Source organism: Staurois parvus, unplaced genomic scaffold, assembly GCF_062004578.1.
Source record: "Staurois parvus isolate SC_StPar_1 unplaced genomic scaffold, SC_StPar_1.0 ptg001822l, whole genome shotgun sequence".
Taxonomy (NCBI): domain Eukaryota; kingdom Metazoa; phylum Chordata; class Amphibia; order Anura; family Ranidae; genus Staurois; species Staurois parvus.
The window spans coordinates 1-264143 of NW_028319618.1; the positions used below are offsets into that span (position 1 = coordinate 1).

Here is a 264143-nt window from a genome sequence, read left to right on the forward strand (position 1 = left end):
TGAGAGATCGTTATAGTTATATTTTAATGACAAACCTACCTCTTCTTCATATTCTGAACTGCTTCCTTCACTGTCAGATCTAGGAGCAACTTCATAACTGTATTGCATACAGAGGGGGAGAAAAAAAAACAAAATTGGATTATGTTAATAAGACTGCAATTGGGGGGGTTTGAGAGGGGGAGTTCTGCAAATGTTTTCATTTTTTTGCACACGTGTAAAAATCTTCATTTTTGGCAATAAAATTACTTAAACCTCCAGAACATTATAGATTTCCTGAAAGCAGAGGACCGAGAATAAAAAGATGATAGATGCAATATTTTTATAAGATATTTGCTCATTTTTTATTAATCATCACTTTTCTGGAAAAAAATAAATAAAATGAATTTTAGTGCATACATGCAAAACATAATTTTTGGGTAAAATATACAAAATAAGTTGAGTGCGCCCATGATACCCCATAAACTTCGTTACCCAAAAATCTCCATAGGTGACACTTTAAAAGTCTTTACAGCTCATCAGTTAACTGTGATCCCTTGCAATAGAATTATTGCTTTCACTCTAATGTTCGTGGCATTCTGTCACACGCGCGATGCGACTGCGGTTTATATATGTGTTAGCATCCTGGGTGTGCATTTGCGAATGAATGTGGGGCAAGGTGTGTTACGCCAAGTTTGTTTAAAACTAATTAAAAAGCCAAGCCTTTTCTGACACTTTTTGTTTACATGTAAAAAAAAATCTGTATTTTTTGATAGAAAAGAACTTAGAACCCCCAAACATCTTTTAAAGCAGAAGCCCTAGAGAATAAAACGGTGGGTGTTGCAATTTTTTTTTTATGTCACAGGGCATTTTCAAATGCAACTTTAAATAAAAATAAATAAAAAAAAATAAAAAAATCACATGGCATTTTCAAATGCAATTAAAAAAACAAACAAAAAAACACTTTTTTGAATTTTAATGCACAAAAACACAATATAATAACCAATTGTTTAGTAAAATATAAAAAAAGATGTTACACCGACTAAATAAATACCAAACATGTGACACTTGAAAGCTGTACATGCCTGTGCAATGGCGGCAAACTACGTAAATTTTTATTATCCATAGGCAACGCTTTAAAAGCCTTTACAGTCTACCACTTTAGCTTTAAACAGGTCTGGTGCTAGAATTTCTGCCCTTGATCTGATGTTCGGGGTGAGACCTCACATGTGTTGTGTGATAACTGTTTACATACATGTGCAGGACTGACATGTACGTTTGCTTTGTGCATGGGCACATTTTTTTCTTTACATTGTCCCTTTACTTTTTTTTATCACTTTTATTGTTTTCACAGGGAATATACATATTCCATGATAGCAATAGGCAGTGACAGGTACTCTTTACTGAGAAATAAGTAGTATATTAGATCTCCAATCTCTCCTCTGCACTTCACAGCATTTGATCACACCAAGATTGGTGTTATCAGATGCTTTCCCAGTTTAAAAATTCCACTGATTACATCCAGCGAAACCGGAAGTGATGAATGATCATCACCACCAGTTTCTGAGACCATGGAGAAGATGAGAGCCGTTCTAGTCTTCGATCAGCTGGCTGAAGCGGCAACTGAACACTTGGGTCTCTCAGGTTGGGGTTAACGTTTCATCTTGCTGCATTTAAAACCAATTCAGCGGCTAATTACACACTAGGATTGCCTTTACAAGAGAGCTGATCGCCAGCTGAAGAAAGAAAAAAACAATCCCGAGATGCATGTTGCTGCAGGCATCTTCCTGGTATAACCACTCAAAGTCCAGCAATGTACTAGTATGTCACTGGTCCACAAGTGGTTAAATACATTATATTATAATTTTAAACTTTTTTCTTTTCTTTGTTTTTACTTGATTGCTAACACAATGGGTTAATAAACCCCCCTGTGATAGCATTGGGCAGGTGACATGTACTCTTTATGGAGATATTAGGGATCTAATAGACCCCAAAGTTTTACCTGCCCTTCACAGCACCTAGCCAAACACAGAGCAGCTTGGTTATGTGTGTACCCTAGCTGTACCAGCCAGTTAAAGGTGGATATGAAACCAGTAGTGACGCAATCTGTCTCCTCTGGTTTCTTCGTTTACATGTGAAATTGAGGCATGGATTTGCCTTGCTCTGACACCACTCTCCATCTTGAAGAAGGCTGTTGTGGTCCCAGTAAAGGGGGGATGCTGCGCCACCTGCTTTGTGGTGAAAGTGATTGGTGGCTGCAGCATCAATTTCACTTTGAAGCTGAAAGCCGGCTGAAGAATTCCCACAAAAGCTGGTGGCTGCTACTGCAATGGTTCACTCTTTAGATGTCCATGGTACAGTCAAAGAGTTAAACTGGTTAAGGCAACTTGCTTCTTTAACATTTTCCAATAAAATAGTAAACTACTTAGAAGACTTAGAAAAAAAAAAAAAAAAAACACATGATGAAATGAACACTAGAAAAGACTTGGCATTTGTCTACTCACCCTGGGTTCATCTCCAACCATGTCTCAAGTTGACTGGCTTTAGGTGCATCTGGAGCATGAAGCACTTTCCCTGTCTCAGTGTGAATAACCTTTACAGGCAGGTCGCTCATCTGACTGCTCTCATCTATAAGCTAAGTGAAGAAAGCACAAATCAAAATTACATTTTTTTTTTCCAATACATACAACATGCAGGATATGCCCAGTGGAACAAATCCTTCAGGCTATTCTCTATGCAATAGGCAATCAAACATTCAATTTTATAATATTCCTCAATAAGAAAATTAGCTTGTTTAGATGTGCTTCTAATACAGTATTTTAGTACAATGCACACTTAGTTTGTATATACTGTTGCAAGGACAGAAGGTTATGGAGTATGGTATAGGCCGACTAGTGACCCTGGAGTGCTTAGCGCTAGAGGCATGCACATCGAAAAACAATTCTGGGTATGCTTTCTATTTCTGAATTTAGACACTGTAGAAGTCTTCACTACCTAGGGAGGGACCCTGAACCGACAGTTGATGTCACTATAGATATGATGGAGAATGGAAAGAGGTTATATTTGCAGACCTGTTAATTTGCTTGGCCATATTTATTCAATTAATGAGTCTGGCTGCTCCCTGGCTGTCCAACCACCAAGATAAAGAAGGGGGGGTTCAATGAGCATTCCTGGCCAAGCTGCGCTACTGTTCTACTGTTTCAGTGAAGATCATGGATCTAGTACGAATCTGTCTGTCAGGTGTGTCTTGGGCTGATTGGCTGAACAAAATTACAAATTCTTTTTCAGTTGAAAAAGTCCATTTATGTATTTTAACTGTGCATTATTGGCTTGCCTGAAGTACAGATTTAAAGCTACACATACACTGTACAACATGCACTCAAGTTTGGATAAAAATAGCACCTCCAGAACACCATGGGAACTTCCACACTCAGTTTGCAAATAACATTTCTGCAGAAAATACCTTGAGCAAGAACTATGTTTTCAGTCTCAACATTCCCTTGTTCCTATGCACAGGTGAATGTGGAAGTCACTGGTGAACTGATGAGGGGAGCTACATGGGAGAACCCCTGTATTAGAGGCAAGGAGTAAGAAGCCAGCATTTTCTGTAACGGAATAAAAAGGGCAGGAACCTGATCCTTTGACGATGCGGAGAATCAAACTCTGGCCCAAACCCAGCTGCAGGAAAGAGGATTTGTCACATAGAAAAACTCCTGCGGTGGAAGCCCTGAGACTCACACCAAGTGTAGTATGCCTTCCATATGTGATTATAGACCCTGAGCGAAGTAGACTTCCTAGCTTTGAGCATCAAAGCATTCAGAAACTCAGAATTACCCTGTCTGAACCTAGGCTTCAATAGCAATGACATTAAAGCCAGCAACCAAACAGCAGAATGATAAATCAGACCTTGAGACAGAAAATCCCAACAAGCGGACAGTGTCCAAAGAGCTTGTGCTAGGAGTCTTACCAACTCAGTGTACCATATGCACCTGAGATAGTCTGGAGCAATGAGATGCCCTTGATCCTGAGAAGCAGGCGTCCACCATGATGATCTTCCAAAAGAAAGAGCTAACAACTCTAAAGCTGGGCTCCTGAGTCATCATGGCAGGGATAAGAGACCAGACTGACTTGTTCCACCATGACAGAATGTTCTGTTGCAGATATCAGATGGCTTCTGGACTGGACAATTCGAACCTGAGACTGCAGTTACCTTTGGAAGGAACACTCTGGGTTAAGCAAGCACAAAGCCCTAGAAAGCTTCCAGCAGCTCATTGCTTGGGTATTTAAAGACAGATCCTTTCCTTGACTTGTTAACATGGGAAATATACACAGTGGGAATAAACCACTTCTGCAGAAAATTTGAACAGAATAGATACAGGGCTAAAAAGCACTTGTGTGAAGAAAACTTATCAGGATGCTTCCAATCCTCATTTGAAATAGTAGGATAAACAGGTGTTAAGGGAAAGTCTTTGCAGCCTCAAGAGATAACCCAAAGCTGGAAACAGCACTGGTAGAAGCAAAAGGCTGATGCTTTAATTTCAGAGTAGCATGCACTGCATCAACAAGAGCTGGAACAGTCTTCTTTAATTTGGGACAACAGCAATATACTACAACTCCTCAGGGGTAAACTCATCAGTCAGGAACTGAATTGACCCAGATTCAATGAGTTTCTGCAGCTGATGACTCTGAAGCTGCTAGGGCCACAGGGAAATTTGATATAGAATTTGCTGGAGAAGGTGCATGTAGCTTTTCTGATCAAAGTCAGCAAATAACTGAATAATCTGGTCCATAAAATCTTGTAAAAACATCAGCCAAAATACCAGAGGAAGCTTCTACAACCATATGAAACAAATGGAACTAAAGATACTAAAGGACAGAATTGGACCCTTAGTAGGGGCGCTGCAAGTAGCCATGCAGACGCTGGTAGAAAGTGAGCTGGTAGTACCAGGTACAGCGGGTATGTCTCCTCCATGTCTAGAATTAGACGTATAATGACTGAAGGCAATCTAAAGGCTCAAGGTAAGAGGCAAAGCCTCACTTAATCATTAAACTTAGGTAGTAGTAGGTGTGGATCAGATGGTAGGAGTTCACTAAAGTCTCTGTAGGCAAGCAGCAGAAACAGTCAAATATCAATGTGGTAATTGAAGCAGCAACAAGAAGGTGCTTTCTCGGTGCTGTATAGCAGAAAATGGATATCAACACCCAGCGGCATGTTCACAGAAGGAGGGGTTATCCTGGCCTGGTTTAAAATTCTTTTGTTTGACAGTGTCCAGTCCCCTCCAGTGAGACTTCCTATGCCTGCTAATGGACAAGAAAGGAAGTGACCTACTGCTTGCTGTTACCAGTCAAGAACATAAAAGTGCTGTATTGAAGGAAGGCTCAGAGGAGTTGGTCTTGCTATGGCCTCCATTAAGATGGCTGCCAGACCTCTTGCAGGAAAGTGAAAAGACATCATGAGCTGTGGGGCCACTCTCAAAACATTCAGTAGTTTTCAATACCAGGACTGAAAAAGTTACTACGGTTCTACCCAATAAATGTAATGTTTTCGGTTACATTGTGCTCCCTTCAACTAGATTTTTTGTGTTTAGATATGTGTTTGGTAACCTCCAAAATTAAGGGGACCATTCTCGTAGTTGACGACTCTTACACAGAACCATGCAATGTAGGTTTAGCTGAAACAAAAAAGTGCAAATATTTAAACTATAATGTGATGTATTTTCTATAGCTTTAGCAATGTTGATTGGCAAAATGTCAGCAGGGTACCACCAATAATAGGGTACAAAAAAAAGTGCAATGCCCAATAGAAAATACCCACATTCCTTTAAGACTGGAGAAAACCAACGCTAAGAGTCTTTTTTATTACAATACAAGATATAACAGCAAACAGGATTTAGGTTATTTTAAATGAATAAGTATTTACAACTACAATACATTGGCAACAGCACACATAAAGCATACCTCTCCATCAGGGCCAAGGCCAGATCCCAACCCTTCAGCGATTTCTTCAATCTTCTGTAACAAACATTACAGTGAAAGTCAGTTTATATGAAATCAACTAGTATGTGTGTCTCTTTATGATGAATCAATCATGTAGTAGGAATTACTTTTTAACCCTATTATATAAGTACTATACTTGCAAAATAAGAATTTTATAAAAACCTACCACTAGAAGGTAGGACACTAATAATTAAGTATTAATCGTTCTACTATAACTTCATGGCTTGCATTATCACTCAGTTTAGCAACATGCAAGCCAGGAATACTGTGGGTGACAAAAAGAGATTTCCATCTTGGAGGGGGAGTTTCTGTCCTACGGATTCATTTTTCTCCTTAGAACACAGGATGACACAGACAATGGACACATCGCAAACCTAGGAAAATGGAAGGTGAAAGAACTCGATGCAAACTGCAAATCTTGCTGACCACTACCAGAAATGGCTGCATTCTTCAGAAAAGCCAAGGCATACCAATATTCCAGACATGCTGTGGATTTGTGAAATGCCACAAATAAAAGATAGCTCAAAAAACACCCTATTTGCTGGAAGATCTGTGTGCTGCATTATCTGCTGGCAATCATTCCGTCATCCAAGCAAGTGTTCCCATTGAAACAGTTTACATCTATTCTTCTAACATTGAAATTTTAGATTGCCCCAGTGACTAAAACCACAAGGGCAAATAGAGAGAGTAAATTTCTCTAACGGGGACACAAAGTAATACAAGCTTGACAAAGGTTCTAGTCATTCCCCAATTTATCAAATGCAAAATACTTTATAAAACACACCCAAAAGGAAAGGCAGAGTCTTTTTAAATCTAAGAGCAGCAAAAATCTAAAAGAAACATATGTAAAGTATGTTCTGGACAATTATTTGGCAACCTGCAGGGTGTCTGTTTCTTGCAGATAATCCTGAAGAGCTGCAATAACTTTCTTACAAGGCTACAGTGCTGTAGTAGCTGGCAGACAAAGCAGAATATGCAGTGTCTTGTTGGAAATGCTGTGAATCTGCTATAGTATCATGTCAAAAGGGCCCCAAAAAATTAAGAGATGCTGCTAAAGCTCTGACATATATGGTAGTCAAAAGAGGTGAACTATTAAGCTTCCTTTGGACTGATTTATGAAAAGAATAAATGATCTTCCATCAATACATAGTGTGAATATTCATTTGAAATATCCAATCATGTGAAAAGCATCTGCACAATTGTGTTTTCAAAGTGAAAAAGGAATTTGCTTTTTACATGACTGAATAACTAAAGTGCCTATTTGCTAAATTTAAAGCACAAATTTTCAACTCCTTTAATTAAAAAAGCCTTCGTGTCTTGTTAAAAGCTGTGTAATGCACTCTACAAATGAATAAAACATCCTATCCTTTACAACCAAGGAATTTGCCATCTTAACCTCTCTTTGACCTGCAGTTACATGGTGCTGCACATGTGATCAGCTTTGACACCAATTACCTGATGTTTTGACAGTTCTGTGGAGAGCTAATTTACACCCACCAGTAACTATAACACTTATTCATGGCATGCCTTGAATGCAACTGTTTTGGGAAACAGTTAAAGTGGTTGCAAACCTCACTCATGAAATATGAACAAAGCACATCCTTCTATATTGTGTACCTGTCTCTATCCAAAGCACTAAGTGTGATCCTCTCTGCTGCCTCCTTCCTCGGTTATCTGCAGGAGACACTTCACTCCAAGAAATAATTAACGACATGGAAGGAGAGCTCCACACAGCCTGTGATTGACAGCTACAGCTGTGCATGTTCCAGTGTACTGTGAGACTGGGCGTGTCCCTTCCCTACAATAAGGGCTCAGAGCTCTACTGAGACTTCAGATCTCCAACTCCTTCTTTTCAGAGCTAAGAGATGCTGTGTAAAATGTGTTTTGAAAGATTGTAGAGAAGAGAGGGCTGCAGATAAACAGAGACAACGTATGTAGGAGGATTTGCTTTATCACTGTGTATTATCTGATACTAGTCACTTCACTGGGTATATGCAAGGGTTTACAACCAATTTAAATCAGTGGGTTCCAGTTCCGCTTTGGCATCCATAACCCCAGAAGATCATGAGATAGGGTGTACTATAAAATTTAAGCTGTCATTGTATACTAGCTTTTTTTGTAAATAATACATGCTTTATTGCAATGTCCAGTCTGCATTTGTGCTAACCTTCTTTCTTTTCCTCTTCTTTTTCTCCTTGGCAGCTTGTGCTTTTTTGTGCTCCCACACCAAGCTGGTGAGGTTTGCTACATACTCATCAGTTTGTTGGAGCAGATAGGCCAGACGGCGATCTTTTTTCTGATCAATCAGTTTTCGGTATCCTTCTTCATCTTCAGCCTGTTAAAGAAAATTTATGTCACTCATATTGTATATGAATAACTTAAAAGAATGCTTTATTCTGAAACTTTTCAGACAACATCCATAAACACTGGCACATTACTACATGTCAGAGACAAGAGCATCTTCAAAAGCTTTAGAGATGTAGAATAAAGAGTAATTTTCAACAGTGTTTATGAATACAGGAAAAAAAGCACTTTAACTTTGTAAAATTCTGCACAAGATCAACTACAGAATGTATCTGGCAAGGGTCAATATGAACATACTTAAAGTCAGTACTAGCCCAGTATATAATGCATTAGTCTGCATAAGCCCCCCACCTCCCCTTCACTTAGCATTCCATTTCTGTTAAAATGTTTGAACTATTAAGCAAAACAGTCTCCAGATGGGCAATCTTGGCAGGTGTCAGCGTTCTCTGACCTCATGCACACAGGCACATAAAAAAAAATTGAACGTAGCTTTATTCTAGTCAATGAATCCATGTACATGGCAGCTTTTGGATAAACATTGCAGAGCAGTGTTCAAAGCCATAAATGTCCACTGTAAATGCATTCTGTTGGAGCCACCTACCTCCTAGCAAAGAAAGACTATAGGTGGCAGGAGTTAGGACGCAGACAGCCATAGCGGTCTAAAGCCCCTTGTTGCTAAGAGGTAGGTGGCACTATTGACAGCTGTCACTGCTCAGGGTTGACATGCAAATAATAGTGTGTGATCACTGGATGACCACTGCTGCTCACATATTATTGATATCAACATGTCAGTCCTTAACCATTAGCCGCCCGGCCAATGGCCATTTGGCGGCTTCAAATGTGTCCCTGCATTCCGGGTGCACGCCATTTGTCGTGCTCCCGCACGCCATTTGGCGTGCTCCCGCACATGCGCCGTTTGCACTAATGCAGAGCGGCGCAGCAGTGCGATCTGTCACCGGCCGTGCACCTCGGACACGGCCGATGACAGATCCGAGTACCGGCTCCCGTTGCTGGTACCATGTGACCTGCTGTGACCAATCATAGCAGGTCACATGACAGTTGTATACAATGGATGGCTTCATTCATGATGCCATCCATTGTATACTAGTGCCTAGCTGTGAATGGTCACAGCTAATCACATGCACATGTCATGTGATTAGCTGTGACCAAATCACAGCTAAGCACAAAAAAAAAAAAAAAAAAAAAAAAAGCTGAATGAATCGATTTCATTCAGGTAAATGCTTGCTTATAGTAATTCTTTGCTATAAGCAAATTGTGTAAAAAAAAAAAAAAAAAAAATACTGATCACTTCCCCAAAGTAGTACAATGTTACTATGGTAACATTGTACTACTTTGGTCATAGTAAAATATGAAAAAAAATCTTTAAAAAAATGTAATAAAAAATTAAATATAATACAAAAATTAAAAAAAATTAAAAAAAAATATATATATATTTTTTTTTTTTCATACTGTCACCAGTCAGTGTCCCCGTTCACCGCCATGCCAGTTATATGATGACGCTGTACTGCACTGGTGACAGTATGTAAAAAAAAAAATAGTGAAAATAATTTTTTTAATTTTTTCATTTTTCGAAAAATTATGACAAAAAAATACAACTTCAAAAAACTCGCCATGCCTCTTATGAAGTACGTCGGACTGTCTACTCTGCAAAAAGGGGTCATTTGGGGATATCTGTACTATTCTGACATTCTTGGACCTCAAGAAATTAGATTGGCTGTCAGTACTTCAGGATTGATCAATATTCAGATCTATACCATAGTTTGTGAACTCTATAACTTTCCTACAAACTAAAAAATACATCCTAATTTGGGTTATTTTCACCAAAGACAAGTAGCAGAATACATCTCGTCCTAAATTTATGAAGAATTATTATTAATTTGCAAACTTTTATAACAGAAACAAAGAAAAATGTGTTTTTTTTCAAAATTTTTGGTCTTTTTTTGTTAATTTAGCAAAAAATAAAAACCCCAGCGGTGATTAAATACCACCAAAAGAAAGCTCTAGTTGTGTGAAGAAAATGATAAAATTTTAGTTTGGGTACAATGTTGTATGACCGCGCAATTGTCAAAGTGTGAGCGCTGAAACCTGAAAAATGGCCTGGGCAGGAAGGGGGTAAAATTGCACGGTATTGAAACGGTTAAAGAATGAGTCATTGATGCACAAGTGCAGAATGACCAGCATTCAGTCATTTATGAATTCTTAAACTGACTGAAGGCCAGTCATGCTGGTACCAGTGCATCAGTGAGTCATTCATAGGGGACATGTGTTCATGGTTGCTAGGATGAAGGCGGCTCAAGCTGATTAGCATCCAAGCAAATAATAGTGGGCTGTACACTTAAAATGTTACAGGAACATTTTTATGAGTACAGCATAAAGGATGACATTCTATTCAGGACCTTGTTATCAGCATTGATAGCTGTATTTTAATAAAGTCTGTGTGCATGAGCCTGTATCAGCAGAATGTCTGTTCAACAGACACCTTTTTATTAGCTTAAAGGATAAGTTCACCTTTCAAGAAAAAAAAATAATAAATGCACATATTTTTGCAGGAAAGAAAAAATGTGCATTTATTATTCTTTCCAGTAGGAAAGCATTACACATGTTCATTTAGAATTAGCTGTTCATTTAGAATTGCCACTGCCACAGTGGCTTACGGTAGTTATAGTCTATCCATTCACAGGAAACTGTGAATAAATAATTCTCTGTATGGGCGGAGCCCCGCGCATACAAGCTATTTTCAATTTGTGACAAAAAGTTCCGGGAGAGGATCCCCTGTCTGCTGCCACACTGATGGGGGTGAGGGGGAATGGGGGCAGGAGCTACAACATATTACATGTTCCACTCTATATATGGGTGGAACATGTAACATGTTTCAAAAGGTGAACTTAGCCTTTAAAAGAGGAAGTAAAGTCTGCAAAATACTCAACTCCATCCCAGTGATGCAACTGATGGATCCCTCGCCAACTGCTGACTGATCCCTCTCAGGCATCTTCCAGGTGCCAGGTTTTCAGCCTACTGATTGGATGGCACGCACGATGCCACTCCTGCACATGCACACAGGAGTCATTCATCCCAACACACAAGCACTGTGCCACGGATGTAAGTTGCACATATACTAGTAGGCTGAGTAGTAGTAGTAGTAGCTGAGCAGAGCCATCCCGATCAGTGTGCTTACAGTGAAGCACACACCCCCACCCCCTAGTAAAACACTGCCTACACACAGTTAACCCTTTGATTGCCCCTCATGTTAACTGCTTCCTCACCAGTGCCATTAGTACAGTGTCCGTGATTTTTTTTTTTTTTAGCACTGATCACTGTATTGGTGTCACTGGGGATGTCAGTGACACCAAGTCAGTTCCCCCCAATGTCAGAATGCCCACCGCAGTCCCGCTATAAGTTGCTGATTGCGCCATTATTATATATACACATATATATATATATGTACAGTCAGGTCCATAAATATTGGGACATAAACACAATTCTAACATTTTTGGCTCTATACACCACCACAATGGATTTGAAATGAAACAAACAAGATGTGCTTTAACTGCAGACTGTCAGCTTTAATTTGAGGGTATTTACATCCAAATCAGGTGAACTGTGTAGGAATTACAACAGTTTGCATATGTGCCTCCCACATGTTAAGGGACCAAAACTAATGGGACAATTGGCTTCTCAGCTGTTCCATGGCCAGGTGTGTGTTATTTCCTCATTATCCCAATTACAATGAGCAGATAAAAGGTCCAGAGTTCATTTCAAGTGTGCTATTTGCATTTGGAATCTGTTGCTGTCAACTCACAAGATGAGATCCAAAGAGCTGTCACTATCAGTGAAGCAAGCCATCATTAGGCTGAAAAAACAAAACAAACCCATCAGAGAGATAGCAAAAACATTAGGTGTGGCCAAAACAACTGTTTGGAACATTCTTAAAAAGAAGGAACGCATCAGTGAGCTCAGCAACACCAAAAGACCTGAAAGACCACGGAAAACAACTGTGGTGGATGACCAAAGAATTCTTTCCCTGGTGAAGAAAACACCCTTCACAACAGTTGGCCAGATCAAGAACACTCTCCAGGAGGTAGGTGTATGTGTGTCAAAGTCACCAATCAAGAGAAGACTTCACCAGAGTGAATACAGAGGGTTCACCACAAGATGTAAACCATTAGTGAGCCTCAAAAACAGGAAGGCCAGATTAGAGTTTGCCAAACGACATCTAAAAAAGCCTTCACAGTTCTGGAACAACATCCTATGGACAGATGAGACCAAGATCAACTTGTACCAGAGTGATGGGAAGAGAAGAGAATGGAGAAGGAAAGGAACTGCTCATGATGCTAAGCATACCACCTCATCAGTGAAGCATGGTGGTGGTAGTGTCATGGCGTGGGCATGTATGGCTGCCAATGGAACTGGTTCTCTTGTATTTATTGATGATGTGACTGCTGACAAAAGCAGCAGGATGAATTCTGAAGTGTTTCAGGCAATATTATCTGCTCATATTCAGCCAAATGCTTCACAACTCATTGGACGCCGCTTCACAGTGCAGATGGACAATGACCCAAAGCATACTGCAAAAGCAACCAAAGAGTTTTTTAAGGGAAAGAAGTGGAATGTTCTGCAATGGCCAACTCAATCACCTGACCTGAATCCGATTGAGCATGCATTTCACTTGCTGAAGACAAAACTGAAGGGAAAATGCCCCAAGAACAAGCAGGAACTGAAGATAGTTGCAGTAGAGGCCTGGCAGAGCATCACCAGGGATGAAACCCAGCATCTGGTAATGTCTATGCGTTCCAGACTTCAGGCTGTAATTGACCGCAAAGGATTTGCAACCAAGTATTAAAAAGTGAAAGTTTAATTTATGATTATTATTCTGTCCCATTACTTTTGGTCCCTTAACAAGTGGGAGGCACATATGCAAAGTGTTGTAATTCCTACACCGTTCACCTGATTTGGATGTAAATACCCTCAAATTAAAGCTGACAGTCAGCAGTTAAAGCACATCTTGTTTGTTTCATTTCAAATCCATTGTGGTGGTGTATAGAGCCAAAAATGTTAGAATTGTGTCGATGTCCCAATATTTATGGACCTGACTGTATATGTATATATATATATATATATATATATATATATATATATATATATATATATATATATATATACACACACACACACACACATATATATATATATATATATATTCATATTTACACACACACACATATATATATATATACATACACACACACACACACACACATATATATATGTATATATATATATATATATATATATATATATATATATATATATATATATATATATATAAAAATCCAGTATCTATACCGCCATTTGTAAACACTATAACTTTCACGGAAACCAATTAATTTACACGTGTAGGGATATTTTTTTTTTTTTTTTAGCAAAGACATGTCGCAGAATACATTTTGGCCTAAATTTATGACAATTTGATTTTTAAACTTTTTCACTGGACATGTTTAATAGCAAAAAGTCCAAAATATTGTTTTTTTGTCAAAATTGTCAGACTTTTTTTTTTATAGTGCAAAAAATTAAAAACCGCACAGGCGATCAAATACCACCGAAAGAAAGCTCAATTTGTGGGTAAAAAAAAGGACTTAAATTTCATTTGGGTGCAGTGTTGCATGACCGCGCAATTATTAGTTGAATTAGTGCAGCGCCGAATATCAAAAAGAGGCCTGGTCATTAAGGAGGGTAAATCCTCAGGATGGCAAGTGGTTAAAAACACTGCAGAAAACTATATTAGTAGGTTGATTAAGGGCTCATTCACAAGGGCTCTTAGCCCTGTGCAGCAACCACAGCCAATTTTATAAAAAAAAAAAAAAAAAAAAAATATTTTTTTAACTACTGCTGAGCAGAGTGCAAACAGTCCATAAAAAGTGAATGGGTACACAGACCCACACGAACAGGCTTTGCATGCAGGTCCATGCACCTGTCCCTGTATTCCTGTCAAGCTCAACTGTGCGGGAGAGTCTGTATAGCTGATAAGTACCCAGTTTCTACGGGCTGTCTGCACACAGTTCAGCAGTAGTATTAAAACAGTAAACAAATATCCCTGGCCATATCATACAATGCCTTGAAGAAGTATTCATACCCCTTGGAATTTTCAGCATTTTGTCATGTTACAACCAAAAAAGTACATGTATTTTATTGGGATTTTATGTGATAGACCAACACAAAGTGACACATAATTGTGAAGTGGAAGGAGAATGATAAATGGTTTTCAAAATTTTTTAAAATAAATATCTGAAAAGTGCGGAGTGCATTTGTATTCAGCCCCCCTGAGTCAATGCTTTGTAGAACCACCTTTCGCTGCAATTACAACTGCAAGTCTTTTTGGGTATGTCTCTCCTAGCTTTGCACATCTAGAGAGTGACATTTTTGCCCATTCTTCTTTGCAAAATAGCTCAAGCTCTGTCAGACTGAATGAAGAACGTCTGTGAACAGCAATTTTCAAATCTTGCCACAGGTTCTCAATTAGATTTAGGTCTGGACTTTGACTGGGCCATTCTAACACATGAATATGCTGTGATCGAAACCATTCCATTGTAGCTCTGGCTGCATGTTTAGGGTCGTTGTCCTGCTGGAAGGTGAACCTCCGCCCCAGTCTCAAGTCTTTTGCAGGTGTTCTAAGATTGCCCTGTATTTGCCATTATCCATTTTCCCATGAACTCTGACCAGCTTCCCTGTCCCTGCTAAAGAAAAGCATTCCCACAGCATGATGCTGCCACCACCATGTTTCACAGTGGACATGTTGTGTTCAGGGGGATGTGCAGTGTTTGTTTTCCGTCTCATCTGACCAGAGCACCTTCTTCCACATATTTGCTGTGTCCCCCACATGGCTTCTCGCAAACTAAACTTTTTATGGCTTTCTTTCAACAATGGCTTTCTTCTTGCCGCTCTTCCATAAAGACCAGATTTGTGGAGTGCACGACTAATAGTTGTCCTGTGGACAGATTCTCTCACCTGATCTGTGGATCTCTGCAGCTCCTCCAGAGTTACCATCTCTTTGCTGCTTCTCTGATTAATGCTGTCCTTGCCCGGCCTGTCAGTTTAGGTGGACGGATATGTCTTGGTAGGTTTGCAGTTGTACTATACTCTTTCCATTTTCGGATGGTGTACTGAACAGTGCTCCATGAGATGTTCAAAGCTTGGGATATTTTTTTATAACCTAACCTTGCTTTTTCACAACTTTATCCCTGTGACCTGTCTGGTGTGTTCCTTGGCCTTCATGATGCTGTTTATTCACTAATGTTCTCTAGCAAACCTCTGAGGGCTTCACGGAACAGCTGTATTTATACTGATATTAAATTATACACAGGTGGACTCTATTTACTAATTAGGTGACTTCTGAAGGCAATTGGTTCCACTAGATTTTAGTTAGGGGTATCAGAGTAAACGGAGCTGAACACAAATGCATGCCACACTTTTTATATATTTATTTGATAAACATTTTTGAAAACCATTTATCATTTTCCTTCCACTTCACAATTACGTGCCACTTTGTGTTGGTCTATCACATAGAATCCCAATAAAATACATTTACGTTTTTGGTTCTAACGTGACAATATGTGAAAAATTTCAAGGGGTATCAATACTTTTTCAAGGCACTGTAAATAAGCCCTAAAGATATGCTAACATTCATTGAAAACTTCTAACTTTCTTTTGGGAAACTGTTAAATTGGCCATTTTACCTTTAAGAGCCTTTAACAGATTATTTTAACCACTTCAATACCAAGCACTTTTACCCCCCTTCCTGCCCAGCCCAATTTTTAGCTTTCAGCGCTCTTACATTTGAATGACAACTGCGCGGTCATGCAACACTGTACCCAAACTAAGATTTTTATCATTTTGTTCACACAACTAGAGCTTTCTTTGGGTAGTATTTAAACACCACCAGGTTTTTTTTTTTATTTTTTGTTAGACAAAAACATTTTTGTTTCTGATATAAAATTTAGCATATAAATAATTGTTCTTAATAAATTTAGGCCAAAATGTATACTGCTACATTTCTTTGGTGAAAATATCCAAAATTAGTGTATATTATTTAGTCTGTAGGAAAGTTATAGAGTTCACAAACTACGGTATATATCTAAAAAATCGATCAATCCTGATGTACTGATGGCCCATCTTATTTCTTGAGGCCCAAAAATGCCAGGACAGTACAGATACAGTGGATATAGAAAGTCTACACACCCCTGTTAAAATGTCATGTTTCTGTGATGTAAAAAAATTAGACAAAAATAAACCTTTTCAGAACTTTTTACACCTTTATTGTTACCTATAAACTGTACAACTCAATTGAAAAACAGGGATGTGTAGACTTTTTATATCCACTGTATCCCCCAAATTACCTTTTTTTGGAAAGTAGTCAGCCTGTGGTATTTAGGAAGAGGCATGGAGAGTTTTTTGAAGTTGTAATTTTTGTTACAAATTTTTGGAATATAAAGAAATGAAAAAAAAAAAAAAACTTTTTTCACTTTTTTTTTTTTTTTAACACACATACAGTCACCAGTACAGCATCGTCATAACTGGTGTGGCGGTGATCAGGGACACTGATTGGTGAGAGCATGGCAAAAAAGCAAAAGGAAAAGATATCTTTTTTTTTTTCATTCAATTTTTTTAAATTAAAATTTTCTTTCACAGTTTTGTTTTTATTATAAAACACTGTGACCAGAGTAATCTAATGTTACCATAGTAACATTCTACTACCCTGGAGGAGTGAGCAGTATTTTATTTTATTTAACGCATTATGATTGCCTGTAGCAGTGAAATTCACTGCTATAGGCAAGTGTGAAAATGAATGCAATCAATTCATTCAGTATTTTTTGTTATTAGCTGTGATTGGCCACAACTAATCACATGACACAGATGGGCTGTGAATTTCCCAGTCTGTACCATGTGATCACTGACCAATCACAGCTAGCAACACAATTGTATGCAATGAATGGCATGAAAGGAAGCCATCCATTGTTTACAATTGTCATGTGACCTGCTGTGATTGGTCACATGGTACCAGCAACGGGCCGGCACACAGATTGGTCATCGGTGACAGATCTCGCCACAGAGCGGCGATCCCCGAGGACGTCATAGGGCGCCCACCTGGATCAACAAAAGTCCAGCTCACCATCATATTGATATTGACTGGGTGGGAACTGGTTAATAGAGGACACTGCTCCATAGTTACATATATGTCAGTCATTATTTTGAGTAGTACTTAAACTAAAAGCTGCATAGTATATCTGAATATTAAAAGTTTCAGGTTAAAAAAGACATGCACTTACCATAAGTCTTCTCATTCTTTCCTTCTCAATTCGCTCAGTTTCCTTCTTCTGTTCTCTTTCAGTATTTGCATGCCAAGTGGCAACAGCTTTGGAAAGTTTTTGGATTTTGCCAGTGACAGATCTGTGGTACTCTTTAAAATCTTTTGCATGTTGCAATATACTGTTGAGATATTCCTACAATAAAAAATACATATCATTTCTTGACAATGAAGAAATGTTTAAGGCTACTTACTTAGCATAAATATTTCACAACACACACACACAAACACCTCCTATGGCTACCAAATACTACTGTAATGATTAAAGAGAAATTCCAGATATGGAAGTTACATTGGTTCAGCTTGGCTAAATGTAACTATGCTTTTGCCATACCTGGCCTATGCCCCTGGAAGCTAGAAATCACTGAAGTAGACACTGCTACCCCAGTGACCTCCATGTGCTTCTGGGTCCAGTGCTGAGTGGCTGCCTTGCTGCATTTTGAATCCAGGTTGGTCAGCTGCTCAAGCAAGGGTATTATTTGGAGAATGCTTTGCATCTTCTCAATGAATGCAAACAGTTCTTTGATTACACAAGGTGGACAGTGTGACACCACTGCCCGGCCTCTCCACTTCATCCAATTAGAGAATGCTTTTCATTCCTTCAGAAAATGCGAAGCATTCTGTAATTGGCACTCGTACTGAGTAGTCAATACACCTGTGTTCAGAATACAATAGGGCAGCCGATCAGCGAAGGATCCGGAAGCACATGGAGATCACTAGAGCAGTGGTGCTTACTTCAGTGATTTCCAGCTTTCAAGGTTGTTGGAAGATGCAGCATTTGTTTTTTTTTTTATATATATATATATATATATATATATATATATATATATATATATATATATATATATATATATATATATAGACATTTTTGGACTGTTGAGATCTGGTTAGTCCAAAACCATCTGGATACGGCTGGGGGTAGCCTTGAATTCCAGCAGAGCAAGATTACCCAGAAGGGTGTGTATAGCAGAAGAGTGCATAACGGATTTTTCATCTGGGAGAGGATTCACACATAGCTCCTGGCGGTGGGGTATGGAAATATAAGAGCATGGCTCGAGACCTTCTGGTGATGTACAGATTACAGTGCCTAATTGCCTCGCTTTCAATGAGAACATCAAAGAAACCAGAAGAGGGCTGTGATTCTGACCTGGGTGGTTACGGAGGACAGCAACACACTTCCTGAAAGTTCACTGCCTTTTGCTCATTGGACAAAGGGCTAGGCAGGGGGAGTGTGGGTGATTGTGGTATAAAAGGCCAGGGTAAACCAAGGTCTGCCTCCTTCTCCCTAGAGCCCAGACACGATACCAAACTTTGGGGAAGGACTTACATAACGCATTATCTCTGCTCTGTCATTTCTATGTGATAAGTGTTGAGCAAACTGTTGGCGCTATATAAATCCTGTATTATAATAATAATAATAATATATAATATTGTTTTAGATTTCTATGTGAGGATTTTACTTTCTTTGTAAATAAGACCTTTGCTTCTTTGAGCATTTTGTTTATTTTTATAGCTAATATTGTCATTATATTATCACCATTAATAAATATCAGAGTTCTGATAGACTATCCAATTATAGGAACAGAATAGATAGTGAATATTCATTATTTAAGTAGGGAAAGACAAAACCACCCCCTATTTCACGGACGATCAGGCAGGTATGATATATGAAGAGTTACATTGGTCCAAGCTGGATCAACGTAACTACATATAAATATCCATACCTGGAATCAATCTTTAAATGGTACTTTGTCACATGGGAGGGGGGTTGTGTCTCTATCAGTGGTTTAACTGAAAATTCACACACTTTGTACTATTGAATCATGGGTGAAAGTGGTTTATATCTTGGGTGAAAATATTGATAAACAGACGCCTAGAAGTTCCTTGTATATATCTGCAAAAGCTTTCATTGCCTGTACTCTGACTGCCGACCAAAGTTCCAATAGTACTTAATAGCAACTCAGAGCTTTCTCACTTCCTCCCAAAACCCATACATTCACATTAGTGCCTCCCAATAATGGGTTTTCTCACTGGCCACTGAATTGAAGCTTCAACAAAGGAAAGCCACATTTACCATCAGTTAAGTAAATTAGCAGAATAATCAGTTTGATCATTCTAAACCTGTAACTATCTAGCAGAGTTAGGCTAAGTGCACACTTGCTACAAATACTAGCGCTGACAGTAACGCAAACCAACGCACCTACAACCTTAACATGCTCTTAAACCCTGTTAGAAAAAACGCACCCAGGAGCCCTACAAGAATTTTTTTTTTTTTTTAGCAAACTGATATTGCACCTCGACAATATTTGATTAATGCTTGTCAAATTCATTGTAAATGTGCTACAGGAGCATTATCATACTTGAATGGAAGGAGCTGACCATCAGCAGCTGCATGGTTTTGAAGGATTGTGATTAGGCAGCTAGCTCTAAATACTACAAAAAGTCAGTTGCTCAGTGACTGAGCTACAAATCACTGGAATCCCATCACCACAGATTTTTCATTTCTGCAAATAATTTCATAATGCAAACAAAAAAGCTAAGCAGAGTAATTCTGAATCTGCTACAGAATTACTAGTGTGACATGGGCCCTTATTATTAATCAGAAGTTAGTCTTGTTGCTAAATACTCAAAGTGGCAACTATGTTGACAGTTCAGCTCTGGATCAGTGAATAAACTTGCCATGGAAACGGTTTCATGTTTGAAGCATACTTTACATATTAGGTATACGGTATACCAACATAAGGCTTGATGAACCAGGGAATCGATTTTTATACATTGTGTGATGCCGCATGCTCAGACTCCGAGATTATGTTGATTGTTGTATAAATAGGTGCTTGCTCAATTGCAAGCATCTAGCAAAAAAAAAAAATAAAATACCTGATGCTTTTGTCTGCGTTTTCTTTCTTGTTCAATTTTTTGCTGCTTTTCCAACTTTTCGGTCATTCGAGCCTCACGTAGTGTCTGTCGCTTGCTTCTCTTGTAAGCTTTAGAGTTCAGAGCAGTCTCAAGAGTGGTATCCCGTCGCATGCATGCCACAACTTCCTGCCTCAACTGAACAAGAGAAAGATGGAAGCGAGGTAGTGTTAAAGGAGGAAAACACAATTTCAATTTTAAATACTTATACAAGGAACCTATTGGGAGCTGGGATTGTTGTAATGTTCAAGACTGGCTGAAAATGTGCCCTTACAATTTGTAAAAATTCAGTAAGACAATGAATAGAATTGTCCTAACTGTAATATGAATGTACTTCTGAATTAAAACAAGTGAACTCACAGCAAGTGTCAAGAAATACTTTAATTACCAGTTTAGGTTTGGAACACCTCAAAACGTCTGTCTTTCACTCACTGTTGCCATTTCAAATTGTACATTTTAGTGCAGAAAATAAAATGGCTTTTGCTCAATTCAGTCTTTTAATTAAAAACGTTTTATAGTTCAAATCTTTATTTTACAAATAAAACTTTATTACATCATGCATCCATAAAACAAAGCCAAAACACAAACCTCATACCCTGCATGGTTGTTGGTACCCTAAGGGCTGGTTCACACCATAGAAATGCAGACTGGATGCATTTCTGTATGCGCGTATTTGATGCGTTCCGGTGCATTTTTTATGCAATCCTCTATTTTTCTTCAACTTAAAGACGTGCATTCCAGTGCGTTTTTGCTGCATTTTACTATGTTCCAGTACAGCTCAGTGCAGAAAAAATGCTGCATGTTCTACTTTTTTTTCCTCGAACTGGAACTGACCACACTGATATGAACTATGCCATTGGAAACCATGTGACCTAACAATGCGTTTTTGATGCAGAAAGAAAATGCACTGGACCGCATGTGGTGCGAACTAGCCCTAAGGACCAAGTTTTCCTTTCGGGAAAAAAAAATGAATGCACATATTTTTGTATACGAAAAGCACATTTATTATTTTTTCCCCAAGAAGACTGCAAAGCATTGCACCTGCGAGCAGCGGATTGCAGGTGCAATGTCAGTCTCCTGCAGCCAAGTCCTACAGCTTTCTTCTTGTACCTCATTATAGGCTTGTTATTTCGAAATCTGCAGGAGTTGTAAATGAACTACGATGGCACTAAATCAGCACCCTTGCAGTTCATTGAGAACTACAAGCTGTCTATCTTGTTGGAAGATGGGCTCTGTAGTTTCTTCATTCACAGATTGCTGTGAATGAATGAAGTGGCTGTGTGGGTGCACAGCCATGCTGATTTTGAAATGTGACAGCTAATGTGGGGAGAGGAACCCCTGCTCACTGTCACGGGGTGGGAGGAATTAAGAGGGTGGGAGGATTTGGACCATGTTACACCCTAAATACAGGAGTAAAGTGTAACATGCACCCAAGGGGGAACGTATCCTTTAGATAAATAACTAAAGACATATAGAGCAAATGACAGGTCTCCTTTCTCTGAGTGCTTCCACTACATGTAATCTAATCTCTACTGCTCTTTAGGTCTATTTTACAGATATTAAAACTTGCAATATTCCTATTAAGGCCAATTAATATATCCCAAAATAACAAACATTACATTTAAAATTCACATCTAATATGCAATCTGACAATTGTTTAATCATGGTTCTATTACTTTTACCTGGCGTTGGAAGTTTAAAAGTCTAAGAGCCTTTAACTCCACTGTGGCCTTGGTTCTTAGATCAGGTGGTAGTGAGCCAGGTAAATTTTCCAGTTCCTGAATCCTGTGGGCAATACGAGCCTGAAGTCTGAAACACAGACAGACACTCAAGTTATGAAGTATAGGACATTTACAAATAAAAAAATGAACATTCTTACCCTTCTGAGAAGAATCTGACAAAAATGAACCTGTGTATAACTGACTAAGCCAGACAGCCCTTCTCTACTAGAAGAGATGGAAAGGGTGTGTGATTCACTGTGCAATCTGTGCAATCTCCCTGTTATCAGGTATATAGGGGGACGAAAAGGACCGAATATGAATTATTTATGTGTATTATTTCATATTTATCTGATTAAAAAAAAGCTTCCACTAAACAACTGATCACACAGTGAAAGACCAAGGACTTTTCTATGCAATATTTTTGTATATTACCCCCTTTAAATCAAATTAGTAAAAAATGAATGGAGATGTCACTGTTCTTGCAGGAGAGGAAGCCGTACAGTGCAGTACACTGCATCTTCCTCCATCTGTTTCAGCCACTGATTCTGCAGATCTGTAGTTTTGTGCTTTATTCACCTATCTTGTTGCTTCCTGACTACTAGCCCATCAGTCATTAGATGATCAGTCTTTAGTTATTTCCTGATCCTCTACCGAGATCAGCCCACTGGCTGATTTAACCTCCCTAGCAGTCTGATTATGTCCATATTTCTGTGCTGAAAGCGGTACATTTTTTTGCATGGAAATATGTATTTTTTTTTTTTGTAGGCCTGTAATTTTTAGGAATAACTCACTGAAATCTGTCCGAACAAGAGTCTAGTAAACATCCCGGGTATGATCAAATTTGAAACACGAAACCATAAATTATAATTTAATAATCATAAAAAATAATATAATAATAAATTTAATTCAATAATATAATCAAACCAAAAACACTGAAATTTGAAATATAGCGCCAAGTTTGCACATAACTGAGCAAAGTCGCAGAATCGTTTTCAGTGTCTGATGACGAATTTCCCCACGAATCATTATCACTCAATTCTGCAAGTGGTTCTGATTTACTATCGCTGTTCTCTAGCCGGTCTAAAACCGCTTTTGACCTAAAGGGACGCTTTTTGGATGCCATGGACGTTTCTCAGTTTCCAGGCAGAAATAACAGTAAAAACGCAGGCAGGACACAGGACAAAGCACTAGGGGTAAAATGTATGTGAAATGGTTTGATACAGTAATGTTTTACTATGTGATTTTAGTGAATGTCACTTTTTGTCATTTTCAAATTTCCCGCCGTTCCGTCCCCTGTACGTCCCGACACTCGCAGAGGACGGAACCCAGATAACAGATGCCGGCATCCACCGAATTACATTGCCGGTGACACTGCAGGAGGGACATCGCGGGAGCGCAGGACAAGGTAAGTGATCAAGGGATCACAGAGCAGCGCTGCATGGTAAGCCCGAGTGTAGCTCGGGGTTACCGCTTGTGGTACTGAAACTTTACCCCGAGCTACACTCGGGAATGCCGCCAGGGAGGTTAAAGTAAAGAAAGAAAAAAAAAAAAAAAAAAACACGATCCATCTATGGGCAGCTTAAGACAAATTTTTCTCAACTTTGTCTAAGCTGAAGCGCAAACAATGAGCTTTTAGAATTGTAGTTTCTAAGCTGTATGGAAAAAAACAGGACAGAAGCTGATTGATTGCTGTGGGGAACTGCACCAGCTGAGAGAGAATTTGCCTGAGACACTTTTCAATCATTTCCATACTCGTGTCATTTTTGCTCACTATCAGCACATGTGCACTGTAAAGAGCCTGACTGGATTCTGGTATAGGTCCATCCGCACGCAGACTTTGCAGTACTGAAAGAGGAATTAAAGGAAGCAGATAGCATGACAAATACAGGTTCTAACACAAGTTACATTTAAAAATAATAAATTCACTTTATGCGCACTGCAATATCTGAGCCAAAAGACAAAAATTCCAAACCAGCAAGTATTAAAAAAAAAATTGCAAATACAGCACTTTGTAGTTGGTGATTACAGCCATATTTACTGCTAAAGCGTCTTGGCATACTGTATGAATAATTAAAAAATACTTGTTTATAGAATGTATACAAAGCAACACAGCAAATTCATTGCATATTAATGTATAAGTAATATCACATGTTACAATGAGCCAGCTTCTTCTGCTTGCAGATTCACTTCTCCTGTAGGATTCATAAACCTCTTCCAAGGACCTGAACAAATATCTCTTGGCTGTAATATAAGTCTGTTTCTTGCCAGAATAGTAACCTGTCTTGATTTACAGTTCAATCTCTATGAAAAACCTGACTGACCTAATTCTAATTCAATTTTTTGTACTCCAGAGGAGAGAAAATGAGTCTCCTGCAGTGATGCAGAATTACATCCTTGTGGTTTGGGGTGTTTTAAAGCCTCAAATCTCCTTAGGAGACAATCTGTCGATCTTATTTTTGTTGTGTATTTATAGAGCAAAAAGGTAAAAAGGTGATCACATAAGACAGACTGTAAAGTCACAGCCCCTACAAGAAATGCATCTATACCTAAAACAATGTGGCTTTATGTAATGCTAAAAATCAGACTTCACTAAAAGGTCTGTGTACAATTAATTAATCTAAAATACAAAAACTGAATATACAGAAACTAGAAAATATTGTGACCACCACAAAATCAAGAAGATATGCCACATACACCAGACCCGTAGAAACATACTTCTGCATTAAATGATTGTCAGGGAAATTGTTACATTTTCATTTATCCTCAAAATTGTATTCAGTTGTCAAGCTTTGCTTTCCATTTTGCTAAATGTTTTTTTACATTTTATAAACTGGTTCTTTAGGAATACCCTCATCTGTATTCTGAGACAAGGAGATGAATTCCAGATTCACCTTGCACCAGTTCTGATTTGTGTCAACTCCATGTAGCTTTAAAAGTGACATTAATTTCACTTTTTTTAATACAATAAATACAATATACTTAAATATAAGTAGAATGTACAGTGGCTATAAAAAGTCTACACACCCGTTAAAATGTCAGGTTTCTGTAATGTAAAAAAAAATGACAAAAGATAAACTTTTCCACCTTTAATGTGACCTATAAACTGTACAACTCAATTGAAAAACAAACTGAAATCTTTTTTTTTTTTTTTTTTTTTTGGGGGGGGGGGGGGGGGGGGGGGGTTGGGTTAAACATAAAAAAATTAAAATAATGTGGTTGCATATGCGTGCTTACCCTCTTATAAGTGGGGCTGTAGCTGTGTTCAGAATTAAGCAATCACATTCAAAATCATGTTAAATAGGAGTCAGTACACACCTGCCATCATTTAAAGTGCCCCTGATAAACCCCAAATAAACTTCAGCTGTTCTAGTAGGTCTTTCCTGACATTTTCTTAGTTGCATCCTACAGCAAAAGCCATGGTCTGCAGAGAGCTTCCAAAGCAGAGGGATCTTATTTTTAAAAGGTATCAGTCAGGAGAAGGGTACAAAAGAATTTCCAAGGCATTAGATATACAGTGAGGAACAGAAGAATTTGAACACCCTGCGATTTTGCAAGTTCTCCCACTTAGAAATCATGGAGGGGTCTGAAATTCACATTGTACGTGCATTCCCACTCTGAGAGACAGAATTTAAAAAAAAAAAAAAAAAAAATCAGGAAATCACATTGTATGATTTTTAAAGAATGTATTTGTCTTGCACTGCTGAACATAAGTATTTGAACACCTAAGAAACAGCAAGAATTCTGGCTCTCAAAGACCTGTTACTGTGCCTTTAAAAAGTCCACCTCTACTCCACTCATTAATCTAACTTAGTAGCACCTGTCTGAGCTCTTTAAAGACACGTGTCCACCCCACAGTCAGTCAGACGCCAACTACTACCATGGGCAAGACCAAAGAGCTCTCAAAAGACACCAGAGACAAAATTGTGGACCTCCACAAGGCTGGAAAGGGCTACGGGGAAATGGTCAAGCAGCTTGGTGAAAATAGATCAACTGTTGGAGCAACTGTTAGAAAATGGAAGAGGCTAAAGATGACTGTTAGTCTCCCTCGGACTGGGGCTCCATGCAAGATCTCACCTCATGGGGTATCACTGATGATAAGAAAGGTGAGGAATCAGCCCAGAACTACAAGGGAGGAGCTGGTCAATGACATGAAGAGAGCTGGGACCACAGTTTCAAAGGTCACTGTCGGTAGAACACTATGCCGTCATGGTTTCAAATCATGCATTGCACAGAAGGTTCCCCTGCTCAAGTCATCACATGTCCAGGCCCCTCTGAAGTTTGCCAATGACCATCTGGATGATCCAGAGGAGACATGGGAGAAAGTCATGTGGTCAGATGAGACCAAAGTAGAACTTTTTGGTCTAAACTTCACTCGTCGTGTTTGGAGGAAAAAGAAGGATGAGTTGCATCCCAAGAACACCATCCCTACTGTGAAGCATGGGGGTGGTAACATCATGCTTTGGGGGTGCTTTTCTGCGAAGGGGACAGGACGACTGCACTGTATTAAGGAGAGGATGAATGAGGCCATTTATTGTGAGATTTTGAGCAACAACCTCCTTCCCTCAGTCAGAGCATTGAAGATGGGTCGTGGCTGGGTCTTCCAACATGACAACGACCCGAAGTACACAGCCAGGATAACCAAGGAGTGGCTCCGTAAGAAGCATATCAAGGTTCTGGAGTGGCCTAGCCAGTCTCCAGATCTAAATCCAATAGAACATCTTTGGAGGGAGCTGAAACTCTGTGTTGCTCAGAGACAGCCCCAAAACCTGACAGATCTAGAGGAGATCTGTGTGGAGGAGTGGGCCAAAATCCCTGTTGCAGTGTGCGCAAACCTGGTCAAGAACTACAGGAAACGTTTGTAACTGCAAACAAAGGCTTCTGTACTAAATGTTAACACTGATTTTCTCAGGTGTTCAAATACTTATGTTCAGCAGTGCAAGACAAATAAATTCTTTAAAAATCATACAATGTGATTTCCTGATTTTTTTTTTTTAATTCCGTCTCTCAGAGTGGGATTGCACCTACAATGTGAATTTCAGACCCCTCCATGATTTCTAAGTGGGAGAACATGCAAAATCGCAGGGTGTTCAAATACTTCTGTTCCTCACTGTACCATGGAACACAGTGAAGACAGTCATCATCAAGTGGAGAAAATATGGCCTAGCAGTGTCATTACCAAGAACTGGACGTCCCTCCAAAATTGATGAAAAGACGAGAAGAAAACTGGTCTGGGAGGCTGCCAAGAGGCCTACAGCAACATTAAAGGAGCTGCAGGAATATCTGGCAAGTACTGGCTATGTGGTACATGTGACAATAATCTCCTGTATTCTTCATATGTCCGGGCTATGGGGTACAGTGGCAAGACGGAAGCCTTTTCTTATGAAGAAAATCATCCAAGCCCACATAAATTTTGCAAAAACACATCTGAAGTCTCCCAAAAGCATGTGGGAAAATGTGTTATTGTCTGATGAAACCAAGGTTGAACTTTTTGACCATAATTCCAAAAGATATGTTTGGCGCAAAAACAACACTGCACATCACCAAAGAACACCATACCCACAGTGAAGCATGGTGGTGGCAGCATCATGCTTTAGGGCTGTTTTTCTTCAGCTGGAACTGGGGCCTTAGTCAAGGTAGAGGGAATTATGAACAGTTCCAAATACCAGTCAATACTGGCACAAAACCTTCAGGCTTCTGCTAGAAACCATGACAACTACCCAAAGCATACATCCAAATCAAAAAAGGAATGGCTTCAGCAGAAGAAGAATAAATATTGGAATGGCCCAGCCAGAGCCCAGACCTGAATCCGATAGAAAATCTGTGGGGTGATCTGAAGTGGGCTGTGCACAGGAGATGCCCTCGCAATTTGAGAGATTTGGAGTGTTTTTGAAAGGAAGAGTGGGCAAATATTGCCAAGTCAAGATTGTGCCATGCTGATAGACTCATACCCAAAAAGACTGAGTGCTGGAATCAAATCAAAAGGTGCTCCAACAAAGTATTAGTGTAAGGCTGTGCATACTTATGCAGCCATATTATTTTAGTTTTTCATTTTTCTTCCCTCCACCTAAAAGATTTCAGTTTGTTGTTCAACGGAACTGTACAGTTTATAGGTCACATTAAAAGGTGGAAAAAGTTCTAAAATTATTTATCGTTGTCTCATTTTTTTACATCAGAGAAACCTGACATTTTAACAGGGGTGTGTAGACTTTTTTCTGCCATTTTCAGACTGTTTTATGGTGGATACATTTGTTCTCCATGCCCCCCTTGTACATGTGAGCATAGCCATCCTCTCCTGCTTGACTGCACAGATGGGAAATGTAGTCTGCTTACAGAGAAACATGTGACCAGGAATAACAGTGCTGCTTACTCTATACTAGCAGCTGTGTTGTGCATCAGTGGAGGCTGGGGAGCATGCACAGGACAAAAAAGTAGCATGAAAAAAATAAGAAATTTTTTTTACAGGAGTCATGGCAAAAAAAGCACCGATGAACAGGTGCAGTACCAGCATGTTTCACACTTTATACCAGTCCATCTGATATTTAAATTGACATACATGCGGTCAAGAAACACTGTACACAAATATTTTTTATATAATTATGGGGGACAGTTAGAGCTCTCTTTTGGTGGTATTAAACAACAACCTTTTCTTCCACCTCATTTTTTTTGTATCTTTATACAGTAAAAAAAAAAAAAAAAAAAGAATGAAATGTGAAAAAAGCATATTTTGGAGAACAGTGCAGGACACAGGCTACACACTTCTAGACCCTGGGTTATGGGCTACTACCTTCAGGTGATTTGACACTGGCAAAGTTTTTAGACACATGCCCCCCCCCCCCCCCGAGGAGTAACCCTTAAATTGTACCCTATTCCATGATAACTCCTGTGACCTGTACTCAAAGATATGGCATTTACAGGCAAGTCAAAAATTATTTTTACCCTAAAGGCTAGGCTCACCTCTTCCAGAAAAAGCCTATATAGTCAAGGGGCCCAGTAAATAAAAATTTACAAAGCTGCACAGATTTTTAATATTGTTTTACCTGTAGACTATTTAGGAACCCTCAGAAGCCTGGTGGTAAAATAAATAAACAAACATAGGCAACCTTGTCCTGCAAACAAACAAAAAACAGTTTTTCACTCCTGCAGTGCTGGTAGTGAGCATCCGGTGGTTTTCACATCCTATCAACAAGTCAGGACAAAGGGGTTGCTAACCAAGGTTTTTTTTTTTTGTTTTTTTACCAAGCTTCTGAGGGAACCCAAATGGCCTACAGGTAAAACAATAAAATTAAGGATTTTACAAAACTGCACAGATTCCTAATTGTCTACTGGGGGCCCTTTGACTGCATTGGCCATTTTCCAGAAAAGGTGAACTTAACCTTTATTCATACAGTACAGAACACAGTGTAAATATTTACAGACCCTTGAATATCCCCCAGCAATGAATCAGAGGGGTGCACAACAAGACAAGCAGAATTGTTCCAAAAGCCCTAACAAAACAGACAAGCAGCGTTCAAAGACCCTCTCTGCTGAAAGCTCCATCTGCAGAGGTCTGGATGTCCACCTTGTAGAACGTGGGAGAATATATTAACTGAAGACCAGGTTGAGGCTTTAAAAAGCTAAGCAACAGGCGTTTCATGTTGAAATGCCCAGGAATACCACACCAATTTGGTGTAGTGAGGGTACGTAAGGTGCCCTATCCTTCAGTGTGCAAGGTCTTACAATGAACGGTCTTATACATCTAGCAATAATAGACTTCTAAGCAAGGTGTCAATTTCAAGACCCTATTGGTAAGACAAAGAGTCCTTTTTCCGGATAGATGCTATGGCTTTTAGTAGACCGATGGCTCTGACTCTATTCAAACAATGGAGATCAACTTCTTTGGGATGCTTAGGAGTAGGGTACAAAGAAAGGAGGACAGTGTCTTCATTAATGGTGGAAGGCCGATACCACCTTAGGTAAAAAAAAGGAGTGTCATGACCACAACACCACTCTATCCTTGTGAAGAATTAGGACAGGTTCCTCACAAGAAAGTCACTAACTCCGAATGACAAATGACAGATGTAATAGCCTCTAAGGAGAGATCACCCAAGAGGAGTTCCCTGATGGGTTCAAAGGGTGGTTTCTGCAGTGCAGAGAGAACCAAACAGGGTGCTGTAATGAGGGTGTGATCCATGAGCCACCTTGAATAAAGGTTTTAACAAGTTAAAATAAGACTAAAGGTTTTTGAAACAGAATGAACAAGGCTAAAACAAACCTGTTCCTTAAGGGTACTTAGAGAACAAGTTTTGATCAAGTCCCAACTGCAGGAAAGCCTGAGGTATTGGGTAGCTTTTGGGGTTGAAATGCTTCATACCAAGTGAAAAAGGATTTACAGGTATGATAGTCGATTTTTCTCAGTGTTTTTTCTGGCTTTGAGCAATATGGCAATAACAGAGTCAGATATACCCCTTGCCTTCACAGGCATTGGGTTTCAATATCCATGCCGTTAAAGCCAGTAATTGAGAATCAGGATGGAGCAGGCGCCTTGAGACAGCAGGTTTGGCCTGTTTGGAAGAGGCAAGGGGTCATCATCCAGAAGGTCAAGTCTGTCTGTGTACCAGGATCTTCTGGGCCAGTTTGGTGCAATGAAGACCACCTATTTATTCTCATTCTCTATTTTACAGAGCAGACAATGAAGAATCCACACTTTAGGAAAGACATATTACCCTGAACAGGACAGGAGTGCAGTTCCCGGAGGACGTACCATCCTCTAGGAACAACAGTGAACTGGTCTTAAAGTGGTCAGTCCACAAGTAGTCAAAAGATGTACTTGGTATGCCTCCTCTTCCTGTATGAGACCCTGCTTTTACTCCAGTTGTTTACTGTCCCCCCTCACTGCTACCCACCCTCCTTTCCAGTTTTAAAGGTGGCTCCTTAACCTTGCAGGATCCTATGGAGCCACTCTTGTGTTTGCGCTCCCGACCTTGACTAGGGCCGTGTCTCTACACTGGGTGCATCATTAAAAACACACAGACCCATATCCTAAGATGGTAGAGCATGCCCCTGATCCTCCAAGCTAACAGCTACTCAAGACTGTGCTGTCCTCTGTTATCCCTTCTGTGGGAAGTATTCAGCGCACGTGCTTCCAACTAGAGCAAGTGAAACTGAAAGCTCCCCAGGCCAAGTGTTTGAACAGAATTTGAAATTTGCTGGGGAATGTTTTTTTTGTCGAACTGAACTTTAAAGCGGAGTTCCAAACAAAAGGGGAAGTTCCACTTTAAGGCTTTGTCCCCCACTCCCTGTAACGGATTAGCACCCTTTGGGAGTGAATGCGCAGTGGGCACCTGACTGTGAAGTCGCACGTTTTACAGCCGGTTGCCCACATTGAAGATGCCAACACCGTCGGATCGAGGGACAGGTGAGTGTGTTTTTTAAAAGTCTGCAGCTGCAGTTTTTGTAGCTGCTTATTTTTTTTTTAATTTGACTGGACCTCCACTTTAACTATGGTAAGAAATATTGTGCGTGCACATATTACTGATTTTTTTTTTTCTATTTTCATTCTTTCCTGAATTGCTCCTTCTCTGGGAAGAGGTCTTATATTTGCAGCCCCTTCACCCCCAGTCAAACAGCACTTTTGTTACAGTTATCTCTTTCTGTTTTGTTTTTGTTTTAATCTCCATATATAGTTACAAAGTTATCATGAATTTTAGATTCTTTCCCACTGACACCAACAGTAGGGTGATGCATTTTGCTCCCACTGACACCAAGTATGGGGTGCATTTCGCTCCCACTGAAAACAATGAAGGGCATTTCAGTCCAAGTGACACCAATGATGGGGTGCATTTTGTTCCCAGAAACACCATCGATTGGTTCCCTTTTACTTCCATTGACAAGCGATTAGGCTTATGCTACTGCTACTAACACCAATAATGGGACTTATTTCTGCTCCCACTGACACCAAGGATGGAACTTAGTTTGTACACACTTAGCAGTAATGTAATGGGCACTATGTTACTTGGACTTGCCACCTGCTTTCTGTACGCTGAGCTATATGTTATAGTCCTAACTCCTGCACTGTATACATTACAAACTTCTGAACAAAGTACCCGTAAATAGTTACGCGTTGCCATATAGTCCAATTATTTTAACGACGTTCTCATGTAAGGTAGTCTCAAAGTGTTAGCTCTTATCTGGTGTACAGAAAAGCACACGTTGTGAAAGTGGAACTCTGAGATAAGCAAATATTGTTTAACTACCAGAGATGTGTATTTTTACTTGAGTCTTTATGTGATTTGTTTATTTCTTCCAGATCTGTATAGTAGTTTAGTGTGAAACATTTCCAGGAGCTTCCTGTCATACAGACTGGTCACTACTGCTCTCTCTACTTGTGCAGGGTGACTAGTCTTGTCTCTACCCCCATAATTAATAAGAGAGGGTAGAGGTTCATAAATATACTGTATCACCCAATATATGGTTTCTGCCCAGTAACCAAAAACACATGCATACAAAAAAGAGGGGTGTGAAAAAGATTCACAAAAAAGTGGTTACATCATGGACAGAATGTTATACACAGAATAATTCCCAAAAATTATACTTTATTATACAAAAATTATAGACAATAGGGTATATACCCTGGTTCACCATCACCTCAGTATGAGATAATACACAAAGACCTAAAATCACATAAAAGCAACATCAAGACTGGTCTTGTATACATGTGCTGCATATGCAGTGACAGACATCGGTCTAGTGCGTTTGCAGCACCAACACATTGGTTACACAACCATCAGGGAGTGTATCAAAAAATTGTACCATAAGGTATAAACTTATACAACACTATGCAATAATGGCGGATATCAGGCACCAAAAATAGGGATATAAATGGGGGTACGAATATTCCTGTAATAACAGGATAATAGAATAGTGGCAATATAGCCCCTATGCAGCCTCTATGTAAGGCACAAGTGAGGGGTGCACATGTATGGATCCACAGTAGACATGCCCATATGTGAAAATGCAGAGTCATTCATTAAAGAATCACTGTAGATATCCTTAGTGAAATAATGATGATAAAGATGGCAGGGCCCTGCTTTCACGTGGTTTCTTCACCGCAACATACGGAATATAAACCACCTTATTACAGATGATAATGTGAAGCTTGCTGGGTCCTCCGTCTCTCGTAATATATAATATAATTGGTGCCTTGCACCTGGATAGTGAATCATATAGTCCCCATCCTGCAATAAATTGATGACAAATGGACAGTCAATCAAACTATTCCTGCTGATGTAAGTAATGAGTGGCGAGTTAACGCCTTTTCATCTAGCTGTGTTGCAGTCCACTCACCACCCGAGCCATAGGTGATGCTTTCTGGAAGTGTCCTCCGTCTGGATAACCAGGCATGGTCCCGGGAACTATCACTCACACCGGGACTGTGACTGACGGGCTCCATTCTCCCCTTGGTGCCTGTCGTCATGACGTATGCCTGTCCCTACGTCAGATACGTCACTTCCAGTTGCACGCATTGGCGCCATACACGCTGACCAACAGGGAAGCGGCCATATTTGGGCGCCACGAGCTGTGCAAGGCTGCACAGGCACCAAGGGGAGAACGGAGCCCGCCAGTCCCCTGGCAAAGCATAAGAGGTGCAAGACTACAAGCCATATACTATGCAGCAACATCCACTTCATTGCCCACACCTTCATTGGGCCACCCCCTACACTTTGATGGTGTGGCTATCAGCATTGCCACTGATGATTAACAAGCCTGTCTCCGTTATCCTATTTTCACTGCTTATTTCACTGGCTGCTATAGGTAGCACCTCTTTACTTATACAGTTTTAAACACAACAGTCACCATATTGGTTAAATCAGAAGAAAATAGCATAAAGCCACCACAGCTTATTATATCTATCACATTGATCTAGATGATACCACCACACCGAAACACAGCTTGAATAAATGGCAATGACATTTACCAAAAGGTCAAAATAGATGTACCGACATCTAAAAAGCTTTGAGTTAAACTCAAGTTTTTGCTCTTTTTCTCTATGCAGTGAGATAGAATATATAGAGAGTACAGACTAATTAGCATTGCATTTGGCCCTGTGAACTGCAGCAGTGTGAAAGCTCATCATTACTGCTAGCCTAATGAACGCTGTACACATATACATTCTGGGGGATGCAGACTGCAGACTCGCCATCTGCTGACACAAATGCTAGAAAGAGGTGCCAGGAAACCATAGCAAAACTAGCATAAAGTGGGGAATCAAAAGCTTTCACCCCACATGGAGTCAGCAGTTCTGCAATATTACCAATTTTTGAAGCATGACAATAGAAATTCAGAAGCTGGCATGTAGATACATGAAAGACAAAAATACGTCTTATTTTGTTTTGTATTTGCAGCCCAATTTTATTCAGACAACAACCTCTACAAAGATAATCCTCTTGTGACTTCATTCACTTTGCTTGCATTAATAGTAGTTAGCATTTTTCAGTGCATACAAACATTACAGCATCAGTGTAAACGACGCAGCAGGGGCTGTTCATTGTAATCTTTTTAAACGAGGCAAGCTTCTTTTCCTTTTTTTTTTTTTTCCTCCTTTCTCCAAGGAAAGCGGGAGGGGGTATTCTTTCCCTGAGATTAAATGCAATAATAGTAAAGGATCGAAGAACTATCCCCTTGGGTGCTGGAGAGATTGGTGAAGAACATCAAGGGAAAGATCAGTTTGTACAAATAGGCAAAGTAAATGGATGCCTGTGTTCATTCTGTGCAGGGGAGCTGGTCAAAGCAATTATTTGCATGTTGATGTTATGTGGGCTTGTGCCCCTTAAAGATCATTACACATAATTACTCCCTGGGAGGTCGCTACTGTGACCAGACCTACCTCCAATGCAAAAGACAGTGATACACGTCTTGCACGGCAGGGAAGAAATCACTGGTTATTATCCAACTTTCCTATTGTCCACTCCCACACATTTGAGTCAGCTCCTACTTCTTTGCCGTGCAAGACGTGTATCACTTCTTTGCCTGTCAGATGCTTGATGTGAAGTCTGCTAACAATGACTACTCCTCTGATGTGTCACTAACACAACTGCTGCACTTTACACATACACTGTACATAAAGACATTTCAATCAACAGAACTGCAGGCTGTATCATAAACAGGTTCATTTCTATTTCCTTTGGAAAGGAATACACAGTTCATGAAAAGATAATAGACACACATACAATATAGAACATACACATACATAAATCAACTGTGGCATACAGTAGATTTATAGTTTGGACTTGAGGTACCCAAATATATAGAAGAAAGTTTGCTGGTCATTGCTAGACAGAGATACTCCTGTATATATTAATACTGATTATGTCAGTATTTCTGTGCTCAAAGCGGTACATTTTTTTGCATGGAAACATGTAGTTTTTTTTTTTGTAGGCCTGTAATTTTTAGGAATAACTCACTGAAATCTGTCCGAACAAGAGTCTAGTAAACATCCCGGGTATGTTAAAATTTGAAACACGAAATCATAAATTATAAATTTAATAAATCATAAAAAATAATATTATAATAATAAATTTAATTCAATAATATAATCAAACCAAAAACACTGAAATTTAAAAAACAGCGCCAAGTTCGCACATCACTGAGCAAAGTCGGAAAATCGTTTTCAGTGTCTGATGACAAATTTCCCCACGAATCATCACTCAATTCTGCAAGTAGTTCTAATTTACTATCGCTGTTCTCTAGCTGGTCTAAAATCGCTTTTGACCTAAAGGGACGCTTTTTGGATGCCATGGACGTTTCTCAGTTTCCAGGCAGAAAGAACGGTAAATATGCAGGCAGGGCACAGGACAAAGCACTCAGGACAAAATGTATGTGAAATGGTTTGATACAGTAATGTTTTACTATGTGATTTTAGTGTATTTAGTGAATGTCACTTTTTCACATTTTTAAATTTCCCACCAGTTCCGTCCCCAATACGTCCTGACGTCGCAGGGAATAGAACCCGGAAGACAGATGCCGGCAACGGCCGGAGGACATTGCTGGGGACACTGCAGGAGGGACATCGCGGGAGCGGAGGACAAGGTAAGTGCAGAAGGGATCCCGGAACAACGCTGCAGGATAATCCCGAGTGTAGCTCGGGGTTACCGCTTGTGGTGCTGAAACTTTACCCCGAGCTACACTCGGGAATATCGCCAGGGAGGTTAAAGTGGGCCTAAAGTTCTAACTAAAAGTAATATAAACAAATGTGGGTGAGGGCACAAACCAATTATGTTGCATAAACCTTTTTATTGCATTACAATGGCACAAATGGCACACTACAGCATTTATTGTTAGGGCTCGTTCACACTTGGCTGTTTTACCAACGCTTGCCAAATGCCCCTATAGCGTTTGGCAAGAGTTGGTCCGGCGGTTGCGGAGCGTTTTATAACGCTCGGCAAACGCTCCGCATGCGCGGTTTAGTGGCGGTTGCTAGGCGTTTGCCGAGCGTTAATAACACCCCACAAACGCCTATAATGCAGTTTGAGTGGTGTTACCACTCCGCAAACGCCCCGCAACCGCAAACGCCGGCCGGGCACCATAGACGAGAATAGGAGGCTTCAACGCCTCCTGACTCGACCAGAAGCGTCCGTTTTGCCGCGATGCAACGCAAACGCTCCCGTTAGAACAGCACCATGTGCTGTAATGTGCAGAATTGGCAGAGGCGTTTGGGAAGCGGTAAAAACGCTTCCCAAATGCCTCTCTGCCACCTGCACACAACGCTAGTGTGAACGTAGCCTAAGTCAGAGCAGCGGTATATATTTGTCTACTTATCTAACTATCAAGCCTGTAAAGCAGCAGGTGTGCCAGTTTATCTCAGGGGGAATGTTCTCAGATGTTCCACTCTTCTTAAAGTGTTGCTAAACCCATGGTCCTGCATTCACTGTATCCAATCTTCCACAGCACACAGAACATGGAAATGCAATTATTTTAGTAAATATAAACTGCTAAATACCTTTTCTCATCATCAGCAGCATATAGCAGTCTTGTGACTTCTATCATTGTCCAGCAGAGCACTGGTTAATCTTGTAGGAGGAGTTTTCATTCTCCTCTAATGACCCCTGAACCTGTGTCTGCATGACCCCTGAACCTGTGTCTGGACAGCACTAATTGGCTCTTTGGCCAATCACATGCACCCCCCCCCCCCAAAAAAAAACCTCTCCCGCAACACACACCAAGCAGAGCATGTTGCTGACTTGCCACTGCTACTCAACTATGGCAGATCGATTGGGGACAGCAAAAGAAGGCGATGCCCCTTGTTCTTACTAAAAAGCATGGCTTGAGGAAGCTCCCTTGCTGGCTATTATTCTGACAGCCCCATATCCAGCAGCTGTCAGAATACCAAGTGACTGCATCTGATTGGTTGAAGTCACTGCTAAACTAAGGAGTTTTCTACCCAGCTCCTTAAATCGTTCTCTTTGTATTGCTTCCTTTGTGTGAAATTCCTGGTATTCCTGACAGTCCCTCTGTTTTCCTATTAAAAACAGAACACGCTATGCATGACAGCACATCCATCAGTTTTCTAGCTGTGCTGGGATCACTACCCGCTTGTCCTTCAATGGCCAAGATTTGTGCCGACACACTCCCCTGAACAGCTATTCACTGGTAAAATCAGTGTGCTGCCGTTTCTCCTCACCCAGCTCTTATGCAACTGAGAACAGAGGGCATGTGATCAGTTATAAAAAAGGGATTAAGGGTATTTAAAAAAATGTTTTTCATATCTATACACGTTTTGCCTTTCATTTCTATTTTAAATTGAAAGGGTTTTTTTCTTTTTCACAAGGTGGGAGTTTACATATGGTAGCCTTACACAGTTGTTACTTAAAATATAACAGATTAATGCTGTGCTCTCTTGTTTTGCCCTCCTATTCTTTACAATAATGATCTGGCTGGCACCATTCCTGACATTGTTTCCAAACACCTTTAATATACTCAACAGAAAATGTGTTCGTTCAGTGATGTCAATGGAATGTAAAGCATAAAACATGCAGTCTTATTGGTGCACAAGCCATTAACCCAAAATGTGACTGAAAATTGGGGTGCTAGGATGACTTGCTGTATATGGGAAAAGAAAAAAGCCTTATGCACTCAAAAATATGAGTTGGCCTTTGACATGGCAAGAGCTTACAGTCAAGAGAAGAGCTCAAATTTAGCCTGATCTTGCAAAAACAAATTTTCTGCCTTTAGCTTACTACCTTGCTATGCCAAGAACAGGTCACCCAAGTATGCTTTATGATTGTATGCCTCTTATAGTCTATTTCCAATTTTACAGCCAAATTGGGATAACATCAACTTTATATTTGTTACATGTTTGCATTAACATAGCATAAGTTAAAAAATATTTATATGTTGCAGGTTACCTTTTTATGTGTTTTTTTACTTGCTTAAAAAAATCCTCACATCCTGTCCCTGCTTTGTGATGTTTAGGAGGGAGCTCTGAAGTAATATTTAACATAATTAACCTTGTCAGTACTGTGTTAGCAGTTCATTATCCGCTATAGATCTTTAGATCTGTCCTAACAAAGGGTTAAAATTTAGAAACCACCCTCCAGCATTGTAAGGTAATGAGGGATAGCTTAGGCAGGCCATAGACGGGCCACTTGTCGGTCGAATTTTCAGCCGATAAACAAAAAATTGGTCGGCCCCGTTGCCGATGCTGCCACCCATGTCCACAAAAAATGGCCATTTTTCGTGGATTTTCCAGCATGACCGATAAAACTAAATGAGAAGATCGACGAAAAACGGCCGATGGGCTGGCCCCACTAACGGTGTGAATATCAGACGATTTATTGTGCGGACAAAAATTCGGCAAATAAATGACCCGTCTATGGCCTGCATTAGTCTGTGTGGAGACAGAGCCATAGCTAGACTCTCCAGCATTCTTAAGCAGGCCATGGATGATTTGACTGTCTCTCCTTCCACCACAGGTTGATCAAACTGATAAACAATAGTAATGTAAGCAAAAGGGAGAATTGACACCTGTGATATCAAATAAAACATTTAAATGTTTGTTCTAAAAATGTTTAATTTGGGCACAAGGAATAAAAAAAAAATGTATAACCAGAGACAGCATTTATAGCATCAGTGAGGTCTGTTCACACTAGAGTGCTTTCCTAAAGTTTTCATGTATGCCTCTACTACAGGTTGGTACATTAGTTTCCTGTGCACTTGCCACAGCTGATTCAGCATCAAAAACAAATGTGAATTTCTATACCAGCAATCATGTTCCTCATCTACAACCGATCCATAATTATTAACCAGTTCCCTTCCAGCCTTCTCCAAATGTATTTTTGCTGCTGTGATCCGACTTCCTGTTAAAGAGTGGTGGAGGGTGGCTACGTTTGTTCTCTATGGTCCCACTATATGTGGAAACGTAGTCCCCCACTCTTGGCCACTCCCGAGGTTGACTAAGGACTATGAAATGTGGTTTGTGGGCTATGAGATTTGTAGTGTGCATTGAGCAGTGCAAATGACCCCAATTAATGTGCATGGTTCGTTCCAAACAAAGTGAGCAGAAAAAGAAGCTGTTCAGGAGCTCACAGAAGACATTGCAAGGAGAAAGAAATCACAATAAGAAACACGTTTCATGAAAAATAGGTTACAGGGCCAATAAGTAGTGGATGTGTATAGATTATTTTTGAAGAATAAGGATATCGTTTATTGTCACATTATCTTTTAGTCTGCTCTCACTGTGAAGTATATATGAATGATGGCCTTTAGAAAAGGTCACATTGGATATAGTTATTATATCTGATTGGTTTAGCCATCCAACAGCAATGTCATTTTATACAATGCTTCCCTATGCAGTTATAAGGGTAGAATGCAGAGAATTGTATAAATAATGCCAATTAATAATGCCAAAATCCCGCTGATCCCCTTTGTGGCTGCAAACGTGTACAGATCTACAAAAATAGCTGCATGGAAAAGAAGCAAAAAGGATTAAATTAAATCGACAGTCTATTCCTGAAGACCAGATCTACCCAACTGTGAAAAATTACAGAATGAAATCCACACCCTCTGCATCTATATTTCAAGTAATTAGCTATCCTCGCACATAATGCTGCTAGAAGTGGACATGGCAAGTTTAGGTATTACTAAGGGTCAGCATCAATTTACTGGAATGAAATGCTGGCTCACAGAAGACACAAGCACTTGGGGAGAGATGAATAAGAAAAAGCTTACTACTGCCTACAGCAGACTTATGACATCATCTCAGCCTAGGCAAAGTCACTTGATTGGAGCTCAAGGACTGCTTTTTAATGATAAAAAGATACAGCTTTTCAATGAAGTATACAACGGCTGTAAATTGTGACATGTAAGGAATTTACTCACATAATGTTGTAAAGTGACTAAAAGGTTCATATGTTACATTTATCAACTACATCAAGGTCTTGAATGTGTTTCATTAGCCCACCCTAACACCAATTCTAGTTATGATCAGTTTAATTCTTCATGTTTATGTTTACTAGAGCATTTGTAATGTAGAATGTGCTATATGCACTGGGTAGGAGGAAAGTCAATGGCCTTTGTTTGCTAGACTCCACTTCCTATCCACTTAAGCGCCAGAAGATTTTCCCCCTTCACAACCAGTACATTTTTTTTTTTTTGCTATGCAGCACTGCACTACTTTAACTGGTAATTGCCCGGTCATGCAACTTTGTACCCAAATTAAATGTATTTAGTTTCCACACATATATAGATTTCTTTTAGTGGTATTTCATCACCACTGGGTTTTTATTATATAAAGAAAAAAAAACCGAACATTTTGAAAAAAAAAAATTAAAACTGATTTTTTTTTTTTTTTTTTTATTTATAGCAGAAATTAGGGATGCATCAATACCCTTTTTTGATCAGCAAGTACGAGTACTGATACTTTCGGTCAACTACTTGACAATACCGAGTACTGATACTTTACAGTGCAATTTGCGTCGATACAAAATGTATGGATGCAAATTGCACTGCAAAGAATAGCATGTAATTTGAGCTGGAATACGATTATTTGACTGAAAGTATCAGTACTTGTATTCGCCGATCAAAAAAAAAAGGGTATCGGTGCATCCCTACTTTCTGCTATAAAACATATCCAATAAAAAAAAAGAAAAAAAGAAATCACATTTTTTCATAAATTGAGGTCAAAATGTATTCTACTGCATGTCTTTGGTTAAAAAAAAAAAAAATCCCAGTGACATTGATTGGTTTGTGTTAAAGTTATAGCGTCTACAAACTATGGTATATATACAGGAATTTTAACTTTTTTTTTATACTAGTATCGGCGATGATCGGCAACTTCTACTGGGACTGTGGTAGTGCAACAGGCAATCTGACATTAACTGACAAACAGTGACACAAATACAGTGATAATACTATACACTGTTGCTGCACTAATGACACTGGCTGGGAATGGGCTAACATTAAAGTAAACAGTTGCCAGGCTAACAAGAAGCATTAGCAGGCCAACAAGCAATTTGAAGTTGATCATACATAATCTAGATTTTACATGTTGTCAGGAGTTGCACTTTAATGCGCAAACCTTTGAAAATGCTTTTTTCTTCCTTTTTTTTCAGACCCCTTACTCCTATAGGGATGACAAGGCAACGGACACCTCTATACAAAATGGAGCAACATCTATACCCCAAGTCAGCCTGTTTCAACCAAGGTGACCAGGCACCCTGGGATGCCTTCAGGTTTCTTCAGGGGTGCCTTGGCAAAATGCCTAAAAATTGTATAAAAACCAGTGAATGGATCAAACCTACCTTTAAGTTACACAAAGCCACAGGTTTTCATTGTGCACCATTACAAACTTCTAGCCACTGGCGTCCTAAAAACCAATGATTTTATTGCACAGCATCTTTGCTTGCTCCTCCCTGCCCCTGTATTTGCTTTGGAAGGATAAATCACCTCTAAATGTTGGGTGTTCTACATATGTGGATGCGTTATGTAAAACGATTACTTTAACGTTTTACATTTAAGAATTGGTTGCCTCGAGATTGTGCAAAACTCTAAAGGGTGCCTTGACTGGAAAAAGGTGGAGAAATGCTGCGCTGAGCTGCTGAACGGACATACTCATCACTCTACTGCAAAGGGTATGCACAATAATTATGCACAGAAAATACATACGTCCACCTCATCTGAACTGGATTTTTAAATTACTATTCATAGCTTAAGAGCATAGACACGTTTAAAGACGCAAAAAAGATCAACTAAAGGGGATTCTTGTCTAAAAACGCATCTTTTGCATCCTACGGGCTGGTACAGGATTCACATAACTGCAGTTGCTGCTCCACTCCACATAAACAACCTTCCCTTTCAGCGAAAGTCAGTCAGGAAATGCAGAGAACATTGTCATTTTATATACGGTACCTGTATTCTCTTTCTTGCAGTATTTCAACAGGATCCAGTCCCTGGGGCTTCTGGATTGGGCTAATGCGGTTCTGTTTCTGCTGGAGCTGTACAATAGGAGCAGGCTGTCCAGGAGTCGGTTGAGGAACTGACGGCCCAGGCAGAGCAACAGTGGGAGCAGCTGTAGGTGGAGCTGGTGATGGCCTTCCACTTGGGGGTGGTACAGCAAGTTTCTGAGGGGTGCTTGCTACACCAAGTTCGGTACTTTGTCCTGATTTAAAATAAATAAATAAAAAAAATATCACACTCTATATTATTCTAAGGTCAGTAAACAAACACATTAATATACTTGAAATCACTTTAGTATCTAGATACAGTTTGAGTCTGCTGTATATATAAAAAAAAAAAAAAAAAAAAAAATACAGAGGATCCTAATAAATAATTATACAAAAACAAATAAATTTTTCACATACAAAGCAAAGTTTGTCTGTCTTTTTTGTGACAACACTACATTTAAGTACTGTTTGACATATAAAGTGTGAGCCATATCTAGGATTTACCTTCTGCCCATGGCTTAGGAGCCATGCTAGCTGCATGCCCAGCCATTCCTGGAGCTGGTCCTGTCCCAGTAGGGGGAACTCCCATCGTATGCATTCCCATACCTTCATAAAAGGAAACGGAATGAAAACTGCAGCAAGGTATGACTAAACACATGCTAAACAATGTACTTAGCAAGCACATAATGTTGTTTCAGGCATTACACAATCATTCCTGGTACCAAAGCAGAATTTCACCCTCAATAACATTCGTTTTTTTTCCCCCCCAAGGGAGCCTTGTGACACATCTGTGCATGTTCTCCTGGATTACCCACACATGTGCAAAGACAAGCAGCAGGGGAGACCAAAATCTTCCCCGTCTTTGCCCCCCGCGCGTAAAAGTGCTAACAGGCTCTGCCAGCACCCAAAGGCCAGGAAGAGCCCCATGGGTGCATCTACGCATGAACAAGAATGGTGGCACCAGAGGAGGGGGAAGGGGGGGCAAGTTGAGGCAGAGCCTGTCCAAAGTGGACTGCAAATCCACTTTAAGAAAGCCACCATCACAGGACTAAATGACTACAGACCTATTCTGATGTTTGTAACCATAAAGTCCTTTGAGAGACTAGCGTTGACCCACCTGAAGGATTTCACAGATCCCCTTGCTGAACCTCATGCAATTTGCCTAAAGAACAAACAAGTCAGTGGAGGGTGCCTTTAACATGGGGGGTCTGCACTACACCCTGCAACATTCTGACTCCCCATGAATGTACAAACAGATCCTGTTTGTGCATTTGAGCTTGGCATTCCACACTATTGCTCCAGAAATTCTCCACTTCAAAAGTCCAAACCTCACTGTGCCCACCTCTACCTGCTAGTGACTTACCAAACTTCTTGACAATCAGGAAAAAGGCTAGGCAAAGGAAAATCATATCAATCAACTGAACAGTCAGTACTGATGCTCCCCAAGGACACGTGCTCTCCCCACTACTCTTTTCCAATGGCTGCACTTTAGGGAATTAGTCTGAACGTTTTAAAAACTGTGAATGGACCAACCGTCATCCATCAGATCCAAGTCAGCATACAAGAATGAAACAGAACTGCTGCCCCTGTGGTGTAGTCTTAACAACGTGGAGTTGACCACACTCAAGGAGTTGATGGTAGATTTCAGGAGAAGCCCCCCTCACTATCCCCTCTCACCATAACTTAACAGTCTCAACTGCAGAGACTTTCAGATTTCTAGGATCTACCTATTTCCCAGGACCTAAAATGGACATCCAATATCAACACAATCCTCAAAAAAGCCCAGCAAAGAATGTACTTTTCTGCATCTGCTCAGGTAGTTAAACTTGCCTCAAGATCTGCTAATATAAATTTCACACTGTAGCAATCAAATCTGTTCTAAGCAAGTCCATCACTCTTTGGTTCAGCCTCCAAACAGGATAGGAACAGACTAGAGGAGACAGTCAGGTCTACAATAAAAAAAAATGGTGCTGCTCTACCTACAATCCAAAACTTCTACAACTCCAGAGTCAGAAAACAGGCAGAGAAGATCACTGCAGACCCCCACACATCCTGGACGATAGGTTTCAACTGCTCCCCTCTAATAAACATGTACATCTGGACAATCTGACTTAATTTTTTTTTCTCCTAAGCCACCAAGCTAATGAATATCTGAATTCCCATCTGCACTGTCTGTACTACTTCAGCTTTAAGATGTTTACAGGTCCTCACAGTGAGACACTTTTTTCTGTATATTAGTATTGCACATTACCTATAGTAACTCTGAGCATGAATAGATTTGTATATGTATTGTTTCAATGAGGGTGTGTGTGTAACTTTCTTTTATGTTGTACATACTTGGCCAATAAAGTAGATTCTGATTTGGATTTGATATTTAAAGGAATTGTTTTTTGGGGGGTTTTTTGTTTGTTTTTTTAGAAGTCAGCAGAATTGAAATTAAATAAACAAAATGGACCTTGTGAGTCAGAATAAACTGACTACATTAAAAGTTAAGAGATTTTTGACAGAAACCTAAAATTAGTAAATGCAACTGTCAAATGACTGCTCTTTAACACACATACTGTACTAGGAAATGAAAACACCCCTAAATCCCATCCTTATCTTTACAAAACATTACCAAAATGCAGGGGGAAAAAAAAAAATCAACAAGACCAATTATTTATCCCCAAAATTATTTGGCCAGGGTGTTTACAGATTAATATAATCATTCAGCATAATCAAATGGGATAATAATCAATCAAGTAAGAGGATGATCAACTGTTAATCTCTAGACACCTTAAAGTGGAATTCCAGAAGCTAACTAAGGCTAAAAAACTGCTCCCACCCTTCTAACTCCTATTCTAACTACCCTGTAAAGAAAGAGGATTATACCTACCTATTCTCAGAGAGCTCTGGTCCAGTCACGTGATCTCCCCAGCAGCCAGCTTCAGGGGAATGAGCACTGACAATGGTAGAATGCCTGGGCAGTGAAGTTACCCATAGACTTTCTATGGGGAATCTGTTGTCAGCTATCCCTCCCTTTCCGCTGAAGCCGCCGCTGGGAGTCAATCACATAATCAGACCAGAGCCCCCGAGACTAGTTGGAAGTGGTGGAGCCATTTTAAGAGTAGTTAGTTGGAGCCTGGAATTCCACTTTAAGCCAATAGACATTCTCCCAATGACAGAAAAGGACAGGTAGAATAAAATACCCTTCATGTGTTGTTTTAAGGAAAGGGTAAACTTGAAGCAAGCCAAATCACTTACCTGGAGGTTTGTAATTACCAAGGGGCTGCTGTGGTGGTGGCTGCTGTTGTGCTTGAGGCGGTTGCTGCGGTGGTGGCTGTTGCTGAATTGCGGGCAATGTCCTCTTTCCCTGTACAGCTAGTTGCAGGTTTTCAGACAATGGCTGTCCTCTGGCCAACATCTTATAAGCCAATATTTGCGCACGAAGCTGATGAAGTTGCACTTGGCTAAATGCGGAGGGACCACGACTTGGCTGGCTTATCACTTGCTGATCCCCTTGAATCATGAGTCCAGGCTGAGCTGGTGGTATTTGTGGCGGTGTTGGGCCTCCACCTGACATTGGACTTGACACATGTTCTGGAGCCCCCAAGGGGGATGGATGAGGAGACATGTACCCTATACACACACACACAAAAAAAAATATAAATGTTTAGGATACTCCCTCTATTAACTGTTAAATGACACTAAGGTGAGCCTATCACAAAACATTTGCCTATGAATGTATATCAGTCTGCGTCAATCTGTCAAAATTACCAAAATGTGTGACTTTTTTTTTTTTTTAAGTGCATTTAACCAGGTACCTTGGGGAGTACCTGGTTCTGTATCTGAGCAGTGGCTGCAAAAATGTACTATCCAGTTGCGTGGATACTTTTGTATGTAATGAACTATAACCATTCCTAAATACGGAATGTATATATTCTTGTAAATGTAGCAATATACTGTATATACATTTAGCGGATCCCTGCTGTAGCTCATAATAAATATATATATTATATATACACTTCTATTAAAGGATAGGCTCACCTTTGGAACATGTTATACCTCTATTTAGGGTGTTACATGTCTCAGCAGCCCCCCCAATGTTACAGCGGGTGAGGGTTCCACAGCCACTGTCATTTTAAAATTGGCTCCGTCCACGCAGCAGCATCGTTTATTTAAAGGGAGCTGTGAGTGAAGAAACAAGTTCCATCTGTGGTGACAGCAGATTAACTTGTAGACTCAATGGACCATTAGCATGCTGATCAGCGTTCTTGCAGTCCATTGAATCTTCCTCCAACTTCCAAACTGAAAGCCTATACAGAGGTATGGGCACAAAGGCTGAAGGGAGAGTGTGCAAGAAGCCAGACGTTGCACCTACAATTTACTGATCTCAGGTGCAATACTTTGCAGGCTCCAACAAATCTGAATAGACAAACATTAGATCTTCATTCAACAGTTCCTACAGATAAAAGGTGATATGGTTGAATAAAAACACAAAGGAGAATATGCCCTTTTTATCATTACACGGCCTTAGAGGCTGTATTATTGCCCCCTTTAGCAGAAATGACTTCTTGTAGGCATTATTGCATAAATACCTATCAGTCTCAACTGACACAGTAAACCTTTTGACCACTTCTCCATGCACAATTCCTTCAGCTGCAATATGTTGTGGATTTCCTTGCATGAACTTCCTTTCTCAAAATTCCCTCACAACATTTCAATGAGATTCAAAATCAGGGCTTTGACTAGGAAAGTCCATAACCTTTAAAATCTATTTTTTGAGTCGTTCCTTGGTGGGTCTGCTAGTGCATTTCAAATAACTATGTTGAAACATCCATTTCCAGTTCAACCTCACTATCGGTCAGATAGTCTCACACTTTCATCAAGTACACCTTGATATGATGCAGAATTCCTATCTGAATTGATGACTGAAAGCTGCCCAGGCTCTAAAGAATCCCCAACCTAAAACATTTCCACCATCATGCTTCACATTCTGTATGAAGTTTTTCTCTTGCAATGCTGGTTTGTTTTGCACAAAACATATCTACTGTTACTATGGCTAAACAACTCTATTATTTTTTAATTCATCAGTCTGCAGCACATTGTTCCAGAAATCCTGGTCTTTGCCTACATATTCGATGGCAAATTGTTGTCTTGCTTTCAATGTTTTTTTGGACACCAACATTCTTTTTCTTGGCACGCCTCCCAAGTAGGTTAAACTGGCGCAGTCCAGTAAAGTAAAACAGTTCTCCTCCCCGTCGGAGATAGTCGGAAATCACCAGGCGCCAGCGAGTAATCACCAGCCAGGACCCGGAAATGCAAAATCACGTATATATACACACGTGATTTTGCGCACCCATGCCGCCCTGTAGCAGTATTTCTGCTATAGGGTGGACAGGAAGTGGTTAAAAATAAATAAAAACAAAAAGTACCAACAATCTGTATATGAAAGAACAGAAAATCATCAGCCAAATCAAAAAACAATTAAACAGCTGGCTGCAGGTGGTATCTATTCCATCTTGGTGAGATGGGGCTGTAATTTTATTTATTACTCTCACATCATATTATTATTAGACCTTTAGATTTAATGTTATGGAAAAATTTCTCATGTATTTTGTCCATCTAGGCCAGTGATGGCGAACCTTTTAGAGACCGAGTGCCCAAACTGCAACCGAAAACCCACTTATTTAACGCAAAGTGCCAACACTGCAATTAAACCTGAAAGAAAAGAAAAACACAATAACAGAGCTTCCACTGACCACCAGCACAAGGGGGCAAAGTTCCACTGACCACCAGCACAAGGGGGCAAAGTTCCACTGACCACCAGCACAAGGAGGCAAAGTTCCACTGACCACCAGCACAAGGAGGCAAAGTTCCACTGACCAGCAGCACAAGGAGGCAAAGTTCCACTGACCAGCAGAACAAGCTAAAATCTTGCGTTAATAATAATGAATGTATTAATACTCATAGCCAGTCCAATATAAATATCCTTGGTAGCGCACCAGCACAAGCTAAAATCTTGTGCTCGTAAAAACTAATACATTAAAATGCACAGCCAGATATATATATATATATATATATATATCTCCTTGGCAGCGCATTGACTGGACACGTGAAAGTTCGGATGAGTCGCAGCTAATGAGTTGCGGCTCATGACGTCATCACATGGCACCACTGCTCCTTTCATAGCATGCGCATGGCCCCTATGTGCACAGTTATCCGATCCTCGGCTGCTGACAGAGGGGGCTCTGAGTGCCCACTGTGGCACGCGTGCCATAGGTTCGCTACCACTGATCTAGGCTCCGTTATGTATTAAGGCCGCTGTAATATAACCACCTCATGTTAATCTACAGTAACCCCATATCCACCATATTAGATTGTAAACTCTTATGAGCAGGGCTCTCTTAATACTCTTGTTTTTTATTAAGTGTTCTTGCATGGCAAGACCACTTACTGTTATCTCACATATATATTCTTTATATTATAGCCAAATTTACCACCCTAACTCCTCCCACAGTTTTTACACTACATAGACAGTAATACACCGAAAGGTGCGGATTGGTCCCGATTGGTGTGCTATTACTTTGTGGAATGTTTTGCCGAATGCTTCACGAAATATCAGCGTTTTTTTGGTGAAATTGGTCCCATAGGAATGAATGGTGGAATGTTCAAAACTAGAGTGTGAGCTGAAAAATCAGGACATGATTTCTAAACTGCCATCACTCCCTCATTTTCAAGCCCACCTACACAAATCTTATATCAAAATGTCCAGCTATCCCCGCTGCCACTATGGCTAAGCCATGGTCCTGATAGTTTTCACAATATGACCATTTGTTTGCAACTCACGACGCCCATTGACATTCATTGAAACTCCACTCTAGCCACCTCAACTTTGAAGGGCAATTTCTAAACTGCGACTGTGCCTTAATTTTTAATATTTCAGAGACATACTATGCATCGAAATGTAGGTCTGGGTCTTGTGATTCTCACAATATAAAGCTCTTTGCTGTAGGATTTATAGTTTTTAAAATTACGACCATTTGAAGACGCCAGTGAAGTGAGCAATTTGGAGCAGTTTGTTTTTAACCGCTCTTCTCTGCCCTATTTGAAACCTAATTTTGAATTTGTTACAGTTTGGCCGGCTTCTGGTTAAAGGTTTGGAAATAAGTTTCCTACAGTAGAGAGTATTTGAGGTGATAATGCTGCTTATGTTTTTATAAATGTATGTTTTAATGTAACCGTGAAGCACTTTGGGCAACAACATTGCAATTAAATGTGCTATATAAATAATTAAAAGTTGAAATGCATTTCTCACTCTATCAAGCTTGCCATGTGAACTTTTTAAATTTGATCAATCAATTGGTTAGTGTAATGTTTACTATCTTTACTCACTCCATACACTCCACACAGTGACTCTGCCCACTCCATAAAGTTTCTCTGCCCAGTCCAACCTTTTCACAGTTACTCCAGCCACTCCAACCACACAACAGTTACTCAAGCCACTCCATCCAGTTACTCCGCCCACTCCAGTTGTAGACTACTGTTGGAGGTAAGAACACTTCACACAATTTCCCCAGAAATTGTAGCTTTTTTGTAAAATTACTGTCTCTCCCTTTATATTGTAAAGCACTGTGCAAACTGTTGGTGCTTATAAGAATAATTACAGATTATCCTAATAACCTAAATTCCATTTCCAACTAAAGGTTGTCAAAACCAATTAAAATATATCTATATCATTAATGAAATTGTTAACATCATATCAGGAATGAATACTCGAGTGATAATCTCAGTATTACACCCTAATTTCAATTACATATATACATCTTCTTAAAGGACGCTATACCTCATTTCACTTTTTTAAATGCACAGTTTCCACTGTTAAAGGATATTTAATTTGTGCTATTTTATACATACTATATGCACTTTTAAATTTAACCTTCACTTTACCATGATTACTGTGATCACATTGTTTATCAGATTAATTAGGTGGGCACATAACGTTGTCAAAACTCGTAGTCAAATTATAGGTGTCCTTGCCAATTACCACTGATGTCTCATGGAAAAGAGTAATGTAGGGAAGGGGGAAATCTACACAGACCTACAGGACTAAAAACCCCAGCAGACCCATTCACACACATACACGATCATCTCTCTAAAATCGCTTACATTTTTCCCATTTTTTACACAACACATGCATATTATTCTCTCACTTTCTTTTTACTCTATTCAAAATCTTCCTGCCTAAATTAGTTTTACCTCTCTAACTTCTGCTTTCCTTATTTTGTTCTCTGATATCTCTTCCTCCCATATTCAACTTACACCAGCTCTTATGATCAAATGGGCAGCCATAGTGCTCATCCCATCTTCCTTCTCTGACCACATATAAAGTATTCTGTTTGGGCCAAGACCAAAAATTATATTTCTTTGTTTTAGCTTTTCCCAATGTTTTAGAATTTACTAATTGTGGTGCCTTATTCTAAATTAATTCCACAACTTAACATCAACATTTCCCCTTATGTCTATTATTACATTGTCTGTCACCCTTCATCCATCCTGCTCAAATAGCTGTTCCTCTAGCTGTTTAATCTGTATGATTCTTAGTCCCTGTGGACTTGGTAACCCAGTTACCCATTGTGGATCCCTGTCCACTTTAACTATTTATCTAGGGGTTCAGTAGCGGAAGAACCACACCTTTGGTTCTCTAGCGCTCCTCTTGAGTTGGGCATTTTCTTAGGGTACCTTCTTACCTTTCTCCCTTAAACCTTAATGTAATGCCCATAATAACTGGCCAGTATAAACTCTTCTCTACATGTGCCTATACCCTCTTGCCTCTATTACAGCAGATGTGTGCTTCATATAACCTATTAACCAGCACTATTCTTCCTTTTCTTATCTATAGCACTCCAATGGACTGTAGACAGTGACAACATAACATATAACCACCAATCATTACAGTTCAATTACGGGGAGTAAAATAGGTACCCTTTGTCCCAAAAATGCCTTACCGATCAAGGAATTCTGATATCTCAAAATGTAAGCAAAGAGCTTACCTCAGCCGGCTGATTATTATTAACAGTTTGCGCAGCGCTTTACAAAATGAAGGTAGACGTTATAGTTACAATACAATTTGGTACAAGAGGAAACAGAGGGCCCTGCTCGTTAGAGCTTACAATCAGAAATTCCCAGATCATCTCAGGCTCATTTCAGATTCTCAGGGTCACCTGCAAATCCCCTCCAAGGCAAAGCTCGCCATCTGTCTCCAAATATCAAACAAACTGGTAGCTCTGCCCAAAAGTCCAACCATTCTGACACTTAATCTTGCAAGTATATAATGACATGCATTTGAAAAATCTAAAGTGCATACTAGAAGTCGCTTTATTGTGTAAAGGAAATTTGTAAATTCTGTATAAAATTGTATTCTATTTTGTATGATTTCCCTTTGTTTTGTACACTGCACTCATTGTGCACACGGCACTAATAATGTTTGCATTCCTTCAAGTCCTGATTAGAAATTAGCCTGCCTATGTAACGCCCCTTGTTACCATAAAAGTAAAATTGTAATACTAATGTGATAGCTACGTAATCATGGTTATAAAAAACTTCAAACGCTACAAATAAATGAACAGTGATTTGGAAAGTTGCTGAGTGCATCTTTTTGTGTCTGTTCCCTACTGCAGTAGTTATTAATTTGGAACCGCTAATCTATATGAGGATCTATAAAATTTTCAGTATTAATGTCGGTGTGTGAGGAAAGTACTGCCGAGAACCGGCAGATGTCAGAACAGGGATCGGCACCGATCATCAGGGCACTGATGATCAGTGCCCAGCAGTGCCACCCACCAGTTCTGCCCACCTGTGCCCAGCAGTGCCGCCCACCTGTGCCCAGCAGTGCCACCACCCTGTGCCCAGCAATGGCACCACCCTGTGCCCAGCAATGGCACCACCCTGTGCCCATCAGTGCCCACCAGTGGCGCCAGTCAGTGACCACCAGTGGCGCCAGTCAGTGACCACCAGTGGCGCCAGTCAGTGACCACCAGTGGCGCCAGTCAGTGACCACCAGTGGCGCCAGTCAGTGACCAGCAGTGGCGCCAGTCAGTGCCGCCTATCAGTGCCGCCTCATTAGTGCTGCCCATCAGTGCCGCCTATCAGTGCCCATCAGTGCTGCCTCATCAACGCACATCAGTGAAGGAGAAAAATTACCTGTTTGCAAAATTTTATTAAAGAAACAAAACCTTTTTTTCAAAATGTTTTCTCTTTTTTTTTGTTTATAGCACAAAAAGTAAAATATGCAGCGGCAAGTAAACACCACCAAAAGAAAGCTCTATTTGTGAGAAAAAAAATGATAAAAATTTCATATGGGTACAATGTTGCATGACCGCAAAATTGTCAAAGTGCAACAGCGCTGGAAGCTGAAAATTGGCCTGGTAAGGAAGGGGTTATAAGTGCCCAGTAGGCAAGTGGTTAAATAATACAGATAACAAACCCATGACATCAAAGCCAGCTCTTAGATAGCCTGCTTGGTTCCATCGTCAGGCTCCCAAATTAACTGATCTTTATGACATTTTAAATATTGATAACGTTAAACCTCTACTTAGGTCCTTTCTGACCAATTCTAGAAACTGTATTTAAAATAAACCCCTGGCTTGGTTGGTAAATTCTAAATTGTGCCCAAAAACAATTGCCCAAGAAATAAATTGTCCCAGTAACACTTGACAGATTTTGATCAAGGCACAAAGCTGTTTACCTAGTAACAGCTGATGACTTTTGATCAACTATTTTATTGAAATTAACTAGCATAATGCAGGAAAAAGCATTGTTGCATCAGTATCAAACATTTTTATCATTCAAAAAAGAATCAGATCACATAATTGATTGGAAAACATCTGTGCATGTATAGTCAGCATAAGCATAATTCTGATTATAGTTCATTTGTGTGCCACAAACCTGCAAGTACCTGTACTAGCTTTGAATCGTGATCTCTTGCTGTATTTTCAGCAATGACTTCTGCCCAAATTGAGAATAACACACCGTAAGAGAGAAGTATGGCCAATGCTTTTTTGTTCATACCTTTCTTCTGGGTCACAGGAGTGCACTTATTTTGCTCTCCTGTGACCCAGAGACAGCTTATATTGGGGCATTGTGGAGAGCAGTGACTGACAGTCAGTGCTCTCCAATCCAAGAAGAATGAGAACTGAGCGATCAGTGATCATGTGATCACGCAGTTCTTACAGGGAACAGCTGCGCCATCAGACAGATACTGCAACTTAGAGAGGAGTACAGATGTTTTTTTAAATACCACAAACTTCTCCTTTAACACTGGTATTTAACTGCCAAATGCTAGAGCATCTACTGTCCATTAAAGTTCTGGCCTTTGACAGTGAAATGATAGGGTGGAGCCTGATTTTTTTTCTTGGCAGGTATAGAGTTTACTATACAGTCTGGGCCTAAGATACAAGGTATATCACAGACATTGATTTGAATGCTAACACAGGTAGTTGCAGATTATATGACAAACAACCATGAAACAGAAATTGAATAGAACATTCTTCATGATAACTTTGCAAGTTAGGGGTGTCTTTTTTTTGGGGGGGGGGTGTTAGAATCAAGCTTGCTGTAAACAAACTTTTTTTTCTTTTGTTGCCATCAGAGAATATAAGATAGCATGAGATTTACAGTCCCATATCAAGTATGCAAATATTGGGCATGCATAACTGCAATCTCCATGAGGTTAGAGTGACTTCACAAAAGCCACAGGTGAGATAGAAAGTATGTTACTAGTACCTTGACTGTGCTGATCCATTGGGCTCTGGGGAGGACCCATACCAGCATGTGGAGGCCTCATGTTTGAGCTTTTCATAGTAGCACAGTGCATTTCATCAGACATTCCTTTGTCATGTACGCTCTCCATAGGGGGCTGAAGAAAAAAACACAAAACGTTTTAGGTCATAAAACCATCTGTAAAGCATCAGTTAATAAGTAACTACATTCTCAAATTTTTTTTCCTTTTTACATAAACCAGCACCCTGCACAGTTCAAGAGTAGAGAAGAGAAGACCAAAGCACCATACACTGATTTCCACACCTTAAAGTGAAATTACACTGCATCTGAGCACCACAAAACAAAAACGCTATTTAAATTCATTTTTAATATTTAAAGCAAACTCACCCATCCATCCATGTCTACATGCTTTATTTTGCTGAGAAATCACTATGAAACCCCCTCCCCCTAGTATTTCTAGCAAAGGCAGATTATTTACGTAGCATTTACTTCCAGGAATCAATCTGCCCTTAGCTGAGACGTGGAAGCAGGAGAGTGTGCTTGGCTGAGAAAGCCCCTTCTCTCCTGAGATGTATGACATCAATTGCCTAGGCCTGGAAACCAGGCAGTAACTAAAGAAATGTAAAAAAACAAAAAACTAGTAAACATAAAATACCTCCTTGTCTATTTACTAATGCTAGCAGCATAAAGCTTAAAAATTGTTCATGTTGATTGAATGGAGTGATGTTCTACTTTAAAGAGAACTGGTGAAGATAGAATCTAAAAAGGACCTACCTTTACTAAACTTTTAAAAGTTAATCTATACTGACAGAGATATGAAGCCTACCACTGCTAACCAAAATCCTAGCTTATTGTCACAACAAAGAAAGAACTTCTAATGTGCATTTTTGTTCTGGAGCAGTGCTTCACAAAATCGGGATAGTCATGCAACTAGAAATTTGTTTGTGAAGGTAGGTTTAGCAATGGCAGTCCCCATATTTTTATCATTACAGGTTGTAAGATTTGAGGCAACCATCCTTGATTCTGGCTTCACTGTTAAGTTAATCTAAAATAACTTATTGGGACTTTTCATATGCCATGAAAATACACAAACCATTACACTCACTGGCCACTTTATTAGGTACACCTTGCTAGTGCCAAGAAAATCTCCCCCACACCATTACACCACCACCACCAGCCTGAACCATTGATAGAAGGCAGGATGGATCCATGCTTTCATGTTGTCTACACCAAATTCTGCCCCCTACTATCTGAATGTTGCTGCAACCAGTCTGCGCATTCTCCTCTGACATCAACAAGGCATTTTCATCCACACAATTGCCACTCACTGGATATTTTCTCTTTTTCGGACCATTCTATCTAAACTCTAGAGATGGATGTATGTGAAAATCCCAGGAAATCAGTAGATCCCAGTAGATCAGCAGTTTTTTAAATACTTAGACCAGCACATCTGGCACCAACAACCATGTCACGTTCAAATTCACTTAAATCCCCTTTCTTCCCCATTCTGATCCTCAATTTAAACTTCAGCAAGTCATCTTTACCACGTCTACATGTCTAAATGCATTGAGTTCCTGCCATGTGATTGGTTGATTAGTAATCTGTGTTACCAAGCAATTGAACAGGTGTACCTAATAAAGAGGCCAGTGAGTGTATATGATTGTTATATTAGACAGACAGACCCAACTATATCCAAATGCTCAAATATTTGTTACAAAGTTCTGTTAACTACAGTGCCTTGCAAAAGTATTCATACCCCTTGAAATTTTCCACATTTTGTCATGTTACAACCAAAAACATAATTGTAATTCATTGGTATTTTATGTGTAGACCAAAACAGAGTAGCACATAACTGTGAAGTGGAAGGAAAATGATAAATGGTTATCAACATTTTTTACAAATAAATATGTGAAAAGTGTGGACTGCATTTGTATTCAGCCCCCCTGAGCCAATACTTCGTAGGACCACCTTTCACTGCAATTACAGCTGCAAGTCTTTTTGGGTATGTACAGAGTAAAATGGTTGCCCATTCTTTTTTGCAAAATAGCTCAAACTTTGTCAGATTGGATGGGGAACATCCGTGAGCAGCAATTTTCAAGTCTTGCCACAAATTCTCAATTGGATTTAGGTCTGGACTTGGACTGGGCCATTCTAACACATGAATATGCTTTGATCTAAACCATTCCATTGTAGCTCTGGCTGTAAGTTTAGGGTCGTTGTCCTGCTGGAAGGTTAAACTCTGCTCCAGTCTCAAGTCTTTTGCAGACTCTAACAAGTTTTCTTCTAATCTCTTCTGCCTTCTTCCCATCAACTCTGACTGGTTTCCCTGTCCCTGCTGAAGAACAGCATCCCCACAACATGATGCTGGCACCACCAGGTTTCACGGTGGGGATGTTGAGTACAGGGTGATGTGCAGTGTTAGTTTTCCGCCACACATAGAGTTTTACTTTTAGGCAAAAAAGTTCAATTTTGGTCTCATCTGACCAGAGCACCTTCTTCCACATGTTTGCTGTGTTCTCCACATGGCTTCTTACAAACTGCAAACAGGACTTCTTATGGCTTTCTTTCAACAAAGGCTTTCTTCTTGCCACTCTTCCATAAAGGCCAGATTTGTGGTGCGCACAACTAATAGTTGTCCTGTGGACAGATTCTCCCACCTGAGCTGTGGATCTGTACAGCTCCTCCAGAGTTACCATAGGCCTCTTGGCTGCTTCTCTGATTAATGCTCTCCTTGCCCGGCCTGTCAGTTTAGGTGGAAAGACATGTCTTGGTAGGTTTGCAGATGTGCCATACTCTTTCCATTTTCGGACAATGGACTGAACAGTGCTCCGTAACATGTTCAAAGCTTGGAATATTTTTTTTTTATAACCTAACCCTGCTTTAAACTTCTCCACAACTTTATCCCTGACCAGTCTGGTGTGTTCCTTGTCCTTCATGATGCTGTTTATTCTCTAATGTTCTCTAACAAACCTCTGAGGGCTTCACGGAACAGCTGTATTAATACGAGATTATATTATACACAGGTGGACTCTATTTACTAATTAAGTGACTTCTGAAGACAATTGGTTCCACTAGATTTTAGTTAGGGTATCAGAGTAAAGGGGGCTGAATACAAATGCAAGCCACACTTTTCAGATATTTGTAAAAAATTTTGAAAAAAATGTATCATTTTCCTTCCACTTATGTGCCACTTTGTGTTGATCTATAACATAAAATCCCAATAAAATACATTTACGTTTTTGGTTGCAACATGACAAAAAAAAGTGGAAAATTTCAAGCAGTATGAATACTTTTTCAAGACTGTATATCACCCCGTGGGACAGGGCATTTTCTCAACCCGTTTCACAGAAAACATCTTCCTCAGAAGACATGGAGAGAAGGCACAAAGAATTTTATAATAAATAGTATCTTTACAGATTATTATTATACAGGATTTATATAGCGCCAACAGTTTGCTCAGCGCTTTACAATATAACGGGAGACAATACATCAACAATACAGTTCAATACAAGAGGTATAGGAGGGCCCTGCTCCTCGGAGCTTACAATCTAGGAGATTATAAACCACATAAAAAAAACAGAAGTCAACATCTTTTTGCTATTGTCCTTGTTTAACCACTTCAAGTCCTGACACTTTCACCCCCTTCCTGTCCAGGTAAATTTTCAGCTTTCAGTGCTATCACACTTTAAATGACAATTGCGCGGTCATGCAATACTCTACTCATGACTTTTTTAGCATTTTTTTGAGACAGATAAAACTTTATTTTGGTGGTACTGAGATTTTTATTTTTTTGCTATATAAATAAAAAAGTCCAAACATTTTGAAAAAAAAGTGTTTTTCCTATAAACTTTTGCAAATAAATAATTTTTCTTCATAAATCTTGGCCAAAATGTATTCAGTTATCTTTTTAGTAAAAAAAAAAAAAATAACCCAAATTAGTTTATAAACAAAAATTATAATTTTTCTAAAAAAATTTGACAATTTTTATATTATTATTTATGGGGGGTTTTAACATACTGCCACCATAGTGACACTGTACTACTTGTGGGGGAGTGATGAATTTTTTTTTTTTTTTTTTACACCCACTGCTTTTACACCTATAAGGCTGTAAAAGCAATAATTTCTCCTTCTCTCTGGCTGCATTCTTGCAGCCACTGAGATATACTGTGAGAGCTGTGATTGGTCATACCTTGTCACATGGTACAAGGCTGTTGTGAACAGCCTTGTACCATGTGACCTCTGTGATCATTCACAGATTTCACTGGTAGTAAGCAATGATGTCAGGAAGCGACATCTTGCTTACTACTATTCATGTGATCACGGATTGGCCAATCAGTGATCACATGATTGGGACCTCACACACAGGTCTCGTACAGCGATCAGTGTTCCGCTGTGTCCTCTGTGTGGCACCAGATCACAACAGGCACCAGATCACGGAGATTGGAATGTGCCAGTCTATCAATCTCCCCCCCCCCCCCCCGTGTTAGCACATCAAGCATTTCATAGAAGCCTTTTATTAACTAGCAATGAAAAGGCCATATTAGAAGTTCTAATTGTCTCCCAAAAAAAGACACCTTCAGTTAGTGTTGAGTATTTCATATATTGACAGTAGGAGTTCATGTTACTGTTACTATACACACACTGATCTGTGTAGGTCAGTATTTAAGCTTGAAGAATGACTTTGCTTTATCTGATAGTTATCTGGTAAAGTGTTTGTAAGTGCTAACGATGAGCTTAAAGTGTTACTAAACCCACAACAGTAAAATCAGTCTGTATATGTAGTAAAGCATGCTTGTTATACTCATTCTGGAACCTAAAGGGTTAATTCTCTGCATTGTATAAAAATGCTGTTTGATCCTGACTTCTCTAAACCTCCCCTTCTTCCAGTGTCCCCCTCTTATCTCCTGATAAGAGACACTGCACATGCTCAGTTTGGTGTGTATTGCAATAGAGGGGGGGGGGTTCATGGAAGAGTGCATGTGATCAGCACAGGGCCAATCAGCACTGTCCAGACAATGGGTCGGTGTCCTGTAGCCTCCTAGAGCAGAATGAAAACTACTACTACAAGCTTTAACATGTGCTTGGCTGGACACTGATAGAATAGAAGTCACAAGACTGCTATGTACTGCTGATGAGAAAAGGTATTTAGCAGTTTACATTTACTAAATTAATTGCACTTCCATGCTCTGTGTACTGTGGGGGACCAGATATAGTGAATGCAGAGTCCTGGGTTTAGTAACACTTTAATCTTCCTTTTGGTCTGTAACCTAAACCAAGGTTTCTCAACCTTTTTCAGTTAAAGCACCCTTTAAAATTATGCACAATATCGAGGCACCCTATTCTAAAAAATGTAAACAATTAAATAGGTTTACATAACACAGCAACATCCACACACATGGGACACCAACATTAGAGGTGATTTATTCTTCCAAAGCAGACACACCTTTGCATACTGGTATGGATTAGTATTCCAATTCATTTCTCCTCCCTCACTCCGCTAATGTGACCCCAGTGCTGATGGAGAGGGGCAGGGGAGGGCCAAACAAGGATGCTGTGCAGGCAGCTGATATCCTCCTTATGTCACTGATTGTTAGGATGCCAGCAGCTAGAAGTTTGCAATGGTGCACAATGAAAACCTGTGCCTTTGTGTAACTAAAAAGCAGGTTTGATCCGCCCACTGGCTTGTATACAGTTTTTGTTCAATTGTTATCCATTTTGCCAAGGTACCCCTGATCTTAACCTGTAGTGCACTAGAATTTCAGACAGTGTCATCAGCCCTGCCTAGTTCTTTCCTCTGAGTTACATTCCTAGGGTGACAATCCTGTACACTACAGTACAGTGAGCAATTGTTGCTGCCTTAAGACCGGAAGTGTGTTACAGGTAGAACCACCATATGAAAAAAAGGAAAAAGTCTGAAGAAAAAACAAACAAAACAAAAAAACATAGCTAATGCAGACATCACATCTAATGGTTGGTAAACTGCAGTACATTATATTTTTATTAATGGGTTTAGATACACTTAAAAAGTATGTTACCAATAAATACTAATTAATTAAAATGGTTATATATTTGTGTAAGTTAGGTAAGTGTATAGGAACATTAACTATATGTTCTGGATTCATCTGGTGGTCCCTGATATATGCCATAAGAGAGATTTGATGACGTGAGTGAATTGGACATTTATTCTAAAACAGCAGGTTACATCAATAAGGTGATTACCTAGAGCAGGGATCCTCAAACTACGGCCCGCGGGCCACATGCGGCCCGCCGAGGACATTTATCCAGCCCGCCAGGACCTGTAGCGGCTAGATGAGTGCCCCTATGAAGATCTGTGTCCCTGACGCATCTGCGCATGTCACGGTTTTCGGCATAAGTAGCTGATCGCCGATCAACAACCATAGCACAGAGCTGTCACAGTTATACCCTTTTCTGCTGCACCGCTGATTACACTTACACATGCTGCTCATCCCATGGATCTCTAGACACCGATGCTCCAGCAAGATGGATCAAAGATGCATATTGGGGAGCATCATGGATTGGCGAGAGGACAGTGACATGTGGGGGGGCCAGTAACATGTGCTGAGGACAGTGACATATGTGGGGGTCAGTGACATGCGGAGGACAGTGACATGTGGGGGGCCAGTGACATGTGCTGAGGACAGTGGCGTGTGGGGGGCCAGTGACATGGGAGGGCTGTGACAAGCGGAGAACAGTGACATGTGGGGTTCCAGTGACATGCTGAGGACAGTGACGTGTGGGGGTCAATGACATGGGGAAGACACTGACGTGGGGGGGGTTCAGTGACATGGGGGGGCCATAACATGTGAACAAAACTGCGGGTGTCATTAACTTTTTAATGACACCCGTAGCGGTTCGCAGGCCCATAGTTCCCATTGAAATACTAACAAGTTTGTTGATTAAACTTTACTTGTTCTTCATTTTAAATATTGTATTTGTTCCAGTTTTGTTTTTTCACTTCAAAATAAGATATGTGCAGTGTGCATAGGAATTTGTTCATATTTTTTTTTTTTTTTTAAACTGTATTCCAGCCCTCCAACGGTCTGAGGGACAGTGAACTGGCCCCCCATTTAAAAAGTTTGAGGACCCCTGACCTAGGAGTACTGAAATTATAGATTTAAAAAAATCTATGAAAAAAACCCAGAACAAGAATTTGACCACCATGTTCAAAGCAGGATGTTGTAATATAACATTTTTACAACTGCTTAAAAAAACTATTGATGCTGATGATGAAGTAATTTCACTGCACACTTACAACTATACAGTATATACTCATTTATTTCAATATTACCTTTGGTACCAATTCATCTTACCTTGTGCAGTTGATGCATGCCCTCTGGAGGATAATCTGTGCCCATGCTTGAGAGCTGATGAGGGACACTAGGAGGTCCAGGGCTAGGACCCATCATACTGTGTACAGATCCTGGAGAAGGCCCTGGTCCTGGACTAGGGCCTAGGATGGGACCCGGTGAAGGCCCAGGCCCTGGAGAAGGCCCCGGGTGAGGCATGGCACCCGGGTCTGTAGGTGTAGACATTGGACGTTTTGTGCCTAAGAAACAGAAAAAGGATAATCAGGAAATGTGGGGCACATCTTTAAGTTCAAACACATTAATAAAAATAAAGACTGATTTTGAGAGAACATGTCGCTAACAAAGCTCTGGCACATACAGCACCTAGTGTTCTATTAACTGGGATGCATTCTGAAGTCTCTGCTTTCCCCTTTCTGGCCAGGGATAGGACACACTTCAACATAACTGACAGCAATGTCACTACCTCAATACCAGACTACTTCTGAAATTGGCTACTTTAAAATAAAGCTTGCTACAATGTTACAGTTCCCTGCTGAAAAACAAAAACACAATACCACACCTCAAAAGTAAACCCTAGTATACCACAACCAGTGCCAAGCTCTACACATTACAAATATTTTTTTACAAAAAAATAGTATTGCTAACTTTTATAACTTCTAGATGCATTTACCATATGGTCGATTTCACTGAATACTAATGAAGCAGAAATAACTCTATGAAAAGTATTTTACTAAAAAACAAAAACAGGCTATGAATGAATTTTATCACATGTAACAAAATAATTCAGACTATTTCAGAGAATAAATATGTTGCACTGCAGTGCTTGATCAAACACATACATGCCCAAAATGAAGTACAGCGTGAACAGCATACGAAAATCCCCTATATCACAGCATGACCCATCCAGCATTATAGCACCTAACAGCAAACATGTCAATGCAAGATCTCATACTTGACACATGTCTTTAGTTCAGGTGCATTGCTATCTAGCTGCCTCCCTGTATGCCGTAAGTACCTGTCAGCTAAAGAAAAAAAAAAAGTTTACTTTGGATGACCATTGGTTTATGTACATAGCCAAGATGGCGACTGAGGATTTCCTTTCAGCCTCTTGCAAACCCCCAATACAACTATAGTTTGGAAAAGACCACACACCACCCCAAAACAGCTCGGACAACATAGTCTTTACTATTAGCTTGGATCACTTGGAATTTATATTTGACACCTACAAGTGCCTCAAGGTGTTCCATACCAATAGGAATGGCTTAAATCACACTTACAGCAAACCATAAACAGATGACCAATATGCAGTTTTCACATAGATCAATTATATTTGTAGATGGTTTTCATAAACATAAAATCAAGAAGGGCAGCACTGTTAAGTGTAGCTACCTAAACTCTTGCACATTGTAGCACAATTCTGAGCAAGCCAGTAAGTTCAGTTAATAGGTTTTAATTAAAACAAGAAAACACAAGGTTTCAAGAAGTGTCCCTTATAGGCCAAGCCCATCCACAATTAGTGCTTCTGTAGTGAGTAGACACCAGGGTTTAATTTCCCATTGCCTTCATTGATCTCTCAGGAAGTCCATAAGACATGGCTGAAAATTTGCCTTTACACAACTCCAACAAAGCCTAAACAAAAAGGTATGTTAAAAGATAGATTACTCATTTATACTTTTACACTATATCGAATGTAATCAAGTGGCAAAAATCTGACAGGATGGTCATACAAAAGTTGATCGGTAGATTAACTTCAATACAAATCACCATGCCCATGCATGGAAGTCATTTGCCCACTTCAGCAACGACCAGCCAGTGATACCTTGGTTCACAAACGCTTCTGTTCATGGACAACTTGGTTTCCGAACAGAAGAGTTTGCAAAAATTTGCTTTGGTTTGCAAGCTTCGCTTTGGTTGACGAAAACAAGCCGTGGCCATCTTCCCTGCTCTGAGACGTGGTCCTGACTTCCGTTAGGCGAGATCATGGTCACAGACAGACACTGAAAGTGTACTGTGAAGACACTTAACCGCCTCTCGCCCACCATATAAGGAATATCCTTGTGTCCAATGTCCTCCGAACAATAACCGCCTTCCTGTCCTCCATGCCAGAAGTTGTCTCAAGCAAGGTTGGTGCTCTCACTCTTCATACTGTACTGTACTTTGTTTCATATTTTTGTGGTTCAAAAACAAAGCAAAAAAAAAAAGTTCAGAATGGATTAACCTTATTTACATTGAACCTTATGGGAAAAATTGATTCGGTTGGCGTCCAAATTCAGTTCGTGACCACATTCGTAAGGGTCAGACCGGATTAACCTGATTTACATTGAACCCTATGGGAAAAATTTGCCTCGGTTCGCTACCAGAGTCGTGGAACGAATTAAGTTCATAAACCGAGGTATTACTGTATATAATCAATAGATAAAGTGACTCAATAGAAATAAATTGTGAATAATGATAAATCACATTGCTTCCATTTGTATACAACTGCTTGAGAAACTAGAGTGGACTTGGATACAAGAGATAACAATTATCAAGATCCCTGCAACAAAAAGGGTCTCCTTAAATAGATTTATTTGTTGGTAAAGAACATCTTCCGTGATTTTGAAAACTATCATCATCGGCACTCGTTCTCCAATTTATATCTTCATGTATATTGAAAAAAAGTCACCTTCATGAGGTTCTATGAAAGCCTCTAAGGCCGGCCATAGACAGGTCGAAAATCGGCCGATTTTTCTTTTAAAAAAACGAAAAATCGGTCGTTCAAGCGGCCGACGTTACCAGCAACGGTAAAAAAAAAAAAAAAAAAAAAAAAAAAAAAAAAAAAAAATCGGCCGATTTTCATCCCGTCTACAGCCGGCAAAAAGCGTCCCTGCAGAGAGCTCCGCTATTTCTTCTGACAGTTCCTTGACATTTATAGCGGTTGCAACAATGTATCTATTTGTATCCATTTAGGATACAGATGTTTTTATTCGGAAACAAATAAATACATTGTTGCAACCGCTATAAATATCAAGGAACTGTCAGAAGAAATAGCGGAGTTCTCTGCAGGGACACTTTTTGCCGGACTGGAATTCCTCTTCTTCTTCATCCTCTTCTTCTATATCCTCTTCATCCTCCTCTTCTTCTTCATCCTCTTCTTCTTCTTCATCCTCATCCTCTTCTTCATCCTCTTCTTCTTTTTGTCTTCCTCTTGCAGGTCACTGTTCATGCGCAGATTTTTTTATCGGTAAAATATCGGCCGATTTGCCCATCATTGCCGCGAAAATCGGCCGATCGGCAAAATCGGACGATTTTTTTCCAACTTTACCGATAAAAAAAATCTGCCAAAATACCGAAAAACGGCCGACCATTTAGCCCACTAACGATCCGAAAATCGCCCGATTTTATTTTCGGCCGAAAAATCGGCCGATTTTCGACCCATCTATGGCCTGCATTAGTGTCAATACATTATCATTCCTCCACAAACAGTGCCCTCCTTTTCCTTCTCCCCTTTTTTAGACAATTCCTTGGTGCTGGAATCCCTGGTATTCTCTCCCATGGGTCAGCAGATGCATTCTACCGATAACAAGTCATCCTTATCCCCTTTGTCCCAGAGAATTCTGAGGGTAAGATGTGTTATATAGTGTGTATAGGGTAAATATATGAAGGTATGTATTCTGTGGATTTTATGTCCATATAATTAATTGTTGTTTTCTCTGTGATCTTGCTGGTGACAGCAGATAATTTGTGATCCGTGCTATCACTCATGCTCCCTCTCCAGAACCTCATCCACCGCAATGTATTGACCCCCTCTGCATAGGTGGGTCTAAAGCGCTTTTTTGGGTGCATTCCTTCCTCAAGCCTCAGCAATGGATTAGTCTCTTGTGAACAGCTGGGCTGAGTATCCACTCTGTTAAGATCCTCCCAATGGAAGGTGACCTTCCAATGTACCAGACGACCACTAGGCCTCCTCCACCACAGAGATATGCAGTAGGAATGATCAAGAGAAAACTCCTCTACTGCCACTTCCACCAACATCTCCTTTTTATACACTGTCTATTGTGATATATCAGAGTTTTTAACCTATTATGCATAAAATGTATATTTTTTATATACGTTGAACGTCATTTCACACTGAGGTCACCAGTGGTATATTTAAGGTCCCATCAATTTGGTTTGGTTGTTTGCATATATATGGAGATGATACCCTGTTGGACTGCATTGATACAAAGATGCATCACACTCCACCCGTCAACATTCTATAAATGGTCCAGGAAGCCCCCCACCCAGAGTCACAGCTAAAGCTCCCCAATCAGCAATGAGTGTACATTTTGCAAATGTTGAGCTCTGGCAAATTATCCTCGAACCCCTTAGGTTGTACTGACCTTGGGTGCCATAGAGATGCACCACTAAGTAGTCCATTCTCATGATGTGGCAGATCTCCTGAATCCAGTCCTTGATATGTGGAGTCAAGGAAGATCCCCAGTTTCTTAGTATAATAGTGTGAATATCTGAGAGGAAGAAGTGGAGGAAGTTGTTTGCAATGTGAGAATATGAACTGGACGGAATGGACAGTAGTGCAATTTGAAAAGTTTTCAGCACTGATCCATCTGTAATTTCGCAACATACATCTAATGCAGCATCAGAGAGTTTGTGGGCTGCCACAAGTGTAACATGGTTCCCTCTGTCATGCCACAACAAAAATAGTTGTGATTGTAAAGAAGGTCTTTTGCAATGCATGGAGGCATATATACCACTGGGTCAATATTTTATAACCCTTCTCCTGAACTGAGGTGACCCTTGTAAGCTTATGGGTTATCTTAAAAGCCCTACTGACTTCATTCTGAAAGAGTTCAGTTTGGATCTCTGTTTCCCAGGCCACAATAAAATATGGTAGAGAGGTGTATCTGGACAATAAACGAATGCAGAGTAGGGAGATTGAGTGGTAGGGCCCTGAGGTTTGCTGACACAGTAGTTCAAAAGCAGGACAGGGTCTATAGAGGGAACCCTGCTTTTGCAGTGAATAATATTCTCTCATTTGGAAACAGTGGACCCAGAAGCCACAGGAGGGGTCATGGCAAGTAGGAGACCAGAAGTTTTAAAGTGTCATTGAGCAGTGCTTGACACATAGGTAAGGCGTTTCCTTGGTGCCATTGAAGAAAGGAGTTAGTATTAATTCTGTGGCAGAACATTGGATTCTATAAGATAGGGGTCATAGGACTCACAAAGAAAGTTTCAGATGCATATGAGGGAGTCCTATATTTTCAATAATACGGGCAAACAGAATGGCTTTAGTTCTAAGTGTGGCCTTTCCATTGATATATGGAAAAGAGAAAAGTAGTGTGGGTAAGATGCAACTTTCAATAGTGGCCTAGAGTTTATGTTCCCCATTTTAACAATGGTCGAGGATGTGAGTGAAGAGACTGGCATAGTAATACAATATTACATTTAGAGGACCTATGCCACCATCTCATCTATGTCGAAACAAAATGTAATTTCGAAGTAGGGGGCTGCCCTAGGCTCAGAAATAAATCAGCAAAGCTGAATGGATTTGTTGGAAAGAAGATTTAGGAATTTACCTGGTACAGTTTGACACAGAAATAGCAATCTTGATAACACGTCCACTTTGAAAATTGCTGCTCTCCCAAACCAGGAATAGAAGATCAAAGGCCACGATTCCAAGGATTTCAGATCTTTTGCAACAGTGGGGGGTAGTTTAATGCAAATCTGTCAGCTGGGATTTGTAACCCCATCAAGTTACATTAGTTAAAGCTGCAGGTTTAAAAATATTAAAAGCGACGTCTAAAATTACCAATAATAAGCCAAAGCTTATACATGGCTTTAGTGATTGATTTTACATATACTGTGAGGTTAAAAAAAAATCCACATAACCACACAAAGTCCAATTAAACATGCCGAATCACACAGAGAGAACAGGTTGACTGCATAACTTTATTTTACACAATTACAAATGGTGGAAAGTAATTTAAAAGTGATGCTTAAAGTTAAAAAAAAAAAAAAAAAAAAAAATAGTGATGTACAGAGCAGCTCTGATCCTCCTCTTCTCCGGTCCCCCGCCAGTGCTCCTGGTTTCTCTGGGGGCACTCAGCAAGGGTTAAAAGCCAGGCTGCTTGCACTGGCGGCACTCAGCAGGGGGGAGAAGTTGGTTGCTTGCACTGAGGGCAAGCCGCTTGCTCTGGGGGCACTCAGCAGTGGGGAGAAGCCAGGCTGCTTGCACTGGGGGCACTTGTGTGTGCTCGCTCCCAAGCCGCCTCCTTGTGTCCATAAGACACACAGAGGGCCCTGCCCTCCGCTCCCTCCCTACTGGCTGTGATTGACAGCACCGGGAGCCAAACGCTCCCATGACTGTGTCCCAGCCAATGAGGAGGGAGAGACACTGCTCTCGTGTACATCGCTGGATCGCGATCTGGCTCAGGTATGTATGTATTGGGGGGACTGAAGGGGGAGTTGCACACTGAAGGTTTTTTACCTTCATACATAGAATGTATGAAAGTAAAAAACCTTCAGCCTTTAACCTAAACTGTGAAAGATGTGCCCGAAAAAAGCAAGCAAAAGGCTACGTATTAGTCACCAATATTGCCAGCTGTCTAAATGCAGCTGATAATTTCCATATTATCATGCCTAATGCAATCTTGGTAGAGGCAGGACTGTGCTTCCACTCCAGCAAGGAAAGCTTGTGGCTGTACTTCTTTTTTTCAGGAGAAATTCAAGACAAAAAAGGGCATTTTTAGGGTACCTGGCAAATCACTACTTTTTACATTCAGGTCCACTGAAAAAAAGATAAAATACTTTAAGACATAAAAATCCGCTAGCTTTTGTCTTGCATTACTTTGCAGACCCTGATAGAAAGAATACTTTATTATCTTCTCCTGTTTTGCATTAAACACCTGGTTATGTAAAATAAGCCCTCTGAGAATTGTTAGCCAGACGGGCACAGAAGGTCAAGTACCTTGCACTTGGCCAAGCTCCTACTCTTATGAAATTTTTTACATTACTACCTTCTGATTTAAAGCAACTGCTTAAATTGCACAATGAATGCCACAGTTAAAGGGAAACCATAATCGGGTAACCTATTTTTAGTTGTCGGCTTAAATTAAATGTTAACAATGTTAAAGTTAACAAATGTCATTTAGCTTCCTAAAACAACACATACAAAAATTATTTTTTTTTCCCCAATACCGGTCTTCACCTTGTTTCATTCTTTGCTACATCTCAGTACTGCTGGTCACTTTCAGCCTCTTTTAAAGCGATTCTAAAGATTCAGGTTATAATTACCTATGTTATAATTACCTAATGTGTGCAGTGGTTTTGCACAGAGCAGCCTGGATCCTTCTCTTCTAGGGTCCCCCGCAAGCTCTCCTGGCCCCTGCCTCCTGTCGGGTGCCCCCACAACAAGCAGCTTGCTATGGGGGCACCTGCTGCTCCGTGTGTCCATTCACACACGGAGGGGTGGCTTGGACCCGCATCCTCTCTCTCATTGGCTGACTGTCTGTGATTGACAGCAGTGGGAGCCAATGGCTCTCGCTTGCTGTCTCAGCCAATGAGGCGGCAGAGACCCGGGACAGCCGAGGCTATCGTGCACATCACTGGATCTCATTGGGGCTCAGGTAAGTATTGAGGTGGGTAAGGGCACTGCAGCACACAGAAGGTTTTTTACCTTCATGCATAGAATGCATGAAGGTAAAATCCTTGAGCCTTTACAACCACTTTAAGCCACTTCATGTCTTCGTGCAAACGATCCAGCACTGGTTACATGGTCCTTCTCAGGACGGTGAAAACAGCGGCCCATGCCTGTACAATGTGTTGATATGGCCACTTATAGTCTCCGTAGGTAGTCCACATGATAGAGCTTGAGAACAATCAGGAGACAGGAATAGAAAGTGCTTAAAACACAGTTTTTTTTTTTTTTGTTTTTTGTTGTTTTTTTTTTAAATAAAACCTGCAGATGAATAATATCTTTTGAAATTCTATCAACAAGCTATTGCTTATATGATTTATAGTAAATTGTGTCGAAATTCTGTTAAAAATAGTGCACAGGAACTCAGAATTGTTAAAAGGGTAAACACCACTTTCTGAGAAAATATAGCAAATACAACTGCAACACAAGACAGATTACATATTGTAATTGAAGGTTATTAAAAGTTAACTTTCCTGTTTGTCTGCAGGGCTGTTAAATTCGAAGCAATATGGCTACCTAGAGTCATACTGTACACAACACCCACAGAAATGTCATTTCCTGCTTATGCGATTGGCTCGCTGTTTTACTCAGAAGTCTGCACTAAAATACAAGTCAGATTTTAGGCATCCCCTGCCACAAAAATGTCATTTTAGTGACATGCTCCTAAAGGAGAAATTACCTCTAAAAGACGCAGGAACTGCAACTTTCCTCATTAGAGCCTTGAAAGTGCATCAGCTGATTAATAATGTCACTCCCATTCAGAATCAGTACCCAAAAGACAAAGAACAAAACAGTTTTTCCTTCACAGAGGAAATGGTAGGAATCTGCAACTTCCTGCAATGCACATGTATCACCCAGAGGGGAATGTTTTTTTTTTTTTTTTTCCCAGAAGTAGAGGTACTCTTTAAAGATCATATTACTGGAAGAGCTAGGCTACAGATGGAATAAAAAATCATTGTCATTGCTACTTTCCCAAGAAGTGGGAATACTACAAAGCCCTAGGGTACACAGCTCAGTTACCAAACAGATAACAAAAAACCTTGGGTGACAGTTAAAGGGACCCGAAATCTTTGCTTTAAAAATATACACAGTATGTTCAAGTATTCTTAACTCATAAAGTACCTCCTATTGCTCACAGCCTTCAAATTCCTATTTTTGCTGCTTTGATCTGACTTTCTGTTAGAGGGTGGCTACATTTATTCCCATGGTCCCACTGTATGTAGGAATGTAGCCACCCACTCTTGCTCGCTCATATATATTATTAAAAGAGTTGGTTATATTTTAGTATCCTTAATACCCAGACTCAAATTTGTTATTGGATCTGAAATATTGATTTTAACATGGCCCCAACAGTCTGCTATATACACTCACCAGCCTCTTTATTAGGTACAGTTTGCTAGTACAGAGTTGGACCCTCTTTTGCCTTCAGAACTGCCTTGATTCTTCATGGTATAGATTCAACAAGGTGTTGGAAACATTCCTCAGAGATTTTGGTCCATATTGACATATCACACAGTTGCTGCAGATTTGTCGGCTGCACATCCATGATGAGAATCTCCCATTCCACCACATCTCAAATGTAGTCTATTGGATTGAGATCTGGTGACTGGAGGCCATTGGAGTACAGTGAACTCATTGTCATGTTCAAGAAACCAGTTTGAAATGATTTGAGCTTTGTGACATGGTGCATTATCCTGCTGGAAGTAGCCATCAGAAGATGGGTACATTGTAGTCATAAAGGGATGGATATGGTCAGCAACAATACTCAGGTAGGCCATGGCGTTTAAACGATGCTCAATTGGCACTAAGGGGCCCAAAGTGTGCCAAGGCAATATCCCCCACACCATTACACCACCACCACTAGCCTGAACCATTGATACAAGGCAGGATGGATCCATACTTTCATGTTGTTTACACCAAATTCTGACCCTACCATGTGAATGTCACAGCCAAAAGAAAAAGAAAAAAAAAAAAAAAAAAATCGAGACTCATAATACCAGGCAATGTTTTTCCTAATTTCTATTGTCCACATTTGGTGAGCTTGTGCGAACTGTAGCCGCTGTTTCCTGTTCTTAGCTGATAGGAGTTACACCCGGTGTGGTCTTCTGTTGTTGTAGCCCATTGGTTTCAAGGCTCGACGTGCTGTGCGTTCAGAGATGGTATTCTGCATACCCTGGTTGTAACAAGTGGTTATTTGAGTTACTGTTGCTTTTTTATCATCGCGAACCAGTCTGCCTATTCACCTCTGACATCAACAAGGCATTTTTGTCCACGCAACTGCCACTCACTGATATTTTCTCTTTTTCGGACCATTCTCTGTAAACCCTAGAGATGGTTATGAATCAAAATCCCAATAGATCAGCAGTTTTTGAAATACTCAGACCAGCCCATTTGGCACCAACAACCATGCCACGTTCAAAGTCACTTAAATCCCCTTTCTTCCCCATTCTGATACTTGCTGAACTTCAGCAAGTCGTCTTCACCATATCCAGCTGCCGAAATGCATTGAGTTGCTGTCATGAGATTGGCTGATTAGCAATTTGTACTATCAAACAATTGAACAAGTTTACCCAATAAAGAGGCCAGTGAGTGTATATGTCCCTAAATTTTCATGTTACTATACAACGTTTACTATATCTATTCCTAGCATTTCTAAATATTGTTCTATTATTCTTAAAGTGGAACTAAATTGTATTTGAGCACCAAAAATGCTATACAATTCATTTTTATTATTCAAAGCAATCTCATCCATCCTTTATTTTGTTGAGAAATCACTTTGAAAAAACATCCCCCTAACATTTCTACCCATGGCTTTCTTAAGTAAGGGCAGATACATGTAGCATTTAATTCCTGGAATCAATCTGCCCTTAGGTCAGGAATGCAGACAGGAGGTTGTGCTTAGCTGAAAAAGTCCCTCCTTCAGATGAAAGGAAAAATAATGTCTATGAAAACTCCTGGGATGTATGACATCATACTGGCCTAGGCCAAAAACCAAGAAACAACGGAGAAAAAATAAAAAAAAAGTTGAACAATATATGTACCTTCCTATCTATTTTCTAACAATAGCATAACGCCAACAAACGCACCTAAATGTCGCCTGACTTTGAGTGGTTATACCAGGATGATGCCTGCGTCTGTAGGCATCATCCTGCTATCTTTTTTTGTAAAAGCAATCCTACTGGATAAATAGCCACTGAATTGCTTTTATAAGCAGCAGGAGGGGGTAATGCCCTCCTCCCACTGCCATCCCAGGCTCTCCTGTCCCACCAGGGACCGCTTGATTGCAGCTAGGAGTTTTTCCGACTGACGATAGAGCTGATCAGGGATCAAAACAGTCCCAATAATCTCTATGGTCTAAGTTAATGGTCTCCAAACTGTGGCCCGGGGGCCAGATGCGGCCCTTTGCTTTTCTTTATCAACCCCTTAGAGTAACTGGAATTGGTGAGCATTTCAACAACTCCAGTTTTGCCGGTTCTAAACAAACCATTAGCGGCTTGTGAAAAGCATCAGATCATACTGATCTTATGAGTCAAAGCTTTTAAGGGCAGAGGAGACATTTGGGGTCTAATAGACCCCAGATGTCTCAGTAAAGAGGACCCATAACTGCCCACTGTTATCACAAGGGGTTACATAGTTATTCTGGTTGAAAAAAGACAAAAGTCCATCCAGTTCAACCAACAGAGAAAAAAAAAAAAAAGACACAAATAGAGACATCCATATACACTATTCAATACCCACAGTTGATCCAGAGGAAGGCAAAAAACCCAAATAAAAGCATGATCCAAGCAGGGAAAAAAAATTCCTTCCTGATCACCCCCAAGAGGCAAATTGGATATTCCCTGGATCAACATTACCTATAAATGTTAGTATCCGGTTATATTATGCGCATTTAGGAATGGATCCAAGCCTTTTTTAAAACAATCTACTGAGCTGGGAGGTTATTCCACATTTTCACAGCTCTTACTGTGAAGAAGCCTTTCCGTATTTGGGGATAAAATCTCTTTTCCTCCAGTCATAAAGAGTGCCCCCTTGCCCTCTGTGATGACCTTAAATTACAATGATATGGTGAGAGGGGTCTGTAGCTGCCATCATCCCTTAAAGCGAACAAAGAAAGAAATATATCATGTTTGGGGCTTTTGTGTAATCTTCATGCCTAAAATGATTTTTTTTTAATCTTGTGGCAAAAAACGGCTCTGGCAGTGAAAGGGATAAAGGATAAGCCGGACACTCCCCTTTCCTGACAAGCACCCAATCAGTGCTTATTACACTGCATGGTGTCTCTCTGCTCCCTGCTAGTCCCCAAAAGAGCGGGGCCCTCGATCCCCTCATGTTTTGCATTGTATTGGTATTGTTTTGTCAATGTTCTGTCCCCCTTTGTAATGTACAGCGCTGAGCGAACCATTGGCGCTTTATAAATACTGTATAATAAATAATAATAATGTGGTGCTGGAGAAAGGCAGGGAGGGGAGGAGGAAATAAACAGTCCAATGTTAAAAATATTAAACATTAAGTCACCATAAAACCCCTTTTCTTTTTAAAACATTCCTAATATCACCTCTGATTTAAATACGGTTTTGTTTTGTTTTTTATCTGGACAAGTAGATTGTCATGAGTGACAAGTAGATTGGGACACAGAGTCAGTCCCTGGACAAGTAGTTTTTTCAAAGCTTTCCACACCCCTGCTCCATACAATCAGCAGACAGATTGGGGACTGTGGAAGAAAGGGAGGATCAGAGACGACAGGATCAAACAGCCTTTTTACACAATGTAGAGGATTAACCCCTTAGGTTCCAGTGAGTATAACAAGCATGCTTTACTGCATATACAGACTGATTTTACTGTTGTGCGTTTAGTAGCACTTTAATGATTGAGAGAATTTGTTTCCGCTTTAATCTAGATCACGCACAGTATATCCACTACTAGATAGATTTTACTTATTTCAAAATAAGTTATAAAAATATATATATTTATTTTTTGTGCATTTTTCTTGCAGCCCTGATAAAAGAGGGAGCTTGCGACCCCTACATTTCATTGGCTGTTTTTGTTTATGAAAACAATTCAGACTTTTTACCTTTCAGTGAATCAGCAAAGATGTAGCAAATAACTGCATCTTTCCCTGTGTGCCGTGATCACACCATCAGCACAGTCGTAGCCTGTGTACAGAACCTGACATAAGAGCTAACAAACCTTTGTCTGGTTAGATTTCCAAACAACCGACTAGACCAGGGGTAGGCAACCTGCGGCTCTCAAGCTGTTGTGGAACTACATTTCCCATGAGGCACTGCAAAGATTACAAAACTGACAGTTACAGCTCTGACTTGCAGAGGCATGATGGAACTTGTAGTCCTGCGGCTCTCAGGTTGCCTATCCCTGAACTAGCAAAATGCAGGATTTTCCCTTTGTTGCAGTTTTCTAAACAGGCCCACGTCCGTCTCTCTGTAAGTGTCCTTCTCCTACCTCGGAAAGTTTGCCATCCTGCATAACACATACGTATATTAATATTCATATAGGAGTTGGTCTGTAAGAGAAGACAACCTACATGCTGCCTATTGTAAACGACTTGGAAATGCCCAGTACAGCCATTCTACCTGACAAGCTCATAGATACACAGTTTAGATGTCCAAGTGGGGCATGTTAGTAATCATGTCTAAATCTGCCCTACCTGACCTGGAAGCATAGAAACAGAATTGACCAATCAAAGCCCTGGTGCATGTCACACGCCACTGAGCCTCATGATGTTACACGTGCTAGCATCAACACAGCCGCCTCTTCACCAACTGCAAGCTCCTGTGATAAAGCACTTCTATCACCCAGCACCACATGCCTGTAGACTGATGTGTGTTAGAAACAGCAAGCCCGTGAATACAAAACGCCTTCTTCAACTGCACTGGTTGCACTTATTCCCAACAAAAACAAGTAACTAAACACAAACGTTACATACTATGCTCAAGTATCAGATTCCAAACTTTAAAGTGTACAATACATCAGGGCAGAGCTTTGCATGCAGTGACAATGCAGTGAGAGGATACATACACTGGTAGCTGCAGTGCCACGACGAGAGCCAGAGCCCTGTTCTGACAGACATGCAGGGGCTGCCACTGCTCCAATCCCTCTCCGAATATTTACTGCCCAGCTCCCAGCCTACTAACTATTATTATTATTATACAGGATTTATAAAGCGCCAACAGTTTGCTCAGCACTTTACAATATAACGGGAGACAATACAGCAACAATACAGTTCAATACAAGAGGGAAAAGAGGGCCCTGCTCCTTGGAGCTTACAATCTAGTAACTAAGAATGAGCATGCAGAGTGGAAAGTCACAATGAAGTCCGCACTTCTCATCTGCCACATACTTGTTCCAGGTCAGTAGTACCTCAGAATGGATTGACAATGTATGAGCATGACAACTGAGCAATAAACATTTTATGAGGCAGAAGTCGGGGATGGAAGCCTCAACCACTTGCCCTCCAGAGGATTTACCCCCCCTTCCTGACTAAGCCATTTTTTGTGATACAGCGCTGCGTTGACTGACAATTGCGCGGTCATACCACGTTGTGCATAAATTAATTTAACCTCCCTAGCGGTCTGATTATGTCCATATTTCTGTGCTGAAAGCGGTATATTTTTTGCATGGAAATATGCAGTTTTTTATTGTAGGCCTGTAATTTTTAGGAATAACTCACTGAAATCTGTCCGAACAAGAGTCTAGTAAACATCCCGGATATGCTAAACTTGAAACACGAAATCATAAATTATAATTTAATAATCATAAAAAATAATAATATAATAATCAATTTAATTCAATAATATAATCAAACCAAAAACACTGAAATTTGAAATATTGCGCCAAGTTCGCACATCACTGAGCAAAGTCGCAAAATCGTTTTCAGTGTCTGATGACGAATTTCCCCACAAATCATTATCACTCAATTCTGCAAGTGGTTCTAATTTACTATCACTGTTCTCTAGCTGGTCTAAACCCGCTTTTGACGTAAAGGGACGCTTTTTGGACGCTATGGACATTTCTCAGCTTCCAGGCAGAAAGAACAGTAAAAATGCAGGCAGGGCAGAGGACAAAGCACTCAGGACAAAATGTATGTGAAATGGTTTGATACAGTAATGTTTTACTATGTGATTTTAGTTTATTAGAAAATTACATTTTTAAAAATTTTTAATTTTGCCACCGGTTCCGGCCCCCGTACGTCCTGACGTTTGCAGGAACAGGAACACGGAAGCCGGATGCCGGTATCAGCTGGAGGAGATTGCCGGGGACGCTGTAGGGGGGACATAGCAGGAGCAAAGGACAAGGTAAACGCTGCAGGGAATCCCTGAGCAGCGCTGCATGGTAAGCCTGAGTGTAGCTCGGGGTTACCACTTTTGGTACTGAAACCTTACCCCGAGCTACACTTGGGAATACCGCCAGGGAGGTTAATTTTAAATTTATGTCCTTTTTTTCCCCACAAATAAAGCTTTCTTTTGGTGGTATTTGATCACCTCTGCGATTTTTATTTTTTGCGCTATAAACAAAAAACCCGGAAATTTTGGAAAAAAAAAACCAAAACAATATTTTTGACTTTTTCCTATAAAACATATCCAGTAAAAAAAAATTTTAAAAAAAATAAAATTTCTTCATAAATTTAGACCAATATGTATTCTTCTACATGTCTTTGCTAAAAAAAAAAAATCTCAATAATTGTAAATTAATTGGTTTACATGAAAGTTATAGCATCTATAAATGGCGCTATATATACTGGAAATTTTTTTTATACTACTAATGGTGGCGTTCAGCGACTTATAGCAGAACTGCAGAGGGATGTCTGACACCGGGTGGGAACTAACTGCCACTGACACTAATACTGTGATCAGTACTAATAAAAAGAACTGACGCTGTACTAATGACACTGCACAGGCAGGGGTTAACATCTGGGCGATCAAAGGGTGAACTGTGTGTGTTTTACATTGTGTGCAGTTTTACTTGGGAGACATGCTGCTTTGTATCTCTCTGCTGTGCAGAGAGATACAAAGCAGCATGTCCATGCTGGCAGGAGAGAGACCTTTGTTGTTTACACACAGGTCTCTCCCGTCAGCTTTGCCGACGATCACCAAGTACAGGCCAGGAATCGCCGGCTGGGACCCGGTGATTGACATCCCCAGCCACCAATAGTGGCACGGGTAGGGCGTCGCGCACGCACACCCCTTCTATCTGCAAATGCAACTCATGTATATACATGTGATTTTGCACAGTTGTGCCGCCCTTTAGCAGTACTTCTGCTATAGGGTGGTTGGCAAGTGGTTAATGTCAGAGTCAGGGATGTTCAATTCATACCTCCCGACATCCGGGACATGTAGCTCCGGGCACTGGGCAAGTAATTTTTTCTTGCCTTTAGAGGGCAAGCAGCCCGCTAAAGATAAGAAAAAGCAGGACTCATCTGTCAGGTGGAAGCATTTGGGCGGCAGCGATGATGCCCAATTGCTTCCACACAGCCCACTATGTTGCCAACCTCTGTACCCCCAAGCCCCTATGTCTCCCAGGATCTGCTTGACTATCGGCAGGGCCAGGACCAGTCCAGTGGGTGTGGGAAGTTATAGGGCAGGGAGGAGAGTGAACACATCCACTCCCTTCCCCTTCCTGTCCTGACCCAGAAGTGATGTGACGTCACTTCCGTGTCCCCGGTGACAGAGGCGACGTGCACTGCATTAAATCCAGTGTAGCACAGGGGAGACATGCAGGGTCTCAAAATAGGAGAACCTGTCACCAAACAAATCACCACATAGGGAACTTTTTGTCCCCTATGTGATGAAAAAAAAGTAAAATAAAAATGTATTTTTTTTATTTTTAAACAATTAAATTTACACCCAAGCATATAACCCCAAATTTCAAGGCCCCCCATCTCCACATATGTATGCACGTACAAACGTAAAAGCACACACTGGGGTGCCTACACATGAAAACGTCAATTGTGATACACGTTACATATCGCCGCACACACCAGAATGAGAGCAGTAATTCTAGCACCAGATGTCCTCTGTAACGCAAAACTGATGACCTAGAAGGGGCTTTAAAAGCGTCACCTATAGAAAATATGGGGTACTAAAGTTTGTCGCCATTTCATGAGCGCACGCAAATTTAAGGTTGGACATGTTGGATATCTATTTACTCGATGCAACCTCGTCTGTTATATTTTACAAGAAAATGGATAATTTATTGCCTTTTGGAACTACCACTATTTTATTCTCTAGGGTCTCTGATTTAAGAAAATATATAATGTTTTGGAGTTGTGTAATCTTCAGGCCTGAAATGATTTTTTAAATGTGTGCAAAACATGCAAAAACAGCTCTGGCAGTGAAAGGGATATAAAGGATAAGCTGGACACTCCCCTTTCCTGACGAGCAGCCAACCAGTGCTCATTACACTGCAAGGTCTCTCCCCTCCCTGCTAGTCCCCGCGTGCAGTGCTGGAGACAGGCAGGGAGGGGAGGAGATAAACAGAGCAATGTTAAAAATATTAAATGTTTAAGTCTCCATAAAGGACCTTCTGTTTTTAAAAGCCTCAAACATAACTTAAAGCAGATTTAAATACGGTTTTGGTTAAAATCTATTTTTTTTTAATTAGGACAAGTAGATTGTCATGAGGGACAAGTAGATTGGGGAACCGATTTAGTCCTTGGACAAGTAGTTTTTTCAAAAATTTCCACAAGCTCTTCTTTGTAACAGTGAAGAATAACAAACTGTTGTGGAAGTACAGGGTACACATGCTGGGACTTGCAGCACAACGAGACAAAATGGTGGCTATACACAGAGTGCACACGGCAAGTACAATGCTCTGTCACAGAAAAACCCTCCCAAAACTACAATAGTTTCTTGTACCATTAATACCTGGTTCACACAGAATGTGATTTCAAAGTGGTGCGATTTAGTCCCATTTAACGCAAGTGTACAATCCAAACGCACACGTTCCTGCGTTAAAAATGGCTGTGTGTATAAGTGGGTGCTGCAGTGACCATCTGCTGGAACTGAACAGAATCAGCAAGGGAGAATGTCACCAGCACACCGAGGATCACCAATATGGGTCCAAAAGTTTTAACGAATGATCCAGGGGTGGACTGACAACTCATGGGGCTCCCGGGCAATAGGTGATCATAGTGCCCCTTTGTCCTCGTCCACACCCAAAAAAGCCTATGAAAAAGGTACCAGGAGCATCTCATGGGGCCCTCTACTGACCTCGGGCCCTCGGGTAGTGCTCGAATGGTCAGTCCGCCCCTGGAACGATCACATAGTTACAGCAAGGCAACGTTTCTGAATCTCGCAGGACCCCTTCATCAGGCATGCGACAATGAGGTCAAATGCCTGATGAAGGGGTCCTGTGAGTCTCTGAAATGTTGCCTTGCTGTAACTATGTGATCGTTCATTAAAACTTTTGGACCCATATTGGTGATCCTCGGTGTGCTGGTGACATTCTCCCTTGCTTAGTCCCATTTAAAGCGCGACTTCAAAGTAGCGCTGATCTAGACACAAGTGTGATTTCTGTGCCAGTTACCTTACAGTCTATGATAATATTGTACTGAAGTGGTGAAAAAGTAATGCAGGAAGTATTTTTCAAATCACGCTACTTGAAATCACACCTATTAAGACAGTGTCTAAGAAATACATTGGATGCGACTTCAGGTGCAATTTGTAAATCGCTTGTCACACCTGAAGTCGCGGCGGTGTAAACCAGGGCTAAAGTACAGCATACCGAGCCAGCCTGGGACCTAAACTGCCCCAACAAAGCCAGAGTGAGTCAGAATATAAAAGGCCTCATGCACACAGGACGTATTAAAAACGCTCTTCCTCCTGGCAACAGCGTTTTGGCAGAAAAAAACAGTTGATGCTTGTGAAAATGTCGAATGCTTTCACAAGCATTTAGAAATGTTTACAGGAGTCAAGGACTTGGGTTTTAATTCATTTCATTGGCCAGAATAATAATTTATTCTGGCCACTGAAATGAATTAATGTCAAGTGCTAAACGCACATAGCATTAACACGCCAAATGCGGCTTCTCCTGGATGCACTGGCCCTCGGTTTTTTTCTGCTTCTAAAACGTCTATATGTGCATGGACATATATTATGGCATGAAGTGGTTTCTACAAGCAGGAAAAAGAAAAACAAGGGCCTGACACCCCTAAAAGTGGCTGTGAAAACTCTGTGTGCATGAGGCCTAGTGATATGTCATACACAGGGAAAAACCAGACACATTCTCTAAAGCACCAAAAGATTTTCTGTGGTGAAATGCAGCACACCTAGCCCCCCATAACAGGAAAACCTTGTGAAGTATAGGGCACACATGCTGGAAACTAAACCCAGGACCCTGCATTCACTATATCTTGTCTCCCACAGCACACACAACATGGAAATGCAATTATTTTAGTAAATAGAAACTGCTAAATACCTTTTCTCATCAGCAGTTAGAGCAGTCTTGTGACTTCAGAAGAGCACTGGTTAAAGCTTGTAAGAGAAGTTTTCTTTCTGCTCTAGGAGGATGTAATACCCTTGACCTCTGTCTGGACAGTGCTGATTGGCCCTGTGCTGATCACATGCACTCTCCCAAGAAAAAAAGCAATACACACCAAATTGAGCATGTGCAAATGCCTATGGTCCAGTCTGTCTTATCAGGAGATAAGAAGTGGTCGCTTGAAAAAGGGGAGGAACAGAGAAGAAAGGATCAAAGGGCCTTTCACACAATGCGAAGGATTAACCCCTTAGGTTCCATAGTGAGTATAATGAGTATGTTTGACTGCATATACAGACTGATTTTACTGTTGTGGGTTTACTAACACTTTAATGCCACAATGGGAACCATTGTTACACAGAAAACAAACACCATTTTAGCTTCAGAGAATGTCTTGTACTAGCAAAATGTGTTTGCTCACAGATGCCACACATTTTGCTAGTACAAGACATTCTCTAAAGCTAAAATTGTAGGTTTTTTTGTTTTTGCTAGATTGCATTTTTCTAAAGAGCTTGCACTCTGTGATGGTTAGCAACCAGTGGTTCCCTTAGTGGCACTACAGGTTCCCAGTGTGTATACTCTAGGTCACATCTGTGGTTGGTTACACCTCTACTCCTATTATATGGAGGAGCATACGGGCATTTGGGCATGTAATGTTGGAATACAGTACACCTAGTCCCCCTGTGACAGGCAGAAGTTGTGACGTACAGGGTACACACTCTGGGAACCTGTAGAGTCACAGTGGGAGACAATAGTTACTAAACCTCAGAGTGCAAGCTCTTTAGGAAAATGCCATGTCACACAGAACACAGACAGTCTCTAAATGTAAGATACTGTCCATGTTGCAGCTGAATAGAATCATAACCATCCACACATTACTTACAAGTCCACATGCTGGTACCTGTAGTGCCACAATGACAACTCTGGCTGGACCTCACACTCATTGTCATCACCTTGAGACCCATTCGTAGCAGGTCATGCTCTCCGTCACTGCAGGCTTCCTATCAAATGCCAAATACATACCAGTAGACTGCTGTGCTTTCACCACATCTATACTGTTAAAAAAAGAGAATATACAGAGGCTACCTAAATCCCGATGATCCATGTCCATGAGATCTCTTCAACTGAGCCCTCTAGAGAATGCAATGGTGTCCTGGCAATGTATTCCCACATGTGACTTTGAGAGTTGATCACACATGGCAGCCCTAGTAGACAGCGTAAAGCCAGGCCTCTCATGAGAGCCAATGCTTCTGGATGAGCAGCTGCTGTCAATTACAGTCTTCTAGAAAGTGCCGGAAAGTAGATGAATGCCATGCCAGCACTGCAGGAGTTAAGCAGCTCCTCGCCCCTAATCTTGCACAGAACCCAGTACAGGAGAATCAGACAGCTCTCCCCCATAGAATACAGAGGAGGATCACACAGATCTCCCCAATAATATATAGAGGAGGATCAAACAGACCATCCCAATAGTATACACGGGAGGATCACACCGATCTCCTCAATAGTGTACACAGAGGGATCGCACAGATCTCCCCAATAGAATACAGAGGAGGATCACACAGATCTCCCCAATAATATATAGAGGAGGATCAAACAGACCATCCCAATAGTATACACGGGAGGATCACACCGATCTCCTCAATAGTGTACACAGAGGGATCGCACAGATCTCCCCAATAGAATACAGAGGAGGATCACACAGATCTCCCCAATAATATATAGAGGAGGATCAAACAGACCACCCCAATAGTAAACACGGGAGGATCACACCAATCTCAATAGTGTACACAGAGGGATCGCACAGATCTCCCCACTAATATATAGAGGAGGATCAGACAGACCTCCCCAATAGTATACACGGAAGGATCACACAGATCTCCCCAATAGTATACACAGGAGGATCACACCGATCTCCTCAATAGTGAACACAGAGGGATCACACAGATCTCCCCAATAATATATAGGAGGATCAGACAGACCTCCCCAATAGTATACACAGGAGGATCACACCAATCTCCTCAATAGTATACACAGGAGGATCACACCGATCTCCCCACTAATATATAGAGGAGGATCAGACAGACCATCCCAATAGTATACATGGGAGGATCACACAGATCTCCTCAATAGTGTACACAGAGGGATCACACAGATCTCCCTAATAGTATACACAGGAGGATCACACCAATCTCCTCAATAGTATACATAGGAGGATCACACAGATCTCCTCAATAGTGTACACAGAGGGATCACACTGATCTCCCTAATAGTATACACAGGAGGATCACACCAATCTCCTCAATAGTATACAGAGGAGGATCACACCGATCTCCCCACTAATATATAGAGGAGGATCAGACAGACCTCCCCAATAGTAAACACGGGAGGATCACACCGATCTCCTCAATAGTGTACACAGAGGGATCGCACAGATCTCCCCAATAGAATACAGAGGAGGATCACACAGATCTCCCCAATAATATATAGAGGAGGATCAGACAGACCACCCCAATAGTATACACGGGAGGATCACACAGATCTCCTCAATAGTGTACACAGAGGGATCGCACAGATCTCCCCCATAGAATACAGAGGAGGATCACACAGACCTCCCCAATAGTATACACAGGAGGATCACACCGATCTCCTCAATAGTGTACACAGAGGGATCGCACAGATCTCCCCAATAGAATACAGAGGAGGATCACACAGATCTCCCCAATAATATATAGAGGAGGATCAGACAGACCACCCCAATAGTATACACGGGATGATCACACAGATCTCCTCAATAGTGTACACAGAGGGATCGCACAGATCTCCCCAATAGAATACAGAGGAGGATCACACAGATCTCCCCAATAATATATAGAGGAGGATCAAACAGACCACCCCAATAGTAAACACGGGAGGATCACACCGATCTCCTCAATAGTGTACACAGAGGGATCGCACAGATCTCCCCCATAGAATACAGAGGAGGATCACACAGATCTCCCCAATAATATATAGAGGAGGATCAGACAGACCACCCCAATAGTATACACGGGAGGATCACACAGATCTCCTCAATAGTGTACACAGGGGGATCACACAGATCTCCCCAATAGTATACACGGGAGGATCACACAGATCTCCCCAATAGTATACACAGGAGGATCACACCGATCTCCTCAATAGTGTACACAGAGGAATCACACAGATCTCCCCAATAGTGTACATAGAAGGGTCACACAGCTCCCTCTAGTATTGTACATAACACAGGAGGAGCTCACAGATTTCCCCATTAGTGTACACAGGAAGGTCACACAGATCACCTCAATAGTGCACAGAGAATCACAAAGATCTCCCCGTTAGTACACACAGGAGGATCACATAGCTCCCTCTAGTAGTGTGCATAACACAGAAGGATCACATAGGATTTCCCTAATAGTATACACAGGAGTGTCACACCAATCTCCCCGATAGTATACATAGATCACACAGATCTCCCCAATAGTATACACAGAGCTCCCCGATAGTGTACACAGATCATACAGAGCTCCCCAGTAGTATACACAGAAGAGTCACATGGATCTCCAATAGTATACACAGATCTCCCCAATAGTGTACACAGATCTCCCCAATAGTGTACACAGAAGGGTCACACAGCTCCCTCTAGTAGTGTACATAACACAGGAGAGTCACACTGATCCCCAACAGTATACACAGATCACACAGATCTCCCCGATCGTATACACAGATCTCCCTGATAGTATACACAGATCACACAGCTCCCTCTAGTAGTGTATACAACACAGGGGTATCACAAAAATCTCCCCAATAGTGTACACAGGAGAAACATTCCCCTCCCTCTTAGATTGTAAGTTCCAAGGAGCAGGGCCCTCCTATCCCTCTTGTATTGAACTGTATTGTCTCCCGTTATATTGTAAAGCGCTGAACAAACTGTTGGCGCAATATAAATCCTGTATAATAATAATATGCAGGGTTTATACATATAATAATAATAACACACAGATCTCTATAGTAGTGTATACAACATAGGGGGATCACACAGATCTCCGTAGTAGTGTACATAGCACAGGGGATCACACAGATCTCCCCGATAGTATACACAGAAGAGTCACATGGATCTCCAATAGTATACACAGATCTCCCCAATAGTGTACACAGAACGATCACACGGATCTACCCAATAGTGTACACAGAAGGGTCACACAGCTCCCTCTAGCAGTGTACATAACACAGGAGAGTCACACTGATCCCCAACAGTATACACAGATCACACTGAGCTCCCCGATAATATACACAGAGCTCCCCGATAGTACACACGGATCTCCCCGATAATATACACGGATCACACAAAGCTCCCCGATAGTATACACAGAGCTCCCCGATAATATACACGGATCACACAGATCTCCCCGATAATATACACAGATCACACAGAGCTCCCCGATAGTATACACAGATCACACAGAGCTCCCTGATAGTATACACAGATCTACCCGATAGTATACACAGCTCCCTCTAGTAGTGTATACAACACAGGTGTATCACACAGATCTCCCCAATAGAGTACACAGGAGAAACACACATATCTCTCTAGTAATGTATACAGGGAGATCACCCAGCCCCCTAGTAGTGTATACAGGGAGATCACACAGATCTCCCTAGTAATGTATACAGCACAGGCGATCATACAGATCTCCCTAGTAGTATATACAAAAGGGATTTCACCCATCCCCCCTAGTAGTATATACAGGGATTTCACCCATCCCCCCTAGTAGTATATACAGGGATTTCACCCATCCCCCCTAGTAGTGTACATAGCACAGGGGATCACCCAGCCCCCTTGTATTGTATACAGGGGGATCACACAGCCCCCCTAGTAGTGTACATAGCACAGGGGATCACCAAGCCCCCTAGTATTGTATACAGGGGGATCACACAGCCCCCCTAGTAGTGTACATAGCACAGGGGATCACCAAGCCCCCTAGTATTGTATACAGGGGGATCACCCATCCCCCTAGTAGTATATACATGGAGCTCACCCAGCCCCCCTAGTAGTATATACAGGGATATCCCCCAGCCCCCATAGTTGTGTACATAGCACAGGGGATCACCCAGCCCCCTAGTATTGTATACGGGGGGGATCCCCCAGCCCCCCTAGTAGTATATACAGGGATATCACACAGCCCCCCTTAGTATATACAGGGATATCACACAGCCCCCCTTAGTATATACAGGGATATCCCCCAGCCCCCCTTAGTAGTATATACAGGGATATCACACAGCCCCCCTAGTAGTATATACAGGGATATCACACAGCCCCCCTAGTAGTATATACAGGGATATCACACAGCCCCCCTAGTAGTATATACAGGGATATCCCCCAGCCCCCATAGTTGTGTACATAGCACAGGGGATCACCCAGCCCCCTAGTATTGTATACGGGGGGGATCCCCCAGCCCCCCTAGTAGTATATACAGGGATATCCCCCAGCCCCCCTAGTAGTATATACAGGGATATCACACAGCCCCCCTTAGTATATACAGGGATATCACACAGCCCCCCTAGTAGTATATACAGGGATATCACACAGCCCCCCTTAGTATATACAGGGATATCACACAGCCCCCCTAGTAGTATATACAGGGATATCACACAGCCCCCCTAGTAGTATATACAGGGATATCACCCAGCCCCCTAGTATTGTATACGGGGGGGATCCCCCAGGCCCCCTAGTAGTATATACAGGGATATCCCCCAGCCCCCCTAGTAGTATATACAGGGATATCCCCCAGCCCCCCTAGTAGTATATACAGGGATATCCCCCAGCCCCCCTAGTAGTATATACAGGGATATCACACAGCCCCCCTTAGTATATACAGGGATATCACACAGCCCCCTTAGTATATACAGGGATATCACACAGCCCCCCTAGTAGTATATACAGGGATATCACACAGCCCCCCTAGTAGTATATACAGGGATATCACACAGCCCCCCTAGTAGTATATACAGGGATATCACACAGCCCCCCTAGTAGTGTACATCGCACATGGGATCACACAGCCCCTCTAGTATTGTATACAGGGGGGATCACACAGCCCCCCTAGTATTGTATACAGGGGGATCACACAGCCCCCCTAGTATTGTATACAGGGGGATCACACAGCCCCCCTAGTATTGTATACAGGGGGATCACACAGCCCCCCTAGTATTGTATACAGGGGGATCACACAGCCCCCCTAGTATTGTATACAGGGGGATCACACAGCCCCCCTAGTATTGTATACAGGGGGATCACACAGCCCCCCTAGTATTGTATACAGGGGGGATCACACAGCCCCCCTAGTATTGTATACAGGGGGATCACACAGCCCCCCTAGTATTGTATACAGGGGCATCACACAGCCCCCCTAGTATTGTATACAGGGGGGACCACACAGCCCCCCTAGTATTGTATACAGGGGGGATCACACAGCCCCCCTAGTATTGTATACAGGGGGATCACACAGCCCCCCTAGTAGTGTACATAGCACAGGGGATCACACAGCTCTCCCTAGTAATGTATACAACGCAGGATGAGCCAGCTCTCTCCCACATTAGGATCACCCGGATCTCCTTAGCAATGTACACAGTAGGAATACACGGATCTCTGTGTCCCCGGCCTCCCCTAATCCACACTACGGCAGGCAGCAGCCTTGATCAGCCCCATCTGTACAGAGAGCTGAGCGGCCCCCACTCCGCACACACAGAGACGATGAGATTTGGGGAGAGCAATCACAGGAGCCATGTTTCTTTCCTCCCCTCCGCTCTGGAAAGTTTGTCCAGCCGATCGATGGCTGCTCTGCCTGGGACTCGAGCCGGACTCCGCAAGGCTGGGCCAACAAGGCGGCAAGATCGAGCACAACACACTGCTTACCTGATCGGCGGCGCCCGGTATAGCTGAGGGGGGAGGAATTGCTGGTGTGGCTGTATGTGTAGTGCGAGGTAAAAGATTCAGGCCCTGTTCCTGTTCCTCCTCCCCTCCGTCATGTCATCGTGATCAAACATGTCTGTGTGTTTTCCCTCTGACTTCCTGATTCTGCTCCGCTTGACAAACTCAGCCTGTGTGTGAGAGAGAGCTGTGAGCACGGCCTCCCCCCACTCCACACACAATACACACAGCGGCCTGGCCGGCCTGCACTAGGCATGAAGAGTTTCCAACTAATCTACAGCACACTTTACAGCCGCCCTTCCTTTCCAGGGACTCTCTCAGCCCTGCACCATGTGTCCTGCAGGAACTTTCTGTCAGCTTCCATGGCCTGATACGGCCCAACAGGACACATTCGTGTTCTGCCACTGTAGGGCCCATTCACACTTGTGTGCTGTGGTAATGCGCACATTAAGGCTGCATTCACGCAAAAAAAACCCCTATAAAATCAATTATTGTCTATGGTGCTTGTTCACACCTGAACGCTCAAACGCCCTTCGCTCCAAAAAGTTCTGGAGCTTCTTTTGTAGCTCAAACTGCGCCAACTGCAATTTTTTGGGGTGTTTTGAGACCCTGAGAATTGCATTGGTGTGGCTGAAAACGCATGCGTTTTTGCGTGTTTTAACACATTTTTAAGCTGATGTGTACAATAGGAAATGACAATGATATGCAGGGTTTATACAACAATTCCTGGCAAGATGGAGGCATCTAGAGGCGGGAAATGTAAAAAAAAAACAAGTCTTAACATATTAAGAAAAAATTTACTTTATCAGGGTTTTTTTAACTAAGTTAGGGTCAAACTCTAATGGGACCCATACACTAGATGAAAAATTGCTCAAAAATCTGTTATTTAGACAATTTGTTCGTTTTTTCCATCCAGTTAATGGGCACAAATCAAAAATAGTTTTTTTTACTTTCCAGAGCCAAGCAAATCGAAGGAACATGTTGGAAAATGGCTGCCGAACAGATGATAAATTGAAAGGTTAATGTATTTCTCCCTCATTAACCATGGAACTGTTCATACTCCACATTTGTGACAGAACAAATGGAAAACTGATTCATTTATGTCCATTGGATGATTTATCATTCGAAATTCGGTCATTACATGATGGCAATATTGTTTGCTTTCTCGACTAAGTGTTCTTTTTTTGGAAAACGAGTTGAAGACTTTTTCGACTATACCCTACAAAAAAATAAAGTGATTGTACACTCACCTGCCTCTTTATTAGGTACACCTGTTCAATTGCCTGGTAACAAATTGCTTATCAGCCAATCACATGGCAGCAACTCAATGCATTTAGGCATGTAAACGTGGTGATGACTTGCTGAAGTTCAAACCGAGCATCAGAATAGGGAAGAAAGGGGATTTAAGTGACTTTGAACATGGCATGGTTGTTGGTACCAGACGGGCTGGTCTGAGTATTTCAAAAACTTCATCTACTGGGATTTTCATGCACAACCATCTCTAGGTTTTACAGAGAATGGTCCAAAAAAGAGAAAATATCCAGTAAGTGGCAGTTGTATGGACAAAAATGTCTTGTTGATGTCAGAGGAGAATGGGCAGACTGGTTCGAGATGATAGAAAGGCAACAATAACTCTAATACTGACTCGTTACAACCAAGGTATGCAGAATACCATCTCTGAAAGCACAACGCGTCAAACCAGATGGGCTACAGCAACAAAAGACCACAACGGGTGCCACTCCTGTTAGAACAGTAAACCGAGGCTACAATTCGCATAGGCTCACCAAAATTGGGCAACAGAAGATTGGAAAAACGTTGCTTGGTCTGATTTCAGCTGCAACATTCAGATGGTAGGGTCAGAATTTGGCATAAATAACATGAAAGCATGGATCCATCCTGCCTTGTATCAACAGTTCAGGCTAGTGGTATTGGTGGTGGTGTCATGATGTGGGGGATATTTTCTTGGCACACTTTGGGCCCTTGGTATCAATTGAGCATCGTTTAAATGCCACAGCCTACCTGACCATGTCCATCCCTTTATGACTTCAGTGTCCCCATCTTCTGATGGCTACTTCCAGCAGGATAATGCACCATGTCACAAAGCTCAAATCATCTCTAACTGGTTTCTTGAACATGACAATGAGTTCACTGTACTCCAATGACCTCCACAGTCACCACATCTCAATCCAATAGAGCACCTTTTGAGATGTGGTAGAAAGAGAGATTTACATCATGGATGTGCAGCCGACAAATCTGCAGCAACTGTGTGATGATATGTCAATATGGACCAAAATATCAGAGGAATGTTTCCAACACCTTGTTGAATCTATGCCATAAAGAATCAAGTCAGTTCTGAAGGCAAAAGGGGGTCCAACTCTGTACTAGCAAGGTGTACCTAATAAAGTGGTCGGTGAGTGTAAATGCTACCATTTTTGTAGGCCTTGCTCACATCAGGGTGCAGAGAAGTGAGATTTTCTGTACGCGTTCTGCAAGGGCATAATGAAAAAATTGTCCTCTATGTGCCATATTCACACCACAATACTAGTATCATATGGGTATTTGTATTGCGCAGGAATCTGCAACGTATATAAAACTCACTGGAACGCACATGAAAACTGAGGTAAACTTGTGTCTCTGCAAGTGAAATCTGCGCATTTTTTTCCATCAGTTTTTCTGCACACATGGTGTGAATAAGGCCTTAAAATAAAAAACCCGTTTATACCTACCTGCTATGTGCAATGGTTTTGCACAGAGCAGCCCTGAACTTCCACTTCTTGGGTCCCCCACCAGTTCTTCTGGCTCCTCGCCTCCAGCAAGTGCCCCCATAGCAAGCCATTTTCTATGGGGGCACTTGTGCAGGCTCACTCCCGAGTATCACTGCCTGCACCTATAGACAGACAGCGGGACTCAGCGCCCTGCTCTCTTATCACTTGTTTTGATTGACAGCAGCAATGGCCAATGACTCCTGCTGATTCAGCTCCCGTGTATTACAGGAGTGCAGTTCGTTCTGCACTCCTGTGACTTGTTTTCAGCCAACAGCAGACTAAAGTCCACTGTTGGGTGATGTCACAGACAAAGTCCTGGCTGGGGAAGGATAGCGACCATATGGTCGGGATCCACCCAGGAGCCTGGAAACAGCACTTAGCTCAGCCCGTCAGCAATACGCTGAGAGCCTGAGCTAGCCGCTTCCTCCACCTTCACAGCCCTGCTCCAGTGAGTGCTGGGGGGGAGCAGAGCAGACAGCGGGAGATTGACAGTCACCATTCTCTGCTCAGAGTGGCAGAGAGAACTGAGCCATCAGCAGTCATTTGATCGCTCAGTTCTCACCCTTAGAGCCAGCGGGGCACAGATGCAGCATCAGATCGATGCTGCATCCACCTAGGTATATACAGTATCTCACTGAAGTGAGTACACACCTCACATTTTTGTAAATATTTTATTACATCTTTTCATGTGACAACACTGAAGAAATGACACTTTGCTACAATGTGACATAGTGAGTGTATAACTGTAAATTTGCTGTCCCCTCAAAATAACTCAACACCCAGCCATTAATGTCTAAACCGCTGGCAACAAAAGTGAGTACACCCCTAAGTGAAAATGTCCAAATTGGGCCCAATTAGCCATTTTTCCTCCGTGGTGTCATGTGACTCATAAGTGCTACAAGATCTCAGGTGTGAATGGGGAGCAGGTGTGTTAAATCTGGCGTTATCGCTCTCACTCTCTCATACTGGTCACTGGAAGGTCAACATGGCACCTCATGGCAAAGAACTCTCTGAGGATCAGAAAAAAAGAATTGTTGCTCTATACATAAAGATGGCCTAGGCTATAAGAAGATTGCCAAGACCCTGAAACTGAGCTGTAGCACAGTGGCCAAGACCATACAACGGTTTAACAGGACAGGTTCCACTCAGAACAGGCCTTGCCATGGTCGACCAAAGAAGTTGAGTGCAGATGTTCAGCGTCATATCCAGAGGTTGTCTTTGGAAATAGATGTATGAGTGCTGCCAGCATTGCTGTAGAAGTTGAAGGGGCGGGGGGTCAGCCTGTCAGTGCTCAGACCATATGCCGCACACTGCATCAAATTGGTCTGCATGGCTGTCGTCCCAGAAGGAAGCTGATGCACAAGAAAGCCTGCCAACAGTTTGCTGAAGACGAGCAGACTAAGGACATGGATTACTGGAACCATGTCCTGTGGTCTGATGAGAGCAAGATAAATTTATTTGGTTTAGATGGTGTCAAGCGTGTGTGGCAGCAACCAGGTGAGGAGTACAAAGACAAGTGTGTCTTGCCTACAGTCAAGCATGGTGGTGGGAGTGTCATGGTCTGGGGCTGCATGAGTGCTGCCGCCACTGGGGAGCTACAGTTCATTGCAGGAACCATGAATGCCAACATGTACTGTGACATACTGAAGCAGAGCATGATCCCCTCACTTCAGAGACTGGACCACAGCAGGGCAGTATTCCAACATAATAATGACCCCAAACACCTCCAAGACTACCACTGCCTTGCTAAAGAAGCTGAGGGTAAAGTTGATGGACTGGCCAAGAATGTCTCCAGACCTAAACCCTATTGAGCATCTGTGGGGCATCCTCAAACTGAAGGTGGAGGAGTGCAAGGTCTCTAACATCAACCAGCTCCGTAATGTCGTCATGGAGGAGTGGAAGAGGAATCCAGTGGCAACCTGTGAACTCCATGCCCAAGAGGGTTAAAACAGTGCTGGAAAATAATGGTGGCCACACAAAAGATTGACACTTTGGGCCCAATTTGGGAGTTTTCACTTAGGGGTGTACTCACTTTTGTTGCCAGCGGTTTAGACATTAATGGCTGTGTGTTGTTATTTTGAGGGGACAGAAAATTTACACTGTTATACAAGCTGTACACTCACTACTTTACATTGTAGCACAGTGTCATTTCTTCAGTGTTGTCACATGAAAAGATAGAATAAAATATTTACAAAAATGTGAGGGGTGTACTCACTTCTGGGAGATATTGTATTTTTTTAAATCCTATACTTTAATGCAAGGAATGCACTAAGGTAAAAAAATTTTAGGCTTAATAACTACGGTAATTTTCACTCCATAAGACGCACTTTTTTCCCCCAAAAAAAGGGGGAAAAATGTCAGTGCGTCTTATGGAGTGAATGTAAAGCGGCCGGTCCGGTATTTCTGCTGCCACCATGTCAGAATATCGGGCCGGCCGCTCAGCTCTTCTCTCCTGCAGGACCTTACCTGTTCCTCGCTCCAGCGCTGCAGTCTTCCCGCGGCGGCTTCTGTGACAGCCGGGTGCCCACTGCGCATGCGCGAGAAGCGCTACGCTTTGTGAATGGTCCGGTGTCTTCTGGGACACATGACAGATCCCAGAAGGCTCCGGGCCATTCACAAAGCGCAGCGCTTCTCGTGCATGCGCAGTGGGCACCCGGCTGTCACAGAAGCCGCCGCGGGAAGAAGGAAGGACAACTCCGTGGAAGTGGGAGCGGGTACCTGTCAAATTTAGGTACCCGCTCCCCCTCCCTCCCCAAAGGTCCGCAGTCTCTGGTAATCTCCTTTACTGTCTGCAGTCTCTGGTCATTCCCTGCACTGTCTGCAGTCTCTGGTCATCTGTACTATGTCCACAGTCTCTGGTCATTCCCTGTACTATGTCCACAGTCTCCGGTCATCTCCTGTACTGTGTCCGCAGTCTCTGGTCATCTCCTGTACTGTGTCCGCAGTCTCCGGTCATCTCCTGTACTGTGTCCGCAGTCTCTGGTCATCTCCTGTACTGTGTCCGCAGTCTCTGGTCATCTCCTGTACTGTGTCCGCAGTCTCTGGTCATCTCCTGTACTATGTCCGCAGTCTCTGGTCATCTCCTGTACTGTGTCCGCAGTCTCTGGTCATCTCCTGTACTGTGTCCGCAGTCTCTGGTCATCTCCTGTACTGTGTCCGCAGTCTCTGGTCATCCCCTGTACTGTGTCTGCAGTCTCTGGTCATCTCCTGTACTATGTCCGCAGTCTCTGGTCATCTCCTGTACTGTGTCCGCAGTCTCTGGTCATCTCCTGTACTATGTCCGCAGTCTCTGGTCATCTCCTGTACTGTGTCCGCAGTCTCTGGTCATCTCCTGTACTGTGTCCGCAGTCTCTGGTCATCTCCTGTACTGTGTCCGCAGTCTCTGGTCATCCCCTGTACTGTGTCTGCAGTCCATTGGTTCAGAATATTTTTTTTCTTGTTTTTCTCCTCTAAAACCTAGGCACGTTTTATGGTCAGGTGCGTCTTAAGGAGCGAAAAATACGGTACTTTAAAATAGTTATCAGTGTCAGTATTGTTGGTAGGATAAAAAAAATAAGATATTGGACAAATAAGAATCAGAAACACATAGCAACAAGTGATGTCACAGATAATACTGTTATCTATTGGCTAATACAAAAACGCCTGAGCTCTAAAAACATATGAAAACACTGTTACAAAACACGCAACGCTCAGGTGTGAATGCAGTCTAACATAACACGCCTACTCTATGGGGTTGATTTACTAAAACTGGAGAGTGCAAAATCTGATGCAGCTCTGCATAGAAACCAATCAGCTTCCAGGTTTTTTTTTTTTTTGTTAAAGCTTAACCACTTCCCATCAACCCTATAGCAGAAGTACTGCTACAGGGCGGCACTGGTGCACAAAATCACGTATATATACGTGATTTTGCATGTCTGGGTAGAGGGGCGTGTGCACAGCCATACAAAGCAGTGTGCTTACAGTAAAGGACTAACACACAGCCCCTAGTAAAACATCACACAGTTAACCCTTTGATCGCCCCACATGTTAACCCCTTCCTGCTCAATGCCATTAGTACAGTGTCAGTGATTTTAATTAGCACTGATCACTGTATTGGTGTCCCTGGAGATGGCAGTGACACCAAGTCAGTTCCCCCCAGTGTAGAAATGCATGCCGCAGTCCTGCTATAAGTCGTTGATTGCCGCCATTACTAGTAAAAAAAAAAAAATCCATTTGTAAACGCTATAACTTTCACGTAAACCAATTAGTTTACACGTATTGGGATTTTTTTTTAGCAAAGACATGCTGCAGAATACATTTTGGCCTAAAGTTATGACACACACAGGCTATCAAATACCACGGAAAGAAAGCTCAATTTGTGGGAAAAAAAAGGACGTAAATTAAATTCGGGTACAGCGTTGCATGACCGTGCAATTGTCAGTTAAAATAACGCAGCGCGTTAACTCAAAAAGTGGCCTGGTCAGGAAGGGGGTATATCCTCTGGAGGGCAAGTGGTTAATTGAACAAGCTGAAGTTAGAAGCTGATTGGCTATCATGCAGACCTGCACCAGATTTTGCATTTACCTTTTAGTAAATCAACTCCTATGTGCATGTTCATTGTGAATGGAACCCTCACACTTTATACAGTAGAGCACAACACAACATGCAATGTGGTGCACTGAATTTAGAAAGAAGGGTCATGTGCATTTTTTCATCCATTGTAGTGATTTGGCAGCCCATTTGTAATAATATGCACATTAAGAGCCTTCAAAACTAAATTCAAGCTACAGGAGCATTTTTTCCCCTTAGAAGCATCTGTAATTGATCACAATTTCTAAGGGCCTGTTCACACTATGCGCAATTTTTCCTTATGGATAAACACAGGTATCTGCAATGGCACACAGAAAACTAGCTTTTTGTGTGTCAGGTTCACACCAGAATGCTGTGTTTCACTGTGTCCCTGAGCTGTTCAAGATTGTGCAACCTGTTTGCATATAATCACACCTCTCTGGATGGCCCTGCATGTCACTGAGCTCCTTTGCAATTCAATTAAAGTTCAAACAAAAATAAGAGGGGGGCTTTGTGATGTGACAAAACAAACATCACACCTGCCCCAGGAACTGCAGCCCAAAATGGCTGCTGCCCACACACTAAACCTAAGCAGCAGTGTGAACAGAGTCTATAAAAGTTAAAAAAAAAGTCTGTGGAGATAAAAATAAAGTGTCCCAGGGCATGTGGAAGTAAAGAGAATGTCCCAGGATCTGTGAAAGTAGAGAGAATGCCCCAGGGTCAGTGAAAGTAAATAAAATGTCCTGGGGTCTGTGGAAGTAAAGAGAATGTCCCAGGATCTGTGAAAGTAGAGAGAATGCCCCAGGGTCAGTGAAAGTAAATAAAATGTCCTGGGGTCTGTGGAAGTAAAGAAAATGCCACAGGATCCATGCAAGTAAAGAGAATGTCCAGGGGGTCTGTGCAGTAACAAGAATGTGCCAGGAACTGTGGAAGTAAGGACAATGTCCCAGGACCTGTGGAAGTAAGGAGAAAATCCCAGGACCTGTGGAAGTAACGAGAATGTCCCAGGGCTTGAGGAAGTAAAGAGAATGTTCCTGGGTCTGTGGAAGTAATGAGAATGTCCCAGGGCCTGTGGAAATAAAGACATTGTCCCAGGGCCTGTGGAAGTAAAGAGAATGTTCATGGGTCTGTGGAAGTAATAAGAATGTCCCAGGGCCTGTGGAAATAAAGACATTTTCCCGGGGCCTGTGGAAGCAAAGAGAATGTACTGGGGCCTGTGGAAGTAAAGAGAATGTCTCAGGTTCCATACAAGTAAAGAAAATGCCCCAGGGTCTGTGAAAGTAAAGAGAATGTCCCATGGCCTGTGAAAGTAAAGAAAATGTCCTGGGGTCTGTGGAAGTAAAGTAAATGCCACAGCATCCATACAAGTAAAAAGAATGTTCAGGGGATCTGTAGCAATAAAGAGAATGTCCCAGGACCTGTGGAAGTAAAGAGAATGTCTCAGGACCTGTGGAAGTACATAGAATGTCCTGGGATCTGTGGAAGTAAAGAGAATGTCCCAGGTTCCATACAAGTAAAGAAAATGCCCCAGGGTCTGTGCAATTAAAGACAATGTTCCAGGGTCTGTGAAAATAAAGAAAATGCCCCAGGGTCTATGAAAGTAAAAAAAATATCAGGGTCTGTGGAAGTAAACTAAAATGCCCCAAGGTCTATGGGAGTAAAGAAAATGTCCCAGGGTCTGTGGAAGGAAAATAAAATGCCTCAAGGTCTATGGAAATAAAGAAAATGCCCCAGGGTCTGGGGAAGTAAAAAAAAATGTCACAGGGACTGTGGAAGTAAAATACATGCCCAAGGATCTGTGGAAGTAAACAAAATGGGGGGGGGGGGTGTCACAGGCATCGAGAAAGGTAGGTATTCAGTCTCAATAATCCTTTAGGCCATCAACAATAAATACATAGAAGTGCAGCGCTTAAAAATTACAAATAATCATAAGAAAACAGTGAAAAATATGTCAAAAAATAGTCCATCCAAAAATAAAAGAAAAGTCCCAGAGGCTGTGATGAAACAAAAGAAAATCAAGGACAGTTGTCCTGTCACCAACCACTACTACAGAAGGCTTACCAGAAAGGCATGACCCCCTGTTAAGAGTGGTCAATCACGCTCTGCTAAACAATCCAGAAATCCAGTCACTGGAATCCTCCTCCAGATCACCAAAACAGCAGATAAGGATCCTCCAAACAATAGACTTTAATTAGGGTAGCTGAACCGTTCAGGATAAGGCTTGGACTCGTAGTGGAAAAACATGCAAAGAAAGAACGCTCCACATAGTGTAAAACCATAATCACAACATTTATTTAAGGTATGGTTGCACTCACATGTAAGCAAACATCATAAGGCATAGATTGGCAAAAAATCCACCTTTTACAATTTCCAAAACGGCCACCGTTGGCGCATGCACAGTTGTGTATGCGCGTGGCTCCACCCTATGTGTTTTGTTACAGGTAACGTCATCAGGGGTTTGTGTTCAGCTGCTATATGTTTTACACCTGATTTTTAATTATTGATCTATTGTGGTTCTTATTAGCGCAGGTTTATATATATATTAATCCTTTAGGCCAGTCCACATGAGAGATATGTCCTCTCACCTGCAGGAAACACAAGTCTGAGAGAGTTTATAAGGGTACCCTGGAGCCAGTAGCTTCAGTTGTTTCCTGCCTCCTGCAAACACATCACCTGCTGCTTTTTTTTTTCTGCTCCAGAGGTCAGCTGCAGTTGTCAACGACCTCACTCTTGCCAGCCAAAGACAAGCAAGCAGTATCAAGTTGAAAAGTATTCCAGTGGTCCTCATTGCTCCAGACTGGAGGTGGTATATCAACCTGGCAAGACTTTTGTCAAGTGCTTCATGGGCTCTACTGAATCATCACAACCTTCTGTCCTAAAGACCAATTTGACATCCTGCTTCATTTGCTGGATTTAACATCCTGGCTGTTGAAGTCCAGGTTCTGAGGGACAGGGCATCTACAATGCTGACAGGTAGGAAGTCTACTCCTTGCAAGGTCTATCATGAAAAACATACTTCACTTGATCTAGGTTTCAGGGCTCCTACCCCAGGAGTCCCTTCATGAGACCTACCAACAATATAGAAAGTATGTAGAAAGCCATCTAGCATAGCAGAGTCATCTATGAAGCTTTTGACTATTAAGCTGACCATCATTTTAGCATGTAGGGTCTGTGGAATTTTTGCACTCTCACACAGAGCAAATATGCAAGGCAAGGCAGTAAAACCTAAATACCTTGGTGAACCATTATTACTGACCTCTTGTCCAGTCAGGCTCAGGTATTTAGAAGGAGAGTACTTCATTCACTGGTCCCACCATAGATATCCTTTTGCTTATTCTCCCATGTGAACTATCCTGGAAGATGATTATGAGTTTTCCTAGTATCCTTCATGATGGTGAGCTCCCTCCCTAAGTTGTGGATGTTATATTAAATTACTGAGGCAGCTGGCTCCTGGGAGCCCATTTAATCTTTCAGACTTGTGTTTCCTTGCAGGTGGAGCCATCTCCCATTTAAGCCATTCTGTAGGATTTTGGAACAGGAGTTAGTCCCCTTTTACATGGGGCAGATTCTGTTTTGATCAGCAGGGGATCTGTTCACTGATCCCCTGCTGATCAGAGCAGAGCAGGCAGAAGACAGGTCTGTGTCCCCTCAGTTTTTGCATCGACTCTGTGGGCGGTCGAGAGTAAAAGAACTCTGCTTTTTACACCTAAATGCCCTCTGATCTGATCAGCCTAGATGGAGGGGGGCTAATCCCCTGCTGCTTCTTTTTTTTAGGAGACTAGAAAGGATTGGAGATAGGTGCGTGTAAACGGTGTTGTGCAGTGCAGTGCAGTGTACCCGCAGTTTTAGTACAGGTTATCTGAGCTTTCCCATAGACTTCTATTATGTCCTCTGGTTTTGGTGTTTTTTCTGAAAGTGCACCAAAACCGAGGGACACAATAGAAGCCTATAGAACAGAGTAGCTAACTCACATGAAAACCACAGATACTCTGTGCTGCACCCGAATGTTGTGATAGAAGGCGAACTGCAGCCAAAACTCAGCGGGGCAGTGTGAAAGCGCCCTTAAAGTCGTAGTAAACTTTGATAAAAAAACAAAAACAACTTTCTCCCTGCAAGGTTAAGGCATAATGTGCTAGTACACATTGTATACTAGCACATTATAAAAGACTTACCTTGAAACAAAACCCTGCAGTGGTGTGCTGTCACCGCTGCAAAGGCTTCCATCTTCAACTAATCATCCTTCCGGGTTAACAAGCTGCAGCTGCTTGAATAGCTGAGCCGCGACGATGTAATTCCCGCACATGTACGCAGGAGTGACGGCCATAGCAGAGAACTCTGAAGGAACGGCATGGGTATGCCGTTTTTTCAAAGAGCATGTGCTGCCGCACGAGTGAATATCTCCTAAATGGTGTACATTTAGGAGAAATTCATTTAACCTACAGGTAAGCTTTTACTATAAGCTTACCTGTAGGTAAAAATCATTTTAAAGCTGCCTTTAAAGCCACAGTGAAGGACCAAATCTTTGTGAGGCAGAGGCTCTGATCAACTTTTTAAGCAAAAGCAGCCACCTCTACACACAGAACCAGTCCCTTGCAAGGGCTAAGGCCTCTGGGGTGGATGCCCTTTGCTTAGTAAAGTATCTGTCCCCTGATTTCCTGCTGATTGGAGCAGAGTGGGTGGATGATAGGTCAGTGTCTGCTCTGCATAAACTAAGCCCACTCTGCTCTACGTGCAGTTGGGTGTAAACAGGCCAACTGTCTGTTCACACCAAAATGCCCTCCATTTTAATCTGCTTAGACAAGAGGCAACAGATCCCTTTCCATTTTTTTGCAGACTGGATAGGATTGGCGGGTATAAAAGGATACAAGGCTGTTTACACCTGCCAGTCCATAGGGATACATGGGCCATCTTAACAGGTCCACCTGAAAAACTGATAGGCAGACCTATTTGGATCTCCCATGTGAAATGGGCCTAACAGCGAAGCAATGGCTAGTATTTCACCAGAGGACCACGCTCTAGGAAAACAGTATTTGAGGGAGAGTCAGGAACCCATTTTCCCCACCTGCCAATAAGCCCTTCCCTTTAACTTCAACTCTTAACTGAGCATAAGGTTCGGGTTCACCACTACCATGGACAAATCTTGCGTGTTTGAGGTTCATGGTCTCAGCGAACTACTGCATGGCATTTGAACTTAGGGCAGCTGGCTTAGAAGGGCCAATAATCATTATAATGATTATATATACAGTGTGTTTCAAAAAGAATTAACTGATTTTAAAACCTTTTATCTGTGCAACCACACAGCACCAATGAATGAAACCTGTACTACTTGAACGGGCGTGGCCTAGAATTTCAAATGATGGTGTCTAGATACCACTGCTAGCACCGAAATAGATGGTAATCTCAGTCATTAACAAGATGGCATCTATGCAACAGAAGCATTTTGTTTTCTCCAATTTAGCAAGAACAATTCAGCATGCATTTCAACAGCATTTCAGCATTGATTCACCAGTGTCAAAGAACATTTGTTGTTTGTATGAACAATTTGAAGAATCAGGGTGTTTATGTAAAGGGAAGAGTTCAGGGTAACCACTCACTTCAGAGGAAAATGTGCAATGAATTAAAGCGTCTCTCCAGCGAAGCCTTCTCAAGTCCACTTGTCATGCTAGCTGAGAACATGCGATCCCTCATACAGCTATTTGGCTTGTGTTAAGTCGACATTTGTTTCTAAAGCCATAGCAATTGCAACTAGTGCAAGTTCTTTGTGCAAGTGACAGAAGAAAATGTTTAGATTTTTGTAATTTGCTATTAGGCGACAGGAAGGACAGATTCTTAATGTGGTTGATTTTTAGTGATGAAGCAAAGTTTTATCTAAGCGGTAAAGTTTTACATCACAGTCTTCACATATGGGCACTTGAGAAGCCACATGAGCAGGATTCACTAAAAATTAATGTGTTTTGCATGGTTTTGTTTACAAAGATTTATGTCCCTTCCATTTTTGAGGGAAACACGGGACATTCCTATCTTGAAATACTGAAGAACTGGCTTTTCCCACAACTTAATGAAGACTCTGAAGATTTCATTTTTCAGCAAGACGGAGCACCACCACATTGGAACAACCAAGTTCATCAGTTTCTAAACGAAAAATTGCCTCAACGTTCAATAGTTTCCACAGGACCCCAAGACTTAGCACTACACTCTTGGCTCCCAAGATCTCCAGACATTATACCCTGTTACTTTTAAGTAAAACAATGTGTTTATGTTCTACCATTATCCGCTGACTTGGATGAGCTCAAAAACAGAATCACGGCTGCAGTAACTTCTGTGGAAGAAGACACTCTCAGTCACGTTGGGGACGAATTCAGCTATCGTCTTGATGTTATCCGTGCAGCAGGTAGAGGGCACATTGAGCATTTATAACATGGCGAGTGAAACTTGAGGACTTAGTCAACCAATAGATTGTAACTTGTTATGTAACTGTAACACATTTTCATTATTGAATATTACGATTTGAGATTGGGTCATTCTTATTGCTTGATATATATATATATATATATATATATATACATACACACACACTATATTGCCAAAATTATTGGGACACCCCTCCAAATCATTGGATTCAGGTGTTTCAATCACCTTCTGCATAAAATCGAGCACCGAGGCATGCAGACTGCTTCTACAAACATTTGTGAAAGAATAGGTCGCTCTCAGGAGCTCAGTGAATTCAAGTGTGGTATCGTGATAGGTTGCCACCTGTGCAATAAGTCCATCCATGAAATTTCCTTGCCACTAAATATTCCACGGTCAACTGTTAGTGGTATTAGAACATAGTGGAAATAACTGAAAACAACAGCCACTTAGCCACGAAGTGGTAGGCCATGTAAAATGACAGAGCGAGGTCAGTGCATGCTGAAGCGCACAGTGTACAGAAGTCGCCAACTGTCTGCAGAGCCAATAGCTAAAGACCTCCAAACTTCATGTGGCCTTCAGATTAGCACAACAACAGTGCATAGAGACCTTCATGGAATGGGTTTCCTTTGTCATGCAGCTGCATCCAAGCCTTACTTCGCCAAGTGCAATGGAAAATACGGGATGCAGTGGTGTAACGCACGCCACCACTGGACTCTAGAGCAATGGAGACATGTTCTCTGGAGTGACAAATCACGCTTCTCTGTCTGGAAATCCAATGGACGTGTCTGAGTTTGGAGGTTGCCAGGAGAATGATACTTGCCTGCCTGCATTGTGCCAAGTGTAAATTTTGGTGGAGGGGGGATTATGGTGTGGGGTTGTTTTTCAGAGGTTGGACTTGGCCCCTTAGTTCCAGTGAAGGGAACTCTTAAAGTGTTACTAAATCCAGGACCCTGCATCCACTATATCTGGTCTCCCACAGTACACAGAAATTCAGTTATTTTAGTAAATATAAACTACTAAATACCTTTCCTCATCAGAAGTTAGAGTAGTCTTATGGCTTCTATCAGTGTCCAGCCCAGCACTAGCTAAAGCTTGTAGGTGGAGTTTTTTTCTGCTCTAGGAGGATGTAAAACCCCTCACCTTTGTCTGACCAGTGCTGAAAGGCCCTGTGCTGATCACATGTACTCTCCCAAGAAAAAAAAAAGCTCTCTAGCAATACAACCTAAACTGAGCATGTACAAATGCCTGCAGTCCAGTCTGTCTTATCAAGAGATAAGAGGTGGTTGCTTGAAAAAGGGGAAGAACAGAGAAGAAAGGATCAAAGGGCTTTTTTACACAATGCAGAGGACTAACCCCCTAGGTTTCACAGTGAGTATAACAAGCATGCTTTACTGCATATACAGACTGAATTTACTGTTGTGGGTTTAGTAACACTTTAAGGAGTCAGCATACCAAGATATTTTAGACAATTTCATGCTCCCAACTTTGTGGGAACAGTTTGGGGATAGCCCCTTCCTGATCCAACATGACTGCGCACCAGTGCACAAAGCAAGGTCCATAAAGACATGGATGCGCGAGTTTGGGGTGAAGGAATTTGACTGGCCTGCACAGAGTCCTGACCTCAACCTGATAGAACACCTTTTGGATGAATTAGAGCAGAGACTTCAAGCCAGGCCTTCTGGTCCGACTTGTGTGCCTGACCTCACAAATGCGCTTCTAGAAGAATGATCAAACATTCCCATCCACACATTCCTAAACCTTATGGATAGCCTTCCCAGAAGAGTTGAAGCTGTTGATAGCTGCAAAGGGTGGGCCAACTCAATACTGAACCCTACGGACTAAGACTGGGATGCCATTACAGTTCATGTACTTGTAAAGGCAGGAGTCCCAATACTTTTGGCAATATAGTGTATGTATATATACAATATATTGCTATATTGCCAAAAGTATTGGGCACTGATCTCCTGAGAGCAAGCCATTCTTTTACAAATGTTTGTAGAAGCAGTCTGCATACCTAGGTGCTTGATTCTATACACCTGTGGCCATGGTGAAGGTGATTGGAACACCTGGAGGGGTGTCCCAATACTTTTGGCAATATTGTGTGTGTGTGTGTGTATATATATATATATATATATATATATATATATATATATACATACATACATACAATTATTATTATATTTTTATTCGGCATCCACTTGTAGCTGATGCAGGCAAAAACTGATTCTTTGCAGAATGTCAGCACATACTTGTCTGGTAAAGTACTGAGCACCAAAGCACAACATTTTTAATCCCCCAATTACCATAACTGCCATTCATTTTAGGCAATCCCCTTTAGGAAAAGTATCAGACAGGCCTGCCTAAGGCCTGATATCGTAGTATCAAGATTCAACCTCCACAGACTTCGATGAGGCTTGATACAAGGTTCAGGTTGCATGGATTTCAACCAGGATTCAATGAACCACCCTGCGAATTGAGCCTGGGCAAATTTGCTCATCACCACTGTTAGCATTTACTCCAACCCCAGAAGAGTTTTTTTTCTTTTTTCGTACAGAACAGGTGGGACAGGCTTGCACCGTGTGAAAGCAATCGGGTGGCAGCGCTGCCACCCGAATGCTTCCATCTGACAGGTGAGCCCGCTGGTTGCCCGCAGCAAAGCTAAAGGTAGAAAAAAACCTACCTGCCCGGCGCCCAGAACTACATGTCCCGGTCATCGGGCGATAGAAACCGAACATCCCTAAGACAATAAATAAAATATTATCCTATAACCCTAATCCTAGCCTAAATTCTAACCCCTTATCCTAACAAAAAAAAAGATAATAAATTAATAATCAAAAAAGAAATAAATGTTGATGGAAAAGCTGAAAAATCTAGCAACAAATGATATAACGGATTATATTTTTCTCTATTGGCTAATAAAAAAAAGCCAAAGCTCAAAAACGTCTGAAAAACACTGTATAAAAATGCACATAAAAGCGCAAAAATTGTGCAGGGAAAAAAAAGCACGTAAAACACTTATAGACACTACGCTCAAGTGTGAATCCAGCCTTAGGGTCCATTCATACCTGTCACTGTTACAACGTGGCAGCTGGTGTGTGATCCAGCCAAACCAGCTCAGTGTTCATTTTTTTAAACTAACTTTATTGAAATGTCACATTGACATTTTAGAAACTTCTACCAGACGACATGCATTGACCCATGCTGTGCTGAAACAAAGTACGATGTGCTGCTTTTCAGTGCACATCTTCCACACATCCCTGCATCACAGTGGTGTGAACCGGCCATCCCGGAGACGAGGCATTTTGCTTTGTCTTGTGTTGGGAGTGCAGTGTGACTATACTGGCATAGACACCCAAGGCAGTCACACCACACCTGGTATAAATGGACTCTTAAGCAGGCCATAGATTATATGATTTTCTTTCTTTCCAACACAAGTGGAACGAAAATTAATCATTGCATTCCCCCATCAACATAGTCAGTGTTGATGGGGGAATCAAGCGATTTCCTTTCCTTCCACCCATGGTGGAACAAAAGAAAATCATATCATCTATATGCCTCCTGCGCAGTTACTGTGTTCTGCCGGTGGGGAGCCTTCCCTGCTGGCAAAACACAATAATCACTGCTAACAGCTATAGACACCAGCAGTAATCACACGCAAAAAATCCAACAGGCTGATAGTATTGAAGTCGATTGATGGATCAACTTCAGTACAACCAGCCTGCCCAAAGCTGTATCAAATCTTGGCCGGCCTCTCCTGAAATCGGCCGAGATGCGATCCATCTATGGCCAGCTATAGTCCACAAAAATTGATGTGTGTTGTGAGCCCACAGCAGAGCATAAGAGCTGAGTGCATTCCTGCCACATCAACAGGTATTTTGCTGTACTTAAAGGGATACAAACATGGGACATACATACAGTTTAACAATTTACTCCTTACAATGTTAAACTGAAATCACTGGAGTCCTTGTTGTGACATCTTACAATGCTGATAAAATAAAATGATTTAAAACTCTATTTAAACTCTATAACATTACACTGTAAAATAGTAAACTGTGAGGTAGTAAGCCAACCTATCCCCCTACTCTGTTAACACTACTCAGAAAGTCATGAGGCTTCAGTTGTTGGCATGCTATATTTGTATTTTTCACAGACATAATGTAGTTGACTTTCATTGAATGGTTTATCTTGTTTCTCATCTGCTCACAGATTTTGTTTTTTCTTTAGCAATGTTTTTCACTGTAGTAACTTCATATATACTGTATATATGCCACCAGTGGGGCTGTGGATTATCCAGGTACTTGAAATCACCAGAACACATGGCTTCAATAACACCTTTTTCAAGATGTCATTATCCTTGATATTCACGTACTTTTATCTAGCAGTGACCTTGGCTGTTCAAACTGCTTGTGCAGTAGAGGTACAGCAATGTAAAACGTTGCTATGCCTGCACAAATTCTATACATTCCCAATGAAGTACAAACCTTTTTGTGCCAATGTATATTATCAACGGCTCTAAGACATTATTGTGAAGGCCATATTTAGTTAGGTCCATATATATTTGGACACAGGCACAATTTTATTTTTTTTTCAGGTATTTATTAAAACGTACTCAAGCTATAGTTATATAATGGATATGGACTGAAAGTGCACACTCTCAGGTTCAATTTGAGGGTATGTACATCCAAATTAGAGGAAAGGTTTAGGAACTACAGTTCTTAAGAGTAGCCATCCCTCCTTTTTCAAGGGACCAAAAGTAATTGGACAATTGAATATAATCATAAATAAAATGTATTATTAATATAATATTTTGTTGAGAATCCTTTACTGGCAATGACTGCTTGAAGTCTGGAACCCATGGACATAACCAAAGACTGGGTTTCCTCCTGCAAACACAAGCACAATAAGAAAGAACATGGCCCCGCAAGACTTTCACTCGGGACACAGGAAGAGAACTGGATTAAAGAATATGCAAACATGGAAAGCGTAAGAGAACAAGGAAATATGGAACAGCAAGGACTCATGTCACAATCACTTACAAAAACTGAAATGGCAGAATTGTTCACGAAACTAGAGATGTCCATGAAAAATTAGATTCGGACATTACGCAATGACCTGTGTCGGATATTAACCCCGAATTGAAGAAGTAGAGCGGAGAATGGAGGGATACACTCAATTAATTAGCAAATTAGAAATGCAGGTGGAGGTGATGTGTAGAGAACAGAGAAAGCTTTCATCTATAGTAGAAGACCAGGAGAATCGCAATAGAAGAAATAATTTAAGGATTAGGGGTCTATCAAAAGAAGCGGGACAGGAAGAGGATCAACAGGAAAAAATAAAGAGAGTATGTAATCCAATCATGGGAAGATCAGTGACAGAAAAGTTGAAAATTGAGAGAGTACATAGGATTAAACGGCCAAAAGGAGTACCGGTGGAAAGCCCCAGAGATGTGATTCCATCACTTCGGAGATAGAGAGAGAATATGGAAAGGGTTGCGTGACTCTACTGAAATAAAATATGAGGAAACAAACAGAGGGGAGGAGGGAAGAAAATGGGGAATTGTTTGGGGAGAAGGGAGAAAGTCCATATCTTAAAATGTCTCTATCTGCTTTCTTGTGATGGTAGGGTAGGGAAATAATAGTTGAAATGAGCGTCATTAAGTTTATGACCTATAACGTGAAAGGGTTAAACTCCCCTACAAAAACACATAAGATACTTAGGGAAATTCACCAACACTCCATAGATGTAGTGTTTCTTCAAGAGTCACATACAACCCATGATACAAATGTGACAATATACTCGAAGCACTACATAACGTGGTACTACGCAGACTCTCCAGTTAAAAGAGTTAAAAGGGCTAAAGGGATAGCGATTGGATTGTAAAAAAATTTAAGCTTTATCCTGGAGGGAATAATGGAGGACCCAGATGGCCAATTTTTATTTTTGAGGGGAAAATTACAAGGATCTGAATATACACTAGTTAATATCTATTCTATTGCCGGAATAAAAATCCAGTAACATTCTTGGAGGGAATGTTAAGAAAACTTTCCGAATTTAAAAAGGGTAGTCTGGTTGTGGCTGGAGATTTAAACCTGTGTATGAATCCCCAGATGGATGCGTCATCCTGTACGAGGAGACAGGGGGGAAGAAAATGGAAATTATTGAAGCGATTACTATATCTATGTCAACTGATCGATACTTGGAGAGGTAAACACCCAAATGGATTGTATTCAAGACTGGATTACATAATGATCGAACTTGGATTGGAATTGGAGTCATTGGTTAACGCCAGCTTAGAGGTTATGTCTACTTCTGATCATGCTCCTGTCACAACTAGACTACAGGTAGGAAAGGATAAGGATAGGATAACTACGTGGAGACTAAATGAGATGCTGATACAGGATTCTGAATTGGAAAAAAGGTTGAGGCAGGAAATTGAGCGATTTTTTTTATCTCAATGAGAATGAGGAGGTTTCGGTGGCTACAGTCTGGGAGGCACATAAAGCATATATTAGAGGAATACTGATTTTTGATGGGAGCCGAAAAAAAAAGAAAGAAAGAGGGGAAAAAAATAAAGATGGTGATAGAGGAGCTCCATAAGTTAGAACAGTCATATAAAAAGAAGACAGGTACAGATGTGTATCAGAAGGTAATCATTAAAAGATCTTACGGAACAGGAGACGAGAAGTATATTCAACAGGGTCTCAAAAGAAAGATATCAGTGGGGGAATAGACCTGGAAAATACTTGATGAGGAAGTTAAAGGAAAAGAAATCCAAAAACTTTATAGAAAAAATTAAAGATGACAAAGGAGAAATGGTGTAAGCCACCACTGATATCACCAATAGGTTCCAAAAATATTATAGCCGGCTATACGATGTGAGCCCTAGAGACCAAAAGGAAACGGAGGAGGAAAAGAAGAAAAATAGGAAGAAATATTTAAATGAAGTGGAGATGCCAAGACTAGCAGAAGAAAAATTAGAGGTCCTAGAAAGACCTATTACCCCAGAGGAAATTACTTTGGCCTTAAAAAATATGGCTATAGGAAAGAGCCTTGGTACGGACAGATACACGGTGGGTTATTATAAAAATTTAGACTAAATCTAGTCCCTAAAATATGTGGTTATATGAATGCAACAGGGGAGGGGCTGGAGATGAGAGAGGAGTCATTGCAGGCACATACAATGATTATACTTAAAGAAGGGAAAGATAGCACACAGTGTGCCAGTTACAGGCCTATATCTTTACTAAACACAGACACCAAAATGTACGCTACGGTATTGGCAACCAGATTGAAGGAGTTGATGCCGGAGTGGATACACCTGGATCAGGTAGGATTCATTCCTAATTAAATAAATATTGCGCTATGTGAAACAATAAACTTCATACAACATGCATATGCACTATGAAGACCCTCATACCTATGAAAAGCGATCAAAAACAGGAAAAACAAGGCTCCCTCTGATGTCATCACGCTGTCGGCCATTTTAGAAGCAGCCTTTTTTAATGCTTTTAATTGTTTTACAGCCTGTAAGTAGGATTTTACTTGCGCAAATAAAGGATTTTGATGCGTATTACACTATAAGAGGCATGATTTTTCTTTCATGATATTATTTGGCACCGTTTTGGAGTTCACCTTTTGGGTTTGGAAGATCCCTGTTTCGGATATGGCATGAAGAACCTGCTAATATCTTACATTGCAATGTTGGCTGAGACCCCCTATAATTAAGGGGTCTCTATTTCTGGTAAGCCTCCATTTAATTGTTTGGTGGTGGTATACACGTTGGTGAATATCTGAAGGAACTACTCATATTGCACCTACAGCATTGATATACAGCGTTATCACTGATTATGGAGTTCCATCTTCATATGGACTTTATTATATGTTTACATGGACAATATGTCACTGTTTCTTTATTTGATCACATTTCACAGCGTTGAGTGTTTTCACATGTATGCATTTGATTAGTGAAATTTACACAATACTATTTGTTTTTATTGTTTTGATCACTTTTCATAGGTATGAGGGTCTTCATAGTGCATATGCATGTTGTATGAAGTTTATTGTTTCACAAAATATTTATTTAATTAGGCTTTTTGAAAAGAGAGGACAATCTTTAATATTTGCGGTTTTGTGAAAAAAGGTGATTGGAGACTTGCGCAGTTTGATTTTGTTTAAGGATTCATTCCTGGAAGAGAAGGTAGGGACAATGGCCTGAGGTCATTGCTCCTCCTACAAAGGGTAAAAAAAGAGAAACTGCTGACATTATTACTGTCAATTGACTCCGAAAAGGCTTTTGAGTGGGTTAACAGGGGCTTCATGATTGATACGTTAGAGGTCTTAGGAAAATGGCCTAAAATGTTAAGATGGATAAAAGGGCTTTATAGCGCTCCATCAGCGGCAGTTAAGGTCAACACATCCCTCTCTCAGTTCTTTAAAATGTTTAATGGAACCAGGCAAGGATGTCTACTCTCTCCTCTATTTTTTGTTCTATCCCTGGAACCTGTCCTAGCGAAGGTAAGAAAGTTGGTAGACATCTTAGGAATAAAGATAGGGGAAGTGGAACATAAGGTGGCAGCATATGCAGACGACATGTTGTTCTATATCATAAATCCTAGAATAACGCTGCCTAATTTGGGCACCACAGTGGCTAAATGGTTAGCACTTCCACCTAGCAGTACTAGGGTCGCTGGTTAAAATCCCAACCACCTGCCTGCAGTTTGCATGTTCTCCCTGTGCCTGTGTAGGTTTCCTCCCATACTCCAAAGACATGCTGGTAGGTTAATTGGCTCCTGTCTAAATTGGCTCTAGTATGTGTATGTATGTGTATGTATGAATGTGAGTTAGGGACCTTAGATTGTGTGCTCCTTGGGACTGATGTGAATGTACAATATATATGTAAAGCACTGTGTAAATTGGCAGCGCTATATAAGTATCTGAAATAAAATAAATAATTTAAATGAGACTATTAAAACAGTACGGTGAGTTATCAAATCTGAAAATAAACCCTGCAAAGTCAGAGATCTTAAACATCAATATACCAAAGGTCGAGAAGTTGAGCCTACAAAAAGACTTTCCCTTTACTTGGAGGGAAAAGGAAATAAGCTATCTGGGGATAAAACTAACTCCTTCAATAAAAACCCTGTAAAACTAAACAAAAGAGGAGCTGGGGAGATTGTCAAAAAGTGGAGCTTCTTGGATAGGCTGTATAAATTTGGTAACGATGGTGATAGTACCAAAAATCCTATATAAATTTCACATGCTCCCAGTTCACCTTCTAGGATCCTTCTTCAGGATAATAAAGATGATACTTAAGTTCATCTGGCCAAGCAAGAGACCGAGAATTAAGTGTGAGGTATTGTGTAGGGCAAAGGGAAATGGGGGTTTGGGTATGCCTAATGTTAAGAAATATTACCAAGCGGTGATATTGTCACAAATAATAGATTGGATATTTAATTCACAAGAGAAATGTTGGGTGAATATGGAAGGGACTTTCAGCAAGGCACAGTTTGGGAAGATGATTTGGGTACCACATAAATTTCATGCATTAGATGTGAATATTAGTCCACTGACAAAGAAAGTTTTAAGTGTTTGGGATACAATGTTTAAGCAAAAGGGATGGAAATAAAATTCAGTTATGATTCCCTTGGTGGGGATGGAGTATTTCCTACCCAGGGAAGGATAATATTTCAGGGAAATGGCTTAAAGATAAGAATGCGCGTTTGAAGGATATACTAAATAAGGGGAAATTGTACACTTTTTTTAGAATTAAAGAAAAAAATATATATTTTATATATTAGATGAATGGCGGTATGGCCAATTAAGTAATTTTGTCTTAATGCTCCTACAACCACTGAGGACGTCGTAGGATCTGTATCCATTTGAAAAATTGCTGAATGTAACTTCGGTTCTTAAAAAGGGTACCTTTAAGATCTATAAGATTCTCATGGATATGGAGAGTACCGATCCGCCTCAGTTCTTGGAAAAATCGGAACAGGAGCTTGGAACAAAATTGAATGATCAGCAAAAGCAAAAAATATTCAAATTAACACATGAGGTAACAAGTATGAGCACAGCTGAAATGAATTATAAATGTCTGGCTAGATGGTATATCACACCGAGTAAGGCACATAAACAACAAGTAGATGTTTCACCTTTATGTTGGACATGATGTGGGGAAATGAGAACAATGGTTCACATATTGTGGGATTGACCGAAAGTACAGGATTACTGGAAGGGAATATTGCAATACATACTAAAATTACAAAAGAACAGGATACTATATTATTTCATCAGTGCGGCTAAGGGCTTGATTCCCAAATGTTGGCCAGCCCCAGACCCACCAAGAATAAATGATTGGGTCAACAGAGTGGAAAATATCTACAGGATGGAGGATCTGTGTCATATTGAAGAGGATAGAATAGAAAAATGTAGGAAAACGTGGAGTAGCTGGTTAACTTTCAAAACATCTAAAAGATATTTGGAACTGGTTGGAATATAGGGGGAAGAGTATAAGAAAGAGCTCCAAGTACCCGATATAAAGAAAGAGATAGGATGGAATGGATACAGATATAGATAGATAATCACGAGAAAGGATAGATGCTAGGAACGCAGATATGGATTGGGGTAATGGGAGGGGGGAGGGAAGGAGGATGGACAGAGTGAGGGAAAAGATGATTTAAATGAAATGTATGTATTGGTGAAGTTTCTTTTATCTATTCTTGTGTGTTTTAGATGCTCTTTTTGTATTGGAAAATTTTAAAATAAATAAATAAAAATATATAAAAGTAAAAACAAATCCTGTCTTATCTGTCTTGCACTGTGCCTTCCTTTTCACCAACAAGAGACCCTCCATCTAGGGTTGAAGTTCTATGAGAAAAGCTTCCACTTATCTTTCCCCCATAGTAGTGTTTTCTACCAATCACTAAATCGCCCAATCACAGCATGTAAACTCCAAGTAAATTAGTGAATTTCTAACAGACAATGCAAAGTACAGACACAAGGTGAATTTCATCTCCAAATTTCACAGTGTATGGGTTTTATTATACTGCAGAAGATGAGGTGCAGGAAAAAAAATAGACCACCAGGATTTTTTTTCCTTTTACCTTTCCTTAAAGTGTAAGTTCACCTTTTCACGAAAAATGAAAAGGGGAACTAACACCGTACACCATGCTCACCCCCGGGTCCCCACTGCATTGCACTTACCTCCACAGATGATTAGCTTTCACTGCCCTCATAGAAGGTGAAGAAGTCCAGGGATATGAAAGCTGCAATCTTCTTCCAGGACAGATCAGAGTAATTCTGATTGCACCTGACCACTTTGACCAATCAGAATTTCTCTGATCTGTCCTGGCGACCCTAAGGAAAAGAAGACCACAGCTTTCAAATCTCTCTGGACTGCTGCATCAGAAGCGTGGGCAGTGAAAGTTAATTATCCATTGAGGTACATGCAGTGGGGATGGGGGGACTGGATTTGAGGGTGTACGGAGTAAGTTCACCTTTTCTTTTTTTGTGAAAAGGTGAACCTACACTTTAAAGTGATTATAAAGACTCAAGGTAAAAAACCTTGTGTGCAGCAGCCCCACCAATACTTACCTGAGCCCCATTTCAATTCATCGATGTGCACAAGAACAGCGTCTCACCTGGGACTCTCCTTCGTCATTGGCTGAGACAGCAGCTGGCTCCCGCTGCTGTTCATCACAGCCAGTGAGTCAATGATGAGAGAGAGGAGGGTGGGGCCATGCCACATCTGTGTGTGAATGGACACACAGAGCAACTGCTCAGGAAGCTCCATAGCAAGCTGCTTTCTATGGGGGCACTTGGAAGGAGGAAAGGGCGAGGAGCGCCTGCGGGGAACCCAAGAAGAGGAGGATTGGGGTTGTTATGTGCAAAACCACTGCCCAGAGCAGGTAAGTACGACATATTTGTTATTAAAAAAAATATACAGTGGGGATCGAAAGTTTGGGCACCCCAGCTAAAAATTTGTATTAATGTGCATAAAGAAGCCAAGGAAAGATGGAAAAATCTCCAAAAGGCATCAAATTACAGATTAGACATTCTTATAATATGTCAACAAAAGTTAGATTTTATTTCCATCATTTACACTTTCAAAATAACAGAAAACAAAAAATGGCGTCTGCAAAAGTTTGGGCACCCTGCAGAATTTATAGCATGCACTGCCCCCTTTGCAAAGCTGAGACCTGCCAGTGTCATGGATTGTTCTCAATCATCGTCTGGGAAGACCAGGTGATGTCAATCTCAAAGGTTTTAAATGCCCAGACTCATCTGACCTTGCCCCAACAATCAGCACCATGGGTTCTTCTAAGCAGTTGTCTAGAAAACTGAAACTGAAAATAGTTGACGCTCACAAAGCTGGAGAAGGCTATAAGAAGATAGCAAAGCGTTTTCAGATGTCAATATCCTCTGTTCGGAATGTAATTAAGAAATGGCAGTCATCAGGAACAGTGGAAGTTAAAGCAAGATCTGGAAGACCAAGAAAAATATCAGACAGAACAGCTCGCAGGATTGTGAGAAAAGCAATGCAAAACCCAGGTTTGACTGCACGATCCCTCCAGAAAGATCTGGCACACACTGGAGTTGTGGTACACTATTCCACTATAAAGAGATACTTGTACAAATATGGTCTTCATGGAAGAGTCTGTTATGATCCGCCAGGTGGTGCCTCAGGCTGCCAACTGACAGACCTACTCAGAGCGTGGGGTCTAAGCCCGGGCTGTGCTTTCACCAGAGCCCCTGATGGTGGGGATGGACTTGAAACAGTCCCGGGCCAGGTCACGACCTCCGAGCAGGCCCGCCAGTGGCTGAGGAGACCCTTGGGGACAGGTACCGAGAGAGCCAGATATGAAGAGGATGGCGGCCCCAGCAGGGTAGTAACGGATCGTGGGCCCGTGAGGGTAAGCGGGGTACAGAATCGGTAGGCGAGAGTAGTCGGGTCACACGCAGGGTCAGCAGGGAAGTCAATCCGTAGAATGGTCAGGGCAATCCGGGTCAAACGCAGGAGCAGGCAGAATAGTCAGGACAATCCGGGTCAAACGCAGGAGCAGGCAGAGTAGTCAGGACAATCCGGGTCAAACGCAGGAGCAGGCAGAATAATCAGGGTCACAAGATAGGTGCAGGAACTCAGGATCACAGAAGACCTTGCGGCAATCTGTGACAGTGCAGGGCATCTTTAAATAGTGCGCCCTGCACTGTCATTGGCCGGCTAGGACGCGCCCCCGGCTGTCATTGGACGCCTGAGGCGCGCCCGCGGCTCCTACTGCGCATGCGCGGCGTCCTGTCAGCCGCGGCTCGCCGGGACCTAGTGCCTGTGTCCCGGCGCGATCCGCCGCCACTGCGCATGCGCGAGGGACGGAGCCGCGATCGCGGACCCTGGAGCCGTGGTCCCTGACATCGCCCCCCCCCAATGGGCACCCTCCGGGAGCCCCACTGATCTCTCCACCGCGGGTGAGCACAAAAAAACTCCCGGATGAGCCTGGGCGCGTGGACGTTCTGGGCGGGTTCCCATGAGTTCTCCTCAGGGCCATACCCCTTCCACTTTATCAGGAACTGTGTCTGGCCCCCCCTCCTTCGGCAACTGAGGATAGTCTCCACTTCAAATTCCTCCTGGTCACCTATAGTGACTGCCTCGGGAGGTCCGGATTCACGGTTCGGGAAGGGATCCGGTCTGGATGGCTTCAGGAGAGATACATGGAAGACAGGATGTATCTTGAAGGTCTGCGGAAGCTCGAGCTCGTAGGCCACCTCGTTAACCACTCGCTTTACCGGAAAGGGGCCGATGAACTTGGGTCCCAGCTTCCTTGAAGGACATAGCATCTTCAAGTTGGTTGTTGCTAGCCAAACCTGATCCCCTGGTTGAAGCAGTAATTCTCCTCTTCTCTTTCCGTCGAATGCCCTCTTACTGTCCTCTTGGGCTTTAGCGATGGCTTCCTGAATTGTCTTGTTATTGACAGAAAAGAAGTTCAAGATGTCTTGAGATGCTGGTACCGGATTCTCAGGCATCAGATCAGGGAGGAATGTGGGATGATACCCATAATTGGAAAAGAACGGCGATTGACCCGTGGCTGAGTGACTCGAGTTGTTGTACGCGAATTCCGCGGAAGGCAGCAACGACAGCCAGTCGTCCTGAAGGTAGGATGTGTAGCACCGTAAGTACTGTTCCAGCGTCTGGTTTGTTCTCTCAGTTTGGCCGTTGGTCTGTGGATGGTAGGCGGATGAAAGCGACAGCTTGATTCCCAGCGATTTACATAAGGCGTTCCAGAACCTGGAGGTGAATTGGACCCCCCGATCTGATACTATATCTTCGGGAACACCATGAAGCCTAACCACTTCCTTGATGAAGATCCGTGCCGTTTCCGGTGCTGATGGGGTCTTCTCCAGGGGCACGAAATGTGCCATCTTTGAGAAGCGGTCAACGATCACCATTATTGCAGTGTAGCCCTGGGATGGTGGAAGTTCGACCACGAAATCCATGGCTATCATTTGCCAAGCCCGCTTGGGTATGGGTAATGGACGTAACAATCCCCATGCCCTGCTCCTGGAGGGCTTGTTCCTTTGACAGGTGGAACACGTTCGGACGTACTGCTCACAATCCTTGATCATGTCTGGCCACCAGAACGAGCGCCGTAGCAGATCCAGCGTCTTCGTTACCCCGAAGTGGCCCGCCATAGGATGGTCGTGGCAGTGCCCTAGGACCAGGGTTCGCACTTCTTCTGGGACCATGATCCGGTCTTCCTTCCAAATTAGCCCACCGTGGCTCTGGAGGGGTGATTCAGACGGAACTGGTAGTCCTACAGAAGCATCAAGAAGTCGGGAGCGAAGTTCCGTTTGTAGAGCGAGGAAACTCCCAGAAGGTAAGATGGTGTCAGGTAGCACAGCGTCGTCGGGGTCCTCAAACATGCGGGACAGAGCGTCTGGTTTAGTGTTCTTAGTACCGGGTCGGTACGTTATATGTAATGAGAATCGAGAGAAGAAAAGTGCCCATCTCGCTTGGCGAGGTCTCAGTCGTTTTGCCGTTCTCAAATATTCAAGGTTTTTGTGATCTGTGAATATTAGGATTGGGTGTGTGGCTCCTTCCAGTAAATACCTCCATTCTTCAAGAGCAGTTTTAATGGCCAGGAGCTCCCGATCTCCAATGTCGTAGTTGCGTTCCGCTGGAGTCAACTTCCTGGAGAAGAACGCCACAGGGTGCAGAAGTTCCTTGGTACCATTCCTTTGGGACAAAACCGCCCCTACAGCAATTTCGGAGGCGTCCACTTCCAACACATATGGGAGAGAAGCATCTGGATGGCAGAGAATGGGAGCAGAGGTGAACAATTCTTTGAGCTTTTCGAAGGCTGTCTGCGCTTCGGGAGTCCACTTAAAGCGGACCCCTTGTTTCGTCAGTTGCGTGATCGGGGAGACCAGACCGGAGAAGTTCCTAATAAACTTCCTGTAAAAGTTGGAAAAACCGATGAAACGCTGTACCCCCTTTTTGTCGGCGGGTATTGGCCAATCTAAGATCGCCGTGACTTTCTGGGGATCCATCGCGACCCCCGCGGAAGAGAGAACCAGTCCCAAGAATGTGGTTTCGTGCTGTTCGAAACAGCACTTTTCTGCCTTTGCGTATAGCCCGTGTTGACGCAACCGTACTAATACCCGTATCACGTGACCCCGATGAACCTCCAGTGAAGGGGAAAAAATTAAGATGTCATCCAAATAAACCACCACAAAAATATCAAGAAGGTCACGAAAAACATCATTGATAAAGTGCTGAAAGGTCGCCGGTGCATTACAGAGCCCGAACGGCATCACCAAGTACTCGTAGTGACCGAATCTCGTACGGAACGCCGTCTTCCACTCATCCCCCTCCCTGATACGGACAAGGTTATAGGCCCCCCGCAGGTCTAATTTAGTGAATATCGTTGCCGATCTCAATCTCTGGAGGAGCTCGGGGACTAGGGGTAAAGGATAACGATTCTTTACCGTTATTTTGTTCAGGTCACGGTAGTCTATGCAGGGCCGTAACGATTTGTCCTTCTTCTCTACGAAGAATAACCCGGCCCCGGCTGGGGATGTGGATGGACGAATAAATCCCTTCCGAAGGTTCTCATCAATGTATTCCCTCAGTACTCCTGATTCTGCTTCGGACAAGGGAAAGATACGGCCGAAAGAGATTTCAGATCCGGGTAGGAGGTCTATGGGGCAGTCGTAGGAACGGTGCGGAGGGAGAACGTCAGCTCCTCGCTTACTAAAGACGTCTAAGAAGTCATGGTAGGCCGGGGGAATAACCTGGGATAGATCGGTGTCACCATCCAAGCACAGGAGGAACCGGGGAACCACGGATCCTGTGACGTGACAGTGACTTAAACAATAGGGTGAGCAAAATTGAACTGTTCCCTTTTCCCAGTCAATCTGGGGGTTATGGGCCCTCAGCCAAGGGAGGCCCAGAATGACTGGAAAAAGGGGGGATGCGATGGCATCCAAACGGAGGAACTCCTGGTGATGGTCTGCCATTGTGGTGAAAATGGGTGGTGTCTCCTGGTCCACCACCCCTGATTTTATACGAGACCCATCTGCCAAGAAGATGTTGAACCCCCTTTCTTTGGTCTGGAGAGGGATTTTTTGCCGGTGGGCAAAAGTCAGATCGATGAAGCAACTACAGGCTCCTGAGTCAACGATTGCGGTCACCGACAATGTTCCTCCGGGGAGCTGTAAAGACACAGGAATGGCCAGGTAACTCGACTGATCATCCCTTCCTGCGGGTAGAGTAAAAGAAACGGGCGTGGACTTACTCATTTTAGCAGGACAGGAGCGCACCTGATGACCAGCTTCCCCGCAGTACAGACATAGGTTCTGTGATAGTCTCCTTTGACGTTCCTCGACCGATAAGTGAGAACGGGCCAATCCCAGCTGCATGGGTTCCGGGTTGTCCCCTGTTTCCGTGCTTCGCGGATGGTTCCCTGGGGTTGGAGCTGTATCTCTGGAAGGAATCCATGCCACCCTTTGACCCTGACTGCTCCTTTCCAGCCGACGTTCCCTTAGTCTACAGTCAATTTGAATGGCCAACTCAATCAGTTTTTCCAGGGAGTCAGGTAGGCCTACTCGCGCTAGTTCGTCCTTGAGAGGCTCAGACAGCCCGATGCGGAACTGGTGACATAAGGCCGCATCGTTCCATCTGGTGTCGCCCATGCAACGCCTAAAATCGGACGCGTATTCTTCGGCTGTCCGGCGGCCCTGCCGCAGGGAGTATAGAGTCGCTTCAGCGGAAGCAGCTCGCTGAGGGTCGTCATACAAGACGGCCATGGCCCGAAAGAATTCGGTCACGGAGTCAAGATGGGGGTCGTGCTTCTCCATCAGACGGTGAGCCCAATCCTGGGGCTCATCCTGAAGGAGGGAGACTATAAACCCCACCTTGACGGTCTCAGTGGTGAACGTGCGGGGTTGTAAGTCAAAGTATAGGGTGCAGGCGTTCCGGAAGGCTCGGAAGCGGCTCCGATCACCACGGAATCGTTCCGGCAGAGGAACGCGGGGTTCAGGAGCTAGGGATGTGGCAACCGCTCCGGATACCGGGTTAGCGGGAGGTCCTGCAGGTGGAGGACTCTGAGCAGGGGGAGTCAGGGGGGCTATTGACTCCATGCGGTCCTCCAGTCGGGCGCAGCGACTGTGGAAGTTCTGAAAAGCCTGGGTCAAGGTGGCCAGGTGCTGACAAATATCCTCTAGGGACGCCGGTCCACTTCCTGGCTCTGTCATGGCCGCAAGGTACTGTTATGATCCGCCAGGTGGTGCCTCAGGCTGCCAACTGACAGACCTACTCAGAGCGTGGGGTCTAAGCCCGGGCTGTGCTTTCACCAGAGCCCCTGATGGTGGGGATGGACTTGAAACAGTCCCGGGCCAGGTCACGACCTCCGAGCAGGCCCGCCAGTGGCTGAGGAGACCCTTGGGGACAGGTACCGGGAGAGCCAGATATGAAGAGGATGGCGGCCCCAGCAGGGTAGTAACGGATCGTGGGTCCGTGAGGGTAAGCGGGGTACAGAATCGGTAGGCGAGAGTAGTCGGGTCACACGCAGGGTCAGCAGGGAAGTCAATCCGTAGAATGGTCAGGGCAATCCGGGTCAAACGCAGGAGCAGGCAGAATAGTCAGGACAATCCGGGTCAAACGCAGGAGCAGGCAGAGTAGTCAGGACAATCCGGGTCAAACGCAGGAGCAGGCAGAATAGTCAGGGTCAATCAGGGTCACAAGATAGGTGCAGGAACTCAGGATCACAGAAGACCTTGCGGCAATCTGTGACAGTGCAGGGCATCTTTAAATAGTGCGCCCTGCACTGTCATTGGCCGGCTAGGACGCGCCCCCGGCTGTCATTGGACGCCAGAGGCGCGCCCGCGGCTCCTACTGCGCATGCGCGGCGTCCTGTCAGCCGCGGCTCGCCGGGACCTAGTGCCTGTGTCCCGGCGCGATCCGCCGCCACTGCGCATGCGCGAGGGACGGAGCCGCGATCGCGGACCCTGGAGCCGTGGTCCCTGACAGAGTCATCAGAAGAAAACCTCTTCTACGTCCTCACCACAAAAATCATCGTTTGAACTTTGCAAATGAATATATAGACAAGCCTGATGCATTTTGGAAACAAGTTCTGTGGACCGATGAGGTTAAAATTGAACTTTTTGGCCGGAATGAGCAAAGGTACGTTTGGAGAAGAAGGGGCACAGAATTTAATGAAAAGACCCTCTGTCCAACTGTTATGCATGGGGTTGGATCAATCATGCTTTGGGGTTGTGTTGCAGCCAGTGGCACAGGGAACATCTCACGAGTAGAAGGAAAAATGGATTCAATAAAATTTCAGCAAATTTTGGATGGTAACTTGATGCCATCTGTGAAAAAGCTGAAGTTAAAGAGAGAATGGCTTCTACAAATGGATAATGATCCTAAACACACCTCGAAATCCACGGGGGATTACATCAAGAGGCGTAAACTGAAGGTTTTGCCATGGCCTTCACAATCTCCTGATCTCAACATATTTGAAAATCTATGGATAGACCTCAAAAGAGCAGTGCGTGACAGACAGCCCAGAAATCTCAAAGAACTGGAAGATTTTTGTAAGGAAGAATGGGCAAAGATACCTCTAACAAGAATTGAAAGACTCTTGGCTGGCTACAAAAAGCGTTTACAAGCTGTGATACTTGCCAAAGAGGGCAGTACAAGATATTAACTCTGCAGGGTGCCCAAACTTTTGCAGACGCCATTTTTTTGTTTTCTGTTATTTTGAAAGTGTAAATGATGGAAATAAAATCTAACTTTTGTTGACATATTATAAGAATGTCTAATCTGTAATTTGATGCCTTTTGGAGATTTTTCCATCTTTCCTTGGCATCTTTATGCACATTAATACAAATTTTTAGCTGGGGTGCCCAAACATTCGATCCCCACTGTATATGCCTTTACAATCACTTTAAAGCTGGATTCATATATCTGCCCATACTTTCGACACAAATTATTCGGAGCACCCCAAAAACACATGAACAATGCACATATCCAGTGTCTATTACAGCCTTAAAGTACAACGTAGAACTAAAAAGCAAAACTTTTTTTTTTTGCATTGTGGATACTGTAAAGGAGGGTTATACGGTAGGGTTTTTTTTTTTGCATCTGTGTCTCATTAGGGAGATTTCCCTTCACTTTCTTGATCTCCATAAGCCTCCTTTTTTTTGGACTTTTTTTTTTTTAAACTTTGAAAATTATTTTGAAATGTTGGCAATTGTGAAGTGATAACGTTCATACATGTAGAATATCATGACCTGAACATAGACTAAGTGCATTTGATTTGTTAATATGCATATTTAAAAACAAAATGTCTAACTGATATTCTGTTAAACATGACATTTTAATGATACAGAGGCAATGCAGATCATGAATACAGGCTTATAATTACAAGCTGGACAAGCAAACCTATCATTTAAAGGCATAGTAGATGCCAACTTAATCTTGTATAATCCTTTTACCTAAAACAAGGTACCCGAATCAATTTCACCACTAACTAAAGCTCATGATACCAATCAGTGCAAAAAGTGTTACCAATTACCATATTTTTCGCTCCATAAGATGCACCTGACCATAAGACGAACCTAAATTTTAGAGGAGGAAAACAAGAAAAAAAATATTCCGAACCAATAGACTGCAGACATAGTACAGGTAATTTATCGCACGGTAGCTGTTTGTTAAGGAAGACAGTCACTGTGTCCTTAACAACGAATAACTCACCAGCTATCAGCGGGTGTCCCACTGACAGCTGAATGAAAACAAACCATGCCAGCAATTACAAATGATGAAAAAAACAGTGTGGGGCTCCCCTCCCGCATTTTAAGGAAAACCCCACACAAAAAAGCGCTCTTAGGTCTGATATGGAATTTGGGGGAACCCCACACTAAAATAAAAAGAAAAAAATGTTGTGCAGGTCCCCTCACAATCCTAAGGGATTTTGGGTCTGGTATGGTTTTTTAAAAAAAATTGTTGTGGGGTTCCCTTAATACCAGACTCCTAAGGGTTGGGGGGGGACCCCCTCGCTGCATCTGAAAAAAAATATCATATGTGATACCACCAGCAAAACCCTGGTGATAAATATCGCATCTTTTTTTACTTTCTGTTGTGTTTGTAAATTGAACAGCTTACCACGTTTTTTTTGTGGTATTTACCAACACATTTTTAATTTTGCGTTAAATACCACAGAATCGTTATTTTGTTGAATTGGACATTTTGTTATGCGATCATTTATGCAAATGAGCCACGTGACAATGTTATTGCATGTGGTAACCTTTAGTGAACTGACCCCATAGTTACTTCATGCAGCTTTGTTAATCACATAAAAAGGAAATCCCCCTACTCACTATAGTGAAGACATAATGCCCTTCTAGGAAGCTGGAGGGAACTCATGAAGGGTTCAAATTGTTTACCAGTTCACTGACATGCGGTCACTGGTCACATGGGGGTTTATTTACTAAAGCTGGAGAGTCCAAAATCAGACTCCCTTCTGCATAGAAACCAATCAGCTTCTAACCTCAGCTTGTTCAATGAAGCTTTGGCAATGAAACCTGGAAGCTGATTGGTTTCTATGCAGAAGGGAGTCTGATTTTGGACTCTCCAGCTTTAGTAAATAAACCCCAATGTGTCTGCTTAAGGCAAGTATCGGCGCTCAGGCAGAGCTTCTGATTGTCCAGCCTGTAGTCGTATAAACATACAGCACAGGCTTCTGCACTGAATACACTGCTTAGACCATTTACAGAAACAGGATTTTCAGGATAGCGAGGGTCTTTATTTCAGTATAGGTCTGCTGTAAGTCACCTTTTTCAATTGTCTGTTGCCATCTAGCTGCAGACAATGTACTGAATTCCCTTAAATATTATGTCAGTCTCTTCCTATTCATCTTTCCTGTTATATCTTTCAGTAAAAAAAATATTGAACTTATATAAAAAGCCTGGGCTTGAACTTGGATGTCTATAACACAATATTGTATTTGAGTCACCCACAAGCTTCTTATTTCTCTTGGAGACTTCAGTGGATTTCCCCAAAGTCCTTTGTGTCTCTGTACCCTCCTACAAGGTCATCACTCTTTTGCAGCAGAACTATCCAATTATTTCTTCTTTCTGCAGTATACAGAACCCATCAAGTGAGCAAAATACCAGAATTCACCTTAGTATTAGCCACAGCAGTTGGGTGGAACCACAGAACTGAGCTTAAAGTGATTACTAAACCCAGGACTCTGCATTCACTATATCTGGTCTCCCACAGTACACAGAACATGGAATGCAATTATTCTAGTAAATATAAACTGATAAATACCTTTTTTCATCAGCAATATATAGCAGTCTTGTGACTTCTATCAATGTGCGGAAGAGCACTGGTTACAGCTTGTAGGAGGAGTTTTCATTTTCCGCTGATTGTCCTTTGAGACTGTATGACCTCTGACTCTCAGTCTGGACAGTGTTGATTGGCCGTGTGCTGATGACATGCACTCTCTCAAAGAAAAAAACTCTCTAGCAATACACACCAAACTGAGCAAGTGCTTGCCCCCAAGGCTCTGTGCTATCAGCAGATGGATTGGGGACTGTGGAAGTAGGGGAGGATCAGAGAAGACAGGATCAAACATTCTTTTTACACAACGCTGACAATTAACCCCTTAGGTTCCATGGTGAGTATAACAGGCATGTTTTACTGCATATACAGACTGATTTTACTGTTGTGGGTTTGGTAACACTTTAAATTGTATGTAAAGCTAACCTTTAACCACTTGCCGTCTGGCCACTGTATATAAACGGCCGGACAGTAGCAGTGCAAGGGCGGGTTGCTGTTCATAAACTGCGCCTGCCATTTTGGATTGTGCGCAGTCCCTGGGAGCACGCAGCACCGCGATCTGGTGCCCGCTGTATCTGGAGGAGGAGAACACCGATCGCTGTACGGGACCTCTGTGTGAGGTCCCGATCATGTGCTCAGTGATCAAATGAACAGCAGTAAGCAAGATGTCACTTCTGACATCATTGCTTACCACGTGTGAAATCTGTGAATGATCACAGAGATCACATGGTACAAGGCTATTCACAACAGCCTTGTACCATGTGACAAGCTGTGACCAATCACAGCTCACACAGTATTTCTCAATGGCTGCAAGAATGCAGCCAGACAAAAGGAGAAACTATTGCTTTTACAGCCTTTATGGGTGTAAAAGCAATCAGTGTAAAAAAAAAAATCTTCATCACCCCCCACAAGTAGTACAGTGTCACTATGGTGACACTGTACTGCTAGGGTGACAGTATGTTAAAAAAACAAAAACATAAATAATATAAAAAAATAAAATAAAAATGTAAAAAATTTTTTTTAAAAATTATAATTTTTGGTTATAAACTAATTTGGTTATTTTTTTTACTAAAAAGATAACTGAATAAATTTTGGCCATGATTTATGAAGAAAGATGATTTATTCGCAAAATTTTATAAGAAAACACTTTTTTTTCAAAATGTTTGGACTTTTTCATTTATATATAAAAAAAGATAACTGAATAAATTTTGGCCAAGATTTATGAAGAAAAAAAAATAAAAATCCCAGTGGTGAATAAATACCACCAAAATAAAGTTTTATCTGTCTCAAAAAAATGCTAAAAAATTCATATGGGTACAGAGTTGCATGACCGTGCAATTGTCATTCAAAGTGCGACAGCACTGAATGCTGAAAATTGGCCTGGACAGGAAGGGGGTAAAAGTGTCCGGACATGAAGTGGTTAAAAACTCAGAGCGATAAATGTCTGCTAACTCTTTATATCTTAGATTTGTTTGTCATCTGCTTTGTCTTATTCCCTTCAGTCCACACTTTAATATTGATAATGATGTATGCCAACACGCTATCTGCTGTCATGCAGTAGTAAGTAAAATGCATGCTAAACCTAAAATCTAAACTGGCATAGATCAAGAATCCATATATACTGTAAATTTATGTGTATTTACAGAAGTTTTTGTACATTACACAGATCTCCCAAATGTCCCGGATTATGTGGGACTGTCCCACATTTTCACCCTACTCCTGCTGTCCTGTGTACATGGACTTCATCCCTCAAATACTCTACTCCTGTGAATTGATCCCACAGCTCATGCATCGGCAAATTGGTATTTCACTTGCATATGCATGCACATATGGTTTGTATTTGAATTAGCTGGCAAATAGAACTGAGTATGAATGAACTAAAGCTCATTCACATGCAAAGCTAAAATAAGCTCTTACTTGGTTCCAATAACATTGTACAACCCAGGGGAGGACTTCCTGCTGTCATTGCATCTCTCCATTGCATCTGGTGAGTGAGCTTAAGGGAGGGAAGGGGTCTGTACTGGTGGGGAGAGAGGGGGTCTGTACTGAAGTGGGGAGGGGGATGTGCTAGATGGAGGTCTGTACTGGTGGGGAGTGAGTATGTATTGCTGAGAAGGGAGAATATCTGTGCTGGAGGGGAGGTCTGTACTGAGGGGGAGAAGAAGGTCTGCATTGGAGGTGTACTGTTGGGGAGGGAGAGGGTTCTGTACTGGAGGGGAGGGGTCTGTACTGGAGGTCTGTACTGGGGGGTGAGGATGGAGGGGGAGATCTGTACTGTAAGAGGGTCTGTACTGTTGGGGGGGGTAGGTTCTGTGCTGTGGAGATGGTCTGTGCTGAGAGGGGTTTAGAGCTGTGAGGGAAATCTGTACTGGCCTCTATGTTATGTCCTTTTGACTTACATACTCCTAACCCCTGAACTCTGTGGATTATGCACGCCTCCTGTATGATAACCACTCCTGACCTCTGCACCATGTGCATTACACACTCCTGACCCCTACACTCTCTGCAATACCTACTCCTAACCCCTGTTTTCTCTGCATTCTGCACTACTGACCCCTACTCTGATGCACACTCCTGCATCCTATGCTTTACACACTCTTGACCTCTGTACAATAACCACCCCTGACCACTGCACTAAGTATATTACGCATTCCTGACCCCTGCACTCTGTGTGATATGCACTCCTGCACCCTATACTTTACTTACTTTTGATCCCTATACGATAACCACTCCTGACTCCTGCACTTTGTGCATTATGCACTCCTGACCCCTATGCTCTCTGCAATACCCACTCCTAACCAGTTTTCTCTGCATTATGCACTACTGGCCCCTACACTCTGTGTGATACACACTCCTGCACCCTATGCTTTACGCACTCTTGACCTCTGTACAATAACCACTCCTGACCCCTGTACTCTGTACGTTATACCCAACCCCTGCACTCTATACATTCTGCACTTCAGACACCTGCACTCTCTGCAATACTTACTCCTGACACCTGTATTCTGTGCAAAATGCATTCCTGATCCCTGCAGTTTGTGTAATGTTCACTCTTGCACCCTGTGCATTATGCAAACCTAAGCCCTGCATGGTAGACATTGTGTTGTATATTTCATGCTCCTGGACGTTGCACTCTGTACACTGTGCTTTATATGACATACTCCAGACCACTGCACTATATGTACATTTTATATTCTTGAAGTCTTAACTGCTTCCCGTCTGCCCTGTAGCAGAAATACTGCTACAGGGCAGTATGGTAGCGCAAAATCACATATATATATGTGATTTTTCATTTCCGGGTAGGGGACGCCACCATTCGCGGCCACGGCTGTCAATCACTGGGCCCCGGACGGTAATTACTTGGCGGTGTCTGGTGATTTCCGACAATCACCGACGGAAAGGAGGACTGTTTTGTTTACTAACAGTCCTCCTCCCTGTCAGCTTGGGCACATTGCTCTGGATGGCTGTGCACAGAACAGCCATCCAGAGCAGTGTGCTTACAGTGAAACACACAGACACCCTAGTAAAACACTCCTTGCACATAGTTAACCCTTTGATCGCCCCTCATGTTAACCCCTTCCCTTCCGTAAGAGGGAAGCACTGCAATTGGAGAGGTGGAAATATTATTAAGGTAGATTAAAAATTTACAAAACAGTAGCTGAAAATTAATGCAATTATTGAAGATATGGCAGCACAGTGGCTAAATGGTTAGCACTTCCGCCTGGCAGTACTAGGTTCGTTGGTTGGAATCCCAGCCACGGCACCACCTGCCTGGAGTTTGCATGTTCTCCCTGTGCCTGCGTTGGTTTCCTCCGGGTACTCTGGTTTCCTCCCACACTCCAAAGACATGCTGGTAAGTTAATTGGATCCTGTCTAAATTGTCCCTAATATGTTTATGTATGAATGTGAGTTGGGGACCTTAGATTGTACACCCCTTGAAGGTTAGGGACTGATGTGAATGTACAATATATATGTAAAGCGCTGTGTAAATTGATGGCGCTATATAAGTAACTGAAATAAATAAATAAGATATTAAAGCCATTCAAATTATTTTTTTCTAAACAAAGATTTATTACTACTTTAATATAAAATTGTGGTTGCATTTCTAGACACATCATTTTGCATCTCCTTGGTGTTCCGTTTAGGGTTAAGCACAGGCCAATCTTCTGCTAAGCTAATACCTATTATACTTACCATTATCAATGTAGGACAAAGAGCAAGGGTGCATGTAAAATGCCCATGTAGTCTTAGGCAGGCCATACATTATACAATTTTATTTTCTTCAACCACGGGTTGAAGGAAAGAAAACTGCTCGATTCCCCCCATCAACACAGTATTGATGGGGGAATCCATCCTACGGAGCTATTGTATTTTGACAACGAGACGTGTACTAGCCATCACGATACAATGGTCACTGCTGGTGGCAACAGAAAAAAATCAGCAGGCTGGTTGTACTGAAGTTGATCAATAGATTGACTCCAATACAACCAGCCTGTCTATAGATGGATCAAAATTCATCCGGTTCCTGCAGAACTGGCTGAATTTTGATCCATCTAAGGCTGGCTTTACATGGAGTGATATCTGAGCACAAAACAGTGTTTTGGCTAATTTGTGTAACAAACTCACTATGTACAAGGTATCCGTAAATAAAATAGAGTACTTTAGAGACTTGACATTAGCTGGTTAGAGGTTTTTGTCTGGTTCTTTGTTGGCTGACGATACGCAAGAGATTATCTGGCAATGCACATCACCTCTAGGGATTACTGTAAGGAACTGCCCAAAATACAACGAATCGAACAATGAAAGTGCATGCCAGGTGAAGGAAGGATCTCTCAGGAGTCTTATCAATCTAATCATCTCATTTTTAGCTTAATTTATGTGCAACAAAATGTTAGTCCTATATGTCTTATCCTAATTATCATTAAAAAAAAATCACAGCGTGGTCAACCAGATAGCATCCGCTGCAAGAAAATAAAGACAATTCTTTTAACAATTGCTTGTTGAAAGAAAACACTTGCTGTGCTCACTGTGATTTAACAGAGCTCAATTATATCCATTTTTTCAGAGGCAGCATTACAAATATAGTCTTAAATACCTTCTTCACGTAAAACAAGGTAAAGATAATAAAGAGCAATTTCTCCATCAGAGGAATACATGAAACAGGATTGTGCAAATGTCACAATTAACTGCATAGCACTGCAAAGAAATTCCCAATTCCAAACCCAAGCTGTTCATTAGTGACTCAAAAAAGTCAGTTTGTTCTCCATCACAAATGTATTTATATACCTTCTATGACACGAGTCCAATCTAGTTAATTAAATATGTTGTATATGTATGCAAAATAAAGAAATAAGTAGGCAATATTTCACCCAATACTCATTTGCCCATTGTACAATACAGGCAACTATCCAGTGCTCATGTGCCCATTGTAGAATCTACTGCTCAGGTGCCAGCTTTGAATGTAGGGAACTATGCAAAGTTCATGTGCCCATTGTAGAATACAAGGAACTATCAAATGCTCAGGTGACCATTGTAGAATACAGGGAACTATTCAATGCTCATATGACCACTGTGGAATGCAGAGAACTATTCAATGCTCAGGTGCCCATTGTAGAATACGGGGAACTATTCAATGCTCAGGTGTCCACTGTAGAATACAGGGAACTATTCAATGCTCAGGTGCCCATTGTAGAATAAGGGGAACTATCCAATACTCAGGTGTCCATTGTAGAATACAAGGAACTATTCAATGCTCAGGTGCCCACTGTAGAATACAGGGAACAATTCAATGCTCAGGTGCCCACTGTAGAATACAGGGAAGTATCCAATGCTCAGGTGCCCATTGTAGAATACGGGGAACTATCCAATGCTCAGGTGTCCGTTGTAGAATACAGGGAACTATCCAATGCTCAGGTGTCCATTGTAGAATACAGGGAAATATTCAATGCACATGTGCCCATTATAGAATACAGGGAATTATCCAATGCTCAGGTGTCCATTGTAGAATACAGGGAAATATTCAATGCACATGTGCCCATTATAGAATACAGGGAACTATTCAATGCTCAGGTGCCCATTGTAGAATACATGGAATAATTCAATGCTCAGGTGGCCATTGTAGAATATAGGGAACTATTCAATGCTCATATGACCACTGTAGATTACAGGGAACTATTCAATGCTCAGGTGCCCATTGTAGAAAGCAGGAAAAGATTCAATGCTTAGGTGCCCATTGTAAAATACAGGGAACTATTCAATGCTCAGGTGTCCATTGTAGAATACATGGAATTATTCAATGCTCAGGTGCCCATTGTAGAATGCAGGAAAAGATTTAATGTTTAGGTGCCCATTGTAAAATACAGGGAACTATTCAATGCTCAGGTGCCCATTGTAGAATACATGGAACCATGCAATACTGATATAACCATTGTAGAATACATGGAACTATTCAATGCTCATGTGCCCATTGTAGAATACATGGAACTATTCAATGCTCATGTGCCCATTGTAGAAGACAGGGAACTATTCAATTCTCAGGTGCACACTGTAGAATACAGGGAACTATTCAATGCTCAGGTGCCCATTGTAGAATACATGGAACTATTCAATGCTCATGTGCCCATTGTAGAAGACAGGGAACTATTCAATGCTCATATGACCACTGTGGAATGCAGGGAACTATTCAATACTCAGGTGCCCATTGTAGAATACGGGGAACTATTCAATGCTCAGGTGCCCATTGTAGAATACGGGGAACTATTCAATGCTCAGGTGTCCACTGTAGAATACAGGGAACTATTCAATGCTAAGGTGCCCATTGTAGAATGCAGGGAACTATTCAATGCTCATATGACCACTGTAGAATGCAGGGAACTATTCAATGCTCAGGTGCCCATTGTAGAATAAGGGGAACTATCCAATACTCAGGTGTCCATTGTAGAATACAGGGAACTATTCAATGCTCAGGTGCCCACTGTAGAATACAGGGAACAATTCAATGCTCAGGTGCCCACTGTAGAATACAGGGAAGTATCCAATGCTCAGGTGCCCATTGTAGAATACGGGGAACTATCCAATGCTCAGGTGTCCATTGTAGAATACAGGGAACTATCCAATGCTCAGGTGTCCATTGTAGAATACAGGGAAATATTCAATGCATATATGCCCATTATAGAATACAGGGAACTATTCAATGCTCAGGTGCCCATTGTAGAATACATGGAATAATTCAATGCTCAGGTGCCCATTGTAGAATATAGGGAACTATTCAATGCTCATATGACCACTGTAGATTACAGGGAACTATTCAATGCTCAGGTGCCCATTGTAGAATGCAGGAAAAGATTCAATGCTTAGGTGCCCATTGTAGAATGCAGGGAACTATTCAATGCTCAGGTGTCCATTGTAGAATACATTGAATTATTCAATGCTCAGGTGCCCATTGTAGAATGCAGGAAAAGATTCAATGCTTAGGTGCCCATTGTAAAATACAGGGAACTATTCAATGCTCAGGTGCCCATTGTAGAATACATGGAACCATTCAATACTGATATAACCATTGTAGAATACATGGAACTATTCAATGCTCATGTGCCCATTGTAGAATACATGGAACTATTCAATGCTCATGTGCCCATTGTAGAAGACAGGGAACTATTCAATTCTCAGGTGCCCACTGTAGAATACAGGGAACTATTCAATGCTCAGGTGCCCATTATAGAATACATGGAACCATGCAATACTGATATGACCATTGTAGAATACATGGAACTATTCAATGCTCAGGTGTCCATTGTAGAATACAGGGAAGTATTCAATGCTCAGGTGCCCATTGTAGAATACATGAAACCATGCAATACTGATATGACCACTGTAGAATACATGGAACTATTTAATGCTCATGTGCCCATTGTAGAATACAGGGAACTATTCAATGCTCAGGTGCCCATTGCAGAATACAGGGAACTATTCAATGCTCAGGTGCCCACTGTAGACTACAGGGAACTATTCAAAACTCATGTGCCCATTGTAGAATACAGAAAACTATTCAATGCTCAAGTGTCCATTGTAGAATACAGGGAACTATGCAATACTGATATGACCATTGTAGAATACATACAACTATTCAATGCTCATGTGTCATTGTATAAGACATGAAACTATTCAATGCTCATGTGCCCATTGTAGAATACAGGGAACAATTCAATGCTCATGTGCCCATTGTAGAATGCAGGGAACTATCCAATACTGATGCGCCCATTGTAGAATGCGGGGAACTATACAATACTGATGCGCCCATTGTAGAATACGGGGAACTATCCAATACTGATGCGCCCATTGTAGAATACAGGGAACTACCCAATACTGATGCGCCCATTGTAGAATACGGGGAACTATCCAATAGTGATGCGCCCATTGTAGAATACGGGGAACTACCCAATACTGATGCGTCCATTGTAGAATACGGGGAACTGTCCAATACTGATGCGCCCATTGTAGAATACGGGGAACTATCCACTACTGATGTGACCATTGTAGAATACGGGGAACTAACCGCCAAAGCTAATGGCCACTATTCAGTGCTCCTACTCCTTGACCTCTCTGTGGCCTTCGACACAGTTGACCACCCCCTCCTCCTCAAAAAACTACACTCCCTCGGCCTCAGAGATTCTGCTCTCTCCTGGCTCTCATACTACCTGTCACAGCGCTCTTTCAGCGTTACCTATAATGCTACCACCTCCCCCTCACTCCCCCTCTCTGTTGGGGTCCCTCAAGGCTCTGTCCTTGGGCCCCTTCTCTTCTCCATCTACACCTCCTCCCTTGGCCAACTCATACACTCCCACGGCTTCAACTACCACCTCTATGCCGACGACACACAAATATATCTCTCAACCCCCCACCTCACCCCCTCGGTCTCTGCCCGAATCACACACCTACTGAGCGACATATCAGATTGGATGTCGCTCCACTTCCTTAAACTGAACCTCTCCAAAACCGAGTTTCTTGTCTTCCCCCCAGCCCGGACCCCACCCCCCATTGACTTCTCCATCCAACAACGCCAATATCAAACCCGCCGTGCAGGCCAGAGTACTTGGTGTCATTCTGGACTCCAACCTATCCTTCCAGCCCCAAGTCCAATCTTTAACAAACTCGTGCAGACTCCACCTCCGCAACATCGCCAAAATCCGCACGTTCCTAACCCCAGAAACCACTAAACAGCTCATCCACTCCCTCATCGTATCACGACTCGACTACTGCAACTCCCTCCTCACTGGCCTGCCTCGCCGCTGGCTATCCCCGCTTCAGTCGATCCTGAATACGGCTGCCAGACTCATTCACCTTTCCAACCGCTCCGTTTCCGCCACCCCCCTCTGCCAATCCCTCCACTGTCTTCCAATTGATCAAATTCAAAATCCTAACATTGACGTACAAAGCCGTCCACCATACTGCCCCAAACTACATCACTGAGCTAATATCCAAGTACCGCCCAGCACGCACACTCCGCTCCTCACAAGACCTCCTTCTCTCTAGTTCCCTGGTCTCCTCCTCCCATGCCCGCCTCCAGGACTTCTCCAGGGTGTCACCCATCCTCTGGAACTCCCTGCCCCAACCCATCAGATTATCACCTACTCTCCTCTCCTTTAGGCGCACCCTGAAAACCCATCTCTTCAGGGAAGCCTACCCTACCCCCTGCTAACTTGACCGACCTCCTCCACTCTTCCTACCACTCCATTCCCCACAGCTATCTCCTCCTGTACCACTATCCCCTCCCTCCTAGATTGTAAGCTCCAAAGAGCAGGGCCCTCGATCCCCTCATGTTTTGCATTGTATTGGTATTGTTCTGTCACATGTTCTGTCCCCCTTTGTAATGTACAGCGCTGAGCAAACTATTGGCGCTTTATAAATACTGTATAATAATAATAATAACTATGCAATACTGATGCGACCATTGTAGAATACGGGGAACTATCCAATACTGATGCGCCCATTGTAGAATACGGGGAACTATCCAATACTGATGCGCCCATTGTAGAATACAGGGAACTATCCAATACTGATGCGACCATTGTAGAATACAGGACACTATCCAATACTGATGCACCCATTGTAGAATATGGGGAACTATCCAATACTGATATGACCATTGTAGAATTCGGGGAACTATCCAATACTGATGCGCCCATTGTAGAATACAGGGAACTATCCAATACTGATATGACCATTCTGGAATACAGGGAACTATCCAATACTGATGCGCCCATTGTAGAATACAGGGAACTATCCAATACTGATGCGCCCATTGTAGAATACAGGGAACTATCCAATACTGATGCGCCCATTGTAGAATACAGGGAACTATCCAATACTGATATGACCATTGTAGAATACAGGGAACTATCCAATACTGATATGCCCATTGTAGAATACAGGGAACTATCCAATACTGATGTGCCCATGGTAGAATACAGGGAACTATCCAATGCTCAGGTGTCCACTGTAGAATACAGGGATCTATCCAATGCTCAGGTGTCCATTGTAGAATACAGGGAACTATTCAATGCTCAAGTGCCCATTATAGAATACATTGAACCATGCAATACTGATATGACCATTGTAGAATACATGGAACTATTCAATGCTCATGTGCCCATTGTAGAATACAGGGAACTATTCAATGCTCAGGTGCCCATTGCAGAATACAGGGAACTATTCAATGCTCAGGGGCCCACTGTAGACTACAGGGAACTATTCAAAACTCATGTGCCCATTGTAGAATACAGAAAACTATTCAATGCTCAGGTGTCCATTGTAGAATACAGGGAACTATGCAATACTGATATGACCATTGTAGAATACATACAACTATTCAATGCTCATGTGTCCATTGTATAAGACATGAAACTATTCAATGCTCATGTGCCCATTGTAGAATACAGGGAAAGATCCAATGCTCAGGTGCCCATTGTAGAATACAGGGAACAATTCAATGCTCATGTGCCCACTGTAGAATGCAGGGAACTATTCAATGCTCATGTGCCCATTGTAGAATACAGAAAGCTATTCAATGCTCCGATGCCCATTGTAGAATACAGGGAACTATCCAATACTGATGCGCCTATTGTAGAATACAGGGAACTACCCAATACTGATGCGCCCATTATAGAATACAGGGAACTATCCAATACTGATGCGCCAATTGTAGAATACAGAGAACTACCCAATACTGATGCGCCCATTGTAGAATACGGGGAACTATCCACTACTGAAGCGACCATTGTAGAATACGGGGAACTATGCAATACTGATGCGACCATTGTACAATACGGGGAACTATCCAATACTGATGCGCCCATTGTAGAATACGGGGAACTATCCAATACTGATGCGCCTATTGTAGAATACACGGAACTATCCAATACTGATATGCCCATTGTAGAATACAGGGAACTATCCAATACTGATATGCACATTGTAGAATACAGGGAACTATCCAATACTGATGCGCCCATTGTAGAATACGGGGAACTATCCAATACTGATGCGCCCATTGTAGAATACAGGGAACTATCCAATATTGATATGACCATTGTAGAATACAGGACACTATCCAATACTGATATGCCCATTGTAGAATACAGGGAACTATCCAATACTGATGCGCCCATTGTAGAATACAGGGAACTATCCAATACTGATATGACCATTGTAGAATACAGGGAACTATCCAATACTGATGCGCCCATTGTAGAATACGGGGAACTATCCAATACTGATGCGCCCATTGTAGAATACGGGGAACTATCCAATACTGATATTACCACTGTAGAATACGGGGAACTATCCAATACTGATATGCCCATTGAAGAATACGGGGAACTATCCAATACTGATATGACCATTGTAGAATACGGGGAACTATCCAATACTGGTATGACCATTGTAGAATACGGGGAACTATCCAATACTGATATGACCATTGTAGAATACGGGGAACTATCCAATACTGGTATGGCCATTGTAGAATACGGGGAACTATCCAATACTGATATGACCATTGTAGAATACGGGGAACTATCCAATATTGATATGATTATTGTAGAATACGGGAAACTATCCAATACTGATATGACCATTGTAGAATACGGGGAACTATCCAATACTGATGCGCCCATTGTAGAATACAGGGAACTATCCAATACTGATATGACCATTGTAGAATACAGGGAACTATCCAATACTGATGCGCCCATTGTAGAATACAGGGAACTATCCAATACTGATATGACCATTGTAGAATACAGGGAACTATCCAATACTGATATGACCATTGTAGAATACAGGGAACTATCCAATACTGATGCACCCATTGTAGAATACAGGGAAATATCCAATACTGATATGACCATTGTAGAATACAGGGAACTATCCAATACTGATATGACCATTGTAGAATACAGGGAACTATCCAATACTGATATGACCATTGTAGAATACAGGGAACTATCCAATACTGATGCACCCATTGTAGAATACAGGGAAATATCCAATACTGATATGACCATTGTAGAATACAGGGAACTATCCAATATTGATATGACCATTGTAGAATACGGGGAACTATCCAATACTGATATGACCATTGTAGAATACGGGGAACTATCCAATACTGGTATGACCATTGTAGAATACGGGGAACTATCCAATACTGATATGACCATTGTAGAATACGGGGAACTATCCAATACTGGTATGGCCATTGTAGAATACGGGGAACTATCCAATACTGATATGACCATTGTAGAATACGGGGAACTATCCAATATTGATATGATTATTGTAGAATACGGGGAACTATGCAATACTGATATGACCATTGTAGAATACGGGGAACTATCCAATACTGATGCGCCCATTGTAGAATACAGTAAACTATCCAATACTGATATGACCATTGTAGAATACAGGGAACTATCCAATACTGATGCGCCCATTGTAGAATACAGGGAACTATCCAATACTGATATGACCATTGTAGAATACAGGGAACTATCCAATACTGATGCACCCATTGTAGAATACAGGGAAATATCCAATATTGATATGACCATTGTAGAATACAGGGAACTATCCAATACTGATATGACCATTGTAGAATACAGGGAACTATCCAATATTGATATGACCATTGTAGAATACAGGGAACTATCCAATACTGATGCGCCCATTGTAGAATACAGGGAACTATCCAATACTGATATGACCATTGTAGAATACAGGGAACTATCCAATACTGATGCGCCCATTGTAGAATACAGGGAACTATCCAATACTGATGCGCCCATTGTAGAATACAGGGAACTATCCAATACTGATGCGCCCATTGTAGAATACAGGGAACTATCCAATACTGATGCGCCCATTGTATAATATAGGGAACTATCCAATACTGATGCACCCATTGTAGAATACAGGGAACTATCCAATACTGATATGACCATTGTAGAATACAGGGAACTATCCAATACTGATACGCCCATTGTAGAATACAGGGAACTATCCAATACTGATATGACCATTGTAGAATACGGGGAACTATCCAATACTGATACGCCCATTGTAGAATACAGGGAACTATCCAATACTGATATGACCATTGTAGAATACGGGGAACTATCCAATACTGATATGACCATTGTAGAATATGGGGAACTATCCAATACTGATATGACCGTTGTAGAATACGGGGAACTATCCAATACTGATATGACCATTGTAGAATACAGAGAACTATCCAATACTGATGCGCCCATTGTAGAATACAGGGAACTATCCAATACTGATATGACCATTGTAGAATACAGGGAACTATCCAATACTGATACGCCCATTGTAGAATACAGGGAACTATCCAATACTGATGCGCCCATTGTAGAATACAGGGAACTATCCAATACTGATATGACCATTGTAGAATACAGGGAACTATCCAATACTGATGCGCCCATTGTAGAATACAGGGAACTATCCAATACTGATATGCCCATTGTAGAATACAGGGAACTATCCAATACTGATATGCCCATTGTAGAATACAGGGAACTATCCAATACTGATGCGCCCATGGTAGAATACAGGGAACTATCCAATACTGATATGACCATTGTAGAATACAGGGAACTATCCAATACTGATATGACCATTGTAGAATACAGGGAACTATCCAATACTGATATGACCATTGTAGAATACAGGGAACTATCCAATACTGATGCGCCCATTGTAGAATACAGGGAACTATCCAATACTGATGCGCCCATTGTAGAATACGGGGAACTATCCAATACTGATATGACCATTGTAGAATACAGGGAACTATCCAATACTGATATGAGCATTGTAGAATACAGGGAACTATCCAATACTGATATGACCATTGTAGAATACGGGGAACTATCCAATACTGATATGAGCATTGTAGAATACAGGACACTATCCAATACTGATGCACCCATTGTAGAATACGGGGAACTATCCAATGCTGATGCGCCCATTGTAGAATTCAGGGAACTATCCAATACTGATGCGCCCATTGTAGAATACAGGGAACTATCCAATACTGATGCGCCCATTGTAGAATACAGGGAACTATCCAATACTGATGCACCCATTGTAGAATACGGGGAACTATCCAATACTGATATGACCATTGTAGAATACAGGGAACTATCCAATACTGATATGACCATTGTAGAATACGGGGAACTATCCAATACTGATATGAGCATTGTAGAATACAGGACACTATCCAATACTGATGCACCCATTGTAGAATACGGGGAACTATCCAATGCTGATGCGCCCATTGTAGAATTCAGGGAACTATCCAATACTGATGCGCTCATTGTAGAATACGGGGAACTATCCAATACTGATATGACCATTGTAGAATACAGGGAACTATCCAATACTGATATGACCATTGTAGAATACAGGGAACTATCCAATACTGATATGAGCATTGTAGAATACAGGGAACTATCCAATACTGATATGACCATTGTAGAATACAGGACACTATCCAATACTGATGCACCCATTGTAGAATACAGGGAACTATCCAATGCTGATGCACCCATTGTAGAATACAGGGAACTATCCAATGCTGATGCGCTCATTGTAGAATACAGGGAACTATCCAATGCTGATGCGCTCATTGTAGAATACAGGGAACTATCCAATACTGATATGAGCATTGTAGAATACAGGGAACTATCCAATACTGATATGACCATTGTAGAATACAGGGAACTATCCAATACTGATATGAGCATTGTAGAATACAGGACACTATCCAATACTGATGCACCCATTGTAGAATACAGGGAACTATCCAATGCTGATGCGCCCATTGTAGAATACAGGGAACTATCCAATGCTGATGCGCCCATTGTAGAATACAGGGAACTATCCAATGCTGATGCGCCCATTGTAGAATACAGGGAACTATCCAATACTGATTCACCCATTGTAGAATACAGGGAACTATCCAATGCTGATGCGCTCATTGTAGAATACAGGGAACTATCCAATGCTGATGCGCTCATTGTAGAATACAGGGAACTATCCAATACTGATGCGCTCATTGTAGAATACAGGGAACTATCCAATACTGATGCACCCATTGTAGAATACAGGGAACTATCCAATACTGATGCACCCATTGTAGAATTCAGGAAACTATCCAATACTGATGCACCCATTGTAGAATACAGGGAACTATCCAATACTGATGCACCCATTGCAGAATTCAGGGAACCATCTGAACACACCCCTAAAGATGACATCTGTCATGCCTGCACCTCCTAACACTGTGTCTCATCATAAACTAGCCATACATTTGCTAGCTGTTGCTATAATGAAATGGGAGAATAATGAGCTGAAAGAATGTGCCAAGTTCACTGTCACCTCCCTGCAAACTTCACTGCCAGCAATATGCGTAGCTTGTTGTTCAGATGGCATTAACCTCTGGAGTGCAGGAGGCAATCTGCTGCCTCACACAGTGTGTACATGGAAAGCCCCCCTCCCCCTCCCCGAACAATCACACGGCATACAACAAATGGCACAGATGCTGAAACCCCCAAACTTCCCAACAACGCACTATCCATCGTGCTGCTGCCACCCACAAGCCGCCCACACCCCCCGATCAAACGCATTTCCAACGCGAACAGTTCCAGCTGGGGATGAATGAGTGAAGTTGAAAGCAATGTATCTTGCAGCTCCCAACATCTAATGGAGAAAGCTAACAGCGACATGCTAGTCAGTGGAAGGAGAGAGAGATGAGGATGTTGGAAATAAATAAATAAAAGAAGAGAGGCTGATAGGTAAGGGACAATGCAACAAAAGGTGATGCAAGTCATGCCCCCGTCCATTACCGGCACGGCACAGCCTGCAGCAGCCGCTCTCCGGTGTCCTTCCAGTGCGCGTTGTCCCCGGGCTGTGTCACCCTCCTGGAGGAGAAGGACGAGCGATGATCGCGCCGCCGCCGCTCTCCTTGTCACTGCTCCTATTACTGGTCAGCAGCACCTTTTGACCAGCCCGTGTCTGCCTGTCACTGCTGCAGACACGCCGTCACTCACAGCCAATGCAACTCTCGTTGGCAGCCGGGCCATGAGATCATTATCCGGATCATGGCCTCTTCCCCTCCCGTTCAATCCTTCTGCCAACTCCTCCTCCTCCCCCAATTCCTTCTTGGTTTTATTTTTAATCCTGCTGTCTTTAGTTTTCCTCTGCTCTGCCACTTCCCCCCATGCACAGGGTGCCAATACCACACCTCCTCCTATAGTTCAGAAAAGAAGCTGACAACAACTGCACCCAGACTACAGGCAACTCCTGACAGCGTCACTCCTGACACCGGGCGCCGTGACATTGTGCTCTCACCCTGGCTCACTTTATTCACTAATGCGATTATTTCTACTGGCTGCATCCTTTGATGTGACCAATTTAAAGCGGGATTAGACCCAGGAGCAAACATTTATTATACTGCGGTTTACCAGCTTTTAGATGTGACCGCTGCGTTCCTTTTATTTTATTTATTATATAGCACCATCAATTTATGCAGTGCTTTACATATATTACATTACATTACATTACATTGAGTTTATATAGCGCCAAAGGGTTTGCTCAGCGCTGTACAATAGAGGGGGGGACAATACATGAAACATTACAGCAACTACAAACAGCACACGAGGGGTTAGAGGGCCCTACTCTTTCGAGCTTACAATCTAGGAGGGAGGGGGTAGTGGTACAGGAGGAAATGGCTGTGGGGGATGGAGTGGTAGTAGGAATGAAGGAGAGCAGCAGTTAGGTGAGGGTGGGGTAGGCTTCCCTGAAGAGGTGGGTTTTCAGGGAGAGCCTGAAGGTGAGGAGGGAAGGTGACAGTCTGATGGATTGGGGTAGTGAGTTCCAGAGGATGGGGGAGGACCTGGAGAAGTCTTGCAGACGTGCGTGTGAGGAGGAGACCAGGGAGCAAGATAGAAGGAGGTCCTGTGAAGAGCGAAGGGTACGGGTAGGGTGGTACTTGGGAATCAGGTCGGTGAGGTAGTTAGGGGCAGTGTTGTGAATGGCCTTATAGGTCAGAGTGAGTAGTTTGAATTTGATGCGTTGGGCGATAGGGAGCCAGTGGAGGGAGAGGCAGAGGGGGGTGGCAGAGGTGGAGCGGCTGGTGAGGTGGATGAGTCTGGCCGCTGAGTTCAGGATGGTCTGAAGCGGGGAGAGCCTGCACTGGGGTAGGCCGGTGAGGAGGGAGTTGCAGTAGTCAAGGCGTGAGATAATCAGGGAGTGTACGAGTAGTTTAGTGGTGTCTGGGGTAAGGAAGGTGCGTATTTTGGCGATATTGCGGAGGTGGAGTCTGCATGTGTTTGTAAGTGATTTGACATGAGGTTGGAAGAAGAGGTTAGAGTCCAGAATGACTCCAAGGCATATATATTTCACATCAGTCCCTAACCCTCAAGGAGTGTACAATCTAAGGTCCTTAACTCACATTCATACATACACATACTAGGGACAATTTAGACAGGACCCAATTAACCTACCATCATGCCTCTGGAGTGTGGGAGGAAACCGGAATACCCGGAGGAAACCCACGCAGGCACAGGGAGAATATGCAAACTCTCAAGGGGCGTACAATCTAAGGTCCCTAACTCACATTCATACATACACATACTAGGGCCAATTTAGACAGGAACTAATTAACCTACCAGCATGTCTTTGGAGTTTGGGAGGAAACTGGAGTACCCAGAGGAAACCCACGCAGGCACAGGGAGAATATACAAACTTTCAAGGGGCATACAATCTAAGGTCCCTAACGCACATCCATACATACACATACTAGGGCCAATTTAGACAGCAGCCAATTAACCTACCAGCATGTCTTTGGAGTGTGGGAGGAAACCGGAGTACCCAGAGAAAACCCACACAGGCACAGGTAGAGCATGCAAACTCCAGGCAGGTGGTGCCGTGGTTGGGATTCGAACCAATGACCCTAGTGCTGCCAGGCAGAAGTGCAAACCATTTACACCTAAGCATTTTCCATAGAATTTTGCAGAAACACAGTACAGTCCATTTATCATGATTTCCTATGGGACAGGTTCACATCTCCGTATTTTCACCCACTGTGTTTTTTGGAAAAGATCAGGGAGTTTTTTTTAATACAAAAAGTTGCATTTTTGGTTCTATAGACTTCAATGGAAACACTGCAGAAAAGCATGCAGTGCGTTTTTGCCGCATTTTGGATGCATTTTGCATTTTAAATCTGCCTAGCAACAAGAAAATTAAAAAAAAATGAAAAAAAAAACATTTTCAAAGTCCTGCTTGTTGCATTTTTGGTGCGGTAAAATAACTGCACCGAACACACACTTCCCCGTTGAAATCAACAGAAAACAGGGCAAAAAACACACGTGCTTTCCATTTCTTGTGTGGCTTTTGAGTCACATGTCCTTTAAAAAAAACGCACCCCAAATGCAGTAAAAACAAAGATCAGTGTGATAGTAGTCTTAAAGCGATACTAAAGTTTTGTTTATATAAAAAAATATATATTTATACTTACCTGCTCTGTGCAGTCATTTTGCACAGAGCAGCCCCTACTCCTCTTCTTTTCTGGTTCCCGCCGACACTCCTGGCTCCTCCCCCTCAAGCAGTGCCCCTAGGAAAAGCAGCTCACTCTGGGGGCACAGCTGTGTGCTCATCACCGAGCCACTGCTCTATGAATCCATAAGACAATATAGAGCCATAGATCGGTCCCACCACCTGCTCTCTCCTCATTGGCCTACTGGCTGTCATTGACAGCAGCATGAGCCAATGGGCTCCCGCTGCTGTCTCAGCCAATGAAGAGTCCCCAGACAGCAGAGGCTGTTGAGAATGTCTCTGGATCGGAGAAGGCTCAGGTAAGGATTTGGGGGGGGGCGCTGCTGCACACAGAAGGTTTTTTACCTTCATACATAGAATGCATGAAGGTAAAAAACCTTGAGCCTTTACAACCACTTTAACCCCTTCATGCCTAAGGGTAAAACAAATCTAAATGCCTAAAAAAAATTTTGCAACTTTGACATGTGTTAGTAAAACCATACATATCATTACAACTACTTTGTACATCCAGGTGAATTATACCGCGTTTTTTTTCAGGACAAATTGGGCTTTAATTTGGTGGTAAATGGTAATGGATTATCAAAGGAAAACTGGGCCAAAATAGTAAAGAAAACAAATGTAACTTTGGCTGTGTGTTCCTTGTTACTACCATAACCTACCACTAAATAACAACCCATATACTGTATGTGTATGTTATTTGTTGTTTGTACCCACAGTACAGCCCCGAAACAATAGTGTGCATTTTGTTTTGTTTTGTTTTTTACCTAAAACACACTGACACTGACACTAACTGATACTGATACCAATTTAAAAAAAAAAAACCTGACCTTTGACCAAAAACTAACCCTGGCACTGATTTTTTCTTTATTTTTTAGTTTATTTTTCAATATTTATTTATCTTTTTTTAACAGTTTTTTTTTCTCTATGCAAGGAGAGAGATACAATGTATCTCCTCCATTCAGAGAAAAAAAAACAAGGGGGGCAGGCTGTACAGTGACTGATCACTGTGATAGCCAATCAGAGGCTATCACAGTAATCATGTGACCCGGAATCGGGACCCAGGGCTCTCAGTAACACTGGTCTTTGTGCTGGGAGCGCGCTGTGCATTCTATTCAAAACAAGCTCCTAGTGTTATTGCAACCAGACTCCCATGTATTTACTGTGCCTACAGATTAATGAACATAAACAGCTGAGTGGCGCTGAGAAAACACATAAAAGCATATATTAAACTTTAAGAATAAAATGTGACTAAGTCGGAAGTGACGAAACGCGTCAGGTTGAGGCTGTACAGCGACCAGAAGTGATGTCTGAACCAGAACCGGAAGTGACACAGGAACACCATTGTTTGGGATCCGGTGGTGGTGAGAGTATTATACACGCATCCCACTATAGTCTATACAACAGCCATTTTTATGAGTTTATCTTGTGAGTGGTTGTCTATTCATTTTATTAAAAGGTGTTATTAGTACTACACCATTGGAGTTTGTCTCTTATCTTAAATGGTTATTACATCTGGTGGAGAGGAATAAGGAGATTGGTGGAGATGTTGGAGCTCATATATCGATGTCTTATTTGGAGATGTACAAGCGATACATGCCAAGCATGAGAGTGGAAGGCATGTAGGTTCGGTGAGTGCATACCCAAAACGGACTACGGGGTTTGAGCACGTGATGGTTGTGGTTTTAGAAGCATACAGGGGTGGCCAACCTGCGGCTCTCCAGCTGCTGCAGGACTACAAGTTCCATCATGCCTCTGCAAGTCAGTAACTTCCCATCTTTGCAATGCCTCATGGAAAATGTAGTTCCACAACAGCTGGAGAGCCACAGGTTAGCCACCCCTGTCAGAAGAATATCACATTGCAACTGTTCTGTCACATGTTCTGTCCCCCTTTGTAATGTACAGCGCTGGGCGAACTATTGGCGCTTTATAAATACTGTATAATAATAATAACTGATATCTACATTTCATTATAGACTTTAAGTTCACATTTTATTTGTAAAGTTTATTATATGCTTATATGTGTTTTCACAGCGCCACTGAGCTGTTTATGTTCATTTGTCTGTATGCACAGTGTATTTAATTGAAGGTGGCAGCAGTGTTGATTATTTTATATTTTGTATTTATTATTGAATTTTTAATTATCACTTTATTGCATGCATCCAGTGCAAAGGGTTTTTGTATTTTATAGTTCCATGTATTTACTACCCACGCCACACTGCACCTCCCCACATGTTTATCTTGTATCTATATTACAGAAACAGTTTGACCTTCCCATTTGTTTGATCAGAGAGAGGGGAAGTCTTTACTGTCTGAAAGTGTGATCTTTACAACTGATTCAGTTATGGTGAAATAGCGTAAAAGTAGAACTATAAGCAAAATGTTTTTTTTTCATTTTTTTCATGGATAGAGCAAGGAAGGATTGTAACTGCTGTCAGATTTTGTTTCGCCATCTGTGTCCCATAACAGAGATTTCCCTTTACTTTCTATCCCATAGCCTTAGGAAGTGAGCGGAAATCCCTGCAAATTAAGGTAATCCTTAGAGACCTCAAGGTCACCAAAATTAGTGTCCATATTGATAGATGTCCCCTCTTCACTTTTCTGGAGAAAACCCCAAATTTAGGATTTTCTTTTACTTTCACTTTCAGTGATATTGTCCAATTGTCCAAAAATTGTCCAATAAGATCAAGTAATATAAAATCATCATTAAACAGGTATTATGAGTATTAAGAGTCCAGATAAAGTGCAAGAAAACAAAAATTAGTAATGAATAGAATACCATCAAAAATAGAATAGCATACACTAAATGCCCTAAAATTACTATGGTATTGAATGGTATTGATTCAAATGTGGTTATCCAAGTCATAAAATCCATCTTGTTGAAATAGAATATAAAAAATATAAAATGTGTTAAACTGATAGGGAGGAGAACATGATAGAAAAATTAAATTAAAAAAGGTTAAAAAAAGGTTAATAACCTGATAAAAATTAATTTATAAAAAGAGGCTAAAAAAGGAGGCAGTAAAAACATCAACTATTGTCAATAAAACAATTAAGATCGATATCTATGTTGAGTCCTTTTGGGTGCAGACTGTCTATTTCGAAGATCCATTTCGTTTCAGCCTGCGAGACGGCGTTAAAGGGGCCATTACGCCGTGACGTCTTGCCGCCGGCACCTAGCACAAGTCCGGAGGCCATCTTTTTAACTGTGAATGGTCAGTATACCATTTTTTGTACACCTTAACTGCTTTTATTTTCATACCACGTGGATTAATAAATTGAATCATTTTAAACTACTACACTATGGGTCGTTTTTTGGTTGGCTCCCTGGCGAGCTAACATTCACTTCTAGAGCCCATCTTAGAGAATACAGGAGCCAAATTACATGTGGCACCAACCTAGAAGAGGGAGTTGTTCCAGTGTTAGCTGACAAGTATCCATCCATCCATTAAGGAGGCCTCTGGCTGGGTTCCATCAGCCCACACCAAAGGAGACATCTCTGTAGCTGCTTACCATCCAGAGGGAGGAGAGTCCATTAAAACGGTCCAACTCATCCATCCCATCCTGAGAGGGGGACCTCTGGTCATACTAATTATATGCGTATTTAAAGATACGCATCTGTTGAGTGCGTATTTTTACTAATCACTGGCACGTCACTGGAATTTGAAGACACCATCAACTCCTGTATCAAGCACTTTATCACGAACTGTCACCAATTTTAAATATAATTTTATACTATTATATTTTGAAATACTTTTAAGCGCTGCACTTTTATGTATTTGAGTTTTATGAGGTTTTACTTTGTTACCTTTACGTGCAATAGCTGCTATATTATTGTGCGCTCACTGATTTTATATTTATTGCATAACTACTTTTGTCTTCTACAGATCCCCATCATTGGCCCTGGATGAGCTTGTCTCCTCACTACACACAGAATCAGTCCCCTGACCACTAAAGCCTTGGGAAACAGATGACACCAGTCTCAAAAAATGTAGCCATGCTCTTGAGTGTCTGTGGCATAAGACTATGTCTCAGAAAGACTTCAACCAATATAAATCTGCCCTCCAAAAATACAGTGCCTGCCTCCACACTGCCAAGCAGACCTATTTTATCACACTCATTAACAACTTTTCATCCAGAATCTGTCATCTCTTCTCTACCTTTAACTTTCTACTTCATCCTCCACTGCCTTCACACACTAGCTCACTCACTGCCCAGGACATGGACAATCACTTCAAAAATAAGATTGATACAATTTGTGATGAGATCTCCATTATAGCGATATTTCCCCCACTTAACACCCTATATCTATGGGTACACTCAACACTTTCCTCATTCAACCCACTGCTATAGATGAGGTTGCTAAACTTGTCCACATAACCACCTGCCACCTGGACCCTGTTCCCTCTAAAATACTATGGTCACCCTCTGGCTCTATTCTACACTCTCTAACTCACATATTCAATCTCTCCCTCTCTTCTGGCATCCTCACCAACTCTCTAAAGCATGCACTATTCACCCACATACTTTAAAAGCCTTCCTTGGACCCCACCAATCTTAACAACCTATGCCTCATCTCCTTGCTCCCTTTTTCCTCCAAACTCCCTAAAACACCTGATTTACAACCAACTGAATGACCACCTCATTAAGAATAACCTTCCAGATCCCCTTCAGTCTATATTTCACCCTCAACACGATTTACAAACATTTAAAACCAATGAACACTATTCTGTCCTCCTGCTTCTGGATTTTTTGGCTGCCTTTGATATGGTTTACTACTCCCTCCTAAAAAAAGAAAAAAAAAAAAACTACTCCTTTGGTCTCTGTGACTTTTACAAATCTACTTCCTCCTCTCCTCTCCCTTTCTCCTTAGGGGTTCCTCAAGGTTCTCTGCTTGGACCTCTCCTATTCATGATCTACACCTCCTCCCTGGGTCAACCTGACTTTCATTTCTATGCTAACAACACCCAAATCTATCTCTCTACCCCTCAGCTCACAACATCAGTCTCCTCACACATCATTAAGTTACTGACCGACACATCAGTCTTGATATTACACAACTTCCTCAACTTCAGTCTATCCAAAACCAAGCTCATAGTATTTCCTCCCCCACATGCACCTTCCCCTGACTTTTCCATCAAGGTCAATGACACAACCATCACCCCGTCTCTCCATGCCACGGTGCTAGGTGTAATCCTGGACTCTGAACTCTCCTTTCAGGTCCACATCCAATCATTGTTCAAAGCTTGCCACCTCAACCTCATCAACATCTCCAAAATATTCCCTTCCTAACCAATGACATTACAAAGCTCCTAATTCACCCCATGGTTATCTTCTCCTCAACTACTGCAACTCCTTCCTCATTGGAATACCTTTACATAGGCTATCCCTCCTTCAATCCATCATAAATGCTGCTGCCAGACTCATCCACCTTATCAATCGTTCAGTGTCTGCTACCCCTCTCTGCCAATCTCTCCATTGGCTGCCACTCACCCAACAAATTAAATTGAAAATACTAACAGTAACTTACAAAGCCATCTGCAGCTTGGCCCCCAGGTACATCACTTACTTAGTCTCAAAATACCAACCAAAACGGTCTCTTCGTTCCTCTCAAGGCCTCCTGCTCTCTAGCTTCTTTGTCACCTTTTCCCATGCCCACCTCAATGACTTTTCTTGGTCCTATGAAACTCCCTACCTAGTGATGGGAAGGCCTGGACAAAAACAGAAAAATTGGGTAAAAAATTGTTTTTTTCTGGAAACATTTGAAAAAATAAAAAAGAGTGGGGAATATGTTCTTTTGAAATTATAAATAATATATCTTCAACTTGCCTGTATTTTGCTTGCTGGACCTTTGATCAAGTGTACATTTGATTAAGTGGAGTTAAAAGACCGGAGTTGAAAACAGGAGATTATAACAGGAGTCTGCTAACCTGTAAGTGACAACTGATAATTCCTATTAGTAATTTTAATATTGTAACTGGGATATGAGTCCCACATGGAAGAAAAATATATTTGAAATATATTTAAAAAATATTCTTCCCAAATATATTGACATATATTTGAAATGCTACTATTTTGGCCATATTCTATATATATATATATATATATATATATATATATATTTATATGTTAAAAAAATCTGAAGAATATATTTAAAAAATATATATATTTTTACTTTTTTTTTTTTACATACAAATAAGTAATTTTAACATATATTTTTACATATATTTTAAATGCATTCCAAAAATGTAGATTTGTATTTTTAAAGACATACAGTATATTTGAAATGTATTTTTAAAAATATTTTTCACATATTTTGTAATAAAAATGCATTTCAGCATACAGTATATATACAGAAAATATTTATTGTAAAATATTTTGAAATATATTGAATATGGCCAAAATTGTAGCATTTCAAATATATGTCAATATATTTGGGAAGAATATTTTTTAAATATATTTCAAATATATTTTCTTCCATATGGGGTGCTAGCTGGGTTGAAGGTTTTGTGTAGTGCACAGTGTGCCACATGTATGCAACAATGGAGCAAAAGCTCCAGGATGGATACCGCTGCTACATATATGAGCGGGTTGCCCTTCTGGAAACTCACGTTAGAAATCTGGAGGAGCAAGTTGCAACACTGGGCATAACCGACAACCTTGAAAGGGGTGTTCTGCTCCCTGAGCAGGTAGCTAATGGAATTGATGTGGAGGGTGAAGGGGCTAATCAGGATTATCAGGTAGGAAGATGGGTTACTGGAATGAGAGGGAGTGGTTGGGGCTCACAGAAAAGAAAGGCCGGCCTGTGTTTGTGCACCCAAACAGATTTGCCAAGTTGGGTGAAGATGTGGGGGTGGCAAGCTCAGGGGTGGCAGCCTTGGATGTCACTGCTATCCCTAACAGCCGGGAGGGCAGACCATCTGGGAGGGGTGGTGAGGGTAGTGCAGGAAGGCCTAGACAGTTGGCGGTATTAGGGGATTCTATAATCAGAAGGACTGATAAAATAATTTGTCACCAGGATCGCCTCAACCAAATGGTTTACTGTCTCCCTCTTGCCAGAGTTCGGGCATGTGGTGGACTGAGTTGATAAATTACTGGGAGGGGCTGGGCATGACCCAGCTGTCTTGGTCCATGTTGAAACCAATGACAGAATACATGTAAGATGGAGGCTCCTTAAGAATCAATTTAAAGAACTAGGCTGCAAGTTGAAGGGAAGGACCTCCAAGGTGATATTCTCTGAAATTTTACTTGTGTCATGCGCAACTCAGGAAAGACAGGGGGGATTAGAAAACTAAATGCATGGCTAAAGACCTGGTGTAAGAGGGAAGGATTTGGTTTTCTAGTGCACTGGGCTGACTGTTCATTGGCGTGCAGCCTATATGCTAGAGATGGTTCGCAGCTAAATGGAATGGGGTCTGCTGTGCTGGGGGAGAAGTTTATTGGGAGGCTGGAGGAGTATTTAAGCTAGGATCGAGGGGGGAGGGAGAATTAGATTATAATGGGGTAGTCAGATCAGACAGGGGTCAGTCCTTATTGGTGGGTGGAATGGGGAAAGATGGGGGAAAGGTTATGGCAGATGATAATAAGGTTCCCATGTTACAAACAACCAGTAGAATTGGTACCATTTGTATGAAAATAAAAAGTATGCAAAATACATGTGCACAAGGTGTCAATGAGTTAAAGAGTTTGTTCACCAATGCCAGAAGTCTGCCAAGCAAAATAGGTGAGCTGGAAGCTTTGGTGCATGAAGAAAGCTATGATTTAATTGGTATTGTTGAATCTTGGCTTCATTCTTCACATGACTGGGCCATTAATATTCCTGGCTATGTTCTATTTCGGAGAGACAGGGTAAATAGGAAAGGTGGTGGTGTTTGTCTCTATGTGAGAAGTGATCTTAGAGCAAGTGTGAAAGAGGACATAGTTGATGGAAAGTGTGATGAGGCTGAAGCATTATGGGTGGAACTGCACATGGGGGTGCGTACTACAAAGGTAATCATTGGAGTTTGTTATAGGCCTCCCAGTGTTAATGAGATCGAAAGGGCTGCACAGATCGAAAGGGCTGCAAGGGCTGGGACAGTGATAATAATGGGGGATTTTAACTACTCGGAAATTGACTGGAGCAATGGGACTGCAGGAACTGCTAAAGGGCACACATTTATAAACCTACTACAGGACAATTTTATGGTACAGTTCATAGAGACCCCAACTAGGAATGATGCTGTGTTGGACCTGTCAACCTCAAACCATGCAGAGCTTATTACGAATGTCCATGTAAAAGAACATCTGAGTAGCAGTGAACATAACATGATTTCATTTATTGTTAGCTGTAAACATCAAGCACATACGGGGAAAATAAAAATGCTCAACTTTAAGAGAGCTAATTTGCCATGGCTGAGAGCTGCTCTCCAAGACTTAGACTGGGAGGGAATATTGGCATCGATGAGCACAACATAAAAATGGGAGTTCTTCAAAAAGACTGTGTGAACACACTGCAAAATATATTCCCATGGGCAACAAGTTTAAAAGGCTAAAAATCAAATAAATGTGGCTTACAGCCAAAGTTAAAAAGCTATAGATAATAAGAAAAGAGCTTTTATTATATATAAAAATGAAGAAACATTATCATCATTTAAACATTACAAAGAATGTAACAGAATATGCAAAAATTAAATAAAGGCTGCAAAAATTGAAAACAAACAACAGATTGCAAAGGATAGCAGGACAAACCCCCAAAAATTCTTCAAATATATTAATAGTAAAAAGTTCAGGTCTGAGCATGCAGGCCCTTTACAAAATAAATTAGAAAAAAAGTGAATAATGCTCCTGGACCAGGTGGCATACACCCACGGGGCCAATGTGGTGCCAATATTTAAGAAAGGGTCAAAATCTTTACCAAGTAATTATAGACCTGTTAGTTTAACTTCCATAGTTGGGAAGATATTAGAGAGTTTAATAAAAGACCACATAGATAAGATGATGGAAAAACAAATCAATTGGGGGAGGAGGAGCCTGATCATGGCGGTGAGGGAGAGCGTGCTGTGAGTGCTCTCCACTAGCAGCCACCTGCACCTTAACAAGTGCCGTGAGATCAGAGAAGCCCGCAGGGGCCTACCTGTGAGAGGGGGGGGGTCCCTGAGGAGGAGTGGGAACTTGAGAGCGGAGGTTGCGAGGAGAGGAGGACAGAGCATCGGGTGTCCTCTGCAGCGGGATGGCGGCGGCTTCCATCCGGAGCAGAGGGTTGCCTGGAGACTGGAGGAAGCAGAGGTGGCCACGTGACATCCTGCAGAGAAGCACTGGGAGGAAGAGAAGCCAGGCGGCGTTCCCAGGCAAAGGGAAATGCCAGTTCTCCTCCTGATTGCACGGGACCTGTACCACCAGGGACTGGAGCCAGTGGGGTGAATCTCCCCAGAAGGGAAAGGAGCAGAATAAATGGAGGGGCTGTTTGCAGCTCGCAGCCCATAGAAGGAAGAGCCTGAAGCCACCTCACAATAAAGAGAGAAGACGGCAGGAGGGTGAATGTGGCAAGACATAATGTACTGCATGCAATGAACTGACATGTAAGGTGAAAGTAAGGGGGGAGATTTCCTAGGGGCTCTAGAAGATAAAGAGGACAAAGCAATGTAGTACAGGTCCCCAGAAGAAATAGAACTTAACAGAGGATAATTTAAAGTGAACATACAGGATAGTAAAACGATGAATCCCCCCAAGAGCCTGGATTAGTGAACTAAATCTTTTACGGAATGAAAAATAAAGGGGTCAAAGGAGGTGGACCCAAGAGTTCCCAAACAGGTACAATAAAAAAATATATGCCCTCACAGGGGAATCTGACCCCAGAAAGACAACAAGGACTAAGTGAAAGGAGCGTGTTGGAAATCAGTATGGAAGAAAGTCCTAGACTATCCCTGGAAATAGCTAATAGTAGTCAAAGAAGGACAGAAAGAGTGGTAGAACAAGAAAAGGAACTACAAATGCCAAACAAAAGAGAAATAGCAGAAATGTTTCAAAGCCTTTAAAAATCAATAAAACAAGAGATGGCGATATTACAGATAAATCTGGGGCAAATATTAGCAAGAGTGGAAGAAACAGAGGGAAAAGTGGAAGAACAGGCCCAAACTATTTTGAAACTAGAAAAGCGGACGATAGAAATGAGAAAAGAACAAAGAAAACTGCTATATAAGATAAAGAAAATAGGGATAGGAGATGTAATTTAAGGATAAGAGGAGTACCAGAGATTTCACACGGTGAAGCCCTAAGGGGAATAATATGTAAAATCCTGAACGCTATAATGGACAGATTGGTATCAGAGACGCTTAAATTGGACAGTGTGTATAGAATAGGAAAACTCCAACAAGAAAGGGATAAAGAAAAATCAAGAGATATAATTGTGCGATTCCATAATCTTGAGGATAAAGAAGAGATATGGAAGAAAATAAAAGGAAGAGCATCGATTAAGTATGGAGAAATAAATATTCAGATTTTTTCAGACCTAGCGGTAGAGACACTGACAAGAAGGAGATCTCTGAAATCATTATTAGAGCAGATGAAGAAGCAAAATGTGCAATATAGATGGGACTTCCCGGCGTGTTTGATTGGATGGAAAAACGGACGGGCAGCAAGACTAAGATTTCCTGAAGATATGACAGACTTTTGTGAGAGACTTGAATTAGAGAAAATGGTGATACCTGGGTGGGAAGAGGAGGAAGGAGAGATAGGGGCTATGGGAAAAGAAAATTGGCAAGTAGTTGGAAGGAGGAATAGAGAGGGGAGATGGTTTTTTTTTTTTTTTTCTTCTTTCTCCCCTCTTTTTCTTTTTTTTTTCTTTTTTTTTTTGCCCCAGTCCTTCCATATAGAAAGATCATCGAAGATGTATGAGATATAGTGAGGGAAAGGGCACGGAGGAGGATGGGTGGCTGTTAAACCGTCCGTGGTCGGAGTACCACCTTAAACTTGAATCAAGGGTGGTATAGGGACCACGAATGATTCGTAGACAAAAAGGTAGTCTAAGGGATGGGGAGGGTGGGGGGAAGAGAGGGAAGGGGGAAGGGAGGGTGGGGGGAAGGGCAAAGGGAAAAGGGGGATACTCAGCAAAAAAGAAAGGAGATAAAAGAATTAAGGAGAATCCTGGGGAAAGAAAGAATGGAAAATATATATAGTAATGGAGGAGGTTAATTTTACGACTTACAATGTTAAAAGGCTAAATAGTTGGGAGAAAAGATTTAATATACTTAGAGAAATACAAAAAAGATTTATTGAGGTAGTGTTTATACAGGAAACACATCTAATACAAGAAACAAATGTGAAATTACATTCTAAGCACTACCCAGTATGGTACTATGCAGACTCCCCAATTAAACGTGCTAAAGGGGTGGCAATTGGGTTTGCGAAAAATGTAAGTTTCTGTTTACAAGATAAAAAGGAGGATCCAGAGGGTAGATTTTTATTCTTAAAGGGGAAATTGAAAGAGGTAGAATGTACATTGGCAAATATATATTGCCCCAATAAAAAATCAGAGGCCTACCTAAAGAACATACTGAAGAAGCTATTAGATTTTAAAAAAGGTAAACTAATTGTGGCAGGAGATTTTAACTGTTGCATGGAACCACAACTTGACTCGACATCTCATGTGTTGAGAGAGGGGAACAAACATTTGAATGAATTAAACTATACAATATTGTAAGTTGATAGTTGGAGAACTAAAAATCTAAGAGACAGAGATTATACATTCTATTCTCACGCACATGAGACGTATTCAAGATTGCATTATATATTGCTAGATCATAGACTTATAGGGATTTATTTACTAAAGCTGGAGAGTCCAAAATCAGACTCCCTTCTGCATAGAAACCAATCAGCTTCTAACCTCAGCTTGTTCAATGAAGCTTTGGCAATGAAACCTGGAAGCTGATTGGTTTCTATGCAGAAGGGAGTCTGATTTTGGACTCTCCAGCTTTAGTAAATAAACCCCATAGAGTCTTTGGTGAAAGCAAGGATAACAACTATAACGCTATCCGATCATGCACCTGTCACAATAAGGTTAAAATTGGGAAGAGAACAAAAAAAGGTAAATACGTGGAGATTAAATGAGACACTTCTTCAGGATCAGGAGAAGGAACAGATAATTAAAAGAGAAATAGAATTATATTTCGAAAGAAATGAGACTGAGGAGGTGTCGATGACGACTGTATGGGAAGCCCACAAGGCATATATTAGAGGAATCTTAATAGCGATTGAGGTAAAAAAGAAGTAGGAAAGGAAAGAGAGAATTAACACACTTAATAGAGAATTATTTGAATTAGAACGGGTGCATAAAAAGAATATAACAAAAAAGAATAAGCAGAAGGTATTGGAAAAACGAGAAGAACTAAACAAATTAATGGAGGAAGAAAAAAGGAGAGTGTCTAATAAGATTAGTAGTGAAAGATACCGGTGGGGAGATAGGCCTGGAAAATTCCTAATGAGAGCTCAAAGAAAAAAGAAGGGTAGGAATTATATAGAGAAAATAAGAGAAACTAAAGGAGAACTAAAATATTCTACCAAAAATATCGCAAAAGTGTTTAAAGAATATTATAGTAAATTATATAATATCAATCCCCAACAGTCCATAAGAGATGAGGAATAAAGAAGTAAAAAAAGACTGATATACCTAGAAGAGGCGGGGTTGCCGAAATTGAGAGAGGAGCAGTTAATATCCCTAGAGAGAGCAATAACAGAAGAAGAAATTTATAGTGCACCGAAGAGTAGTATGGCAGGGAAAAGTCAAGGACCGGATGGGTATACTGTGAGATACTATATGAAATTTAAAGACCAACTGATACCTAAATTAACTACATGCATGACCGCATTGGGAGGGGAGATGGAAATGAGGGAGGAATCCCTTCAGGCCCATATCACAATAAAAGAAGGGAAAGACAGCACACAGTGTTCTAGTTATAGGCCGATATCCCTATTAAACATAGATACTAAACTATATGCAAAAGTGCTGGCAAGTAGGTTGAAAGAGCTAATGCCGGAGTGGATCCATATGGGCAGCACAGTGGCTAAATGGTTAGCACTTCTGCCTGGCAGTACTAGGGTCGCTGGTTCGAATCCCAGCCACGGCACCTCCTGCCTGGAGTTTGCATGTTCTCCCTATGCCTGCGTGGGTTTCCTCCCACACTCCAAAGACATGCTGGTAGGTTAATTGGATCCTGTCTAAATTGGCCCTAGTATGTATGAATGTGAGTTAGGGACCTTAGATTGTACGCCCCTTGAGGGTTAGGGACTGATGTGAATCTACAATATATACAGTCATGGCCGAAATTGTTGGCACCCTTGATATTTTTCCTGAAAATCAAGTATTTCACACAAAAAAGGTATTGCATTAACACATGTTTTGCTATACACATGTTTATTCCCTTTGTATGTATTGGAACAAATATAAAACAGAGGCAGAAAAGCAAATATGACATAATGTCACACAAAACCCCAAAAATGGGCTGGACAAAAGTATTGGCACCCTTAACTTAATATTTGGTTGCACACCCTTTGGAAAACATAACTGAAATCAGTCGCTTCCTATAACCATCAATAAGCTTCTGACACCTCTCACCCGGAATTTTGGACCACTCTTCCTTTGCAAACAGCTCCAGGTCTCTCTTATTGGAAGGACACCTTTTCCCAACAGCAATTTTAAGATCTCTCCACAGGTGTTCAATGGGATTTAGATCTGGGCTCATTGCTGGCCACTTCAGAACTCTCCAGCGCTTCTTTGCCATCCATTTCTGAGTGCTTTTTGACGTATGTTTGGGGTCATTGTCCTGCTGGAAGACCCAGGATCTTGGACGCAAACCCAGCTTTCTGACACTGGGCCCTACAGTGCGACCCAAAATCCTTTGGTAATCCTCAGATTTCATGATGCCTTGCACACAGTCAAGGCACCCAGTGCCAGAGGCAGCAAAACAACCCCAAAACATCATTGAACCTCCACCATATTTTACCGTAGGTACTGTGTTTTGTTCTTTGTAGGCCTCATTCCGTTTTCGGTAAACAGTAGAATGATGTGCTTTACCGAAAAGCTCTATCTTGGTCTCATCTGTCCACAAGACGTTTTCCCAGAAGGCTTTTGGCTTACTCAAGTACATTTTGGCAAACTGTAGTCTTGCTTTTTTATGTCTCTGTGTCAGCAGTGGGGTCCTCCTGGGTCTCCTGCCATAGCGTTTCATTTCATTTAAATGTCGACGGATAGTTCGCGCTGACACTGATGCTCCCTGAGCCTGCAGGACAGCTTGAATGTCTTTGGAACATGTTTGGGGCTGCTTATCCACCATCCGGACTATTCTGCGTTGCAATCTTTCATCAATTTTCCTCATCCGTCCACGACCAGGGAGATTAGCTACAGTGCCATGGGTTGCAAACTTCTTGATAATGTTGCGCACTGTGGACAAAGGCAAATCTAGTTCTCTGGAGATGGACTTGTAACCTTGAGATTGTTGATATTTTGCCACAATTTTGGTTCTCAGGTCCTCAGACAGTTCTCGTCTCCTCTTTCTGTTGTCCATGCTTAGTGTGGCACAGACAGACACACAATGCAAAGGTTAAGTGAACGTCTCTCCTTTTTATCTGCTTTCAGGTGTGATTTCTATATTGCCCACACCTGTTACTTGCCCCAGGTGAGTTTACAGGAGCATCACATGCTTGTAACATTCTTATTTATCCGCAGTTGTGAAAGGGTGCCAATACTTTTGTCCAGCCCATTTTTGGAGGTTTGTGTGACATTATGTCGAATTTGCTTTCTTTCCTCCCTTTTTTTGTTTTGTCCCAATACACACAAAGGGAATAAACATGTGTATAGCAAAACATGTGTTAATGCAATACGTTTCGTGAGAAATACATGATTTCCTGGAGAAATATCAAGGGTGCCAACAATTTCGGCCATGACTGTATGTAAAGTGCTGCATAAATTGACGGCGCTATATAAGTACCTGAAATAAATAAATAAATATGGATCAAGTGGGGTTTGTCCCTGGGAGAGAGGGTAGGGATAATGGATTAAGATCAATAATGCTCATACAAAAACATAAAAGAGAAAAAGTCCCTGTATTGCTACTGTCCATAGACGCTGAAAAAAGCAATTGATAGAGTAGACTGGGGGTATATGTTGGATACATTAAAAGTCCTGTGGGTGGGTCCTAGAATGAGAATATGGATAGGGAAATTGTAGTCAACCATCAGCTGCAATAAAGGAAAGAAAAATTATATGCATACCCTAGGACTCCAAAAGAAAGAGAAAAGAGGCTAAGAGGCTAAGAGGCTGAGAGGTGGAGGTGGGGGTGGGGGAAGGGGGAGTTTGTATTTTTTGTATGTGGGATGAAAATAATGGAATGTTATATTGAAATTTTAACTGATGGAAGAGATAAATTGTAAAAACTTAATAAAATATTAATGAAAAAAGAAATACCGTATTTTTCGCTCCATAAGAAGCACCTGACCATAAGACGCACCTAGGTTTTAGAGGCAAAAAACAGGAAAAAAAAAATTCTGAACTAATGGACTGCAGACATAGTACAGGAGATGACCAGAGACTGCGGACATAGTACAGGAGATGACCAGAGACTGCGGACACAATACAGGAGATGACCAGAGACTGCGGACATAGTACAGGAGATGACCAGAGACTGCAGACACAGTACAGGAGATGACCAGAAACTGCGGACACAGTACAGGGATGACCAGAGACTGCGGACATAGTACAGGGATGACCAGAGACTGCGGACACAGTACAGGAGATGACCAGAGACTGCAGACACAGTACAGGAGATGACCAGAGACTGCAAACACAGTACAGGGATGACCAGAGACTGCGGACACAGTACAGGAGATGACCAGAGACTGCGGACACAGTACAGTAGATGACCAGAGACTGCGGACACAGTACAGGAGATGACCATAGACTGCGGACAGCACAGGGGATGACCAGAGACTGCGGACACAGTACAGGAGATGACCAGAGACTGCAGACACAGTACAGGAGATGACCAGAGACTGCAGACATAGTACCGGGATGACCAGAGACTGCGGACAGCACAGGGATGACCAGAGACTGCGGACAGCACAGGGATGACCAGAGACTGTGGATAGTACAGGAGATGACTGCTGACCTTTGGGGAGGTGGGGAGCGGGTACCTGAATTTGACAGGTACCCGCTCCCACTTCCGTGGAGTTGTTCTTTCATCTTACCTGTTCCTCTATCCAGCCGCGCGCTGTCTTCCCGGCTTCTGTAATGGCGCTCGGCATGACAGCCGGGTGCCCAGTGCGCATGAGCGAGAAGCACTTGCACTTTGTGATTGGTCCGGCGGCTTCTGGGATCTGTCATGTGTCCCAGGTGCCGCCTTACCATTCACAAAAAGCACCGCTTCTTGCGCATGTGCACTTGGCACCCGGCTGTCATGCCCACACTACAGAAGCCGGGAAGACAGCGCGCCGCTGGATAGAGGAACAGGTAAGATGAAAGAACAACTCTACGGAAGTGGGAGCGGGTACCTGTCAAATTCAGGTACCTGCTCCCCCCCCTCCCCAAAGGTCAGCACTCATCTCTATAAGGTCCCGCTGCAGAGCTGAGCGGCCGGCCCGGTATTCTGCACAGCGGCGGTGGAAATACCGGACCGGCCGCTCCATATTCGCTCCATAAGACGCACTGACATTTTCCCCCCTTTTTTGGGGGGAAAAAAGTGCGTCTTATGGAGCGAAAAATACGGTAGATGATGGAAAAAAATATTTTAAGCAACAGACAGCATGGATTCATGAAAGACAGAAGATGTCAAACAAATCTGATCTATTTTTATGAGGAGGTGAAAAAACCTTGGACAGAGGGGTGGACATGGTGTACTTGGATTTTGCAAAAGCATTTGACACAGTTCCCGACACACAGCTAATGTGTAAAGTAAAGTCTACAGGCTTGGAAAAAATACGTATGTAAATGGATAGAAAACTGACTAAGAAATCGTATTCAGAGAGTGGTGGTTAATGATTCATACTCTGAATGGTCTAGGGCAGTGGTCGGCAAGCCGCGGCTCGCGAGCCACATGCGGCTCTTTACACGCTTTAATGCAGCTCTGGTGTGCTGGGCGCCCGCTCCCCTCCCTCCTCTCGGGCGGCAGGGACTCTGCAGCGTGATCCAAAAAAAAAACAGCCAGGGCAGCGCGCTCAAATGCAATGATTGGCCAGTCTCGCTGCCACTCACATCCTGATAGCCAGTGATTGGCTGTCAGGATGTGTGTAGGCGGGGCAGCGTGACGAACGTGAGAGGAGCTAGGCTCCTCTCACAGTCCGCCCTGAAGACCGGAACGGCGCGGGAACACGGCGAGAGGAACGCGCGGAGCAAAGGTAAGTGAATTGACACAGGGGGGACTTGGCTTACTACTTGGGGGGGAATAGTACTGTGAGGGATGAATTAATATGGGGGATGAATTAATATGGGGAATGAATTACTATAGGGGGGATGAATTACTATAGGGGGGATGAATTACTATATGGGGGATGAATTACTACGGGGGATGAATTACTATATGGGGGATGAATTACTATATGGGGGATGAATTACTATGTGGGGGATGAATTACTATATGGGGGATGACTTACTATATGGGGGATGAATTACTATATGGGGGATGAATTACTATGTGGGGGATGAATTACTATATGGGGGATGAATTACTATGGGGGATGAATTACTATATGGGGGGTGAATTACTATGGGGGATGAATTACTATGGGGGATGAATTACTATATGGGGGATGAATTACTATGGGGGATGAATTACTATATGGGGGATGAATTACTATGGGGGATGAATTACTATGGGGGATGAATTACTATATGGGGGATGAATTACTATGGGGGATGAATTACTATATGGGGGATGAATTACTATGGGGGATGAATTACTATGGGGGTTGAATTACTATATGGGGGATGAATTACTATGGGGGATGAATTACTATACGGGGGATGAATTACTATAAAAACTTATTGCAACTAAAAACAGTGTACCATCCTATGTATTTTCAGTTTTAAAAATGTGGCTCTCAAAATAAATTTCAATCGTGGTTTTGGCGAGATTTGGCTCAGTTGAAAAAAAAGGTTGCCCACCACTGGTCTAGGGTTGTTAGTGGTATACCCCAAGGTTCAGTGTTGGGACCCTTACTTTTTAATATATTAAAAATCCCATTTCAGTCTTTGCAGATGACACCAAGCTGTGCAATGGAATAGTGTCCTTACAGGATGTCTCCAATTTACAAGCCTATCTCCATGCACTGTTTAACCGCTTCCCGCCCGCTATATATGGAAATGACGGACTGGCAGCGGTTCTCTTGTTCTGGGAGGATGTGCAGCAACACAGTTCATCATCGATCATGGTAAAGAGCCATTGTGTGTGCAATCACAGCCTGTCACAAATGTAAACAAAGAGCGGTAACTCACTGTTACCAGCTTCCTCTCCTCACACACAGATCTTGAGTGAGGAGAGGAAACTACTAACAGTTACCGGTTTTAGCCCCAGTTCACATATATGCGGCCGTGCGGGCTGCATTTTACCCGGGCACGAGAGCCCATTCATTTGAATGGACTCCCGTGGGCCGTGACACACAGGGAAGAAGTCCCTGCACTTCTTCCGAAAATGCAGCCCGCACGGGAACCTCGGTTCCCAGTACGGTTGTTGCGTTTTCCAGTGCGGGCAGCGTGCCATTAGAAGTGATGGCACCCGTCTGCGGGTCTGCATTTCTGTGCAGGTGGTGCGGCTGCACGGATTTACGTGCGGATCCGCAGCGGCACCACCCGCACAGATGTGAACCTAGCCTTACAGTGCATACACACATTACAGCCCCTGTGACAGTGCCCATCAGTGTACCTGTCGCCCATCAGTGCATCAGTCGTCCATCAGTGCCCATAAGCAGTGCGCCCGTCACCCATCAGTGCAAGTAATCTCTCTATGGCCAGTCCTACTCTGCTCTGCCTATCCCTTTTTATTGCAAACTCTGCTGGAAAGGGTATATACCAGTGTACAGAGGGTCCTTCAGAATTTCTAGTGTTAATATGTGGTTACACCCCTTTAGCACCTGATGGATAAATGCATGTACTAGCTATTGGGATTTTAGCACAGGTATATCTTGTTTGTTTGTTCATCAGTTCACCTGTCACCTATCAGTGCCCATCAGTGTGCCCGTCAGTGTACCTGTTGCCCATCAGTGCTCATCAGCAGTGCATCTGTCGCCCATCAGTGACCATCAGCAGTGCACCTGCCTCCCAGCAGTGCCCAGTGTGACGACTGTGCGAAATAGAGACATGGACGCTGTACGTGACAGCTATCTTGTTAGGCTTCAGCCATTTTGTCTCTCCTTTCCTCCCTCATGGTATGGAATATATAGCTGTAAGTTGAATGGACATCAAAAGGGCCTCTTATCTTAAATAAAACACAGATAGATGAAGCTCCAGAGCTGTAAACCGCTAATTAGTCTGGTGCAGGAGGTCTGCTTTGAAAGCCACTTTCCTCTGCCAGATCGTAAAACAATAACTCAGTCAGTCATGACCTGTTAGGCCATTAGGGCTAAAGTATGCCATAATACATACATTCCACATGTAGACATTTTTCATACAGTTCATAAAGTTCAGCAGGACCTGGGCACATTAATATTAGGTATATATTTGGATAGATCATTTTAATGTGAGTCAAACAAGGCCATATAATTCTGAATATTAATCTGCCAGTTGCTAGGATGCTAACTGTACCTTTTGGAGGTTATTAACCTTAGTATGAAATTGTAAGGTGACTTGGTCATAACCTTGGTTACCTCCTAGACCCCATCCCCATACTGGATGATTAGTCATTTGTTCTCAGGCGACACCCCTTTAATATGATAGAAAAAGACTGACAGGCTGGAGAAAAGACGGCTCTTGTTTAAAATCAATCAGGAAACATCTAACGGACGTGAGAGCCAAGACAATCTTTTTGTTCGGACACTTGGACTCTGCTTAAACCAAGGACGTTACAAGTATTCTGCCTTCTGAACACCTTTTTTTTATTTCTCTGTTGCTTTATTGTTCTCTTTATATCTTTGTAACATCTTTTTCTGTAAATATTGTAATTGCACCATTTTGGCCTTTTTAGTAATAAATCCTATTTTGAAAAGTGTTGAAACTGTCTGTAAAGCTTTTAATGCAAAATAAAGAATCCCTCTCTCTTGAAGAGTGCTACTGTATGTAATAATCCTCTGAATTTCCCTGTCTGTGGTGGCAGTGTGTATTACAGACACTTATGCTAATATCATAGTGTTACTGCTAAGATTTGTGAGTTTCCTCCTTCTCTGTAAAAAGGTGGTGGTGGCAGTTTGAAGGGTTAATTGCGTAATTAAACTGACCCAGTAACAATCGCTCTTAGTCTACTGGCACATAGATTGTAGTCCAGTGAGCTGGAAAATCTTTGTGCAGAGCGCAGCTGAGAGTGGCATTGTTACGCAAGTGACAGCGCGGTGCGAGATTGGCTGGTCCTTCGGGCATGAGTTGGTGAGAAGGGCAGGGGTCGTTCCATCACATATTGGATCGCAGCGTACATGAGATAGTACTGCATTAGAGCATTCAGTGCAGCGTTAGGAATTAGCTCTGTACAGAAGGATTGTTACCTTTGTGGAAACAGTCCTTAGAGACAAACGGTGCATATTTTTGTTTTTTATAAAAGAGACATACAGCAACCACTCCTTCATATTTCTGCTTTCTATGCTATCTTTTCTTCTTGCAAATAATACCTGGTTTAGCAGAATACAAGAAAATTAGCAAAAATGATTTATGTGATGAGTGTGAAGCAAGAGGAATTGACATCGGTGGCAAGAATCGTGAAAGTTTGATTCATGTTCTACAGGAGTATGATATCTGGGCAGACCAGAACCTGGGGGAACCTGAAACTGGAGCGGTTTCCATCACCTCGGATCCTAGTGGTTCAGATATGGCCTCACAGGATGGGCAAACAGAGACTGACACTGGAATACCACAGAATGTCACCTCCACACCACAGCAGGAACAGGCCAGCACCAGAGTGCCTGTAACCAGCAGAGACTCTCCTGAGATGCAGGAAGCCTTGAATCACATCATGGAGACGGATCCTCTGGTATACCTGCAGTTCCTTGAACGCCAAGCAGTGTCTGAGAGAGAAACTGCGGAACACCAAGCTGACAGAGAGACTGCGCAGAGGGAAGCTGATCATCGGCATGAACTGGAGATGGCTAGGCTCCAGCAGAAAAGAAAGGCTCAGAACCTTGGGTCCTTAGAGCATAGGGACACCTCTCTGTCCATGGGCACAGCACCCAAATTTCCAGTAATGGAAAAGGACAGTGACATTGATGTGTGCTTACTGTTGTTTGAAAAAACTTGCTGTCAGTACAATCTGCCCCAAGCACAATGGGCTTGGTACCTGACATCAGGGCTACAAGGCAAGGCCCTGGATACCTTTGACGAATTGCCAGCAGAGCAGGACGACGATTATGAAGCTATAAAGGACGCAATTGTCCGGAAGTATCAGCTAACTCTGGAAGTGTACCAGAAGCGATTTAGTCCTTGCAAAAGGGACCTGGGGATTCTTATACAGATGTGGTAAGTCGCTTACGCACCACATTCCGGCAGTGGACTAGAGGACTGAAAGCTGACTCCTTTGAGTCCCTGGAGAATCTCATGATCCAAGATCAACTGCTCTGTCCAGCAGATGTCAGACAGTTTGTGTTGAAGAGAGGACCAGCATCTGCCAAAGCTGCAGCAGAACTGGCCGACATCTATGTCCACAAGCAGGTATCTTACCACCGCAAGGCTCCTCCGAATGGCTGGAAAGGAGGGAAATCACCCATAGCAACCCCTCGTATGCTGGTGAGTCAAGCTTCCCATCACCCAGCACCTGCAGTACTTGGGACCAAGCCATTCCTGACTGACAACCGCAGATGTTACACCTGTGGGAAACCTGGACATCTCCGGACACAGTGCCCTGAACAGAAGAAGATGACTTCACCTGGCCAGCCGACCCACAACCACAACTCTTCTTCCGTGCTGTTTGCCAGTGGTAAACCTTGGGGAACCAACACCAACCTGCAGCCAGTCATAGTCAGCAATAAGACCGTAACTGGTTTCCGTGACACTGGAGCTGAAGTCACCTTAGTCCGACCAGAGGTGATAGAGGAAAAGGACATCATCCCAGAGAAGTTTCTTACCCTCACCGAAGTGGGGGGAACCCATTCCTGCATACCCCGTGCCCAGGTATTCATTGATTGGGGTGCCGGAAGTGGCATGAGAGAGGTGGGAGTCTCGGATGAAATCCCCACAGCCGTTCTATTGGGTGCTGATTTAGGTACTCTTATCTCTTACAATGCACCTGCTAAGATCACCGCAGAGTCCCCTATAGAACTCCCTGGATATACCAAGGTACTGCGTGCAGATGTTCGGTTAATATCTGGGCAACCTGTGAATGGATGGGGGGGGGGATAGAGTGGGGTTACAGAATTCTCCGTCGCCTAGGGAAGGAGAGGAGACCCCCTTGCATGTGAAGGTAATGGACTCCTGTGTCATCAATGTTATAAATGTAAATGTTGAAGGTAATGATGATGATGCATTACCAATATTAGTGGTCACCCGCAGTGCTGCAAGAGTAGCTAAGGCACAGGCTCTGGTCGCAGAACAGCAGGAGGACATCTCTGACTGCTCCTCTTGTTCTGACCCAGTGGACTCTGCCTCCATTGAGTCTCAACAGCTGTCATTGTTTGCTGCAAGACCACTGGCTGGGACTTGTAGTTCCACCTTTGAGACAGCACTGCAGACAGACCAGACCCTAGAGCAGCTCAGAAGTCTGGCTGATTGCCCCCTGCAGAGAATGACAAACAAAAGATTTACTGGGACCAAAGAAAACTGTATAGGGAGGGTTTTCCCACTGAGGGGAGTGGGGCTAACATAGGTAAGAGACAGCTTGTTGTACCTAATCAATTTAGGAGACAGCTGCTAAAAATGGCTCATGAAGTTTTCATAGCAGGGCACCTGGGGATCACTAAGACCAGGGCGCAATTAGTTCACAACTTTTACTGGCCTACCATGCTCGCTGACATAGCTGACTTCTGTCGGTCCTGTGTTACCTGCCAGCGAGTTGGCAAGGCAGGAGATGTACACAGGGCCCCACTACAACCTCTGCCTGTGATTGATAAACCTTTTAAGAGGGTGGCAGTGGACATCATTGGGCCTCTAATCATCCCTAGCAGCTCAGGCAAACATTATATCCTGACAGTTGTTGACTATGCCACCCGGTATCCAGATGCTATGGCTCTCTCCTCCCTCTGGGCGGACAAGGTTGCGAATGCTCTGCTGGGGATCTTCACCAGAGTGGAAATTCCAGCCGAGCTCATAAGCGATCAAGGGCCCCAGTTTGTGTCCGACCTAATGCAAGCTCTCTGTCAAAAGATACAGATGACGCATATCATGGCCAGTCCTTATCATCCACAAACAAACGGCTTGTGCGAGCATTTCAATGGCACCTTGAAATAAATGTTGCTCACCTTTGTGGAATCCCAGGGAAAGGACTGGGAACAATATCTGCCTCATCTGCTATTTGCTTACAGACAGGTGCCTCAGGAGTCCACAGGTTTTTCACCCTTTGAACTTCTGTACGGGTGGAGGGTGAGAGTGCCTCTGGACCTAATCCGTGAGACCTGGGAGGGCAAAATTGTTGACCCAGAGGTCTCTGTTGTGGATTATGTGCTAAAATTCAGGGATAAAATGGAGACGCTGGTGGGAATGGTACGGGAAAATATGGCACAGGCCCAGACCAGGCAGAAGCGTTCGTATGACCGTAATGCCAGGGAGCGGACATGCAACATTGGTCAGCAGGTGTATGTTCTGCTTCCCTTGCAGCAGAACAAACTTCAAGCTGCCTGGGAAGGCCAGTACACCATCACTCAGCATCTGAATGATGTCACCTACTTGGCCAGGTTGGGGGAAGGGAGCAGACGGCAGAAGGCCTCCATGTGTACATGATCAAAGCCCACCATGAGCGTACGGCCTATGTCATGCCAGTCTGCAGCTAACCAGAGCCCGAGGAGGTTGACCCACTCCTAGACCTGCTAGCTGACACCAGGGAGGTGGACTCAGGCCTCCCGATCGACCCCCACCTTACCCTCACTCAGATACCTGGGCTGGAGAGAATGCTGGCAGTATATGGGGCAGGTTTATTGGGAAGCCTGGGAGGACACACCTCGCTGTTCATAAAGTGGATACAGGGGCCCATCCCCCTATTTAACAATCGGTCTATCGCGTCTCTCTGGAGGTGCTGGCTCATATGAAAAAGGAGGTTGAGGAAATGGCATCCCCTGTAGTCCTGGTCCCCAAACAGTTTCAGACGATCAGGTTCTGTGTGGACTACCAGAAGTTGAATGCCATCACCACTGCAGACGCCTACCCCATGCCCCGGATTGATGAATTGTTGGATAGGCTAGGCTGGTGGCTGCCCACTATATCACAATCATGGATCTGAGCAGGGGGTACTGGCAAATTCCTCTGTCTCCTGAGGCTTGGGAAAAGTCTGCCTTCATCACCCCATTTGACTTGTTCGAATTCACCTCTTTGCTGGACGGCTGTCTCTTTTCTGGACAGGCTGTCTCTTTGCTGGAGGGGCTGTCTCTTTGCTGAAGGAGCTGTCTCTTTGCTGGACAGGCTGTCTCTTTGCTGGATGAGCTGTCTCTTTGTTGAACAGCTGTCTCTTTGCTGGATAAGCTGTCTCTTTGCTGGAGGGGCTGTCTCTTTGCTGGAGAGGCTGTCTCTTTGCTGGAGGAGCTGTCTCTTTGCTAGATGGACTGTCTCTTTGCTGGATGAGCTGTCTCTGTGCTGGATCAGCTGTCTTTTTGCTGGCGAGACTGCTTCTTTGCTGGGGGGGCTATCTCTTTGCTGGACGGGCTGTTTTTTTGCTGGACGGCCTGTCTCTTTGCTGGACGGGCTGTCTCTTTGCCCAGTTGGGTCCAGCAAAGAGACAGCCCAATCCAACATTTGGACAGCCCAGTCCAAGAAGGGACATACCCTTCCAGCAAAGAGACATTCTGTCTTTGCTATATGGGGATGTCTCTTTGCTGGATGGTCTTGTCAGGGAGCGAGGAGTCAGACACACAAGGAGGTGCAATTAAAGGTAGGTTTATTAATATAAAAATAAGACAAGAGTCTATGCAAGTCCAACAGCGGAAATCGTAGCCAAAGCCGGGGTCAAGTGCCAGGAAGAATCGTCGCCAGAGCCGGGATCAGGAGCCAGGAAGAATGGTCGCCAGGAGGAGTCTTAGCCAAAGCCGAGTCGGTATCCAGGAAAGCAATCAGTAGCTAAACAGGAGCTTGCTGTTGTGCAACAAACAGGACACGAATGCAATGGACAGCCACAAACAGCAGACTTATATGTGATAAGCCGCCACCTCCTGGGGGAGGAGCTGCAGAGGGCTGAAAGCATAAAGGATCCCACAATGCTTTGCAGACACCTAAGATGGATGCCAGCACATGGAGCAGCACAAGGTTTGAGGAAAGGTAGGACCTTGACAGGTCTGTCTCTTTACTGGACTGGGCTGTCTCTTTGCCCAGTTTGGTCCAGCAAAGAGACATCCCAATCCAGCAAAGAGACAGCCCAGTCCAAGAAGGGACAACCCCATCCAGTCATGTCTCTTATCTATCAGCAAGGATCCCCCCCAGAAAGCATTTGTTCCGATTCTGTGAGCAGATCTCATGAGCGCCACTTCTCTGAGAGCATTCCACCAACAGAAGCAGGTCGAAGATGCCAAAAAAGATGTCAGGTATGCAGCAGAGGAGGAGTTAGAAGAGACACAAGTTTTCACTGTCCCCAGTGTCCCTCCCAACCAGGCCTGTGCATCGGAGACTGCTTCCGATGTTTTCACATGTTACTAAAATATTAGCCCATATTTCAAACTGCCTGTCATTTCCCTGTTTCAATATCTCTGCTGATCATTTGCTTGCTGCCTCAACCAACCATGCCACTACCTCCTACCTTAACCGACCCCGGCTTGTTTATCGATTATGCCTTTGCCTGCAATTTGCAATGTTTAGCCACCACGTTTCTACCTTCGACCTGAACTAACCTTGGCTTGTTTATTGACTATGCTTCCGCCTGCTGTCTGGATTATCAACCACGTTTATGCCATCTTCCTGGACTAACCTCGGCCTGTTAATCGACTATGTTTTTTGCCTGCTGCTTGGATTGATATTTTGCCCTGCTACTGTAGTAGTAGAATTCAAGATAACACAGGGGTCTCACATGTGTGAGGGGGTTCAGAGTAGAGTTCTGAGTAGAGAAAAACAGTTTTTTGTTTTCTCCGGGTTTTGTAATTCCTGCAACAGGGTCTGTTTGTCCGGAGGCTTCAAAGAGATGGGATGGGACGAAGCCTCTGCCCCTGTGCCTCGGTTGTACCTGTCAGAGGCCCTAAGCCTGATGTTCCTGCCTGCTGCCTGGACCAATGCTTTCGCTGTGCTTACCATATCTCTGCCTACTGCCTGTACTGACCCAAGACCTTTTATGGGCCGTGTTCCTGCTTGCTGCCTGGACAAAATCTTTGGCTTTGCTGACCATATCTCTGCCTGCTGCCTGTAATAACCCAGGACATTTTATGTACCATATTCCTGCCTGCTGCCTGGACAAATACCTTGGCTGTGCTGAGCATATCTCTGCCTAATGCTTGTAATGACCCAGGACATTTTATGGACCTTGTTCCGGCCTGCTGCCTGGAAAGATACTTTGGCTGGGCTGACCATATCTCTGCCTGCTCCCTGTAATGACCCAGGACATTTTATGGCCCATGTTCCTGCCTGCTGCCTTAACCATACTTTGGCTGTGCTGACCATATATCTGCCTGCTGCCTGTACTGACCCAGGACTTTTTATGGACCTTGTTCCTGTCTACTGCCTGGATGTCAGCCTTCTGCCTGTACTGACCTGGACTAATGCTCTCCTCATACCACAGGTAATCTTTTGTTTACATTGTTTTCTAAACAGTGTTTGTTGATTTTTGTGTTACACTTGTTGCAATGCTGGGCACATAATCTGTACAGACATTGAAAAGATCTTACACATGTGGTATCCCCATAATCAGGAGGAGTAGCAAAATGTATTTTGGGGTGTAATTCTTGGTGTGTCCATGCTGTTTTTTAGAAATATCTTATAGATTGACAACTTTGTGTTAAAAAAATTTATTTTCATTTTCTTTCCACATTTTCCAAAAAACTTGTGGAAAAAAAAGAAATGTTCAAAAGACTCATTATTTCTCTTAGAAAATACATTGTGGTGTTTTCTTTCCAAAATGGGGTAATTTTGTGGGTTTCCTGTTGCTCCAAGGGCTTCAAAAACGTGATTGGTTGTCAGGAAATTAGATGTATAATTTTTGCTCCTAGAACGCCTAAAGGTGCTTCTTGGATGTTGGGCCTCTGGATGTGGCCAGGCTGTGGAAAAGTCTCACACATGTGGTATCCCCATACTCAGGAGGAGTAGCAAAATGTATTTTGGGGTGTCATTTTTGGTATGTACATGCTATGTGTTGGAATTCTCTTATAAATGGACAACATTGTGTAAAAAAAATATGTTTTCATTTTCTTTCCACATTTTCCGAAAACTTGTGGAAAAAAATTACATCTTCAAAAGACTCATTATGCCTCACAGAATATACATTGGGGTGTTTGTTCTCAAAATGGGAACATTTTGTGGGTAATTCCATTGTCCTGGTGCTCCAGGGCCTTCAAAAGTGTAATAGGTAGTTAGGAAATTAAATGTAAATTATACCCCTAGGTCACCTGACGGTGCTCCTTGCATGTTGGGCCTCTCTATGTGGCTAGGCTGTGAAAAAGTCTCACACATGTAGTGTCCCCATACTCAGGAGGAGTATCAGAATGTATTTTTGGAGTGTAGTTGCAAGTATGTATATGCCGTGTGGGAGAAATAACCGCTTAAAATAACACATTTGTTAAACAAAAAAAAATCTTCATTTTCAATAGAATTTTGAGAAAAAATTACAACTTTAAAAAACTCACTATGCCTCTCACTAAATACCTTGGACTGTCTACTTTCCAAAAAGGGATCATTTGGGGGATATTTGTACTGTCCTTGTTTTTTAATATCTCAAGAAATGACATCAGTACATCAGGTGTGATTAGGTGTGATCAATTTTCAATGATTGGTACCATAGCTTGTAGACTCTATTACTTTCACAAAGACCAAATAATATACACAGATTTAAGTTATTTTTACCAAAGAAATGTAGCAGTATAAATTTTGACCAAAAGTTATGAAGAAAAATTACTTTTTTGCAAAAGTTTACAACAGAAACAAAGAAAAATGTGTTTTTCAAACTTTTGGGTTGTTTTTTCATTTATAGTGCAACAAATAAAAAAAAACAGTGCTGATTAAATACCACCAGAATAAAGCTATATTTGTGGAAAAAAAGGACAACAATTTTATATGGGTAGAGTGTTGCATGACTGAGTAATTGTCAGTCAAAGTTTGACAGTGCTGAAAGCTGAAAATTGGTCTGGGCAGGAAGGGTGTATAAGTGCACAGTTGGCAAGTGGTTAATTGGGTAACTATGTGGCAAATGAGGTTTAATGTTGATAAATGTAAGGTTATGCACTTGGGGGCTAAGAATATGCATGCATCATACATACTAGGGGTGGTACAACTGGGGAAATCAATGGTGGAGAAGGATCTGGGAGTTCTGGTAGATCACAAGGTTAATAATGGCATGCAATGCCAAGCTGCGGTTTCTAAAGCGAGGAAAATCCTCTCTTGTATTAAAAGAGGTATAGACTCCAGAGAGAGAGATGTCATTTTTCCCCTGTACAAATCATTAGTTAGACCTCATCTGGAATATGCAGTTCAATTTTGGGCACCAATTCACAAAAAGAACATTGTGGAACTGGAGAAAGGCCAGAGAAGGGCAACCAAACTGTTAAGAGGCATGGATGAGCTCAGCTATGAGGAAAGATTAGAGGAACTGAATTTATTCTCTCTTGAGAAGAGGATATTAAGGGGGGATATGATTAACATCTATAAACACATTAGTGGTTCATATAGTAAACTTGGTGTAAAGTTATTCACCCTGAGGTCATCACAGAGGACAAGAGGGCACTCTTTACGTCTAGAGGAAAAGTAATTTAATCTGCAAACACAGAAAGGTTTCTTCACAGTGAGAGCTGTGAAAATGTGGAATAGACTCCCTCAAGAGTTGGTTCTGGCCAGCTCAGTGGATTGCTTTAAAAAAGACCTGGATTCTTTCTTAGATACACAGAATATAACTGGTTACTATTAATAGGTAAAGTTGATCCAGGGAATATCCGATTGCCTCTCGGGGGATCAGGAAGGATTTTTTTCCCCTGCAGGAGCAAATTTGCCTTCCTCTAGATCAACTGTGGGTGTAGGATTATAAAAATTGTTTATGGTTGAACTGGATGGACTTTTGTCTTTTTTCAGCCAGACTATGTAAACTATGTACTCAGGAGGGATGAGGGCAGCTGGAGATCAGCGTGCCAGATACGATCCAGCAGCTTTTCTGAGCTACTCTGCATGAGGAAAATCGCTACAGACCACAGTATTGTGCCCTCCAGTGCTGTTTCCTCCTGCCCCCCCATACTATGTTGTGCTCCACTGCCCCCCCCAGACTGTTCCCTCCTGGTCCTCCTATACTATTCCCTTCTGGCCCCCCTATACTGTTTCTCCTGGCTCCCCTATACTGTTCCCTCCTGGCCCCTATACTGTTCCCACCTGGCCCCCCTCCCATACTGTTCTCTCCTGGCCCCCCTGTACTATTCCCTCCTGACCCCCTGTACTGTGCTGTGCTCTTCTGGCCCCCTATTTCTGTTCCATCCTTGCCCCCCTGTACTGTTCTTTTCTGGCCCCCCCTACTGTTCATCCTGGATCCCCTGTTCTCTTCCCTGCTGACCTCCGGTACACGGCTAATGTCACTTTTGACCCAGAATTGAGCATCTGTGCAAAAAAAAAGCAAGCAAAATTTTCACATTAGGGAGGCAAGTTTTAATATGTATTCTGTTGTTTAATGCTCTAAAAATAATTGTTGTTACTGTATAGCAACAGTTCGCTGATTGCATCAATGTTCCATGAGCTGTACATATGAAAATTATTTCAGTGGTTCCCTGAGATCTCAGACTTCTTTCCAGGGGTTCCTCAAAGGTAAAAAGGTTAAGAAACCCTGATCTAAAGTTAATATAGAGAATAAACTCTGCACATGCCCCATTGCCAATTGATCTCTCTATATAAGAGGTCAATACTCTAAACATTCTTTTATTGACAATGAAACAGTTAATATCCCACTCAGTGTTGTGACATTGAGGGATGTGGGATATTCAAGTTTTGGGATTTCCCTAGTCCTATTACAATTTTAATATTCACACATAGGTTAGATCGATTCATTGATTATTGGAGTTTTGAACATGGTATTAATCATAGGTTTTTTTTGATGCTTAAATGTGTTCTGTGAAGACATATGATATTTTTTGATTTATCTACAGGATTTACTGTGTATAGCGCCAACAGTTTGCACAGTGCTTTACAACATGAGTGCAGACAGTACAGTTACAATACAATTCAAAACAGGAGGAATCAGAAGGCCCTGCTCATTAGAGCTTACAATCTAGGAGAGAGGGTCAAGTGATACAAAAGGTAATATCTGTGATGGATGAGCTGATGCAGAAAATAAAACTTCAGTTGTTAGGTGGGGGCTGAATAGACTTCTCTGAAGAAAAGAGTTTTCAGGAATCATCCAAAAGCAAACGGAGTATGAAATAATCAGACAGATAGGAGTAGAGAGTTCCATAGGATAGGAGAGGCTCAGGAAAAGTCCTGGAGGCGATCATGGGAGGAGGTGACCAGGGAGCTAACGAGCAGGAGGTCTTGGGAGGAATGAAGAGAACGATTAGGCCAGTATTTAGAGACTAGATTAGTGATGTAGCTAGGGGCTAAGTTGTGGATGGCTTTGTAAGTAGTTGTTAGTATTTTTAATTGAATTAGTTTGACTGGTGATCATATAGCCATCACATTGCATCCACCACCCTCCCTGATAGAATAGAGAAATAAAAAGAAGATTCTAGAAGTCACCAGATCACTGAGCTGCTGACAGGAGAGAATTTATATACCAAATAATCAGGATTGTCTGAGGAGTGACTTAGAGTCTATGTGGTCTGGTTTGACAATATGAATTCCGGCCTGGGTCTATGTTATAAAGCACATGCTGACCTCAATAATTAAGGGGTCAGTATATCTGGAAGGATCTGGTGAATGGTGGACCTTATATTCTGAAGTTGAAACTGAAGAAAGTGAAGTGTGTGGAATCAGATCTCCAACCTCCCATGAAATATTTTTGGATTTGTTCTTTGCAGAGCCATATGATGCTACAATTGAAAATCAGGACACAAATTATGCCTCTTCAGGAAGTTTAGAGATTTGCCCTTCATCACAAAAATGTATTCTCAGCACCATCAGAAATTAATCAAGGACCTAACCTGACTGGCAAAGTTGCTGGAAAATGGATGATATAGAGCTCATGATAAACATGCTACTGACCAAGCAGCTCTCTGGTGAGTGCGTAGTGGTGAAGGACCTTGCACTAGATACAGAGCACTTTGTGGGATTGAACACTACTGGTTATGATTGACATCACAGCTCTATATATTTATGTTGGAAGGACTTTATTGTCTACTATTTTGTTTGTTACACTTGTGACAGATTTATTTAGTTTTACTCACTGATTTGATTCACTTTGTTAGTTTTTTTATGTGCTGCACTGTTTTTCAAGACTTGAAAATTGCTGTTCACAGACGCTCTACATCCAATCTGACAGAGCTTGAGCTATTTTGCAAAGAAGAATGGGCAAAAAGTTCACTCGCTAGATGTGCAAAGCTGGTAGAGATATCCCCAAAAAAGACTTGCAGCTGTAATTGCAGCGAAAGGTGGCTTTACAAAGTATTGACTCAGGAGGGGTGTAAACAAATGTATGGTACACTTTTAACATATTTATTTGTAAAACATTTTGAAAACCATTCATCATTTTCCTTGCACTTCACAATTATGTGCCACTTTGTGTTGGTCTGTCACGTGAAATCCCAATAAAATACATTTAAGCTTTTGGTTGTAACATGACAAAATGTGGAAAATTTCAAGGGGTATGAATACTTTTTCAAGGCATTGTAGATCAAGAATAGAAGAGGTCCAAGAACAGAACCTTGGGGGACCCTGACAGAGAAAGGAAGAGGAGAGGAGGAAGTAGAATTGTAAGTAATGCTAAAGGTGCGGTTAAAAAAATAAGATGAGAACCATCGAAGAGCATAGTCACAGAGACCAAAGGTGTGGAGAGGAGGAGGGGATGGCCATCTGTGTCAAAGGCAGCAGAGAGGTCCAGGAGTAGGAGTACAGAATAGTGTCCTTTGGATTTAGACGTTAACAGATCATTTGTGACTTTTAGGTGAGCAGTTTCTGTGGATTGTTGAGGGCGAAATCCAGACTGAAGGGTATCAAAACCAGGTTCCAGGTTGAGCATTCTCCCTAAGCAGCCTGGGAGTTTTATAGAGCCCAGAGCCCTTAACCTGCGACAGCTGAGCTCATTAAATCATCAGTGAGCCAAACAGGCTTACTACACAGCAAAAACAGTCGGTGTAGAGGAAAAACAGTCGGTGTAGAGCATGAATCTGGGACAAATATACCTCCCATCCTGGACACATCCCTTAGATCTTCCTGGCTTCCTGTCACAGAGGGCAGACCTATATTGGTTGAAATCTTTCTGAGACTTGGTCTTACGCAATAGGCGCTCAGAAACGTAGCTATGTTTTTTCCGACTTTTGGTGTCATCTGTTTGCCAGGGTTGTAGGGGTTGGGGCATGTTCTGTGTGTTGTGGGGGGGGGGGGGCAGTGTGTCCAGGGAGGATGAGAGTGAAGTGTTTTAGACAGAAGTGGCTAGGTTAAGGCAGGACAGGGACAAGATTTTGTCATAGAGGTGGTCAGTAGCAGAGTAGAGAAGAGAAGGGTTGAGATGATGAAGGTTTATATGGGTAATTGTTAGGCGGTTGGAGGGAGAGGAGGTGAAAGAGAGGGACAGAGTAAACTAATAAGGTGGTGATCAGAGAGAGGTAAAGGATTGTTGGAGAGGTTGCACAGAGTGCATTGGAGGAAGCATGTACCCATTGCTTCAGGTCAAAGGAGGTTAGACTGAGAAGTTTGGAAGTAACAGGAGTGTTAGTATTAACAGGGATGTTGAAATCTCCAAGAATGATTGTGAGGAATTCAGAGGAGAGAACGTAGGATAGCTAGGCAGAGAATTCATCAAGGAAGGCTGTTACCGATCCAGGAGGACAGTATATCACAGCTATCCTTAAAGAAACTGGAGAGAAAAGACAAATGCAATGTGCCTTAAATGAAGAGAGCGACTGAGAGTGAGGTGGGTGAAATACATGATAGGTGCTATGTGTGGTTAGAAGGAGTCCCACTCCCCCTCCCTTCCGTCCACTGGGTCTGGGGGAATGAGTCCAGAGAAGGCCATTATATGGGAGAGGGCAGCAGGAGAAGCAGTGTCGGATTCATGGAGCTAGGTTTTGGTAATGGCGAGTAGACTAAATGAGTTGGCTATAAAGAGGTCATGGAGAGAGGTGAATTTGTTAGCAGTGTTAATCCTTTCACACATGGACTTATTTGCTAATTAGCACAATATAACTCCATACTTGGTGAGAGGCTGACGTTGTGTGATCACTACAACAGGAGAGGGACATATCCTGCCTGTATTGTTAAAAGATTTAATTGTACGTCAATGCCCATAGCCCTTAAGGGCATCTGTTTAGACTGGGGGTCAGTAACTCCCAACATTGTGCCAAAGCTGGCCTCTCAATGGCACAAGCTGGCTTTCCTGTACTGAGAACACTTCCTCCCAGTGGTGTTGCTAGTGTCAGGGCTCCGGGTATGACCAGAGGTATGTGAACTGACGCAGGGAAACGCAGGCTTCAGATATGTTATAAACAATATAATTTATTAATACTAACAATACAAAACGCAGTGCAATACTAAAACATAAACACAGTGCAAATGAACCAAATCCAGCCACCCACAGATAACAATACATACAATGCAAGCGTAGTCAGGCAGGCCGGGTCAATAACAATCGGGCAGGTAGGAACAGGAGGAGCAGGCAGAGAGTAGTCAGGTCACGAGCCGGGTACAGCAACTAACGGGCAGGTAGGTACAGGGGGTCAGGCAGAGAATGGTCGGGGTCACAAGCCAGGGATCAAACAGGAGAAGTCAGCAGAGGTCAGGATCAGGCAGGGTCGGCAACGAGTCAGTCAGGCAGGAACAGGAACAGGAATGCAGGTAACAAGATACAGGGGCCCATGGAAAAACACACACCAAGGCACAGACTGCAGGTCTGGCCATCCCTTAAATACACCTGCAATCAGCCTCAGGTGTTTGGCTGACTGCAGGGTTGAGTCTCTGATTGCTGAGAGCCCCCGCTGGCCAGCCCTGGTACTGCAGCCCACAAGGCAGGTAAGTCCCACCATTATTGGCAAGTCCATTCCTGACAGCTAGTGGGGCACCTGTCATTTTTTTTTCTGAAAAAACAACAAATAGGGGCGCTTGAAAAGTACCACAATGACTGAATGCATATAAATGGGAAATAATGCTAGCCAGAGCAAGGCTGCTCACTACTCTTGTGAACAACTGAGAGAAATAAAACAACAGTCCTGCCAGATAACAAACCATATAGGAAACTCCAGAAGAAGTCAGATGTGGTGTTGAGAATAAATTGTCATTTTTAATAAGGATTAAAACAATATCAGCCAATGCAACACCACATACCATAAACCAAGTCCTTTCACAAAGGAGTCCAAAATATTTGGACTGCTATCATCCATATTTCAAACAAATATGAGGGTTCTGTTTCCCCAAAAGATATTATGGGACTGTAAGGTAGTACTGAAGAAAGAGCCAAGTATAATTATATATATTAAAAGATTAAGAAGTTTATTTAGCCAAAAGACTTAAAAGAATTACAGCATGTACGTTGACAATACTGGTTGCAAGGAATAACAGTCAGGCAACCAATGTGTTTCGAGATACAGATTCTCTTCTTCAGGGATATACCTGATGACTGCAATCTATATTCTACAATATACAATACAATTCTACATCCCCCGCCCACACCACTGGGGTCACCATAAGTGGCCAGATCATAGATTTACGCACCGGCTGCGGAGGAACAAATCACAATTCACTATATATAATATTAAAAAATGTATATATATATATTTATTTCAGGTACTTATATAGCAGCCGTCAATTTACGCAGCGCTTTACATATATATTGTACATTCACATCAGTCCCTAACCCTCAAGGGGCGTACAATCTAAGGTAACCCTAACGCACAGTCATACATACACATACTAGGGCCAATTTAGACAGGAGCCAATTCACCTATCAGCATGTCTTTGGAGTGTGGGAGGAAACCGGAGTACCTGGAGGAAACCCACACATACACAGGGAGAACATGCAAACTCCAGGCAGGTGGTGCCATGGTTGGGATTCGAACCAGCGACCGTAGTACTGCCAGGCAGAAGTGCTAACCATTTAGCCACTGTGTGAATGTAAGCTTACATTCAGAGAAGATGATCCCATTTTCATAGGATAATTTAAATGGGATAAAGATGTCTCAAAATATGAGGACCGAAGGAAATTCAAGGAAAAATGCAAAAATGCAAAGCCTCTGTGGTAGCAATAGGTGGAAAACCAGAGACAGCGACAATGTCAGTAACTAAGTTGTGATGATTACATATGATGTATGGTCAGAGACCATGCGGTCTAAAAAAGCACAAGAAAAAAAGAGAAAAGTAGAAAAGATACAATGAACCCTTAGTGAGCCAGAAAATACGCGACCATATAAATAAACTGCTGAATGCATATAACTGAACAAATCGCATAATATACCTGAATGGCGGTGTGTGGTTGATGTAGCAGGGCTGCAAAGTATGCCCATGCACAGCAGAGAGAAAATGGCAGAAACTCCACCTTAAATTGGCCCCATAAAGATTGAAAAGCCACCAATAAGAGGCCATGAAAAGTTTTCTTCTCCTCCCCAGCCAGAGAACAAGCCAATGCAGGCTGCAAGCAACCCCCTGGAATCAAATCGGTGCACGTCATAGCCCCGATGCATGAGGCGCAGAGAACTCAACTGCCAGACCACAGCGAGGCTTGGAACACAAAAAGGAAACAGGCCTCAGTCCGGCCAGCACACCCGAATCACCACACCCCAAAAGGGCGGCCGCCCTCACCTGAATGGTGGGGCGACGTACATGCACTGGGCAGTGATGGACAGAGACAGAAGAAATCAGACTCCCCCCTAATAGATGAAATTAATACTTTACAACATTACAGTCTACCACATTTAACAAATAGGCAAAGTGCAAAGAAAACGCAAAAGGCAAACTCCAAAGGACAAGGAGAGGTCAAAATTGGATAATATGATAGATTCAATAAGAAAAAGAACTCTACCCTATAGAAAATGAAAAATAAACTAGGGAGATTTTTTACTCTTCCCAACTGCCAGAGATGAAAACCTCCAGATAAAGCCTGTAAGATATAGATTCATTTAAACCTGGGAGAGATGTGGCTTCCAACTTGTAAATCCATCTAATCTCACGCTGCAAGAGCATTTTGTTCCAATCACCCCCACGGGGATTTGGATGCACTCGATCTAAAATGAGAAAGTGTACTTTTGGAAAAATTCCTCTATGCAAATTTATAACATGTCGTCCGATCAGAAGATCTTTTTTACAAGTTCTCATACTTGTGATATGACAATAAGCTTTCTTCCAAAATTCTAACTTGGTTTTCCCTACATAAAAACAATTGCATTCACATTGGAACAGATAAACTACCTCTTTGGTTTTACAATTCGCAAAATGTTGCAGCTCAAATTTGAGCCCATATGGTAGCATCACAGATTTACAAATATCCATGTATTGGCAGTAGTTGCAACCTCCACATTTGAAGGTACCAACAAGTTTACAGGGATCGCCACAATGGGTGCCCTTATATTCACTCTGGACTAAATCATCCTGTATGGACCTGACTCTTTTGAAAGTGAAAGCTGGCTTATCTGACACAAGGGAACTTATATTGGGATCGATAGTTAATCAGTGCCAATATTTTTGAACAATTTTATAGATGTTATCTTGTTGATTTGAGTACCTTGTAATAATTCTTGTTGTATTGGTTTCTTTAATGCATTTTTGCCGATATAACAAGTCGTGTCTAGTTTATTTATTTTTTTCAGGTACTTATATAGCGCCGTCAATTTACGTAGCGCTTTTACATATATATTGTACATTCACATCGGTCCCTAACCCTCAAGGGGCGTACAATCTAAGGTCCCTAACTTACATTCATACATACACATACTAGGGCCAATTTAGACAGGAGCTAATACACCTACCAGCATATCTTTGGAGTGTGGGAGGAAACCGGAGTGTCCTTCATGATAACTACATCCAAAAAGGGTAAAACATCATAACTACTTACCCAAATAGCACAAAAGCATAGATTCCTCCTCAGAACAACCCATTATTTCAGGGAATGGTTCAATTACCAAAAATCTAAGTAGGTTAATCGATTAATTTTTATACCTATGTCATTAGTCTTACTTCATTTATTTAAAAAAAATAGGTTGCGCTTAAATACATATAAAAGTGTAACAAAACAATAAATAACAAAACAATAAGAAACAATATTTTAAATCAAAATAAAATCCAGCAAAAACGAAAAAGTCCAAAAGTTCAAATAATCAATAATGTCCAAAATAATTCATCACCAAGTAAATCCACCACCAAAAATGGTTAAATAAAGCTCACCAGAGTAATATGCTGATTGTTGAAAAACCAGCATATAGTACTTGTTATTCTGTGAGAAATGAATAATATGGTGACAACAACACTGAAGAAATGAGGGATGAACTCCAAAGGTGATTTAGTATCCAAACTGAGAGATGATCAGACCGTCAAAGCAAGGTTACTTCATTTATTAAAGATACTATACATTTATTGCAAGTTCTCGACAATTTACCAGTACCTCCATCAGCATATTTGGTACCTATAGACGTTGAAGCCTTGTATAGCTCCATCCCAAATCAAAAAGGCTTATCTTGTATAAAACACATCCTATCTCAAAGTAGCTTCATAGATCGGACATTTAGTGAACCCATTATTTAGGCATTGGATTATATTTTAAATCATAACTATTTTTCTTCAATGGTTCCCACTTCCTCCAGGTACAGGGCATATTGATGGGGACATGTTGTGCCCCATCCTACGCCAATCTGTACTTGGGGGAGCGGGAACGCATGACCTTGCAGTTTGAAGATTTCAATATGTATCAGAATTACATTCTTGCTTGGTGGCAAAACATAGATGAGGTGTTGGTTATCTGGAATGGTCCCTTAGACACATCATATGCCTTCATGGAAACTATTAATACAAATGAAATTAATTTAAATTTTACCATGACGCATAGTTATGATGTTTTACCCTTTTTGGATGTAGTTATCATGAAGGACACCAATGGTCATCTAACCACCAATTTACACTGTAAACCCACAGCAGGGAATTCAATCTTACATGCATCTAGCTTTCATCCCAAACCTTTAGTTAATTCGATACCCTATAGTCAGTATTTGCGATTACGTCGCAACTGTTCAGAAGATCATGTATTTAAAATGGAAGTGGATAAAATGAAGGAACGAATACTTGCAAGAGGATACTCCCTCACATGCTCAAAAAAGCATTTAGACAAGCTAAAAATCAAACTAGACACGACTTGTTACATTGGCAAAGATTCATTAAAGAAACCAATACAACAAGAATTATTACAAGGTATTCAAATCAGCAAGATAACATCTATAAAATTGTTCAAAAATATTGGCACTTATTAACTATCGATCCTGATATAAGTTCCCTTGTGTCAGATAAGCCAGCTTTCACTTTCAAAAGAGTCAGATCCATACAGGATGATTTAGTCCAGAGTGAATATAAGGGCACCCATCGTCTTAATCCCTGTAAAATTGTTGGCACTTTCAAATGTGGAGATTGCAACTACTGCCAATACATGGATATTCCTAAATCTGTGATGCTACCACATGGGCTCAAATTTGAGCTGTAACATTTTACGAATTGTAAAACCAAAAGGGTAGTTTATCTGCTCCAATGTGAAAGCAATTATTTTTATGTAGGGAAAACCAAGTTAAAATTTTGGAAGCTAACTTATTGTCATATCACAAGCATAAGAACTTGTAATAAAGATCTTCTGATCGGGTAACATGTTATAAACTTGCATAGAGGAATTTTTCCAAAAATACACTTTCTCATTTTAGATCAAGTACATCCAAATCCCCGTGGGAGTGATTGGAACAAAATGCTCTTGCAGCGTGAGCTTAGATGGATTTACAAGTTGGGAGCCACATCTCTCCAAGGTTTAAATGAATCTATATCTTACAGGCCGTATCTGGAGGGTTTCATCCCTGGCAGTTGGGAAGAGTAAAAAATCTTCCTAGTCTATTTTTCATTTTCTATAGGGTAGAGTCCCCTTTTCCTATTGATTCTATCATATTATCATTATTATTCTGACCTCTCCTTGTCCTTTGGAGTTTACCTGTTGCCTATTCTTTGCACTTTGCCAAACTGTTAAATGCAGTAGACTGTTATTTTGTAAAGTATTAATGTCATCATTATTTCATTCACTAGGGGGAAGTCTGATCTCTTCTGTCCCTGTCCATCACTGCCCAGTGCATGTACGCCGCCCCGCCATTCAGTTGATAGCGGCCAACCTTTTGGGGTGCGGCAATAAGGCTGTGCAGGCCGGACCGAGGTCTGTTTCCTTTTTCTGTTCCAAGCCTCACAGCGGTCCAGCGGTTGAGTTCCCTGCACTGGTGGCGACGCAATGCGTGGCGTCATCCTGCCCCTAGGGTTGGGGCTATGCTTGCATTTGGGCTGGGGAGGAGCAGGGAACCTTTCATGGCCTCTTATTGGTGGCTTTTCAATCTTTATGGGGCCAATATAAGGTGGTGGAGTTTCAGCCATTTTCTCTCTGCAGTGCATGAGCATATTTTCCAGCCCTGCTACAACAACCACACACCGCCATTCAGGTATATTATGTGATTTGTTCAGTTATATGCATTCAGCAGTTTATTGATATGGTTGTGTATTTTCTAGCTCACTAAGGGTTCATTGTTTCTTTTCTCTTTCTCTCTTAATTTCTTGTGCTTTCTTAGACTGCATGGTCTCTGACCATACATCATATGTGATTATCACAACTTCTTTACTAACATTTTCGCTGTCTCTGGCCTTCCACCTATTGCCATCACAGAGGTTTGCATTTTTGCATTATTTCTTGGATTTCCTTTGGTCCTCATTTTTTGAGACATCTTTATCCCATTGAAATTATCCTATGAAAACTGGATTATCTTCTCTGAATGTAAGATTACATATATATTATATTTTTATATAGTGATTTGTTCCTCTGCAGCCGGTGCGTGAATCTTTGATCTGGCCGCTTATGATGACCCCGGTGGTGTGGGCAGGGGACAGGGGCCCAGATGGTATCATCTCCCAGCATGTGGTTTATATGCAACTCTTGGTCTATTTAAAGTTTTTCTTTAACCACTTCCAGACCGGACACTTTTACCCCCTTCCTGACCAGGGCAATTTTCAGCTTTCAGCGCTATCACACTTTAAATGACAATTGCGCGGTCATGCAACACTGTACCCAAATAAATTTTTTACCATTTTTTTGAGACAGATAAAGCTTTATTTTGCTGTTATTTATTCACCGCTGGGATTTTTATTTTTTTTGCTATGTAAATGGAAACGTCCCAAAATTTTGAAAAAAAGTGTTTTTTTTATAAAATTTTGCAAATAAATAATATTCCATGATAAATCTTGGCCAAAATTTTTTCCGTTATCTTTTTAGTAAAAATCCAAATTAGTTTATAACCAAAAATTATAATTTTGAAACATTTTTTTTTACATTTTTATTTTAGTTTTTTATATTATTCTTTTTTTCTTTTTTTTTTTACATAATGTCACCCTAGCAGTACAGTGTCACCATGGTGACACTGTACTACTTGTGGGGGGTGATGAGGATTATTTTTTTTTTTTACACTGATTGCTTTTACACCCATATAGGATGTAAAAGCAATCATTTCTCTTTCTCTCTGTCTGCATTCTAGGACTCATTGAGAAGTACTGAGTGAGCTGTGATTGGTCACAGCTTGTCACATGGTACAAGGCTGTTGTGAATAGCCTTGTACCATGTGACCTCTGTGATCATTCACAGATTTCACACGTAGTAAGCAATGATGTCACAAGTGACATCTTGCTCACTACTTTGCATGTGATCACTGATTGGCCAATCAGTGATCACATGATCGGGACCTCGTACAGAGGTCCTGTCCGACAATCGGTGTTTCACTGTGTCCGGAGGACACAGCGGGCACCGGATCGTGGTGCTGCGCGCTCCCAGGGAGCGCGCACAAGCAGGGTGCGGGGAGGCCGTTTATAAACGGCCACCCGACCCTGCAGTGCCACCGTCTGGCCGTTTATATGCAACGGCCGGTCGGGAAGTGGTTAAGAATATTTGACAATATACTTTTTGTAAATGTTATTACACATATCTTTTTTGTGTTGTAGAATATAGCTTACAGTCATCACGTATCTCCCTGAAGAAGAGAATCTGTATCTCGAAATGCGTTGGATGCCTGACTGTTATTCCTTACAACCACTATTGTCAACATACATGCTGTAATTCTTTTAAGTCTTTTGGCTAAATAAACTTGTTAATCTCTTAATATATATAATTATACTTGGCTCTTTTTTCAGTACAGCCATACAGTCCTACAATCTCTTTTGGCGAAACAGAACCTTCATATTTGTTTGAAATAGGGATGATAGCAGTCCAAATATTTGTAACACCTCAACATATATACACTAGATGAAACATGTAGGACGTAGCTTCTGTGCACTGACATTGTGACTTTACCTGTTTTCATGTGAGTTGCAACGTTTAGTTTTATGTCAATATTTCCAAGAAAGTGAACCCTAGGAGAAAAAAAGGAGGGGAGATATTGACCCTATCTCCAAAAATTCAAATAACACAGCAAACCATAAAGAGAACTTTGGGTACTACTCCCAAATTAAATGTAAAACAGTAGACAAAAAAACATTAAATTGAATTTAAAAAAACCCAAATCGTTATCCCATAAGACCCTTCTTAAATAACAATACAAACACACTAAAAGCAATTAAAATTAAAAAAAAAACAACATTAGCCATATGACCACTCAATATTGCATACAGTTGTGCTCAAATGTTTACATACCCTGGCAGAAATCGTGAAATTTGGCATTGATATTAAAAATATGACTGATCATGCCAAAAAACTGTCTTTTATTTAAGGATAGTGATCATATGAATCCATTTGTTATCACATTGTTGTTTGTCTACGTTTTAAATCGTAATGATAACAGAAATAACCCAAATGGTCCTGATAAAAAGTTTACATACCCTGGAATGTTTGGCCTTGGTACAGGCACACAGGTTAAAATGGCAATTAACCTCTTGCCGACCGCGCATAGCCGAATGACGGCTTCACCGCGGCCGGCCAGTTCTGAGTGGACGTCATATGACGTCCTCCCAGAACGCGCTCTCCTGCGCGCCCCAGGGGGCGCGCACCCGGCGATCTCCGTGATCGCTGTGTCCTACGGACACAGCTGATCACGTGATGTGGTGAAAGGCCGATCCCACCGGCCTTTTACCACGTGATCAGCGGTGTCCAATGACACGCTGATCACAGGGAAATGCAAGTGCCGGTTCTCGGCTGCACTTTCCTCACGCTGTCAGATCGTGAGGAAAGTACTGCCGAGAACCGGCAGTTGTCAGAGCGGGGATCGGCACCGATCATCAGGGCACTGATGATCAGTGCCCTGATGATCGGTGTCCAGCAGTGACACCCGCAAGTTCCGCCCAGCAGTGCGCCCACTAGCCCCGCCCACCCGTTCCCAGCAGTGCCCCCACCTGTGCCCAGCAGTGCACCCACCTGTGCCACTCTGCAGTGCCACCTACCTGTGCCCAGAAGTGCCACCTACATGTGCCCAGCAGTGCCACCCACCTGTGCCCACCCACCTGTGCCCACCAGTGCCACCCACCTGTGCCCACCAGTGCCACCCACCTGTGCCCACCCACCAGTGCTGCCCACCAGTGCCACCCACCAGTGCAGCCCAGCAGTGCTGCCAGTCAGTGCCACCAGTCAGTGCCCAGGGGTTGTGCCAGTCAGTGCCGCCAGTCAGTGCCCAGAAGTGATGCCAGTCAGTGCCGTCTATCAGTACCCATCATCAGTGTCACCTATCAGTGCCGCCTATCAGTGCTGCATATCAGTGCCGCCTATCCGTGACCCCTAATTAGTGCTGTCTATCAGTGCCGCCTATCCGTGCCACCTCATTAGTACTGCCTATCAGTGCCCTTTAGTGCTGCCTATCAGTGCCCATCAGTGCCGCCTATCAGTGCCCATCAGTGCCGCCTCATCAACGCAAATCAGTGAAGGAGAAAAAATACCTGTTTGAAAAATTTTATAAAAGAAACAAATAAACTTTTTTTTTTTTTTCAAATTTTTTGCACATTTTTTAATTTATAGCGCAAAAAGTAAAGCACCCAGTGGCGATTAAATACCACCAAAAGAAAGCTCTATTTGTGAGAAAAAAATGATCAAAATTTCATATGGGTACAATGTTGCATGACCACGCAATTGTCAATCAAAGTGCGGCAGCGCTGAAAGCTGAAAATTGGCCTGGTAAGGAAGGGGGTATAAGTGCCTGGTAGGCAAGTGGTTAAAGTTTAATTTCCCAGATCTGTGGTTTCTTAAATTGCAATTAGTCTCTGTGTATAAATAGTCACTGTGTTTGTTAGCTTTCACGTGGATGCACTGAGCAGGCTAGATACTGAGCCAAGGGGAACAGAAAAGAACTGTCAAAAGACCTGTGTAACAAGGTAAATGTGTCAAGCAACATTACAATGTGTCAATCAGTGTAAATGTAAAATGAACAACATGAATATTAAACACTTAAATATAAAATATAACAATAAAAATAATTAGGTGAAAGCTCCTCAGAGACACAAACAGCAATAAAACCCTAAAAAAGTTTGCAAACTTTTCCATTTCTATTCAAACGCAAGCTTACTGTAGTTTGTAAAAAAATTACCTTAATTGAAGCTTTCATTTTAAATTGCAAGATGTTAAACAACGTGCAACATATTGTTTTCTATTACTCCTAGATTGTAAGCTCCGAGGGGCAGGGCCCTCCTAACCCTCTTGTATTGAACTGTATTGTTGCTGTATTGTCTCCCGTTATATTGTAAAGTGCTGAGCAAACTGTTGGCGCTATATAAATCCTGTATAATAATAATAATACTTGCAAACTACTTTTAGTTACAGTGCAATGTGCTTCTACTTGAAATATAGATTGCATACAGTATACTTTGCAATCTCAGGTTGATTAAGATATTTAATGGATGTACGGTGAATAAGATGTGTTGAAAGATGCTAAATAGTAAGTCTTTGACCTTGTTCAATATTTAATCACTGTTCTGATAGAAAATAGCCTGGCTAAAGCACAGTGAATACCCATGAGTTCAACACAATGCTATACTTGTCCAGACATACCTAGCAGTAAAATGTCGTATGATAAGTCTCTGGAGCACTCGCATTGTAATTAGGTGAATAAAATAGCTGAAGAGGTTTTATTCAGTATCGAAGTATTTTAATAAGTACCAGAGGAATCACTGACTTCAATTAATTCCTTAAATGACAGCATCTTTGGGTTTCACAGAGAGAATTAAGCTTACAATGTTATTTAACTTTCAGAAAACATAGCTGGCATGAATGACACTGCCATTGATATGGGCAAAAGTAACTGAAATCCAAGCCAAGTTATAACTAGGGCTCGACCAGATAATGGACATCTGGCCAAAGTATGATTATAGTAGCAAATCAGGGATTCATATCGGAAAACTACCCCAGTCCTGACCAGAGAGATAGACCTGGATATTTAAGGAATAGCTTCTCAAAGTGCTGACAAGGAACAGTGGCACCCAAAAATGTATTTCCAGTTTCTTTTGCAGTCAAATTTAAGAAACCCCAATATATGTTTGCTATGTGTTTCCATTTACACAGCAAACCTAAAATAATAATAAAAAATATCCTTACCTTTTAAATGTTTCTTATGAGTCATAGACGGAAAGTATTTCTAAACAAGTTCAGTATGAGTCTGCCCCACTAGAAAGGCTAAGAACAGGCTGAGTTTCTTCTCATGAACATACAATAGAGAAGCCCAGCTTCTAAGACTGCGTTTCCTGCATGCTGCATTTGTACGGGCACAGCAGTCCATTCATTTGAAAGGGTTGCGATACCTATGGAAAACGTAGGGAAAAGGTCCCTGCACCTTTTCAAAACTGTACCTACAGGTAAACTGCATAGTGCTTTTCATGCACCCGAAAATACTCAGGAATTAATGGCATCCTTGCAGATCTACTAAAGAGCAGCGTGTTTTGCCTGCGGGTGCGGGGACAATTTCCACACATTTCTGCACCCACATAAGTGTAAACCTAGCTTGAATCTTTACCCCTTTGTACTGTTCTGGCAGATCTCATTATCAGTTGTAAACTATATTTGAGCACAGTCTATCCTTTCAGAGTGCAGGGTTTATTATGGAAAACAGCTCCCCAGCCTCCTCATAAACAAAGAGAACTAAGTCATTTTTTCACTGCTGAAGTTACCAGAAAAGAGCAGAAAATGTTTAGCAGCATTGTTTAAATATTTTTTTTAGTTATTCTATAAGAACGAGAACATGTGACAAATCTAAAGTAGGTCTTATCCCAATTTGACTGCAAAACTAGAAATACATGTTAAAGCAGCCTTTCTCAAACTTTTTTTACTTCAAAGAAGCCTTGAAATAATTTTCAGGTCCTGAGAAACCCTTGTTAATGACCACAAAGAAAGCGAGATTCCCCAACAAACACCTGACAGTTGATCTCACCCTTCACTGCTTTACTTAAAAAAACTATTTTAGGGCTCGTTCACACTTGACTTTATTCCTAACTCTTGCCAAATACCCCTATAGCGTTTGACAGGCATTAGGCGTTTGGGAAGCGTTTTTAAGCGCTCCCCAAACACCCTCTGCCCTGTTTTGAGGTATTTGATAGGCGTTTTCCAAGTGTTAAAACTGCACCACAAACGCCTAGAATGAAGTTAAATGGTATTAACACTCCACAAACGCCTTGCAACCGCAACGCAAACGCCTGCCAGGCATTTGAGGAGCGGCACCATAGACTTTAATGGGAGGCTTCAACTCCTCCTGACTGGACATGAGGCGTCAGTTTTTCCGCGATGCAATGCTAACACTAAGTTTCAGTGTGAACAGAACTGTGTGCAGCCATGTGCAGAATTTTCATAGGTGTTTGAGAAGCATTAAAAATGCTTCTCAAACGCCTGTCTGACGCCTGCTTACAAAGCTAGTGTGAACGTAGCCTTATAGTATTGATGTCTGTACCTCCATTGGAAGGAACTTCCTGCCTCAGTGACTACATATTAAGTGAAAAAATCTCCCAAATAGCTGCAGAAACAGCAATAAAGTTTCTTCCAAAAAAACCTTTCAGATGGAATTGGACAGCAGAGTAGTATTAAATCCAACACCAGAAATATTATATATTGCAGCTTACCAATCTTTTTATGGTGGCTGTATTCATTTTTTATTTAACCTTTTTTCCTCTGTTTTTAACTGGTGATCTGGACACCTGTATTATGGTGCCTACATTCTGGATGAAGAATGGCAACAGACACACCTTAGGACAGCAGAACTGTTATTCTGGGGGAGGGGAGTGTTAGATGCCCTAGCAGATTTAAATACAACAAACAGAAGCTAAACTCCAGCCAAACTTTTTAAGCAGTTACAGCAACAGTTTTTTTTCCCTTTTGGGATAACATTTTACATAAATGAATAAAATAATATCATTGTAAACACCCCTGTCTGTGGTAAATGGGTTGTCTCAACCCTCTAGCTGATACATCTGCAGGACAGCTTGTTCTTTTGAAAAATAACTGGCAAGATCACCAGGTGAAAATAAAAAAGAAAAATTAAAAAAGATTTAGGTTGGGCTACTCTGTTTTCTAAAGTGTGGGATATGATACTGTTGACACCAGGGGCGGACTGATCATTTGGAAACTCGGGCACTGCCTGAGGGGTCAGTAGGGGGCCCCATGAGATACCCCTGGTACCTTTTTCATAGGCTTTTTTGAGTTTGGGCAAGGACACAGGGGCCCCATGATCCCCTATTGCCTGGGGGCCCCATGAGTTGTCAGTCCACCCCTGGTTGACAATTGTTTTAAATATGAGTGATGCTTGATCGGTTCAGCATCTAAAAGAGGGACCGAGTCCAGTTAATAAAACGGGTCCTCATTTTTAAGTAACATTTCTCTCTGGTGCCTGGCAACTACAACTAGAGTGAGCATATACTGTGGGAGAACAAGCTAACCCTAGTTACTAGAGAGCCCAAGCTATTTAAACTTTAAAATGTATCCTCCTCTTTGATCTCTGGTGGCCAATTTGGATGCCTTTATTAGATGTTGGCTTTTTCAGAGGAAGGGTATCCATGACTCACCAGGGGGATCTGCATTGGATCTGCACCCTGAGTAATTAAAGCGGAGCTGCACCCAAAAGGGGAACTTCCGCTTTAATGCTCTGTCCCCCACTCCCCATTAAGGATTGGCACCTTTGGGGAGCGGGTACCCGAATTTGACAGGTACCTGCTCCCACTTCCGCTGTGATCACCTAGGTGATCAGAAGCAGAAGTTGTCCTCCCACACTCCTTCTCCGTAGTCTTCTGGGATGCGTGATAGGTCCCAGAAGACTACGGGGCCATTCACAAAGCGCAGCACTTCTCGCGCATGCACAGTGGGCACACTAAAGATGCCGGTGCCAGGGAGAGAAGATGGCTGCTGAAACCAGCAGTAGTGAGGACACCGCTGGACCAAAGGACAGGAAAGTGGCTATATTTTAAAAGTCAGCAGCTACAGTTTTTGTAGCTGCTGACTTTTATTTGTTTTTTCAGCTGGAACTCCGCTTTAAGGAGGGAGACTGTTCAAAGACTGAAATGGTAAAATTAATAAGCACAACAAAACGGTATAAGGGTAGTGGAAGACATGAGATGGTAGTCCCCTGATTTGGCTGATTCCAGCTGTATCAAGTGAAAATCTTTTATGTGTTGGAGGTCCCAAAGCCTGGCACTCAGCAGTTGTCTGGGTAATAACCAATCACACAGGTTAAAAAACTTTGTAAATTGCTATTAATCCCCACTGAGAAAGTGATACTGTCAGTCTCATCTCCACTTCACCCCTCTCGTTGAAACCACTTGTACGCTCAGTTTATAAATAATGTGATACATTTACCTGTAAAGGCTTGACTGCAAATTTTAAACATTATGATCACAAGTGATTCATAGCATAGACATGGCAAATGTTATAGTTAGTGCATTTTGGAAAAACAATGTACAATGTGATATATACGGCTTATACTTTGGTGAATATAGTATATTGTTGGTTGAACTGGAAGGATTTGTGTCCTTTTTTCAACCTTACTATGTAACTATGTAGTTATATAGGTTGTGTACCTTTGAGAAGAGAACAGCTTTTATTATGTAATTTTAGGCAAGGCTTCCTTTTCCAGTCTATTACTTTCTCTGCATATAATGTCTGTTTCACCCTGGGCAAATAAGAGAACCATTTCAGCTTCACATAAAAGTATGTATACGTAATAATAATCAATTGGCAACAGGTTGTATATGGCTCTGCCCTGCCTTTCCCACTTCCAGTGCTTTACTATTGGCCCAACATGTGGCGTGCTAACAGCAGGAAAGGAATTCTCTAAAAAAAACTGAAGCTATTTAGAGACACCTTTAAGTGCCAGCCCAAATTATAGTTTGGTCATCATTACTGATGCACTTTAAATGTACACTCCAGGAGACATTGCTGATGGCAGATGCATCTTGGAGACTCTCCGGACCTCCTGCATACAGACACTATGCTGAGTAGCCTATTATACCTACTAGGTATACCACCAGAGAAAGAGGTCAGGCCCAGAGATATGAAAGACTGGTTGATCTCATGACTTCTCAAGAAAACTTGATGACAGTGAGGAGCTAATGTTCCTTAAGAGCCTTGAGGAACCAAAGCACCACCAGGTGGAGATTAGGGCCGTGGGTCATGAACTACAGTGTCTCCTTTATTCCCTGATATGCTCCATCCACATTCCCACCAGTACCCTCACCAACTCCCTTACCCAATTTTCCTCAAGGCTACCCACCTACATCTCATTTTTCTGCTCCATCCACATTCCCACCAGCACCACCACCAACTTTTACCTGTTTTCCCAAATTTTTAATCTCCTGTCCCAACCCAACAACATCACTATTCTGCCAAAATTTCTCCACCCCCTTACCAAACTCCGTGTTATCCCCATAGCTATCTTAATGTTCATCCACCTCTCCCCTTCCATGCATTCCTTATGAAATTCCCCCTTTCCTGCCCTTGCAAGCACATTTCTTTCCTGTTCCTGCAAGTATATCTTCCCTGGAAATAAACAGGGAAATGTATGTTCATGCCCCTGACTCCTCTCCACCAGAATATAAAATCCTAGTTTCTTGTTTAAAAATTCATCCTTGCTGGGGCATGGTTTGGCCATGCAGGAGTGAGGACATGCATCCTGAGAGCCACTGTCCACTTGGGGCTATATACAGCTTCACCGAGCACGGGAGCCACCAATCTGACCTTCCATCATGCCGGGGAAGCAGTGGGTGTCGTCTATACCTGCCCAGACACTGCACACCCACTCTGGAGCCTTGAATTTTTACTTCACAGGGAACCCAGGACCACGCTTAGAAGGATCCAAGATGGCATCGGACTACCCTGTGTCTACAGCCGCCTCTTCAGCCGCTGCCTCTGATCCCGGGGACACTGTCAGCTCTGCACAGGTATACTGCATTAGCCCAACTCTCTCACATACCTCTACACAGCACTCCATGGCAGGCTCAGTGTTAGACGATCTTACTGGAGACTGGGACATCAAAAAACATATCATAGACATTTCTACCAAGGCTGATATGGTTCAGCTGATTGCTACAGTGGAATCTTCATTTAAAGAGGCTACAGATAAAGTGAGGGCTGAGACTACAGCCATAGGCAACCAGTTGAAAGCTCTAGAAACAACTCAAGAGAACTTGTCCCACACTGTGGAGAAACTGGAGGACACTTCCCGTAAGAATGACACCATGATAGAGTCATTTTACTGCAGCTAGACAATTATGAAAATCATGAGAGAAGGCAGAATTTACGTATCCGGGGCTTACCCGAGGCCACTCATGTGCAGGATCTGGTCTCCACTGTCCAAAGGCGCATAGGGCCCAACTACCACTGCCTCAAGATGCCAACAAACCCCAGGATGTTATCTGCAAGGTACATAAGTAAGCGGATAAGGAGGCCATCATGTCTGCTATGTGCGGGAGGCAATACATTGAGTTTCATGGAGTGCGCCTCCTACTTCTCCCTGACTTATCTAAATGCACTCTCATGATTAATAGAGCTCTTGGTCCAGTATTGGCGGTTCTATGACAGGAGGGGGCAATCTACTGCTGGGGCTTCCCCTTCCACCTTACCTTTGGGAAATCTGCAACCCTCTGTAATAAAGATGGCCTGCCTAAATTTCTGGAAACATTGGATCTCCCTCAGTTGAACTTCCAGGATTGGCGCTCCACAGGAGACATACCCATCCCTCCCACAACACCAGGAACACTGTTATCCAGCTCCCCAGCACTCCCATTGTCCTCAACGCCAATGGAGGGGTGCATCCTCTGCCTCATCTTGACAGGAACTTTGACAACTCCCCAGAGTAGCCTTTTTTTTTTTAACACTGCCTCATGTGAGCTCTCTTGCCTTGTCTAGTCCTCACAAGCCTGCTTTTTATACTTCGGGGATGGACCTACGGGGGATTTCTTGATACTTCGGTGGCACATGCCTATGTTCTTCTATGCAACTGAGAGGCACTTTGTCATCCCACACTTTTCCACTCATTGCTTCTTCCCTGGAGATGCCCATTTTCCACTTTCCCCTTCCCCATTCCCACACCAATGGAGGACACTCAGGAGATCTCACCCCAACATTGATTATGTTACCCGCTTTGTTTTAGTCCGTATTGGTCTACCTGCTCCTGCTTAGTTGTTACTCTTAGTCCCACCTGCCTCCTCTACATGGTCAGTTACAAATAGGCCTATCTGCAACATTTCATACTATAGTCTACAGTCTACAGGAGGGCCCCGATGTCTACCTCTCGAGGTACACACCTGGCCTCTCCTCTTACTTTGTTTGATGCTGGTGATTTTCTGCAGTGGTTTAGCAGTGTTGTCCAAAGTGGGTTCCACGGAACCTAAGGGTTCCACAAGAAGCTCCAAGTGTTCCGCAGAAAGAATTTGGAAATATTTGAAAATTTCTTTCCAGAAATACTTCCCAAACCTGGATGTTTCCGGAATCGAGTGGGTGCTCAATCCTTTCGTCAAACATGAAATCATTCTTCTCGAACCAGAAGCTGAAGAAAACCTCATCGATTTGAAAAAATGATCTGGTGTATAAAAATCTCTTTGCTGAGAAAGGGCTCTCAGAATTCTGGATATGTTTGAAAGCTCAATATCCGCTGCTTAGCATGGAAGCGATTAATTGCTGTTGCCGTTCGGTAGCTCATACCTTTGCGAGCAGTGGTTTTCAGCATTGACGGAAATGAAGTTGAAGAAACGAGAGAGTCTTCAAATAATCAATGAAGAAATGCGTGTGAGCTTGTCCACCAGCAAGCCTCGTTTGATCTGCGATCACAAGCAAGCTCACGCTTCCCATTACATTTCATAATTCATAATTGGCTTCTTATGTATGTATGTATGGCTATGATGCTCATAGCATACTACGATTCTTATGCTACAATTCTCATATAATCAAGTTCATGACATGCTATGATAGAATTGATGTTTATATATTTCTAGACATCATTTTCAATGTAAATTTCCCATTATACTAGTATTATAATAAATGTTGTTAGTCTTAAGTCTTAAAAAATGTACCTGAATAAATATTACTGATCGCATTAAAAATGTTTTCACTCCGGGGGAGGGGTGGGGTTCCGCGACAATGAAAACTTTTTTCCGGGGTTCCGTGGACTCACAAACTTTGGACAACACTGGTCTACCTGGATGACCCCACTCATACTGAACACTCTGAGAGTTTGGAATCAGGCTAATGGAAAGGGAGAACTTGCTCCTCCCACCTCACCTTTAACGCCACTAGCTGCTTCCCTCCTGGGGAGAATATCTCCTTTTTCAAAACCTGGGGTAAAGATGGGGACACTACCTGCTTGAAATTTGTCATGAGATGACTTTTACCTCTAGATAAGCTGCGAAGTTCCTATGGAGCACTCCCCATGGACTCCTGGCACCATAGGCACCTAAAGCGCACCCACATGATTCATTAACTTCTTTTGAATCTATGTGTAAGACCCCTGGAGACTCTAAGCATCTGCTCTCACAAATGTATAAATGCCTGCTAGCTACCCACTCCCAGACCACTCCCTACTTTATAAGAGAATAGGAATCGAAATTGGGACTGGAATTTACACTGCACCAATTACAAAAAATAGTTAGCACTAAGATCCAAGACTCTCATTATAAATGTTTATCCTGTTGGTACAAGACACCCTCACATTTAGCTAGGATTTTACCGGTGCTGACCGCAATTGCTAGAGGGGTAGCTCCCAGGAATTTACCTTTATGCATGATGATGGCACTGCCCCAAAATTCAACAGGGACATCACACCCTGGATTAAAAAAACTACACTTAAATCCATCAAATTCACTCCTCTTCATTATCTATTTCATGCTACCCCCTCTTCTCTTAAGTCCTACAAATGTAGTGTTACCTTACATCTTTTGAATGCCAAAAGCCTAAAAACTAAATTTTGGAAACATTCCCATTGTCCCACCTTACAGGATTGGAGGCAAAAGGTAGAGAGGATAAGGTAGGCAGAGCGATGGGTATAAACTATTAAAAATAACCTTGAGAAATTTCATGATATCTGTTCTGGCTGGACGTACTACTCCATGAAACTGGATAGCCCAGACTGTACTGACTCCTGAATGTTGAAGCCGGTAGGGATTCTCACTGGTGATGTTTCATAACTATATATTATTGCAGTTACTTGACAATGCATGCCCAGCAAGGTACTTAATCACCTACCATTTGACTATACATAGACCTTTGGTCCTTCAACCTTTTTTACAGTTGCAAGAAAAAGTATGTGAACCCCTTGGGATTACGTGGAGTTTTGCATGAATTGGGCATAAAATGTGCTCTGAACGTCATCTAAGTTACAACAATAGAAGAACACAGTCTGCTGAACATAATACTACACAACAATTAGATGTTGCTATGGTTTAATTGCACATAACATGTAAACATTCACAGTGCAGGGAGGAAAAAGTATGTGAGGCCCTAGCTTAATGACTTCTCCCAGAGATAATTGGAGCCAGGAGTGAGCCAACCTTGACTCCAATCAGTGTGATGATATTGGATGTGTTGCTGACAGCTGTCCTGCCCTTAAAAAACACACCCCTGTTTTGGGTTTACTGGTTTCAAGAAGCACTGTCTGATGTGAACCATGCCTCGCAGAAAAGAGCTCTCAGAAGACCTACGATCAAGAATTGTTGATTTGCATGAAGCTGGAAAGGGTTACAAAAGTATCTCCAAAGTCTTGATGTTCATGTATCCATGCTAAGACAGACTGTCTACAAATGGAGAAAGTTTAGCACTGTTGCTACTCTCCCTAGGCGTGGTCGTCCTGTAAAAATGACTGCAAGAGCACAGCGCAGAATGCTGCATGAGGTAAAGAGGAATCCCAGAGTGTCAGCTAAAGACCTACAGAAATCTCTGGCACATGCTAACATTTTTGTTGACACATCTACAATAAGGAAAACATTAAACAAGAATGGAGTACATGGGAGGACACCACGGAGGAAGCCATTGCTGTCCAAAAAGAATATTGCAGCACGTTTGAAGTTTGCAAAAGAGCACCTGGATGTTCCACAGCACTACTGGCAAAATATACTGTGGACAGATGAAACCAAGATTGAGTTGTTTGGGAAGAACACACAACACTATGTGTGGAGAAAAAAAGGCACAGCACACCAACATCAAAACCTCATCCCCACTGTAAAACATGGCAGAGGGAGCATCATGGTTTGGGGCTGCTTTGCTGCCTCAGGGCCTGGACGGATTGTTGTCATTGATGGGAAAATGAATTCCAGAGTTTATCAAGACACTTTGCAGGAAAATGTATGACCATCTGTCCGCCAACTGAAGCACCGCAGAGGATGGGTGATGCAACAGGACAATGACCCAAAGCATACAAGTAATTCAACAAAACAATGGCTGCAACAGCACAGAATACTCCTTCTGGAGTGGCGCAGTCAGAGTCCTGACCTTAACCCGATTAAAATGCTGTGGCATGACCTTAAGAGAGCGATTCACACCAGACATCCCTAGAATATTGCTACACTGAAACAGTTTTCTGAAGAGGAGTGGTCAAAAATTACTCCAGATCGTTGTGCAGGTCTGAGCTGCAACTACAGGAAACGTTTGGTTGAGGTTATTGCTGCCAAAAGGAGGGTCAACCAGTTATTAAGTCCAAAGGTTCACATACTTTTTCCTCCTTGCACTGTGAATGTTTACATGTTATGTGCAATTAAACCATGGCAACATCTAATGTTTGTGTAGTATTATGTTCAGCAGACTGTGTTCTTCTATTGTTGTGACTTAGATGACGTTCAGAGCACATTTTATGCCCAATTCATGCAAAACTCCACGTCATCCCAAGGGGTTCACATACTTTTTCTTGCAACTGTATGTGCAAATTTCATGCTTTACTTATGTTTGGAGCAGTTTTCACCTAGTGATTGCAGTTGCCTTAATTTTTCTTACTATGGCTTCGGCCATTTTCTTAGTTTCTTTTCACGTCTGTGCCCTGAATTTTACTCTGCACTTTGTTTACCGGCACCAATAATATTCCATCCTGATGTAATGGCTGTGTTCTGGTATAAAATGATTACCCTTTTGGTGCTCACTGGTCATGTGCAGAGATATAGCTCCTGCATGACTATTGGGTCCTTAAATAGTATATTGTATGCCTTTCCCTGCTGTCCATATCTGCGGGCAGCTGGGGAAATGGCATTAGAATATATGGGCACAGATCCTTTGTCTCTGTATACTTTGTCTTTTTTATTGTATTTGAAAGTAAAAAAAATTCTTCCTTGCTCTCCTGGGTTTTAGGATGATGCTGTGGAGTGATGTTTACCATAATTAAGCTGTCTGTACTGTGTTTAAAAATATACTATTTTGTAGTTACTTGTTCAAAAAAGTGTTCTGGTTTTAGGAGGGTGCTGTGGAGCAATGTTTGCCATAATTACCCTGTCCGCACTGTGTTCATAGTTCCTCTGTTATTGACAAGATTTGAACACTGTCCAAACAAATGTTTAAAAAGTTAGAAACCACCCTACTACATGTCCAATTGTGGAATAGCTCAGTTTGTGTGGGGACAATTATTTTGTATCTTTGTACAAATTTTGTAGAATTTTCCTACCTTTCTACATTTTCAAAAAAAATTAAAAATTCCAAAACAAAAAAGAAAAATTTCTAAACACATGTGTGTACTGCAAATACATTTCATGCAACATGTGTGCCTTTTTTTGTTGGGAGGTGGATGGTGTGCAGAAATGCAAAAAAATTAGAAAAACGCATTCAAATTACTATTTAAAATAACTTACTACTGCAGTGTGGTTGTGAGTCTTTCCACCGCTGGAATACTGTTCATAAAGAAGGTGTCCTGACTCTCCAAATGCCAAGAGAGTAACCAAAGCCACTCATCGAAATTGTAAGGAAAGAAAATTGGGTATAAGTTGGTAAGTAATAGAATAGGGAATCTGATAGATTTATTATGAGTGTCATAGACACTCCAAATTAATTCCCTTGATCTTGCACACAATTGTCGCTGAGGCTGAAAGATTCATGTACCTGTCGGGAACAGGTACACAGATCTCTTGCATGGACAGAGATGGCAATGAGGTTGGAGTACAAAAATTAAAGGGACTTCACACAGTGGATAAACGAATGAAAAGTGAATAAGTTAATAAAGGGCAGCTGCTAACATCCAACACAAACACTATAAATAGTAAGTGTATAAAACTAAAAATAGATACTGTAAATGGTGTAGCATTGCCAATCCAAAAAAGAAAAGATATGAAAAGAAAAAAAAATTGTGCTACAGTACACCTCCCACTGGGTGTTAGCTCTATTCAATCAATAATATGTGCCACATGTATAACCTTGCGACAATAGAGTAAACCATATGAATAAAAATGTGCTGTGATTCAAACTTGTCCACTATCAACCAAAATGAACAATAAGGTGCTACAAATCACTTCCCTCACTACTAGTCTAAACTATCATTGATAATGAAAATAAGGTGAAGCAAATATTAAACACTGTGTGCCAGTCCATAAAAAGTCCAAAGAAACTCCATGTGCTTAATAATCTATTGGGACTATAATGCTCCTTCCACCGCAATGAAAAATAAAAAATAAATACAGTTTTTTGTGACAATGTGCTTGGTGAACATAAACTCCTTTATAAGTCTATGTGATCAGTCCAGTGAATCCACTGCTGCTCCCCCTCCACAATTGCATTCACCACAATTATTTGACCTTTTATAATAAGCAAGTCAAAAATCACTCAGGTTAAAGATCTTCACTCCTTAGGTTTCCAGTATTATACAGGTACGATATCCTCCGATTCGATGATCCCTTCACAGTGCAGGATAAAATCCTTCTCTCCTCCTCCGCAGATACGATAGAGTGTAATATTAAAAGAGGGATGCTCCCATAGTGCCCATAGACCATAGACCAGGGCTTAAAATTTCGAGTCTAGACCTACTAGCCAGGCACAAACCTTACTCGCCACCAGTTGCCCCACCCAACCTTGCCCAGGTCCACCTCCAATCCCACCCCCAGCCCTCATCCCTTAACAAAATTACATTTTTCTTTAGAATAAAGAGTCCAAAATATAAAAAACTTAAATTATAACATATCTTTATTATGTCAATTTAAAAATAACAGCAATAGCTTAATAGCAATAGGGTGCAATCAAAATATCAAGTTACTAAGTAACTTAGCACAAGGGAAAAACATCCCCTTCATTTTGCTCTCTGTAGATGCAGAAAAAGCATTTGACGGGGTCAGCTGGAATTTTATCAATGCTACCCTGGCTCTTGTAAGTTTGGGGACCAATATAATGACATGGATTGGAGCTTTATATTCATACACTACAGGCACCTTCCGGGTCAATGACTCTATCTCTGCATCCTTCTTGATAAGCAACAGGACATGTCAAGGATGTGCCCTATCTTCTTTAATTTTCATATTTTTCTTAGAACTGTTCCAACACACCATCAGAGCAAATAACGCAATAACTGGACTTAAAACTGCTAAGCTCACCCATAAGGTCACAGCATATGTCAAGGACCCTATCTAGTTTATATCTTCCCTCCTGCCCGCAAACCTCCTTATCAGTCCTGCTACAAGAATTGGAGAGATATGGGGAGCTTTCCATGGACAAGATTAAATCTGAGGCCTTAAATGTTACCTTGGCAACTCGAGCAGATGAAGCATAATTTCCCATTCAAATGGTCCTCATCCCTTAACAAATAGCTAAGTACATTAATCTCTGCTAATTTGAAATTTACCTTCAAGTTGTATTTCCACCCTCTGACCAAAACCATTAAATCAGACCTCCATAAATGGAACTAGGAGTTGTTTACCTGGGTTGGTCTTAATATTGTCCTGACACAAGGCAGTGCAGAGCAGGCCTCGTGTCCCCCAAGGTGGTGGAGAGTGGGCCTCGTGTCCCCCAAGGCAGTGTAGAGTGGGCCTCGTGTCCCCCAAGGTGGTGGAGAGCGGGCCTCGTGTCCCCCATGGTGGTGGAGAACGGGCCACCCACTCCATCTGTGCTTGCCACAAAGGGATTTCCCCACTCATTTAGCGAGTGGGTGAGCGGAAATTTCAAGCTCTGCCATAGACAATGATGTCATCCAGCATCCTCACCCCTTGGTTTAGTTTAACCTCCCTGGCGGTATGATTATTTCAGATTTTTGGTGCTGAAAGCGGTACCATTTTTTTGCATGGAAATATGTATTTTTTTTATTGTAGGCTGTAATTTTTAGGAAAAACTCACTGAAATCTGTCCGAAAAAGAGTCTAGTAAACATCCCGGGTATGATAAAATTTGAAACACAAAATCATAAATTATAATTTAATAATTAATCATAAAAATAATATAAAAATAATAAAATATTTAATTCAATAATATAATCAAACCAAAAACACTGAAATGTGAAATATAGCGCCAAGTTCGCACATTGCTGAGCTCAGTCGCAAAATCGTTTTCAGTTTCTGATGACGAATTTCCCCCACGAATCATTATCACTCAATTCTGTAAGTGGTTCTGATTTACTATCGCTGTTCTCTAGCTGATCTAAACTGCTTTTGACCTAAAGGGACACTTTTTGGACGCCATGGACATTTCTCAGTTTCCAGGCAGAAAGAACAGACAAAATGCAGGCAGGGCGCCGGACAAAGCACTCGGGACAATATGTATGTGAAATAGGTTGAAACAGCAATGTTTTACTGTGTAAAATGAAAAAAAAAAAAATGACATTTTTTAAAATTTTTAAATTTCCCGCCGCCGGCGGCGCCCGTACGTCCCGACGTCACAGGGACAGGACACAGAAGCCGGATGCCGGCATCGGCCGGATGAGATGGCCGGGGACGCTGCAGGGGACACATCGTGGGAGCGCAGGGTAAGGTAAGTGAAGAACACATGCCGGAGCAGCGCCGCATGGTATTCCCGAGTGTAGCTCGGGGTTACCGCTTTTGGTACTGAAATGTTACCCCGAGCTACACTCGGGAATACCGCCAGGGAGGTTCAGGTGTTGACCTGAGAATATCCCATTCGACAGATGAATAGGTGTGGGGGGTTGCTAAGATGATGCTGAACTTCATCTTATAGCAACCAAAGAGCTCTGTGACACTGTAAATATTACAAGCTTTGTGTGTATGAGGAGATTATTAGGGACCAAATACCCTTTCTGATGCATCTGCTCCAGGTCATGAACCAACATAAAAGGTATACACTGCTCATATGAGGCTATTGTAACCATGCCTTGACAACCTGAGAACCATCCCCATTCATTCCTGGAGGTAACACAAATTTGTGCCTTACTTGAACAATCCTAACAAGTTAACAGTTTATTTGAGACTGTTGGCACTATACTTTTCAGTCCCACTATAATTCCCACATTCTGAAATTTCACCTATCACCCTTTGGGAAGCACATACACCCTCTATCCACAGTACCTGTATAAAGCTAGCATTCAGGGTTAAAAAAAAACAGAAATAAAACTGTCTCCAGTGTCTGGAATGTGACTTTCAATCAAAGGCGATGGCCTTCAGGGCCAGCCCAACTGCTGCTAACATTCAAAACTGCAGATGAAACAAGACTTGAATTAGATGCTTTTCTTACTGTAAAGACATGGCATACAGGCAACTCCCGAGTTGCTAGGTTAAACATAAGTTCTATATAAATGGTAACAAACAGAACACCCTTTTAGCTGTTAGACTCAAAGCAATGGATTCAGACTACAAACCTGTTAGATTTATGAGGAAAACATGGCTTCACAAGAAAATCAGTTAAGCATGATTTCTATAGCCACCTGTTGCAAGTGTACTCAGCTGTGACCTTTTACAAAATCGGAGGAGCTGTTTGGCCACATCTCCCTTCCAACCCATTCCAGTGACTCTAGAAGCAAGTTAGGTCAACCCAGTGTTTCTCAACTCCAGTCCTCATGGACACCCAACAGGTCATGTTTTCAGGATTTCCATTATTTTGCACAGGTGATTTGATCAGTTTCACTGCCTTAGTAATTACCACAGCTGTTTCATCTGAGGGAAATCCTGAAAACATGACCTGTTGGGGGTCCATGAGGACTGGAGTTGAGAAACACTGGGTCAACCTAATATGTCCAAAGATGTCTTGCTAGATATCAAAGGTTAAAAAAAACAAGTGCCTGGGCCTGGACACATTTAACCACTTGCCCTCCTGAGGATTTACCCCCCTTAATGACCAGGCCTCTTTTTGCTACTTGGCGCTGCACTAATTCAACTGATAATTGCGCGGTCATGCAATGTTGCACCCAAAGGAAATTTACGTCCTTTTTTTCACTCAAATAGAGCTTTCTTTCGGTGGTATTTGATCACCTGTGCGCTTTTTATTTTTCACGCTATAAACAAAAAAAGACCAAACATTTTGAAGAAAAACGATATTTTCAGCTTTCAGCTATAAAAAATATATAGTAAACTCAAAGTTAGTTATAAATTTAGGCCAAAATGTATTCTGCTACATGTTTTTGGTAAAAAAAATCCCAATAAGTGTATATTGATTGCTTTGTGTGAAAGCGTCTAGCGTCTACAAACTATGGTATAGATACTGCAATTTACGCCATTTTTTTGCTATACAGCGCTGCGCTAGTTTAACGGTCATACAATACGGTACATAACTGAAATTTACCTCCTTTTTTTCCCCACAAATTGAGCTTTCTTTCGGTGGTATTTGATCACCTGTGCGTTTTTTATTTTTTGCGCTATAAAAAAAAAGACTGACAATTTTGAGGAAAAAAAACAATATTTTGGACTTTTTACTATAAAACATGTCAAGTAAAAAAAAAATTAAAAATCAAATTTAGTCATAAATTTCTGCCAAAATGTATTCTGCAACATGTCTTTGCTAGAAAAAACCCCCAATACATGTAAATTAATTGGTTTACATGAAAGTGATAGCGTTTACAAATGGCGGGAAAGATACTGGGATTTTACATTTTTTTTTATACTAATAATGGCGGCGATCAGCGACTTATGGCGGGACTGCGGGACTACGGCAGACATTCTGACTTGGGGGAATTGACTTGGGGTCACTGACATCCCCAGTGACACCAATACAGTGATCAGTGCAAAAAAAACCCCACTGACACTGTACTAATGGCACTGGGGAGGAAGGGGTTAACTTTATTATTCAGTGAAAGGGTTAACTGTGTGAGGGGAGTGTTTTACTAGGGGGCGGGGGTGTGTACTGCACGGAGACACACTGATCCAGACAGATAAACTCTTCTGTCCCGATCAGCGTGTCAGGAGCTGTCAGGGAACTGACAGAAAGCACAGCTACTGCAGCTGTGCTCTCTGTCAGTGATTGCCGCTAATCGCCAGGACATAGCCAGTAACGACCGGCTGTGACCCGGCGACTGACATCTGCGGCCATGATCGGCGGGACAGGTAGGGCGGCGGCGCACCTCGCGCGCGCCCCCTACCTGTTTTGAAAACACAAGTTTTAAAACGTGGTTTTGCCCAGCCGTGCCGCCCTGCCAACATATTTCTACAATGGCTGGGCGACATGTGGTTAAAGCCAGATACTATAAAAAAAATGCTGACCAGCCTGCCCCACTGCTGACTAATTCCTTCAACAGTATGTATGGCCATAAAGGACAGAAACTTTGTTGGACACCACCTCATTGATTTCTAAACTGCACACAGATGCTACTTCATGATCCAATTACAGACCAATTTCCTTTCTTAAAGTGGTTCTAAAGCCTTAAGGGTTTTTTTTACCTTAATGCATTAAGGTAGAAAACCTTTTGTAGCAGAGCATGTCCCCTCACCCCCCTTATATTTACCTGAGCCCCATCTCTATCCAGTGCTGTGCATGAGAGCTCTGGCTCTCCCAGCCCTGTCCCTCCTCACTGGGCATGAGTGATAGCAGCAGAAGCCATTCACTCCTGTCAAGCCCCTCTGTCTGTATCAATAGACGCAGACAAGGTGGCTTATGAGCCAGCCCACACGAGTGCCCTCATAGAAAGTGCCTTTCTATAGGGGCACAGGGCTGGGGAGAGGAGCCAGGAGTGCTGGGGGAGGGGGGTACCCAAGAAGAGGAAGCTAGGGGCTGGTCTGTGCAAAACCATTTCAAAGAACAGGTAAATATAACATGTTTATTATTTCAATTAAAAACAACTGAAGTTTTTGCTGACTCTTAACAACCTTAACTTTGTATACATGTAACATTTATTAAAAACCGAATAACAAAAAAACCCCAAAGCTTTAATATCACCTTCCCCTCAATGGCTTTTTCAAAAGCCCCCAACCCCATAAAGCAGGGGTCTCCAAACTTTCTAAACAAAGGTCCAGTTTACTGTCCTTCAAACTTTAGTGGGGCCGGACTGTGGCCAGTGGGAGAAGAACATGTCCTGGAGTCAGTGGGAGTAAACAATACCCCATCATTGGTATCAATTAGAGTAAACAATGCCCCATCATTGGTGTCAATGGGAGTCATAGTGCTCCATCATTGGTATCATTGGTATCAATGGGAGTCATAGTGCCCTATTATTAGCATCAATAGTGCTCCATCATTGGTGTCAGTAGGAGGAATAGTGCCCCATCTGTGATATTAATTGAAGAAGTAGTGCAGCATCATTGGTCTCGTGGGAAGAATAGTTTATCATTGTCAGTGGCAGGAACTATGGCACATTGATGCAGACAGTGGGAGGAATAATGCCCCGAGGGCTGGATAAAAGCAAGCAAAGGACCATATCCGGCCCTTGGGTCACAGTTTGGAGATCACTGCCCAAAAGCAAGAAAAAGATTTTTAAAAATAAAGCTTTTGAAAAAAACAAGAAAAGAAACTTACCTTAACTTGGTTTCAATAACTTCTGGGCTGTGTAGGTGATATGAGTGCTTGAAACCCTGGGGGAATATGCTCCAACCTATTTAAGGCCCCAGATTCTGAGTGCATGTCTTTTGTCACTCACACCTTATGAAAGCATTGGAAGCCAAAGTCGAGGTAAGTATTTTTAAACATTTTTTGTAAATAGCTTACATTTTTTAAAAAGATTTTGGAGACCAAATGTCTTTGGTGGTGGGAGGCTTTTAGTAAAGTTTACCTTCTATTTTCATGATTGATCCACTTTAATTGGGAGTCTGTTTACAGTGAAAAAAAGTCTCATCTTCAGTGCTAATTCTATGGCAGACCTTTGTAAATCTGTCTCACTTTGTTGGCCAGGAATCCAGGGGCAGGGATCACAAATGCACTGAATTTGTGAAACAAGATACAGTCTGATATGTTTCTCTAATTTGCTTGACACATGCTCTTCAGAATGTTTTAGCAAACTAAATGTGACAGCCCAAATGTGTTCAGCTGTCAAGGTCCTACCTTTTCCCAGAGGTTATGTTTCTCCATGTGCTGGCATCCATGTTGGATTTCTGCAGAGCATGGTGGGAATCTTTTATGCCTTCTGGTCTCTGAGGTCCATCCCCCAGAGGGGTGTGGCTGATTACATATAAGCCTGTGGTCCGCACATGCCCTTTGCACTTGTGTCGTGTCTTTGTGTTGCTATAACTCTGTTCTGACGCTCGTGACTCTCCTGGAATCTGACTCGGCTTGTGAGCTGACCATTCTTTGTGTTCTCCTTTGATCTGACCCTCCGTTGCTGAACTCGGCCCGTGACCCGTGATTCTCGTCTGCTGTCCTGTACCGTTTTGTCCCATTGTTGTCGACCCGGCCTGCCCGACTACTCTATTGTCTTTTCCACCAGCTCACGCCATTGGCGGCGGCCATCACCGCAACTGAGGTGTCTCGGGGGCCACGACCTGGTTCCTGGCTGCGTCAAGTCCATCCCCACCATCAGGGGCCCTGGTGAAGGGCAGCCTGGGACTTAGACTCCGCGCCCTGGGGGACTTCGGTCTGTGGGTGGTGGTTGTCGCCAGCCAGTGCGTTACATTGTTATTAGGCCTGCCTGTCCGTTCCTCAGCTCCTGCCCTGACATCAGCTAGGTTTCACATGTTCTTTCATTATGGTTGACTACATAGTACTTTTTTAAAAAAGTTGACACTACAATTTCAATCTACTTGATTAATGAAATTAACTCAATGATTTGTCTTTTTTCCAGTGTTTGTCTGCATTGTTTGTACTCATCAAATCCACTTTATAACTGTCATACCAAGGTGTCAAGATTCTTTATATGAGGAAACAAAAGGTTTTCCATCTTTTGGAGTGTACATTAAATATTTTCTTGCTAGTTGTTTTCTCCAATTGTCATACTTGCAAGTACACTTCTGTCCCCTACACTCCACTGAAACTGCCTTACTCAAACTCTCCAACGACCTGCTAACCGCCAAAGCTAATGGCCACTATTCAGTGCTTCTACTCCTTGACCTCTCTGCGGCCTTCGACACAGTCGACCACCCCCTCCTCCTCAAAAAACTACACTCCCTTGGCCTCAGAGATTCTGCTCTCTCCTGGCTCTCATCCTACCTGTCACAACGCTCTTTCAGCATTTCCTATAATGCTACCACCTCCCCCTCACTCCCCCTCTCTGTTGGGGTCCCTCATGGCTCTGTCCTCGGGCCCCTTCTCTTCTCCATCTACACCTCCTCCCTTGGCCAACTCATACACTCTCACGGCTTCAACTACCACCTCTATGCCGACGACACACAAATCTATCTCTCAACCCCCCACCTCACCCCCTCGGTCTCCGCCCGAATCACACACCTACTGAGCGACATATCAGACTGGATGTCGCTCCACTTCCTTAAACTGAACCTCTCCAAAACCGAGTTTCTTGTCTTCCCCCCAGCCCGGACACCACCCCCCATTGACTTCTCCGTCACATCCAACAACGCCACCATCAAACCCGCCCCGCAGGCCAGAGTACTTGGTGTCATTCTGGACTCCAACCTATCCTTCCAGCCCCAAGTCCAATCTTTAACAAACTTGTGCAGACTCCACCTCCGCAACATCGCCAAAATATGCAACATCGCCCAAAATACACTACTGAAACTCCCTCCTCACTGGCCTGCCTCACCGCCTCCACTCTTCCTACCACTACATCCCCCACAGCTATCTCCTCCTGTACCACTATCCCCTCCCTCCTAGATTGTAAGCTCGAAAGAGCAGGGCCCTCAATCCCCTCATGTTTTGCATTGTATTGGTATTGTTCACATGTTCTGTCCCCCTTTGTAATGTACAGCGCTGAGCAAACCATTGGCGCTTTATAAATACTGTATAATAATAATAATACACGCACTCAACAATGCATTTTGTTATATTCCACTATCTAAAGTATATAACAATCAGTTATGTACTGCAGTGCAAAATATAAACTGTCTTTGTTCTATTTAAAGCACTATCGAATCTTCATCTTTCATTTCCGTAATGCAGCCAGACTGAATATAAAAATTTTTTTTATTTTACTTTACTGTACTTTTACTTCCAGGCAGTTAAGGGAAATTTCTGTTTGATGTACTGGTGCCAGATGGAAGAACAATGTTATATATGGGGAAAGAAAGGCTGAAACCACCTTAGGAAGGAAGGTGGCTCTAGGACTCAGTACTACCTTATCTTTGTGTAGAAAAAATACACCCTTTGCAGAGCTGATTACAACATGGAAGGCAACCTTGTAAGTGAGAGTGGAATATAAAAATCGTTATGGGTTCAAAAGGTGGTCTTCGAAGTACAGACAGAACCAGGTTTAAATCCGAGGAGTCACAGGAGATTTTACAGGAGGGGGATCACACAAGAAACACCCTGTACAAAAGTCTTGACCAATGAATAGGAGGATAGCAGTTTTTGAAATAAGACTGCAAGGGCTGAGATTTCCCCCCTGATGGTACTCAATGCCAAATGCTGATCCAGCCCTGATAGTAAAAAAAAGTCATCATTAGTTCCACAGAGTGTTTCCTGGGGTGAAATTTCTCCTTCTTTCCTAGATTTTAACAGCATGAGAATTACTGAATCAGAAAGACCTCTGTTTCTGAAGACCTGGGCTTCAATAGCCATGCTGTTAGAGCCAGCAACCATTACCAGAGTGATAAACCATTCCTTGAGATAGAAAAACCCACAGGGTATCTACCATAGTTTGTTTAGGTCAGAGTACCACATCAATCTAGGCCAATTCAGAACTATAAAAATCACTGGAATGACCTCCATCTCAATCCTGTGGAGTAGACAAATTAGGAACTCCAACAAAGGAAAGACTTATATCAGTCTGTACTGATTTCATGGAACCACCAGAGCATCCACTGCTTCTATCAGAAGATCTCTGCTTCTGGAGTAAACCTGTCCTGATTTATTCTGGAGGCCAGAAGGTCTAGATCTAGCATCCTTCACCTGAGACACAGGTTCTGAAGCACTGCTGCGTGTAGGGACCATTCCCCTGAGTTCAGACACTGCTGGCTGAGATAGTCTGTCTGCCAATTGTCTTCACCTGGAATGTGATGTAGCAGCCCCCTGACCGTCGGAGGTGTGGTGGTGATCCCCAGGGACAGGGTGGGCTGACATTTCACCTCAGGGTGCAGGTTACTAGGTGGGATGTGGCCAGCTGTAGAAAAATGGATGCCAGTCAATCTTAATGCTCAACAAAAGTGAGTTTTTTGCTCACACAAAGAAGATTTAGGGAGAAAAGGATAAGGTCACAGGACACCCTAGAACAAGCAGATAAGCAGATTTCTAAAAAACAATTAGAAAAGTAGACAACAGTACAGAAAAGAGCATTCAGCCTGGGTTCATATATATATGGTGCGGTATATCGCATGTGATTCGCACAGGAACCGCACCGCATTCCTGTGCAAATCACATGCGATTTGTGTTCAGTGCAATTGGGGCTGTACATTTTGTATAGCCCTAATAGCACCGCACCCGCACCAAAAATGTGCAGGACCCTTTTTTTGGTCCGCACTAGAATCAGATCGCATGGGTATTCACACCTATGAGATCCGATTCTGCACATCGCACGGCGTTTTGCGGACCGCTCTCGGGGTGTTGTTAACAAACACACCTGCACCGGTTCGCATGAACAAGGTGCGTAATTCGCATAGAAAATGCTGCAAATTCCATACTGCATCAGTGTGAACCAGGGCTTACGCTGTACCCAGCATTGTGTACTTTCTTAGGAGCAGCTGTTTCCAATAGCAACCACAAGTCATAGTAATTGAAGGAATTGTCTGGATGAGTCCATCTTGATGTTTTCCCAGGCTCTCCACAGTTACCTTTCTTTGGCAGAGTGACTTCTGGTACTTCACCTCAGGTCTCCATCCTTTCCTTCATGCCCACAGACAGGCCTTCAGTTTTAGAGCCTGGAACACATGGTTAGGACCCTGATCACTTGACCTCCCCAAGTATTTACACTCTCTCCCAGCATGCACAAGCAGCCAGAAAACTTCTAATGGTTGGTTGAGAGATGTATGTATATTCATTACCCAGTTTTACTGCAGCTCATCATATTAATGCCAAAGGTACTAGTGATACCTACTGGCAAAAGGGAAGAATTACAGCTACATTGAACTTTGGGGAAGACCAAACAACCAGATCACAAATTACCCAGGTAACCTACAACCCAGCAAAGCTAAAATTACTTCTAGCCAGTGTTTAGTCAGGGTGGCTACATGGACTAGGCTGGAACGAGGGGGATACTATCAGACCCAGAACTCTCATGCAAAATCACAGAGTTTGACAGCTGCTGGACTGTACAGTCTGAGTCTGGAACTTGGGGCATAAAACCCTGTCATGTGTCTAGGATTATGCAAAGAAAGAAAGTTATGCTCAATCACCTTATCCATTCATCTGGGAACACTGGTGCTCAGCTTCAGCCTCTGCAAGCTGCTCCAGTAACAGTTATTATAAACCAAATGGCTAAAAAACACCTTGAACTGCTTTTTGGCCATTTGGTGTTGTAAAGGGTACCAAAGATCTTTACTGGAGTGCTGGCCTGTGTTTTTTTAAATCCACACTTCTTTTATTAGAATAAAAGAGAAAAATAGAACATTGCACATAGCATATCATGTCCCAAGTAGCATACAGACTAAAAACACATTAAAAGGACAGGATCAAGCATATCAGCTTGTTATAATCTTGAGAATGCTTCTATAGGCCACTGAAAGCAACAATAGGCATTTTATTTGTAAGCATACCATGAGGAAAACAGGTAGCAGGCTGTATCCTCAATACCACAAAAGTATAAAGAATGCTACTCTGGAAATACCCACAAGAATATCACCTCACACTTGCAATAGTCTGTCCATGACCAGTTAAGCCAGTTCTAGAACGTCCAGCCAGCCCTGCCAGACCACAAGGTAAAATTGCAGTGGGCATTGTGGTGTTGATATGTGAGTTGTTCACACAGCAGTAGGGAGTTTACATATTCAACCCAATGCTTTCTAGTCAGAGGGCTGGGTGACATCCAGAGCCTGGCTATTAGTTTCTGGCCAAGTATAAAAGTCTGGGGACCATAATGAGGGCCCCCAGTTGATAAACATCCGAATCCAACAAGATGATCTTGAGAAATAGTATGTTGGGCAACCAAAGATATGGTTTGTAAGACCTCAGCCCAGTACCTACGCAGCTTTGGGCAGTGCCATAACATATGGATGAAATCCCATCTAAGTATATTGCATTTCGGACAAATATGCAAATTCCTTCTACCTCATTGATAATCTGGTGTATTATATACTGATGAACAATTGAGCCAGTTTGTGGGAAGCCGAAATGGTGGTTAAAGGAACTTATTCCAGAGCTGTGACCCAGATATCCCCGCTAATCTCTGTTATATTCTCCACCTAGTGTATCCTACACTTTAAGTTGATTTTGGATCTTAGCTAAAAAGCTTGCATAAATGTGAGAGATCATCTTTTTTCTGAGCAGTCTGAGTGACTTCAGCAATAAGTGCAGAGCCTGCTTATTAAAGGTAGGCTATATGTGATTGTGCTTGTAGGGTGTGGCTTAGCTGGAGATATTGATAAAATGTCCTATGTGAAAACATAAACTCAGATTGCAGGTGCTCAAAAGATTTTAGTTTTTTCTTTAGGTATATTACTTCACAGCGGGTTGTTTTCTACATCCCAGTCCTGATCATTATCAGACCATCAATATTTTCTCACGAAAATGTATTTTAGTCATCACTTCGCACTCATAGTAAGTGCGTTTAGCTCTTAATTTAAATTTCCTTTAGGGATGATGATATCGAATTGATATTAATACTATTTTTTTCATTATTCATATTGCAGCACTGCCCTATCAGCATCAGCCGGCAGGTGATCTTGTTGCCTGTGCATTTGGGCAGGGCCCCTTCAGGAGGCGTTTGGGCGGCAATTATCCTTTACTGGTTTCAGTTTTTCTTTATTTATTTTTTGTTCTATCATTTTTGCCTGAGATATATGAGAAGTCCTTGGCTGTGTTCATATAAAATTGGTTCTTAAATTTTAGGCGGTTTTTAGCTCACATGGAATCATGTAAGTGTATAACCATATCGTAAATTATTATATTGTTTATACTAATTAAATCATGTGATGTATATTGATATATGTATGTTTGTTATAGGCGCCATGCCTTCTCGAGCACTTCAGAGGAAGAGATTTCTGTTGATCTCGAAACGCGGCAAAGGCGAATTATGCATGGTCTATGACTAGATTTGCAATACCATCTTTGACGACACTGCCGCAATCTGTATTGTAGTTTTATGTTTGTTTTTTTAAATTGTAAAAATAAAACTTTATATTGTTTTAAAAAAATCTTTATTGAACTGTTTAAATTTATTATATAAGAGAATTGTGGCCTTAAAGTCCCTTCCAAAAGAAGACTCCCTCCCTTGTTTTCAACAAGAAGTACAGCACCCGGGTTGTTGAAGAGAGAAATGTCCGTAAGTTTGTGAACAATCCACAGACATGTTGCCAGATTGAAGGGCAAAGCTTTGGACATTCCTAGAAGATGTGGAGTAGCATGCCAGCCTGGGTACTGCATCACCAGTACAACGGGCTGTGTCTGGGAAATATTGAGGCTAGTATTGATGGGGTCCAATACAAGCGCGTCAGTATTCTAAATGTGATTTTCTGGTATTTACTGCAAAGGGAAGACTTGTGAGCAAAGAAGAGTATCCGGGTCTTTTGATCCTCTGAGAATATGGTGTTAAGCCCTCTTTCCCATTTGAGCAAATATGAAGGATCATGCTGAGATATAACTGTAAGATACTGTAAGAGGAGGAGAGAGATTTCCGTAAGGGCTCATATCCTAAACAAAGGTCTTCAGAAAGTAGGTTGTCTGTGGTAACAGGCATGGTCTGTGAGGGGCCGGAGGAAATGAGACAGTTGCAAAATCTTCCACCTGCCCAGAACAGAGGACTTGAGTGCTCCATACAGAAACGGTGGATGGACCCATCCCGAAGGACCAAGAAAGGCAGAAGCTCTAACCAGGTTCCGTTCTGAATGCAGTTGAAAAGCTCTATCAGAGATACCCAGGATGAAGTCTGTGTGGCCAATAACAGGCATCAGCAGCGAGGGGAAGCTGGAAGTCTCGGCCATTCAAAAGCACCCACAGAGTTCCGAGTTCGATCAAGGAGTGTGTGGAGGATGTGTAGTTAAAAATCAGGAGTATCGAACCTCTATCCACAGAAAACCAGCTAGGGGGGCCAGTACAGACTCTTGCTCCAGGGATACCCATAATTTATGAGAGGAGTGATCAGTTGACCACCCTAGTCTTGTGAACTGCTGTACTGTATAAGGCGGGTTAAGGAAGACAAACCCCCCTCTAAGCTTGGGTCACTGCAGAGTGAGTGTTTAAGACAAAAAGGTTTATCCTGCCAAACATACCTGATAAAGATTGTCTGGAGCTTACAAAAGAATCCCTGAGGTATCTTAACTGGCAAAGTCTGCAAAAGATACAGGAGATGCAGCATAATATTCATTGTTAGGACATTGCATCTACCAAATCGAAAGATAGACAGCACCTTCCATTTCTCCAAGTCCGTAGAGAAAGTGCCTAATAAAAGCTGGAAGTTGTATTGAAAAAGGTGAAGATTGGAAGGGATTCTGGTTCTCAGGTACTGGATGGCTTGAGAGGCTCAGTGAAAAGGGAAGGTGCTACTGAGGTGAGCAAGGGAGCGAGGTGCAAGAGAAACGATGAGGACCTCTGATTTTTGTGAATTGATTTTAAAGTCTGACAGGTCAACATATGCATTTATTTCGGACAATAAGACCAGTAGAGAGACAAACGGGTCTGATACATAAAACAGTAAATCGTCTAGGTAAGCAGTGATTTTATGGTGATATGTACTAGTTTCAAGGCCTCTGATGTTGAGATTAAGCCTAATGTGATGTAAATACAAAATCTTAAGTTACAGTTAATTTCACAGACATCCAAAGAAGAATAGCTTTAGTGGAATCCACATATTTTGAATGTACTGCAGTGCTTCATCCTCTTGAAGCTGTTTCCGATTTCTTTATTGACAGGAGTAATGCAGAGATCTAAATTGGCAGCAGTGGAGAAAAAAAATCTCTGGGCTGTTCTTAGCTTGAAATGTCAAATTCCTTATATAATTGACCTATACTCTTTCTCCTAACAATCCCCTCTGTCACTCTGTAAAATGTCTATTTCTACTGCACACGGTGCACTTGTCAAAGGTGTTTGAGCAGTGAAAACCTTCCTGAAAGTAAAAATGAAGATTCCTGTTCTGCATTGGTAATTTATGGAAACACACAGACTCTACTCTTATCAAGTATGATACTAGATTTGATTTTTTATCACTACAGCATGTTTGTAAAATCCCGCATTCTGGCTCAAAATTCACACACAGCCCAATGGACTCCTTCCATTACTTTTTTACAGTAAAAAAAAAAAAATAGATGCACAAACCATCGACTAGACAAATAATTCAGGCATAAAAAAAAAAATCATAAACAAATGGGATGGGAATATATTTCACCATTAATACCATTAGTTGGAACAAATTATTTTCCACCAGGGAAGAGTACTATATCAGGAACCTGGATAAAAGATAGTTACATAGTTAGTCTGGCTAAAACAATTCAAAAGTCCATCCAGTTCAACCATAGAAAAGAAAAACAAAAAGTTACAATCCTATACCCACAGTTGATCCAGAGGAAGGCAAAAAAGAACCCAGCAAAGCATGATCCAATTTGCACCTGCTGGGAACAAAATTCCTTCCTGATCCCCCGAGAGGCAATCGGATATTCCTTGGATCAACTTTACCTATAAATGTTAGTATCCAGTTAGATTCTGTGTATCTAAGAAAGAATCCACTGAGCTGGCCAGAACCAACTCTTGAGGGTGTCTATTCCACATTTTCACAGCTCTCACTGTGAAGAAACCTTTCCTTGTTTGGAGATTACATTTCTTTTCCTCCAGATGTAAAGAGTGCCCCCTTGTCCTCTGTGTTGACCTCAGGATGAATAACTCTACACCGAGTTCACTATATGAACCACTGATGTATTTATACATGTTGATCATATACCCCTTTAATCTGCTCTTCTCAACAGAGAATACACTTAGTTCCTCTAATCTTTCCTCATAGCTGAGCTCCTCCATGCCTCATATCAGTTTAGTTGCCCTTCTTTGTACTTTCTCCCCTACGTTCTTTTTGTGAATTGGTGCCCAAAACTGAACTGCATATTCCAGATGAGTTATTACTAATGATTTGTACAGGGATAATATGATATCTCTCTCTCTCTGGAGTCTATACCTCTTTTAATACAAGAGAGGATTTTGCTCGCTTTAGAACCCGCAGCTTGGCATTGCATGCCATTATTAAGCTTGTGATCTACCAGAACTCCCAGATCCTTCTCCACCATTGATTCCCCCTGTTATACCCCCCCAGTATGTATGATGAATGCATATTCTTAGCCCCCAAGTGCATAACCTTACATTTATCAACATTAAATCTCATTTGCCACATAGTTGCCCAATTAAACAGTGCATTGAGGTCGGCTTGTAAGTTGAAGATATCCTGTAAGGACGTTATTCCACTGCACAGCTTGGTGTCATCTGCAAAGACTGAAATGGGATTTTTGTATTTCAATGGTTTTTATTAATTTTAAACAGTATAAAACAGAGGCAACAAAACACACCCACGCAGGGGGTATCAATTGCACCAATAAAAAGGCATAATAGAGCAGACAACGCTCTAATTCCAATAAGGCAAAACGTATGCCCACGCAGGAGCTATCAATGGCACATAGGTTACAATAACATCAATAAGACTCTGACTATCGCAACTAAAGACAGTTGTCCACTGTCACATCAAAACAAACAGAAAAGGAGAGAAGAAGAGCAGAGAAGAAAGGGAAAAAAACCCCAAAAAAAACCCCCAAAAAAACCCAAAGAGCAGGGGTCCACGAGCGCCAATACCAAACTCCATTACCTCCCCACACTGGCTGGGGGGAGCGTGGGAAAGGCGTATTGCAACCACGGCTCCCATACTTTCAAAAATTTATGTTGAGAGTCGTTGCATATACTCGACATCTGTTCGTTGAGCATCATAGTAGTCATACGATCCCGCACCCCCTGGAAAAGTACAAACGGACTCTTCCAGGCCTGAGCAATTGTCCTAGTAGCCGATAAAAACAAATAGGAAGCCAACCGCTGCTGACGAGCCAAGAGGCCCGGTATGGGGCAATGAAGCAAAGCATACCGAGCATCCCGGCGTATGGAGAGATGAAACAAAGTGAAAAGGAGGCCAAACACACGAGACCAAAAACGAACCAACCTCGAGCATGACCACCAGATATGCAGTACATCGCCACGATGGCCACAACCCCGAAAACATCGATCACTACAGGCAGGGTTAGCCTGGGCCAGACGAGACGGAACCCAGTACCAACGGAACAATACCTTGTAGGCTGCTTCCAGCGTGGTCGTATTAAATGAACATTTAGCTATGAGTGACCAGGCCCTACTCCAGTCCTCCGGATCCACAGCCACTCCCAGGTCGCGTTCCCACTGAACAACATATGAAAGAGAAGTGTGAGACGAGCGTCTGTTCAAAGCTGCGTAAAGATGAAATGGGATTTTTAATCTCAGACCCTATATCGTTTATAAATATATTAAAAATAAGGGTCCCAACACTGAACCTTGGGGTACACCACTGATGACCCCAGACCATTCAGAGTATGAATCATTAACCACTACTCTCTGAATACGATCTTTTAGCCAGTTTTCTATCCATTTACATACAGATTTTTCCAAGCCTGTAGACTTTACCTTACACATTAGCCGTGTGTGGGGAACTGTGTCAAATGCTTTTGCAAAATCCAAGAATACCATGTCCACCACCACCCCTCTGTCCAAGGTTTTGCTCACCCCCTCATAAAAAGAAATCAGATTTGTTTGACAACTTCTGTCTTTCATGAATCCATGCTGTCTGTTGCTTAAAATATTTTTTTTCCAGCAAGAACTCATATATGTGGTCTTTTATTAAACTCTCCAGTATCTTCCCAACTATAGAAGTTAAACTAACAGGTCTATAATTACTTGGTAAAGATTTTGACTCCTTTTTAAATATTGGCACCACATTGGCCTTACGCCAATCCAGTGGTACTATGCCAGTCATTAAAGAGTCCCTAAAAATGAGAAACAATGGCTTTGAAATGACAGAGTTCAATTCTTTAAGGACCCGTGGGTGTATGCCATCCGGTCCAGGTGCTTTATTCACCTTTATTCTGTCTAAATATTTTTGGATCATATCAGTTGTGAGCCAATGTGGATCATCTGGAGCTGTGTCAATACCTCACCCATTATGGGCAAGAGCTCCCCCATGCTCCTTTGTATATACAGAGCTGAAGAAGGTATTAAATAAATTTGCCTTCTCTTTGTCCCCAGTCACCCACTCTAGATTATTTTGTAAAGGGCCTACATGCTCGGACCGAACCTTTTTACTATTAATATATTTGAAGAATTTTTTGGGGTTGGTCCTGCTATATTTTGCAATCTGTCATTTGTTTTCAATTTTTGCAGCCTTTATTTCCTTTTTGCATATTCTGTTATTTTCTTTGTAATGTTTAAATGATGATAGCATTCCTTCATTTATAAAATAAAAGCTCTTTTCTTATTATCTATAGCCTTTTTAACTTTGGCCGTAAGCCACATAGGTTTCAATTTTAGCCTTTTAAACTTGTTGCCCATGGGAATACAGTTGCAAGAAAAAGTATGTGAACCCCTTGGGATTACGTGGAGTTTTGCATGAATTGGGCATAAAATGTGCTCTGAACGTCATCTAAGTCACAACAATAGAAGAACACAGTCTGCTGAACATAATACTACACAAACATTAGATGTTGCCATGGTTTAATTGCACATAACATGTAAACATTCACAGTGCAGGGAGGAAAAAGTATGTGAAGCTTTGGACTTAATAACTGGTTGACCCTCCTTTGGCAGCAATAACCTCAACCAAACGTTTCCTGTAGTTGCAGATCAGACCTGCACAACGATCTGGAGTAATTTTGGACCACTCCTCTTCACAAAACTGTTTCAGTGTAGCAATATTCTTGGGATGTCTGGTGTGAATTCGCTCTCTTAAGGTCATGCCACAGCATTTCAATCGGGTTGAGGTCAGGACTCTGACTGGGCCACTCCAGAAGGCGTATTCTGTGCTGTTGTAGCCATTGTTTTGTTGAATTACTTGTATGCATGGGTCATTGTCCTGTTGCATCACCCATCCTCTGCGGAGCTTCAGTTGGTCGTACGTTTTCCTGCAAAATGTCTTGATAAACTCTGGAATTCATTTTCCCATCAATGACAACAATCCGTCCAGGCCCTGAGGCAGCAAAGCAGTCCCAAACCATGATGCTCCCTCCGCCATGTTTTACAGTGGGGATGAGGTTTTGATGTTGGTGTGCTGTGCCTTTTTTTCTCCACACATAGTGTTGTGTGTTCTTCCCAAACAACTCAATCTTGGTTTCATCTGTCCACAGTATATTTTGCCAGTAGTGCTGTGGAACATCCAGGTGCTCTTTTGCAAACTTCAAACGTGCTGCAATATTCTTTTTGGACAGCAATGGCTTCCTCCGTGGTGTCCTCCCATGTACTCCATTCTTGTTTAATGTTTTCCTTATTGTAGATGTGTCAACAAAAATGTTAGCATGTGCCAGAGATTTCTGTAGGTCTTTCGCTGACACTCTGGGATTCTTCTTTACCTGATGCAGCACACCTAGGGAGAGTAGCAACAGTGCTAAACTTTCTCCATTTGTAGACAGTCTGTCTTACCGTGGACACATGAACATGAGTGGAGAAGATAAAATGGGTACATTTAGAAAAATCTGAGAAAGATGGTGTGAATTTAAAACTACACCGAGATATGTAGAATTGACGGAGTAGAAGAATAAGAAGAAAATAGGATTGAGAAGAAGGAGGGACATATTGACAAGAGGATATAATAAGTGATTAAGATAGAGGAGAAAATGAAGATGAGAAGGTGGATTATTAGAGTAACAAGAAGAGAATGGAAGAAGGAGAGTATTGGGTGAGGGGGGTGGTGGGAAGGGAATATGTAAAATTTGTAATGAGTAATCGATGATTATGTATTAGTGTATTGTTGGATTTGTAAGATGTAATTAATAAAAATATAATAGTAAAAAAAAAAATCACAATTTATGTATACTGTATAACTCTCATACAGCTTGCATATGCATCCCACTCCCCTTCCTAACAGTGAACCATAAGGTAGCCACATCACATTAAACAGTGGGCGCAGCAAAGCTCCCACATAATTGAATAAATCCAAAGCCTACTTTATTTACACAATGCTTCAAACCTTGTACCCACAAAATATGCTTAGGCCTCTATCAGAAGTCCTCCTCTTTTGCAATACCATTAGGTCTGAAAAAATGGAAAAAGACACAAACCTTTTCTGTGGGTGGTTTTTCAGACCTATAGTAACATCAAGCCTGCAACTCAGTGTGGTCCATAAAATCCAAATCTTTATTGGCTACATACTAAAACACACTGGTAACAAGCTAATGTGTTTTGGCTGTGAGAACCTTCTTCCTAGCACCTAGATAGACCCAGTTGGATGTAATTGGATGTAACAGAGGCAATTGGATGTAAACGGATGTATGTCCATCTGCACCCACCTGCCCATAGACTGACATTGAGCTTTTGATCAGGTGTGCCTGAAAAACTGCCAGGTAAATTGGATTGTCTGTGTGATAGGACCTTTAATGTGCCACAAGTGAGCGTCTCAAAGACATATACAGTATATACAGTATCTCAAGACGAAGCGGCATCATACCTCCCACCTTTGTACATAATCTTAATTTTATCCCCCAACTCCACCCCCAACCCCCCCAGTTATGCTACTAAACAGAACACATTTATTTATTACAGGTACATACAGTATATAGTGCCATCAATTTATGCAGAACTTTATATATATATATATATATATATATATGCACAATATATTGCCAAAAGTATTGGGACACCCCTCCAAATCATTGTGGCCACCCTGGCCACAGGAGCTCAGTGAATTCAAGCATAGTACCGTGATAGATTACCACCTGTGCAATAAGTCCATCCATGAAATTTCCTTGCTACTAAATATTCCACGGTCAACTGTTAGTGGTATTATAACAAAGTGGAACAGCAACTCAGCCACGAAGTGGTAGGCCACATAAAATGACAGAGTGAGGTCAGCACATGCTGAACAGCACAGAAGTTGCCAACTGTCTGCAGAGGCAATAGCTAAAGACCTCAAAACTTTGAGTGGCCTTTCAGATTAGAACAACAACAGTGCATAGAGAGCTTCATGGAATGGGTTTCCATAGCTGAGCAGCTGCATCCAAGCCTTACATCACCAAGTGCAATGCAGCGTGTAGAGAGCTTCATGGAATGCATTTCTGTGCCAGAGCAACTGCATCCAACTGTTAGTGGTATTATAACAAAGTGGGAGCAACTGCGAACAACAGAAACTCAGCCACGAAGTGGTAGGCCACGTAAAATAACAGAGCGGGGTCAGCGCATACTGAAGCGCATAGTGCACAGAAGTCACCAACTGTCTGCAGAGTCAATGGCTAAAGACCTCCAAACTTCATGTGGCCTTCAGATTAGCACAGCAAGAGTGCATAGAGAGCTTCATGGAATGGGTTTCCGTGCCAGAGCAACTGCATTTAAGCTTTACATCACCAAGTACAATGCAAAGCGTCAGATGCAATGGTGTGAAGCATGCTGCCAGTGGAGACATGTTCTCTGGAGTGACGAATCACGCTTCTTTGTCTGGCAATCTGATGGATGTGTCTGGGTTTGGCGGTTTCCAGGAGAACAATACTTGCTTGACTGCATTGTGCCAAGTGCAAAGTTTGGTGTATTGGGGATTATGGTGTGGGGTTGTTTTTGAAGGGTTGTGCTTGGCCCTTTAGTTCCAGTGAAGGGAACTCTTAAGGTGTCAGCATACCAAGATGTTTTGGACAATTTCATGGACCCAACAACTGAGGGAACAGTTTGAGGATGGCTCTTTCCTGTTCCCACATGACTGCACACCAGTGCACAAAGCAAGGTCCATAAAGACATGAATGAGCGAGTTTGGGGTGGGGGAACTTGACTGGCCTGCAGAGTCCTGACCTCAACCTGATAGAACACCTTTGGGATGAATTGGAGAGGAGACTGCGAGCCAGGCCTTCTCATCTGAAATCAGTGCCTGACCTCATAAATGCGCTTCTGGAAGAATGATCAAACATTCCCATGAACATACTCCTAAACCTTGTAAACAGTCTTCCCAGAAGAGTTAAAGCTGTTATAGTCGCAAAGGGTGGGCTAACTCAATATAGAATCCTACGGACTAAGACTAGGATGCCATTAAAGGTCATGTGCGTGTATAAGGCAGGCATCCCAATACTTTTGGCAATATAGTGTAATATATATATATATATATATATATATAACATTCACAACACTCTCTGCCCTCAAGAAGGAGCTTAGAATCTGAGGTCCCTAACTCTCATTCATACTGTACATACACTAGTGCCAATTTAGACGAGAGCCAACTGACCTACCAGCATGTCTTTTCAGTGGGAGAGAAAACCCACTCAGGCACAGGGAGAACATGCAAACTCTAGGCAGGTAATGTCATGGTTGGAATTTGAACCATTGACCCTAGTGCTGCTAGGCACAAGTGCTAACCAGATAGCTGCCCACACACATAAACCCAGTTACAATATGGTGGACAACATCTTGACATGCCTTGCCGAGTTTTTTTGTGGCATTGGCGCAGTAAAGGTTTTTTTCTGGCAACTCAACCATGCAGCTCGTTTTTTAATAAAGTATCATCATATTGTGCTCCTTGAAACAGCCTCACTGTCTTTATCTAGAGAAGCCTGTATTTCTTCTGAGGTTATCTGTGGGTTTTTCTTCGTGTCACAAAGAATTCTTCTGGCAGTTGTGGCTGCAATCTTTCTTGGTCTACCTGACCTTGGCTTAGTATCAAGAGATCCTTGAATTTTCCACTTCTTAATAAGTGATTGAACAGTACCAACTGGCATTTTCAAGGTTTTGGATATCTTTTTCTATCCTTGTCCATCTTTATAAAGCTCCATTACCTTTGTTACGCAGGTCTTTTGACAGTTCTTTTCTGTTCCCAGTGGCTCAGTATCTAGCCTGCTTAGTGCATTCACATGAAAACAAACAAACTCATTGACTATTTATACACAGAGACTAATTGCAATATAGAAAGCCACAGATGCGGGAAATTAACCATTAATTGCCATTTTAACTTGTGTGTGTCACCTTTTGTGTCTGTACCAAGGCCAAACATTCCAGGGTATGTAAACTTTTGATCATGGCCATTTGGGTGATTTCTGTTATCATTATGATTTAAAAAGGACCCAAACAACTATGTGATAATAAATGGCTTCATACAATCACTATCCTTAAATAAAAGAATATTTTTCATGATCAGTGATATTTTCAATATCAATGTCAAAATGTCATGATTTCTGCCAGGGTATGCAAACTTTTGAGCACAACTGTATCCTGCATGCTACACTGAGTCAATCTACTGACAGCGGAGAAGGATGTAAGATAGGGCATGCCACTGGAACTGGAGGTGCCATCATTTGCCTTGTATAATGGTGAAAATGCAATCACATGTACCCCCTCTCCCTCACTGATCTCATCCTTCACCCCAGAGCATATGAATCATCGTGGGCCAACTGCAGCCATTCTGTTTGGCAGCTCACGTGCCTAGGAGACAGGAACAACATTGAACGAAAGCTTCTGGAAGCTTTCATGCCCAGAACCTGAGGTAGGTGACCCCTCACCATCTTTAGCCAGCAGTGGTGTGCTAGGTAGTTTGTTGGGTGTTTTATAGCACATACAAACATTCTGCCACTACCCTCAGAGCACTGTCATCAGTAACAACACTATTACCATATAATGTATAGTCTGGTTTTCACCTTGGCAGAGGTCTCTTATCTGCAATTTATGGAGTAATCCAATGGTTCACTGCACTTCCCAACACTTAGACCACAGTCGCTGTACCTGCTGCCAGCCTGCTGGGACTCTCAGCCCAGGATATGGCTCTTACAACTTCCTATAGCACAGCACTGCTCTCCTGCATTTGGAGTGCGTGATTGGAGGGGGCCTTTGGGTATTCTCCTCCCCAGGCAGGGTTCAGTGCACAGGCAGAGGGAGTCTTCATGATGGCAGCACATGGCTGTCTGGTTAGTGGAGGCATATTGCTGTTAGGAGGAGAGAGGACCTTATGCTGCTACTACTGCACTTTCTAAATTGCACATGACCTCAGCCATGCCATACTGTAACTCCCTTACTCTCTGCCACTTCTAACCTTAGCCAATCAAGACCAAATAGGATTTGCCATGAATTAGGTGTACCAGCCCATGTCCTGGTAAAACTCTCCAGGGGCCAGAGGTAAGTACTCTAAAGTTTTTGCGTCTCGGTGGTGTGTGCAATTTGGTAACCAAATGGCCACCTACAACTTGTCCAGGACCTGCCACCTGACCGGTGGTGGAGCCGAGCACATTTTGATTTAAGGAATGCAATAGAATACACGGGTGTTTGAGAGGTACTTTATTGCATTTACACATTTCTTTAGAGGTAGGAGGTCATTAGGTGATTAGTCAATATTTATTTCTTTATTGTACACTTTTTTAAGTTTTATGTTTATTTGTGGGTTTTATATACGGGACCTGCTCCCCCGGAAATAATTTATGTGATTGCTTCAAGTGAGAGGCATTTTACATGCTGTTAAGATGTGTTTAGGTGTTGCCATGCCGAGGTATATCAAAAGATGTAATATGTGAGACATCAGAAACATTGGGCACCTATCACCCAACAAATTAAATTCAAAATACTAATAACAACTTACAAAGCCATCCACAACTCGGACCCCAGCTGCATCACTAACCTAGTCTCAAAATACCAGCCAAATCACTCTCTTTGTTCCTCCAAAGACCTCGTACTCTCTAGTTCCCTTGTCACCTCCTCCCATGCTCACCTCCAGGACATATCCCAAGCCTCTCCCATCCTATGGAATTCCCTACCCCAATCTGTCTGCCTATCTCTGACTCTGTCCACTTTTAGGCGATCCATGAAAAATTTTCTCTTCAGAGAAGCCTATCCTGCCTCCACCTAACAACTGTACTTTTATTTTCTCCATCAGCTCACGCCCCACAATTATTACCTTTTGTATCACGTTACCCTCCCCTTTTAGATTGTAAGCTCTAATGAGCAGAGCCCTCTGATTCCTCCTGTATAGACGTGTATTGTAACTGTACTGTTTGCCCTAATGTTGTAAAGTGCTGTGCAAAGTGTTGGCACTATATAAATCCTGTATAATATTAATAATAATATCAATCCAGGCTTTCAAGGATCCATTGTGTGTTTTTAGTTTAAATACAAATTAAACAGTTTTTAAGGAAGGGTTTGTACTCCTTATCTTGACTTTGTTAAGAGTTTTTGTATACAGGTTTTTTTCTATTGTAAGATGATTCATAGATGTCCATAAGGAAGATTGGGATAAGGTTTGGTATAGATTCTTACTGGGGACTCTGGACCAAAGGAAAAAGTCTGAATTTGACTTTTAGTATTACAATTATGCAGCAAGACTCACCAGAATAACCTCCTTCTTGATCCAGTAGAGCAGGCAAGGAAGGAGTTTCAGAGGAGGAAACACAAGGATCAGGATGAACTGATCCTAATGAGTCACAAGAACATCCACCGTGAAGGCTAAAGGAAACCTGCTGAACTTGTTGTGCAACCTGGAAGCCAGGATTTCCACATCTGGAATCCCCCACCCATGACAGAGGTCATGAAACACCTCAGGGTGAAGAGACTATTCTCCAGAGTCCATATGTTGATGACGGAAGAATTCCCCCTGCTAATCATCCATGCCTGGGATGTGCACTGTAGATAGGATGGGGACCTGAAGTTCTTCCCAAGCCAGAATTTGATTGGCTTCTTTAGAGCAAAAAGATTGCTGGTCCCTCCCTGATGGTTGATGTAAACCATTGCCTCATCATTGTCTGACAGAATCCTGACTGGATGACCTTGCAGTCGAGAGGTCCAGTGTTGAAGGGATTGAAAAGCCAGAATATTTACTGCTGGACAAGCTTCCTCTGGTGACAAATTCCCCTAGCACCCATAGAGTGTCCAGGACTCCTTCCCAGCTTGACAGACTGGCATTTTCCTCATAAGGACCTTTCAAACCCGGATTCCCGCTGACACTAGTACGCCCAAGATTAAAAAGCAATTAATAATAAGAAAAGATCATTTATAAATGTACGTTGTAAAAACGAAGGATCACTATCATCTAACAGTTACAAAGAATTTAACAGAATATGTAAAAATTAAATCAAGGCTGCAAAATTCAAAACAAACAACAGTTTGCAAAAGTCAGTAGGACAAACCCGCCAAAATTCTTCAAATTGTTAATAGTAAAAAGGTCAGGGCAGAGCTTGTGGGTCATTTACAAGATAATTTAGAGTTTTTGACTAGAAACAAGGAGAAGGCAAATGTATTAAATACATTCTTCAGCTCTGTATACAAAAAAAATGGAAGAAATCAAGTCCATAAAGAGGATAGAATTTACATAGTCCTAAAGAACCCAAATGGCTCAAAATTAATATGGTCCAGAAACATTTTGTCACCCCTTACACAGGTGGTCAGAAACTATAACTGGCTTCTGTGTCCTTCACCTATAGCAGCCACCTTTTCCATAAGCCAAGCAGGCCTACTGGTATTCGGTTGTCCCCAGGACTTATACAGAGGTTTGGTAGCCAAGAAGCTTGGAGCACATGTGACAAATGCAATATCACAAGCATGAGACTGCAGGCTTGGCTGGCTTAAATCAGGTTTGTTCTCCACTCAGAGACTGGCCACATCAATCACCTTGCAAGTGGACAGACAGACAGGGAGAATGTATCACAACCAAAACCAGGATGCTGGAATGAGACCAGCAGCAATGAAGGAACAGGAGCTCTATACGCTCTTGACACATTTAGACATAATAAAGGTGAACAAACCGCCTGGACCAGATGGCATACACTCATGTGTCCTCAAAGAGTTGAGTTCTTTTATTTTAAAGCCATTCTTTATATTTTTAGAGACTCTTTAATGACTGACAGAGTACCAATGGATTAGTGCAAGGCCGATGTTGTGCGATACTTGGAAGATACTTGGATAGATACTTGAAGGTTTAATAAGATGATATGAGTTTTTGCTAGGATATAATATTTTAAAGCTGATGTCCGTGTTTTAATGTGTTTTAAATTGTTTGTTTAGACCTGTATGTAGCCGAGGTTGCAATGCAGGGACAATGATTTCGAAAGAGCTTCCAAAATGTTTGTCCTTGCAGTTTTTAAATACTGCACACTCGGGCAGGAATGGCCAGTGCTTTGAGGCAGGATACTGATAAATCGACAGTGGGAATGGTCCATTTTTTTAAATAAAGTCCTTCTCAAATGGATATCGGTCTGTAAAATGTTTCAGAGGTGTGAAAAATTTATCAAGAAATTTCCAGTCTTCTTTCACAATTCCTTCTTCCAAGGTCTATACCAAAATGGTAATTATATTCTTGGAGCCTCTCTGGGATCCTAGTCTAGCAACAGCACTAGAAGAAGCTACATGCTGCTTTTCCTTTTTCAAAGTGGTAAGTGGCACTGCATCAACAAAAACTTTTTTTTTATTTATTTTAAGTATGGGAGCTATAGCAGCTGTCTGTGGCTCCTCAGGGAAAAATTAATCCGGTAAGGATTTGTGAGACTCCTCACCAGATAGTTTAGATAGACTTGGAGTCCACTACAGCTGTGAGTATGTCAGACAATTATTCTGGAGGTAAAGGCATTGAAGTATACTTACAACCTCTGTGTTCGAAGCCAGCAATCAACGTTTTATTAAACACTTGCATTCCTGCTGAGAACCTCTCCCTAGATAAGGCAGAAGAGGGGGCCATGCCTAACAGAGCTAAGGTAGACTCCAAGTAGTGTATAGACTCAAGCAGGGGACAATTGTCCAATCTGTCAGGTCCATGAAGAGGGCCATTGCAGGCCACCCTGTAACAGTTAGTGGATCATAAGCTACGGAGACCCTATACAGAAGGACTGCTCCTCTTGTGCTTGAGATCCAACACGTTGCACTGCTTAATAGAAACCACTTAACTAAGAAACCACAAGTCTGACTCATAAATGGATCTTCACAAATTCTGTATCAGAGGCTGTGCCATAGCTCTGAACTTGGAGATTGCTCTGTGGCTTATTAACACAGTACACAAAGGTTTGGAATGCACTCAAGCAATGCCTAGTGACCAAGTGTCACATTGCAGACAGGTCCCTGCAATTGCCCAATCCAGCGGGGGACCATTCCTTAAAGCGGAACTTCCCCTTTTGGGTGGAGACCCACTTTAAACACATACTGTACTGAGAGTCTATAGTTTGAATATTTTAGGAATACATGGGAATACAGAGGGGAGGAAAATGTAAGGTTGTGGTTCTGAAGTGTTTTATGCACTCTTTTTTTTAAACATTGTATTAAACTTTTAAGACAATGCAGTATGGTACTGTGAAAAATAAAGCTTTATTATTGATCTGTTGCACCACTGGCCACTTTGTATGAACTGAGGACTTCATCTTTGTTTAGATCTGTTTTGTTTGCTACTTATACCGCTCAGCTCAGGCCTGTTATTGTTTGATAAAAACTTTGATGCTACAGTCAAAACAAAGAAAAATAAAAGTTCAAATGAATCACAGTGGAGGGCTGCTGCTGTATTTAAGCTACACTAAATATAAAAGTAAAAAAAAAAACAATTATACAAGCAAAATATGTGATAGCAAAATATGGGGTCACTGATGCTGTCCATGAAAATGTTACTGTTCCGTAACACCGTATACAGCTAAAAGGCATCTCCCAAGCTTGTAATTTAAAGGATTGTGGTTTTCCCATGTTGTCCTCAAAGTCACATTTAAAAATCCCTCTATCGCCCTATGGTATTTTAAATTTTTTCTTGCTTTGTTAATTGTCATCAGTGGTAGTTCCCATCTCCTTCCTCCCCCTTTGCCGACACTAGCTTGCCTATTAGCCTTACAAATTAACAGAATTTAGTATGTAGAATAATCTCCCCAACATTACGCTCAAAATAGATCTGTGGAGATATATTTCAAGCAAACTCATTTGGCCATGTACTTACACTATAAACACAGTCATTCACATAAATGAACTAAATGCAACAGGGATCTTGCTGTCCACAGCAACTATGTCTGTAGGCAGTTGATGGTCTGCAGTATGTTTGCTGACCTGAAGGTGGGGCTGTGCAATTTCTTCAACCTGGCAAAAGACCATAGAGAGATATTCTGTCCTCTTTATGGACTCCAAGTGGCCATTTTGACTCATAACTGCGTAAATAGTAGGTTCTGCATCATTTGGTGTACCCGGAGTATGGGAGTAAGTTAGGGTACTTGTTGAGGAGGGAAAGAATTAGTTTTCCATTACAGGAATTCTCTTTTGTCAGCTTTCCACTGTCTCCCACTGGCAGCCAGATATCTGCTAGAACTTTCATGGATCGCAGTGTCATGCAGTACTGCCATAAGCCCTACAAGGGACGTACTTCTCTGGCATTCTGTGATCTGTAAGTGTATTTCATAACACTGAGGGGAATCTGCCTTGCTAATAAACATTACTTTCACTGGCTGAAGAACTGTATGGTCTGCAACATAAGTAGTACCATTTCTATAACTTTTTTGTATTCTGCCTATTCAATGTCTACAATACAATTCCTTTTTAAATCACCACACTGAGTATATTGACATATCCACTGATTGAAACCCTGCATATATGTCTCTGATGCCCACACCCCCATCCTAAATTGCTAAGCACAAACCCATATGCTTCGTGAGATGTGTGATCTTCAGCTTTCCCAGGATGCCACCTTTTTCAAGCTGAACAAGCCAGAAATCCGGGTCCAAGGTAGGTATCCCTCTTTCACTCTCCCCTCACCTAGCAATTGTGTATAAGCTACAAAAAAGTTCTTAGTTGCTGCAGATTGCAAGGTCCACAATAGGCAAGCACAGTTTGCACATATTTAGAACAAGGAACAAGGAAGGCTACACACCCCAACAGTGATTTATCTCCAGAGGGAAGGGGGAGGATAAAAATGGCAGAAGGGGGGATTTGACATGCTTAATTGATTCTTCCCCCAGGGTCTGTGTGGCTAGATTGTAGAAGTTGTAAGAAAATACAGTCATTGCTGAAACCAACTGGATATTTTATAGGATGTTTAATACTGAAAGGAAAAGTTTAGGCATAGGTATTAACATGAACCCACATATGTTACAATAAAAAATAAGAAGGCAAACCATGGACAGTGTTTATTTGAGTCCATAAAACTTTTAAACAACCATTTAAAAATGTGCTGACTTATTCTCAGAGTGAGCAGGTTTATTTAAAATTATTTTTACAGGTGTTTATACAGTGCCAATGTACACACTGCTTTATATATTATACATGCACATCAGTCAATGTCCATAAGGAGTTTGCAATCTAAGGTCCCTAGCAGCTTTGTGGCTAACCACTAAGCCACTGTGTTTCTATAAAAATGTATTGCTTATGTTTGACTGGCAAGAGCTTCCACAGGCAGTTAATAGATCGGGATTATTATTTTAAGAGCTTAGCATGTTGAGTGTACCTCAACTAACATTGTGTGGGTATAATTTTTTATTTTGTCCTGGGCCTTGACCAGAATGTAATTTGTACCCATTATAGTTCTTACATGATGAAACATCAATACAAAATACCTGCATAGAGATTTCAACCAACTGCTTTCACTGAAATAAGTGAAATAATAGGCAGGCAAAGGTTTTTGTTGTGACTGATCATATTTTTTTTGGTGTTCGTTCCTGACATAGCTTAGTCAATAAAAGATGACATCTAGTGGAGGAGAAGGTAAAAAGCATTAGTAATACATCAGTTCTTTAATTGATCAAAAAAATCCTAGGGTACATTTAGAGGGTCTCAAGATATCATTGTACTTTTTCATGACAGGTACTTCATACCAAAGTGACAGTTCAGTGGTTTCTCACCCACTGTTTCTGATCTTTTGTCAGAATGAGCCAAGTACGGCAGTGTGCTTGAATGGCTGATCCCAATATCTGAAAACGATTAAGATTGAACTATCTGGCCCTGTCATTCTTTCCTGCACTAAACCCGAGGTCCTAAACAAAATGCTCTGCTTACCTACTTTTAAAGAAAACAAGTCCAGGATTGGGCTACATTGTGTCCTGTGCAAGATAAACCTTGCTTAGTCCTTTTGTAGCCATTACAGCAGCAATTAACAACAAGGAAAGTAGTCCTATTCTCCAAACTGTCCCCTGGCTTTAAATCCTTATGAAATATACTGTTTAAAACATTCCTGCCCAATCTACTCTCTTGAGCTCTTGGCATAGAAATTGAGAGCCTCTGAGAAAATACAAGGATGGAAACTGGGGAATCTTGAAGAGCATATATCTCTGTAAACAGATGATATGCTTTTATATCTCAATGATTCTACCAAATCTCTGATAAATGTATTTTCCATTATTATGGAGTTCCGTGACTTTTCAGGTTTTCAAATTAATTGGGCAAAGTCAACCATCTTCCTTGTGGATTCCCAATGTCATGCCCTGTGTTGGTCCCCCAGAAATTCAAATACTTGGGGCAGTAATACAACTTCCTGTCTCTGTGTATATTTCCAACAACCTTTTGCTGGTTATACAGGCCTTTAAAACTAGAATTAGGAGGTGGAGGAACCTACCCCTGACAGTGCTGAACAGAATAAATTTGTTTAAAATGATGTTTTTACCTACATTTTTATATATCCTGGCTAATACTCTGGTCTGCATTGCAAAATGGATATTTCAATTAATGAACTCAATACCTACGTCATTTGTGTGGGGGTCTCCCCCCCCCAAGAAACTTGTTAAAGACTCTACAACTGCCCACCACAGGGGGTGTCCTGGCACGTAAGACCTATGTATATATTATCTGGCAGCACAAATAGTATATAAAGATTGGTGGATTTTCTCCTCCTAAACCTGTACCTAAACCCAAGGGGCTAGGTTTATTGCCATTTTCATGGAAAGTTTTTGCACAGGCTTCCAAGGTAGTGGGGGATGTTTATTTGTCCCAGTCACCTAATGCTCCCCTATGGTTCAACCCGTTCTTACCAGACTTTTACAAAGTGGAAGGGGTCATTGGTGGGTACAGTATGACCCTAAATATGCCCAACTGTACAAAGATAAAGTTATTGTTTCCTTCTGAGATTTGCAGCTAGAAAAGGAGGTACTGACCTTTTGGTGCTTCCAATATGTTCAACTACAACACATGCCCAATTTGGAGGGGGGTGGGGGGAGAATAGAACATTTGCTAATATGGGAATGATGGGAGGGTGCCCTGCCAGATTTATCTTATTACTTATCTGGCCACGGTTATCTCATCTAAAGATATGATGATTCAAATGTGATTTCTCCACCAAACATATTACACACCTCTGCATCTGTTCTAAATGGGAAAAAAGACAGCTCTATATGTCATAAATATAATAATGCAGAGGGTTTGTTTATACACATGGTTTGGTATTGTGACAAAGTGAAGCCCTACTGGTCCCCAGTTACAACATTTAATGCAGACAGTTTTGACATACCCAATATCTGCAGCCCAGAAAGATGTTTATTGGGTCTGTTAGACAATAAGGAATTGGAAGCTGCCACAAAATTATTTTTTCACCTCCTGTACTTTTATGCACGGAAGGTGATAGCAATCTAGTAGAGTCAGACCTGCCTTTATATAGAATGACCTATGATGCTTTTATTAAATCTGGTTAAATGGGTAGATTTGCAAGCCACTCTGAATAACAACTGAGAATCATGATGTAGATGAGGTCACATGTTCAGCTGAATACACATGTGAGGGAGGGGAGGAGTTGGCACTTGCCTTTAATGTCATTTTGTAATATCACTTCCTGCAAGAGATCAGATGCACTCCTTCCATTAGTTCTTTATTGTAAAGGTTATTTTATTGTTTTAATGTACAGCTTTTATTATGCTTTATACATATATGGCTGCCACTTACCTGTGACTGGTATAGGTGCTTCATGTGCCATCAGATTTGAGAAATCCAGTTGGATGTGTTCTGATATACTATACTCCTACACAAATTCACATTATTGCTGTATCATTCTGGAGAATTGCATGTGTAAAATGATCTTCATTTGCCCTGTAAAACATGGAATGTATCTATTCAGCTGTAACGCTGAATGTTCTTGCTATGTGAATGGCGAATAAACCTTTTAAACATTTTTTTTAAATGTTCCCACTAAGGGAAGGATTATATACAACAAATCATGAATTTGAAGTGTTTTCTCCATATTATATTTTAAATCTGTAGATCTGTAAGTTAATGGGCCAAATAAACTAATAGTGACTTTAAAGGCTGGATATCTACATTTGTTATGTCAATGGTTAGTTGAGGGTTGATCTGTTTAAATCAGCCTCAGGGGTAATAGCAAGCCCTTCAAACCATCTGTAGTGCTCCTAATTTAGTTGCACTCCTAAAGAAAAAATACATCGATTTAAAAAGAAATGATCACTTACAGAAGAAAATCTGTACATTCTGTTACTAATTAAAAAAGATAACATGCTTGTGCAGAGTACATCAATGTCCATATTAATATTTAGAGACTAAAATTAATTGAAATATTGTTTCTGTTGTTTCTCAAACTCAATAACTTAAGTTGAAGGTTATATATTCAAGGAAATGAATCAGAACAGTGACTTACGTACATTACTCATTCCTTTACAACTGCCAGTTTGAGGTTTGTTTAAGAGACATCACGTCTGAGAGGAGACAAAAACTGCTGTACTGTATTTTAAAAATTCACAATATATATGGATAAGATACGAAACATTTTAAAGTCTTATTCAAAAAAATTAAAAACAGGTCACAGCCATTACACTTTTCACTTTAAATAACAGGCACTAAAAAACTGCTGACTGACAGGTTCACTTTAGTTCTAATATTTGCCCAATATTTCTATTTTTTTCTAATGTAAATAATGTAAACTCACAAAAAACAATATTTTTTCGCTTGTATGGTTCTGTTGCACTTTGAGATAATTTAATCCACTTATCCCTGGGCAACTATGTACTTTTACATTGAAATAATAAGAAATGCATTATTGTATTAGGAAAATATTGTATGTAATTATGTCTGATTGTTATTCCTTTATAACATACACTGTAGGAGTGTGATTTTTCCATGCAAATATCAAAGAAAATGAGTATAAACATATTTGTTGCAATTATAATGATATCATACTATAAAAACATTTAACAATGAATGGGGCATGATGGAATTGAATTTCTGAATTAGATGGATGCCACATTTACAATTCTTACATTTGAAACATTTTCTGTAACATCTGATCATTTGAACTATGTTCTTTATCTAGACAGAGCTTCAGCTTTCATCAATTCTTTTTTGTATATTTATCAGGAAACCAGGCAGATCTCCTAGTTAACAAGACTAGTGCTTATCCATTTTATAATTGGAACAACTAATATTCAGTTTCTAGCATTTTGCAAATGCTGTTACCCAAACAAAATTGTGATAAAATAAACCTGATATAAGGCAATAATTGGGGATCAAAGAATTTCATTTCATTTCAAATAACATTGTTTTATTTATGAGTTTCTATTTTTATTGTACTCTCATTTAATGGAATTATTGGACTGTATATTAACAGTCTTTGAATCAAAGTTTATGCAAACCCAATCACTAAAATCTCAAAAGGCTTTACTATATTACTGTGCTTTCAAAAGTAATTTTTTACAAATTTTAAATTTGAAGGTTTTATTAAAATAATACCTGGTGATCCTAGCATGTAGGTCCTTGGTCAGGGTGACATTGCTCTGTCCCCGAGATGTAATGGATGAACAGGATGAAGGAAAGGGAATGGATGAAAGAAAGGTGAAAAGCATTATATTTAAAAAAGGAAATCACTAAAGAGATCTGTTAGTGATTGCCTTACATCAGGGTTCCACTGCAACTGTTTTTCTTACCTGTATCAATGCTTCCAGCTTGGGGTGCATTGCATGACAGACACCACTGCATGGTGTCAGTATGTGACAGTAACAGCTGGGAAGTGAAGCTCCCCGTGGCCACATTTCACTTTATAGACATTTTCAGTATTCAGTAAGCAACATTTTAGAACACATTGAGGGATGCTTCACTAGCAAGCTAAACAACTAGCTGCAAGTCTGCTAAAGACTTTCTGTGCAGATTAAAATGGAAAACCGTAATAGTGAACCAAAAACAGAAACAAAAGTCAAATAAAAAAAATTATAATATAGTGAATTTTTGCAGTATGTGTGACACTACTCTCCACTGTGACATTTTCAACTATATACCTAATTTCTACTATTTCAGGCTATATGTTTGTGTATTGGATGACCCCCCTTTCAGACTGTTTGTTGAAGCAGTTAATATCAACACTGCACTGCAGAGGTGAAGTTTGTTTCCACCGACAATATTTACAGGGGATTATTATTCTGGAATGATCAAATTTATATGAAAACTATTGAAATTGAAAGATTTTTTGGAATACATTCCACTATATGAAAAAGAGCCAAGCTTCTTTAGACTTCCATATTTTCAAAATCAAAGTTTATTTGAACATTATTGTGCCTCTTTGAATCCTGACAAGCTTTATATTATAAATTAAAGTGTCCAAAACATATTAGAATCTGAGGACATTGGTTTTGGAAGTCCTTTTTATCAAGATTTCTATACATTTTGGAGGCATCTCTATTTTGACATATTCCAATAAATTCATGGATCTTACTGTTTCTTTTGACTCTAGTGGTGTTTGGAAGCATGCCTCAGCCAATTTTTAAATGTTTTTAACTTTGAAAGTGCCTTCATGTGTAGATGACTAAATAAATACTGTACATTTTTGATACTCATTAAATTTTGAATGACTTTCTGGAATTCCAAATATCCACTTTAATAAATTAACTGTAAAGTAGGGGTTCCTCCAACTCCTTCTACATATTAATACTTTCTAAGAAACCATTTAGGGGCAAAAGAATCGTACCTACTGTATGAACATCATATCTGCATTTTATGCAGCAGAAATTAAATCCAGCTATATTTAAAACCTAAGTTAAAAAGTGTATTTGTCATTTTGTAAAAGAAAATAATTGCATTAGTGAGCTCTTTAAAATATAATTTCTTACAAAGGAACAAGGGGTTTATAGCTCAGGTTATCTTAGATATATCTAGTGGACCGAGGACATAAATAAAGCAACACGATTGGAGAAAGGCACAAGAGATAGGAATATAAAGTACACCACAATGAAATATTCATGGCTGAAGAATTTTATGCACCTCCAACACTTCCATGATTTACACAACTTTTGCACATGTTGGATTCTAGGATGTGCTTAAAAACAATAACATCTACATTAGAATTCAAATGATCAAGCACTAGAAAGCTGGATATACTGAGAATATATAGATGTTAATGTTCACAAATAATTAAGCTGACTCCCTAATAAAGTTCTGAAATGAGGGAAAGTTCATAGTATATATAATATCTCTCTTCTGTCAAAAAAAAACCTTTCTAGTTGCAGAAAGGTATTTCATATCCTGTGCTCTGCATATCAATATTTCATCTAGATGTTTTGCTAGATAATCTTGCTGTCAATCTTCTTGCTCTCACACTGCTCTCCATCTAAACTCTAGGGTCGTAAATTCTCTCACCCAGCTGTTAAACCCTGGGGAAAAAACAGAAATGCCTCCACTGAATTTATTCAAATTGAGTGAAGTTTGCACAGGGGCAGACTGGTACACTGAGGCCTGCTGGAAAATGGAAGAAGGAGGGCCCACTGTCCTTGTACCAACATAATACTCTGTAATTACATTTCCTCAAGAGATAGTTTTAAGAAATATATATTAAAAAAATCCCAATCACACCTCAGATCAGTGTAAGTGTGATAACCAAAATTTTTTTAAATGTGTAGGTGTCCTTAGCTTAGTGCAATTCACTGATAATTGCTATGGGCTCAGATCAAACCCCCTGCAGCACAAGGAATTAATTTATTGATCAAACTCAGTAAGTAACAGCTGCTGCTAATTATGAGCAATAAATTTGCTCTATGTGCTCCAATCCCTGTGTTTCTTGAGCTTTTATACCTGAATGGAGTTGTAGGTTTCAGGTAGCAGTGCAGAAAAGTGTAAGCATCAACCTATTTTACATTAACTGGCAATTTGCAAACATTAGACAACAGATGTGCCAGTGAACAATAGTGCTTTGTACTCATAATATTATTGCATAGTTTTGCTAATTACATTCAGATTAGCTTTAATTTCAGCACCTTCATACTTCAGATCAGTCTCAATTAGTGCACCTTCAGACTACAAATCAGCACCAATTTATACATCCTAAAGACCTTCATTGGATCATACCGATTCATACGCCTTCAGATCCCTTCAGAAACCCTCATGGACATATTGAAAATTCTATTTGGGGTACTTTCCATGAAATTGAGAAACGTACTTAATAAAAGGAACAACTGTAACCTCAAATGCTGACATCATGGACACTACATCTAGCAGCTTGTGCTTGGGTTCCACAGTAGTCCAAGTGTTTATTGAAGTGACCACATCACAGTCAGGGTTAGTGCAATATTTCAAGACCTTGCAGGAATCCTTCATCAAGCATGGGATTAATACTACCAACTGACCTCTGATGTTATAATAAAATCATAAACCCACCAAAATAGTGTATTCAATGGTAATTTAGTAAAGATGATCACGTGCATACAGAAAAGTATATAGCTGTAATAAAAAAGTCAAATGTACCTTTGATCATCACCGAATCCAGAATACTTGCCATTATACTTCATGCTATGAAAACAGATATTGAGGGAAGTCCCAGAAGAGCTGGATTGTCGAATGATGGCTCCAGCTGTCGCTGCTCACAGAAATAAGCACATGTATGTGAGAAAGGAAGAAAAGTGAGTAAATTAAATGTGTGCAAGTGAGTGTATGGAATAAAGAGCACATCAAGCAGAGGGGGAAAGGGGATTATGTAAGGGGAAGAGGGAAAGAATAAATAAATAAATAAATAAATAAAATAGAAGGAAAATGGGGTATCAATGATAACAGCCTGACTGTATTTACAAAACAACAATATGTTGGAAAACAATACTTAAAAACAGTTATTCCAAACAAGGTATTGCTATGACATCCATAAAAGGGATATAATTTTTCCCACATACAGTATGTGAGTTTACAGGAATTTTAATATGTAAGCATTAAAGATCGGTTTATGTGCTGTATTAAGATCCTGTATAGGGCATTGATTCCCTTATGTAGAGGTGAAAAATGCTCATCACATTTTAAGGGGTTGCAGATGTTATAGTTGTGGCATTTGTGACACCCTGTTTTTCCTGAAAATCTGAAGGCTTGTGTATTTTGGCCTGGGAACAACTGGGAAATCTTGCAATGAATATTATGTCTATGGACATAAAGTGGTAGTACCTTTAGGTTAGATGATAGGGAAGTATCTGTTTTTAGGATGTTAACCACTTCAATACCAGCATGTTATACCCCTTCATTACTAGGCCATTTTCCTGTTTTCAGTGCTGTCCTGCTCTCCTGCTACCATTCCTGGGCTCTCCCGTGCCCTTTTGAAGCACGGGACCACTACATTCGGCCTTGCTGATTGCAGACAGAGGACAAGAAGGAACATACATTCCTTCCTTCCTAATCTTGGTTTGATCAAATGCTTTTGAGGACAGAGTAGAGATTATGGGTCTAATAGACCCCAGATCTCTCAATAAAGAGTACCTGTCACTGCCCATGCTATCACAAGGAATGTTCATCCTTTGTGATAGCAATAAAGCTGCTCAAATTATTTTTTTTTTAAAGAGAGCAATCATTTTAACACCAGATGTCCTGTTTAACTCTAAAATGGTAACCTGTAAAGGCTTTTAAAGAGTGGTATATGGATAATTAAATGTACAGTAGTTTGTTGCCACTCCACAGGCATGTGCAATTTTAAAATGTGACATATTAGGTATCTATTTACTTGGCATACCATCATCTTTTACATTTTACCACAAAATTGGATATTGTGTTTGTTTGCACTAAAATTCATCAAAGTGTAATTTTCCCTGAAAATTTGCATTTGATAAACAACTAATTTAAACCTCTAGCAAGAATTTGATCCAGGACTGGATACCCATGTCCTAAAAACTTTTGGTACATGATATCAAGCTGTTTACTTTTACCAGTCTTGTCAGAATAAATATGTATAACCCTGGCAAGTTATGAGATGGTTAGACTTCTCAGGAAGTGTCTACTGTGCTCAGTTTTACTGCTACCCTAAATTGGAAAGATGGTGGTGCAACATGGTAGGGACACAAGCCTTGGTTGGTGGATGTTGATATAAATGTTTGCTTCATGCACTGCGCACATGCCTGACAAGGGGGTCCTGTGTGGCCTTGAAATGTTGCATTGGTACTCACTGTGATGTGATGAATTGAAAACAAAATTTGAACAACATGTGATGTCATGACATGATCCCCTATGTGCTGGTGACATGACATTTTCTGGTCTGTTTTAACTCCAGTGTTGCTACAGCACACCCTTACTTCAGGCTTTTCCCAGGAATGTGTGGAAATATATTGAGTGATGCGTTCCATGGTAAACATCACAGGGCCAATAAGATTTTCTAAAAAGGGCTTTAACCACTTCCCGTCTGGCCCATATAAATAAACGGCTGGACGGGAGCAGTGCAGGAGCGGGCGTCCGCATTTTCAGCCTGTGCGTGTTCCCTGGGAGCGCGCGGCAACACGATCCAGTGCCTGCTGTGTCCTCCGGACACAGTGGAACACCGATCGCTATACAGGATCTCTGTGTGAGGTCCTGATCATGTGATCACTGATTGGCCAATCAGTGATCACATGAATAGTAGTAAGCAAGATGTCACTTGTGACATCATTGCTTACTACGTGTGAAATCTGTGAATGATCACAGAGATCACATGTTACAAGGCTATTCACAACAGCCTTGTACCACGTGACAAGCTGTGACCAATCACAGCTCACACAGTATTTCTCAATGGCTGCAAGAATGCAGCCAGGGAGAAGGAGAAATGATTGCTTTTACAGCCTTTATGAAAAAAACCCCATAAATAATAATGTAAAAAAAATAAAAATATTTAAAAAAATGTAGAAAAATAATAATTTTGGTTATAAACTAATTTGGGTTATTTTGTTTTACTAAAAAGATAACTGAATAAATGTTGGCCAAGATTTATGAAGAAAGATTATTTATTTGCAAACTTTTATAAGAAAAACACTTTTTTTAAAAAAATTTTTGGACTTTTTAATTTATATAGCAAAAAAAAAAAAAAAATCCCAGTGGTGAATAAATATCACCAAAATAAAGTTTTATCTGTCTCAAAAAAATGCTAAACAATTCATATGGGTACAGTGTTGAATGACCACGCAATTGTCATTCAAAGTGTGATAGCGCTGAAAGCTGAAAATTGGCCTGGACAGGAAGGGGGTAAAAGTGTCCGGACTTGAAGTTGTTACACAACTTGCTGGCATTCTAGAAACAACAATTGTATATGCAGAGCAATCACAGCTAGCCAAACACATCAAAGACATGGAAAGAGAGATGAACAACAGTTTACTACTTTGCTTCCAAAGACTAGAATTAAGAATAGAACATAGAAAACAAATTGGAACACCTCAGACAATAGAGACAAGTGCGCAAAGTAACGCTTCAGACAGAAAGATTACCCAGTCTGAGAAAGTTGCTGGCTGTGACATCCATTTAGGTCACTGGAGTGGCTTTCATCACACCTGGCAAATCTTCAGTCCATAGCAACCAGCTAACTGGGGAAGAGGCAGAACAACTCCACCTGAGAGTCTAGGCTTTCCTATTCAGCACAAACATTCCTCATTCCAACTTGACCCTGCTACAAAAGAGGACTCTTACGTTGTTCAGTAGAGATTCATACATAATCATCCTGCTAGCAGATAAAGGGAGATCTACTTCTCTGAAGAATAGATTTGGCTATCACAAATTACATATCTGGCACAGAAGCAAAAATGTGTAAAGCAGTGTTACCAACCTCGTGCTGCATTTTTTACTGACAAAACATGAAAAATTACTGACAGAGCACATTTTTTTATTGACTACCTGAAAAATAACATTAAAAACTAAGACAATCAATATTTAAACAGCATAAACGCTGTGTCTTTTCATTCTTCCTCTTTTCTCTTCTTGACCCCCCCCCCCTTTTTTTTTCTTTCCTTTCTTTCTCTCTTATTTTTTTCTGTTTTGGATGCTGTTAGTGTTTGCTTATGTTTAGCAGGCTGGTCTGATTGTATTGACTCTTGACCCAATGTATTACACAATGCTGTTTTTGTGGTTGGTGATTCATTTTATATGTAACTGGACTCTCAAAAAAAAGAAAGAAAAACAGCAAAAACACAATACGGAAACACTGACAATACCCAAAAGAGGAAATTTGACTGGTTTACACTTCCAAGAGTCAACACAGCATGACAGATTATCAGCCCCTGATATTTATAAAGAGTTGTAAAAATCACTTTTACAAACTGTCCGTAAATTTACTGATGGTTGGCAACCCCGGTGTAAAGATGTGCTATTCCTATAAGTACTGTATATACTGTACATATGCTGTGTAACAGATATATTTCAAACCCGAATTTATTTAATGAGAATCAAGATACACATGATGTACAATGTTCAGATCTCACCTGGGGTGGGGGGAGAGAATTCGCTCCTGTCGCTTTGCAGTATCATCTATATTACTCTATTGGGGGTTGTCTTTATAGCTATAGTTTTACCTGTTTTTTTTAATTAATTTACTATTTCTTTGTGGACATACAGTGCATTTTTGTACTTTTTGTGTTTGCAATTTCCATTTCCTGATGGTGCTTTGGTTTGGTTAGCATTAGGTCTGATTATTATTCTAAGATGATCACTTTCTGATACCAATATCTGTGAATCACGGAACCCACTAGCTGTTAAAAGAAAAAGGTGATAGGATAACTACAACTGTCAAAGGCATAAGCCATTGATCAAACTTTGTACTACTGCCTATATTCTGGGAAAGCTACACCATGCTTATATAAGACTTCCTAAAATACAGAGGGAAGGAACCCCTTTAAGACCAATACCCTTGTATCCTTGTAACTGTGGGTATTACTGTGGCATTAAGGTCCAGCTTATGGGTAAAGTATCATTCATACTTGCTGTCCTGCCTTCTCTGCAGTTATGAAAGGGTTACAGAGGATTACAGGCAGTATAACCTTTGATGTCCACACAGTAAAGAGTCGATGATTGATAACCGATGATCTTTTACTGATAACATGTGATCATAATGAGAATGAATGAATGTGCGGATGAATGTGAATAAATGCGGTAAAACTGAAATACAAACAGAATAAACAAACATAAGTACATATCTAACTTCCTAGCTATGTGCATAACATTCCTCAGTATATAGGAGGGGTACTTACAGACTTTGGGGGTCTAATCAAGCCCATATATGAAGAGGGAACAGCATCCCACATGTACTTGCATTGTAGAATTTCTTCAGTCTGAAGAGATGAGGTCACTTCCTCCCAAGTTAGCAAACAGGACGTCCCTAGCCTTAAGGGGACAGACACTGCTAAATGCTAAAGAATGCCTTGTGTAATACAAGGCAGCACACTCCCCACCTGGCATAATAATGATATGCCACTATTAAACTCTTGGAAGGAGTAAAACGACTTCCGTGATGGGTCTAAGGTACACCTTAGGGGTGCCCCGTTTTACTACTCTGACCTCTACTTTCCTGACTCTGCTATCACTGCTAGCATCAGTCCCCACAATGAGTCCAACTGGCCACTCGTTCCTGTGGACCTGAGAGTCTTTTAGTAGAACAACATCTCCAACTTGTAAGTTGGGCTTGTCAGCTTGCCATTTGTTGCGTGGTTGCAGGGTCGTCAGGTACTCCTGTCTCCATCTCTTCCAGAAGATATCACATCTGATAATGGTGACATTGGCTCGCTCAAGATAGTCATTGTTACCCTGGTCAACACTGGCTGTTTTGCTGAAGGATCTGGCCAAGCAGATGAGTTTCCCTATGGCACGGATGAGTGACTTCCAGCTGGAAAACCTTTCGAAGCTACATGAGCCAATACCTTCTCTGGTGGCTAGAGTCTTGTAAACTGCAACTAGAGGTCTTACCTCTTTGTCTTGGTCTGGTTCTACAAGCTGAAAAGTTCCTTTCTGATCAGTCTCTTCAGTTTCTGGTCCAGTCAAGAAGGATGGACCTGTGAACCAGTTAGTCTGTTTGAGGACAGCAGCTGGTACCAGTCTAGTCCCATGACCAGCAGGGTTCTTGTCTGTACTGATGTGATGCCACTGTTCTGGACTTGTACACTTTCTGATACGTGTTACTCTGTTTGACACGTATGTGTAGAATCTTCTTGAAGCGTTATGGATATAACCTAAAACAATCTTGAAGTCTGTGTAGAAGTTCACTGCATGGATCTCGATGTCCAGTTCCGCAATGAGTAAGTCTGCTATCTCCACAGCTAGGACAGCAGCACAAAGTTCTAAGCGTGGGACCGTGTGAGCAGGTCTTGGAGCCAGTTTGGACTTTCCCAAGATGAATCCTGCATGGCTTTGTCCCTGAGTGTCTATGACTCTAAGGTAGGCTACAGCTGCTATAGCCACGGTGGATGCATCTGAAAACACGTGTATCTCTCTTCGTTTTGTAACAGACAAAGAAACAGAGACATATGGTCTTTGGATGCTAAATCGCTCAAGCTCCAGCAAAGAGTCTTTCCACAACTTCCACTGCATTTCTTTCTTTTCAGGTAGAGGTGTGTCCCAATCACTTTGTTCTAGCTCAGTTGTAATCTCTCTCAAAAGAGCTTTGCCTTGCATGGTGATGGGTGCTACGAACCCCAAGGGATCGTAAAGACGGTTGACCGTAGACAAGACACCTCGCTTTGTGAAAGGCTTCTCTTCCCTTGATACTCGGAAGGTGAAGCTGTCAGTTTTCAAGTCCCAACTAAGCCCTAAGCTTCTTTGAAGGGGTGGTGAATCTGTACCTAGATCTAGGTCTTTGAGGTCTTTTGCACGGTCTTCTGCTGGGAATGCTTCCATTACTTTGCTGTTGTTGGAAGCCACTTTGTGCAGTCTTATGTTAGATTCTGCTAGCAAGTCTCTAGTGTTTTTTAAAATGTTAATGGCTTCTCCACTACTGGAGAAGGAAGCAAGTCCATCATCTACATAAAAGTTTTTCATAACAAATTGTTTGGCTTCAGGGTTGTGTCTGTCACCTTGCTGCGCTGCTCGTCTCAAGTTGTAGATAGCGACAGCTGGTGAGGGACTGTTCCCAAACACATGTACTTTCATCCTATACTCTATGATACCTTTGTTGAGGTCGTTGTCTTCATACCATAGGAACCTCAGGTAGTCTCTGTGGTCTTCACGGACAAGGAAGCAGTAGAACATCTGCTGTACATCTGCTGTTACTGCAACAAGTTCTCTTCGGAATCTGATAAGGACTCCAAGAAGTGTGTTGTTCAGGTCTGGTCCGCTGAGAAGTACATCATTAAGGGAAATACCTTCATGCTTTGCACTGGAATCAAATACTACACGTATCTGACCTGGTTTTTGAGGATGGTACACTCCGAATATTGGCAAGTACCAGCGTTCTTGTTTTTCATGCAGTGCTGGTGCTTTTTCAGCTTGATCTTTGTCAAAGATTTTCCGCATGAATTCTTGGAAGTGTTCTTTCATGTCTGGCTTTCTTTCAAGAGTGCGCTGCAATAGCGCAAGGCGTTTCTCTGCTTGCACTCTGTTGTTGGGAAGACGATGCCGTGGTGTACGGAATGGTAGTGGGGCTACCCAACTGCCTGCTTTGTCTTTGAAGACTTCTCTATCCATGATCTCAAGGAAGAGGTTATCTTCAACAGATGGTGCTAGTTTGTCATCATCTTGAGTTCTCTCAAACACTTTGTGGCCTAGCTGATCTGAATCTTCAGCTGAGGCTGTATCTTCCAGGAACCTCTGGATGTTCTGGGGATGTGTTGGGTTAGATAGTTTCTCTTTAATCTCCATGCTGTTGTTACATGGGCAAAGACATGATGTGCGACCGTTCTGCAGCAGATTTGTTCTGTAGACATTCACCTTTGCGGGTTTGTGAAGTCCGTCCAGACATACATTTCCAACGATAACCCATCCAAGATCAAGACGTTGAGCAAATGGTGCATTGTGCGGCCCATTGTATTGTTCTCTGACCTTGTGCACTCTCAGTATGTCTCTTCCTAGTAGAAGGACGATTGCAGCATCTGGGTTGAGTGTTGGGATCTTGTCTGCTATTCGCATGAGATGAGGGTAGTGACGTGCCACTTCAGGTGTGGGAATCTCTGACCTGTCATCTGGTATCATGTCACATTCTATGAGGGTAGGAAGAGTCAGCTGCGTCTTGCCATCTAATGACTCGATGGTGTAGTTGTTTGCTCTTCTCCCTGATGTCTCTATAACTCCAGAACATGTCTTCAAGGTGTATGGAGTTGAACTTCCTGTGTCACCGAAGAGGTCGAAGAACTCTGTCTTTGCTAGAGACCTGTTGCTTTGTTCGTCTAGGACTGTATACATCTTCACTGCCTTTTCTCTGAGACCGTTGGGATACACTTTGACTAAGCATATCTTGGAGCATGATCTAGAGAGTCCTGGTTCTGTACAGATCTCAGTACACTTTGAAGTTATCGCTGGTGTTGCACTTTCTTTTTGCTCCCCACCATGATCTTCTTGAGTTGCTGGAACTTCTGATCTCCATGGTGGTGGTCCTGGGTGCAGTGCTGACAGATGTCGGTCATTGTTGCATTCTGTGCACCGTATTTCTCTCTTACAGTCCTTTGCAAGATGTTGCATTGAGGCGCAGCATCTGAAACAAATGTGATTGTCTTTAAGGTAAGCCTTGCGCTCCTCTAATGTCTTACTTCTGAAACTGCGACATTTTCTTAGTGGATGAGGCTTGTTGTGTATTGGGCACTGTTTGTCTGGATCCTCAACTTCCTTGCTTGTGTTGTCTTCCTGATTGGCTGCAGCCTCAGGCGGGACTTCTGTCTTCCGCACAGACACTGTTGCTCTGCGTTCTTTGTAGTGTATTGGCGGCTGCTTCTCTGTCCTTGGGGCGCTTGCAACTCTCTTGTTCAGGAAGGCGAAGCTTGGGTCATTGCGTGTCTTAGCTTGGTCTACAACGAATTCAGCAAGGAAGACAAACGGTGGAAATGCAACTCGATAGTCTTTCTTGTATCTAGATGCTTGAGAGACCCACCTTTCTTGCAGGTTGAAAGGGAGCTTCTCGATTATGGGCTCTACTCCACGTGCTGTGTCTAAGTATAAGAGACCTGGCAGAGTTCCACTAGTCTTTGCTGCTTCTATCTCTAAGAGTAGGTCTCCGAGCTCTCTCAGCTTCTGATTGTCTTTGTTTGTCATTTTCGGGCAAGTTTCAATTTTCTTTAAAAGTGCTTCTTCTATTACTTCAGGTGACCCATAGCAGTCTTCCATTCTCTGCCAGACCATCGCAAGTCCTGCTGTTGCATCATGGACATGCACTGACCTGATTCTTTTGGCCTGCTCTGAGGACTCTGGTCCTAGGTATTTGGCGAGTAGGTCGAGCTTCTCTCTGTCTGTCAGCTCTAAGTTTTGGGTGCTGCTTAGGAAGGATGACCTCCAGGCCCAGTAGTTTTCAGGACGATCGTCGAACTTCAAGAGACCAGTGCTCACCATCTCACGGCGCATCAGGTATTTCGACACGTCTGTAACCCTTGCTGTGTCAGGTGCGTTTGTTCTGGGTACAAACGCGGGACTACTGGCTGATAGTGACTGATGGGTTCGTTGAGGTATTTGACTAAGTCTATTTTGGTCAGATGGTTGCTCTCCTCTATTGTAGTCTAGATCTGGTTTTGCACGAGGAGAGGTTATATCGCCATCTACTTGGTTTCTTAGCGTGTTGGCGGTTTGGTATCTGAGCCCGTGATTGGTTGACTTATCACGTGGCGGTTCAGGTTCAGTCTTGTAGTGATGCGTAACATCAAAGCTGTCCGCTCCCAACTGGGTCCTTGATGGTTTCGGTGCATCACTAGGCTGTTTATCAGGGTACAGGGTTGCTTGTGATTGCACGTACTCACGGGTGCGTTGGAATGTACTGAGAGGTGTTATCAGGGTTTCCAGTACATCGCTCTCTACAAAATGAATATCTGCAGCTCTCGCAAGAACTTCGGCTTCAGCTATGGCTGCTGCAGCTATTTTCTGTTGCTTAAGTATGTGTAAAGAGGCTTGTACTTCTGCCTTTCTCCTAAGCATTTCTGCTTCCCCTTCGGCTTGTCTCTTTTTTATTTCAGCTTCCCCTTCGGCTTGTCTCTTCTTCTGCTCTTCATCTAGGTAGCCTTGCTCTTTCATAAGCTTTGCTTCCTGTATGGCATAGGAGGCCATGGCGCATGCGGCCTCGGCCTTGGCTTGTGCCCTGGCTGCGATAGCGCTGACTGAAGACAAGTTTGTGACGCTAGAATGTCTGGAACTTGTATGCTTACTCCTGGCTGCCCCAGCACTGACTGACGATAGGTCTGTGACGTTTGAATGCCTGGAACTTGAACGCTTAGATCTGGCGGTTTCTGCTTTGGATGACGACAGATCCGATTTGTTATAAGTTCTCGGCGTGCTGCATTGTGACCTAGTTTCCAGTATACTGTGCATATTTTCTTCCTGTTTGCACGAGATTTTAGGAAGGGTTAATTTAGTGATATCTTTCATATCTTTCATAAAGCTGAGTTAGTTTCACTTTGCTATGCCTTAGACTGGCTGTGCTGTGGGGATTTCACACACACGTGCTGCTGCACCAACAGTTAAGAGTCTCCTCTGTGTTGTGGGGCCTGCTGTAGATTTTTCACACAATGTGCTCTGAAGTAACCGTGTAAGTCTTTTTACTGTCCTGCCTTCTCTGCAGTTATGAAAGGGTTACAGAGGATTACAGGCAGTATAACCTTTGATGTCCACACAGTAAAGAGTCGATGATTGATAACCGATGATCTTTTACTGATAACATGTGATCATAATGAGAATGAATGAATGTGCGGATGAATGTGAATAAATGCGGTAAAACTGAAATACAAACAGAATAAACAAACATAAGTACATATCTAACTTCCTAGCTATGTGCATAACATTCCTCAGTATATAGGAGGGGTACTTACAGACTTTGGGGGTCTAATCAAGCCCATATATGAAGAGGGAACAGCATCCCACATGTACTTGCATTGTAGAATTTCTTCAGTCTGAAGAGATGAGGTCACTTCCTCCCAAGTTAGCAAACAGGACGTCCCTAGCCTTAAGGGGACAGACACTGCTAAATGCTAAAGAATGCCTTGTGTAATACAAGGCAGCACACTTGCACTTCGCACTCTAAAAATCTATAGAAATGTACATCACAGGTTATCACTTGCAACATGATTGTTGCAATTAAGTCAAATATTCACTCTGAAGGGAACTTGCACTTGATGAACTTCAACTTGGTGAAAGAGGTAAAGCTTCGCTGACTTCTATCATTCCATAATGTGCAAGCAAAAATTCTATTTCTTGGTTGGCCATTCATTGCAAAGTGAAACTTTATTACATTCACCAAGCTTTTGGGAAATTCACTTGCAAAGTGCAGCTGCTCTTGCCAAGTGATCTGCCTATTTGCCTTTAGTATATCAACCCCATTAGCCACAGTACCAAAATCTACAATCAGAAATGACACTCTTCAAATATTATACCAGCGTACATTAGCCATTCATACAATGGGAGCAGTAGCAGAACTGATACAAGAACCCACTTGTTCTCCCTAGATACAGGGAATCACAAGGACACTCCAGTATGTACTGTTCAACGGGAAATACATTCCTTAATATGAAAAACTTTCATTTGCTGTTATTTTAAGTTGTTTAGTACAATGTTCATATCTTTGACATGAAGAAAATCCTTCTGTTCCAGTTTTTGTAATATGTAGCTGTGTGGTCATTCTTAATAAAACATTACAGCAATTTATACGTATACCTTTTTTCACATTCATTTAAAATTTAGGGGTAATCATTTTCTTACAAATGTATCATGTTGGAATAGATATTTTTTTTTGTAATATTTTCTATTTCCTGAACCAAACTTCCTGATAAAAATAAAGTTGAAAACTTTTATTCCCTCTTTAAAATTCCTCTTAATCAACCAAAACGTTACTCTGTTTACTATCTTTAGTGTTTTCTTCTGAATTTGCTAACCTGTCTTAATCAGGGAGGAAAACATAAACTTGAATATATTTTTTTTAAACAGTGGTTTATTAAACCTAATTGTTGGTGTCTCTAGTCTCCAAAAATAATCTATACATATGCGCTACTTAATGGTCCTGTAATCTATTTTTCATGGAATCATTTCTTATTGTGTTTTTCTGCCTCCTTGTAACATCCTAAGTAAGCTCCCGAACCTCTCCTTTTGTCCCCCACTTCCATTTATGTGAAATAAGTAGTGCATGCTAGTTGTGGTCATGTGCACTGCTTTATGTATACTACAAACCTATAGCCCATAATCCTTATTCCATTTCAGGAGTGAGAGAGAGTGGCTGTTCCAACATACAGTGGTACCATGGAGGGCCCAGGGAGAAGGAATGTAGGCAACCACTAATGGAGAGATTTGGAGGAGGCTAAGAGCAATAGAAGGCACTTTTTTGAGCTACGAATACACACTTGAATAGATTTATTTGTAACCAGAGTTTAGAGTCACTTTAAAGTGATACTAAAGGATATGTTTTTATTTGCTAAAATGAAAAAAGATGTTATTACCTCTACTTTGGCGTTCCTCCACTGGTGCTGTCCGCTCCTTCTTCTGGGTGCCCTCTTAGCAATCTTGCTGCTACGGGGGCGCCCGTGTGGGCTCACTCCCAATTTTGGCTGTGTTTGTCCACAGACACACTCAGCACCAGCAAGCACCGGTAAGCATCAGCAGCAATAGCGTAAGGCTCCCACTGCCCTCAGTGTCTCCTGTGCAACCAGGGAGAGGAGAGAACAGTGCTGCAGCTGGGACATTGCTGTAATGGTCAGAGGAGCCAGGTAATGAACCATGTACTGTGAGAGAACAATGATGTGGGACATAAAGCTAACCTGTATGTGGGTGCGAGGGGTTGCATATGCTGGTTGTTATAGGTACCAAGGAAGAAGGTACATTAAAAGTAGGAAAAATATGAGTAGTAATGCAGGAAAAAGGTGTATGAATGGGAGAAAGAGAGGGTGGGAATGGAAGGAGAAAAGGGAAGGAAGGGTGACCTTTGGAGGGGGGGTATTTAAACTTTAAAATCATATAAAACTGTTCTGGTTAGCGGTTTAAAACAGGTTTAATAAAATATTCCCCCTTACAGTTAAAATTACATTAAAATCATTGCTATTTAAATGATCATACAGTGAATAAAAAAACACCCTTCCAAAAATATTGTGTGATTCAATTTAACATGTAAAGTAAACAAGGATGTAAATGCATCTTTTTTGCAAGAATCCAGCATAGTACATGTAAACCAAGGGGGAGTGAGCCAGACCTGTGGGAGCCCTGGCCCCTCGTCTCTTTCCAGGTAGGGGTAGGGTGCTGAAAGCTGCTAGTGTTGTGGGGAGTGCTCAATGTGAAGTCAAATAGCTACCTAGATCATGTCTGACGCAATTGTTTTGATTGTAATGACAATTTTTTGTTTTCAGTGTTGCCCTGTAAGCTGCACAAAAAGATCCTCCCCTTACTGAACAGTAAATAATTTTTTTTGCATTGGTACATGTGCCTCATGGCAGTGCCAAGCTCCTACTTCCCTTTTGTCAACAATAGCTTGCCTATTAGACTCCCATAATATAAAACAAAAAGCAGAGCTAATCAATAAGTGATGAACATTCAAAATTGAAATTGCATAAATGTGAACCAAAAATGTGAAAATAAATTCTTAATGAAATATAACATTAAATAAAATATTCATATAAAAAGGTGTCCATATAAAGAGTACCAGAGGAAAACCAAGATTGATAAAGTCCTTCCTTAGAACTCCCTCATCCAAGAAAAAAAACAATCAGTCCACAAGGTTTAAGTGAGAGGTTAACATTTACCACTTGGTGCCATATAGCGCATCGATATTAATAGAAATTCCGCTACCTTGTAACATGATTAAAAGAGGCCTCTTACCAGATCAGATGGACCATCAAGTTATAAATGATCATAATACACTCAGCACACCATAGCCAGGAATGACTACACTGCAGTAAACCAATGTTCTCAGTAGCTGATGTCCCTAGAGGATAAAAAATAATAAACATCACAAACAAGCCATGAAAACATGTTTTGTCGGACTGATGTCTTCGGGGGATAGGCTGTATGACACACATCACTCCCACAGGCTTCCAGGAGGATCAACCCTAAATTTGGGGTTTTGAGACTTCACGCTGGGTTCACCAAACTTCAAGCAAACCCAACCTGGGCAGATTCACTCATCCTATTCCAGAGTAATTACTGTATACGCAGCAACTGCTGGAGTGCATGCAAAGCAGCTGCAGAAAATAGGACATTCTAATTGGCAACAAATAATGAAAACATTTTTTATTAAAAGCAGTATATAATAAACAGTACTATGGCAAATTAGATGCCATTCAATTAGGGTTTATAACTACTTCGATCAATTGGAAACCTGATTTTCTTGATCAAAAGATAGTCTGCCTCTTTCTGCTTAAAATGCAATCTTTTTTTACCTCTGTTAGGCCTTTTGGACAAGGGTGCATGAGGTCATATAATACAAATTGTGGACATATTTAAACCCGGAATACACAGTTGCCATGTTAAGCCATATGCATGCGCAAAGTAATCTAATTGTTTTCAAGGCTGCATCCCTGTATGCTTGTGTGGGTTTATGCAAGTAGTGGTGTAAACGCATGTACACTTGGATACAGCTAGTTATTATGGTTGGCTCAGGGGCGGACTGACAACTCATGGGGCAATAGGGGATCATGGGGCCCCTGTGTCCTTGGCCAAGATCAAAAAAGCCTATAAAAAAGGTACCAGGGGCATCTCATGGGGCCCCCTACTGACCCCGGACCCTCGGGCAGTGCCCGAGTTTACAAATGGTCAGTCCGCCCCTGGGTTGCCTGTATGTGGCAGCTGTGTATCTTGGGCAGGGAAATATGACAGCATTTTTTGTTATACAACCTTATGCACCTGTGTACATGAAGCCTTAATAGGCTGCACCAACTCTTTCATAAGGGTGTTCTGGATCTTCACTCAATCTACCGTCTGTACGTTTATCAGTTATTATTTTATTATTATTGTTTTTTATTATTTACTAACTCACTGCTTCCATTACAAATTCATTTTCTGTAATTCCTGTGTGTCTGTCTTGATACAGGATTTAGCATTTGGTTTTAGCATAAAGGTAGATGGATTCTTTAAATCAACATTTATAATCCCCAGCATTATGTTCACAGCAATATGCCTAGAATTCCATTAGATATACAGTACTTACCCTTTTTATATGTAATTTTGTCACAAACGTCTGCAGATAATATATTCTTGAATTTTACTAATTGATTGCTTTGGAATAAGCTTTGAACATTAATTAAAAGCTGTTTGCTGAGCATTAGACAATGTATTGGTGCTCAAACTATAAATATGTTTCATAAAATATGTTTTTTATGTTTCCTAAAGTGGGCTCCACTTTATCTCTATTTTCTCGGTAGGTGTAATCTATTATTTCATATTTTTTGTATTAGGAACAAAGCCTTTTATTTGTCCTTTTTATTTGTCTTATTTTTTCTTTTGCTTGTTGCATTTCTCTTTCTTTGTTTTTCTTGTCTAATATTTGTTATTATTGTATAATTTCCACACTGCTCTGCTTAGTATGATGTCCGTCCATTGCATAACTGGCTAATTCCCTTTTCAAAAATGTTCTCTTTGGTTTTCATAATGTATTCCTTAAAAAGAATTTTAAATGAAATATACCCTGTCATTAAAACATACAAAAAAGCTTCTGTCAATATAAAGTGCACCTATCTAAAGGTGCTTGTGCATACCTGCAGCAGCCTCTGTGTGGTTTGCAATTTGCAAGTATGTGGGTGGGGCCTATCAAGCCTGTGCACTAGGGGTACCCTTGCCCAAGAGCACGCACACTAATGCTTGGTTGGGATGGTCATGTGAACAGTCTAACATGAAGGCAGTCTCCCAACTCAGAGGTGAGCTTTCACAAAGTATAGCAATAAAGCAATTGTGTGTTAGGTGGTGTCGCTGTATAGACAGGGGCTTCTACTTGCATTAGGAGTGGAGGGCTGAGCCCCGCCACCTCCACCTCCAATAGCCAGTGTACCTCTGTTACCTTACTCCCAGCAACAGAATAAGATCCTGCCAGACAGTTAGCGCAGATCTAAACTCCTTCGTTCCCATGCCGTGCGGTTAGGCTGAGGGTCTCCATTAACGCTGGTCTGTTCCCAGTTACTATAGAGGACAGACTGCTAGAAAGGGAACCATGGCAGTGACCCCCTCACTACTGGAGGACACTTCACCGTACCTAGGTACCATGACTTGACTCACTGCTATGTGTCTTGATAGTATATTTAGTTACCATTAGAAATGACCTTGCTCTTCCTCGCATACTGCATAGACACTGTAGTGTAATGTGCTTCATACCCTTTTAGTGCTTTACAGTCACAGGTTCTTTTGAATACTTCAACCCCAGTATACGCTCCTTTGAATAACTTCAAACAAGGCTGATGGAAAAGTTCAACAGTCTTTACTGACCATCTTTAGTGCAACATAATATAAAAGTGTAGTACAAACATGTCCTAACCGAACAAATTGTTTGGTGGCCCAGGCATACCTTTACAGGTGGAAGTCCATAGTAGCAAAGTCCACACTTGGTGGTACCCCATTACCCTCAGTGGTAGATATGGCACACAACGGTCCTGTCTTGGCTTCTCAGGTTACAGCAGGAAGAGCAGCAACAGACCTGGACCTCAGCCTTCCCCCAATTTATATAACAGGTGGGCTGGCTCAAGCTGAACAGCCCGCGTATCGGAAATAGACACCTTAACCCCTTCCCAACCCAGCCTGGATCAAACACTGACTTCTTATTCATGCACACTGGACGTTTTTACAGCAGCTGTTTTTGGCTTTTGATGTTTTTTTCTACAGCTAGTAAAGCCCCCAGCATGTTATCCTATGTGTCCATGCACACTGTAAAAACGCTCTAATGCAAAAAACAAGGCAAAATGTGGTAAAACACCGCAAACTGGCGTTTTTGGATTTTTTTATTACCAAAAACATTTTTTTTGGAGGGGGGGTAAAAAAATGCTACAAAATGCAAACGCAGAAAAACACAGGAAAACGCCGCTAAGCGCTAATGCAAAAAATGCTAAAAAAAGATGAAAAACTCAAGTTTTTAACATGACTTTACACAGTTAACGTTACCAGTGTTATCAAAACGTCCAGTGTGCATGAGGACTTAAGTGGGTTCACCCTGCTTACAAGTAGAAAGAACAAGTAGACCTTTTATAATTTGGAGTGAGTGCGTCTGTTTATATTATTATGAGACAACTTGTGACAGATAGGCTGTTATCTGATCGCTCAGCACATACTGCCAAAATGAAGGATTTATGCAAGATGAAAGTTAAGGTAGAAAAGAAAAATGATACCTGTGTATTTAGTGAGAACAGTGATCACTAATTGATTGCATTTAATTTAACAGTCATGCACCTGGAAGTGGGTGGTAGGTAGGAGGGTAGGTGATGCAGGATGTGTGCTAATGGGGTTACTTGGTCAATTCCTTCCTGTGTCATGACGTAAAGTCTCTGCAGGAAATAAGGCAGAAGTAATGGAGAAGCTGTTTAATACAGCCATCTGGACAGTGAGGTGTTTAGAGAAAATGGATAGCCTTTGAATTTCTGCAAAAGAAGTACATTAATGCTATACTGGTTAATAGGGGAGCTGAAATATAGAAAAAAAAGTGAACTTATCCTTTAGAAGATGTATTGTGTTTTTCTTCATATACCTGTTTTGTTCCTTTATCTTTAATACTCATATGTACTTCCAGTTATAAAATGTTTTAAAACATATTAGAAAACGTGAGGAATTTATGAATTAATTCAGTTGTTATAGGGCTGATAAACACAAAGTGGAAAAAAATGTTGGAATTTCCTATGGGCATTTATTGGTTTCCTGTAAATATTTAACTAAAAATGACAACCAGAATTGGGTTGCTGTAGGCAACATATTGATTTCCTTTCTTCGGAATGTTATGTACAATTTTTTTTTTTCCCCTACACACACACAGTGCCTGAAGCAGCATAGTTGTCGTTATCATTAGCACTTCCTAGCTTAAAGTGGTTCTAACATGTTATATGTACTTGCTTTCTGGAATGGTTTTGCAGAGAGCAGCCCTAAACCTCCTTTTTTGGGGTCCCCCACCAACGCTCTCCTCTGAGTGCTCCTAAAGCAAGTGGCTTGCTATGTGGGCACTCATGCGTGCTCAGTCCCAAGCCTGGCTGCGTTTATCTATAGACACACAGTGTTGCTCAACCCCACTCCCCAAATCCTTTGGTTGACAGTAGCAGGAGCCAATGTGTCCCACTGCTATCAGCAAAGTCTGTGAGACCAGGAAAAGGGGAGAAGGGCTGTAGCAGATTAGCACAGCACTGGATCGAGAATGGCATTGCTATTTAAAGGTTTTTTACCTTAATGAACAGAATGCATTATGGTGCAAAAAACCATTTGCCTTTACAACTCATTTAAAACCCAACTCTGAGCAAATAAAAAATGATCTCTTGTAGTGGGACTGTGCCCACTCTGCAAGGGCAAACAGCTTGTTTGGCTATGTGAATAAAAAAATATTTTCAACTTTCTGTTATAAAAAATATCCAATAAACTCAAATTTAGTCATACATTTAGACCAAGATGTATTCTGCTAGATTTGTCTTTGGTAAAACAAAATCCCAATCCGTGTATATTTATTGGTTTGTGTGAAAGTTATAGCATCTCTAAACTATGGTGTATGTATATATATATATATATATATATATATATATATATATATACAGTTGTGTTCAAAATAATAGCAGTCAGACATCACTAACCTGATCAATCACTGTTTTTGGTAGAAATGATATTTCTACATGGAAAATAATTTACTAGCAGGTGTAGTAGAGTAATAGAAATCCAACAGACCCAACAGTCATGACATGCATGCTGCTGATTCTGTGTAATTGAATCACTAATTGAAAGGGGCATGTTCAAAATAATAGTAGTGTGGAGTTCTATTAGTAAGGTCATTCATTCTTTGAAAAACAGGTGGCAATTATTGCCTTTATTTAAGGAAGGAAGGCAGCAAATGTTGTACATGCTGGTTACAGTGCATTTCTCTCTGAAATTCTGAGGAAAATGGGTTGTTCCAGACATTGTTCAGAAGAACAGCGTACCTTGATTAAAAAGTTGATTGGAGAGGGGAAAACATATAAAGAAGTGCAGAAAATGATAGGCTGCTCAGCTACAATGATCGCAAATGCTTTAATATGGCAACCAAAACCTGAAAGACGTGGAAGAAAGCGAAAAACTACCATTCGAATTTATAGAAGAATAGCCAAAATGGCAAGGACTCAGCCAACAATCAGCTCCAGGAAGATCAAAGAAGGTCTAAAGTTACCTGTGAGTACTGTTACAATTAGAAGACGCCTATGTGAAGCCAAGCTATCTGAAAGAAGCCCCCGCAAAGTCCCACTGTTGAAAAAAAGGCATGTGCTGAAGAGGTTACAATTTGCCAAAGAGCACATTGACTGGCCTAAAGAGAAATGGCGCAACATTTTGTGGACTGATGAAAGTAAGATTGTTCTTTTTGGGTCTAGTGGCCGGAGACAGTTTGTCAGGCGACCCCCAAACACTGAATTCAAGCCACAGTACACTGTGAAGACAGTGAAGCATGGTTGCTCAAACATCATGATATGGGGATGTTTCTCATACTACGGTGTTGGGCCTATTTATCACATACCAGGGATCATGGATCAGTTTGAATACATCAGAATACTTGAAGAGGTCATGCTGCCTTATGCTGAAGAGGAAATGCCCTTGAAATGGGTGTTCCAACAAGACAACGACCCCAAACACACCAGTAAACGTGCAACATCTTGGTTCCAGACCAACAAGATTGACGTTATGGAGTGGCCAGCCCAATCCCCGGATCTTAATCCAATAGAAAACTTGTGGGGTGACATCAAAAATGCAGTTTCTGAGGCAAAACCAAGAAATAGAGAAGAACTGTGGAATGTAGTCAAATCATCCTGGGCTGGAATACCTGTTCACAGGGGCCAGAAGTTGGTTGACTCCATGCAACACAGATGTACAGCAGTTCTCAGAAACCGTGCTTATACAACTAAATATTCATTAAGTGATTCAAAGGAAAGCAAAATCTTCAAACATTTTCAGTTTATATAGTGAATGTTTGAGTTTGTAAAGAAGAATACAAACACTGCTATTTTTTTGAATAGTCGAATATTCATTTTTCTTCAATTTTTTTAGAGGAACAACACAAATTTGATATATTTTTCTTCATGTTTTGATTTGGAATAGAATGTGTAGTGTTCCCAATGCATTTGTGAGTATGGAAATAAAAGCTATTAGAAGGATTTTGAGCTTTATTCACTTTTTTCAACACACTGCTATTATTTTGAACACAACTGTATATAGGAATTTACACAACTTTTATTTTCTGACTGCCTATCACATTTCCTGAGGTGCTAAAATGCAGTACAAAACCCCCCAAATGACTCCTTTTTGGAAAGGAATTCGCTGAGAGGCATGTTGAATCCCTATAAGATTTTTTTTTTTCCACCAGTTTTTGGAGAATGACAAAAATTTCTTTTTTTTGTTCTACACAAAGTTGTCACTTAAATTATATATTGTTCACACATGCCATGGGAACATATTCTGCTACTTCTTCCAAGTATGGGGATACCACATGTGAGAGACTTTTTGGCAGCCTAGCCATATACAGGCCCCCAAATTCCAATGACCACCTTTAGGCTTTCAAAGGGCATACAGTATTCCCTTATGTCACTTCCTCACTACCTATCACAGTTTTGGAGGCCCTGAAATGCCAAACACCCCCAAATGACCCCTTTTTGGAAAGTAGACACCTCAAGGAATTTGATAAGAGACATGATGAATATTTTGAAGATATCATTTTTGTCACAAGGTTTTGAAAAAAAAAAAGAAAAGAAAAAAATACATTGTCGTTTTCTTTCTTCATTTTCCCAAAAATTTGTGGCAACAAATGAGATCTGCTAAATATTCACCATGCCCCTTAGCAAATACCTTGGAGTACTACTACTACTTTCCAAAAAGGGGTAATTCGGGGGGGGGGGGGGTGATTTCACTAACCTGGCAATTTCAGGGCCAACACTAGAATCTTATGCCACACATCATTCACTCTTCTAACCACTTGAAGACCAAGCCTTTTCTAAAATTTTTTTGTTTACATGCTAGAAAATTACTTTGACCCCAATAAGCGTTAACAGTGACAGGTACTCTTTTCTGAGAAATCTGGAGTCTATTAGACTTAGATTAGATTCTAAGTCATTCCTCTGGCCTTAAAGCATTTGATCACACCAAGATCAGTGTGATCAGATGTTTTCCCAATTTTAAAACGGCCCTGTTTATTTCCGGCAAAACCGACATGACGAAATGCTCTTTGCTTCCATTTTCTTAGGCCATAGAGATGACTGGAGTCATTCTGGTCTCTGATCAGCTCTATGGTCATTCTCAGGTTCCCTGTGGAATGGGAGAGCCTGGGAAAGCTGTAAAAGGGAACATGGGCATATGATGAATCGGGTCTGTGGACCAATATGACCGTAATTCATTCTCTTTTGTAATGCCCATGTTGAGGGTTAGGTCCCAAAAGGTTTTAAATTTGGAAACCGTGATAGGTTTCCATGCGAATTGTGTGGCAAGAGTTGAATTTGGGTGGGCTGTGATGTATTGTTGTGCGTATAAATTGCTTTGACCTGCATTCATTGATACAAATGTTCCATGAAAAACAGCGGCGCGTCTAAACGCTTGTGCTGGCAGCAAACAGGGCTGATCCTGCTAACACTGCATTTGTGGGGACACTACAATAAGGAGGCACTAGTACAGTTCTGTTTGTGATCAATATATTGATCCGTACAGACACTATACTAGTAATTGCGTTGATCAGCGATCCATAGTATGAGTGCTATAGTGTGCGGACAATCTAGCTCCAGCTGACCCTGGCTGGGAGGGGCACTAACTGACCCTGACGCTATCTGATGTTGCTAGTGGCAGGAATACAGTGATCAGTGAAAAATTCTACATACTGACACTATACTAATGGCACTGGTTGGGTGTTGGAGTGATCAAAGGGTTAATATGGGCGATCAAAGTGTTAAATGTGCTAATCTAATATTTGTGTGTAAAATGTAGTGCTTTTACTTACAGTGTGGTGTTCTCTCTTCTCTCCCTGGACCGGCAAGGAGGGCAGCGGGGGGTGCACACATGCTCACACACGTAAATAGAAAGCGATGTAAAGGTACATCACTTGGCCAGAAGCGCTGCTTGCCTGCACGTTGCAGGCAGGTGGTTGGCAAGCAGTAAAAAAAAACCCCTAAAAAAATTAGGTTTTTTTCAACACGATGTTTTATTATTTGAAAAAAAAAAATTACCATAGTAACATTGTATTACTTTGGGGGGTTTATCAGGGATTTTTTTTAAAACTTTGCTTTGCAGGAGCAATAAAGATTATTGCTCCTGCAATGCAATGCTTGCTTTGAACTGTCATGAATGGGTTAGGTTTATGACAGCTCAAAATACTAGTGAGCTATGATTGACTACAGCTGATCACATGGTACAGGGTGCTGTGACTGGTCCATGTACTATGTGAGAGCTGTGGACCAATCACAGCTCACTAGGAAGGGAAGCAGAGCTGTTATGAATTGATTGATCAGATTAATTTGTAACAGCCTTGCTGACATGGCGATCACATGACCACTGGGTCCTGTTTGCTTGGATCTGCATTCCTTGGTGTCCAGTGGACTGGGGGGGGGGGGGGTGCAGCCCCCCTGTGGTAGTACAGCCAGAGAAACGTACTGGTATGTCGCTCTGCCCGTAGCTGCCGCTCATCCGCAATACAAGTAATGTGGGCGGTCGGCATGTGAATAAAGAACATGTAAACCCAGCATTTCATATTCCTAATATGTGCCTACTGTACCATGCACTTGTCTGAACAAGTATACTGTTCTCTTTGTATTGCTTCCTGTGTGTGAAATCCCTGGTGTTCCTGTCAGTCTCTCTGCTTTCCTATTAAAAACTGACCACACTAGGAAACTAGGCATGATAGCACAGCGTGGTCTGTTTTCTGGCTATGCTGAGAGCTAGTCCAATAATCAGATTTGCTCTAACACCCCCCCCTCGCAGAGTCATTTACTGGCATTATTATTATTGTAATACAGGATTTATATAGTGCCAACAGTTTGCTCAGCACTTTACAATATAACGGGAGACAATACAGCAACAATACAGTTCAATACAAGAGGATTAGGAGGGCCCTGCTCCTTGGAGCTTACAATCTAAGATCAGTGAACTGGTGTTTCTCCTCCCTAAGCTCCTTATTCAGCTGAGAACAAAAGGTATGTGATCACTTATAAAAAAGGGGAAAAAAAGGTATTTATAATGTTTTTTATATCTATACACAAATGCTTTGACTTTATTTTCTATTTTAAACTGAATAGATTGATTTACAAGGTGAGGGTCTTTCATATATTTTAATGATTTTTCTTAGAAATTCATCTAATTCTGCTTTGGTGTGTTATCAGAAGTTAGGTATTTGTCAAAAGATCTGTTCAAACCACATTCCAAACTACAGCACTTTTTACGTCTAATATGTAGCATAATTTCAATCAGTGCAATAGGATAATCATAAACATGACCTACAAGATCATTACTTAGCAAAACGTTGTAGTAAATTGTGCCCCTGGCCCAATGTAATCATAAAAGCAGCTCTGTCTTTGTTATATAAATGGTGAGTGTGTGTACAGTACATCCTTAGCTTCTAACAGTATAAAATATGTCTGGCTGCACCTGTAGTTGCTTAGCAACAAGTCTTGGCACACCGGCATAAGAAAACAACCGTGTCAAAACTTCACAGACAAAGTAGGAAGTACATACTGTCTACTGTTTTATCTGAAAAGTAAATGTGAATGCGAGTTCATTTAGTTTATGTGATGCTAATATTTCTGGGTCTATTTTTCCTTTCTATGCTTCATCGGGGAATTAGGAGTTATATAGCTGAGCAAAAGTAAATGCATCAAGAGCTGCCAATCACTAAAACTGGCATGACTGTTATTTAGATGTGTGATCTAATTAATAAAAAATAATTCAACATCAACTGCTGCCTTTAATCATAGTTGAAGGCCATTTAAATGCTATACAAAGTTAACCGCTTGCCCTCCTGAGGATTTACCCCCCTTCCTGACCAGGACATTTTTTGCTTTACGGCAGTGTTAATTTAACTGACTTTAGCACGGTCATGCAACGCTGCACCCAAATTAAATTTACATAATTTTTTTCCCAACAAATTGAGCTTTCTGTTGGTGGTATTTGATCACCTGTGCATTTTTAATTTTTTTGCACTATATAAAAAAAAAAACCCCAACAATATTACAATATTGAGAAAAAAAAACAATATTTTTTACTTTTTGCTATTTTAAATTTAGGCCAAAATATATTCTGCTACATGTCTTTGCAAAAACAAAAAACTTAAAATGTGTAAATAAAATGGTTTATGTGAAAGTTTTAGCAATTACAAATGGTATAGATGCAGAAATTTTTTTTTTTTTAGTTCATTTTTACTAGTAATGGTGGCAATCAGCGCCTTATAGCGGGACTGCTGGACTGCAGCGGGCATTCCCACATGGAAGAAAAATCTATTTTAACCTCTTCACACCGGCCGAAAGCAAATATGCAGCCTCCCGGCGTCTGGGTCTAGACCCAAGTGGCCGCACATTTGCGTTCTATTAAAAAAGGACATATGTGCCGAGAGCGCATGTCCTTTGCGCTCCCAGCACACATGTCTGGTGCTCACGGAAAGGTCCCGATCTCCTCTTTCGATCGGGACCTTTCCCAATCATGTGACCTCCATGACATCGCGTCACAGTGGTCACATGACTCTAAACCCCGCCCTGCCCTGCCTCTTGGCTTCTGAAACCCTTAAGGGGCTGGGAGGCGCCGGCGTGAAGGGGTTAAATATATTTTAAAAATATATATTATTGACATACAATATATTTCAAAATATATATATACATATATATATTTTATATACTGTATGCTGAAATGTGTTTTTTATATATTACAAAATATATGAAAAGTATTTTTATATTTTTAAAAATATATTTTCAAATATACTGTATGTCTTTAAAAATACATTTAATCTACAATTTTGGAATGCATTTACAAATATATGGAAAAATATGTGTTAAAATGACTTTTTTATATGTTAAAACAAATCTGAAGAATATATTTAAAAAAATATATATTTTTAAAAATATTTGTTTATGTTTTGTAATATATAAAAAATGCATTTCAACATACAGTGTATATATATATATTTTTTGAAATATATTGAATACGGCCAAAATTGTAGTATTTCAAAAATATGTCAATATATTTGGGAAGAATATTTTTAAAATATATTTAAAATATATTTTTCTTCCATGTGGGTTCTGACACTGGGGGGAACTGACTTAGTGTCACTGACACCAATACAGTGACCAGTGCTATAGAAAAGCACTGACATTGTAATAATGGCACTGGGCAGGAAGGGGTTAACATGAGGGGCGATCAAAGGGTTAACTGTGTGCTGTTTTACTCTATGCTATGTCTGTATGCTTCATGGCCGCACGCGGGCCCCCTACCTGGCAATGCAAATTTACGTATATATACGTGATTTTGCACAGCCGTGCTGCCCTGTAGCTGTGTATCTGCTATAGGGCGGTCAGGAAGCGGTTAAAGACTATTTAATGCATACAGTAAGTTTATGTATTGCACATTTTACAGTTTCACTGATCCAGCTTGGACCAATATAGGTATGTATGTTCCATACCTGTGAGATCCCTGTGTAATGGCAAGCTGGATTAGCTGCCAGTTCCTACCAAGCTAGCCAAGGGCTTCGCCCCCCTTCTTCTTTAGATAGGGTATGTACAGGGGCGGATTAACAACTCATGGGGCCCCCCGGACAGTAAGAGATAATGGGGCCCCCTGTGTCACCGCCTACACTCAAGCCACACCCTACCTACATATTGCTGCTCAGCTGCATAGAAGGGACATTTAAATATTTACTGCAGCAAAGACTGCATGAATGTTCTCGGCTTCTTTCCGTAGAAGCCACTGGGCACTTCCAGGTTTAAAGATGGCTGCCATGTGGGGGAAGTGAAAGAGAGAGAGGAGTGAGAGGGTGAAAAAGAGGAGGAGTGTGAGAGAGAGGAGAAGGAGGAGTGAGAGAGAGGAAGGATGAGAGAGGAGGGGTGTGTTTTAAATTGCGCTAAAATTGGGCATGGCTTAAAAGGGGTGTGGTTAAATAGTGTCTGAGATGACTTATATAGTGCAGAATGAGGTAATGTTAAATAGGGAATGTACAGTGTAGAGTGTATGACAGTGGGTAGTATGTACAGGGAGAGGAGTGCGGAGTGTATGGCAGTGGGTAGTATGTGTAGGATGGTGTCAGTAGGGAAGTGGGTGGTGTCAGTAGTTCTTTATTTTTAGTAATATTATTTTTTTTTTTTTTACAATTTTATGTTTATTTACAAATTAATGTTTTATTTATTTATTTATTTTTTTCAAAATGCTTTTGGGTGGCCAGAGGATGGTGTCAGTAGAACAATAGTGTGGGTGTCAGAATTTTTTTTTAATTATCTAATTTTTTAAATTATTTTTTACAATTTATTTCTGTATTATTTTTTTTACAATGATTTTGTGAAGGTAGTGGACAGTGTCAGTAGAGAATTTACAGGGAGCACTAGTATATGTTGGGCCATCATTAGATTGGGATGAATAAACAGAACCTGTACCCCCTTATACCGGAAGGAAGGTAATGGATGGAGGAAAGGAAGGAATCAAGAAAAGGGAGGGAGGGAATGGATGGAGGAAGGAAGTTGAGGGAAGGAAGGGTGGGGTGAAGGAAAGAATGAAGGGAGGGGATGGAGGAAGGAAGGGAAGGAAGAAAAGGGAGGGAGGGAATGGATGGAGGAAGGAAGGAATGATGTAAAGAAAGACAATGGATGGAGGGAGGCAAGGAAGGAAGGAAGGAAGAAAAGGGAGGGAGGGAATGTATGAAGATAAAGGAGGTAAGGAAGGAGGGGTGGGAGGAAAGAATGAAGGGAGGGGATGGAGGAAGAAAGGGAAAGAAGAAAAGGAAGGAAGGAAGGAAGGGTAGGGAGGGAGATAGGAAGGAAGGGGAGGGAAAGAGAGAGAAAGGAAGTGTAGGGAAGGAAGGAAGGAAGGAAGGAAAGAAATGGAAGGAGGGAAGAGAAGAGAAGGGAATGGAAGGAAGGAAGGTAGGAAGGAAGAAGGGGAGGGAGGAAAGGATGAAGTGACAGAGGAAGGAAGAAAAGGGAGGGAATAGATGGAGGAAGGAAGAAAATGGATGGAGGAAGGAAGGAAGGAAGGAAGGAAGGAAGAAAAGGGAATGGATAGAGAAAGGAAGGATGGGAAGGGAAGGAAGGGAGGGAAGGATAAAGGGAGGGGATGG

General features: G+C 41.7%; 2 protein-coding genes and 1 long non-coding RNA gene across 3 annotated transcripts; all 3 read right to left on the reverse strand.

The window, feature by feature from the left end:
* Nucleotides 1-39: 39 nt before the first annotated feature.
* Nucleotides 40-140190, reverse strand: LOC149434137 (SWI/SNF-related matrix-associated actin-dependent regulator of chromatin subfamily A member 2-like; the record flags this gene model as incomplete). The annotated part of the gene is made up of 13 exons (XM_089664064.1): nucleotides 139896-140190; nucleotides 61796-62031; nucleotides 54468-54600; nucleotides 45948-46322; nucleotides 43209-43310; nucleotides 42670-42919; nucleotides 22252-22378; nucleotides 20534-20707; nucleotides 17619-17792; nucleotides 8141-8308; nucleotides 5935-5988; nucleotides 2481-2611; nucleotides 40-97 (listed from the first exon to the last, which is right to left on the reverse strand). Coding segments are annotated over exons 2-13 (1968 nt in total), but the record flags the coding sequence as incomplete, so codon positions are not given.
* Nucleotides 140191-241642: 101452 nt separating this feature from the next.
* On the reverse strand, nucleotides 241643-246406 carry LOC149434138 (uncharacterized). Its single transcript, XM_089664061.1, has 2 exons — nucleotides 241822-246406; nucleotides 241643-241729 (listed from the first exon to the last, which is right to left on the reverse strand). The coding sequence occupies exon 1, from the start codon at nucleotides 246107-246109 to the stop codon at nucleotides 242048-242050; it is 4062 nt and encodes a 1353-aa protein (XP_089520187.1). The 5' UTR covers nucleotides 246110-246406; the 3' UTR covers nucleotides 241643-241729; nucleotides 241822-242047.
* Nucleotides 246407-247381: 975 nt separating this feature from the next.
* LOC149434139 (uncharacterized) lies at nucleotides 247382-247746 on the reverse strand. The gene is made up of 2 exons (XR_016308806.1): nucleotides 247561-247746; nucleotides 247382-247468 (listed from the first exon to the last, which is right to left on the reverse strand). It is a non-coding gene; the product is annotated as an uncharacterized LOC149434139 (long non-coding RNA).
* Nucleotides 247747-264143: the final 16397 nt, after the last annotated feature.

Excerpts from the sequence above, each read along its gene's own strand:
- LOC149434138 (XM_089664061.1), bottom strand. The coding sequence starts at position 246,109 with ATGCGCCGTGAGATGGTGAGCACTGGTCTCTTGAAGTTCGACGATCGT.